The following is a 284,594-nucleotide window of genomic DNA, read 5'->3' as shown; positions in this document are numbered from 1 at the left end:
TTTCTATCCAATCCACAAAATGAACCTTGTCTTCAACCCTACTGTTCTTCCATGAAAAGTGCCTCTAATTTTTTTCTAGGTTTTTCCTTTATTATAATAATTTTCCCTCCTTTTGATAAATAATTCGACTTCCATGACTTCATGAGGACAACTTCCTCTCAAAGAGTCCAATTACAAGGTTCCAAATTACACTACATTTGCACTTAGTAGCAACTTGCAATCCAACATATTTAAACCCCCCAAACTGCCCAACAGGAATTTGGTCATATACCTTCTCACATCAACTTTACATTGTAACCCAGACTGGGTCTGTCTTATGGATTCTTCTTTATTACCATAACTATAATCTCAACTCTGTTCAGGGATATTAAAAGATGAATAAACTGCAAATTCAAGTATGAAAAGTTCCCACTGTGGTTTATTGACTTTTTATTCATTTTTTAGGTTGGTAATAACTACCACATTGTGAATGTGTTAAAATATATGGCCATGTTGATCAACAACATATGAATTGACTGGAGTGGTTTTAACCAATCTCGTTCATGCTTAAGAATACCTTACAAGGAACTCCATTGATAAGCCCTAGTTATTGACAGTCAGAAAAAAAAAAGAAAAGAATAGAGAAAACATTTGCTTTTATCTTACAAGCTCACCTATGCAGTAACTTTTAAGAATCCCACTGATCTATTTTCTGAAAGCATGACAATGTAATGACTAATGAGGTTCATTTTTGTTGCATAGTTGAAGGCTGAATGGAATGATCTGGTGGATATCCATATTTTTATGAAAAGTCCTTATTTATTAATGCCCTTTTACCTCGAAGTCCTGAACAAAATATGTTTGTGGCTTGACTGCAGCAGTCAAATGAAAAGAAATAGACGGACTCCAAATCTGTACGTTGGTCCTACAATCCTGAATGTGCATCCTAATTGTAGCAGTCCCTTTTGGTTTTAGCTTTAAAAGGACAGTCTCTATTGTTCTCCCGACTTCCCAAGGAGAACACCTTCAATAAGTAGGGCTATTACCCAATGATAGTCTTGACCAGCAGTACTAAAGTACAATAATACAATATAAAGAATCATCAATTTGGTCTTACAATTCCTAAAGTTGCAATGCCTTTTCTATCTCACTGTTGTCCTTTCCTTGGGATGCACTTCCCTAGGTGAGTAATTATATAGATTGATAATTACTAAATGATGTTGCTTGTATTCTTTTAAGTTTTCATAATAAATGAGACAATTTATTTGGCGTTCTTCCTTATTTCTGGTCTTCTTATTTTGTTGTCTCTCCTACTTGTTTAATTGTTGAAGGCTTGATGCATGACTCACAGATTTGGAGCAGTTGAACTTAATGTGTCAGAATGTTATGTTCTAAATTCTAATGTTATGTGACCATCTTTCCTTGTGCCTTTCTTCTGTCAAGACATTGATTTTCTCTTTTCTTGCCATGAGTTCTTCATTCGTAGACTCTTTTTGTCTTTTTGTCTTTTTTTTTGATAAGCACCAGCTTCATTGGTTGACTGTTATTCTACAATTTCCATATGGATGTCTACATGATGGCTATATATACCTGGATACCTGCACAAGGGTGTCGTATCATGTATGATGCTTCAATTTTTAGTGTAAATTCCATATCAGACACCATCTCCAATCCATGTTTGCATTTGGGCAACATAGCATGACAAAATCAAGCAAAATAGATAATGAGGTTGTCATTAGACTGAAAATGCAATAGACTAGACTTAAAAATAAAATAATGGAACAAGAAAAGCAGACTTAAAGTTGTTGTGTGTAAATAAATAAATAAATAAAATTAACAGCATGCACCTTAGGGACCTATGATATTTCAAGTTAATGTCTGATTCTTTTTTTTAGTTACTAAACCCTTGATGACAGAACAACTTATATGGCATCAAATTTTTGACTACTTTTTTTTGTCAGAAAGGTAAATTTTATTGAAAATCCAGAAGATGGTGCTTATGTACAAGGTATACATAGTTCTGTATAGGAATAAAATAATAATGAAAAAAACATCCTTTTCCATCCCTTTGTTTCACTGATAGCATCATTGTATTACAATATTAACCCAATGGATATTCTCCCCAAGACAGCTGTTGTCTACACACCTCTTCACAAGCTAGGGAATTAGAACCCGAAGTATTTATGCTTGTGTTCTTTGACATAGTTGTCTTGCTACCCTAAACCCTAATCATGTTCCTTAGGGCCCAAGGACCTTCTGCCTCTCATCTTTGCCAGCTTATGATTGATCTTGAAAAATCTGAAAAGCCTAAATGCACTGTTGTTCGGCCAAAAAATTGGCTTTCCAGTGAAGCTTCTTTTAGTAGCTTCTTCAAATCTATTCAATCAAAGTTTCTGCCTACCCAAACAGGCCCTTAGTCTTAGTTTGTTTGCAGTGCAAAATTCAGTTGCACCAGTGTAGATGCATGTGAGTGCAAATTCTGGTTTAATTTTGTTTTGATTTGACTTTGTCTTATTTTTGAGAAAGTAAAATAGGAAGTAAAATGGAGTGGTGCCCAAGAGAATAGAGATTAGGATGTTATTTGTTTGGGAGTGTATAAGAAGAACCTACATGATGTTATCCCTGGTTTATATGAGAAAACATTCAGGAAGTGCTGGTACAAATTTTGTATCCATTTTTGGGATGCAAAATTTGAACTGTAAATGGGTGCAAATGAGACAAAAAAAGTACAATTCTTGTATCAGATAGGAATGCAGATGGTAGCTACAAATAAACAGATACACAACTGAAATAGATGCAAGATTTACACTGCAAACACACAAGACCTTAGGCTTTGTGCTTTGAGGCTTAACAATGTTTTGCGTCTAGATTATTATTTTTGGAAACCAACTCTTATCAAATGCTCAAAACACATTTTTATTTTTATCTCACAATCCAAAGCTTAAAAAAATAAAAATAAAAACTCATCCAAATAGAGACTAAATAATCAAAGCCATTGGGGTGGAGACAGAACAAGGTGCATGTGAAATTCAATGGCCATATACCAAAGAGAGCATTGTTCAATAGAATCAAGATCAACCCACTCATCCTCTCTATAGAATTGATGACAAGCAATTATCTCATGTACCATGTGTTTGTAGTGTAAATCTAAATTTTTCGTTCAGCACCAGCTTCCCTCTTATGCTGCGTTTGGAAACAATGCAAATAAGTGTGAATGCAAATATGTACAGTATAAAATGGTTCATATAAATTGCAAATTGAGTTTGTTTTACACTGACAAATTTATCTTCTTACCAAACAGATTTTTAACTGTAGTGGATGCAAACATGAATTCCAATAAAACATATGCGTTTTTTTTTTACTTCTTTTTTATAGATGTACTTTTACATCTATAAATGTAATGTTGCCAAACACAGGCAAAAGTGCATATTTACCCTGAAGACTTACACTTTTTTCACTCTTCCTCTTCTTTCCACTTGACTTCCTGTGGAAGAATCTTCATCAATTAGTGTCAAATAAATCTATTAATGGGCTATGTCACGCTGGGTTTGGACTGGACTTTGCCTCTTTATTAATAGAAAATGTCCAAGCCTGGTTCATACATAAAATCTTTTACCTATATTGTAATTTAATAAACTAATGCATGTATATATAATGTTATCAATCCCGACTTATTATTGTAAGCCCAAGCTCAAGCTTATGGGCCTGAAATTCTGTCCAAGCCCAATCAAGAACAGGCTAGGTCGGGCCAACCTGTCGTGCTACCCAATCCATGAAATAGGTCTAGTGTCGAATCAATCAATTGTGGCTTATTTGGCAAGGGTATTCTCTCTTTTCAGTTGCTAAAAACCCTCAAGTCCTCTTTGTCTTTGTCAATGTCACTCACGAACGATAGATTCATTTCTTACTCCTGCTTTTCTTCAATTTCATCATTTTAGGGTTCTGCATTTTTTTTTTCATTTTGTATCTTTATTTATATTTTTGTAATATTTTCTTCTTTCTTATAATTTTTGTTATTTTTTTGTTTGCTATGTTTATTTATAATTGTTGTTATATTTTCTTATAATTTTTGCTTTGTTTGTTTTCTATGTTTTTTGATATATTTTGTTATATTTTTATGTAATTTATGTTATATTCTATTTTTCTAGGATTAATGAGTTGCACGGATTGGATTGGGTTATGGTGGTTTTGGGTTGAAGCCAACCTATTTAAATTTTCCTAAATAGGCTAGTAGATACGTAACAAAAACATAGTGGGTCAAACGGGTTGGGTTGAAGCTCAACCCAAATCCAATCCAACCCAACCATCTAATTGCCTCCCCTAAAGGTGATTAGTAAATATGTAAAAAAGAAAAAAAAAAGATCCAAGTTTAGGCCCGCAGGAGACCCTCTAAGTAAGTAGCGAAAAAAAAGATGTGTCCAAGGCCAAGATCCCCTAACTCTGCCCCTAAGAGAAGGGAGAAGGGAAAGGGGGGTAACATTAAATAGGGTGACACCTGTAAGAGCCTTCTAAAGTGTTTAAAGGATATGTGAGACACTATAGGAAGCATAGTGAATGTGTAGGAGAAATTTCCAAGTTGGGTGGGCTCAATTCTCAAGGCCTAGGGGAGGCACTAAATAGGGTGATTAACGGATATCAAACACACACAAAAAACAATAAAACCAAGTTTAGGCCCCCTAGAGGCTTACCATATTAGTGTAATATTTCTTCCTTTTCTTTTTCTTAGCGGGGTACTCTGCTATGTAACAACTAACACTTCATAGGAACAATGGTGGATGTGCGTGCAGGAGAGAAAATTCCAAGTTCGCTCTCCAGGAGATTTGCATATTTAAGGTCAATAAGTGGGTTGATCACATACTTCACAATTTACCCTACCTACTATTATTTACCTTAGGAGTACCGTTGGAAAATACCGCCACTAAGAGCATCGTAATTACTACCATTCCTAGTACTACTACTCTTCACATCTAATAATTTTTAACTAATTACTCAATAAATCTTTTATTTTTAAAAATAAGACATATTAATCTTTTATTAAAATGAAGGTTTTACAAATTCTTTCACTATTTTTAATAATTATTTATATTATAGATAATTAATACTATTTTGTATTATTCATGATTTATTTTTTAATTATTTATATTGCTTGGAAACATAAAATAGTTTTATTTTTTATCAATTGGACAGATCATCTCACTAGTTGTATGTGAAATGTATGGAATAAAAAACAAAATGTGGATTGAACTATACACCTTGTAAAACACCTATAGGGTGTGGTGTAATTTGGTCCACCCATTTTTGTCCACAGTGCATCGTGTATTGTGGTGTGATACATACATACAGTGTAGATAAAAACACACAATTAAATTTCTTATCCAAACTTTGATAGAATATAAAATTTTCTATCAAAATAAAGACTTAAACATACCTCCTTACTATTTTTTAGAAAAGACTTAAATATACCTTGTGACTTTTTTATACTTCATTTTGTTTCAAAATTTCAAAGCATACCCTAGCCAATGGACTGATCCTTCTACCCTATGAGTTTTTTATTGAATATTCACCTTAATGAATAGAAACACACATTTGTTTATAGAGGAGATAAAGGAATTACAAGACATGTTATTTTTAACTTAGAGATGGGAGTGGTGAAGGTGAAGGTAGAGAACTCCATTACTATCAATCCATCCCAAGGCAGTGATGGTGGGTGGCGAATTCATCATTTCAGTCTAAGTGCAACAACCTGCTTTGTCTAATTATGATACCATATTGTCATCCATCAAAAATTCAAAACCCAATTGCTTACTAAGCACCGCACGCATTTAAAAGAGAAATTATATGCTCTTGGACTCGCTGTAGGGATGTAAACAGATCATATCCAACTAGAAGATCTGATCGGATCTCATAAATATTAATTCAAATTCAAATCCACCAAGATGTCAAATATTGAATCTGATCTGATTTAATTTGTTTTTTAATAATAAATTATTAAAGGGGTTATTGCCGGGCAACTTTTGGCCCCTAATATCAATAAAAATAATTAATTGAATATAATTTTTGAAAAATGTTAACTTTTAAAAAAATATAAAAAAAGGGTAATATACTGTTCACTTTTTTCCTCTTCCGAACGATGAACATCGGGTGGCAAATCTCTCCCACCTCTCTCTCTCTCTCTCTCCCTTCTTCTTCTTCTTCTTCTTCTTCTTCTTTCTTTGTTCTTCCAAACTCAGAGCAGAGCAGAGATCCCTCTCCACTTTGCTTTGTTGTGAATGGTGAGAAATAAAAAGAGAGAGAGAGAGAGAACTCATTAAATAATATTAAATTAATGTTAATATTATTATATAATTGTTAAGTTTTGATTATTACTTTTATTAATATTAATTATTATTTATATTATTACTTATTATCAAATGTTATTAATATTGTTGTTAATATTATAAAATATCATTAATTTTACTATTCATTTATTATTAATATTAATGTTATTATGTGTTATTTAATATTATTAATTATTATTAATATTAATTATTAAAATTCTTAGCAATTTACTATTATTATTATATTATGTATATTACTAAAAAATAAATATCATTTTTTAATGATTAATGACATATGTTATCTTAAATGTTGTAGTTGAGAAACATGGAATCAAACACAAGAAATGCACTACACCTTGATCCACACATTTTTATCCACATTGTAAAACAACTACCCTATTGGGATGTGGTGTGTTTCATATTTACTTACCACCCAATTTCTCATTTATGCTACAAATACCTCCTAAGTCAATTTATGAAAAATAAAAGTTACCCAATAAATAAATTGTACGGTTTCTGATACCCTAATCCCAATCTCAACACTAACCCGGCCCAGTTGCAAGCCAGAAGGTGTTATCACTCGATCCCCATAGCCCGGCCCAAACAGACACAAATAGTAAAATCTCACAAAACCCTCACTCTAAAACCCTAGAAACCCCCCAGTACCCTCACCTTTCATTCTCTCCCTCTCACTCTCTGTCTCGAGCGCGCGCACACACATACAGACGACTCACTCAGGCTGTCAGACATGTCCGAGATTGAGTTCTCGCGCTCAGAAAAGAAGAAGAAGAAGAAAAGCAGCGGCATCAACAAAGAGGGTCAAGAAGAAAATGGAGGAACCAAATCTCTGGTACCCATCGATTCTGCGCCGACCCAGAACGACGATTACCTGATCAAACCTCAGAGCTTCACTCCTTCCTTAGACACCTCCCAGTGGCCAATCCTCCTCAAGAATTACGACCGCCTTAACGTCCGCACCGGTCACTACACTCCTCTTCCCTCCGGTTACTCTCCTCTCAAGCGCCCCCTTGATCAGTACATACAGTACGGTATCATCAATCTCGACAAACCTGCTAACCCATCTTCTCACGAAGTTGTGGCCTGGATTAAACGTATTCTCCGAGTTGATAAGACCGGCCATAGCGGAACCCTTGATCCGAAAGTCACTGGCAACCTCATCGTTTGCATCAACAGGGCGACCCGACTCGTAAAATCTCAACAGGGTGCCGGAAAAGAGTACGTCTGCGTTGCCCGGCTTCATTCTGCGGTGCCCGATGTCGGCAAGGTGGCTCGAGCACTTGAGACGCTTACTGGAGCTCTGTTTCAGCGGCCGCCGCTGATTTCTGCTGTCAAGCGCCAGCTTCGGATTCGAACGATCTACGAAAGTAAGCTTCTCGAGTATGACCCAGATAAACATTTGGTTGTTTTTTGGATTTCTTGCGAGGCAGGTACCTATGTAAGGACGCTTTGTGTTCATTTGGGTCTGATTTTGGGCGTCGGAGGGCATATGCAGGAGCTCCGGCGTGTTCGGTCCGGTATTTCGGGTGAGAAGGATAACATGGTTACCATGCACGATGTGATGGATGCTCAGTGGCTTTATGATAATTACAGAGATGAGAGTTATCTGAGGCGGGTTATCATGCCCCTTGAAGTACTGTTGACGAGTTACAAGAGGTTAGTTGTGAAGGATTCGGCGGTTAATGCTATCTGTTACGGTGCCAAGCTGATGATACCAGGGTTACTGAGGTTTGAAAATGATATTGAAGTTGGTGAGGAGGTTGTGCTGATGACCACCAAGGGGGAGGCAATTGCATTGGGTATTGCGGAGATGACAACAGCAGTAATGGCGACTTGTGATCACGGTGTGGTGGCAAGGATTAAGAGGGTAGTGATGGATCGAGATACTTATCCAAGAAAATGGGGATTGGGGCCGAGGGCTTCAATGAAGAAGAAGCTGATTGCAGATGGTAAGTTGGATAAACATGGAAAGCCAAATGAGAAGACACCAGCAGAGTGGCTAAGAAATGTGGTGCTTCCTACAGGAGGTGATTCTATGGTTGCAGGTCTTGCCGCTGCACCAGTTCCTGAGAAGGGTGAAACAGGTATAGTTGAGGAAGAAAAGAAAAAGAAGAAGAAACATAAGGAGGGGGAAGATGGGGAAGGCCGTAAACGTAAGTTAGATGAAGACAAGAATAGCCCTGTTCCTGTTCCTGCCAAAAAGGTAAAAGTTGAAGAAGGTGTTGAGAAGGTGAAGGAGGAGATAGAGGAAGTAGTTGAAACTGAGAAGGACAAGAAGAAAAAGAAGAAGAAAAACAAAGAAAATGGTGAAATTGGAGGATCCTCTGATACAGAGAAGGCAGAGAAAAAGAAAAAGAAGGATAAGGTAAAGGACGAATCCGAATCCTCTGAAGTTGAAAAGTCTGAGAAGAAGAAAAAGAAGAAGAAAAGCAAAAAGGCTGAGGATGGTGATGCCTCTGGATTGCTTACAAGCACTGGTGGCAGCGATGAGGATGCAGATAGAAGTGAGAAGAAAAAGAAGAAGGAGAAGAAGAAGAAGAATAAAGATGCAGATGAACAAAATAGTTGAATTGTATCAGGATGCTTTTGCTCAAGAAACACATAGCTGTATGTTTATTTAGATTTAACTTATTTTCAATTGGTTTTGGCAGCTTTTGTAATCCTTCGTAAGTTCTGTGCAGGACTATTTTTCGCATTTTAGTTCTGCACAATAGACAGGTTCTGAGCTGAATTGATATTTGAATTGAAATTATGAAATCATATCTTGTCTGTAGAATATTTTGAAGTGAATTTTCATATTCTTGTAGGAAAGGAAAAATGGCTAGATTGGTTTATATTATGATTTATGAGTATGCTAGTTTTTACAGAATTTGGGTTTAATTTTTATTTATCAAAAAAAATGTATGCTGTAAACACAGATTTTTTGTGTGGACAGATCAACCATGTACAGCCAGGAACTATACATCAGAATTCACAAAAAGATCCCCAAGAAATCATTTTAACAAAGTATACCGAAAGCAAGATTAAAAAAAAACTGATCAGCTTATCTGATTAGCCAAAAAGGATGCTGTTTTCAAAATAAAGATTTGTTTGTAACAAAACCGGCTTTTACCAATGTATTAATTGGTCCCAGGTCATGATATCTCACTCCACCTCTATAGATACTGGTCCATAATACCTGCCTTTGAGTGCAAACATCTGCATTTCAAATAAAGTCTTAACAACTTCTGGAATTTCCCAATCAAACAGGTTTCTGTGGAACTTTGGAGTCCAAAAGCTTTTGCCCCCTTCCATTTGTAGTTCTGCTACTCCCCTTCCGCAATTGCATAGATGGTTGGGAAATTGTCCATGAGGGGCCTGTTGGCCTACCAAGCATCCAGGATCAACCTCCCATCTCAGTGGTCACATCAATTATAATAGAATCATAGGCTTTCTCTATTTCTTCCGTACTGAGCATCCAAATGATCTAATCCTTTGTACTGGGTCCTATCCACCATTTATAATCCCAAATTTGGCTCCAATAGGCTGCCTCTTGCTACTCCTTTGTTTTTCTGTTTTATTGCCAATGTCATTTACGAAGGAGAACCACATTCATCTTCTTCAACTTGCAAAATCCCAAACCACTGCCTGATTTTGTGAATTGTATTCTATCCAATCCATCGAATGAAACTTGTCTTTAACCCTGCAATCCTTCCATAAAAAGCGTCTCTGGTTTGTAGCTATCTTTGAAGGAATTGGGAATGGTGGAAGGTAGTAAGAGGGAAGATTTGACAATATGTTCTTTAATCATAGTCACTTTCCGACCTTTTGATAAATAATTCAACTTTCATGTAGTAGTAAGAGGGAGAATTACACTAATTAAGGCCACGCTTGCTAACTTACCCATTTTTTTCCTGTCAGTGTTTAAAATCCCAATGAAGGTTGCTAACAGATTGGGGAATCTAATGAGAGATTTCCTGTGGGAGCCGGGAGAGGAGAAGAAAGAACTTCCTCTCTCTTGGTGGGAGAATTACACTAATTAAGGCCACGCTTGCTAATTTACCCATCTTTTTTTTTGTCGGTGTTTAAAATCCCAGTGAAGGTTGCTAACTGATTGGAGAAGCTAATGAGAGATTTCCTGTGGGAGTTGGGGGAGGAGAAGAGGGATCATAGAGTTAGCTGGGAGATAGTGTGTAGGTGTAAGACTTGTGGTGGTTTGGGGCTTGGGAGTATTAGGAGAAGGAATATGACTTTGTTGGGAAAGTGGTTGTGGAGGTTCCCTATGGAGACGGAGAAGCTACGGGCTAGAATAGTGGCAAGTATACATGGGTTGGAGCACAATGGATGGGACACTTGAATCAGAGCTAGGACCACAAGCAATTATCCTTGGAAAGCCATTCATGACCTGCTACCAGTTTTCTCCCCTAATATCTCAAGTATGATTTGAATTCCGATAACTTCATAAAACTTTGGGAATAAACCTGGGTGGGGAGTGCCCCTCTAAAGGATCAATTTCCTTCTTTGTATGCTCTTTCTGATTTGAAAATGAGCCAATCTCGTCTTTCACCACCCCGTTCTCTTCCACTTCTGGGATTGGGTGGAACTTGGGTCTAAGAAGGGATTTGAGGGACTTAGACTTCGATAATATTTCGAGCCTTATTGCATTTCTTGATAACGTTGTCTTAGACCCCACTAGGGCGGATTCTAGAATTTGGACACCTACCCCCAATGGCATCTTTCTTGTGCTTCTTTCTTCAAAGTCTTAAGTTAGTCCACCAGTCCTACTTTCCCCCCTTTCCTTGTTGATGAGGTTTGGTGTAGAGCAATACCTCCTAGGATTGGCAGTTTTTGTTGGGAAGTCTATCTGGTAAGAATCAACACTGGTGATCTACTCCAAAATAAGAGACCCAATACTTGCTTGTCACCTCAGTGGTGTGTTCTTTGTAAAGCGGATGGGGGGACTAGTTTTCACCTACTGGTGTCTTGCCATTTTGCGAGGTCAATTTGGGATTGGGCTTTCTCTCTATTTGGATGTAGCTGGAATCCTCCATTAGACTTGCAGGGCCTTTTTTCCCCTTCTTTTTTCAGGTGGCGGATAAAAAGGGAAAGGACTATGTGGAGAGGACTAAGGGCTGTAGTATGTTGGACACTTTGGGAAGAAAGAAACTCCAGGATATTCTCAGAAGCTGAGAGAGGAGCAGCCTGAGGGCTATCATACATATTAGGGCGGTACAGTGGCTGAAATCTTTGAAGATATTCACAGATTATACTGTGGATGGCATGTTGAGGAAGTGGAGTGAAATTGCAAATTGCACACAGACCAAGTCAGTAATGAGTGTGGCTTGGACCCCTCCACCTGGTGGATTCTTGAAATTAAACTTTGATGGGTGTAGTAGGGGAAATCTGGGACAATCGGGGATTGGGGGTGTTTTTAGGGATGAAAATGGGGTAATTTTTGCTATTTTCTCAGGCCCAATTGGAGTGGGTGACTCCCTTAGAGCTGAGATCTTTCTAGTTATGGAAGGAGTCCGGAAAGCTAAGGAGTTGAACATCAGGAAACTCATAATTGAAGGGGATTCAGAGGTGGTGATAGGGTGGCTGATTAAAGATCACAATGGCTTATGGAAGTACAACAATGAGAGGAGGAAATTCAAGTGGCTGGTGCGGGAGATGGAAGTTAAGACATGTTGGGTTAAAAGATTGGCTAATTCCCTAGCTGACGGTTTAGCTAAACAAGGGGCAAAAAGGGATTCACTATTTTGGGCTAAGCTGTAACTTTAGTGTTTTTTTTTCTTTTTTTTTTTTTCCTTTTCTTGAGGTTCTTTGTTGCTCTTGGAAGATAAGTGTGTTTGTTTTCCTCTTGTAAATCTTCTATTGATGATTTAATGAAAGTGTTATTGATAAAAAAAAATGTGGTAGTAAGAGGGAAGATTTGACAATATGTTCTTTTATCATAGTCACTTTCCGTCCTTTTGATAAATAATTCGACTTTCATGTGGATAACTTCTCTCTAAGTGTTAAAACTTATTCCAAGAAGAAAGGAGAAAAGGAGACTCAAAGGATGAAAAATGTTGACTGAGGTAGAAAGATTGAAATCTGATGTAGCAGAGGTTCTAGAATTCAGTGCAAGGGGGGGAAGGGGGAAAGGTCAAAAGTAGAGGGAACGAGGATCAAGGATGGCTTGATACAGGTTGAGATGAAGATAATCAGCTAGAATGTTAGGGGGTTGGGCAGTGTTAGGATTGTTGGGAGATAATTAAAGCGGACCTTTTGACCGTCTTTGAGGAGTTGGCTAGGGAGCACTTTATTATTCCGAGAATAAATTTAACTTTCCTAGCCTTGATTCCTAAGAAGGGAGGATCCAATTAGCCGAGAGATTTCAGACCAATCATCCTAGTAACAAGCATCTATAAAATCTTGGCCAAAGTGTTGTTTTTAAGATTAAAGCAAGTCCTTGGTTTGATAAGCCACTCTCAAGGCGCATTCATTCAAGGTAGACAAATCATAGATTAAGTTTTGATAGCTAATGAATGTGTAGAGGATTTTAAAGAAAAGGGAAAAGAAAGGTTTTGTGTGTAAATTGAATTTGGAGAAAACTTATGATATGGTTGACTGGTCTTTCCTCTTGGACACTTGAAAAATTTTGGGTTTGGGGAGAGATGGTGTGGATGGATTGAAGGATGTTTGAAGACATGTCATTATTTCAGTCCTTGTTAATGGAGTGGTCAGAGACTTTTTCCCAGAAACCAGAGGTTTGAGGCAAGGGGTTCCCCTTTCTCCTTTCCTATTTACCTTGGTAGCTGAGGTGTTCAGTATTATTGTAAGAGTCGATTGCTTGGGACTGTTTAAAGGTTGGAGGGTTGGGAGAGAGTGCACAGTTGTTACACACTTGCAGTTTGCTAATGATGCAGTTATATTTTGTGAAAGTGTTGATCCTCAAAAGGCAAGTAATTTGAAGCAGGTGATCAAACTTTTTGAATTTGTCTCTAAGTTGAAGATCAACTTTGAAAAGAGTTGCATAGTGGGACTGAACTTGGTAAAGGAGGAGATGACTGGGTAGCAGAAGCTTTAGGTTGTCCTACCGCTAGGTGGCCTTTGAAATATCTAGGTATGCCCTTAGGAGCCAACCCACGGGAAGGAAGCTTTTGGAGTCCAATTCTTGAAAGATACTCCAAGAAATTGTTAGCTTGGAAGAGGAATTATGTGTCTCTAGGGGGTTGTATAACTCTGATTAAATCTACTTTAGCTAGCCCTCCAATGCTCTTCCTCTCAATATTCAAAATGCCACAAAGGGAGGTACTGAAAGTAGAGAAGATCATGAGGGACTCTTGTGGGAGACTGATGAAGGAGGGAAATATCACTTGGTGAGATGGGATCTAGTTTTTAGAAGTAAGGAGCAAGGGGGTTTAGAGTTAGGCAATATAGGGAAGAAGAATGAAGCTTTATTGGGCAAATGGTTTTGGAGATGGCCATTAGAGAGAGGCTTTGGCATAAGGTGGTGGCAAGTATTCATGGTTATGCAGAAAATGGTTGGGATGCTAGAGTGTCTCGGCAAGCTACACTAAACTCTCTATGGAAGGCTGTTCATAGTATTCTTCCCCAATTGCCCAGCCTTACCAGGTATGATGTGTGTATTGGTGGTAGGATTCTCTTTTGGGAAGACACCTGCTTGGTAATTCCACCCTTAAGGATCTCTATCCATCTTTGTTTTCCCTCTCCTTTTTTAAAAGTGAACCCATTCATAGATTTGTTTTTTTCTCCCAATCCTCTGGATTCAGTTTGAATTTGGGTTTCATAAGAGATCTAAGAGATTCTGAAATTGATCAAGCTGCTTTGTTGATCAAAACCGTAGACAATGTTTGCTTGGACCCTTCTAAACTTGCTGCTAGAATATGGATTCCCAACCCTTTGGGTCTTTTTTCTTGTGCCTCTTTTTTCTCTCAATTGTGCTCAGTCCCTAACCCTCAGCCTTTCTTTTGGAAAGAAGTTTGGTCTAAGCCCACTCCCCCTAAAGTCGGAGCCCTCTGTTGGGAAGTCTGTCTTGGGAAATTAAACACACTGGATTCCTTGCAAAAGAAAATACCTAGCCTCTGCATCTCCCCAAGCTGGTGTTTCCTTAGAAAAGAAAATTGAGAGAGCTGTCACCATCTTTTAATTTCTTGCCCATTTGTTGTGAATCTTTGGGAAAAAATTTTTGATCTTTTTGGGAGTAGGTGGGTGATGCCTCTACAAACTGGGGGGCTTTTTGGCCCTACAACTTTTAGGTGGCCTAAGAGAAGAGGTAGAATTTTATGGAGATGTGCTGGGGGTGCTTTAGTATGGACAGTTTGGGAGGAAAGATTGAAAGAAATAACAAAACTTTTAATGATAAAGAAAGGGATGTAGATACTCTTTAGATTTATTATCAGTTTACTCCTTTAATGACATATGGAGAAACTGCATATCTGTGGCAAATTCTTCTTCGGTTAAGGACAAAACTGTTGTAGATTGGAAGCCACCAGAAGAAGGCTTAATAAAGTTCAACTTTGATGGCAGCAGCATTGGCAACCCTGGACCTTCTGGCATTGGGGTGTTTTTAGGAATGAAGTGGGACAAATTGTGGCCTTATTCTGGGCCCCAATTGGTGTGGGGGATGCAGTTAGTGCAGAGGTGCAAGCTGCTCTACAGGGAGTAGATTGCTAAAGAACTGAACTTTAGGAAGTTGATCATTGAAGGTGACTCTAGAGTGGTAACTTGGTAGCTGAAAGAACCAGAGACAGTAGCATGGTCTTTTAGGGGAGAAATGAAAAGATTCAAATGGCTTACCTCTAATCTCACAGTTAGAGTTCAGTGGGAGAGGAGGTCGGCAAACAGGCTGGCTGACCTACTAGCTTAGCTAAGCAAGAGGTGAACAGGGATCAATTATTCTGGGCTCAATTGTAATTTTACTTTGTTTTTGAGGCAGCAACTTGCACCTCCTGGGATATCTCACCTTTGTATGAACTTGTCAGCTCACTTTTATTATTATTAATAAAATACTTAATTATCCATAAAAATAACTTCCTCTCAAAGTGTTCAGTTACAAGGTCCCAAATTACACTACATTTGCACTTGGCACCAACTTGTGATCCAAGATGTTTAAATTGTAGCTTGGTAAACTTAAACCCCCCAAACTACCCAATTGGAATTTGATCAAAGACCTTCTCCACATCAACTTTACATATTTCACCCAGACCTGGTTTGTCTTATGGATTCTTTTGCATTACCATAACTATAATCTCATCTCTGTTCAGGGATATTGTAAGATGAAAAAACTGTAAATTCAAGTATGAAAAGTTCCCACTTTGGTATATCCACTTTTGGTTCATTTGTTAGGTTGGTAATAACTACCACATATTGTGATGTGTTAAAATATTTGGCCATGTTGATCAACATATGAATTTGAATGACTTAAGTGGTTTTAACTTTTAACCAAATCTCATAGTTCATGCTCAAGAATACCCTACAAGGTAAGATCTCCTGTTTAGTATTTGGTTTGTGGGTACGGGCCATGGCTTGAACACAAACCCTAGGCCCAAGCCTGGAATTTCTAGCTGGACTGAGAATGATAACCCCTAGTTAACGGTGAGGAAAAAAAAATGAAAACATTTCTGCTGCTATCTTACAAGCTCACCTATGCTGTAGCTTTTAAGAATCCCATTGAGCTATTTTCTGAAAGCATGAGAAATTAATGAGGTCCATTTCTGTTGCATAGTTGAAGATTGAATGATCTAGTGGATATCCATATTTTTATGAAAAGTCCTTATTTATTAATGCCCTTTTGCTTATCTAATACCCTTTTCTCAAAAAAAAACGCCCCTTTACCTCAAGGTCTTCAACAAAATATGTTTGAGGCTTGACTGCAGCAGTCATAACCTCTATGAAAAGAATAAAGATTCCAAATCTGTATGCTGCTGCAAAGCAAGTACAATTTTACAATATAAAGAATCACCAATTTGGTCTTACAATTTCTAAAGTTGTAATGCTTTTTCTATCTCACAATTGTCTTTACCTTGGGATCATAGTTTTCAAGGCGTTTAGGCAATTCTGGGTGACACTGGGGTGCCTAGTTGCCTAGGCGATAAAAATTTTATAATATAAAAGCTGACTTTTGGCTAGTTTCCTAATTTTATATATCATTCAGCATGTATGTTAATTGAAAAAATAGCAATTGTCTTTATTAAGAATATTAAATTTCCTCAAAATATGTGGCAAATTATCAACATCTAAAAGATAAAAATCTTTTACATATATTAATTTCATTATTTTCGAAAATAATACTACTATAATAAGTATTTAATAGGGCAAATTTATATTAATTAGTAGCTAAAGAAGGTTATTAACTTTATATGATAAATATTCAAGATAGAAAGTAAAATAGAAAAAAAAAACAAGGATGAAGTTTTTGTTTTATTTAATTAGAGAGAGAGAATAGAAAAAAAAGAACTTTATTATTCTTTTCTTTCTTTTCTTTTTTTCTTTTTCTCTCCTCAAAATCTTTTGATCTTTTAAATTTCAACAATATACATTAAAACAAAGTATAATTTATATATATATATATAATAAAATGTATTAACACATACATTAATAAGATACAACATATAAATGATATTATAAAAGACGGCTGCCTTGTAGGTGCTTACGCCTTGACAACCATGGTTGACATTATAAAGAATCATAGGGAGTGGGGATCCCTGTGGAGACGAGGATGGGGATAACTTTGTCCCCTTTAGCAGGGATGGGGATGGGGACGTAGATGGGAATTTTCGTGGGGACAGGGATGGGGAGAGGCTCCTCATCCCCACTTATCCCGTTGAATCAAACTAATGAAACTGACCAACCCGATTTCTAGTATTTCCAAGTCGGTTTTGGTTCAACAATTTCCCAACCCGTCTGGGTTGGATCAATTTCACTTTGACCATTTGCAAATTGACTAAAATCGAATGACCCGAGCATAGATATATATTAATATTTTATATTTTAAATATAATTTTAATATGGGAAAGTGGGAAAATTCCAATATCTCTTAGGCTAAAATAGTTTATATCATAAATTTAATTTTTAAATAATGCCATTGTATTTTTTTTTAAATTTAAACTTAATTTTCAAATTTAATTTTTTGGAGTTTAAATTTTTTTAACCGACTAACCAAACCGAAAATTGACCCAAACCAAAATAACCTAAGTGACCAACCCCCCAACCTGACCAAGTTAATTTGATTGGCCAAACAATCTACAACTGAGCTGAACCAACCCATAAACAGTAATTTAATCTCCAATAATTATTAAAAAATTCTAGTGAAAACACAATAAATTAAATTTAAAAATCTAAATAACAGTAGTTTAAAATCTAATAATTATTGAAAATTTTCTATTAAATAACAAAAAAAAGATTTATACATGATTATTGAAAATATATTTATAACAAAAAATAATAAATAATTACTGAAATACAATAAGTATTAATTTTAGTATAGATAAATATATAATAAATACAGATTAAGTTTTTAAAATTATTATTAATAAAAATAAGTTTTTGAAAGTTATTTTCTAGAATTATTAATTGTTATAAATGAAATTAGTTATTTACAATATTATTTATTTATTGAAATAATATCATTATTTAAATTTTAAAATATTAATTACTTATTGAATTTAATAATCCATAAAATTTTAGTACTATTAATACATAATTATGTTATTTTAACTATTTAAAATCTAGCTATGTCAAATATTTCATTTGCTAAAATATTTAGTTATTTAACTAAATATTTAAAATCTCAACCTATTTATTATAATTGAAAGTTATTCAATAACTATTTAAAATATATTATCAATTGTTTTAAAATATTAAATTTAATATTTTGTTACTTAAGATATTTAGTTATTGAAATATTTAAATAGTATTTCATTTTTTTATGTTAGATCTTTATTATTTGAATAACATTTAGATTGAATAATCCAGAAAATCATAATTTATATTTTTTATACATAATTTCGTGGTGAATTTTGTAAAAATATATAATTTTCTAATAATATGAATATTATTAAATCGATTATATTTATTTTTTATCTTTTTAATAAATATTTTAAAGTTATTATATAATTTTGTTAGAATATTTAAATAATTCTTAAATTTTTTAATTCAAACTTTCTTTAGATAGATATAGATAAAAAGTGGGGGAGAAGATAAATAAAAATTAGAGATAATTTAGAAGAGAAACTCTCTACTAAATTAGAAATAACTTAGGAGAAAGTTGGGGATAGTGGAGGAGATTGTTTAAGAGAAACTTTAGGATATTAGATTATTTAGGTTATTGGAACGTGTGGGGGGAGAGAGAGAGAGAGAGAGATTTTAGAAAGATTTTTTGGAGAAATTAGAGTTTGTAATTGGTAGTTTAAAAAATGATATGGGTTAAAAAAGTTAAAAAATTCAAAAAGAAGGAAAAAATTTCTAGACTTCCTTGTTTTAATATATGCTAGTGGGGACCTGTGTGATGCACGAGATTTGTTAAGTAAAAGCTAAACAATAGAAAGGGAAAATTTCACTTTAGTACCCTAAACTTTGGGGGGTAGTGTCAAGTTAGTACCCAAGCTTTCAAATGTATCATTGCAGTACATAAATTTTCAAAAAGTGTCAAGTTGGTCCTTGCCGTTAACTGATTGTCAATTATTTGTTGAAAATGTCAAGATTACCCTTCAAAAGAAGACACTATTCATTGTCTTCTACCTTGCTTACCAATACCTGCTACCATGCATGGTCAATTAACTCATTGATCAATTGAGGATGATTGGGATCTAGTATAGGACTCATAATTTCAATGGCCCACATGGCCCTCTAGAAGGGAGATCTCTAAGAAAATTCATGTTTTTAATATACCTTTGATAACCCTAATCCACAGGCCATCTTCATTAGTGGTCAGCCTCGAAGCAAGTTTGGCCAACAAAGTAAGATTAAAACAATGTAGGTCCCTCAATAGTGAATACCAATGACCCCATCTAAATTGGACTCGGATCTGCTATCTATAAATTGTTCCCACATTCCTATCTGGAGAATATTATAGTTGTAGTAATATCTTCCTTGTCATTAATAGCATGGGGAGATGTTCTCAATACACACAGATTTGATAAGGAATTCTCTACCAGCTTGGGAAATATACTTCTTGTACCACAAGTTGGTTTTATTAAGAACATGAGGATGTTTTAGTCCACCTTTTTAAAAAAAAAATGTTAATTGGAGCAGCCTGTAGTACTGTTTTGGTGATTTATGTGCATGACACATTACCATGGGTTTAGAGTGGAAGAGCTTTGACCAATCTTTTACCTCTTTTGATTGATGTTGAGTTCACACTTCACAGTAGCTAATGTCATAGATGATTCAATTGATTAGCCACAGATGAGACACCGTTACACAACTCATTGTCCTTTAGCCGTCCTCAAGAACATTTGAGATTTGACCCCACATTGGCTGGGCTTTGCAGCTAATTCAATTGTTGGAGTTCAAATTCATCTAACTAAGGATGATATCCAATCCATTTACAACTGGATCCAAAATATAGATCTACTTTGATCCAATCCATTATGGTTCAATTTGATTCGATCCAATTCTATATACATATATTTTATATTGTATCTATTAGAAAAGTCGATTTGAATGATGTGTTTTTGTTAAGGTTGTGTTCGATATTATTGTCACTTCTACTTATAACATTTTGTATTAATCAATAAGCAGCCAATGTTGTATTGATAACTCTCAAAACATTTGTGATGAATATATATATATATATATATATATATATTCTCATAAAATTTGTATTGGTCAACATAAAACCTTACCCATAAAAATGGCGATGATACCAAAAACAACCTACATTTCTTAGGTTCAGATTTCATACAAAGTGATTTTCAGTTAATTTTGTTAATAAAATATAATATTAAAGTCATTTTTGGTTCATTGTATTAATACTATATATATATATATATATATATAATATTTTGATTATTTTTAGTTTGGTTTATTTATACTATTCAATATAGAATATCAATTCAAATTTGATTCAAATTCAACATAAATCCAATGCATAAGATCCAACTCCAATTCGAATTTGATACAAATAAATCAAATCTGATCCTTATTTTTTGGCATTTAAACTGTATGCCAAGTAAATGTATCAAAAAAACTGAAAAATAGTTATAGGAAAATGGCATTCCTTCAAATTTTTTTCTCTTGATCCTAATCTTGTTGGAAATCATTTACTTTTCTTTTTTTCAAATAACACATGTAGTGCTTCCTATTGGAATTTCAGTCTAAATAGTATTTTATGCATAACTTGCATAATCAATATATATTATAAATTAAATACATATATTATTAAACATATGTTATAGAATATTACTATTATATTCCAAGGAGGTTATGGGAGAGTTTTATACTTGATAACAAAATTGTTGAAAGACAATATTGCCTAAATAAACTCTTAATTTGATACAAAATTAAGAGGAATTTAAACAAGTTTCTCATTAAATTTGGATTTGTTGCACACAACTTCTTGTCCGGTTGTCTGGTTCTGATTGAATATACAGCACTCTCTACACAAAATCAGTGTGCAGCAGATACGGACGGCTCGGCATTGGGTAAGCCGGTGGGCGTTGGGCGAGTTGCTAGCCCAGAAAACGAGTGGCGCACGTGTCCTTAATAATCTTCTTGGTTGGTTTCCCTCTTAATTTCAGGCCCGGAGAGCCGGAGAGCGAAGGAGTCACAGAGAAACGAGACAGAGTGGGTAGTTGTGGTTGAAGTCGCCATGAATCTTCAAGCGTCTCTTTACAGCCCTGGCACGCCGAGCTTCACAAAACCAAGAAATCGTTTCCGCCATGTAATCCTAGCGAAAGGTAAAGAACCGATCGAGGATTTCTCTGCTTTACATATCTTTTTCATCTTACTCTGATTTTTTTTTTCTTTTATTGGTTCAAACCACTCATTGCTTCACCTGCGTCAATTTCTCTCAACCAAATCGAGCAGGAAAACGTGTTGTTAGAGGAAAATGCAATAGTTCACCTGTTTTTCTCTAGAACACATTAATTGGCGCTGGTTTGGAAGAAAATGCAATAGTTCCTTGTTTTGAACGCTGTGTAGTATTATTAAGGTGGAAGATATAGGATTTACAATGAGTGTTTTGGAAGAAACACTAAGGCTCTTTTTAACTAAAGGTTATGGCCTTGTTGGGTTATCTAAACAAACAAGGAGAAGAAATTGATATCTTTCCCAAAGATTAATCGCAAGGGACCTTCAATGAAGAAAACTTTGGAAACTTGTATATATGATGGTCCTTGAAACTGGAAAAGGAAACATCGCTTATTTCCGAGGCTTGCTCTACACCTTAAGCTCAGGGGGAAGAATAGGTCATGTCAAAGTTGCCTAGTGGGTAAAATTTCTGTAAATCAAACAATATGTTATGATCTTATATAGTTTTGACACATGGAAGACTGTCTAAGCTTTTTTGTCACATTGCAACTTTTTCCTTTTTTAATCTGAAATCAAATTTTAGTTATTGCGTAAATATGTATGTTGCAACGTGATGTTTTGTTTATTTTTGCAGTGGAGCCCTCTGAGAAATCTGTAGAAATAACGAGGAAATTAAATCAGGAACATATTTCTGTGTTGATAAAGGAGTCACTTCTGTTGTTATCAAAGTTTGTGTAAGTGCTTACCAGTGGTACATTTCAGAGTGATGAGATCAAATTCTTTTAATATGTCAGCAATGCCTCAAATGAATTTAAAGGTCTTTGCAATGACGTACCTTTCCTATTAGCTACATTTTTATACTCTGATTGCTTTTGATCTGTCTATTCCAGTTATCACTAGAAACTAAGGGGTGCTTGATAACATGATTGGTTTTGTTTTTGAAAACAAAAACAACTGCAATATCAGTAAAACCAATACAATTTTGTTGATGTGACAGTTGTTTTTGTTTTCCAAAACAAAACCAACCATGTTGTCAAACACTCAATGCTCATTCCACACAAAAACCCTCCAAATGGGCCCTTGGAGTGGTGGTATAGCAACATAACCTTCTTATTTGGCTTTCAAAATCTTAAGGAGTTATGGTCTGTTTGGATCACAGCCAGAATTGGTATCTGGGTAGCTTAGAAGATTGCCTCTATATATCTGAGGTAGCTGGAATTTTATATTTATATAAATAAATAACATATATATTGGATCGAATAGGGGTGATCCAAATTTGGTTCAATTTTTTATCAGATACCGATTCAAATATCCAAAATGGGACTATCCGAATCCAAGAATATAGGATCGGATCATGATCTGATGCATTTGCACCCCTACGGGGGATTTGGGCAAATCACCAAATACCAAAAATACATTGAATGAGCCCAGCCGGAAGGCCCTGGCCCCAAGCAGTGTAAAATGGTAAGTTAGGCCAGCTCAAGTTGCCTCCCTAGTTTCAGTTTTCAACCTTTGAACCATGCAATCACAAATGGGTCATGAAAACTGATGCATATCATATGATAATACGGTGTGATATCTATCGATACTTTGAACCTTGCTTACAATTACAAATTTTTCTACCAAAGTCGCTGAAAACCAAAATAAGAGGAATCAAAATTCAACAGTAGTCGTTTATTAAGAAACAGAGTTTCATGTCAAGTTCATAATGTTTAAGGTCACACATTTTTTCTACAAAAAGAGAAGGATTTGCAACAAAATCTTTAAGCTTGACTACTCACATAACATTATGACTGCCAACCCCCACTCCAGAGGTGATTCTCCAATATGCTTGGGGTGAATCGGTTTCGTTTTTCATTTCAATAAATACATTTGTGCTTGTAGCTCAAACACCAGTTAAGAAGGTATAATCCTTTTCAGAACAGGAACAAAGATAGGTACCTCCCGATCAGTTTGACACTTTTCTAACCAATTTGCATGTCTTCTAGTGGAGATTCATTTGGCTTCAGTCTCCAGCTTAGAGCATGATGCAATGGATGTCTGGTTATAGGACGTCTCCCAGTTTACCCCATCAAATTGCCTTATCTCAACATGAGACAGTGTCCCAGGGTCTACACATTTGACTGTCACCGCAATGCCATCTGGATTTGACCGTGGTACATAGAATGATGTTATGCCACAGACGTTGCAGAAAATGTGCTTCGCCGTGTGTGTGCCAAAGGTATATGTGATGAGGAATTTTTCGGACTCTCCCAACAACTCAAACCTTGATGCAGGAACTACAAAGTGAACATTGCCTCTCATGGCACAATCGGAGCAGTTGCACTTCCAAGCAACCACACTACTTGGAGCTTGGACTCTCCATCTGACTTGTTTGCAATGGCATCCCCCATTATGCACTACTGTCTCCAAATTCATTCTAGAAAAATTAACAAGTTCTCCCAAGATGCTTGCACAAAGATGGGCAGTTTCACTTGCAGCGAGCTGTCAACATATATGAGCTGTTGTCAATTGAATTCGTAATCACAGAGAAGATGGTGGTTCAATTTGTATTAGGGAATGACTGATGCAGAACCACCAGCAAAGAGGCTGAAAACGTCATTAGAATCCAAAGATAAGGTTTCTATGAATATCTACGGGAAAGCAAGTGCTGTTGGTTAGGTTAAGATAGGGTTATAAGGCTGAAAATGCTAGAATAGTTGCCTGTAATCAAATCAGTCTAAGGACCAAAAGTGATGTTGAAATAAAGGAAGATAAGTTGGATTGGGAAGGACCAACATCAAGCTGGAAGGAGTTAAGAGATCACAAGGTCCTCAGCTTGCTGGTTAAAAATGAAGAACAAGTTTACTGAACAAATGTAGTTGGAAAGAAAGTATATCAAAAATCAAGAAAAGCAAGTGCAAATACATTTAGTCAGGTCTGGTCCTGGTCAGGGTAGACTTGGTCTCGACCCAATAAGTAAATGTGCAGAACCAATTCTGCACCAGATCCTTTGTTAAATTGACCCATTTTGACAGCTATGCTTTTAACCTGTAATTTGACAATAAACCTACATATTTGCTAAATTGACCCATTTTGACATCATTATATGATAATATAACAAGAATTCAGTTCAGTTACTTCAGTCATTTTCAAACGGCCAATAAGTCACTTTTCGGCAGATACATGTAAAATTTTCTGTTAAGTTTCTATTGATTGTTTCAATGTAATATGAGATGGAAAATTTTCATTCTGAAATTGGTTGAAACCTGGAATTCATTCTGATTTTTTTTTGAGAGACGATAAGAAAAAATTTTAACAAGAAGCATGGTACAACCGATTACAAATACCAAACTTTTTGAGCTAAGCAATAGAGAGACATTCTGCTGCTTAAAGCTTTAAACTATTTAGCAACAGAGACCCAAGCCACCACCAAAGTAGCTCTTTTACTGAACTTTCCTGTTTCTCTCAGCCCATACAGTCCCTAACACAGCAGCAGGGATGGATGGGTACACACTTCCCCTTCTTGTTCAGGACCAGCAAGCTCCAACACTGAAGTAGCTATACTGAACGTGGCATGACCCAATAGATCCCTATGGTTTCGATCAAGTGCCCCCAGATTTGAGAAGAGGCCATACAGTGAATACTCAGGTGGTCAACAGTCTCCAATTCCTGCCCACATAAGCCACAGTTCGTATCCTGGATCTGCATACCCCTCCTAGACACATTCTCCTTCGCCAGACATTTGTCCAACACCATAGCCCAGACTAAGAAGATGATCTTGGACAGACTGACTGGGTTTCAGATCTGCTCAAGGGGAAGACAAACACCATTGCTGTCATTCAGTCTGGATGACATGGATTTTACAGAAAAGAGACCATCCCCATTGCACTTCCACCTTCATTCATCCTCCTGGCTGGTATCTACAGCCTATTCCTTGAGCAGCTGAAGCATTCCCAACACCCCATCCATTTCCCAATCTTGAAAACTCCTGAAATGTGGATCCCAGATGGCATTACTGCCCAGGAGCTTAAGACAGTGAGCAACTAAGGCATCTTGGTTCTCTGAGCACTGAAAAGGTTGAGGGAACAACTCAGTTAGGGGGAGCTCAGCACACCAAGAGTCTTCCCAGAAACTCAATCTGTCCCCTCTACCCACCTTAAAGGCCAATACCCCTGGAAAAGCAAGGAAAAACTTTCACTCTGAAATATTTTAATTATCTATTTTACATGGGAACACAGCCTCACTAGTACAAACAGATCAATTTTTTGTTCTTTCTTTCCCATTCAGGTCACCCAGTCATATGATGTATGATGCTCTGAAAATTTTGCAGATTACAAGTAGCCAGAGATGTGTTGAAAGTTAGGGGAATATAGCAAGTCTAAAATGTTCTTTTGTGTCCCAATTATAATTGGGTGGAGACCAGTTCTTGCTGTTTCCAAACCAATTAAAACCTGAACCAATTATATAGTTAATAGTATATAATAGCTCCTGGTTTTCTTGTGAGTTTTAGTATATTGTATGTCTGAAAGGTAAATTTCGTATACATTATATAAGATAATTTTGATTAAAAAACACAAGCTTTATCAACATATACAGTTTCTATTTACTTTCATTATCATTAAGGTTAAATTATCAAAAATGAAGTTCTAAATTGTTACTATCATATGTAATTATAGATGTCAATTGTCAAGCAAACCCAATTATGCTAATTAATAATTGGTTTGGCTCTGGAACTACTTTATAGAACCAATTAATAATCAGCTCGGAACTGGTCCACCTTGTCCCTAACCAGACCCGATCCACTGGCATTGGCATTCCTAAATGTTCTCTAATTCTTGTTAGTACAATGTATAAGACTTACGCACTTGTCTGTTGCCATTCAAGGGGAGGTAATCAGAGTGCTTCCTTGTAACTACAACATATAAGACTTGTACAGTAAGAAAAATGCTTCCTTATAACTAAGCTTTTCTTCCAAAGTTGCTGGAAAACCAAAACAAAAGGAACCAAACTTCAATAATAGTCATTTATTAATAAGAAACAAATTTTCAAGTTAAGTTCATAATGATTAAGATTACACATTTTTCTACAAAAAGAAAAGGATTTGCCAACAAAACTTTTAAGCTTGACTACTCATATCACACTATCACTACTACTAATTCACACTTCATAGATGATTTTCCAACCACACTTGGGAGTGAGTTACTTTGTTTTTCATTTCAACAATTACGTTTGTGATTGTAGCTCAAACACCAGTTAAGATACAAAAATCTATCATCCTTTTTGTTGTGTTGAGTGATTAACTGTTAGTGGGCCTATTTGACATTTTATGTTTTAGTCTCTTCTCTTCTCTTCTCTTCTCATCTCTTCTTGCTCTTCTACTTCACCATTTCAGCGAACACTTTTCAGTACAGGAACAAACATACGCACCTCCCAATCAGTTTAGCACTTCTATCTAACTAATTTGCATGCCTTTTAGTGGGGATTCATTTGGCATTTCATCTCCAGTATAGAAAATGATGCAATGGATGTCTGGTTATAGGACCTCTCCCAGTTTACCCCATCAAATTGCCTTATCTCAACATGGAACAGTATCTCAGGATCTACACATTTGACTGTCACTGCAATGCCATCTGGATTTGTCCATGGTACATAGAATGATGTTATGCCAGACCTTGCAGAAAATGTGCTTCACCGTGTGTGCGCCAAAGGTATATGTGGTGAGGAATTTTTTGGACTCTCCTAACAACTCAAACCTTAATGCAGGAACGATAAAGTGAACATTGCCTCTCATGGCACAATCAGAGCAGTTGCACTTCCAAGCAACCACGCTATTTGGAGTTTGGACTCTCCATCTGACATGTTTGCAAATAGCATCCCCATTATGCATTACTGTCTCCAAATTCATTCTAGAAAAACCAAGTTCTCCAAAAATGCTTGCACAAAGACGTGCAGTTTCAATGGAAGCAAGCTATCAACAATATAAGCTGTTGTCAACTGAATTTACAATTGCAGAGACAATGGTGATTAATTTGTCTTAGGGAATGACTGGTGCAGAACCAATAGATACGTAGCCGAAAACTTCAATAGAAACACAAAATAAGGTTTCACCAAATATCTAAGCGAAAACAAGTACTGTTGGTTAGGTTTACAATGGGGTTACAAGGCTGAAAGTGCTACAATAGCTGGCTATAATCAAATCAGTCTAAAAGACCAAAAGTGATGTTGAAATAAAGGAAGATATATTGGATTGGGAAGACCAGGTCAAGTCTGCTCCTGGTCAGGGTAGACCCAGTCCTGACCAGTGCTTAGGAAACCAGACCAGACCAGCCAGTTGGACTGGTTTGGTCACACTCCAAGAACCGTAATTGCTAAAACCTGGTGAAAACCGGATGACCAGACAGTTTAACCAGAAAACGATGAATCAGTCCCAATTTCATGAAACTGCCCAGGTCATTAAATAATTGAAATTTTAAAACATGTGTGACGAGATTTGGATGACCTCTTATTCTCATGTATTGCTTAATTACCACTAGTCCACCTCTTTATTTGTGTTAATTAATGACTCTATTGTATATTACTTTATTACACACATTTTAAAGAAAATGTAAATTAAGAGACTTGAACCCTGATCATTTGCTTTAAAAATTAAGAAATTTGCCATCCATCCACCATATTTAAGTATGATAAAAGTTGTAAAGTATATTATATACAGTATTTATATAACCCATAGCATATATATGTATATGCCACGTCATAACGGTTCAACCTCTGGTTTGACCAGGTTGAACCTTTAACCCATGAACTTCTCTCTTTTCCGGTTCTATGCCTAGTCCAGTTATCTAAACATTGGTGCCGACCCAATAAATAAATGTGCAGAACGTGAACCAGTTCCAAACTAGCTCCTCTGTAATCAGGACTACTGGACCTAACCTGGTAAGACCCAATTATGATTGAAAGCTACACTTCTAATGTGTAATTTAACAAGAAACCTACTTATTTGCTAAATTGACCCATTTAGTTTAGACATCATAATATGATAATATTACAGGTATATCATGAGAAAAATAGGTATGTTTATGCCAATCAATGTTTTAAAACACGGAGGCATGACGTGAGGCGTTTCACTACCTAGAGGCGTGAGGCGTAATTTAGAACGTAAGAGGCGTAAGCTTCCCGAGCACAAGGAGGCGTAAGCTTCCCGAGCACAAGGAGACGTAAGCCTCCTTAAAAGGAGGGGGGTCAGGAGGAAGAAGGGGGAGGAAGGGGAGGGGGAAGAAGAGGATGGGAGGGGTCTCATTTTTTCTTTATTTTTAATAAAAATCTTTTATATTAAGAAGAATAAAGATGCATAACACTAGTTGAAAGGGGGCTAACCACTTTTCTTTCCTTCTCTTTTTTTTCTTCTCTTTCTTTCTTTTTTTCCCTTCCCTTTCTTTTCTTTTCTTTTCCTTTCCTTTCCTTTTTTCCTTTTTTCTTTTTTTTTCTGTCTTTTTATATGAGGTGTGCATAAGGCGCATGAGGCGTACGCCTCTAGCACACCTCATGAAAAAAGTGTACGAGGCGTACGCCTCAGGGCGTTTTGGGAACACCCTGCCTGGAGGAGGCGTACGCCTCCCATGCCTTTTAAAACACTGATGCAAATTACATAATTACACATACAATTATGTATATAGTTGGTTCAGGTTTTAATCAATTTGGAACAACCAAAACCAATCCCGACCAATGCAAATCCAGACCCTAATAATTGGGTTGGTTTGGTTTGGGTCTGTCAGGTCTGCCCAACCCATTGATAGCTGTAGAAACATTTTCCAAGGATTATGGAAACCAAATTAACAAAAACAATTGAGTAAACAAGGGACAAAAAGTGAGAATAAGAGAGGTAATAATAGCTAGGTTAGTTATTTAAAAACGCAGAGAAACATCAATAAGAATAGCAGAGATTAGAATAGTGACGGAAATGTCAATAGATTAGTATTCAATAACAGCATGATATACTACTAACTATAAACAAAACATAAAAGACTAATGGAGTGGGCACCAAACTAAAAATTGTAAGAACAGTTCAACTTTCTAAATTCACAAAAAAAGAGTGTGCACAATGTTATTTATATGTGAACTGTAAGGTTTTCTTAATCTTTATTGAAACTATGGTTGATTTTATATCAAATCAAGTCTTTGATTAAGGAATCTCCCATATGATCCACTTGAGCTGGCCAAGTCTGCTAGAATGGGCTCAAGTTCATGAGCTGTCATGGGTATCTTGAGTGTGGGCCTGCAAGTTTGGGCTATGAGACCTATGGGATTGAGTCAAGTTCACGTGGATATGCAAGAATCTAATTATTAGCTTACCTTGAGAACCATTGGAAGGCTCATACAGATCTAAGGGAATGCATTTGACTTCTCTTTCCTAAACCTTTGTCTCTTCATTGATGACATAATGATTTTAATTCAAATTGTCTCTTGTGAGAGAAACTTCACAAAAAAAAAATGGCAGATTTAGTGGGAAATTTTCTGATTCAAACCGAACTCAATAAATGACAGTTTCAAGCATTAGTTTTATGGGTTCAACCATGATACCGAAAAGACATGACACTGGAAAAGCTTACAGTCAATCAACTGGTATCATAAAAGAGGTGACCAATCAGGTGGTATTAATGAAAATTCATGGGGGTGCTTTGATTGGTCAGAAAACTCTTCTGAACCATGTCTTTCCAGTATCATAGATTTTCCCTAGTTTTATTAACAATGGAGAAAGATATTAATGAAACAGAGTAAAAAGAGTATGGAAGAGGAATACAAAAGGAAAGGGAGAATATGGAAGCAGCTGTATGAAAAATCCAGATAAACCTCTCCATCCAGCCTATACAAAAGAAGCTGGCATGATAAAAATTGAAAAAAAAAAAACAGAACCGGTACTCCAGCCACAAAGGCCCCTAACTTTTGGCCTAGAGAACAGACACCAACAAAACAACTTAACACCCAATCCTAAATCCAACAACAAATGGAAGTGGCTGAAATGAAACAGGCTCAAATCAACAGACACTAAGCTTCATAATGATATGCACCACGTGGTCCATGTCCATTTGGTTCCACCTTTGGATGATCAATTCCTGACTCTCCAGTAACCCAAAGAAAGCCCTTTTGTGGTTATGTTGGGATTAAACCAATAAACCAACAACCTCAACGTTGTTGTGCAGATTCCAACCAATTACATAATGAAATTTAACCACTTCTAAGATTATTCTAAATAGTAATTCACATTCATCCAAAGTTGCCTACAACATCAAGCAAAGACAAAATGAGATATTACTAGATGATCAATGCTCCTAAAAAGATGGTACATCTAGCATTGATAGATCTTGCCAAGGATGCCTTATTGAAATAGATTGATAAAAAAAAAGCCTTCTTGAAATAGTTTAGAAAGTAGTTTGGGCCAGTGGTACAATAAAAAATTCTTTGGGGGACTAGGTGACGTTGGTGAGGCTCCTATTGAACATTTATAGGGTTACTAGATGTGTGCCTCCAAAAAAATGAGTCACCAACTATCATTCAACGAAAGGAGATGATGGGTTTCCCTACATATCTTGAAAACAACTTTACTTTGTTTCAGTGATTCCAAAATCCAAAAGCAACCCAAACCAAACCTAGGTAAACATATGAATTGAGAAAGAGGAAGAAATCAATGTTTTAAAAACCAACCCGGAGGCCAAACCGTTTTTGCCTTCGGGTCATGGGTCAGACCGTCCAACATGTATTTTAGGTGTATATACATATATATGTATATATATATATATATGTGTGTGTGTGTGTATAAATATATATTTTATCAATAAATAATGTATAATTATATTTTAGATATGTTATATGTATTTTAATATTTAATTTATGCTTTTTAATTCAATTTTTATTTTTTATTTATAAAAGTATTAAAAATTGAAATTTGATGCCAAAAAAGGCTTTTTTTCACAAAAATAGCGGGGTATAGCGCCTATGGCCCCTTGGGACACATAGGTCTCGAAAAGTTACCCAAAGTAATGAAAAAAAAGTCACCCCAATCGGACATCGGAGTGCAAAGTTATGGCCTTCAAAAGTTTGCATGCATTGAGTGTGCAACCCGCAGCCCGGTGATCAGGTCGAACGGGTCAACGGTTGAACAAGCCAGGTTGGATGATTCTTGACCAAGCAACATTTTTTGACTACCTGATGGGTTTTGATTGAACCGGACCTAAAATCCTGGTCGGTGACGGTTTAAATGGTTCAACAGTCGGTCAACGACAAGTTGAAAACATTGGAAGAAATTGAGCTACCTCTATGGCCAAAAAATATCTCAGCTCACCAAGATCCTTGATCTCAAATTCTATCCCCAAAAACTTCTTCAGACTACTAATCTCTTGTGCATCATTACAATGAAAACAATACCATCTACATAGACTATAGGAATGATAATCAACTCTCCCTTCTGCTTAACAAACAATGTCTTATCAGATTGGGGCTAAGTAAAACCGACCTTTAGCAATGCACTTCTAAAATGATCAAACCATCCAAATGGAAATTGTTTCGGCCCATATAAAGATTTCTTGAGCTTACACACTCTTAACCTCCCCATATAACTAATTTACAATAAAGCCCAGAATAACTGCTGCCTCACTACCCCTTGCTTAGCTAAAGTGTCAGTCATCCCATTGTCCGTCCTGCATATCCAAGTAAAAGAAGCATTCAGATCCCCTTTCAGACTGTCTATCTCCCTTCAGGCATGTCTGTAAGCCCAAGGTATGTTGTAACTAGAAGTGATCCATAAAATAACCACTTTTGAGTCTCCTTCAACTTCCAAGTTTCTAAAATTGGATTGCTTAAGCAAGTTTTAAGCCTTGTATCAGCACCACCATTCATCTTTTTATGAGCCCCCTTCTCCTATGGGTCCTGAGTACATAGCCAACACTTACTTGAGGAGTCTCTAAACACACCACCAATACCTGCCATCCCTGGGTTTCCCATTGAACTCCCATCAAAATTGAACTTTATCATATCCCTTGCTGGTGGCTTCAATTCCATAATCTCTCTTTCCTTTTGTTGTAAAGAGTGTGCCACCTCATTCCAAGCCCTTCTTATATCAGTCGCAGTAAAACATTGGAAGATGTCTCAAGGGTTTTTATCTAATGAGCCACTTTAATTTTTATTAATTCCACCAACTCCTCCTTTGACATAAGCTTCTCATTAAAGTGTCAACAACATTCTAACTGAACTCATCGTTTCCACAGGGGAAAAAGTTTCCTCATGGTCTGCTATAAGTCCAAGTATGATCCTTCGTGACAATCCTTGTCCTGTATCTCTATTCACCCATATTGTAGGTACTAAAAGTCTTCCCTTCAGGAAACTCTACAATGTCCCATATATCATTCTTCAATTCCATCTCAACTTGTATAACTTCCCTCAACTTAGCTTGTGCTATAGCTTCAATCACATTCCTTGGAACAAACAAGTGAAATAGAGGCAAGTAAATACCCAAGAGATAAATGGCCATAAGAAATATAGTGAGAAATACTGTGGGTTATAGAGTAGTGGCGGTTATCTTTTCTGAATTCAATGGCAAGATCAAGATAAGACATAGGTAAAGGGGGTGAATGGCCACGACTAGTACCTATGGAGGATATGCAGAGTGGCCAAGGTGTAGAGATAGCCTTATTCTTCCTTTACTAAACCTGTAACTCCTTACATGGGCTATCACTGATGTGGTCAGAAGCAGATGGAACTATCTTAAGAAGGGAAATTGACTTTGGAGCTAGAACTGGAAGATGAAGAAGTATATATTCACCCTCAATTCTACCTCTCTCCCTTTGTGATGAAATCCTAGAGAAAAATGGAGTAAACACAAAGAAAATGACATCCATAGACACAAACCATCTCCAAATGACAAGTTCATACAAATAATATCCCTTCTAATTAGATGCATAACCCCCCAAAAAAATAAATAAATAAAATGAAACTTGATTGGCTTATGACCAAACTTAGACACATGCAGACCCAACATGAACAAAACATGTACAGTGAAAAACACACCAAAGGATAGTAAACAATATCACCTTTGGAGATTGACATACTAAATGGAGCCTTAACCCAAAAACCCAAGATGGAATCCTGTTACAGAACAGATAACATCACACCAAAAGCAAATAGGAACAAGTTTCATGAGTATGTTTAGGCTTCTTATAGTAATCACGCATTGCCTTCTCTTTACCCTCCACACTGCTACCCTTACTCTAGGTCTGTGAACCCTTGGGCCTGGATACAACATAAACAATAGAATAGGCCTAAGATTACACGGTAAGAATTCTCTGCGTAATTTTGTACTTAGGATTCAGCCCTAAGTACGGCATTACACGGTAAGAATGTTCTAGGTTTATTGATTTGGTAAACCTATAAAGATCTTCTTGAACACCAATCAACTTACAATTGGTTCTCCAAAAGTCTTTGAAAACGAGGTCCAAGGCAAGAAATAGATCAACCCCATTAATCACCCATGTAGATTACTGATCCTACACCTGCATGAGGTTCCTTGAAGAAAGTCAAAGAAGAGAAACCTGCCTTGATACCAACTTGTTTTTGTTCTAGATTATATTTAGCATTTAGTGATCAAATAGGAGAAAAAAAAAAGTAAAAAAGAAGAAAGAGAATAGAAGATAAAAGTTTGAGAAAGCAAAAGAGTGTGAGGTGTCAACCACCATCCCATGTATATATCAACCATGAGAAAATGACAAGAATACCAATGATCATACAGTACAGTGCCAGCAGCCATATCAATAAAATAAGTGATAATTACTAAAAAAATATAAGACATGAATTTTCCAAAACCATTACTCTTCAAGAGGGAATCAGTCTAGAGCCACTCATTGCCAATGGAATAACTGCAACTTGTAAATCTGTCCGGAATAGCAGCATTAAATGAGAATTCAATGAGTTAATTTTTGCTTTTCTCTACAATTGTTATTTTCTCCTCCTAAAAACAGTGTTGGAGAAATAAGTGGTTTATTCTTTTCTCTTTGCTATTTTCTAGTAGTTCTCTGCTACTAGAAGAAAAGCATGTTAAAATTTGTAGGCAGCATATTTTAACAAATCTCACTATAATAGGCATTTTCAATATAAAAAGCTTCATGAATCTGACATGATATATGTATTATATATATAACTTAAAAGTAACAAGTGAAAAATAGAAGCATGGGATTAGCCATCAACATACTGAATGGGATACTCAAAGCCACATTTTTTTGGATTTTAAGAAATGAATAATTTTACCCATGTTTCTCATACCATTGAATTTATACACACCTCCTGGAATCTTAGCTTCAGAGCAAGATTAAAGGGCCTGAGCTTGCCAAAAACTTGAAAGGCTAAGCTGTTCGGCATCAAAGAGTCCTCACTATGCCAATCTGATATTGAAGTTGTTTCACATTTATTCCTTGAATGCCCCCTGCCTATAGAAATATGTCAGGACCCCTTGTGCTCATCTTGAGGCTATCTCTGAGCCCTTAAACATGGCTTCACATGACCCTCGATGACTGAGCTTTAACAAACAAAATCCCCATATAGGCACTCTTACTTCATTTCTTTTCTATGGGATGTTCAATTTGCATTCTTACCTGTTGTGGTTTATGGTTAAATGCCTCCTAAGAAAATTTGAGTCTGACACATGCTACAACAACAGATTTTCTTCAATTCAATCCATCATCTACTTTTGGAGCCTCCTCGCATCTCTTCCATATGAGGGTTTCCTCAATGTACTTGCTAATCGGGTTAAGATTAATACTGATGGTGCTGCAAGGTAATCAGTATGGCAAAGGTTAATCTGGGCAATTGATGGAGTAGTTGATGATACCTGCAATCATGTCCTTTCGTATTTACTAAGGTGCCACCATCACCACAAGTTTTGGAAACTAACCTTGGCCTTGTTCATACTCTTTCTAGTGTTATTGTTACATCTGAGTTTTACCAGTGCTCCATGCACAACTTGAACCTTTGGCAATGATAGGAAAAATCTCCTACGTTTACCTCCAGAAGAATTTCCACTAAGCCTATTAATTTCTAGGATCGGAAGCTGTCTTCTTGGATATATTCTTTCTTCTGGGCAAAAAATATTATAACATTTTAAGATTATATTTCATGAAATTACAATCTAAAACTATTAGAAATCAATACCACCAGTTTTTTAGCATCTCTAACCTCATTTTCTGTGCTTCATTAGTTAGAATCTTACAACCAAGACGCAGCCTAATATTATGCACGTCTGAATACATATTCTACAGGGCGAAGGGGGAAAAGTAGGAGATTAGGAACACCCAAAGATCAGGTTATGGTTGCAAAGGAGTGACATGTAACAAATGGATATTCCTATAACGAGGGATATATTGGTTAAAGGGATCTAGCATGCAGACTAAGGCCATGCTTGCAAATTTTTTTCTGGGTTCAATCATAAACAGATGGAAAAGTGAGTTTAAAGAACTGCACCAAAGTTTTCCAGTAAACCCAGCCAATGAAACCAATTACAGGAATAAACATTTCAGAGCAGAGAATCCATAGGAGATCATGAAAGATAGATCCAAATTAAATCAAAGCATGTTGAGATAGTGAGGGGAGACCTTGTGTCCAAGCAGCTCAGCTCCCGCAGTCTTCCAGTAGCCTTGCAATAGACTAATTCCTGGTACTTGGTAAGGGTAGTGGACCCAATGTTAATTCAGTAATCTGTCTAAAATCGAAGGGCACGATCCTTCATTAGAACTTAGAAGATTAGGCTGTAAAATTTGCAACAAATGCTGGTGCACCAACCACAACGAGACACATGTCCAGAACATGTGTGATCCGGAGACTCGTGCGAGGTAAGATATGTGTAAAGTCAGATGTACTCCCTCGGTCCCTCACCTGTCTCTGAAGTCTGAATCTTTTTCCAGTCGAGTGTATTAAGTATTAACTCCTTTCTTTCATGCAACCGAACCCCCATCAATGGCAGAGAGAAGCAGACATCAGCATCAGCAGTCGCTCTTTGCATATGACTCCACCGCCTCAAAGAAGAGATCACGACCACCCAAACAACACGAGAATGAAGAGAAGGTCTCCCTCTCTGTCGGCCTCTCTGTTTTCTGTGCCTGTATTCTTCCACTTATATTGAAGAATTACCTTTTCTTTCTACAGGTCGTTTCGTCCCGTATAAGAAAAAGGAGATCGAAGATGAGGCGGAAGGCCGGAAATACAACTCCTTCTCAGCCATAATTGAAGAACGAAATGTGGCTTTGTACAACGCCAGAGAAATATTAATGCCTTATATAGCTTCACAGAAGTTCTAAGCCAATACGGTGGATTCTAGCGACATTGTGCTGCGGTTTGTTGCAGGACACTACGGGCCTTCGGCAAATATTACGATAGATACGAGGAGGGGTGAGAACAAAACTGAAGGTAGGACCGCACGGGATTTATCAAGTAAATATAATTATATTAATAATTTTAATATTCTTTATTTTAGTAATTTGTTATAAAAAATAATTTAGTAATTTAGATTAATTATATTAATAATTTTTAATAAAAATAATAAATTACAGCTAATTATTTAATAAATAATTGTTTTTTCATATTATCCATTAGTATTCTATTTTATTTATTTTACTTCATTAATAATTAAATATTATAATTAAATTAATCCATAGATTAATTCGTTGCTCATAATTAAATTAATTTTAAGTCCAAGCCCAAGCCCAAGGTTTAAGACTTTAGGTTAGGCTTTGGTTGACTCTCAACTTGACAACCCCTTAAGTTCCACCCCTAAGAGCAATGTAAAAATTTGTAATTACTTTTCAAAAAAAAAATGTTTGAATTAAATCTAAGCATAAGCCATACATGCATTATTTTTGGCTTTTTAACTATTTTTAAATAAAAATTATTAATATTGAACCTGAATGAGCTATGGGGGTTGGGCTCCCCCCCTCCCCATTGTGTAGCATAATGAACCAAAAACATAAAAGATCTCAAGCTAGATTTTAATAGTGTATTAACAATTTTATAGATAGGAACATGGTTGCCCATAATTATAAAACTATGGCAATGGGGTGGGGACTGTACTCCCCGTCCTCAATCCCAACTTTAAAACAAATCACCGTCCTTGACCCCAATCCCTGCCAATGATAAATATGACCCTCCATCCCCGATTGCTAACGGAGATAGATTCTTTGCTGGGAACCTAAATCTTCAAAATTTTTAAATTAAAATTATCTTCATAAAATATATTTACTTAAAATAATGGAAATTTTTTAAAATATAAAAATATTTTAAATATATTATGATATAAAAAATATCATAAATAAAATTATATATATATATATATATATAATTAGGGTTAGGACAAGGTGAGGAATTCACTCCCCCATCTTCATCCCTATCCTTGGTTGGGTATCACTATCAATTGTTGTCCCTAATAAGGCAATATCCATCCCGATCCAATGTTGAGTACCCAATAGGACGGGGGACATTGCCATCCCTATTCATATTCAAATTTTATTAATTGGTTAATTGTCAGAAAACTATAATTTGAAACCTAATAACTAAAATTAATAAAGCCCAGAGCTCGAGCTTAGATTAATTTAATTATAACTAAAAAAGATAATCTATATATTAATTTAATTATGGATATAACTTAACTTTATATATTGGTTTATTAAAAATATTGTTAATAAAAGAATACATTATTTTTAATAAATAATATAAATTAATTAAAATATTGTAATTATTAATAGCACTATATTAATATTGTAATCATTACCTATTTTGACTAGATTAATAAAATTGCACACTATTAGAGAGAGAGAGAGAAAGAGAGAGACATTTGGGTTTTCCAAGACCTCTTATTTTAATGCATGTTATTATTACATTTAAGAGAGAGAGAGAGAGCGAGAGAGAGAGAGAGAGAGAGAGAGAGGGAGTTGTAATAATAATTACAACATTTTAAAAAATTAACAGTATTTTTATTAATTAACAATATTAACCATATTTATGAAAAATAATGTATTTATTAATTAATAGTATTTTTAATAATCATAGCATTTTTAAATAATTAACAGTATTTATTCAAAAACCATATTAAATAATGTATTTATTATAATGTAAGTTATAATTTATTAAAAAATAGTATTAACAATTATAGTATTTATTAATTAACAGTATTAGTTGTAGTATTTTTAAATAATTATCAGTATTTATTCAAAAACAATATTAAAAATATATTTATTAATTAATATGATGTATGTTATAATTTATTAAAACTAGTATTAACAATTACAATATTTATTATATAAAAGTAATTAAATAATTACAGTATTTTATTAATTAACAGTATTAACTGTACTTTTAAATAATACAATATTCTTAATAATTATAGTATTACTAATTAATTAAAAGTATCTATTAAAATACTGAGTTTATTAATTAACAATATTTTTAAGAATTCAGGTTGGGCTTTTATTAATTTCAGTTATCAGGTTTCAAATTATAGTTTTTTTTGACAATTAACCAATTAATAAGATTTGAATATGAATAGGGGTGGAAATGTTCCCCATCCTATTGGGTACTCAGCATTAGATCGGAGATGGAGATTGCTTTGGTAGGGATAGCAATTGATAGTGATACGTACTACGTAACTAACCAAGGATAGGGATGAAGATGGGGGAGTGAATTCCTTGCCCTGTCCTAACCCCAATTATATATATATATATATATATATATATATATATATATATATATATATATATATATATATATATATATTTCAAAATTTTAATTTAAATATATTTATGAAAATAATTTTAATTTATAAATTCTAAGGTTTTAGGTTCCCAACAAAGAACCTGTCTCCGTTAGGAATCAAAGATGGGGGGTCATATTTATCCCTAGCTAGGATCGGGGTCAAAGATGGGGATTTGTTTCAAAGTCAGAACCGAGGACAGGGAGTATGATCCCTATCCCGTTGCCATGGGTTTATAAACAACATGGGCGAGCATGTTCCTATCCCAAGTCCAAACAAATATTATTATGCTTAGGGTGTAGGTAGGGTTGGGCTACGCAACCTATAAAATTGTTATTACACTATAAAACCTGGCTTGAGATCTTTTATGTTTTTGGTTCATTATGCTACACAATGGGGGTAGCTTAACCCCCATAGCTCATTCGGGTTTAATATTAATAGTTTTTATTTAAAAATAATTAAAAACCCAAAAATAATATATGCATGGGTTGTTCTTAAATTTGATCCAGTTTAATTACAAATTTCACATTGCTCTTAGGGGTGCAACATAAGGGGTTGGGTTAGGTTGAGGATCAACAAAAGTGAATTATTAATCAACTTATGACATATAATACATATAATATTAAATAAATAAATATATCATAATAAACATAATATTTTATAATATAATTATATTTTTTTTGGTAAAACTCATGACATATAATTAGATTTTATAACATAATTAATTATATTATGCTTATATCATAGACACACACATATATTATTACATATATAATATTATAATATTATCATGGGTTTCATCGGGCCAAGCTTTAAGTGTTGGGCCAGGCTTGGCCCCAAAATTTAGCTAACCCGGGCCTAAAACACAAAAACCTTGGCCCAAGCTTGAAAATTTCTAGGCTAGGTTGGACCGACAATGACCACCCCCTAGCTGCCCTTCCTTTCTTAGTCTAAATCTTCCTGTAGCTATGAGTTCGGATCTGCTCCCAACAAGGCAACAAGTGATTATAGTTACACATCAGGAACGGGAAGATCTCCCTTGTCATTCGTGGGAAGATGTTCCCTGTGTGCAGACTGCAAATGCAGGGCCTTGTTGGGACACTTATTCATGTTGAGAGCAGATCCAGTTTCAGTAATTGTCTATATCAATTTCTGGATCCCCGGTAAAACCGCTATTGTCTATAAACATTTTTTTCATGAAAAAATAATATAATTTTTTTTTTTTTTTATAAAAAAATCTATGATACTGGAAAAAGATAATACCGAAAAGGTCAATCACCCCATCATAAATTTTGATGAAAACCCACCTGATTGACTACTATTGTTATTATTATAAACTTATGATACAAATTGGCTGGTTATAAGTATTTACAGTATAATGTCTTCCCAGTATATAGTCAACCCTTTTTCTCTATCCAATTTTCTTCCTTCTCCCTCCCTTTCATGCTCTCTTAGCAACATTATTATTCCAAAACTGTTGCAACATAATGTTTCGTGTTTTTTCCTTTTTTCCTACACTTCTCCCACTATGCAACACTACTCTTGATTTATCACACTACCACTCAACAAGATAGAAGATGATCATAGTTGACAACCACTCAAGTGACTATTGAACACTTGGAAGTCATACAAAAGAACTACTAAGAGGTGATATAATGAAAAAAAAAAAGCAGATTGAGATGATTTGGTCACGGACATAGAAGACAATCTACAACACCTGTCATACCTAAAAAGAATTTGGATGAAAGTAATAAGAAATAATTTAAGCACCCATAATTTAATGATGAATGTGGCATTGATGATAATGGAATGGCAAAACATGATTTTAGATGATGATGACTACTTACCCAAACTTCCCTACATGACTATTAAGATCATTCACTCCCAATTTCACGTACACCTTTAATATTACTGATTTACACTTGACTTAATTCAAATATACCCATCTCTTCTTCTATCCAGTTTCCTATTTGGACCTCCAAAAAATTGAACTTATTGAAGTGTCTTCTTTACATGATTGCTTAGATATTTCATTGCAGCTACCACATGTTCCTAGCATACCCCGACTCCAGAGTTAATGGTTAACAATTTAAGGCCCCGTTCGTTTTTCGATAAATTACTTACCTGGGTAAATGCATTTCAATATGGGTAAGTGCATTTACTCATATTCTTTTATTTCCCCAGGTAGGAAAGTTATTTATCCATCTAGGAGATGGATATCACTTACAATCAGAAAAATAAAATTTTCCTAATCCCCCACATAAATCTGAAAATAGAACATGAATTTTTTGGTCAATGGAAACCAAAATCCCATTGATCAAGTTTCCCCCTCTCAAAATCCAAAAAACAAACACACCCTAAAAGAAAGGATTAATATACAATTCACAACACTTAAAAAAATGAACACCACCTTTTCATGTAAGAAACTATGGAATTTGATTCATTGAAGTATTAACTGTCAGTCAGAAAGGTGCCATGTGGCACAAATAATGGGCAACGTAGGAAATTTGAGATCACATCTGTGTCCAACAAACGCCCCACATGCACATCTCAGCATACATTAGGAACATCTCCCAAAGTTATCAATAGGAGATGTTCTCAATACACAGTTGGGATATGCTGTGGGGCACAGATGTGAATTCAAGAAACTTATTAACATAACTAATAAGGTAAAAGAATTGGGATCTGCTCCTCATACGGATCTCATATCCATATTCCATTTTGTATTGGAAACATCTTCTATAATTAAAACTATGGAAGATGTTTCTAATGTATATCAGGTACGTGCTGTGAGGTCGGTGTGAGGAGCATTTTTTGGGAAGAAGATCCAAACTCAAGGCAAAGCCAAAGACGTGCACGCATTTAAAACTGAAAGGGCCATTTTGGATAAGGATACCTAAATTGACAAATGAGACCGTTACTCCTTTGCTAAATCTCCTCCTTATATAAGAGCCCCTGACCCAAGGTACGACACATGAGGCCACCTCAATTCATTCGTACTCTACTACTCTATTAACTTGGCTGCCCAATCTTTTTTGTCCATCTCATCTGACTTGAGTGTTAAATACTCCACCCTAAATATAGAACTCTAGGGTTTTTAACAATTTTTCTATAATCACTAGAGCCCTAGGTCTTCTTAACTCTCTTCCTTGTTGTAAATTTGAGTAGCAAGAGAGCTTATTAGGGCTGTAAAGGGATTGTATTAAAATGGAAATATCTAGATCCCAAATTCATTTGTTAATACCCGTGATTTCAATCCAGTCTCAATTGGATTGAGATATTGAATCCCATTAATTAATTAAACTAAAATCGATCAAAATATTATGTGTCATTAACTAAATGAAGTGAATTTGATATTCATTTCATTAATAAAATGATTTTTCTTGTGAGTATTTGAATAAAATTAATTGAAATAACTTTTACAAGACTTGAACCTATAACTCTTAGGCCCCATTTAGTTCACGGGAATAAGAGTCTGGAATTGGAATTGGAATGGGCTAAATTCCCATTCCAATTATTTGGTTGGGCAGAATTGGAATCTCATTTCCATTTCCGGTAGAATGATATTTTCACATTTGAGGGAATGACCATTTCCTCTCCCTCCGTTGGGAATGAAATCTCATTCCTATTGATTTTAATTCTCATTCCCTTTACTGTTTGAACCAAATAGATTAAGGGAATAGATCATTCCAATTCTTAATCGAATCTAAATGTGGGTCTCTCAAATGTAGGGACCCTTAGACTTTTAGGGTCCATTTAGTTTACAGAATCAGAATTAGAATCTAAATGGTCTATTTTTATAGTCCGTTTGATTCATACAAGAACCAGAATGGGAACTGGAATCAGATGGAATGGGATTTCATTCCCAAGAGGAGGGAATGACCATTCCCTCAAATGTAGGAATGCCATTCCATTAGGAATGAGAATGAGATTCTGATTCTTGCCGATCAAACAGTTGGAATCCGAATGGCCCATTCCAATTCCAATTCCAGACCTCCATTCCTGCAAATCAAATGGGCCCTTAGTAAATAGACAACACTCAGACTTCCCTAATGGAAATAATATAAGGTTTATGTAGATACAAGCATTTAAAGCATGTATATTTAAATATTATTAGATCCAAAATTGATGTCAATCCAATTACAAATGGATCTCATTCGTGTCATTCTTGTCTAGATCAAGTTTAAATTTTGCACTTGTATGAACCAATACCATTTGCAGCCCTAGAACTGACTTTCTAGCGGCAATAAGATATTAAGGTGTAGTTTGTTTGCAATGCATATTTCCTTCACATGCATCGGTGTAAATGCATAGGAGTGCAAATAAGTTGACTATAAATTTTGGTTTACTTTTGCTTTAGATTCAACTTTATCTTGTTTGTTTGTGAAAAGTAAAATGAAGTAATCCCCACTTTACATCAAAGAAAAGGGAGGTATGAGAGGATTATTTGTTTGAGAGTGGTGTAGGAAGTAAGATGATCTGGTCTTCACTTTATATGAGAGAGAATTAAGTTTGGGGGGAAGATGGTGTAAATTTTGTATCAGTTTTTGAAATATAATATTTGCATTGCTAATGAGTGCAAATGAGACAAATTATAGATTGTATAAAACAGAAGTACAAATAATAGTTACAAACAAATGGATGCAAAACTAGACCGGATGCAAAGTTTGTATTCCATTCAATTTTTTTATAGAGTCGAAAGCAAAATATACCAATTGATTTTAATTTCCTTCGTAATAGAACCAACAGAACCCAAGCTAATTTTTCATCTTAGGGCCCCGTTCGTTTTTCAAATCTTGGGAGGAGGGAAAATTGGTCAATGGGATTTTGGTTCCCATTGACCAGATACCCATATTATTTTTTCAGATTTATGTAGGATTTATGAAACATTCATTTTCCGATATCACCTAGCTGTGCAAGTAAAACCCATCTCCTATATGAATAGTAACTTTTTCACCTAGGGAAATTGCCAACACTTTGATAAGACAAAATTACTCCTTTTAATAGCTTTTTTTTATGACTAAAACAATATCTTATTTGCTTGGAAAATAAAGAAACATGAATAAATAAATTCCTGAAAAACAAACAGGTGATCGATAATGAAATGAGTGAAGCTTCCACAACAAGTAGAACCTTTAATATTTTATGGGTATGGCTCTACCACAGGTGTTTCCACCGGAGCAGTAGCAACAGACGAAATCCCATTAGCAAGTAATGAAGTAGATCCTATTGTGCTTCCCCATTTTGTCATAATTTCAAAACCGTAAGAGTGCCCAGCTGATATAGCCTCTTAATATTATCGAATTAATGCTATCTTCTTTGAAGTTTCCCGTGCAAAAGGTGGAGAGGTTCATTGGACAATTAAGAGCCTGTCTCGGAAGGCTTTTGCTTTGATTGAGCTGTGTTAATTGAGTCATTTTAAAAAAGCTATTAAAATTAATTTCACGGAAAAATTGATTCATTAGAAAAACATAGCTTCTAAGTTTTCTATGTGAGGCCCACCCTGTAATGCAAAAAACAGGTACATATAATAAAAACCCTCCCAAATGGAAGCTAAATCAAATGCAACAGCTTTGGGCTTCTCCCGCTAAATCCCCTGGAATCTGATTTTTATTTTCGTTTTTCAATTTTTGCCATTGAAAACCTGAATTGAATGGATGAAAATATAAAAAACACAACCATACAAAACAAATGAAGGGGTGTTTGGCCAGTATTCATGATTTTATTTCTTTTAACCAAAAATAATTTCCTTCCTTTGCACCAATGGAAAAGCCAGTTGTCCCCCAGCCCCAACAAGCCACAAATTCAGTCAGGGTCGCTTGAGAAACACCCATAATAATCATACCAGCCCAATCTATTTTCTTTTTCTCAACTTGAACTGTGCAAAGAAATGGTTAGTGAACAGTCAAGGATATTCCCACAAATAAAAAGCTCTTTCTTCGTAACTTAGATGGTGTTTGGAAGCGTGGGCGTTTTTTGGATCGATTTTCAAAAAGAAAAAAAACGTCCATGTTTGTTAGACCTGTTTTTTACAAAAAAAAAAACACCTTTTATATATTTTGATAGTATTTCTTGATGTTTGGTAAGGTGATTTTCATCACCATTTTTTTATGTATGTGCACATACATGTAAGCACCACATCATTCAACTGATGGGGGAAACGATTCACTGATGCATGAAACGTCAAATTTGATGTTTCATGCAACGGTTGGGATGTGATTTACGATGCATGCCCGTTTTTCAGCATTTAAAAAAAAATGCTTGAACCAAACAGTCATGTAGGCGGTTGTTTGTGGAATCGCCTACATGGATCCAACGTGGCACCATTGTTCAGAAAAATGCCCACGCTTCCAAACATCCCCTTAGTATGTATTTGGTTCTGTGGGCATTTATGGATAGAGCGTTTATTTGCACATTTTCACTTTAAACGTTTATTTATACTTTTTCATTTTAAATGTTTTTTTACTTTAAACATTTCCTGTTTTTTTGTTTGGTTGAATTCTACTTTAAATGTTTTTTATTCTCCCATTAATACCTATTAAAGTGTGTCACATCAGCATTTGGTTTCCAAAGTGTTGGGGCATTTGAGGAAACATCAAATTCTTGTTTCCCCCAATGCCCCATGCACAAAAATCAAAGTGTTTTAATTTTCTATCATTTTATTTAATAAACCGTAAAACCAAATAATTATTTCATGTAACAACATTTTTTCAATAAACACCGGCAGAATCAAACATCCCCTTAAACTAATATCAACCGCTCCATCTAGGGCTGCAAAAGTGCAAATAGCATCCCTTTATAATTACAATTCAATCATGTTAAGGGTGATTTGAATTCCATTTGTCTATAATTAGAAGTACGTGGATAGACCTCATTCTGAATATTTAAAATCTCATCCGATTTGATTCAAATGTTTATGAATTATGCTTATATGTACTTAAAGTTTATATTCTATCATTAGTAAGTTGGTCTTATATCTTATTTTTTTATCAAAAAAAAAAAAAAACTAGCTCTCTTTGTTTGCAAGTAATTTATTTTGCACTAAAACAAATGCAAGGAAGCATACTTTTACTTCGGATTTTATGTTATTCCACCTTAAGTTTTATTTTCTTCATTTACACTGAAAAAAAAACAAAAATAAATAAATCACACCTTGCATTCAACTCATTCGCACTCCATACAAAAGAAATTGCATAGCAAACAAAGCACAAATCCTCACGTAACAAAATTAAAGTAATTAACGCTTAATTCAAAAACGCGTTTATCTTTTTTGGCGTTTTTTGTTCTCTCTCTGTTTATGCCCATGGAAACGCTGTATAAATTGAAGCCCACGAATCAATCTCTCTCCTCACTTTTCTCTCTCTCTCTGGCTCTGGCTCTAATGGCTGTCTCCAACTCTCTCCTGATTCTCTTTCTCACCATCTCTTCTCTCTCCCTCTCAATCGAAGGAATCCAGAACTCCAACAACTTTAAACCCTCAAAGTATTCTTTCTCGTTCCCTCTTACATCTCGCCGCATTTCTCGCCCTGCCTCTGCTGCAACTCTCCTTCCCTCACTCGTTTCATCAACCAGCCGGAACCCCAACTCAAGCACTGGTTCGAAGAACAACCAATCAGCTTACAAATCTTCATTCAAGTATTCAGTCGCTCTGATCGTTTCTCTCCCAATCGGGACTCCACCACAGAGCCAACCAATGGTGTTGGATACCGGAAGCCAGTTATCATGGATCCAATGCCACAACAAAACCCTTGCAAAACCTCCTCCGTTTAATCCTTCCATGTCTTCATCATTCTCTGTTCTTCCCTGCAACCACCCTCTCTGCAAGCCCAGGATTCCCGATTTTACTCTCCCAACGGATTGCGATCAGAACCGCCTGTGCCACTATTCTTACTTCTACGCCGACGGCACCTTGGCCGAGGGCAATCTCGTCCGAGAAAAAATCACATTTGCCAGATCGCAGAGCACCCCTCCTTTGATCCTCGGCTGTGGTCAGGACGCCGGCGCCGCGGAGGGTATTCTGGGGATGAATCTCGGCCGGCTGTCATTTGCTTCACAGGCCAGGATTTCGAAGTTCTCGTATTGCGTTCCGGTTCGCCGGAACCAGATGAAGGTTCCGCCGGTAGGAGCATTTTATCTTGGTGAGAACCCATATTCCGGCGGATTCCGGTACGTTGACCTTTTGACCTTCAACCAAAGTCAAAGTCAGCAGATGCCAAATCTTGATGGGGCGGCGTATACGGTTGTGATGGAGGGGATACGAATTGGCGGGAAAAGACTGAACATTTCGCGATCGGTTTTCCGGCCGAATCCCAGCGGAGCCGGTCAGACGATAATCGATTCCGGCACGGAGTACACGTTTTTGGTTGAGGACGCTTATGCTAAGGTGAGGGAGGAGGTTGTGAGATTGGTGGGACCGTCCAAGGTGAAGAAAGGATACGTGTACGGTGGAGCGTTGGATTTATGTTTTAACGGCGATCCGGTACTGATCAGACAGTCGATAGGAGGGATAGTGTTGGAAATGGGAAAAGGGGTCGAGATTCTTGTGGAGAAGGAGAGAGTTTTGGCTGGTGTTGGCCGTGGGGTCCATTGCTTGAGCATCGGACGGTCAGAATTGCTGGGCGTGGAGAGCAGTATAATTGGGAACGTTCATCAGCAAAATCTATGGGTAGAATTCGATCTTGCTAACCGTAAAGTTGGATTCGGGAGGGCGGAGTGTAGCAATTCAGCGTAAACGAGCACGAGCAGCACCATCAGAATGCCGTATTGCCGTTCAACATTTCAAATTTACCCCCTGTGAATATCTATGATACCGTAGTCTCGCATTGGCTTCACGTCCAGGCTATAAAAATTACATCAAGATATTTTTGTTTTTTCATTTTTATTTATTCGCGTGAAAGTGTATACTCGTTCACCGTCCGATTTTAAGTGAATGGTGGGATCCACATCCACCTCGTTGGTTTTGCACACGCTGCATTTCAGCATCTCATATATTGTTTCATTGGTTAATAAAAGTGATGATTCCTAACACTAATCGTCTACACTCTACAGTTCAACTCATACTGGGCCATATGGAAGAACAGAAGTGAAAAATGCTTTGGTGGTAAGTCCAGTAATTCCGAAATAATCATTAATACTGAAACGAAATTAAAGAAATCATTTTGAGATTTGAACCAGTATTGGTTAAGTCGTGGAAGCAAGTTGAGTGGCTTAAACCTAAATTCTACTGCATCAAAATAAACTTTGATGCTACATGTTCTAATCACTGTTTTTTAAAATTTGACCGGACCGAACAGTTGGATCAGAAAAACTGGGATCTGACTGGTTCCACTTTCCTCTAAAACTATTTTTTTCCTCAAAATCGTTAATTTTGATCAGTAAACTGCTGAACCAGCCAGTTAATCGGACCTCTAACTAGTTCAATCATCAGTTCGTTTTTAAAATCTATGGTTCTAATACTGAAAGTTGTGCCATTGGATGCATTGCTAGGAATCATCAGGGCAAAGTTCTTGAAACTAAGGCCCTTAGGATTGGATCAATGACGATTAACCTTACTGAAGCATGGACGGCTTAGGAAGCTATAAACGTAGCGATCAACTACAAGAACCAACGGATCACCATCGAAGGAGATTATAAGATTGTCATTAACTGTCTCAATGGTAGATTGATTCTTCCCTGGAGATTGAAATGCATTATCAAAGAGTATCTCAAACTTATTGATTTCTTCAACTTAAACATCAGTTTCAAACATACATACCAGGAAGCAAATCAAGCAACTGATTGGCTTGCCCAAAAAGCGGTGTCAAGTTAATAATAGAGATTTTGTTTTATAATTTTAGTTTCATTTGTGATGCTGGGTCAAAAAAAAAAAAAAAACTCTTCATACTAGGTCAATATTTATTCATATCACCATTGGTCCGTTATCTTCTGATAACCGTAGAGGATTTGGGAAGTTGCCTCGTGCATGTATACAAAAGTCCTGTGGCTACAGCCTATACATCTACATGTAATGAGTCGGATACTTGGAAACATGGGATCTGACTGTGGGTGTGGGACCTCACATGGTTTGGATGGGCTAGAATTCCTTGTAGGTATGATACATCTTAACAATCCCCTACTTTCTTTTTTTTTTTTTTAAATCAATCCCCTACTTAAATAGAATCTTTGATATGGCGGGTATTGATATGGGCTAGACAGCTTAGTCAGTTATGGTTTAATTCAATTAAAAAATATCCCGCTTAAAAAATGGTGGGCCATAGTTCCATGCAGATTTTTCATGTCACGCTCCTTTTCTTTTGGAATATCCGAAACTTCATTTCATTCTAGGCCTAAGTTAATTTTTCGATAGTTCATTTAGTTGGGTAAATAAATATTTTATTAAAAATAATTATTCTGATAAGTGCATTTATTAATGTTTTTTCATTTTTTGGTCAAATTATATAATAACCATTATATTTATAAAATAATCATTATTAAAAGGACATTGTTGTATCATCAATTGTCACCAATTGTTTGTGTGGACATGAAAGTTATTTACCTATCTTAGGAGGGTATTATATATCTAAGTAAATTAGTCACTCGGGAATTGTTTATAGCAGTTGAGAGCAACTTTTGCTTCTTAATATTAATAAAAGTAATATATTTAAAAAATTTTCAGAAATGGGTTAACTTTTTAAAAATAATATCAGTTAAGGGAAAAAACATTGTTCATCTTCTTTCCCGGCGCCATCGTTCGCCGCCGCCCGCCACCACCTCCGACAATGCCTCTGCCACCTCCACCTCCGCTTCCGTCTTCGACAACACTGCCAGAGGTGGGTGGAGACAGAGGCGATGGCGGTGTTGGTGGGCGGAGGTGGTGGCATAGGGTAGAGAATGACCACCAATATTGTCGTTGCTGCCTCTATCTCCGCCCACCTCTGGCAACATTGCCAGAGACAAAGGCAGAGGTGGTGGCATTGAGTAGAGAAATGACCACCAACATTGCTGCCACCGCCTTTGCCTCTACCCACCTCTGGTAATGTTGCCGGAGGCAGAGGTAGAGGTGGCAGAGATAGGCGGAGGCGTTGCCGGAGGTGGTGGCGGACGGCGGCACTGATAAATAGATTGCAAGAGGAAAAAGATGAACAGTGTTTTTGTCCTTAACTACTATTATTTTTAAAAAGTTAACCTATTTTTAAAATTTTTAAATATATTATTTTTATTAAAATTAAAGACCAAAAGTTGCCCTTAACTGCTATAATCCCTTCTTTCTTTTTTGTGGAACCCACCAACTAATTTGCCCCTATTTACCAAAAAACAAGCGACCACATAAATTCATTGTATTGGTCCATACTCATCAGTCAATGGTCATTATTGACTTTACAGCCCAATGTGACCTAATATGGCCTGATCTCAAAGCTTTTATTGTATAAAATTGTCATCATCACCATCCAAATCTTATCCAAACTATTGGTTGGTTACATGAATCCTATTATGCCATTTCTTTCTATTTAATGCCATATCCATTCTTAAATTATGAGCTGTTAAATCATTTGTACTACTTTAGCCAATGTCTTGTTGGTTTACCCCTAGTCTTTGTTGCTCCTTCAAATTGCAATAGATCATTTCTTTTTACAGTACTGTCAATGTTCTCTTATGTAAGTTCAAAGATAATAAGTCCACTGCACCATACTTCATTTACTTGTCATATTTTATGGGCTTAAAATTTAACCCTTGTACATCCCCCTCCACCCAAAAAAAAGAAAATTAAAAAATTAATTCATTATTAAAATTTATATATTTATTCATATTAACAAGAATTATATTTGTTTACTAATAATTAAGATATGCATTGATACTTTTTGTTTTTTTACCATTTTCCAGTAATTCTTAAATGTGTTATAGTAGTTCACATTTATGTTTCTCATGTATGTATACTTCATATAATTGTTTAAAACTCAAGACTCAATATTATTGATGTATTTTTTTTGGAATTTATTTTAATATCCATAACATGTGCATGGATATATTAGTTATTCCACCATAAGTGTATTCAAAATTTTTCCCTATTAGATCTCTTGCGATTGACATTGCTTGCACTATCATAGATAATTTGATTCTCAAACTTCTAGACCTTTAGTTTGGCAATTTGCACATTGAGTGTGAGTACTAAAAGTTGATCTTGTTGTCTTTGTGGTTTAAGTGGGGTTGTAATTGAATCGGATTTAGATTGGATACAACTACATCATCATTATCATCTATACCTTATCCCAACCATATAGGGTCGGCTATATGAGTCATGTTTCACCAATCCATTATATTTAAATTCATATCCACTATTAAATTATTAGTGCTTAAATCATTTTGCACAACTTCTATCCATGTCCGTTTTGGTCTACCCTTTATTCTACTTGTAACAAATCAGTTATGCTAACCAGAGCTATTGGTGAATCATCTTAATCTATTCTCTCATTTTATCACGTATTAGAGTTATTCTTGGGTTTCTATAGATGACTTCATTTTTTATCCTATCCTTTCTAGTTTTTCCACTCATCCATCTTAGCATTTGCATTTCTATCGCTCTCATTTTTTTGAACATATTTGATGTAGCATGATCCGGTCACTCCTATCTGGCACTCGCGTAGCTCCTGAGAGGTACCTGAGACGAGAGGAAAGAATAAGAACTCCCGGGGGTTTGCCTGGCGGGAACACTCTGATGATTAAGTCAGTATTCTGTGCAAGAAGCAAAGGGAAAACAAAGGCTAAGAGTGTAGATTGCGCAGGTGATTCGAAGATACCTTGTTCCTTGAGAATAAACCCCTTATAACAGAATTTCATTGCTTCAGGCCCTCTCGCTTCTGACAGGACAGGTATAACCGCCACTGTCAGTCTGCCACAGCCATTACAGGCAAGGTTGAGGTGGCACGCGCGGGGCCGTTGTTGTAGGGTACGTGCTTGTCAGGTGCGAGACACCTTTCTAAAGGTGACAGGCGTGGCGCTAGCTGACGAGGGACATGTCTGCTATCCACAGATTTGTCGGGTACGGTGATCGAGCAGGAAGCCTTCTTGTGGTATACCGAACTACCCTTCTGCGAATTACCCTGAGCTGGGCTATCTCTTTAGTGACGAGCTGCCTGTAGCAAGTTATGCCGAGCTAGCTGACTTGAGGTGTCTATGCCGCAGGGTGTCCAGAGATGGATCGGTGCGTTCCTGTCTGGGAGTGGCCCGAGGTCCATTGGGAGGAGCTCGGGCCTTAAGAGAGGTCAGGGTGCCCCGAACTTGGGACGCCCCGAAGTGCCTTAACCCCAGGGAGGAGGTGCGGGTAAGGCGGCTTCCAGCGAATAGTTTACCCGCCCAGTTGCCGAGCTGAACTCGGTGGGACTTTCCCTCCGAGTTGTGGTCACGTCCGTTGCATTGTTATGCTGAGTCACTATTTAATCAAGGTCACGCCCACGTATACCCGTGCTACGAGGTCGGACCAAATCACCCCCATCAATATTGTTTCTTAATTGTCCAACACTTTGCTCCATACAATATACATGACGTTACAACTGATTTGTAGAATTTTTATTTTAATTTAAATGGTATTCTCTTATCACACAAAAGTCCAAATGTAGCCATCCATTTTTCCCAACTTATGGGTGACATCCTCCCCAATCCCTACCTTGTTATGAATCCAATCTCATATGGTGAATTTATACATACATAAAAAAATATATACCAATATAAAATATTATATATGGTAAAAATTTGAATCCTACCTTGGATTTAAATTTTTTATCCGATATGGGGTCAAATCCACATCCAATAATAGGATGGGATGTTGGATCAAGCTTCAAGCAATAGATTTTTCAAAGTACATTAGATAGGAGGGGCAAAGAGAAAGAGAGGGGAGAGGACCCGAGGGAACCCATGCCTCAAAGTTCTCCACTTACCAATACTATATATTGTAAAATGTAGTTGCCCATGTCAGTCTCCTTATTAGGGGTGTTCATTACATGGTGTAGACCACTAAACCTCATTGAACGAAATTGAAATTGGCAGTTTGGTGTGGTCTAACTCACTGTTTTCAAAATCGGACTGGACCGGATGGTCGGACCAAAAAAACCGGAAACTGGTTACCTGATCGATTTTGTTTTTCTCCAAAACCGCTTTTTCCTCTGAAATCGTTGATTTTGGTAAGCAAACCGTTGAACCGGCCGATTAACTGTTCAAACAGTTTTTACTGTTTTCCAATTTTTAAAATTTTTAATTTTTTTTGTTAAAACGAACCAACTGTTTGGGTCAAATGGTCAGACTGTTTAAACCTATAACCGGACCCCTGACCAATTCATTCACCGGCTCATTTTTAAAAACCATGGTCTAACATTAAAAATAGTTTGGTTTGGTCTAAGAAATTCTCATACTATAATATTTTGGTTTGATATGATTTTCTAAATTTTAAAAACCATACCAAACCGTAAAACTGAATTATTAATGATATATATAATACATATGTTTAAACATATATGTATATATATTAAAATGCTTTGGTTTGATTTGAGAAATTTTCAAATCGTCATTTAGTAGTTTGGTCTAAGATCATCTCCAAACCAAACCGTAAACACTAAACACCCCTATTCATCATATTGCTCAACCGTTTTAGAAATTGTGTTTTTTTTCTTAATTTTAAAAAATAAATATTGAATTATTTATATTCACCCATAATCAATTCAATTAAAAAAATGAATATAAGATGAACATCTTTTTTTACACCAACTTGGGCATTGCACGCGTCTCCCTCTAATATCATCAATATAATAATATATTAATAATCTACCCCCAATTCTTTTTCAATAATCAAACAAAAATGGCCCCACCCCAAAAAAATCCTAGCTCTGCTCTTGGTTGACAGCCCTAATTTAAAGAGTGTAGTTGTTGACTCTTGTTGGTAGCCACTAGCGAGCGAGGCGGTGCAGGGCGGAAGTAAATGTGGACGTGTGAAGTGATAATACAAGCAAAGAAAAGCGAAGACAAAAGCAATTAAAGAGAAAAAAGGAGAGCACTTGTCAACGAAGAAAGAACAGCTAGCGAAAAAACGAAAGCACAGATGAAAAGAAGTCAAGAAAGGAATCGCTTTCAGTCGTCGGGCATCCATCCAATCCACAGTGCATGGGCCTCGCCTTCGCATTTCATCGAACAGCTGTGTGAAGTATGGACTGGTTAGAGTTTGGCGCATCTCTCGATGTTTTAGTAGACAGCTGTGCAGAAAAAGGCAATACAGCATTTTTGTCACAATAGATATGGACTGAATTCATCCCGATAATGATGGATTAATTAAAAGAGATCCTTAAATGTTCGAAGCTGGATCACTGCAATTCGAAAACGACACACACGTTGCAATCAGCCAATCCTTCCTCTCTCTCTCTCCCAAGTAGTCATTGCCCCATGCATTTTATTTATGGTAAATTACAGACAGTCACCCTTTCCTTTGAAAATACTTATACTTAGACCCCTAGTTCTTTACCCTGCCTCATTAATGCGCTTGGATAAAGATAAAATTATAAAAATACCCATATATAAAGTTATTCATTTTTGTCTATTTTCTGTATTTTCCTCTTCTTTGTTATATTTTCTATAATTTTCTGTTTTCTTTTATTTTCTTCATTTGTTGTTGTATTTCTCGTGTTTTTGCAATTTCCTTTTTTGTTTTATTTTATTAATTTTTTTACAAAATTGTTTCATAAAATAATTTAAGGATAATTTGGGGTTGTAAAAATGTTTAAACATGTACATAACAGTTATATAGAAATCTTTTATAAAGTTAATTAACGGAATACCAACGTGGGGACAAAGTGAAAGAAATAAAAAATCAGTGGGTATTTATTATAAATGAGAATTCAGGGATTAAGTGTCAACAATCTCTCTCTCAGTCCAAAATTTAAATGTAACAGGAATCAAATTCCTACTAATAAGGGAAACATGCCTGGGGTGTTGGGTTTCTTGTTAACATCACCAAACAAATTTTGGGTATATTGGGTTTAGAATTATCCCACGCTCAATTGCCTGGGCTATAGGGGTAATGGGCAGTGGTGGACAGTCTTATTGATAATGAACTTCATTTGTCTTTGTCTTCCATCGGCCGAAGAGCAAGTTTGCCTACTTGAGGTGGCCAACCCTTCACCATCCGACCCATAAGTGGACACGGTTGTCGTGGTAATGTAGACATCCATTGTAATTTGTGATGGGGGAATTGGATGGGCTACAAAAAAAGTGGGCTAAGCAAGTGTTCATGTGGGTTCCACATGGGTCATGTGTAAGAAACATTAGCGTGTTCACGGGCTCTATATGGCAAGGCCGACAATGCACACTACCACCATTCCATTTAAGGATAGGGGTGTCAACAGTATTCGAAAATTCAATTTTGAATTTGAGATTCGATATAATTGAATTAAATTTGAATAATTCAAATATCTAATCAATTGAATTCAGATATCTTATTCATATCGAATGGGTAGTCGGATCCAAATTCGGATATAACTTATTCGATTCGATAAATATCTGAATTTGATCAATTATTTAATTCTTATATATAATATATCAAATATTTAATTGTTTTATATAATTTATATATAATAATTAAATTATATAAATAATTTATATAAAAATATTTATTAATTACCTAAAATAACTAATTGATCGAATTCGAATCAAACTGAATTGAATCGAATATTTGAATATTTAATCAAATTCGAATATTAATTTTTAATATCCATTGAATATCAAATTGAATTCGGATACAATCAAAGTAAACTTTGATCAAGTGGCACCTACTGAGCCCAGAAGTGATCAAAGTAAACTTTTCTTTTGGTAATACAATCAAAGTAAACTTTGATGCATTTAGAAGATAGGATGAAAATTGTACTTATGGATGCATTGCCAAAAACTATAAGGGGAGCAGGTCCTAGCAATCCGAATGGGTACAAGTGGAAAAACTTATAATGTCTGCCGAAATGAGGTCTGGGCTTGAAGCCCATAAGCTTTCCAAAGTGCTTGGTTTTAGCAGGTATATTATTGAAGGTGACTCGAAATCTATCATTGATGTTCTCGAAGCATCAGCAATAATGTCTACGTGGAGGTGCGGCGTAATGAAAGAATAGTGCTTGAAGATTGTTCGAGAAAACACCATCAACAACACTTATAATCACACTCAAGGTTTTTAAAACTGACCCGGAGAATGAACCGGTCAGGGTCCGGTTCTCAAGTTGAATGGTCCGATTTTAAACCGAACAGTCGGCCCGTTCTGACAAAAAATAAAAAACAGTCAAAATCGTTCGAACAGTTCAAATAATTAACTGTACGGGTTCAACAGTTTGCTGATTAAAATCAATGGTTTTTGAGAAAATTCCAGTTTTGAGGAAAAATAGAACCAATCACCTGATCGGTTCCCAAATTTTCCGGTCCGACCGTCCAATCCAGTCTGGTTTTGAAAACCATGACACCATGATCACACTGATGGAGAAAGAAATCGAGTAGCTGACTAATGAAGCGTTCTCTGCAGCTGAAGTCAAGAGCTCTTCTTTGGGCATCCTAGAGGCTAGGTGTTTTGCAATGTAGACCTAGTTAACTAGTGGGTTAGAGACAAGATAAACATAAGGCTTACTGACACATAACATGGAGAGCTTCCCTTTCCATAGTTTAAACTTGTGCCTTCCTCAATATTGGGATGCCTTACGAGTTAATACTAATTTGACATGAGTGAATTGATGATATCAGTAACAAAAGCTAGAGAAGTCTTCCCCAAGAGTCAGTGAATAATATTAATCTATTTGACACCAAACCAGAGCAAATTGAAGACCAGTCCGTGATTTTGAATGTATGACATTCTTCAACCAAGATGGGTTTGCTTAAACGTGTAGGAGAGATAGATCATCTGCATTTCTTTCACTTAAACCAAGATGGGTTTGCTATTTTGAATCTATGACATTCTTCAACCTTTTCCAAAGGTTTCAATATCAAGTAATGGTTGTCAATGTCATAAACATATATAATATATGCATTTTCTTAAATGTTCTACTTTTATCCAATTCTCTAAATTAACCTTGGTCAGTTAAAATTTAACATTCAATTGAAAATCTTTTAGGGCGAATTCATTCACATCCAGCAAAAGCCAAAATTTCCCAAGAATTTGTGAAATTTTAGCAAATTTTAAAACTATGGTCTAGGTCTAGATGAAATCTCCTTCTTCTTCTCACCCTTCAACCATGAAAAAGACCAAGAAGCCTTGCCACGTGCTTAAAATAATTGTTGGTTTCTAGGCAAAAAAAAAAAAAGAAAAGAAAAAGGAAATTTGGAAGGTTATTGTTATTGAGCTAAAGCTCAGTGGGTACTAGGTAGGGATGATAATGGACCAGGTTGGGCTTTGGGCTTATGACATTTATCCTCCCCAGATATTTGATAAGATGAACTGGGCTGGGTTTGAGGCCAGGTACAACAACGATGGAGAGTATATGATTCCACTGAGTAATCAGCAGAGTGCCAGAGTCCCAATATATAGGTAGAAACACTCAGACACGTCAGAATTCCTCAAGGAAGTCTTGTTTGGCCAATAGGTTGATAATTGAGAGAGCAACACCTTCCAAGATGAATAAATGAATTTAATGAGATCCAAATCCTTAGCTAACTGATGGAGAACAAGTTTGAAACGGTTTATGAATTATATTGACACTTAGACTCGGTTTGGAAGGAGTATAAACACAAATTTGTACATAGTTTTGCACTCTATAAATATACTCTTTCCAAACTAAGCCTTAGCATTTCTAATAACTATCCCCACGGTATCACTGTGTCTCTTGGATGCATCATCAACATTGGTTTTAATCCAATCAGCTGGCAGAGCAACCCTACTCAACACTATACTTCTGTTACCTGTACTATACTTTCGGGAAGGTCACTACTACAATCTAGGATGTTTGCAAACTCTTTTCTGTCAAATATCAGCCTATTTCGGCTCTTCCAGACGAACCAGAATATTGTTTAAGGCCATTAGAGAATCAAAGGGGAGAGAGGAGGAATTTGTTTCTATAAGTCTATATCAATCTTGTGGAAGTAAGCACATCATTCTTGAAGTACGGTCTGGGTAAACCTCACTACACAAAGCATGCATGCTAGAACCGAACCAAACCGTCTGTGAAACCTTGCACTTGAAGAACAAGTTTCACTAAGTTCTCTTCCTCACATTTGCATGATGGCCATGGATTCGGTGGCTGGGATTCTGGTTTTCATAAGTCATAAACTTCAGATTCCAGAAAGTTTTCCACGTTATTCCATTGCAAGATGGTGAAGGTTGTGCTTCATTTAAGCATCAGTAACCTCATTTGGATGGAAACTTGCCATAAAGGGTGAGCATCCAAATAATTTTGATGGTGTCTGGTACTAGAGTCGTTTCTCCAAAGCATCCAAATAATTTTGCTCCGTCTCTCACTTTTTTTTTGTTTTGACCGAGTATTTTTAAACCATTTCAAGTAAAACTGGATGCTTCAGTTCTATAAAAGCCATTTTTGGAGTTGATATTTTTTGCAATGGAATCAATGCTTTTCTCCTTTTTGCCTACTAGTTTAAAGGTGGGTGCCATGCATGATGTACAAGCAAAAGATAAAGATATAATTTAACACCATATGATCAAATTTAACTTTTATGACCTGCATCAAAACCAAGGCGTATCTTCTTTATAATAGCAATTATATGACGCCTAATGCCACCAAATGACAATTTAAAATATGCATAGAATCTAGAGTGACTTTATTGAATTCCAAGGCGCGACCATAAACTACAACAATGATACCCAACACCACCTTTATCAACTGAGTGTAGAGGGAAGCTTTATGTTCAATATAAGGTTAGCTCTCAACCAACCTAGTGTCAAATGAATTAGGAACCTCCTCCTCCTCCAATCTCATTGTGTTAGTATCCATATTATAGGTCATGTGATTGGATCAGGCTCAGTCTGGGGATGGGGTATCAGTGATCTAAACCCAACCCCAACTAGAGTTTCAGGTCCTATGTCCAGCCAAGGGCCCAATCCCTGTAAACCAAGGCTGGCCTGACCAAGTTCATCTACCAGTGGATTGTAAACCCAAATTTGAACCAATTGAACTTGCCAATAGAGGCAACCTGGGTTTGACCAGTAATGAATTACTTTGAAAATATGGACGATGGCTAGGACTTCACTAACTCGAAATAATTTCACAAGTTGAACAAATAATTGAGGGTTTAATGGAAGCTTGGTCTAAAATAAGACAGGGCAATTTTTCCAATTTGTTAGCAACTGATCAATTGCTCCACCAGATTCACAAGTTGATTAGTACTTGCCAACATGACAACATGAAACATCTTTTAGTTCTTCAATGACCAGTACCTGAAGCCTAATTTTTCTCAAGGCTCGGTTTGGAAGGAGTACAAATACAAATATGTAGAGTGCAAAACCTCGTATTTTGTATGTATTTGTACAGTACATATTTGTTAATTTGCTTCTCATGTATGGTGGCAAAAATTAATTGGGCACAACATGAAAATGGAAAGCCAATAGCAAGAGATTGAATTCTTCAGGTTACGGCAATGGCATTGGAGATCAAATACGTTTTAACAGCTCAATCTTTTTCCCTTTTACCCAATTTCTGCAGAAACATGAAGAGAAGGGGAGAGGGGTTAGAGGATCAAGCAATATCAGAATTCCTCACTTTTTTCTGCTTTTATTATTTAGGACTTACAAGGGTCTCAGGAAGCCTCCTCCCTTTTATAATCTGCCACAATTAGGATGGAAATCACAACCTCATACACAGAAAACAAGACCTTTGCAATGTGATCACAAAGTACATCAAAGTTCCCTATTGAAGACTCATCAAAGTTCAACTTGGTATTACCATTGTGATACAAATTATGAAATGCATTGATATCAATAGGTTAGGTCCATAGCAGCAACAATACATCTCTCAATAACATAGCAATTCATGTGATGGATACCCCTGAAAGCTTTAAGCTACACATAAATATGCAACTGATGAAGCAACAATGAACCACGGCTTCAAGTAAGGATTTCCGTCAAGTACCAAAAGAATGCATGCAATGAACTATTGCATAGTGTCTCACTCCCTCTTCTCCTCATAATGAAGTTGACTATGTGCCAGGGTCTAGTTAAACCAGAGCTACCACATTGAAGAAATAACAACTGCTTTCATTTCCCTCAATAATTTCATATAGAACAGAGTCTTAAATGGTTTTCATGTATTCTATACAAAGATACAGCTTGAAACAATCCTCTTTATTCATCATATGATGCACCTCCTGTACAACTTACCTCTTGGTTTAAATGGTTCCTCTTGCAGGGACCAAGTTTTCCAAATTGTGAAACTAATGAACAGGAACCAACATTATATATTTTTATACAAAGGCTTGATGGAGAAATAGTCAACAATTATTGATATTTAAGATATTTAAGTTGACACAAAATTACAACATGAAAGAATTACATGTACTCTTCACATGCTTTCTCTCACTATCAACTCAGTCATCCAGGATTTAATACAAGTCATAAATTAAAAACAGAAGTAGTCAAAGGGCTCCAAATTTTCAGTTAATCTTCATCATTGGTGTCAAGAATTAATGAATATTCACACTAAACATTGGCTAAACCTGTTAAATCACAAGGTTATTGCATCCTGAAAAATTGATTGTGTTCCCTCTCTTATAAATGAGATCTTGCCTTCAACCAATAAATAGGGTAGCAATCTTGCATTGGATAAAAATTGACCACAGGGTACCATAGTTTTCATCTGATAAATAGATTAGGGAAATCAAGGTGTGTCCCTTCAATTCATTTCACAGAGTCATACATATCCCTAGCTATGTCACTCAAATGTAGAATTTAACCATACAAGCATCTCTTTTGGCGACTTTTTGAATTTTTACTTAATTCACTAATCAGTGAACTGTAAGTTGCAAAATTAGACACCAAACCTTTCTCACTACGTAGCTTATCAGAACCCATTGGGTCTCCATGTTTGCTATGCCCTTCCAAGAGAACGTTGTAGGTAACATCATCTGGAACAACCCCCAAATTAAGCATTGCATCATGGAGAATATTTGCAATTTTCATCTGCCCCTGTTTGCAGAGCCCATTCATAAGAACATTATAGGTCACAACACTTGGTACACGACCATTGCACTGCATCTCCTTAAGCAACTTAAAACCCATTTTAATGTCCCCCTTCTTACAAAATCCGTCAGTCATCATTGTATAAGTAGCATCATCTGGCATCATTCCTGCTTTTAACATTTCTCTCAATGTCCTTTCTGCATTAATCATTCGTCCTTCTTTACTCAATCCTTAAACAAGTGTTGTATATGTCACGTTATCAAGCTCAATCCCTCGGTTAATCATTCCCTTCCTTACCTCAATGGCAGATTCTAGATCTCCCTCCTTGCAACACCCATCAATAATGGTTGTATATGTGATCTTATCCGGTTTCAAACCCCTTTTCATCATCTCATCAACAAGCCTTCTCGCTTCCCTCAGATCACCAACCTTGCAAAGTCCATTAATGAGGGTATTGTAAGTAATTAAATCAGGCTTCACACTTTGCCCCAACATTTGCTGTTAAATTTCCATGGCCTCACTAATTCTCCCTTTCTTGCATTGCACATCTATCAAAGTTGTGAATGTAACATCATTTGGAACCAAACCTCTTTTGCACATTTTGCCAAATAAGTCGTTTGTTTCGTCCAATCTACTCTCTTTGCATAAACCATTAATCAAAACACTATAGGCTGTGTTTGGTATGAAGGAAAAGGCAGGGAAAGGAAGGGAAACATAGGGAAACCTTTACAAACCTTGTATAAGTTTCCCTGTCTTTCCCTTCCTTTCCCTACCTTTTCCTTCAAACCAAACATAGCCCATAAGTTACAACATCAGGAAAGATTCTTGTTTCTGACACTACCCTCTTAAGCCTAAATCCCTCCTCCAGATTCTCCATTTTGCAGTTTCCATTGATCAAAGTGTTAAAACTAACAACAGTCGGCTCAATCCTTCTTACTAATTTCATAAAAAATCAACCCAGCTTCCTTAATTTTACCCTCCCTACACAATGTATGCATCAAAATATTAAAAGTGTAAATGTTGGGCGGAAATCCACATTCAAAAATTTCCGAATAAAACGCCCAAGCTGCTGCAGGTGAATTGGACTTCATCAAGCGATCAAGAAGGTACCCGCAGGAATGAAATAGAATCCGAAATCCATGCTTCCTAACCAACCTAAAACACTGAATTGCGTTTGATATAAATCCAGAATCTGTATACGCATTCATCAGAGCATTAAATACCAAATTAGGTTCATGGGTACCTCTGGTTTCAAGAACTGATGCGAAAATGGATGATGTCGAGTCCTTCCCCTTACAAGAAACAACAAATTGAAGCAGTGATTGGCTGAGAGCATTCGGTGGCCGCATAAGTGATGGGCCATGGACAATAGGATTGAATGGTATGGTGAAAACCCTGTTTGAGGAGACATTCATCTGAAGAAGGAGAGAAGAGAAGATGGGCCGAGGGAGAAAGGGTTTTGGGTAGTCAGATCAACAACGTGGCGAGATGTGAGAGAAGGGACAAACCTCTTGAGAGAGGAATCGAGGGGCTTTGTTGGGGTATTCTTAATGACCTGAGAAATGGTTGTGAGAATTGGGTCTTGCTATTCTTGGTGGAAAGGTGGTGGTGATCCAGGTGGAGAAGAACACCAATTGAGGAGGAGAGAGAAGTGGGTGGCTTTTCGGGATTTTCAGAGTAGCCATCTGTTTCTTGCTTTAGACTGGTTCCTGAGTAATTTAAACTTCAAAGGTTAGTAGTGAAGATTTCGACAACCGTTTGCGCAGTACTCTATGCTGCCCAGGCCCTTGACAGAGGCTGGAGGGGAATCATCAAGTGGGAAACTGGGAAGTCGAACTTGGGTTTTGGCAAAATCTACGAGGGTCCGCTTGTTCGCAGTGGGAATCGGAATCGGAATCGGAATGTTCTATTCTCATTTCCCGGTCTGTTTGGTTCAGACAGAAAAAATTGAAATTAGAAAAAATGTGATTTCATTCTTAAGAGAAGGGGAAGGAATGGTCATTCCTTAAAATGGGGAATGCCATTCCACTCGGAATTGGAGATTCCGATTCTGTCCAACGAAACAGTTGGAATCAAATAACTCATTCCGGTTCTGATTGTAGATCCCTTCCGGTGAACCAAATGTGGCTTGAATGTTTTGGTTTTCATTTGTTTTTAAATTTGTCACATCAGCAGAAAATCACAAGCATGTTAATTTGACTGTGTTTTTGTTTTGAAGAGAAAAAATTATTTTAAAAATAATACATGTTTTATGAAATCATCAACATGATGGTTTAAAAAAAACAAATTTTGTAGTATATTTGTAAGTCTTTAAATGATATTTGAAAAAGACATAAATATCCTTCAAGTGTTATCTAATTTTTTTTATTAACCATTCAAATATTGACAAATAATTAACAGTCATAAACCCTTACCTCTTTTATTCAAGAAAGTTGAGGTCCAAAATGCTTAATGACCTCAACTTTCTTGAATAGAAGAACCTGGGAGATGATACCTAGAATTCCCATAAATCGGAAGAAAGAATGAATTTCTTGGCTTCCCCCTCTCAAAATTCAAAAATAGAATGCCCCTGAAGTGTCACCAAACTGGATATTGATTTTGCAGCAACTCTCATGCGTTAACATTATTTATCTTTAGTATTGAGCCACTTCACAACCTGAGGAATAAATCCAGCTTCACCCACTAATCACTTGGCGGCTGGTAACAGTGTTCGATTGCAGATTACAGCGGTGGGTTGAAGAAGAATGGACAATGAGGGAGAGAGAGAAAGAAGAAGAAGAAGATATGACTAGTTCTTTGAGTAGGGAGGATCATAGCATCCCACATCGGCTAGGAGTGAAATGTTGAGAAGATGTGACTAGTTATAAAATGGATTTGAGTCACACGGGTGAGATCATCTTTGCGCTTGGGGCAATGACGCAGCTAGTGAGGTTATAACCGAGGCGCGTCAATTGCTGGTTGAAAACTATTTCCAAACCCCCTCTTTGGCCTGGGTTTGGCCTTGGCCATTGAGAATTTCTGGAAGGGTTTCCTCCGGGGTAAAGCCCTACAATTTCATTTTCTCAAAAATTTAATTCTTACATTTAATCCTTTTTTTATCCTGTTAGGGTTGTCTTCGGCTTTGAAATTTACATTGTGTAAATGGGTATTTTGAAAATGCTCAAATTAGCCCTTCCAAACGATCTACTTCGATCTTGTACAAATGGCTGTTAGTAATTGTATTGTCTTTGATCTTTAATGAATTGTCTGATTTACTACGGAAAAAAACCAATAGAAAAGTCTGTTCGTTGGGTCGGTTTTAAAAATATTCAAATAGCCAAATTTACCCTGTTGCAATAAATTCTTCAAAGCAGCTAAACGCAAACAACCAATAATTTCATTTTAACTGGGTACAATGATCAAAATATAGATAAGCCCAATAATAAACTTTGGCATTGATATCATCGATGCTCAGTTTCTCTCTTTTTTTTTTTCTTTCTTTTTTACCTTTTTTATTTTATAAGCAATAAAGAGATGTCAATCATCACTCCAGAATTTTAAAACTTTTTTGTATGGGTATATCGATGCATATCTGGATACATTGTTATGGATAAGATTCATGATATATCATATCAATATTTTGATTCTTGAGTATTATTCGGTTTCGATTGAATAGGATTCAAGAGGTAAAAGATGGATTTGAATTTTACTCATTTACATTTTTGGATATTAGAATTGATAAAGTATCATTAAACCTATATAAAATTGCCATAAATATATAAAGTTAATTATAAAGCAAAAACTTAGGCTGTGTTTGGTTTGAAGGAAAAAGTAGGAAAAGGAAGGAAAGTGTAAATTATCTTGTATAAATTTTCCTACGTTTTCCTTTCTTTCCCTACTTTTTCTTTCAAACCAAACACAGTGTTAGGGTATAATAGCCTTTAAGAATCATAGGCTATAGAAAAGCCTCACCTCTCATTTCATCGGAGTTGAGGTCATAAATTAGGACATGGGGTCATAAAGTGGCATGCATGCTAAGCCAAGAGGGGTTGGGTGGTTCACAATTCATTTCATAGCATCTGCAAAAATATTACTATAAATGGGAAAACATTTATCTGAATTCCAAATTCAATTTAAATACTAAAACTTAATATCTATCTATATATATATATATTATATTTGATTCATAGCATCTGCAAAAATATCTATCTATCTATCTGGTTATGATCATCATATTTTAGATTTGATTCAAACTAAACAGATATTAAATCTGACTTAAACCAATAAAATTCAAATTCAAATATGATTAAATTCAATCCATTTAGAGTGCTAGCTAAGTATGAAGCTAAGCCTTCCAAATGGATCCTTATGCCTTAATTTCAAAAGTTGTTTGAGAAGTAGGGGTGCAACTTGGGCAGGTTGGGTTGGGTTTGTTTGAGGTCAGCTCAAGCCTAACACTTGGATGCAAACCTTTAGCTTGGGCCTAGTCCAACCCAAGGTCAAGCATGAGTTTACCAACCTAAGATTAACCTAGTACAACTCAAGCTAGGCTCAGGCTCAATTTGGGTTTTTTTGCAATTATTTTTTATTGGGCTTTATCGCTCAAACACACAGATATAATTTGACTATCATACCCAAAAGGCATGATACTAGAATAACTTATAACTAGGGGCGGAGACAAGTATATTGATGGGGGGTCCTTCCCCCCACCCCACCCAAAAAAAAAAAAACTTTTTGTTAAAACCATTATTTATATGGTTAATTAGTGAAGGTAAAAAACATAATAAAGTGGGTCCTTGCCCCCCCCCCCCCAAACTTGAACTAAAATTTATAGTCAGAACTGATTGTACATGTAGGTTGGTCCAGAAACCAATAAAACTCTGACAATCGGCTTTACATTTTAAATTATAAAAACCCCCACTATGTCATCGAAGGCTTATGTGGTTATTGCCAACATGGGGCTCTTAATCCATGTTGGACACAACAAAAAGTTTATACCGAAATTGTCCTTTAATGCTAGGTGATTTGAAAATAAAAAAGGTTTTTAGTTCTCTCCCTCCCTCTTCTCTCTACCTATCGTTCTCCCTCAATCTCTTTCATTCTCTTTCTCGATTGGTCTCTCCTTCTCCATCAATTGTACAATATTAATCAAACCGTATAAAAGAGCATGGGATCAACTTAGTATGGTTCTAAAAGCATTACACCAATTTGATAAAAATTCATAAGAAACTCTTGGCTATGAAATTTACACCAACTTAATAAAAATTATAACTTGATTGTAGAAGTGCTTGGTCCCTTTAGTTATTTTATATAGTTTGATTAATACTATATAAGTTTGTATAAAAAAAATAAAAAAGAACAAGAGAGGAAATTGGAGAAAGACCGAGGGAGAATGATAGAGAATGAGGGAGGAGATATCGACCGAGAAAGAGAATGAGAGAGATTAAGGGAGAATGATAGATTCACACACACAAACACACACACACACACACACACACAGAACATGAGAGAAATATAGGTTTTGATTTGGCTATAGACCGAAGTTGAGAGAGTGGGAGAGATAGAGGGAGTAGGAGTCTAGGAGATCGAGAGATGACTGTGAAAGTGAGAGAGAAGGGATGGAGATTGAGAGATAGAATGAGCGGGAGAGGAACTGAAAAAATATTTTTAGTATAGGCTTTTTGCTGTGTCCAATATGGATTAAGAGTCTCATGTTGTCAACAACCACATAAGCCTTTGATGACATGGTAGGGGTTTTTATAATTTGAAATGTAGAGGCGTTAGAGTTTTTTGGCTTTTGGACCAACCTACAACCTAATTTTAAATGTACAACCAGCTCTAACTATAATTTTCCCTTAAAAAATCTATAATGGACCTAAACCTTCTTAGGCCATTTTCCCATTTTCCCCAAACCCTACTCTTCTACTCTTCATCTCATTTCTTGTTTAAAGGTGGTAACCTTTAAAAAATCATAAAGGTGGTAACCTTTCAAGGTGGATTGTGGTCAAAATTCATGGGGATTTAATTGGTTAAAACCTTTCTAGTATCATGTCTTTCCGGCTTCATAGATTTTTCTTATTTTTATATAAAATAAAATGCTGTATCACCTTCTTCGGATGGGCGGGCCCAAACTACCCAAGCCCAATATGAGTTCAAGTCAAGTTTGAGTTTTCTGGCCTAGGTCCAGCTTGAAGCCCCAAAACTTAGGTTCAACTCTGCCCTATTGAATACCAGTTGATTTCAAGATTTCAAAAATGATTCCAAAATGACAAAAAAAAAAAAAACAAAAAGAACTATCTAACCATACTACTACGGGTATAAGTTGGGTTGAAGTCAACTCTAACCCAATCATAGTTTTGAACCCCTAACCCTAAACTTAACCCAATCCAACCTAGTAAACCCTAACCCTAATCCAACCTAAATTCCTCAACTGTAATCCAACTCAACCCAACCTGAAGTTGACTTCAAGCTGACTTGGCTGGACACTTTCTCTCATATTCTTTTAAAATGTTGTAAAATCTCTCACATTCTCTTTCTCATAAACTAAAACATCTAACCAGAACTTTGATGACTATATGATGACCATATTTTTTTATTAGTACAAAGTACCTACTCAGATTTCATGACCATATTTTCCATTTTATACGAATCATGCATCCACAGGTTTAAATTTCATACACCAATAATTCAAAATTCTGTTAATGAAAGACGAAGGTGCAAACCAACACACTAAGGTACAATACACCACGGATGATGGGTCAATTCCACCAACAAACAAACAAGGTTTTACAGCCCCATCCGAAGCTTCATCGCTGATCACCAACCAGCTAGAACATACTACTGCATGGCTCCCATACAAATACAACAATTTTGATGGCTTGCTCCCAACCGCCCGATCGATCGAACACATCATGGTAGGCCCATTTGGAAAGTAAACATCTTGTTTGTGTAGATCCATGCACCCCAATCGTACAGCTTAATTAGGATTAAAATTACAAAAAGGTACACAAAAAAGTTTGTTTATTGCACTTTACTACATTCTGTGCATACACTTTCACTTGGCATGGTTGGCTCTTGGGCGGCAACCAGAGAGGCCGACGACGGAGACATGCTTCGGCAACTGCAAGCGCCGCCCGCACAAGACTCCTGCTTCGACCACCTCTCCGCCTGAGCCTCTTAGCGAAAGGGCGCCACCGCCGTTCAGTTTCTTGTTCATCTTCTTCCCACTTCTGTAACATTCGAGCAACAGTACTGCCTTCTTCTGGTGATGATCTTGATCCTTGACGGGAGAGTCCCCACAGAATTTAGCATTACTAGACTCGATGAGATGGTCTAGCTGCTGGGTGATTCTCTGGATTTCGTATGGATCAAGTAGAGAGTTATCTGCTAGCAGCTGGGATGGACTTGGAGTTGGACTAGGCAATGCCGATCCCTCCATGGTTCTCCGGCCGGCCAGCCTTATCGCCTCTAGCTTGTATCGAGATGGTCTGGCGGGGCGCGGATGAGTCCTTGTGAAGTCGTATTCACGCACTGATTTCCGTTCGGAGCCTGCTCCATGCTGGTACCATGCCCACGCTGCGGCCTTAACTATGGCTGATTCACCTGTGCTTCCTCTCGGTTTTCTTTTCTCCATTGATGGCTCTACAGAGGTTGAGGTATTAGAAGTTTCAAAATTCAAGCCTTGGACTCTTGGAGATGCGAAGCTCAGTCTTGAATTTATTACTACTCGATGAATAAGAGTTGTTCAATTACCTCTGTTCATATTCAAAAGTAAATTTGCCAATTTTGTTTGGCTTGAGTTCGAGGCCTAGTTGTATTGTCAGAAATTGAACGGAAAAGGATTTATTGGGCAGGCCCACTAAGCCCAGTAAATATAATAATTCAAGTTAGGTGGGTCTGGGAAGATTAGTAGGTCATACATAGTTGATAAGCTCTGATCCAGAAATCATGTCTCTTCAGATGGAATATATTGATTGTCACTGTTCTTTCCACGTGGAAGAGTCCCGAACTAAAGCTGAGAAGGCCATCACTCTTTGATTCCTATATTCTACTTAGGCTGCATTTGGCATTCCCTAATTTAAGGACTTTCATCTTTTTTTTACAGTTAAAATGTCCCTATAAACACTAAGTTTTTAACTGTAAATTAAAATAAGGAATGCAGAGCTGTTAATGGGTCTGGTTTGAGACAAGGTAAATCAGCCTAGAATCGATTATTAAATAGACCCAGAACTGAATCAATAAGATAATTGGATCTGAATCTATAATTCTTCTTCTTTTTTTTTTTCCATTATTTGACATCTACAATTAATTATGATAATAACAACTTCATTTTTGACAATATAAGCTTATATTACATGATAGCAAACAGTAAAATGTTTATATATTAATAAAACAAGTGTTTTTAACCAAAATCATCAAACTCGATCTCTATGTTGAAGCCTAACCTTCGGCATTTCTTGCACAGATTGGCTTTAATTGCTATTGCTTTAATGAAGGAGACAACAGCAGAAGCTTCCACCCAGATAGATGTATAAATCAAAGCACATTACTCTTCTCTAAATGCAAGTATTGTCCCGTTCTAATGAATCTACTCTGATTGGTCCATGACCCATTTGACCGTTAAGTGAACTGAAGTATATATATATATATATATATGCATGCTGCCTAATCAAGTCATGTTTGGTTTTAGGACTATAAATTGGATTGTTCAATTTAAAGAATTTTAACTACATTGGGTTTGGGTTGACTGAAAATTTAACAAATTCCAGACCGTGCACCCCTAACATTAATAAATAGCATGGTTCAGCCGGGTTTGTTTTTGCTGCGTATGCCTGCATGAGTATGTTCTCATACCAACCAATCAACGAGATGATCCCACATCAAAAGAGTAGCCTATATCTGATTTTATGGCTGGTATGACTGTAGAAAATTTAACAAATTCCAAACCCAGCTTTCTGCTCACCGTTGTTAAGTTTTAGTCTTAATAATTAATCTGATGGGACAAGAGGAGTCTGGACCACCTGCCAACAAAAAAAATATTCCAACAACTTTACCAATAAGATCTCACACCACACATTTCATACATGGAAGGTTCTACTTTTATGGTGGGTCCCAGGGTCCCAGTCTCATGGTGAGGAATGAGGTGTTAAATCATGTTGGTAGAGGGATAGAATGTATTTTATTGGCAGAAGATCCCAACTCCCCAACAATTGTAAACCCAACTCAGCAAGGGGCAAGCTGGCTAAGTATTAAATTTACATCAATGAAACAAGGTGAAATGTTTGTCTACATGGAATAAAGAATTCAAGTTGCACATGTATGGTCTGGGAAAGAAAACGGAAGGAGTGAGAAATGGAAAGCCAACCCAGGAAGTTAAAAGAGGGAAAAACTTCATCCATGAGAGGCATTCCATATGAGGATTCTTAAGGGGTGTTTGTCAGTGAAAACGGATTAGCCAAATTTGTTAGCTAATTTATGGGCTGTGGATCAATCATTTTGTTCCATACCAGCTATATGTATAAAATGTATATAGCCCACAACCACTCAACCCCTCACTTGCATCTATAGCTGTTGTGGAGCAAAACGATTGGTCTCACAGCCCGTAAAACTAAGGGTACATTTGGTTTGCAGTTGGAATCAGAGTCGAAATCCTCTGGAATCAGAATTGGAATGATCCATTCCGATAGCCCGTTTGGTTCAGACAGGAATGAGAATAGGATTTTATTCCCAAGGGAGGGGCCATTTTCTCAAATGGGAGAATGTCATTCCAGCAGGAGGGAACCGGATTCTGATTCCATCCAACCAAACAGTTGGAATCAGAATAGCCTATTCCGATTCTGATTCCAGTCCCCTATTCCCACGAACCAAACAGGGCCTAATCTGATGGCATCTGCCAGCATGTTTGATTTGAAAAAAAAGGCTGTCTAAATTCTAACAGTCAACAGGGCTCTTCTTATATGACACCTTAGTTCATTTTTCAGACAGACTCCTTAGTTGCTAATTATAAACAGTTTTGGTGTTGGATGCATTAGTAGGTGAATTAATGTGTCACATAGGGAGAGCCCTGTTGACAGCCCAAGCTGTATAGCATGGGCAGTCAAAGTTTTTCTCATGTGATTATATATTTTTTGAAATAAAAAAAAACTAACACATTAGCAAAATCCTATATTGTTTTTGTTGATATGGAGTTGGTTTTTGTAATTATAAAAAATAAACTCATATATATTAGAGAACACCTACCTACTTGATAGAAGTAAGACCATGGTTGTATTTGGTACTATTTTCGTTTCCACTTAGAAATATTTGAGCTCAGTTTGGAAGGAGTACAAATACAAATATGTAGAGTATAAATACATACAAAATACAAGGTTTTGCACTCTACATATTTGTATTTGTACTCCTTCCTAACTGAGCCTTGGGGTTTATCAATACAAATTGCCATACATCTGTTATATGAGGCTATTGATAGTTGAAACTTGTAATAGACATCTTAAAGATGCATGTGTGGAAAGTTGTTTGTAGCAATTCGGATCTCCTACCCACACCTCACCACAGATGTACATTGAGAATATTAATATCCCGTATTTGCATGTTACCATTTATGGAGAGATGTTCCCTGTACAACTGTAGTGTCATGTGGGTAGGTGTGAATAGGATATCTGAATTGTGTTTGTAGAAATGTAAATTTGGCATTTCTTGCTCCAAGGGGTAAGTCTATCCACATGTATCCACAAGACACTACAGCCATGCATTGGGAACATCTCCCCCATGAATGACAACTGAGATATTTGCCTTGTAAGTATGTGATGTGGCAACACATGTCTCTCACCGATCTGTATTATTCAATCCAAAACTATATGGATCATGTTGTTATCATTATCAAATTCCTTGTAAAAAAAAGGAAGATAAGATACAAAATAGGCTCTTCCAAAGGATTTTAAAAATTTGGATAATTGAAAATTTAATTTACACCAGTTGGGAGGACCAACTTTGAGAATAAGAGATGATTAGGTTTATTAACATGATATGATATTCTGCGTCAACTCGATAATATAATTAATATTTTTATACTTGTATCAAATAGAGAGTTGAGGAAATGTTCTTAACAAAACTAATAAAATCCCTCAACTCTTTCTTACTCTCTTATTTTATATCAAACCAAAGACAGCCTTAGGCAAATTTGTCAACCTTGGATAGGACTAGATAGTTGGACCATTAGAACTATAAATTGGCAGCCAAAATGATTTATTGGCTGCTCGATTCTAAAAAAAAATGTTCATTTGGTCAAATTAATTAATTTTCCTTACATTCATGTAGTAGTTGAACAGAACAAATGAATCATTCAACCCAATGACTCAATCACCATAAAAATCCAATCGAATATAGTCATTTTTGGCTCCCCATATTTGCATTAGGCTGATTTTGGTTCAACTTATGACTAGAGAGCTATTGTCTTTGATTATCAATAATCCCACTTCTCATTAATTATGCTTTCATTAAATTTGTGTGCTGATGTCACTTTTCCCATTAAAAAAAGAAAAAAAAATCAAAATCAATAAGTAAATAAATCTTAAACTTTAAAGCTATAGAGTTAAAAGTCAAAAAGTTACAAGAATACATTGTATATATGCAGGGTATCATGACCTGGTGGGCAGGTCAGCCAAAACCCGAACCCAATTTGAATTGAATAATCAAAATCCTAAAACCAAATATATTAACCCGAACTCTATCCTATAGGGTCAGGTCAAACAGGATTTACCATTTAACCCGACTCACTGATATCCTTACTTGGGACATATACATCTCAAAAAGTTATCCAAAATAATAAAAAAAAAAGAATATTACTTCAATCAAATATTGGAGTACAAAGTTATGACCTTCCAAATTTTGTATACACATTTAATATGCAACACACGATCCAGTCAATAAGTCAAATGGATCAACAGTCCAATCATCCGAATCGAATGATTGTTAACGAATTCAACAATTTTTAACCTCCCTCCAGATTTTACTCAAACTGTATCCAAAATTTTGACCGAATTACGATTTGAGCAGTCAATCAGCTGAATCAGTTGAAAACACTACATAAAATTCCTACCTTAAATTTACTCGACAAACACGAGTATATAAATATGTAAAGAAAAATAAAAAATTGAGTTTAATCTCTCATATGGACTCAGTAACCCAAAACCTTGGATATATCCTACCAAATTCTATCCTATCCTTTTGCAGCCATGTAAAATCTTCGATCCAGACCCAGTGCGTCCGTTGCCTGAGCGCAGAACCTAGGCCCAAGCCCGAAAAATTGATACCGGACCTGGGCTTCTGTGTTGGGCTATGTCGGTCTATGATTGTATCGTTTCTGCCTTGTCACATTACACGTGTGCTACCGTTTCAGACACAACCCACACTTCCACAAACGTCATTTAAAGCAGAAGAAGAGGATAGAGACTAAAGCCTACCGCTCTACTCTGGATTTACTGGGTCCTACAAAATCATCACCGTTCAAATACACGATGTTCATCAAATCACGTCATAGTCTATATTCGCATCCAACAGTTAATACCGGTCATATCTATCAATTCTTGAAACAGCTTAATCTTCCCCGCTGAAGTAGGCAAAGCACAACCGACGAGTCAAACAAACTGAAGGCAAAAGCAAAGCTCGAAAACAAATTCAGGTAAAAGAATTTCGAGAAAGCGTTAAAAAAATGGAAAATCGAAGCACGTCGACAGTACACATACAAAACTAATTCTCCTCCATCTCATCTACCCTTCAACGCAGCAAAACAGAGAGAGAGAGAGAGAGAGAGAGAGAGAGAGTTGGAGTCTTGGAGAGAGAGTGAGAGACACAGAGAGGATTATATAGAGAGGGAGAGAGAAATATAAGCCCAAACAGTTCCTGAACCCTAATAATGATATTGGTTTCATCTTCGTCTTCGGATTCTATTCAATTTCTTCTCTGCAACTGTCCGTACTAGTAATGGCGGAGGCATCAACCACCACCACCGACTCCTCTGCGCCTTTGCTACGGCCGAGGCAGGGGACACCGGAGTTGAACGCCGCTCGGCCCGCTACGCTTGCTTTGCTGCTGGGGCGAGCGGCTGGCCGGCGGGGGCCGTCGATGCTGGTACGGGAGACAGCGGCGCTTCAGCTCGAGGAGCGACGGGCGGATTGGGGGTATTCGAAGCCTGTGGTGGCTCTTGATATTGCTTGGAATCTGGCGTTCACTATTGTGGCAATTGTGATGCTTATTTGCACTGCAAGAGAGCGACCGAATACGCCGATTAGGATTTGGGTGTGTGGATATGTGCTACAGTGTTTGGTTCATGTGGTGTTAGTGTGGATGGAATATAGGAGGAGGAATATACAGAGGAATCGGAATCCTGAGGATGGAATGAGGGATTCTGATTCAGATGTGAATGACAGTGACGATGAAGATGGAGTTGGTGGGAGTCGATCAAGGTCAGTTGAAGTGCATTGGATTTCAAAATTGCAAATTTAGTCTGGCTCTAGTCGTCTATCTCTTATTTGTTATCTGGATTGAATCTTTTTTTTTCTTGTTTAAGATATTTAAGTTGGAATTTTGTAGTGGGGAATGGTTCTTCATTACCCTTTCAATTTAAATTGTTTGATTTTGTGGATCAGAGCAGCTTGGCGTGTTCGTTTCTTTTATCACTTTTGCAGAATTTGTATGGCGGGAAAGTGTAGTACAAATCCATGATAACCTGACTAATTATACCATCTACATTTTTTTTATGGTTTCAACCTGTTGAAAATTTTAGCTTGGAAACATGTATTCTCTGGATTAGTTTCTTTTGTAACTCTTTGGATGAATGCCATCGTTAAGTTTCTTATTGACAGTTAAAAAAACGTTCTTAATCTAAGCAAGAAAAAATTGAGGAATGAATGAATGGAATCCATTCATGAAAGGGTGATTAATCAGTTGCCTGACCAAAGAAATCTTTGCAGTACTAGTGTTCTATGGATGCAATTTAATAATATTCAAACCACAGTTCATTTGGCATGCTTTATAATGTTAGCCTACCTTGGTGCTCCTCACTAGTCAGGAACATAAATATTGCTTTGGGGGAAAACGTTGTAATTGGGCCCAGGAATTTCTGACCATCAAGAATGGTGGGAGGACTGTCCTAAGTGAATGATGTCACTTGAATAAAACAAATAGAATACTGTTGTGGACTGATGTAATTTAAGAAAAGAAACACAAGTTCGAAGAGAAGAAGAGAGAGAGAGAAAATAAAAGAGAGAAAGAAAGAAGGGGTTCGGTTGTGTATATCTACCGCCCCATTTAATTGTTATTTATAAACATTAATTTCCTTACAATAGTAGGAGTTACTCTAATACCCCTACTTAAACTCCAAGTTTCCAATACAAAATAAAAAAGATAAACAGAAACAAGGCCCAGCCGACCCGACTAAAACTATCTCTTCAGTAGTGTGGGGTTGGAACCACACACACTAGTAACTATCTCTACACTCCCCCTCAAGTTGGGAGTAGATGTTTGTCATTCCCAACTTGCGTGAATCTGTCTCTAGCTAGCTCTTTGTGACTGCTTTAGTAAGGAGATCGGCTAATTGCATGTCTGAGGCAATGTAAGGAAGACATACTTCTTGAGATGCAACTCGCTCTCGGATAAAATGTTTGTCCACCTCGATATGCTTTGTCTTGTCATGCTATATTGAGTTGTGGGCAATCTTAATTGCAGCTTGATTATTGCAGTACAACATTAGAGGCTTCTCATAATCAATTTCCAGCTCATTAAGCAAGGATCTCAGCCACAATACTTCTGCAACACCATTGGCCATGGATCTGTATTCAGCTTCTGCACTAGAGCGAGCAACGACATTCTGTTTCTTACTTCTCTAGGAAACAAGATTTCCCCCCACAAATGCACAATATCCAGAGGTAGACCTCCTGTCATCAACACATCTTGCCCAATCCGCATCTGTATACACTTCTATCTTCATGTGATCATTATTCTTGAAGAGTATGCCTCTCCTTGGGCATCTCTTCAAGTAGGCAAGAATCCTTTCCACTACAAGGAGGTGAGTGGTCCTAGGAGAATGCATGTATTGGCTAACAACACTAACAACATATGAAATATCTGGCCAAGTTAGGCAGAGATAAAGAAGTTTCCCAACAAGCCTTTGGTACATAGCCTTGTCCTCAAGAGGTTCTCCACTTTCTGCACTTATTTTATGGTTAAGCTCAATAGGTGTGTCAGCTGGTTTCACTCCTAACTTTCCAGTTTCCTCCAATAAGTTAGGAACATACTTCCTCTGAGAGATAAAAATTCCATGCTTAGATCGAGCTACCTCAATTCCCAGATAATAGTGCAAATCCCCTAAGTCCACTTCAAATTCCTTGTGAAGGTGTTGTTTAAGAGATTCAATCTCACTAATATCACTTCCTGTTATCACAATGTCATCTACATAGACTGCAAGTAGGGTCAGGGAAAGACCTGTCTTCTTAAAGAAGAGAGTGTGATTCAACTGAGCCTGTATATAGCCGAATTTGTCCAAAGCCAGTCTAAACCTATCAAACCAAGCTCTCGGCGATTGTTTCAACCCATAGAAAGCCTTCTTTAGTAAGCAAACTTTCTTTCCTTCTTCTATACTATAAAAGCCAGGGGGTAACTCCATGTATACCTCTTCTTGCAAGTCTCCGTTGAGGAAAGCATTCTTAACATCTAGCTGAATTAGTGGCCATGAAAAGTTTGCAGAAATGGACAGTAGGACTCTGATAGTGTCATTTCAGGCTAGTTAACTAGTTCCCATGTGTTGTTCTTAACAAGAGCATCTATCTCTGCTTTCCATTGCCACTCAGGTATCAAAAGAGCTTCTTGCACTTTTCTAGGTATAGGAATAGTAGTAATAGATGCCATGTAAGATCTATAGGATTTTGAGAGACAATCATAGGAAAGGAACTTGGAGATACAATGGGTAGTGGATGAGGTGCAATGACACTTCCCTTTACGAATTGCAATTGGAAGATCAAGGTCATCTGACGGTGGAGGAGCATCAGTAATAGTGGGCTCAACAGTAGGAGCAGTGGTAGTGTTTGGATCTGGGGTCGTAGAAGATGTTGGGATTGACCCGGATTGTTGTTGAGGACGGGAATCAACTTGCCTCCACTTTCTGTGATATACCCTCAACTCCCTGAACTTTTGACAACCCTCTTCACGACACTCCCCTTAGTAACTGGGACAGGTAAAGGCCCTTTTAGGGTGAAACTGGGGCTAAAACTTAAATCCCTTCCTCACCATTCTCCCCTTGAGGAGAAGCCCTATAATAGTAGGGCATATCCTCAAAAAAGGTGGCATCCATGGACACAAAACGTTTCCCTGAAACAGGCTCATAACAGCAATATCCTTTTCGATTTTGTGCATATCCAAGGAAAATACACTTAGTAGCTTTGGGGTCAAACTTGGAGCGATGAGGTCCAAGGATTTGAACAAAACAAATACACCCAAAAGTTTTGAGGGGAATAGTGAACAGGTCCTTATCTAGATACAAAAAGCTGAATGGTGTTTGCATGTTTAGAACCCGTGAAGGAACCCTGTTAATAAGGTAAACGGCTGTACGGATTGCATCCCCCCAGAAAAGTATGGGAACATTAGAGTTGAGCATGATGCTTCTGGCTACCTCTAAGATATGTCTATTCTTTCTCTCAGCAACCCCATTTTGCTGAGGTGTACAAGGACAGGTGCTTTGATGAATGACCCCATGATCAAAGAGATAGGATGCCAAGGGTTTTGCAAAATATTCCTTGGCATTATCGGATCTAAGAATTTTGATCTTGATTTCAAATTGAGTTAGAACCATCTGATGGAAAGCTTGGGTCAGAGAATGGACATCATCTCGAAAGTGCACAAGGTAAACCCATGAGAAGCGGGTATAATCATCAACAAATAACAAGAAATATCTGTACCCCCCCCCCCCCATAGTGGGAGTATGATATAGCCCCCAAACATCGGTATGCACAATTTCAAAAGGAATGTTGTTTTTTTTTATTACTCAAAGGATAAGATGATCTACTGTGTTTTGCAAGTTCACAACTTTCACACTTTGGCTGACTCAAATAAATTTGGAAAAAGACTTTAAAGACCCAAAAGACAAATGACCTAATTGGTTATGCCAAAGCATAATCTTACTCCAAGACTGAGAGACAAACAATTTTCCCACTTCACTCTGCTTCCCCTATGGATGTTCAAGCAGGTAAACTCCATTCATCTCACGGCCAATCCCAATCACCTTCTTCGTTTTCAGATCCTAAAAAACACACCAATCAGAAAAAAAGGTTACTGAGCAATATGTCCCGGAAATCTCACACACAATTCACAGGCACTCAGCGAAAATACACAGCTCAAATGAAAAGAAACTTGTATTCATTCAATGGAGAGTAATAACAGTGGTCGGTTCTTCGAGAGACTGTCGGCTCTCCCAAACACTCAAAATGCTTCTCATCACCTGCCTCCCCCCTATCCAGAAACTCCCATATATATTATTCCCTCCTGACATCATAACTAACTCCCTCTAGAATATTCCCTCCTGACATCATAACCAACTCCCTCTAGAATACTCCCTCCTAACATCCTAACTAACTCCCTTTAGAAATATTCTCTCCTGATATCATAACTAACTCCCTCTAGCAATGCCCAGCTGGCATAGCTACGATAAGCACACCAATATCTAAACATTTCCCTCAACCGACTACTGACCTGGCTTACGCTGCCCTTTCCCTCTCCTAGCATATGTGAGGATAATTGGGGGCCTATCAGATTTTTAGTAATACTACTAACTGAAAGTAAGTTAGCACTAAGCTTAGGAACATGCAAAACTGAGGATAGGAGATGGCATCAGACAATCTGATGTCTCCCTTACCAGAAATTGGCACAAGGGAGCCATCAACAATAGAAACTGTCTCTCCCTGAGGATAAACAATAGGTGGTAAACAAAGTAGATAGGCTGCTCCTATGGTTTGAAGCACCTGAATCTATTACCCATAAAGGCCTAGTGTTACCTGGGACAGAAGCATGACATGCGGTAGCTCTTGTACTTGTATGAGCAAGGGCTGAAGTAGGATGAGCAAGAGTGGTGGCTGAAGACTGAGATGTAGATCTAGAAATACCAACTTCATTCTCTAGCTGTGTCAGTGCAGCCCGGACAACTGCTAAAGCATCCAAGAATGTGGTCCTTGTGCTGGAAGAAGATGTACTGTCAGTAGTAGTTGCTATATTGGCACTCCCTTTCTTGTTTCTAAGTCTAGCTGGCATTAGGTGAGTGTTGGATTGAAGTCTTTGTATGTATGAGTATTCGGCTGATAAGAGTTCTTATTAGCCTATACTTAAGTTTAAGTTGTCCTGTACTGGGCCTAATCCTGTTTAATGTTTTAAGTTGTCTGGGTGTCCCATCACTAATCAGGGGCATTCTAGTAACTTCCTGTATCATTGTACTACACCATAATATAAATAATAGTACTGTCGACTGAGCATGTGAGTTCGACATTCCTGCATCTCTTCTTCTTCTTCTCTTTTCTGTTACTTCGGCTACAGTAATTTAGCTTTCATGGTACAGAGCATTAGCTTCTTCCTGGTTTCAGCCGGCACACACTCTCTTCTCTTGCTGTCTTTTCATCTTCTCTCTTCCTTTTCTGGGTTGCTGTAGTGAAGACCTAGGGGTGTAAGAGAGTAAAGCAAGTTCGAACCTAGGGTTTCTCTTGGTTGTAGGACTCAAGGGAAGTAAGACCCAGAAGTAGATGTCCTACTAGGTTATTTCCAACAAATAGTAGCTATTTGGCTACTAAGAGAGGTCTGTGTAGGACAGACCTAGTTGAGGACTGATTTCAGCAGTCCTAGCACTAGCCGAAAGGGGCTTAGCTACTTCTACAGTTACAGCTTCGGTGCTCCAGCAAGACTCGCACAGACTTAGCTTCTTCTACAGAGCCCACTGTTCACTTGCTACTGTTGCAGCCTCGAACTGTTCACTCACTACTGTACCCGAACTGTTGCAGTTTTTTGGTTCAGCCCAAGTGAAGTCTATCTAGTGTTCTACCAGCACTGTGAACACTTCTACCATCATAGCAATGTGGCAAACAGCTCCAAGTTCAGGGTGGTTATCAGTCCGAAACCCCTCACCACTACTGTGATACCTAGGGAGCTGCCAGCTCCAGATTGTTCAGCATTGTGAACCCTTGTTGAGGATTGATGTCAGCAGTCCTAGTATTGGCCGCAAGGAAGGGCACTCTCTTTACAGTTGCAGTACTCTAAAGTTCAAGTGGAGTCTGCATAGCACAATATCTCGGCAAGTCTGAAACTGTGTCGAGTGCTGTCAGAACCTACTGTGATCATTTCAGCTAATCAGATCTGCTTCAGAACTGGTTCAGAACCTTCAGAACTGCTTCGGCTAGTCTTAATCAGTGTCACCTACACAGTGGCTGCAGTCAAGATGTCTTCAATACCCAGAGATGTTTCTTCTAGAGATAACAGGCCTGCGGCAAGTGGGAATTTTGTCGCCAGCAACAATGATGACAACTCACAAAATACACCAACAGTGTCTTCTTCTCCTATGGGACAGGTTGTTGATTCCTCTGGAACTGGTACATTGGGCTTCACTGCTAGTGAGGTTGAGATCCTTAGTAGGGCATTAGCCCGTCTAAGAAATAATTCTTTTGCTTCTACATCTCTTGCTAGATCAGGTACAGCCTCTGCCTTCAGTGCCACTGGCTCTATTGACTCTACTTCTTGGGTTATTGATTCCGGTGCTACTGACCATATGACACATGTCTTCCCTATTCTCTTCATATCATTTGTTGTCTGGTCAGGATAAGATGAGAGTTGCTGACGGGTCTTTCTCCACTATCTCTGGAAAGGGAATTGTTGACCTAAGCAAGGACCTCTCTCTTAAATCAGTTTTACATGTTCCCAGTCTTACCTCAAATCTCTTGTCTGTTTCAAAACTTACCAAAAATTTGAACTGTAGTATAACCTTTTTTCCTACTCATTGTGTCTTCCAGGACAGATTGACAAGGAGAATGATTGGGTGCGGTCATGAGTGTGGAGGCCTCTACTACCTTGATGCAGACATCGGCTCAGCCTTACAAGCATCTGCTGCTAGTAATCCGGAAAGTGTGGAGTCAATAGCTAAGCTGCATCTTTGGCATGCTAGGCTAGGTCATGTGTCTTTCTCCTCATTAGAAATGTTGTTTCCCGAATTGTTTAAGGGCATTCCAAGTCAGAGTCTAACCTGTGAAGTATGTCAAATGTCAAAACAATATAGAGCTGTGTATCCAATTTCCAGCAATGAAATTTGTGCTCCTTTTGATTTGGTTCATTCTGATGTCTGGGGCCCTTCACCCATTGTTTCTTTTGATGGCTTCCGGTACTTTATCAATTTTATTGACCACTACTCTCGTTGTACATGGATCTACCTATTAAAAGGACGGGATGAAGTACCACGGATAACCATGGCATTTTGCAAGATGATTGAAACACAGTTTAATAAGAAGATTAAGCAATTCAGGTCAGACAATGCTGCTGAATACTTTGAAAAATCCTTGAACTTATTCCTGGAAGATGCTGGCATACTACATCAGTCATCCTGTGCTTATACTCCTCAGCAGAATGGAGTTGCTGAGCGCAAGAATAGACATCTATTGGAGACAGCTCGAGCCTTACTATTCCAACACAAGTCCCCAAGCAATACTGGTCTCAAGCTGTACTTTCTACATCATATCTGATAAACCGGATGCCATCTAAGGTGTTGGGTATGAAAACCCCTTTCTCTGTTTTGTGCCCCACTCTTCCAGACTTTCCCCTTCCTCCTCGGGTCTTTGGCTGTATATGTTTCATACATGTGAAGGATCCAAAGAAGACTAAGCTAGATCCTAAGGCTACAAAGGGAATATTCTTGGGGTACTCTCCTACACAAAAGGGTTACAAGTGTTATGACCCTGTCTCCAAGAGAAAGTATGTCACCAGAGATGTGGCGTTCTTTGAGTCTCAACCCTATTTTCAGTCTTCTCAGAATCCTCTTCAGGGGGAGACTAGTGGGATGGAAGAGGATTCTCATTCTCCCTCCTTTTTTGTTCCCCTATCTGCCTCGGGTCTTCCATCCTCTCCTGCTACTCCTTGTTGTGACATTCTGGGTCAACCCAGTGAGGCTCCCACTGTGCCGGTTACCTCTCCTGATGCTGCAGATGTTCTTGAAGGCTCCAGTAGGCAACAAAAAGAGATACTTACATACAACAGAAGAAAAAGGGGTCATCAACCTCATGACAGCAACCAGTTGGACTCGGATCAATCTGTCTCTACAATCCAAGGTAATTTCAACTCTCATACTTCTGATTTGGATCTTCCTATTGCTCTCCGTAAGCCTATCCGCTCTTGCACCACCCGGCACCCCATTGCTGATTTTGTTTCGTACTCACATTTATCTCCTGCCTATCACTCCTTTGTGTCTGCTCTTTCCTCTGTGCGTGTTCCTTCTAGGTACTCAGAGGCTGTGTCTGATCTAAGGTGGAAAGAAGCTATGGATGAAGAGATGAAAGCCCTAATGAAAGCAAGAACTTGGGAATTAGTGGATCTGCCAGAGGGGAAGACCACTGTTGGGTGCAAGTGGGTGTTTACTGTAAAGCACAGGGAGGACGGGTCTATTGAAAGGTACAAGGCCAGACTTGTGGCAAAGGGGTTTACTCAGAAAGAAGGGATTGACTACAAAGAAACCTTTGCCCCAGTAGCAAAGCTCAACACAATTCGGGTTCTATTGTCACTAGCAACAAATTTTTCATGGGAACTTCATCAGCTGGATGTGAAGAATGCCTTCTTAAATGGTGACCTTCATGAAGAGGTATTTATGGAACCTCCACCAGGCTATGACTTTAGTAGAAAGGTGTGCAAACTGAGGAAAGCATTATATGGGTTGAAGCAATCTCCCCGTGCATGGTTTGAGAGGCTCTGTGGGGCCATGAAGAAAGTGGGGTACACTCAGAATGGTGCAGACCATACCTTGTTCATAAGGAGACAGGATAGCAAACTTACTGCACTCATTGTTTATGTGGATGATATGGTAATTACCGGGAATGACTTGGAAGAGATAAAAAGACTGAAGGAGTTTCTAGCTTCTGAATTTGAGATCAAAGACTTGGGTCATTTGAGATATTTTCTTGGGATTGAAGTTGCCAGGTCAAGAGAGGGAATCTACATATGTCAGTGGAAGTATGTTCTTGACCTCCTAGAGGAAACAGGCATGATGGGGTGCAGGCCAGCAGATACTCCAATGGAACAGAACCATGGCCTGCAGGAATCAGTAGGGGAGGACTACTATGATAAAGAGAGATACCAAAAATTGGTAGGGAAGCTGATATACTTATCCCTCACTCGGCCAGATATTGCTTATGCTGTGCATGTTGTCAGTCAATTTATGCACTCTCCAAAGATTCCTCATATGAAAGCAGTTGAAAGGATTCTCAGGTACTTGAAGACTTGCCCAGGGAAGGGAATTCTCTTCAGGAAAAACAATAGAATTGAAATTGAAGCCTACACTGATGCAGATTGGACTGGGTCTGTTGGAGACAGGAAGTCAACCTCGGGTTACTGTACATTTGTGGGAGGAACCTGGTCACATGGCGCAGTAAGAAGCAGAATGTAGTGGCTAGATCAAGTGCAGAAGCAGAGTATCGAGCTATGGCCCATGGGGTTGCTGAACTCTTATGGCTCAGAACTCTTCGTAATGAACTTGGCATTAAGGCTGAAGGTCCTCTCAGGCTGTATTGTGACAATAAAGCTGCCATCAACATTGCCAACAATCCCGTGCAGCATGACAGGACAAAACATATTGAGATTGATCGGCACTTTGTTAGAGAAAGAATTGTCTTGGGTGAACTCTGTGTGCCTTATACTTCATCTGAGATGCAAATTGCGGATGTACTGACTAAAGGGCTGGCAGCAGCAAAGTTTAGGGACATGCTTGGCAAGCTAAACATGATTGATATCCATGGTTAGCTTGAGGGGGAGTGTTAGATTGAAGTCTTTGTATGTATGAGTATTCGGCTGATAAGAGTTCTTATTAGCCTATACTTAAGTTTAAGTTGTCCTGTACTGGGCCTTTGTTAATGGGCCTAATCCTGTTTAATGTTTTAAGTTGTCTGGGTGTCCCATCACTAATCAGGGGCATTCTAGTAACTTCCTGTATCATTGTACTACACCATAATATAAATAATAGTATTGTCGACTGAGCAGGTGAGTTCGACATTCCTGCATCTCTTCTTCTTCTTGTTCTCTTTTCTGTTACTTCGGCTACAATAATTTAGCTTTCAGTGAGGATGCAATTTCCAACAGGTATCACTAGTGTGTTTGGGCTTCTTGCAATGATCACAAAAAATATCTCTTTTGTCTTCCTTCTTAATTTCCCTTTCCTTTTCCCCTCCAACCTTAGATTTTGTTGCTGCCAAGGCTGCTTCTGTGGGCTGAAAAGATAGCATAACCTTCCTCCTACTCTCTTCACTATGGACTAATGAGTAGGCCTGAGATAAAGTCACACTCTCCCTAGTGAGAAGTTGCTGTCTTATAATGTCAAACTCTGAGTTTAGACCGGCTAAGAACTCAAAATCTCTATTTGTTTCAATCAGTTTTCTGTATGTTACTACATCCCTCTGGCTTTCCCATTCAATAGTTTCTAAGTGATCAATTTCATGCCAAAGAGATTTCAGAGTAGCAAAATATACTGAGACTGGTTTCTCCCCTTGCTTGAGGTTATTCACTTCACACTTCAGCTCATAAGCCCTACTAACATTGAGTGGTTGGGAATAAGTTTCCTTTATGCTGTCCCAAATTTCCTTGGCTGTTTTTGCCCAAAGATAGTTTCGGCTGATGTGGGGCTGCAGGGAATTACATAGCCAAGTCATTACTAAGTAATTCTCTTGAACCCATTTTGGGTGTAAAGTATCTTCCTTTGCTGGCTTCTATGTATCCCCAGTCACATAGCCTAATTTACCTTTACCTCCAATAGCCATCATTGCTGATTGGGCCCACTGCAAGTAATTGATTCCATCAAATCTAACAGTGGTAATTTGAAAAAAAATCTTAGTCATATTACCAGTCCCAAAAAATCCTTCCCCTTGTGTTTTTAACTCACTTCCAAACTTCTCCATTCTTAGGAGAGCACTAATAAGCTAAAAGCTTCCAAGAAGAATACCTAAAAGGATAATTCTTTTTCTGCAACACTAAAAAATAGAGAAGACAACCCAGAATGTAATCTCAGCCAATAGATCCTTTCCAAGAGTGCAAACACAGTCAGAAAAAGGTCAACTTCCTAGTAGACAGATCTGGACTGTAATCAGCCGATAGATCCTTTCCAATAATGCAAACACAGTCAAGGATTAACTCTCTGGTAGACAAACCCGGACTGTAATTGGTCTAATATTCACAGTCAAAAGTTCAAGATCAGATCTTTTCCAGCCGATCCCTCCAAGGAAGCTCACAGTCAAAAAACAGTTCATAGGGTTAAGAACAAACCCTAGAAAACTCAGATTTTCTCAGCCGTACCTTCTAAATAAGTCTAACTTATTTCTTACTACTGCTGGCTCAAGAAGAGATGAAAACTTACCCCGAAAACTCTGATCGCCACCTTCAATCTTGATTCCTTTAACCTTCTCTGATTCTTCCTGATTACCTAAAAACACTCTCCAATCTTCGGACAGCTTCTAAAGATCTCTGGTAACCTCCAAGAATCAGGCAAAGATAGCTCCTTTCTAATCTTCCAGCCCTAGATAACTCTCATGTGGTTGGCTGGGTTAGACTCACATGAGAAGCCCTAGATCGAGCTCTCATACCAACTTGAATAAAACAAATAGAATACTTCTGTGGAATGATGTAATTTAAGAAAAGAAACACAGGTTTGAAGAGAAGAAGAGAGAGAGAAAAGAAAAGAGAGAAAGGAAGGAGAAGAGAGAAAGAAAGAAGGGGTTCGGTTTGTGTATATCTGCCGCCCCATTTAATTGTTATTTATAAACATTAATCTCCTTACAATAGTAGGAGTTACTCTAATACCCCTATTTAAATTCCAACACAAAATAAAAAAAGATAAACATAAACAAGGCCCAGCCGGCCCAACTATAAAAGGAAATAATAAATAAAAACATAATAAATAAGTGTGGGGTTGGAACCACACACACTACTAAAACTATCTCTTCAACAGTGTGGGGTTGGAGCCACACACACTACTAACTATCTCTACAATGTCCCTATAGGATGTGTATTAAATTCCTGAGAGACACTTCTCATAATATTTTCCTTTAACCTCTTGCCTATGACAGAATTCATCATGAATGCCATCTTTTCCTATAGACTGTTCCTAAGCAACAAATCATTTCTCAGTACTAAATCATGTTCCACCATTCAATGCTGTTCAGTACCACACTCATTGTTCAATTATGAACCGTCAAATCATTTGTCACTGATACAACCCATATCCTTTTTTGGCCTGCCCTCATCTCTTTTTGACCCTTCAACTAACAGATCATTTCTTTTCACTGATGCTGTAGATGGTTCTAGTCTCCTAAACATCAAATATAAACTTTTAAATTTACTTAGGCAGTTAGGCTTATAGGCAGCTATCTAGATTATGTTAGGTGACACTGTGACACAATGTGGACTTTCTTTTATAGTAAATTGTTTTTTTATCAGTAAAAAAGGATTTATTAATAAAAGCAGGAAATATGCAAAGCTTGGTTTCTCAACTTGCTCATTCTCTCTCCTGGATGCTCATTGGATTCTGATTCCAGTTTGTGCCCATGCAGCATTAAATCTAGGAGGGATAATGATAAGCATTAGAGGGGACTCTTTCCTTTGTCAAATTTGTAAGGCGTGACTAAAAAACCTCAAACTCTCAAGCTAAAACTTGGGCATGTGCTGTGAATTTGTAGTACTTAAAGTTTAATATGATTTAAAATTATTTTGTTCGTTTTCTTTACCAACAAATATTTCATAATTTATAAAAATAAGAAATAGTATGCAAGGTGCCAACCAGTGGGTTGGTAAGGTCTCCAGCTGGTCGTAGCAGAGACTTGGGGTCGTATCCCACCTGCACCTGAGTTGGGGGGGGGGGTGTTATGGGTTGGGGATGAACTACCCCCTGTTGTGTAGCCCTTCAAAAGCAATAGTATTAAGAATAAAAAAGGCCATTTGCCAATGTTGGTCCAGCTATCCTGGAGTCTTGAGAGGGGTAGATAAAACTTTAAAATGTTAACCCACCAAGCCATGGATCCTATTTTTCATCTATGATACCTGGAATCCTGGATACCTGTACAAGGGCTGTATCGTGTTGGATACTTCATACTTCATGATCACTAAACCTAACACATAGTACCCATTTCAGATTCTGACATTCATGCTGTTATCCATGTAGTATAGACTCTACCCAACCAAATTATTAGGGTCTGCATAAAGGTAATCGAATTAATCTCCCATGTCAGTTAGTTGTCTTTTCCCTTTAGTTGGCATGGGAGTTCCTTAAGGTAAGCAACCATCATATGAAAGAAGGATTAACATAACTCATCACCCTCAGCTGTACCTTCTCCTTCTATTAATAAATTTTTATTTTTTATTTATTACCAAAAAAACGCTTCTGTTAAGCTTCTGTTACTAGTTAACCTCAGAAACTAAGCATTGGAGCGTCCATGATAGCATGAAACTTTAGTTTGCATGAGAGTTCCTTGTAACTTATCCAGCAAGACTTCCTGTTAAGCTTCTGTTACTAGTTAACCTCAGAAACTAAGCATTGGAGTTTCCTTGGTAGCATGAAACTTTAGTTTGCATGAAAGTCCCTTAGGGTAATCAACCATCATGTGGGAGAAGGTGTAAGGTCTGAACGAGTATTAAGACTGAAGAGCAAGAGGGGCAAGGTCTGCATTAGTGTTGAAAATGGAGGTACAATATGCCAAGTGCTAATCTTTCCTTCTTAGCAGTCTAAACATGAATCAAAAACAATGTGCATGCTTTGCATATGATGGGCAACCTTTGCATTGCCATCCTGCATAATAATCCAATACATGTTCTTATAAGGAGAACATAATACCTAGCACCCTAGAACACAGATCAACTACTTAGGTTTTTGTAAAGGGCAGTCCAGTGCACAGGGCTCCCTCCAATGCGGGGTCTGGGGAGGGACAGATGTATGCAGCCTTACCCTGCACATACATAGAGGCTGTTTCCAAGATTTGAACCCTGGTCACCCAGGTTGCAATGGAGCAACCAACAATTGCGCCATAGCCCACCCTCAACTACTTAGGTTCTTGATATTAATAGAAATTCAATTTTTGAAGTGAAAGGGCAAAGCTATTCTCTCATTGTGTTGTAGTTGCAGAACCATGATACTTAATTTTCATGGTACTTCTTTGTGATAGCAGGAATTACTTGCATGGGGATGTCTAAGACTTTTGGATTGTTTTGTTAGATCCTAAGTGGGCCCATTTGGTAGCAAAAGTTATATTTTCCATTAAGGTCTCCTGCTGGTCGTAGCGGAGACTTGGGGATCGAATCCCGCCTGCACCTGGGTTGGGGGATGGGCTACCCCCCATTGTGTAGCCCTTCAAAAGAAATCGAGAAAAAAAACCATGGTGGGGGCCATTGCTTGGTGCAATGGTAAAACTTGTGCTGGCGAGCATGAGGACAGCCACTTTGTGCAAACAATTCTAGAAGTTGTGACTATGTGCAGTCCATCTGATGCAGATGGAGAAACAGGGAAAGGATCCATGGAGAGAGCAATTTTCCCTTAATTCATTAATGAATGTTTGGTAATTCAAAACTTAGTATTTTTGTTTATTTTAAATTTATTTCATAGTTGTTTGGTGTCTTAAGAACATGGTTACTTGTCTTAAAGGGTCATAGTAGTTTAAAGAGTCATATTAAAGAGGTCTTAAAATTTTGAAAACTTGAAGATACAATCTTGTCATTTTTCATTCAACCCATTTTCAGATGCAAACTTTCTTTTTCTTTGCATGGTTTTGGTATTATTACATAGGTTATTATCTATCCAATGACACAAGATGTTGTAAATTCAATGTGTTTCGAGCAAGTTATAACCATTTTAGTGATAAGGTATCAGTCTATGATGAGATTTTGGTCACTCTATTTCTGTAAGTCAATTTAGGAACTATTTTTGGTTTGTTTGGCGGTTGGATCAGTGTGTTATTAGAGTTATTATGTGAATCTAAGTCTTCATTCGAGTTGTTATCTATGTGTATACCTTGGAATTAAAGCATTTAGGAGTTCTATCTAGTCAATTTTTTAGTCTAAATTGGAGTGTCCGACTATGTAAATGGAGATCTGATTCATATTCAGTTTGTAAATAGAGTCAATGTTGAATTAATGGAATAAAAGTTTGTGTGTCTAAAGTTACTTGCTGGTAAGAGTGATATTCTTTCTCTCTCTTTTTATCTCTAAGAATGTAATAGTTCCTCCTTTAGCCTTTATTATTCAGTTTTGGATCTCTCTCTCATCATTCAGATCCTTAATATCTGTATTCTTCCCACCATGTGAAGATTGTAGGACTTTTCTCCTTCCCATCCTGCATCACCACCCTACCAAAACCCTTGGTTGTCAGTTTGATACTCTGTAACTTTCTTTGTTGTTATGGTCACAGAGGAGCCCGTTGAATGTGGCTAATAATCCTGAATCACTTGGAAGTGTTAGAGAGTGATCTGAGTATTGGATACAATCATCCCATATATCTTATTAAGTGGAAAGGATTTGGGTGACTCAAGTTGTTTTTCCTCTTCATTGTGCACAGAGGATTCCAACATTATCTATCATTCTTTGTGCTTTTGTCTCTGTAGGTTCCCTCCCCTGAAATTTTATGCTTTTGTCTATGTTACATGGATGTTGATATAGACTTATAGAGTGTCCAAATCCAACAGGTTAAGAACAGAAGAATCTGACACAGTAGTAGGTATCAGATTTGGCATTCCCAAAAAAGGACTAGACATATAGACTTGTAATTTTCAATTATTATTTTTATATTTAATAATATGATAGTTAATGAAAAGATGCAAACTAAATGGTCTTTCTGAAGAATTAGTGGAAGTTGAATGTAAAAATATAAACTGATATCCAAATACAAACAAAAAATTGTAATTGAGATGGTAACTAATGAAAAGAAGCAAAATATATGACCTTTCCAACGAAAGAGTACAGGAATGCAAATAATAGTAGAAATTGAAATTAGAGGTTGAGGGAAAGGGTGTGACAATATCACAATGTTTTGAGGTGAGGTAGGGGGAGGTGGTGTGGTGTCCCATTTTTAGAAGACCTTTTGCTCAATTGGGAGGTGGAAGAATGTGTGTGGCTGCTGTCGAGACTTCAAGAGGTGGATATTGATCTAGGGCGTGCAGGCACGAAGTGGTGGAAGGAATGCAAGAATAGCAGGTTCTCAGTTAAATCTTTTTATAAAGCCTCAATTTGAAATCAAGTGGAAAGATCTTCAGTTGTAGGTGTTTGGGATAACCCAGTTCCTCCAAGGGTTGAAGTTTTTGCATGGTTGGTGGCAATGGACATCATTCTTACTCAAGATTACTTGAAGAAAAGAAGGTACTAAATGGAAAACAGGCATGTTCTATGTCAATCAGAAGCAGAAAACATTTTGCATCTTCTGGTGGACTGTGGCTTTTCAAGTTGTATTTGGGATTTCTACTTCCAACTCTTCAAGATGGAGGTGTGGTCACCTTAGATGCCTAAAGAAAATTTTGAGCTTTGGCTGGTGCTTAATAGATGCAGAAAAGTAAAGATTATGTCAAGCTGCATCCCCTTTGCAATGCGTTGGGAGCTTTTGAAAGAAAGAAACAGAAGAATCTTTGAAGGAAAAGAAAGAAGCATGGAGAAAGTTTTGTGCAGTCATTGGGGCAAAGTTGCTGGACTGGATTTTGATTATGCCAGAATTCGAAGTCTCTAAAAGAGGAGTTCGGATCTGATTTTCAGAGAACTTTGAACATACAATAAATGTATCTTGGATAAAATGGATTGTAGTGGTTTCTGCTTGTACTTTCTGGTTGTACTTTTTGTTTGTGTGTGATGCCTCATCATTTTGTATTATGCTTTTTATTTTAATGAATTTTCTTTTTTTTTTTATTTATCTTAAGGAAACAGTAGAAATTGAAATTAGTGATAGTGTTAAAGTAAGGTAAACACTTGTAAAAACTGAAATAATTTTTTAGATTATATTAAATTTAATTAAACATTATAAGTCCACAATTCATTACCAAGTGTCCCTTAATTGTTATGTCAGGTTGGTGTTAAACCAAGGTAAACACTGGGCCAGGTTTTGGGCTTGCCTTTACACTGTTTCAGACTCAGGCTTTGGGCCGGGTCCATTAGAATTTTAGAAAAAGCTAAGCCCGAGTCCAGCCCATGAACGGGTCTACCCACAGTCGGCATGTCTTGAGTGAATTTGAAACGAAAATGTGATGATCAAACTCTAGTCTTGAAGTAAGGTGCAACTTTGAATGGCAGGCACTCATTTTTTTTCCTGATAGGTAACTGTGAAATTTATTAATATTAAGAAAAAAAATAATGAATATGTGCAGGGGTGGGGTGGGGTGCTCAGGTCATTTGTTAAAATTTGAATGGGCCCAAGGCAGCATAAATTCTTCAAATTGCGAACCCAACTTGTCCCCTATATTGGAGTTGGAAGCAAAGAGTGAAGTGTGTTTAATAACTTGGTGAGATTCTGCAAAAAATAGAAAAAAAAATGTAATGGTGAGGAATTATGCATTTATGCTCCCATCCTGCACTAACGGCCTACGGGCTGTTTAACTGCAACCTTGGTTGAGCTGCTTTCACTGAGCTGCTATAGAGGAGCCAGTAAAAGAAGCTTCAGTGGAGAGCCATGTTTTTGGCTTTAAGACAGTTTTGGGGTTTTCACCAAACATAGCTATTAGGCTGACTGGGTGGGGCCTGCCTCTCAATGCTAGAAGCTGCTGCATGAAAACCCTCCAGAACAGGCACTTAGTTTCTTGAAGGAGTCAGTTAGATATATAGGAATAATGAAATCTGGTTATCTTTCTTTCAAAAAAAATGTGGCTATTTTAGTTATTTGCAACACCTATTGCATTTATTTTGGACTTTTTTCCCTTTTCTCTTGAACTGTTGCATGTGTATTAGGCCTCAATGTTTCTCTTTCTTCTACCATATTTTTATGGATAAATTTGAATTTTATTGATTATAATAAAGAATAAAGAATGACCAATTTACAAATGCCAACCATCCCTCAACTTAAGTTGTCTCTAGCAGTCTAGCCACCTAATCCCATTTTTCTTCTTTGTTTTACACTTCAAAGTTCCTTAACTGTCTCCAAAATAAGTAAGTTCTATCTCTTTGTTTATCCAATGTATAAGCCATACAATTTGGCTGATCTATGTGTCCAACAGAAGCTACAAATCATCTGCCTTTCCAATCCTCTTATCTCTCTCATTATGCTTTGGTATTGTAAAGAGACTACACTAATGTTCTTTAGCCAGCCCACAACTACATCCAAATTTAGGGGGTGCAGCTTGTATAAATTCTTCAAATCAGGTATCCAACTTTGCAACCCTAGGTCCCCTACTTCTAATTCTGCCCTTTGGAGTGTCCTTGTCCCTATGGATCCATAAAGTTAATTTTGTCCTATTGCAATATCTACTGACCCTTCCTATACCAGAGGGATCTGGATTACCCATGCTACAGCCATTGAAGTTTAACATATTTTGATTTGTACATAGTGGCCTCTATTGCCCTGAAACTAAGGGCCAATATTTAGAGGACACTATCCATTGCCAGCTTCTAAGAAAGTCCTCCATAAAGTTGTTAAGGATATTCTATGTTTTAACCCAATTTATTACTTTCATGATAATATTTTCAATGATTGCACTTCTAGATCTCATCTTCTTATTCTTCCTTTTCCTTTCTTCCCAATCTGTCCAAAGTACTGCTGCCCTTGTATATCTCCACATAATCTCCATCTTTTCCTTTTCCTTTCTTTTGCTTTTTTTTATCAGAAAAAAAAATTGAAGGTTACATTGCTGTGGGTATATTACCCACTCCCAAGAGATCATCAAAGCATAGATAGTACTCAATCCCAAAATACAAACATTACATTTTAGCCCAAAACATTTGCTGCTTGTTTGCCCCTTGTTTGGCTAAAGCATCTGCCATTCCATTTGCTGTTCTTCTCACCCACTTAAAGGTAATACTTAACTCACTAGTTAAGCATTCAATTTAAACCCAAAGACTTTGGCTACAGAATTTTGTCCAAGAAATAATCACCTGGGAGTCCTCTTCCACTTCTAGTAGCTGGAACACGAATTGCTTTGCAAATTTCAGTCCTTGAAGCAATGCCAACAGTTCTACTGTCAATGAGTCTCCTTGCTCTAATGGGCCTGAATATAGTGCTAGCACCTTACCTTTTGAATCTTGCTGAATCTTGAAAGACCCCCAAAACCAGCCCGCCCTTCATTTCCCAAAAAATTTCCATCTAAGTTAAGGTTCAAAGTATTGGTTGCTGGTGGTCTCCACTCCATTATCAATCTATCATTTTATTGACCCAAGTGTACTACTTAATCTCAAAATATCATTAAATGAGAAATCATGGAAGGTTTCCAAGGTCTTCTTCAAATGTGCAACTTCTATTTTTATGATATCCATGGTCTCCAACTCAGACCTATTCTTTTCGTTGAAAATCCTCTATTCCTTTCTTTCCATATAGTCCAAACTAGTGCTACTCTCACTGCTTTCCACATTATTCTTCATCTCTCTTCTTTGGTTGTGTCTGAAAATTTGGATCAAAGAGACCCACTACATCTTGGGGAGGAGTTCATTTGCAGCCAAAAAAAGAACAAAAATGCTTCCAAACACACCACACAAGAGGATAGTGAATAAACAAATGGGAAGTGTTTTCACCACTAGCTTTTCAAAGGCAACACATGAGGGGAAAGGCATTTGTTTGGCATTCTTTTTTGCAGCAAGTCACAGGTGTTTATCTTTCCAAGAAAGGCCTCCCAACCAAAGGCCTGAATTTTAGGTGGAATTAGCTTGCTTCAAATTTATTTCACCAGTAGGTTCAACCCCTAAGTGGTAAGGCTGTACTAAGTTATTGAAGAATGGTACACAGGTAAAGATACCATCAGAGGATATCTCCCAAACCCTTCTGTCCTCTGTACTTTGGTCCAAGAAGACTGAATCTAATTTGACCAATAGAAATATGAGAGCTTCACATTCCATCTCCCTTAGATCCCTCCTAAAACCAAAGTCCTAGTTCAATCCCCAATTGTTGAAGGTCACAAACTTGGAAATGGGTTCAGACTTATAGTTTGTCAAAGCATAGAGTAAGGGGAATTGGACCTTTAGAGGTTGTTTGCCTATCCAGAGGTGTTCCCAAAACAGTACCTTATTCCCACATCCCACATCAAATCGAATATGGTTGAGAAAGAAAGGATATACCTCATGAATTTCTTTCCAAACTGAAGGTAAACTAGGGGAAGAGTTATGTGGTAGGAAGGCTTGCCAACATTTTGGGTTGTCCAATGAATGATTGGCCTATGAGTTATTTGGGTTTACACTAAGGGAAATCAAAACTTTGAAGCTTTCCGGTACCCAATCCTAGAGAGGTTCACAGATATCTCACTCGGGGGGAAAATTACTCTAATCAAGTCCACTTTGGCAAACCTGCATGTTTATTTCCTCTCTACCTTTTACATTCCTGCGAAAATTGCCAGCAAATTAGAAAAAATTATGTGGTAATTTATATTTCTTACTAACTAATCCATATGGTGCCCGCCGGATAGGGGATTCATGAAACTCAACTTTGATGGAAGCTGTATGGGTAATCCTGGACCTTCAGGAATATGAGGTGTATTCAGAGATGAGAGAGGTATTGTTATAGCACTTTATTCAGGACCAGTTGGGGAAGGAGATCCCCTCATAGCGAAGGTGCTGGCTGCGATGGAAGGGAATGCAAAGAGCAAGTCTGTTAAACATCAGAAAATTAGTAGTTGAAGGAGATGCCAAACTGGTGGTGAGCTGGTTGTGGTGCAATGATCAGAGGATGTGGATTTTTAACTCTGAAAAAGAAATTCAAATGGTTAACAAAAGATATGGAAGTAAAGGTCCAGTGGGTTAAGCAGTCTGCTAACTCTATGGCAGATAGTTTAGCCAAGCAAGGGGTGGAGAGGAAGAATCTGTTCTGGGCACTGTTGCAAAACTTATAGGTTGTAGGGGAGAGACAAGTCTGTTTGTCTCTCAACGTCTGTGTGTATATTGTACCTCTTGTATCTATATTTTAAATCTTCAATATAAATCTTGTTATTGATAAAAAAATTGGAAAAAATTATGAGAGACTTTTTGTGGGAACCTAATGAGACAAAAAATGATCATTTGGTGAAATAGGAGGTGGTTTTGGGGAGTAAGGAGCAAGGAGCAAGGAGGGTTAGGTACTGGAAATATTTGAAAAAGAAACCTAGCACTTTTAGGGAAGTGGATTGGGGATTGCCCTTGGAGCAGGATAGGTTGTGGCATAGGGTGATTGTTAGCATTCATGGTATGGCACCCAATGGCTGGGACACCAGACTTGATCCTAGGGATACACACTCTTTTGTGGAAAGCTATTTATGGAATTCTTCTTTCCTTCCTTTCATAAGGTATGATGCTTGTTCTGGAAATAAAGTGCTTTTCTGGCAAGATACCTATCTTGGAGAGGCTCCTCTTAAAGTTAAATTCCCTTACCTTTACTCCCCACTCTCTGCATAAATCCAAGTTGTAAGAGGATGGAGTTATATACCACTATTGTGATAACATAGGCCAGTTGCGAACATAATAACTACTGTGGCAGTATGATTACAAGGCAACCGTGATAATCTCCCTTATACAGAGAGAACTGTGGATGCCCTATTTAAGCATTATAGGTTGCGGTTCCTAGATGCTAGGCGAAGACAAACACCAAGCCACAAAACAAAAGTAAACTACTTGGACACAACACAAAAGTAAGGCTCACGAGCGACAAAAAATGTTGTATACGCATCAGTGATTTAAAAGTCGCACTTGAGGTGTGGGCGCATAGGCAAGGTGCATTTTAGGGTATGCACCTCGCCTAAGTCCTAGGTGCAACATTTTCAATAGGCATGTGCCTGGTGTGCCTTGCACTTTAGCCCAGGGGCTTGGTACAAAGGCAGCTTCTTTAAGACCCTAATATGGGCTTGTTTGGGCTTGGTACAAAGGCGGTTTGTAGAACCAGGAATGCATAATGTTTAACATCACATTAGCTATTTCAAGTAATGCAATTAGGAAAAAAATAAAGAAAATAAGAGTTTACATGTTTGAATATGTTTTATATGTTATGCTTGATTTTATTTTTAAATGTGTTTTACATGTTCTGTTTATGTATTTGAATTGGAGATAATAAGTTTTTTAAAACATTTATTTTAAAATTTAAGTTTATATTTTTAATTAATATTGCATTTATATATATATTTAAATTTTTTGGCATTTTTTTGCCTTGCTTCAAAAAGGTGCGTGCCTCGCCTTGCGCCTCACACTTCGGGCACAAAATGGCCCTTATGCTTTTTTGCACCTTGCACTTTTAAAACACTGACAGGCATGTGAGACATACAAAGGCGCTCTCCATGCGACACATGGTAGGATAACAGAGGTGAAAGCCGTTATAGTCTACCTAGGTTGATAATTAGTCACCACACCTTGGGGTTTGACATGTGTCCCCATCGAATCAATCTAGATGTGCGAGTTAACCACCTTGAGAATATTCCAGAATTTCTCATTTCTTACATGAATGAGCCCTTCTCCACTTCTATAAATAGCCATCCTTCTGATGGAGAAGGGACTCGTTCATCTATCCTTCATCAGCTTTATTCGTCTTATTCTGTCATCATCTTTGTCTCCTTGTCCCTGATTGAACCCTAACTCCCCATTTTTGTCTCCTTGTCAATTTCAGAGCCAAGACCCCATCACATCCTTACACAAGTCATTTCTTTAGTTCAGGGCAATGGGGACTCTTGGGATTTGGGGCTAAGTAGAGGGCTTAGGGACACTGACATGGGAGCGGTTGTTGAGATTCTTTCTCTTTTGAGTAATGTGTTCTTGGACCATTCTTATTTGGAAGCATGGTTTGGATGACCTCTCCTTCAGGTTCTTTCTCGTGTCCTTTCTTCTCTGCCCTCTTCCAGTCTAACAATCAGGATTTGTCTTTTCTAGCCAAAGAAGTGTGGAGTATTCCTATGCGCCCCCCCCCCCCCCCCACCAACACTTGTGATATGCATCAAAAAAGATGGCCAAATTGGTGCCTATCTTCTCATGTTTGTATCCTTTGCTTTACTTGTGGTGAGACAGCTTCACACCTGTTAATATCTTGCTCTTTTGTTGCTTTTATTTGGGATTGGTTTACTTCTCTTTGGGTGCAGGTGGGTGCTTCCTCTTTCTTTGGCAGCTTTGTTTGAGGCAAGCTTTCTCAGACAACTAAGGAAGAGGGTAAGGGTTCTGTGGAGGCTACCAGAGCAGCAATATTATGGACAGTTTGGGAAGAGAGGAACAACTGTATCTTTCGAGATACGGCTAAATTGGAGGAGGAATTAATAGAAAACATTACCTTCAAAGTAGCAAATTGGGTTAAAAAAAGTGAATTGCCTAAGGAATTTTCAGTGCTGGACATAATCAGGGGATGGAATGCAGTAGCAAATACATCAACTATCAAAGATGTAACTCAAGAGGTTTGGGTCCCTTCAGCATCTCAAAGAATAAAAATTAACTTTGATGGAAGTTCGATGAGCAACATGGGGCCTTCTGATATTGGAGGAGTTTTTAGAGATGAGAATGGAAATGTAGTGGCTCTGGCTCTCTTTTCTGCTCCAATAGGAGTGGGAGACTCGCTTAGAGCAGAAGTTTTGGCCCTCCTTCAAGGCTTAAGATTGGCTAAACAGTTGGGTGTCCGGTATCTAGAAGTGGAAGGTGACTCCAAGTTAGTGATAAGGTGGATGCAGGCAAGGAATCTGAGGGTATGGACCCACAGGCAGTTTGTGAGGGAGATATTATGTCTTTCAAGAGAGATTAGCATCAGCTTCAAATGGATTAGAAGATCAGCCAATGGGATGGCAGACAGCTTAGCTAAACAAGGGACAAGTAGGGAGAAGCTCTTTTGGGATGCTTCGTAATCTGTTTTTCAGAAATCGTAACATTTTAATTTCAATTGAAAGTTACCATTTTCAATAAAAAATGATATACTTGACATTTTGTATGGGTCTTCTGGTGATGCTAATTATCTTATTGTGTTGTAGGTCCTGATGTTATATGCATGTTTTAGCCCATCTTCGTTTTGGATGCTTTCCTCCATTTTCATCTTCATTGAATTTCTTTAGTTGGAAAGTACTTAAAAAATGAACTTATTCATCCTATTCCTGATATGTTATGATGGTTTATTCAGGATTGCCAAGCAATGTGAAAATATTAATACATTGGCTTCCTTTCTCTGGTGGATAGTTGGCTTCTATTGGGTGGTTTCTGGCGGTGAAACACTTTTGCAGAATGCTCCACATCTATACTGGTAATTTTTTTGCAAGAAATAGCAATTTATTTGTATGCATTCTTTGAGCTTGTTGAACTTTTAAGAATGACAGGAGCTTTGGCTGTAGCTAATTTTATTATCTCCCTTTAACTGCTTGAATACCTCAGTGTATGTGTTAAAAACAAAGCCCCATCATCATGTTCACACTTATAAAAAAAAAAAAAAGAAAGAAAGAAAGAAAGAAAGAAAGCCCCATCATTTTATATCAAGGCACAATTGACTGGAATATCAATATGTTCATTCTGGACTGGACCCTAGTTCATGAGGAATTCAAGGATATGTGTAGTTGACTTCAACTTGTTTCTTGTTATATTTGTATTTGCATAGGGTGAGTTACATGAGAAATGGAAACCTTCTTTTTTTTGTGAATCTCCCAAATTTTAATTAATGAAAATTCTGTTTCAATTAAAAGAAAAGGGAAGCCCCAATTTTTTTTTCATGGAGAAATAATTTTAAACTAAGTTATGATTTCGTTTATTTATTACCATCATATTATATCAGTTACACAAAAATTTTAAACTAAGTTATAATTTTAAACTAAGCCCCAATTTTTTTGTTCAATATGTTATCCCCTTCTTGATTATTCGAGATGTAAACCACATTCAGAATGTGTGTGATGGAGCATTCTCCTCAATGATTATTATGTTCCTGATCATCCAAAGGTGATCAAGAGTATGTAAGATTTGCAAGAAGCAAAATCAGAAATTATGGGCATTAAAAATCTAGTGACCAGGGTTCAAGTCTTGCTATTTATCAAAAAAAGAAAAAAGCAAAATCAGTTACTTCTTGCTTCTCTCTGCAGTAATAATGGTTGATCCTCAATCTTTTGAGTGTATGAGAAATGATAAAATTATGTCTATCAATTGGTCAGCGGCTGGGATGCTGGAACTTCGGCTAGGGAAAATTGAGCTTCTCCTTGGAAATCCATCAATGCAGTACTACCACTCCTTACTCCTTTTATTAGATACAATCTTTGTAGTGGTAACAAGATCAAATTTTGGGAACATGTTTGGCTAGGGTTCTCATTGAAGGAACATTTTCCATCACTATTTGCACTTTCTTGTTCTAAAAATGAGAACATTTCTAAATTCATGGTTCCTTTAAACTCAAGAAATTGCTTCACTTGGGATTTGGGTTTTCAGAGGGGTATAAGATACTCCAAACTCTAGAATGTACTTACTTTACTCCAATGGTTGGAAGAAGTATTTCTTGATCCTTCTAAACTAGATAACTGAATTTGGACTTGTACCCCTTCAGGCTCTTGTTTTTCCTTTTTCAAAGCCTTGTTTCAATCTTCCTCTAGCTCTCTGCTTCTCTTTCAAGTTAAGGAGGTATGGTGTTAAGCCTATCCCTCCTAGAATTGGTGTTTTTTTGTTGGCAGTTGTTTATGAAAAGATTAATACTGGCATACTGCTGACTTACTCCAAAGAAAACAACCCAAGTGGTGTTTATCCCCTCATTGCTATACCTTGTGCAAGGCAAATGGTGAGAGCTTCTATCACTAATCTACTGTTCGTTTGGCTCAGTTTGGAAAGAGTACAAATACAAATTTGTAGAGCCAAAACCTTGTATTTTGTATGCATTTGCACTATACATATTTGTATTTGTACTCCTTCCAAACTGAGCCTTTATTACTTTTGTTTGGGAATGGTCTTTCTCCTTTTTTGGGTGTAGGTGGATCCCTCCGGTGGATGTTCAAAGCTTACTTGCTCCATCTTTCTTCGTATGGCCAAAAAGGGGAAGAATTATGTGGAGATGTTTAAGAGCGGCAGTATTATAGACAATTTGGGAAGAAAGTAACTCTAGAATTTTTTTAGAGAATGAGAGAAGCAATGAAGATTTAGTGGAAATAATAACAATCAGAGTGGTACATTGGTTGAAGTCCTCGAATACATTTTCAAATGTGTCAATGGATGACTTCTTTAGAAGGTGGAAGGAAGTGGCTGAATCCAACTCAACTAAGCCCGTCTCCAATTACCATTGGTCTCCTCCAGACAGAGGGTCCATTAAACTTAATTTTGATGGCAGCAGTATGGGAAACCCTGGTTTATCAGGTATTGGTGGGGTTTTAAGAGATGAGGAGGGCAAGATTCTAACTCTTTACTCAGAACCAGTTGGGGACGGAGACTCTCTTGGAGCAGAAGTGTTGACTCTGATGGAAGGTGTTCAAAGGGTGAAAGATCTGAACATTAGGAAGTTGGTTGTTGTGGGAGATTCAAAACTGGTAGTAAACTGGTTACAAGGAGAGGAATCAAAGCTTTGGATATACATTAATGAAAATCTCCTTCAATTGGATTAAACGTAGTGATAACTTGTTAGCTGATGCTTTAGCCAAACAAGGGGTGGGCAGAGAATCTCTATTCTGGGCACTTCTGTAAATGAGGGGAACAGTTGGTTGAGAGAGAGCAGATTTTATCTCTCATTGACTGGCATTTACTTTTGTAATTCTTCGCTGTACACTTCTTTCTATTTCCCTAATGAAATGAAATTATGCAGTTATTGATAAAAAATTATGTCTATCAATTGTTCAACATAATGCATGCAACAATTCATCATAAAGAATGTCTGAATATTTCTCATAATGAATTCATGCAGGTTGGCTGTCGTATTTCTTGCGTTCGATGTGTTCTTTGCCATCTTTTGTGTTGCTTTGGCATGTTTGATTGGGATTGCTCTCTGCTGCTGCTTGCCTTGTATTATTGCAATTCTTTATGCTGTGGCAGGCCAAGTAAGCATATAATGATAACGCATAATATAATAAGATTCTTCCAACTGATTGGATGCCTTCAAATAGCTAACTTTTTCTATCATTCTGAGCATGAATATGCAGGAAGGTGCATCAGAGGCAGATCTTAGCATCCTTCCAAAATATAGATACCAAACCGGTAGCAATGATGAAAAGCCTAGTATAGGGACAGGATTAATGGTCCCTATGGTAACAAGCAGTGGATACTTGACAGAGGAACGTGTCCTTTTACCTGAAGATGCGGTATTTATTTTATTTTATTTATTTATTTATTTTGATAGATAATGAAAATTTGTTTGAGGAGAAAAAAGAAATAACAAGATGAGTGAGCATCCCTAGTGAGGCACCATACAAGTAGGGGAAAAAACAAAGCGTTTGGTATACACGGAGTGCCCTTGAGCCCTTGAGGAAGAAATATAATATGAAAAAAAATCTTACAAGGCCATCCAATCACCTTTTCATGTGGGGCCTCGAACAATGTTATGAGGCTGAAGTTATTCATTGACTTGTAAAAGGGACTAGACTTCAAAGTAAATTGATTAGAGAACACTAATCAAACTAGTAATTTGGTTACAGGACCTGTATAAGATACATGAGATATTGAGATTATTTAGACTTCAAAGTAAATTGATATCTTTATAATGTTTTAGTCTATGGCACCCAGACAATAATACCTACTTGGAGTCTTGGACATGATACAAAAAATGGAGACACTATTTTTTTTTATCGGAAACGATAACTTCATTAATACAATTTAAGAATAACTTTCCAGAGTTAAGTACAGCTGTCAACCCCTAAACAGGTGTTGAGCCTCAGTAATCTTTCTTACAAAACTGTCCAGAACATTCTCTCCCTCACAGTTCCTTGTTTAGCCAATGTGTCAGCTAAACCATTAGCCGATCTCCTTGTCCATTTGAAGCATGCACCGGTCTCCCTTGTTGTGTTGAGGATTTCCCTTATGGGCTGTCTTTAAATCCAGGCTCCCAACTTTCCAGATTGCAGCCACTCAATCAACAATTTAGAGTCTCCCTCTATCTCAATTTGGTGTAACCCCAATTGTTTGGCATATCTTACACCTTGAAGGAAGGCCATCACCTTCGCTCTCAATGAGTCCCCCACTCCTATTGGTCTTGAAAACAGCCACAATTCTTCCATTTTCATCTCTGTATACTCCTATACCTGAAGGGCCCGGGTTACCTCTAGAACTCCTGTCAAAGTTCAATTTAACTCTTTGTTGTGTTGGTGGGGACCACAATTCCTGTACAATAGGTTTTATGGAAGTTGTAGATGCTACCACTTCCCAATTCCTGTAAATGTCTTCAGCTGATAAGTCTTTAAACAAATCCAAAGTTTTCAACCATTGAATAGTCATAATGATTATCCTTTCTACAACTGCCTCCTTGAATTTCTCCACTCCTTCAAAGATTCTATTGTTCCTTTCTTCCCAAACTGACTGACCATAAGATAGATGTTCTTGTAGCTCTCTACATTAATCTTCCATGTCTCTTCGGTTGCCTGAAAAAGCTTGGGTCAAAAAGGCTTGCCACATCTGGTGGAGGTGTCCACCTGCAACCAAAGATAGAAGAGAACCAGGCCCAAATAAAGCACACAAATGGACAAGAAATTAATAGGTGTGTGATCGTCTCACCAGAGCCCAAACAGAGGCTACAAACATGGGGTGATAGGCATACATTCGGCCTTTCTCTTTGCAACATATCTAGAGTATTGATTTTTTGGAGAACCACTTCCTAACAAAAAGCCCGAATTTTTGGGGGTACAGGCTGACACCAAATCTCCTTTGAAGGAAAGCTCCTTGTAAGGTTTGATGATTGAATGAGGACATCAAAGGAGGAACAAGTGACACGCCAAATGGGGAAGGTTTCCAAATTCTACTGTCCAAACAAGATTGATCCAGGTAGGTTGACCCCAGAAGGTTAATTAATTCATCCACCATTGTCATTTCCGACTCCCTTAGACCTCTCCTCAAACCCAAGTCCCAAGAGTTATTAGTAAAAACTGAAGAGACTCTATTTCAATATGTACATCTTACCAAATTTGATTTAACTTGTGACATATAAAGATTCTTTTTTATAAATGAACTTGTTAAACGTAGCATTTTATATATTCTAAAACTGTTAATACCATATACTCTAGAAGTGTCTCCAGTATTGGAGATATAGATGTGTCATGAGGGAGATGTAGATATGCAGTGTTTAAAAAACCAGACCGGACCGGCTGGTCAAATTGGTTGAACCGTGACCTGGGGTCTTGACCGGTTCGGTCACACCCCAATAACCAGATTTGCTCAAAACCCACTGAAAACTGGCTGACCGGCCGGTTTAACCGGAAAACCGGTGAACCAGTCCCAGTTTCATGAAACCGCCCGGGTCCATACACAAGTGAAATTTTAAAATGTTGTTAACAAGATTTGAACCCAAGACCTCTTATTTTCATTAGATTACTTAATTACCACTAATCCACCTCTTTACTTATACTAATTAATGACTATTTTTTGTATATATTACATTACTATGCACGTATTTTAAAGAAAATGTAAGTTAAAAGGCTTAAACCCTAGTCATTTTGTTTTAAAAATTAAGTGGCTTACCATCCATCCATCATATTTAAGCACATTAAAATTGTAAAATATATTATATAGTATTTATATGACCCATAGTATATATGTATATGCCACGCCATCACGGTTCGACCCCGATTGAACCTCTGAACCTGTGCACATCTCCCATCTCCAGTTCTATGCCCGGTCTAGTTCTCTGAACATTGTAGATATGTATGCTGTCTTGAACCCTCAAAGAGTTAAAACCTGAATTGATGCAAGGAAGAACTCAAAATTTTGTTTAATAAACACATATTGATTGGATCCGCTGACCACAACACATTGCTGGCCACGTTCACCCAGCTGTACATCAGGAACATCAGTTGTACTTTACATCACCAATATTCCTGATGTGTGGCTGGGTGAACATGGCCAGCAATGAGTTGTGGTCAGCAGATCCAGACTCAACAAAAATAGGGTTCAGCCCCTTTATTTTCTCAAATTTATTCTTTCTTCAATTATTTTCATATGTAATTTTCTATTAAAAAAACTCCATTGCCTAGGAGTATGTTTTGCACAAAAGGACAAAGATTCTTGGTTGGGAGAAGATTCGAAAAGTATGGAGTCTAGGGTATTAGATGGAACTTTGAAATGAAATTTGGTTAAATTAAATGTTAAGAAGATCTATGGGATCATCCAAATATGGCAGTAAGGCATCAACTGAATATGTTTTGGCACAAATTTTAGGTTTCGTCATAAATTGATGAACTTAAGGAAAGCATACCTGTATCAATTCTAGTCCTTGTAGAAATGTTGAATGAACTTCTGAGCTTTTGATAGCTGTAAACACTACTTATAGGATTGCAAAAGAAGAGAGAAAGAGAGAGAGAGAGAGCCTGGAATCATTCAATGAGCATAATATGAATAAAAATCATTGAAATACCATTCCATTAACAATTACCACATTTTGACTCTATATAGGCTAGTCTTAGAACTAGAAAAACAAAATTTACAACATAGCTTCCATCACAAGACTCCTAAACTACTTAACTAATGACTCTGAAACTTTAAACAAGAACAGAAGAACTAAATCTTAAATGCAATCTTAAACCACTAAGCCATCCCACTTTTATTAACTTTATATGTATCTTAAAATTTTTATATGTATCTTAAACATGAACAAAAGAACTAAATCTTAAATGATTTAGTGGATTTGATAGATGTATCTTAAAATTTTGTGCACATTATTTTTGTTTTTGTAAATAAAAATAATAAGATTATAGAAATAAAACATTAATAATAATTTGCATTAACTTATAATTTTTATAAGGCATCCCACTAATTTGCATTAACTTATAAAAATGCATTATTTTTGTGCACATTATTTTTATTTTTGTAATTTGCATTAATATTTTTGTAAATATTAATAATAATTTTTATCTTAAACCACTAAGGCACCCCACTAATTTGCATTAACTTTATTATTTTAATTTGAATCTATCAAATCCACTAATCTACATCTATATCAAAAATTGATTTTTTATTTCAAAAAATTATTTTCTTTTTTTGATCAATAACAACTTCAGCATTTTTATTAAAATATCACAAGAATAGTTACAGCAAGGAAGACAAACACTCTTATCTTCCAAAAACAACTTAAGTCCTCAAAGAAGGAAAAGGAAAAAAAGAAGCAATTTAGTTACAACTTAGCCCAGAACATTACATCCCTTTCTATCCCCTGTTTAGCTAGCCCATCAGCTATAGAGTTAGCTGTTCTTTTAACCCAACTCATCCTGATTTCCATTTCCCACACCAGCCACTTGAACTTTCTTCTCTTATTGCTGTACTTCCATAATTCACAGTTGTCTTTCATCAGCCACCCTATTACTACCTCCGAGTCTCCTTTAATTATGAGTTTTCTGATGTCCATCTCCTTAGCTTTCTGAACTCCTTCCACAACTGCCAAGATCTCAGCTCTAAGAGAATCTCCCACTAAAATTGGACCTGAGAACATGGATGAAATGACCCCGTTCTCATCCCTAGAAACACCCCCAATCCCTGATTGTCCAGGATTCCCCCTACAACTCCCATCAAAGTTAAATTTTAGGAATCCAACAGGTGGGGGTGTCCAAGACACCTTCAGAACTTATTTGGACTTCATACAGCTTGCAATCTCACCCCACTTCCTCAACATGTCATCCACTGTGTAGTCTGTGAATAGCTCTAGAGATTTTCAGCCACTGTACAGCCCTGATATGGATCATAGCCCTCAATTCTTCAGCCCCTCTCTCTTCATCCGAGAAGATTCTAAGATTTCTTTCTTCCCATAAAGACCAGCATACTGCAGCCCTCAGTCCTCTCCACACAGTCCTTTCCCTTTTCATGCGCCACCTGAACAAAGAAGGAGAAAATAGGCTCTGCAAATCTGATGGAGGGTTCCACCTATGCTCAAAGAGAGAAAAAGTCCATTCCCAAATTGACTTTGCAAATTGGCACGACACCAGTAAGTGAAAACCAGTCTCCCCATCTGCTTTGCATACACCAATGAGGTGATAAGCATGTATTGGGTCTCTTCTTTTAAATCAAATCACCAGTATTGAATCTTTCCAGATAGGCTTCCCAACAAAAACTACCAACCCTAGGAGGAATTGGTCTGCACTAAACATCATTAACCGGGAAAGGGGAGGTTGCAGGACTGGTGGACTGACATAAGACTTTGAAAAAGGAAGCACAGGAAAAAGAGCCTGTGGGGGTCAAGGTCCAAGTTCTAGAGTCCACCTTAGAGGGGTCAATGAAGACATTATCAAGAAGGTCAAGGAGGCTCAAGACACTGTGGAAGTCAGAGTCCCTCACAGCCCTCCTCAATCCCAGGTTCCACCCAAACCCAGAACTGGAGGAGGAAGGGGTGATGAAAAAAGAAATTGGCTTATTTTTAAACTCAGAGAGGGCATACAAGGAAGGAAACTAGTCCTTAAGTGGAACATTCCCCACCCAAGTTTGTTCCCAGAATTTTATGCAAGTGCCAGAATTCAAATCATACCTGACAAGTGGGGAGAAGACTGGAAGCAAATCATGAATAGCTTTCCAAGGTGAATTGCTTGTGGACCTTGCTCTGATTCCAGCACCCCATCCATTCTGCTCCATCTCATGTATGTTTGTCACTATTCTAGCCCATAGCTCTCCTACTCCAAAGGAAACCTCCACAACCACTTTCCCAAGAGGGTCGAGTTTATTTTCCCGATATTCCCGAGCCCCAAACCTCCATAAGCTTTACTCCTGGTCACCATTTTCCAGCTAACTCTATGGTCCCTCTTCTCCTCTCCCGGCTCCCAAAGAAAATCTCTCATTAATCTCTCCAACCTACTGGAAACCTTCACTGGAATTTTGAACAATGAAAGGAAAATTATGAACTTGTACATGATATGCATTTTAGAAAATTTAACAAATATGATATATTTCAAGTTAATATTATCTGTTTTTATAAATTATTAATTTGTATTTTAATTTACATTTGAAATTTTAATATTTAGTTGACTTTTTTTTGTTAATGTTAAAAAATAAAATTGTAAATAAAAAGTAATTGATATAATAATTAAAATACAATAGGTGCATAAACATTTGTGTCTTGGACTCTTCATTGATGTATTGTCAATAAAGTTGTATGATATCTATGCATCCAGATAGATAAATTGTAATATATTTTTTCATACATACTATTAAAATATACATTTCCTATGTATTTATACATTATTTGTAACTATTTGACCTTAAATTTAGTGCTATTAATGTATTTATGAAATTTATGTGTTTCCTTAGCGTATTCAAACATTTCCATATTTCTCATTCGTACCAATGCATTTTCAAAACATATATGTACTTGTATCCGTATCCGAGTTGTCCAACACAATACCCAATATTGACACTTTGATCCTTGGCCCATACATCATTTCCTTATCTAATTAACTTCAAATAGTCAAATGAACTTCTATACGTAGTCTTTGGCACACTATTACTCGTATTGAGAATTTAATAAAACTCACGGGTCGTTTTGACCTAACCAAGCCTTCATGAACCATGTTCTACCATTCAAGGTTCTAAATATCGATATCTTTGGCTGTCTTTATTTTTATTTTATTTTTTCAAACTGGTTTAGGGGGGTCGGTTTAAGGCCCATCTACCCCCCTGAAACTGGTTGGACCTGAAACATCCATTGTAGGGACATATTAGAGGGTCACCGATACGATATGTATTGGCCAATACGCTCCAATGAGTTATGAAATTTAAATCCTTGCTACCATTCTCAATAAGTTGTTGTTCATCATATGAAGCTCTACCTTATTGAGGCTTGTGAATGGCAGTGGAATGCATGAGTTCAACATTGATTTAGGTTGGTAAAAGTTGTCAAAGTAATACAATTTTATAACTTTTCAATCCATCATATCTGTTACACAGTAAATCTCTCTCCCTCTCTCTCTCTCTCTCTCTCTCTCTAACTTCCGATCTGCTATTGTAGGAATGCTGTATTTGCCTTAGCTCATATGAAGATGGGGTAGAACTCCATACTCTTCCCTGTAACCATCATTTCCATGCCACATGCATTGTGAAGTGGCTTAAAATTAATGCAACATGTCCTCTTTGCAAGTACAATATTCTCAAGGGAAACAACGAGCAGGTGTAAAGAAGGCAAAAAAGAGAATTACAAGCAGCCAGTCACTATGCTCAGCCAGTGTGTGTGTGTGTACATACAGTCATCAAAAAAAGAAATGCAACTACTCCAGTGTGATCATCAGATCTGACACAGGAGTTAGACAATTGAGCGTCCGTTGGAAATTAATCCTTCATTCTCTTTTAGAGTTGCTTCTTTTATCAAATGTTTGTCCTTTCATTGCACAAGTTGTACTTGATTTATCTGATACAGGAAAGAACAAATTTGCAGTCTTTTTCCCCATTTCCAAGTTTATCTGTAGAGTGGAAAATGTCTTCAGTTTTTTTATGTATTAGCATTTTCTCATTTGAGATCTAGACCAAAGAATAAAACAGATCGTATTGGTCTTACTTCACAGCAAATGTGAGTAAACTAAAGTTGCTGCACTGCAATTGATGCTTCTGCTGTTGAACTTTCCTGGTCAACAACTAACAAAAAAAAAGGTTATCTTTGAGAGAAACAAGAGCAAATGGCATCAAAACTCTCTTATCATGCCTACAATAGGCAAAGGCTGGCTGTTTGTGGACAAGGCAAATGGTCAAGATGGCATTTACAGATGGAAAGATGCGATCACTCAAGATCGAATGTCTACTTATTGGAGCTCGAAAAGAGCCATTCAGCACATAGGCACAAAGCAAGATCAATATCTAGAGTGACCTATCATTTTGCCAACTACTGTATGCTGTTTTGCATGGACCTCCAGTGCTAAATACTTACGGGACTGTAGGGAATTTGATCATTCTTCAGTCAAGCAAATAACCAAAAGTCTGAAAATATAAGAGATTATTGGGTCGCATTTGAGTATGAAGCAAATGTCTTCCGATAATGAATTCCTTGTATCAAGAGGCTTTGAGAAGTTAAAAGAACACGCTATGAATTTGAGAGAATGAGAAGTAGAATGGGCCAATGAAGGCGCCCAGACATCAGACGGATCAACAGGATTAAGTAGCATGTATACTGCTAAAACTAGTCCACTGATAATGCCTGCATCAGTAACCACCTTTGCAAGTTTGCTCTGATACAGAGATCAAATGGACAAGAATTCAGAGTATAAGTTTGCATATGGAGTTGTGGATTCCAGCTCTTCTCATGGATGATATCTTGGAATTCCCATGTGAAGCTTCAAAAATATTTGGCTTCAAAAGAGGTTAAAAACTATTTGGCAAGAAATATTCCCTATCAAAAAAAGAAAGAAATATGAAGTCTTACGCTGTTCCTGCAATGCTCTATTTAACCACATTTTCCCATCGACACTAGGGACGCAAATTGGGTCACTGATCCACGGACCCAGCAAAATTAGGGTTTGGTTGGAGTCGTTGGACTGAATTGAGTAGAACATTGGGTTCGCGTAAGGGATGGGAAAAGCCAAATCCCATTGAATGAACCAACCTGGAAAATTAAGGATTGGGATTAACATTTCTCCCTGCCATGAATGATGGATCCCATCCATTTAACCGTTCTCCTACTCTCACCCTCAAATGAATACCACTTGGAAGGAACTGACCATATCCACCTATCTGAATGCAATCCCAAACATCAAGAAATTCTAACCTACCTCTAGCACAAGTAAATACATGCTGAATAAACTGTTTGGTTCCTATTTTATTCATCACTCATTGGATAAAAGGTTAAATTAATATTTATAACAGTTTTGAGCTGCATTTTGTCAACAACCCCAAACATCAAGCAGAAGTGTTAAAAAAACAATTGATAACAAGGCAATATTTTAATGATATAGTTTCACTCAAGAACAAAGTTTTAGGTTCTCTATGTTCTTGGTTAAGTGTACAAAGAGCTTTTATTGGTATTCAGCTTTTGCCCTTATTGCAAGCTGGACCTTTTTTTAACTGATCTCTCAGATCTTTTTGTAAATTCCCAATGTACAGGTTCTCATTGTACATGGGCTGATGTATTTGGCTTTCTTTTGCAATACAATACTTTACCTTCTTCAAAAAAAAGAAAAAAAAAGAATGAAATAGCAAGCCAGAGGGAGGGATCAAATAGAATTCAGCCCACTCCGACCATATGGAAAATACCCCACCAAAACATCGAGTCCCTCAGTATCACCTACGAAGAACCTACATAGAACGTCCCAGCACTCTACAATTCTACATACAAATTGAAACACCTAATTTTACTCCCAAACCCACCTACATGCAGAACATCAGAAACAGGGCAGACCAATCCCAAGTCCCCAAGAATCAGACACCCTCATCATCACAACATACAAAGACAAGGAAATAAATGGATACCTAAACCCCTTAAAACATTGCAAAGTCATGTAATAACTCTGACACCCCCTTGGATATTCCCTGTTGTCAACCTTATCCCCTGCTTCAAGTACCACCAAGAAACAAACAAGAGGTCCAACCAAAATATTGAAGCCCTTCATGCCACAGTAATAATGCCACACAACACACACACACACCATTCCTTACCTTCCATCCCATCAAACCTCATCCTATGTTTCAAGTATCCCTACTGCTAAAAATGCACTAGTATCTTTTCCCTTGGTCCAGAATCTGGGCCATAGGATGTTTCAGCAGAAGACAAGAGGGAATGGAGTTGGGAGAAATCAAGACAGCTTTCTGTTCAATCTTTCTATAGTTGTCGATCTCAGCAACAGGACACTCATTTCCCTTGGTCCAGAACCTGGTGTCAATACATCCCTTCCAAGGTAGATTTCTTAGTTTGGACTGCTACCCTTGGAAAGTGTTTAACTTCTGACAAGTTAATCAAAAGAGGAATGGACAGGATCAATGAGAGTTGCAGTCTATTTGGGGTCTGCACTGAGTCTTTAGATCACTTTTCATTCACTGTAGCTTCACTCATCAATTGTGGGTTATGCCTTTGTCTTGATTTGGTTTATAAGTATGCCAACTTAGTTCTCTACTTTCAGCTATTCTAAGGAAGGAGGTTATAAATATCAAGCAGAAGAGGAGGTACTTATCCAAAAAATGGTAGAAGAGGGAGAACCCTGTGGAGCATATTCCCTGCTGCAATCATCTGGGTAGTGTGGAAGGAAAGGAATCAAAGAATTTTTAAAAATAAGCAGAATGAAATGGCTCTAGTAAATAGGGGTGCTCACGGTTCAGTTACTGAACCGTGTGGTTTTTTTTCAACCGAACCGACTTGGTCGGTTTCTTAATAATTCAAACCAAAACCGAACCAATGGAACCAGTTAACCGCGGTTCATTTTTTTGGGTTTTTTTGTTCAGTAACCTTCCACTCAAAATTAAAAGAAAAAAAAAAGAAAAAGGAAAAAAACCTTCCCTCCATCAATCAATTTACGTATTAAAATAAATTGATTTAAATTTATATTTTTTTTCACTTTTAATCAACATTCATTTAGTAAAACAAACTAAACTATTAATCTACATTCATTCACTCATTCAGTAACAATCCAAAAAAATGAAAAAATACACTATAAATGAACAAGTTGAAATGAAAATACAAGCTGAAGCCTGAAGGCCATGCAAAAAAATTAAAAAAATACACTACAAATAATATTTATGCAAAAATAAATAAAATAAATACTTTAAACAAGCTGAAGGCCTGAAGTCAAACTTGGACAATGAACACCATAAGTGGTGGCCGATTTGCCAGTGTCAGACTGGTTGCTGTCACCTGAACCTTAAGTGAGAGGTGGCGGAGATGATAGGTGTCGCCGGAGAGGGAGTAGCTGGCGCCTGGCTTTGGTGGCTTGGTGCTTGTCGGCGACCAGTGTTGCTGCGAAGCGGCGGAGGAGATGACAGGCGAGAGAGAGAGTGAAAGAAAGAGATCTCAATTCTGGGCCTTCTGGCGTGGCCATAACAGAGAAGGGATGGGGAGAGACCGTTGGAGGACGACTGTCGACCGATGCAGATGTCAAATGACGGAAGATGACGACCGGTGCCAGAGGAAAGCAAGGGTTTTCAGTTTTGGTATTAGCCTTTAGGTATCAAAGAAGGGGAAAGGGGGAAAACTCAAAAAGTCAAATGGTGATGGGTTTATTTTGATTTAAAAAAATAAATATATAATATATAATACATAATATATATTACTGTATATATATATACCGGTCAGTTCGGTTAACCGCCGGTTTTTTAAAAAGGTTAACCAAAACTGAACCGAAACTTGCAATTCTTTAAGAATAACAAACGGAAACCAAACCGACCAGTTCGGTTAACCGGATTTTTGGTTCGGTTTTGGTTGGTTTTTTAGTCCAGTTTGGTTTTTCGGGCTTTCTTTCTCACCCCTAGTAGTAAAGAAGAATCACAAAGGAACCTTTTGTTCATGGCTAACAATTTGAAAGCATTTTCAATGAGTCCAACCAGTATTTTTTTATGTTGGGACTCTGTTTCCTTAATTTTTTGCAATGACCTTTTTTGTATATCCCTATTTACAGCTTTTCAATGTACTCGTGTAGGTGCATATCTTTCAAAGTTTACTTCAATACAATAAAATACTTTGCTTTCTTTCGATTGGTATCTCTAGGTTCTTATATTTGTTTCCTCAATTACCAAGTCTGCAATCAATGGGATTCAATTATTTCTCAAATCCTTAACTAAAGAATCTAATATAAAATTTATTTCAAAACTCATGACCACCTAGTAATTTGTTAGACTATAAGAACTATATACAGATTGGAAAGGAAAAGGACTATATTTCTTACACCAAATGAGTTGATAACAATAACCACCATAATCACATGTGTCTTTTGGATGGAAAAAACAATAAAAAAGGAAATCTATAGAATAGATAGTTTTGACAGACTAAAAAAATAAAAATTGAAAGTCTCGGCCATGTTTCTGCCTATGCACCAGTGTGCAATTTGTAGAGATTCCTTACAATACCTTGCATTCCAGTTCAAGTAAATTACAGAAAAGCAAAAAATATGAAATATCAACCCAAATGAACACCATTTTTTTCATTAGTAAGAGAATCAATGAGATCAAGGACTGAAGTGGTAAGAAATGATCCAAGGACTTGCAGTTTAACAGAACATAGTTCTCAATAGAAGAAGACAGCAGGTCAGGATTCTTATAGTGCACCCCAAATAGTTAGAATTAAGGCTGAGATGAGTTCAGTTGAGTAACAAGATCAACAAGAAGAAGCCCTATGCTAAATCATGTATGTCTTCCCATATAGCCCAAGTATACAAGGGTTACCCTAGGCACCTAGGCAACAAGGTGCCCATGGAGGGTCACTTCGTACAAGTGTCTAGCTATTTTGTACATGATGCTAAAAGTATCTTTGTATTCTTTATATTTTGAGAAATTGAGATTATAATAATAAAGTAGAAATTGTTACACTAAAATATTTGTTTTGTAGGTTTATATACTAGTTTATTTTTATTATTTTTTTATTTGTTAGGGTTCAATCAACACACATGTTGGCATATGCTGTCTTGAACCCATGAAGATATCAAAGCTTGAACTGATAAAAAAGGAAGAACTTAAAATTTTGTCTAATTCTTCTTTTCCTGAGACAAGAACAGGGTCTCAGCCCCTATATTTCTGAATCTTCTTTTCTTCTTTTCTTCTTTTCTTCTTTTCTTCTTTTTCTTCTCATAAATATGTTGATTTTCTATGTTTTAATATCTTGTTTATACTTTTTATAAGATTTTTGATAACTACTAGTGAAAGATGATTGCTGGTTGCTATGGAGCCTAGGGACTTACCCTAGGATTCAAAGGTTAAAAAAAACACCTCGTCACCTAGACAATAAGGTGCCCGCCTGTCAATTAGACTCGCTTTGGTGCTTTGAAAACTATGGACATCCCAATTATAGATGTTCCTTAAATGCCTTTGCTACAAAACAATTGGTAAATACCACCCTAGACCCTGGGCTCCAGGTTTTTTAAGGCCTTCTGAGAAACTTTTTGTATTTTTGCTGGCGTCAATGTAATAGATTAAGGGGAATGGAGTGAATCTCATACTGTTTCTGGCCCTTAAGGCATACCTTCTCTGGCAGTAAAGCCTGCAGCAGAAAAAATGGAAACCTAGAATGTTCTTACTCTAGGTATGCCGGCAGTTTACAAAGACACAATCTTTGTACTAGTTCGAGATCTTCACCTCCTTTATTTGTGGGTAATGTTAATAAATCTCAGAAGGGAAGTGTGGCTGAGCATGTTGGTGCTCTTTACAGTCTATCAACAAAACTGAAAACCTAGTTATAAAATTGGTTTTCTCTTTAATGAGGGGACAATCAAGGTAGAGTTTTTTAATGGGGTGGGAAGAGAGCAAAAAGCAGGGTTTAGAACTCTGGTAAGGATCTAAAAAGATATGGACCTGGTATAAATCTAAAAGAAGATGAAACCCTGTAGAAACAGTGTTGCATGAACACTCCTAAACAGACGTGTTTGTGTTGCACACATGTTGGGATTCTAAAACTAAACAGATTTCTTGAGGACACTTCTACATTTCCTTTTTTTACATTCTATCTCATTTGACATAATAACATTTCTACTGGACACTTCTCTGTGTGTCGAACACAAACATGTCAATTTTTCATATAAAATGTTACTTAGAAAATAGAACAATGGCAACATTTTAGACCCCTTCTTGCAGGTAATATAAAGTTATAAATCAAACAATAATGAAGTATTTTAATAGTATATACTTTTTACTAGACATCTCCACATTCCCAGAACGTATAGCACCCAAGACCTCCTCAATTCCATATGATGCTCAAAATTGTTTCCACTTCAGCAATTAGCATCATAAGCCTTTTTCCTACAAACTTAGGGAGCTTTGAGTTGCTCAACATTAATAATCAGATCTTCAGACAGGCAAGCCACCTCCCACTTCTACTCCACTAACCAACCATGGCTTAAGTTTCTGCAGTAATAGAACTAGTGTAAAAGGTGAGGTTCACTACAACTACAATTGAAAAATCCTAATGTATTTTTTTGGTAAGAGAAAATTCCTGATGTATATACCTGCCTTATCTCATTTAATTTATGACTTATGAGTAAATGGTCCATACCTCCCTATATGCAAATGATCTTCGTGCCTCTCATTCATAGTCATATGGAATCCCCCTGATCCAACCCAGTATAGCAATAAATGGATTTCCTTCCACAAATGGGAAATTAAATTCATGTAACTTCACACAGAATTAGTGAAAAGAAGCTTTTCTGGCAGGTTTTATGCAGTTTTCAGAAGTATAAAATGGTTATGTGGATGGCGAACCACATAAAGGGCCTCAAGAACCACTAACCAATTTTACAATACGCAGCCCATGAGTTAACTCATTTTCTGCTAGTTTGGTGAGCCAAACCATCTAAGGCCTGTTTGGGACTGCCTAGCTGAAGATTCAGCTAAGCTGGTTCAGCTGCTTTGAAGCATTCTGGATGAATTATTCATCAAATGACTATCTAACAGCTGATTTGGGTTCTCTGAATTTTTTACTAAACATAGCTTATAGGCTTTTCATGTCAAGCCCACCTCAGCAAGCCAGAAGCCACTGCGCTTCAGCTCTGCTAAACAGGCATTAATTGTCTGAGCTGAAAGCTAAAAAAGTTAACGAAAGTAGGGGTCTATTTGATAATACGCTTGACAGCTGAATTTGCTGAACTGAATGACTTATTGCTTTATCATTTAGTGGATAAAATAATTAAATAATACAACATTCCAGAGTATAATAATCAATCCAGCTTCAGCTTCAGCTTCAGCCATTTAAAAAATTATTCATTGAAAGATAAAGGAAATAAGCTTTTCAGCTCAGCCAGTTCAATTGTTATCAAACAGTTCCTAAGAAATAAAACATATAGCATGTTAAAACAAGACTAGAACTATAGTTTATAAGCACATAAAACGAAACCTTATACTGTATGTTAATGTGTATTTTTTAAGTCAGGAACAAAAAAGGGAAACTTTTATTAGAAAGAATAACCTTAGATTGCATAGAGAGGTAATACCAGGAATTCAAAAGAAAAAATGCCCCTGCTAATCCAAACAACAGAATACCTAAGAAACGTTTGGGTGTTCATACATTTTTAAGAATATCAGAACCTTATTCCAAAATTACCAAACCCAGCCTCTTCTAGGACAGTTTGGATGCCAGGTGGTGGATTAAGGAGTCCCCCCCCCCCATTGTCATCTACAGAAATATTTCAAATTTGCATTTGCATATTTTGTCTAGGTTAGTTAACCCTTAAAGTTAATCGAACAAAATTAACACAAAATAAGTTCGGAGTAAGGTTGAAAGTATCAATACACCCCAATACACAGTTACACACAAACATGCATATTGGGTGTTTCAATCACTCGCTCGTTGAGGAGATGGTGAGGTTCTATTTGATGGTGGTCCTGGTGGACAGTGCATGTGCATACCTCGGAAATTTTCTAATAAAATCAGTGCATCTTCTTTTCAAAGACTCTTCCTACCCATTTTTGGTACACATTTGACCCTTCAGAAATCACAAGAAAAGTGAATTGGTAGTTGCAATTGTCTTTATTGGGTTGATCTTTACCAAGAGATCATACTATGGCTAACCCATTGTATGGAATATTCAGATTTCAGCATGTGCAAGTTTTCACTTATGTCATTGATAGCCTGGAGCTATGGTCTACAAAATTCCATAGCCCTAAAGTCTGCATTCTGTTTCCAGATTCAAAATTGGTTCAAGCAAAATTCCCAAAGTTAATAAGATGAAACTACCCACGTTGAACATGCAATAAAAGAATGTTGGCTTCATTCCTGACGTATACGGATCATGGCCAATGTCATCCAACAACAGATGATTTTACACCATAAAAGGTTAAAGAGATGCACAATTTTAATATGGCGAATATAAAAAGAGAGAGCTATAATAACTAGGGCATAAAAAGACCAAATAAATCCATTGAAGGGAAAAAAAAAGGTTCATCTGCTTCTAACAAAAGGAATTATTCCCTGATATACAAAAGCTAAGAAGTGCATCTACCAATTTCATCTGAAACCCCAAAATAAACAAGAAAAGGCAAGATAATATCTAGTACTATTACTGCTGCTCCAGATGCTGCTGGCATAGCTACCACATGGTACACAAGACAAAATTTCTATCATCCTTCACCTTAACTTTGCCCGCTTAGGAGGACCACCTCTAGGGTCTCTTTTGTCAGGGACCCGACCTTTCCCAAAGGCCTTCATCTTCCTTCTCTTCCTCTCCTCCTCACTATCTGACTCATCACCTTTCTCCCTGTCAGCATTGCTAGCTTCCCTTTCCAATTCTTCCCATGTTTTTCCCTCCTCTTCCTCTGAATCATCCTCAGAATCATCCTCCTCATCCTCTGATTCAACAAGTGACTCACTGTCATCTTTAGATGATGACTCAGAATCAGACTGCACATCTGATGGCTCATATCCCTGATCTGACTCCTCTGAGTTCTCTGAGTCTGAGTCACTTACCTCCATGTTCAGGAATTCCCATCCCCCATCCTCTATGAACTTCTCTGGATCATCTGTAATTGTCTTTAATATTTGCCGCCAGTTAAGATTCAGCCTGCTCTCATAGTACTTAAGGTCAGTTGTATCAAGCCATTCCTTGATGCCATCAAGAGCTGTGGATGGGATGGAATCAATCCGAAGGACATCTCGCTTGAAGTCCTTGAACACAATTGTCATGTCAAAGCTCTTCTGCCCAAGCCCAACCCTCTCCAGGTTCACAATTTCAATCTCACTAAGGGTTACCACCAAGAAGGGTGTCTCTATCAACTCAACCAGACAGCTAGAAGTGGGGACAATGAAAGCAGAGGCCTTGTGGGGAACACCATGGAAGCCTAGCTCCCTCAATGGCTGATCAAACTCAAGGTCAAGATCACGGAACTGGGGCTGTCCCCAGAGGTCATTCACCTTGTTAACAAAGTTTTGGAAGTCCATATTTATTTTATTTTTGCGCTCCCTTTCCCTCTGCTCCTCCTCAATCTCATCTGGGTCATAGGCAGATCGCTTTCCACCGCCTAGGGTCTGGACCACATCCATGACCTCAACATAGAATTGGACATCTTTAGTTTTCTTGTTTCCTACCATGATGTGATTGTGAAGGTGGAAGTGCAGGAGGGTAATCATCTCCTTCTCTGCAGGCTGAAAAAATGCATGCTTGATATTACCAAACATGACATCTACACGCTCATCTGGCCTTGAAGTAGAAAACCGGAACCCATTTACGTGGGCTTCCAGAGTACCAGGGATCTTCCTTCCCCTACCACCAAAGACAGGACGGATCCACAGGTCAGACAACCTTATTGGCTTGAATTTGTTACCTGCAAGCTGCAACTTCTCCTGAGTAACCAATGTAGCCCTTTCAGCTCGCTCCGACTCCCTTGATGCAACCTGTCGCCTGAGGGTCTTGATCTGTTGTACCACTTCACTTATGTGCCTTGGGTCCTTGGAGCGGAATGAGACCTCCTTCAGATATATAGACCCTTGAAACTTCAGGGAGTTTGAATCGTGAGGATTGAAGGGGGTCCCTGGTACATTGAAGATTATTCGGATATAGCCAGTCCGATTATTATCCTGTTGACTAACAACAGTCTTCACGTTGCCTACATGGAAAGGGACCATACTTCCATAGATTGGCAAGATGATGGCCTCATTCTTCTGGTCAATCTGAATAACCAATTCTCTTGTTTGGGGAATATCATTCACGTTCTTATAAGCAATCAACTCACCCGATGCCCTCACAGTCCGACGACCATCCCCTGTACCAGACCCACCCCCAGCCAGCCTCCTGGCAGTTTCTTCATTCTTTTGGCGGGCAAGTTCTGCCTGGTGCTGCCTCCGTAGTTCTTCCTTTGTCATCTCATGGTTGTCTGACCGAAGTGTCGCTTTTGACAAGAATGCCTCTGTGCCATTAGACTCAGCCTTCACATTTGGCTGTTCTTCCTCCTCCTCATCCTCATTGAAAGAGTAGGCCACATCCTTGACTGCTTTAGAGCTGATTGAAGTCACAACTTCTGGGAGCTTTTCACCAACAATAACTGTATCTGCAAGCAACAGAGAGAACTTCTCGGTCTTTGACTTGTTGGTCTGAGCTTGCAAGTTCTGAAACCCAAGTGACACATTAAAAACCATCCCAGACTTTAACACACGATCATTTTTAGCATTCAGGCTCAACCCTGATTCACGAAACTCAAGGCCAATCCCAGTTCCAGCAGACTTGGTCAGGTTTGCAGCCAATTCAGGAGCATCCTTCTCAACTATAGACAAGGCAGCTTGGTAAGCAGCACTGACTTTATTCCCGAGCTTCAATGCATTGATGGCTGACTCATGGGCCTTGAGGAGAACTTCATAAGCTTTACTCTGAATAGCATTGGCATCAATCAAAAATGTCCTTGCAACATTAGAGCAGTAACTATTATAGCGGGACCCAATTGCACATATGATCACACTTGTGGAGTCATAATACAGATTCTCATCATTGCTTGAAGCACTCGGCCTGAGATCAAAGTCTCCCCCACTCTGAAATATGGGAGGGTAGCAGATATCAACATTCTCTGCCTTGAGCTTTACTTTAACCTTTGCAGGCTCAAGTATGGCTTTCTCTGTGTCATCCATCAATGAAGAATGAGAGACCTTCTTCTCCTCATCAATTATCTTCTCAAGTTTTGGTACAACGAAATGTTTCATCACAGATGAAGTCAAGAATGCTGCCTTTTTGACATTCATAAGCTCAGTACTGTCTTTAACAGCAAACAGGTCAGAGAACCCATTTGTTACATCGCCAAGTTGGAACCCAGAATTTCTTAGCTTTTCAGCCCAGATCTCCAAAAGATTCCCTTCAGGAGCTTCTTTCACTATGTACCCAATAACAGGAGATTCATGACCATCAGATTTTGAGTGAACATGTACAGCCCGCAATATCCCATCCATCAATGCAGATCCATCATCACCCCTTGCCTTTACATGAATCACAACCTCAGCACCAACCGACTCTTTGGCTGATTTTTTCAGGGTTTCCAGCAGAGAGGCCTTCTTCTGACTACACAAGAAATGGATCTGCTTGTTCGTGAAAACCATGATTGTTTCTGGAAATTCATAACCAAGCAACCAAATATTCAGAGCCGAGGATTTCAGGTACCGAAGGTCCTCAGAAGCCGGAGGAGTGGCTATTGCAATAGCATCAGAAGAACCCCATAGATCATTCTTGTGTTGATCCCAGTGTGAGTAAAAACTTTTCAACCGCTTGTTAAAGTTCTCTAGATTAATGGTATACGTATTGGATTGTCCAGAAGTTTTACCATCTGGAGCCTTGACATTTCCATTCCTATTATCCGCCATTAAGGGTTATTGAATCTAGAAAAGTTCAAAACTACAATAATTCCTCCAAAGAAACTGATGAATAAATTAGATGACGAACAGCTTGTAATTCTCAGCTTTCCCCTTGTGCCAAATAACACCTCACAAATAACAAAAGCAATCAGAATCCCAAACACACTGCAACAGGAACTCACGATTTTTCTTGTACTAAGTAGCGCCAGCCCGTTTCCTGTAAAAGAAGGTATAAGAGGCGCAACTAGGGTTACTTCAAATCCCTATGAATCTCCATGAAAACATAAACCACGACTCAGAAAAAAAAAAAGAACTGAATAAAGACTCACCTTTCTTGTACTCAGAGGGAATCCTCTCTACTACCAGTCATAAGAAACCCTCTGATGTTAGGGCTCAACTACGTCTTATTTCTGCAATCCCCAAAACCAGTAATACGAGACCGCCAACAAAACTGAACCTCTTCTCCTGTTTCACAGTGGCTGAAGGTTCCCGTCCTCTGTTGCACAAAATTTCAAATCCAAAACTACGATTAGGGTTTTCGGTACCTGCAAACTGAAAACAACGACGGAATAAGCAGAAAACAAGATGAGAAACTTTACTAGTTATGCTTCCCCCGAAGACTCGTTCCACGATCCTCGGATTAGAAGGGCGAGGTTTCGAAATCTATTAGGGTTAGGGCTCGAGTTTGGGTCTCTGAAACTGTTTGAGAGGGGGGGACTAGGGATTAGGGTTCCTGAACCCGATGGGAATGGCGAAACTCGAATATAGAATTCACGAACAGAGATGAAAAGTGAAGAAAAACAAGAAAGAAAAGATTAGAGGAAAGGATGAAGAGAAATCTGAATAGCTTAAGATTGGAAAACAAATCGCAGAGAAGAGAAAACGAATCGAAGTGAATAGAGAGGGAAATGGAGATCAAGTCTTGAATTAATCAGTCCTGCTGTGTTATATATCGCGCTATCGCGCTCCCTAAGCGCTCTCCCAAAATCGGCTCTTTTGTTCCCTCGACGACGGGTATTTACCCTTGTGATACATGAATTTTACTGAAATGCCACCAGTTTTAGTTCCAATGGAAAGCAATCATTTAAAGTTCCAATGAAATGGCGAAAATACCCTTGTCACGGATTTCCTAATTGCCCTGTCAACCGGACACAATTCGTCTCCTGATCAGTTTCTAAGGGGCTTTTTTGGAGATGCAGAAAAATGCTATTGTCTCTGTATGGAGCCGACGTGTCCCTGGCCGTTCATCTCCACAAGATGAATATTTTAATATGAGTATCTGAAATCTCGTTTCTACCCCTGTGGCCGCGGCAAATGGCGGGTGGCGGGAAAAATAGAACTCTTAATCTATTCTGGGTTCAAAATGGCGGGAATTCATCGAAAATATCAAAATAGTACCGTTGGAAAGCATTTAGGTTAAAATGTTGAGTATCTAGGATTTCCTGTGTACCTTTAAACATAAATCTTTACCTTTGCCTTATATTTTGAATAAGTTGTAGTGCAATTTTATTTACACTCTACATTACAAATGTATGAAAGTGCAAATGAAAAACAATGCAAATTTTGGTTTAATTTTATTTTAGGCTTTGTTTTTATTCTTCTTCAAGCCTTATTTTACTTCATGTGTATTATAATCAAACAAAATACAGCAAAAAATTGAAACAAAATCAAAATTTGCACTTAAATCATTTGCACTATCATAAATTTGCATTGCAACTAAATACAATCTTAGGCTCAGTTTAGAAGGAGTACAAATGTAAATACGTACAATGCAAATATATACAAAATAATACAAAATTCAAGGTTTTGCATTGTACAGATTTCCATTTGCACTCCTTCCTAACTAAACCTAGGCCCAGTTTGGAAGGAGTACAAATACAAATATGTACAATACAAATACATACAAAATAATACAAAATACAAGGTTTTGCACTCTACACATTTGTATTTGTACTCCTTCCAAATGGAGCCTTAGGTTTAGTTTGGAATGAGTATAAATACAAATATGTATAATGCAAATATATATGAAAGATAAGGTTTTGCACTCTACATATTTACATTTGTGCTCCTTACAATTTGAGTAAATGGAAATAACATTATGTCTCAAAGCTAGAAAGCAATTTCTTATTAAATCTATTTTGTTATATGGGCCACTCCTATTCCTTATATTAATGTTTATTTTAAGTCAATGTTTGGAACTAATGGTGTTTCTTGAGAGGCATTTTCTCAAAAAGTGGTCTTCCATATGCATTACATTTTCTCATAAAACTTTTTTTTTTTTGGTTTTCTATTTGGTGCCATTGTTCTTGCCAAGGATCAAAATTTCGTTACGTATCGGCCCGTATTGGAGCCTTCCCGACACGCCCCTACAAGGGGTGTTTCAGGCCAGCAAGTGGTTCAGATGGTATACCGACCTTAAACCAGCCCCTCTGAACCAATTTTGAAAAAAAAAATACTGATACAATCCAATATGCCCTACTGACGTCACCTTGTATCGATATTTTGAACCTTGATTATTGCTTCTGAAAAAAAAATAAAGATTTTAATCATGGCATTGATGTGGTGCCATTTTACGAAGAAATGGCATTGATGCCAAAGACTTACTAAGATGACTATATTGTCAAGTGGCGTTGATAAGATTCACCTACTAAGCTGAAGTGGTACTTTTGGGATAGGTTATTTCATGTAAATAATAATGGTGGGTTAGGCCGTTAGGGTTTCCGAAAACCAAGGATTCTAAATATTCTCTTCAAAAAAAACAATGGTGTTTTGGTGTTTTGTTATAAGGAAAGACACACGGATAATAGCAACATTTCAGCTTGAGTGTCTAATAGAGCCTAAATATTTAAAAACGCACACGTGCAAGTTTCCCTCTCTAATATAGCCTAAAGTGTCTTGAGGAGAGCTTGTTTATTTGGTTAAACAAAGAGATGTAGGATTGGTTTGCAAAGTTCCTCGGATTCAATAGGATAATTCTTCGGCTATTCCTTGGGGTCCTATTCATTCTTCCCATTTGAATGTTCAATTCAAAGATTTTATAGACTCAAATCTTCATTGCTTGTGGGATGAAAAATATGTTAGGACAATTTACTATTAAACAAGCTCATCATGGGACGCCACTCATTTAGATGGAACATAATACTTTATTTGGGAGATACTTTATCTCCTTGGATTCAAAAAGATCAAATGTTATACGAACATACTTTCATTATTTGAAATGCTCAGAAGAGAAAGATTTTTTTATCACTAGGCTTAGGGGTGGCAATTTAGTATCTAATCCATCCAATTCGTCTATTTATTTGATGGGTTGCATAATCAACTGATCACCTAACCCGTCCATTTAAATGGGTTGGGTTGGGTTGTGGATAACCATTGGGTTAATCATTACAGACATAAGTATTAATTCTTTATCCTTTTTTTTTAATTTTCTTCATTTGAATTAAATAATTTATAATTAATGCATTAATTTTCTATTAATTATTGACTAAATTTAGTTTTGTCTTGAATCAATACACTTCACCCAACATAAATCCAAATCAATTTGACCAGAGTTTGGACCAGTTCAATGCGGCTTGACCCGATCCAACATATACCAATCCGAAATAGGACCGGGTGGGATGGTTCGGTACCACTTGCTCTGCCTGGTTTAGGTCGGCAACTCCAACCAGTATTCACAAAGCCTGGCCCAACTCAGTACAAGCCGATCTAGGTCGACCTGAACCTGAAACGCCTTCGGGCGAAATGGTTCAGTGTCTGCGCACTTTGCCTGGTCTGGACCGTCTGGCCAACCAATATCCACGCAACCCGACCCAATTTACTTATGTTGACCCACATCGGGTCACTCAGTTCGGTCACAAACCTGTGCACAAACCTGATATAGTCGGTCTAAGTTAATCCATCATTGACTGAACCAGTCTGATCTGGTCCGACCGAACTAATCTAGATCTAAACAGTTCAACCACCCTTATGTGATTAGCTCGAAGATAATCCAATTAGATAGTTCAAATTGGTCTAACCGGTTTGAACTTAAGTGGTTCAGTCAAACCCGAAATCCGAACATAGTCAAATGGCTTTGCCACTTATGTAAAAATAACATGCATGTAATGTAATTTGAACTTTCATCACTTGTGTAAATAATAACTACAATTATCACCAAGCTATGACCAACTTATTTGTTAAGAGATCGTTAGTTTGTTTTTTAAGTTGATAAATATAAGATTAATGGGTTTGGGCGGGTTGGATTGGGTTAAAACGGGTTTGGGTTGAACCCAACCCATTTAATTTTATACAACTGGGTCATTAATGGGTTGGTGGGTTAAATGGATTGGATTGAAGCTCAACCTAAACCAAACCCAACCCAACCCACCCAATTGCCACCGCTAACTAGGATACATCTATTTTTTAGGTAATCCAACAAATTTGTTGGACAATTCAATAATGGAATACAAACAAGAAGACGATATGAAATGCTCAAAATTTGGATTTTGAAGATGCAAACAAGGAGAGAGCAAGATGGTCTCTTAAAAACTTAAAACTTACGAAATGCTAATAAGAAAATAATGTTTGGAATCTGAAAGTATAGTACCTCACTCTTAAATAAAAATTCAGAGACCTAAGATCAGATATCAGATTGGATCAGATCATTTGCACCCCTAGACGTAGCCTTAGAATCTACCAAAAAAAAAACCTAACATTAGCTCGGATAAAAAAGAACCAATGGTAATATAGCATCGCTACCCAAAAAAAAAATTCTGCCAGAAAGAATCATCATCGGTTCATCATCACTCAAAAAAATAGAATAAGGTAATAGATAGATGGGTTGAATGGGTGAAATGTGTTGGGTGAAAAACTGTTGTTGGGGTGAGAGAGGCTCGAACTCTCGACCTCAGGATCACTCTTTAGCTATGAGACCTACGCGCTAGCCAACTGCGCCACCACCCCATGGTTACAACATGTACAATACCTTTTATATATTAATGATATAGCTAAACTTGCCTGATAGTCTCCGAGGAACAAACTTCCTAAAAGTCTGATCGAATCCGGATCTCCATACAATTAAAGATGTCAACAGTATTCGAAAATTCGATTTCAAATTTGATATTTGACAATCAAATCGAATTCGAATAATTCAAATATGTAGTCGATTGAATTCAGATATCCTATTCGTTAATCAGATCTGAATTCGGATATGACCTGATTCAATTCGACAAATATTCGAATTCAACCGATTATTTAATTCTTATATAAAATACTTTATATAATTAAGTTATATTTATTTACTTTATATCAATAAAATATTTGTTTTATATATTTATTAATTATCTAAAATAATTGATTAATCGAATTCAAATTCGGATATTAATTTTCAATATCTGTCGGATATCAAATCGAATTCAGATATCAGATTTTCTAATCGAATTCAAATTTGAATATTGCCTGATCCGATTTGAATTCGATCTATTTACACCCCTCACAACTCTGCCCATGTCTACCCACATAACATTGCAACCACATATGGAGAACATCTCATTCTTTTCTATTGTATAATGTAGGGGAGATGTTCTCAATTCACGGGAGATAGTGTGTTGTGGGTAGACGTGGGCAGTTTTCGTGGGCAGGAGATCCGGAGTCAGTCTGATCATCATCAAAGACGTCAGTGAACAAACGTTATTCAGTGCCTCAGTGAGTCAGTGGACGTTTACTCTCCTGTTGGAAGGGACGAAGAGTGATTTAATCTCATTTCTCCAAGCGGTGGAAACAAGGGTTTTCTTAAGTTCATTCTACCTTCTTCCTCCCCACAAAACTCTGCACGAGCTTATTTTTTGTTTATTGTTCTTCCATTCGCAAGGAAAATTTGAAGAGGCAACTCACGCCAGTAGCTTAGTCATTTATTTTTCTCGTCATTTTTAATAAAAACCTGATTCTATGTTCTCTCAGAAGGTTTCGCTGATAGAAGAACAAGAACGAAAGGGTAATCCATTCACTTACCCTTTTCCTTGTTGGCACGAAAAACAGATTATCTGTTCTTTCCTTTTTTTTTTCTCTCTTTTTAGAAAGTGTTTCTTCAGCAGTAGAGCAAAGGGTGATTTTCACTGGAGGGAGAACAAAGATGGGTAAGTCTATTTTAGCTTTACTTCTTCTTCTTATTTTTTTACATTCAAAATTACAGTTTCTTCATCTGTTGAATGATGGGATCTTTTGACTGACTATTTTTTTTTTTTTAACCGCTTTGTTCCATGTGGTTATTATGTTCATTGTCTTGTTGTTTGAGCTTCAAATGCCATCGGAATCATTTATGAAAATCATTGGCATGCCAACAATGTACAAGAAAAATATGGGTTGGGGGATTTCGCAATGCAGATCGAAGAACCCAGCAATGAGAGAAATGATGATACCCAGCATATTTACCAAGTAAACCCTCTGAAAAAAGAATAAGATATCAGGAGAAAGGGGATGTGAATGTGGCTGGGGAGGTGTAACTGGAGGATTTGATTGGTCCATCCAATGCAATCGAAGGCTATGTTCGGAAGAACTGGAGGTAAACATTAAAAAATATTATAAATTTCTTAAATATGCTTAGACCTGAGGGGATTCCTTTCAAGTGGCCAACAAGGTGTGTTGATTTAGGGGGCGTTCTACAACATGGATTGTTTTGTTGTTGCTGGTTCTAAGTTCCAACAACAAGTCAAAACCATTTGTTTGAAAACAGATTGGTTTTGAAAACAAAAACATAAGAAACATGTTATTGGTTGTGTATGTGTTTTTTGTTTTCAAAACTAAAACCAAATACATGTTCTTGAATTTGTTTTAAAAACATATTTTAATTTGATTATTCAACATTATGTTCCATAAATCATATAATTTCTATACTAGGAAAGTTTGTTTTTGTTTTTAAAACCAATATTTTGTTGGTTTCAAAACAAGTATTGTTTTTCAAAACAAAACCAACATGTTTTTTCCTTTGAGAACAAAAACAGAGTTCAAGAACATGTATTTGTTTCTTTTGCTAATGTGGTGATTTCAAAAACAAATGAAAACAAAAAATTCATGTTGTATAATGCCACCTTGGACTCTCAGTTTTTTGGTTTTGAGGATATGGAGTTGCATTGTTCCTCCAATCTCTATAGTTGGCTCAAGAATTTACAAAAATCTCATGTTTTATAGTTATCATCATTTGGAACAATATGGATGTCATCTACCTTGGCTTATATATGGAAGGGATGCAAATTCCCATATAGAGATTCAGCTGGTTGTCTTGCCTGGGCTTGTTGTAGATGTCAGTTCATCAATCAGTATCTATTTTGGAGCAAGGAATGGTATGTTTTTGAGCACTTGACCCTAGGCTCATTTTCTTTGATATGCAACTTGCTAGTAGTGACATTTAATTTCTTTGATTTTGTTTTCTGGATACTTTTCCACAGCGTGTGGATTTAATCCATCACTGACTAACAATAAATGATACATATGTTTTGAAGCTTCATCTTACAGAAGAGGAGGGTTTAATACTTTATATAGAACAAATAATTATCAAAGTGTAAGTCAAATGTAAAATTTAATAAACAACTTTTACATCTATCCGTGTACTCCAAATTTTAACACAAAAGAAAGCTTGACTGTATGTTTTTTCCTCATGTGGATGTTTTGAATATGTTTGTCATCAATGTAAAGTTTCCTATTTAAACATACAATGGGGACATTCCTTGTGCATAAGCGATACCTAAGAGGGGCAGCTATGTGGATGTATTCCCCATTATCTTAAATTATTTGGGGAATAGACTCTATTTTTCATTTATAAAGTGATAGAAAACTGAGAATATAAATTACAATCAATTAGTCTGTGTGCGTCATTCTGTTGTTTCTATTCCTAAGCTGTCCCAATATTTTAGTGTTCTAACCATAATTATTATTCCCATAACATATGTGAGTGGATGATATAATACTTGAACTTAACTGTATCTGGTAGGAGGGCCTTATGCTTGATCATTTTATCATTTATCAGCATTCAGATAACTAGATGATGGTCATGGATTTGATTGATAATCATTCACTGATGTATATTTTTTTTTTGGGTGCAGAGGTGCGTACTTGATACAAATGTCATTTGTGGATGCATTACCACTGTTAACAAGTAAACAATGAAATGTGTTTATATTTTTATTTGTTGATGCTCTATCAGTCTGTAGAATGCCTGTACTTCACTGGTGACAAGTAGGAGAATACTATTACACAAGGTGAGATGCACAGGGTTGGGATCACAGTCCCATTGGACAGACATCTGCCTTTTCTCTATGATTTTGAAATCCTTGAAATGGTTCAACTTTATTTACTTGAAAGTGAATCTATCATCTGTATTAATGTAAACCAAGGCTTGCACATGTAGATAACTTCGCTGAAATGATTTACTCCACTTTGGTGGATATTGAATTTTATTGGGGTTGCTGGAAATCAAACATCTCTGGTCGGTTGTATTTCTCTTGTTTGTATTGACCAACAATTTTGATTCCCCCTCTATACAAGTCATGGTTCCAATGTTTTGTATCTTGATCTGGATCTAACAATAAATTTGAACAATATTTTAATATTTTGGTTGGATAAAATGTCCAAGTACAAAATTCATATACTTCTCTTTTCATATCTTCCTTTGCCATGCCATCATCGCCATTTTTTCTCTCCCTCTTCCTTTCATATATATATAAAAAAAAAACATTTTTCTTCTTGACCTCTCCACCTACTCCATTTAAAATTAAAGCATTCATAGAAAATAAACATTTATATGCATTTAATTCTTTTAAATCTTGTCCATCTGAGCATGGAAACTAGAAAGAAATGCCAATTATTTTTTCTTTTTTGAATCAAGGATCAAATTTTGTATTGGCGGATAAGTATTGTATCAATGGGTCACCGATGCATGAAATCCTTGCTGTTTAGGGGTTTATATTCGATATGCCCCATCTGGTGTATCAGACTGTATCGATTCTTTGTACATTGTTTGGGATTATAGAAGGAATGTTCAATGTGTTCATGCATGACCCTCAATTGATAAATGGCAAAGAGCTTTAAAGTAATTTGGAAGAAACTTAAAAAACAGGGAAAGTTGCATGTTAGTACCATGTACTTTGGGTTTATTCCCACTTTGGTCCTTGAACTTCAAAACGTGTCAATCCAGTACTAAATTTCCAAAATGTGTCAGTTATTCCCTATCATTAGCAGTCCATTAGTTATCTCTATCACGTGATGACATGCACAACTTAAAGCTTGTAAAAATGTCAAAACTACCCTTCAAAACTGTTCATCATATTCTTCCTCAAGAATCAAGATTGAACCAAAGCAACAGATTGGTTTTTGACAAATTGCTTTTCTCTATCAGCTTCTAAAAGATTTGGGCATTAGAATGGTTGATAAAAAAAAATTATGACACCCTAAGCGCATTTACACCCTTTCACTTTCCACTAAACGGTTTTGTATTAAATTGACACATTTTAGAAGTTTACTTTCCACTAAACGGTTTTGTATTAAATTGACACATTTTAAAAGTTTGGGGATCAAAATAAGATTGTTGGTAAACAATGAACAGAGGTTTACAATGCTATTATAAGAGCATGTTACTTGCAGCTAAGCTTCATACAACAATAGGGATCCTACTCCACTGCATTAGGCAGAAAGACAAACAATAAGAAAACCCGAAAATTTCACCTAGTAATCCCAAATAACCATTTTATAAAGCTATAGAGGATTTTGCAAACCTTTTTGACACATACTTACCTGTTAAGGTGGCCCGTTCACAGACCGTTAAAGATATTTCCATTTGTTTTTTTCTTTTCTTTTTTTTAATGAAACCAAATTTTCAGGGGAAAAACAGAAAGCCCTCGTGGCTTTGTGGATTGAATAATAATGCAACATTAGTTTACCTAAAAAAATATAATTATTTGCACTGGATGTGACTGATAATACTGTTTTATTAGTTTATTACAGACAAGCTTTAAAAGTATCGGAATATAAAGATTAACAAGTTTAAACAAGGTTTTCACTCCACCTAAACGCATAAATATATGCCTAATGCAAGATTTATAAAATTTCAAGTTTTTAAAACTCAAATATGTGATGTTAAGGGTCGCATAAAACTCTGATATGAAAAGGCCTGATATAAATTAATATAAATTATATCGAGTGTATTGATACTTTGAACCATGGTTATACATAAATTGAGGGGAAACTCAGTTGGTACATTAGTTGGTTTGTTCTAATATAAACGTGAATTTGATTCCTGCAACCACTGATTTAGAGAGGGGTTATTAGTGTGGTGCATATAGTTAAATACCAAGAACAAAATAAAAACCATACAATAAAATCAAATGAGGATTAATCTCCCAAAAAAAAAAACAATGAAACCATATCATACAACAACTACACCAACAGGCCAGCGAGACACACCTTTCCAATTAAGTGCTGCCATAAGCATGAATCCATTTATCAAGCTTAAGAGGGCCTTACCTGTATGGCTATTAAGGGTCTAACTTGGATTGGCTTGAATTAATATTTTAATATTTTACATTGCTTTGGGTTCGGGTTTTGGGCTGGGTTAGGACCATTCAAATTTTGACAAAACCCAACCAAGCCCATCCAGTTGCACCCCTAATATTGCTATATGCTCTTCCCTACTAATCCAAATCCCTGGAGTGCCCTAATAAAAAAAATGGTTGTTGATTTCATTGGATCCCTTTTTTTTTCATTTTTTCTGATATCGTACAATATGAAAACCGTTTTATTTCATCCGCAATATCACCCGTCGCATAGGTGAATTAGACCAATCCAGGCTTAAGTATTTTATTGTATCGGATTGGACATGATCCACCGTGATGTATTTATATTGGATTAGGTCGATTGAATTATCCAGTCCAATGACAGATTATAAGAGTGGGTGTCAATTGACCATAAAACCAATTTGAACAGATTTAGACCAATCCACGGTGATTCAAAGTATTCATCTTATTGGATTGGACCAGGTCCATCTAAAATGGACTCATATTGGACAGGGTCAGGGTGGACCAATATCCGGTCCATTGATACTTTATTAAGGGGTGTAAGCAAGCTCCTATTAATAATATTCAAGAGAGGACTGTAATTTTTCAACACATGGGACGTAGAGTTTCAAGAGAAAAAAAAATTGGTGGAAAAACCAAAAGTTTTAGAAAATCAATTTGATAAAACCAAAGATATAAAAACTAAGCTCTATAATCAATCAATATAATTCATAAAATTTAGGGCCCGTTTGATCCATAGTTAGAATTGGAATCAAAATGATCTATTCCTATAGTCTGTTTGGTTCAAACAGGAATAAAAATGGAAATTAAGATGCATTCTCAAAAAAAAAGAAAATCCAATTTTAGACCCTATTCCCGCGAACCAAACTGGGCCTTAATCTCTTGATCAAATTAAATCTCAACAAATACTAACTAGGATCAGATGAACGTGGTGATGGCTTTGTTAGGTGCTGTGAAAGTGTGTAACGGTTTAGATTTAGAGAGAGAGAGAGTAATGGAAATAACGGTTGTTTATCTCTGTAACCGCACTTTGTTCAATGGGATTCGTGCAAGCGAAAGAGAGAGAGATTAAGAAACGAAAAGTAACAGATGAGAATCTCTGGCTCTCTTTCTTTATATAGAAGAAGACAAGATACATTATATATACATATAGTTAGTTTCTTGGAGTCAGTGGAGTCAGGCTAGTGCACAAACGTTGCATGAATTAGGGTTCTTTGCAGGGATCAAATCAATTTTTCCTTCTCCTTCTACGATGGCAGATTTCATGGCGAGGATACTTCATCTTGACTTCACAATCGTACGGGACGAAAGATCAAGTCTCGTCTCCAGATCGTGGGCTACAAGGATAACATGGTCATGGTTTTTCATGCAGTGTGGAAGAAGAACCCCAACTCTACTCGTGGAGAGCCGAACAAGGCTGTCTTGGTGGCTCTCTGCGTAGGGTTTCGGTGCATCATAGTGGAGCTCAAATGTTTCAACTCTGTGCCGCAATATCTCAAGCAACTCCTCAACAACCCTAGAATCTCTTTCGTGGGTTCGAATGCCGAGATGGGGTCGAACTTGGTCCACTGGCTGCTAGGGTTCTTGAGAAGCCTGAACTTAATTCTCTGGGGTTGGCTGAATTGGCTATGGAGGTTGCAGGTATCGAGTCGTCGGGCCCAGTTGGTGATGCAATTGGTTCCAGCGGAAATCTGGCTTCCACAAGCCTTATCAGGGAGGAGATCCAAGAGGGTAACTGGCATGCGTCTGTTTCTTCACAAGTTGGAAACAAGTTGCTTGAAGGTTTCTGGTCGCCTTTCTGATCAGTTGTGATTTCTAACGGGTTCTATCTGCTGCAATGGATTGATCTTCTGTATTGATCATTGCTTATTGTGGTTGGTTTTAATGAATTTTCTTTTGGGATTTGTGGTGGAGCACAGGGACAGGGTGATCTTTAGGTGCTAGGATTTAATTAATTCATGCATGCATATAATGTAATGAGTCTATTGTGTTTTAATTTCTCATGGTGGCAGTTCTAATGGAACTTCTGATTTGGGGGGTATGTCATCTTTGATTGTGGTTGCAGGATTCATGCATTACTGTAATGAATCTTCTATTTTCGTTTCTCGTGGTTAGTTATTATTACTTGTTTTGTCCTTGGTTTGGATCTTGTCAGTTCTCGTGGGGTACTTTGGAACTTGGTGTTGATTAATGTTAGATTGCCTCATTACCTGTGCTTATTGTCTTAGTCGAATCACCTGATTTTTTTTTTTACCAAATTTATGTACGTCAAGTACACTTTGAATTAGCGTCTGTTTGGCATCGATGCCGTTGCTCCAGAAAACGATGATACATTTGTGTATCAGAAAAAATTGTGCTCTAGGAAATATCAATTTGGTTGGAACTGTTTTTTCACAAAAAAATGGTGTTTTAAGCTATGCCTTGAAAATCGGAAAGACATGATTTGGAGCGATGTCAAATTTGATATTTTCTCAGATTGGAGCTCATTGCTGAGTGACATTGACTTCCTATGATGGGTATAGTGCTAAAAACAAATATAGAGCATTAGTACCAAACAAAAAGTATTGTTTTTCTTCCAAGAAATGTCGTACTTGATAGTAACGTTTCCCAAAAAAAAAATGCTGTTTTCTCATAAAATGGTACTTCCAGCCCACACATGTAAAAAATGGTGCTGTATTTGTAACATCGATACCAACCATATACTTAATAGTTGACAATCAAACGATCTGAGTCTTACTTACAATGAGACAAGTGCCCAAAAAGATACATACACAAACTCTTTTTGTAAATTTAATTTCAAATAGTGGTTCAATTTTTGCATTCCTACTATTTATGCACTGCAGGAGAATTCATCAAAAGACAAGCAATGGCTATCAAGGTTCAAAATATGTGATACGTCGGTAGGGTGTATCATCCTGTATCGATATTGTTTTTTTTTTTTAAAATCTGATTCAGAGGAGCCGGTCTACTCCTTGAACCACTTACTGACCCGAAATACTCCTTGTAGAGACATATCGTAAAGGCCCCGATATGATACGTAATGGAATTTTGAACCTTAATGGCTATACCTGTTTTTATCATATTTGCTTGATTTGGGGTTGGTTTGTGCTCATGTTTTGGATTTTCACATGTGTATTTGCTTAACAAACTGTTGTTTGGCTTGCCATGCAAATTCGACTCGAACTAGAATACATAGGCTCTGGTCCAACATATGTGGCGATTCAAAAATGGCTCTAGAGTGAGATCTGTGTATAACAGATCGAGCACCACAGACCTTTCACATCCATTGGTTTTGCCCTATTGTTGCATTTGGGAAAACTTGTGCAGCCGCCATGCATTGATGCGGAGATCAAGAATGTGATTCAGATTTCAGGTTATGCCATGGTCAATCTTGATGGGAGTCGATAGGGTTATTGTGTGTTGGATATGTTGAAGATGCTATACGAAAGATAAATGGAGGAATCATGCATGGAACAATCTTGGCATGAATAAGTTTTATTTGAACATATATTGTATCCAAACCAATACTTGATCTTTTGTATATTCACGTATGTAGTTTGTGTAAGATAGCTAAGCTTGTGCTTAGAAGAGAAGAGATGTCTTATGGGTAAAACCTCTCCCATGGTTTTTTTTTGGTATTTTCTTCTTTGCTCTTTCATTATAAAAAAAATATGAATGTGATGGTTCACCCCCCCCCCCCCCCCCTTTTCTAAGGAAATTCTATTATTGAATGCTTTTAGTTTGTTTCATATGAATTAATTATTAAATTTTGATATGTCCTCTTTGTCCAATCATTGATACTTGGTTTAAATTTTGATATACTCTCTGTATAATAGACAAGGTTTTTAAAATTGAACTGGATAATGAACCGTTCGGAGGTCCGGTTCTCAGGTCAAATGGTCCGATCATTCGAATTGAATGGATGACCCGTTCTAACAAAAAAATAAAAAAATGAAAAATGGCAAAAAATCGTTGGATGGTTCGAACAGTTTGAACAGTTCAACTGCCTGGATCAATAATTTGCTGACCAAATCAACAGTTTTTTGCCAAAAAGACTATTCTAATATAAAACAGAACCAACCGATTTTCAGTTTTTCTGATCCGGTTTTGAAAACCATGATAATAGGTTATATGTTTTAAACTGCAAAGCACTAATTAAACAATTTCCTTACCTACATTATAGATTCTTAAATTTTCATGCTTTCAAGCTTTTAGTTGCTTTTTCCTATATTGGCCTGGAGGGAGTGGTTGCTTAAATGGTGCATGTTTATGGCATTAGGTATCTAAGAGTATTTGTACTTTTAAGCCCTGTCATCTAACAGAAGTTTGTTTTCTTTTCCCACAAGTTTTTATCTTATTAATGTACATGACGATTTCTTCTGCCTCATTCCTATACCCAATGTTTTGTTTTTTATTCTTAGGTCAATACTTATTTTATGTGATCTTTCCTCTAGCTTTTACTTTCTACTTTATTATTTTATTGTTTTTTCCAGATTGTTTATATTTCAGTTGATGGATGCATATTAATAATCTAATAATTTTGGATAGCTTCAAAGGTAACTAGCCAAACCACCTATGAATAACTTGTATGATTTCATTTGGCTCTTGATTTTAGAAGGTACAAATAAATGGTAACTAGCTAAATACTTAGGTGATGTTTGGCATCGATATCATTTTCTGAGAGAACAACGCCACATAGGTGCTACATCAGAGAAAGTGGTGCTTCAAACAACGCCCTCTTGTTTGATACCGTTTTTCCAAAAAAAAAACGATACTCCAAACCACGCTTTGGAAAGTGAGAAATTATGGTCTGGAATAATGCCAAATTCAATGTTTTTTTTTAGAAAATGACGCATTACTGCCAACAGTGCAATGATGTATCATCATCTTGGACATTGAATAATATAGATCAATGTTGAAAATGTTGTTGCCAGAACTAGTACCAAACAAAACTAGTATTGTTTTCCCAGAAAATGCCTATGTAGCAGCACTATTTTCAAAAAAAAAAATGGTGCTTACAACTCCACATACCCAACACTGTTTTTTATGAGAAAACGGTGTAACGTTCCCAACACCAATGCCAAACACCTACTTGGTTTGGTGCTCTACCAACTTTTCAACTATAAAAGCAACATGTGCATAAAAATGAGAGAATAACAACTTAGAGAAGATACCGATTAACAAGTCATTTTATAAACAAAAATCAGTAATAATAAGACATGCAAAATTATAGGCATGAGAAAACAAACCCACCTTTTTTTAGAAAGACATGTGAAGATGAAGAGTAGAAACACGTAATAATAATAATAATATGATTACATTTTTATTAAATAAAATAATAAATTAATTAGTTTTATTTATTTATTTATTTATATTATTTTAATTTTTTTAGTCCATGCATTTGCACCTAAAGGGTTATAAGCTGTCTATAAACATATAAGAGTATATTGTCGTTGTAGTATAGTGGTGAGTATTCCCGCCTGTCACGCGGGCGACCCGGGTTCGATCCCCGGCAACGGCGTTTTTACTTTTTGGTGGTATTAAAAGATGTGAAAATGATAGAAAAGGTCACCAAGAACTCTTTTTTGGGGTGAGTAGATCACCAAGGTTTAGTCCTTGTAATAAAAGAACGCAAACATTTACTTTATCGTTGTAGTATAGTGGTGCTATCATTTTAAAATGTTACTACTTGCTGGCCCTTTTTTTGATATATCAGAAAAGAAAATGGAGACCTGCGGATAGGCCAAATGTAGATTTCTGATTTTCACTACAGAGTTATAAATATTTAAAATCTCAAAAATTTTCGTTTTATACATCAATGCCTACCCGTGAATTAGCATCAATACTGAGCTAGCACCCACCCAACTTTATTATGGGCCTAAAAATTCTGATCTTGGGCTAAACCTCATTCTCCAAAAAATAGTGGTGACTATACCTGCCAGTGCTTGTCACGTGGACGACCTTGCTGACCTGGGTTCGATCCCTGACAATGGCGTTTTTTTCATAATAAAAAAATACTCTGAAAATCATACAATAGATTGCCAAGAATTCGCCAAATCGGATCTCTTGACCACTACTCTCTACCTAACCTCTGCCTGCCTTGAATTATAGTCATACATCGCCATCTTGTATTGTAAAATGTACAGCCAATAGTGTACCGTGGGTACTGGGTAGGGTGCAAGTAGAGAAAGCAACGTTTTAAAAAATAACCCGAAAACGGAATCATTTTAGCCACCAGTTTTTGGGTCAATGGTCCAACCGCCCGGTTTGAACGGACGACCCATTCTAACAGCAAAATTAAAAATAATTAAAAAAATAAAAAGTTCAAAAACCATTGAGCGAATCGATAGATCGATGGTTCAACCACCCGAGTCAACAGTTTATTAACTTTTTCAACAGTTTTTATCAGATTCTAAATTTTGAGTAAAACAGAACCGATTACCTAAACAATTCCCGGGCCAAACAGTCCGACCATTTAGATGAACGGCGGATCGAAAACGTTGAGAGAAAGTGAATAGGAACTCTGGATGCAGAATTCACTCCTTGCATATACATTTTGAACACTCTAACAATGGATACGTAATTAGTGTTTATAAAAACAGAACCCAACTATGATACACGATACATGATTTTGAGAAAAAAAATAAATTGATCAAAACTATGGTTTATAACATGACAATTATTTATATAGTATGAAAATTATATGTTTTATGAAATATGAAATCATGCTCTTTAACCAGAAAATATTCAAGAACATGTTTATACATAACGTTCAACGGTTCATGCATGTACAGGATTATTAACAGGTCGGGCTTGGAATGGGCTTGACTCAACTCAAATCTGATTTAGCCTGACCCGCCACAGCTGAATGGAGAGAGGTATTGAACCCGAATCCATATCTATTCCTCATCACTGAGCGTTTTTCACACTAACATCATAACGCATCTCAACTGTACATTTGGAATATCTCCTGTATTTATGTGTTATTATTCATCTGATGTATTCTGAATATATAATAAGATGTGCCTGTGAGGTTGGTGTGAAGTAGCGGTGAACAAGAAAAATCGAGAAACTGAAAAACCGAACCAAATAAAAAATTCTGATTAATTGAACCAACCAATATACATATATTTATATATATTATATATATTTTTATATATATTTTATATTATCTATATATTATAAATGAATATATATATATATATGTATTATATATTATAAATATATTTATAATGTATAATATATGATTTATTATTTATAATATAATATTTTGTATGTATTTTTAGTCTTTTTAAAATATAATATAATATTTTATATTTATTATATATAATAATTTGAAAATAAAAAAACTAATGAATCAAACCGGCGGTTAATTAAACTGATCAATCGATTAATTGATCGGTTTCATTTACTAGTTTTTCAAAAATTGGTACCACAGGTTTGATACACCTATATAGTACACCTATTCTTCTATAGGTGAGGTAACAGAGCAAATCCCAATTCATCAAACCCACCACTCCACCCCGCCTCATATATAGCACACCTATATAGCAACGATGTCAAAGAGTATAACATCCCTGAGTGTGATTGAGAATATTAGTTTGTAGGATTTGTAGGGACATACCGCCCTTGTATTTTTTGTAGGCCCCGTTCGCTTTTTGGTAAGTAATTTACCCAGGTAAATGTAATTACCTGGGTAAATTTTTCTTGAGAAACACTTAATCAGGTAAGCGCATTTACCCATATTATTTTATTTCTCATGTAAATAAGGCAATGACCATTTTATCCATAAAAATTCATTATTAAAAGGGGCATTTTTGTCCCATTCAAGTGTTGGCAACTTTCCCCCTAGGTGGGAAAGTTATTTACCTGCCTAGGAGATGGGGGTAAGTGATACCCAAGAAAATAAAATTCCCCTAGTCCCCACATAAATCTGAAAGAAGAACATGTGATTCTTGGTCAATGGGAACTAAAATTCCATTAACCAACTTCCCCCCTCTCAAAATCTGAAAAAAGAACACCCCCTTAATGTATATCTACCAAAAATGCATATATAATAAAAATATGCTTTTTTATTTTTGTTTAGGATTCTTTTTTTTCTCAAACCAGCTAATATATATCTAAGAAAAATTCAGTATGATGCATGGATGAGAATGATGAAAGTTACTGATTGAATGAAGGTCGGGTACTTGGAAAAAAAGGGTGTGTTGTCACTATACCAAAAAGTTAGGAGACAAAATCTAATATATATATATATATATTCTCTCCACTTTCCCATCAAAATAAGGCCATAATTTATTAAGAATTGGTTTTCCAAATCAAACGATATTTATATATATAGACATGATTTCAAGCAAAGAGGGGGGAATAAGGGGAATTCGATGTTTCCTATATATTCATGGCATCTTCCATTATTGTTAAATAATCTATTCCTAAATAATAATCTACTATTAAATAATCCATTAGTTATGAAAATTATTAAAAACTTTTGGAAAATATTCTACTAAAAATTATGAAATAATTATTTCAGAAATAATCCATTATTTAACAAATATTAAATTATTTAATAAACTATCAAAAATTAATTAACAATCCATTATTTAATAATTTTTGGTTATTAATAAATGTTCAAAATTTTAACATTTAGTGTAATTTACATTAATCATTGTAATTTAATAAATTTTTACAATAATAATTTATTGATAAAATGTATTACTAATTAATGTAATTTACTAATTTCTATAAAATCAATAATTATAGTTAACAATTATCAAATAATTTAGGAAAACTCTTTAACTAATAATTCATAATTATTTTTTAAATAAGTAATTAATAAATTAATATATGAAAAAATATTCTCCAAAACTATTTAAATAATAATCCGTTATTTTTATTCAGATAAATAATTATTAAAAAATTTTGGAAAGTTAAATTAGGAAATTAATCTATTAGAAATTGTTTCATAATTATTTAAATAACAATTCATTATTACTATTTCAATAAATAATTATTAAATAATTTACTAGACCACTTGGTTGACTTCGATCAGACCTAGTTTCACATTAATTAGCAACAAATAGTTTACTTTTAATTAAAAATAATGTAATTTACCATAATTACATTAATTTACTATAATTACGTTTACTTTGATTAATAGTAAATGATTTACATTAATTTATTGTTATTGTAAATAATTAATTCAATATACATTACTACTAATCCTAGGATCCCATAATTTCATTTATAAAACATCCCCAATTATCATAACCCAATTCCTAAAATACCACCAAATTCCCATAATCCTATTTGTAAAATATCTATAAATTAATTTTTTTGAGGTGGTTGCCTCAGGGTGGGGAAAATTTGGGGATTCCCCATCCCCAACAAGAAATGGGTGCCTTTGCCCTGAACCTGCCCCGCCACTGGGGTCAAGGCGGGGATGGATTAGAGTGTCTTAACTTACAAGGGTAAGGGTCAAGGAGGGGTGCCCCATCCCGTGCATCACATGGGCTCCCGCTAGTAATAAAACAAAGGCTCAGTTTGAAAGAATATAAATCCAAACATGTACAAATACAAATACATACGAAATAATACAAAACATACGGCTTTGTCTTCTACATATTTGTATTTGGTACTCCTTCCAAAGGGAGCCAAAAGTTCAACTATATTGGGTGCATGTTAAACCAGATGTAAATCAATTACTTTAAAATTTTAGTACTTCGGTTCACATATGATAGAGAGTGTACTTTTTATATTTAACAAGATGCACTTACACGGTTACATCAAGTGAACCAAACGTCTTTTGCTGCCTGGTGCATTGGATGCACCATAGGGGTGTCCAATTCGATCTCGATCCTAAGAATTGTGTTTAAGGCCCAATCTTGGACCAAAGCCTGGGTCTATTCAATCTTGATTGTTGCAATCGAAACAACTTTTTTGGAAAAATGATGATTCAGCTTAGGATCAGAATTCTTAGGCCCAAAGTACAATTCACTGGTGGACATTGATGTATAAAGTGGAATTTAGAAATCTGCAATGAACCTATCCATACTTTTCCGATTTTTTTACTGTAATCTATACTTTTAGATGGCATATTAAAACAATGGCGTGTTTACATTTTATTGGGGATCGTATACTCGTACTGTCAGAGGAAATCTCTTTTCATTTTATGTGCAACAGATCCATGGTCTTAAAAGGAAGTCTCTTTTTATGCAGTACAGTTTGATCCAAGGTTTTAAAAACCAGACGGGATACAGAACCGTTTTTGCCATCACTTCCTGGGTCAAATGGTCTGACTGTCCAAGTCGAGCGGACAGTTCGTTCTGATTTAAAAAATAAAATTAAAATAAAACAGTCAAAACTATTGTCCAGATCAACAGGTCATTGACCAAGTCAACGGTTTGTGGCCCAAAAACAGTTTTAGGGTGAAATAGAATCGGTTGCCTGACCAGTTGAATTAATGTATTATGGGCAGGCTTAGAGTTTGGTTTGGTTTTATGGCAGCAACATGCACCTTAAAGCACATCTCAGCATGCACTCCGAATGTCTTCTATACTTGTCATGGAGAGATGTTTCCAATGCACAGTTGGATATGCTGTGGGGTGCACTCTGTGGGAAGTGCTACCTACAAAGTATATAAGGTGCTACTAATGCGTATCCATAAGACAACGTTACAGCCGAAATTGGATCTGCTCCTCACAGAAGGTGCCTCACAAGCACATCCTACCATGCATTGGGAACATCTCCCATACTTTTAAGTTATTATTCACGGGAGATGTTCCCAATGCACAGTGAATGTGCATGTGAGGCGCCCGAGTGTGAGGAGCAGACCCCGTCACGTTACAACCATGCATTAGGAAGGAACAATAATTAATGTCTTGTGAGTAGGCTTGGAGTTTGGATCAGCTCTCCATAGAGCGCACCCCACACTACATCTTTGGTGCATTGTAAACATCTTCTGTACTAGTCAAGAGAAGAGGTTCCCAATGCAAATTTGTAGACTTTTGGTTGTAGCTAGATATGGAGTGTGATGGCAGTAAATAGTTTTAAGAGGCTGCAACTTGGGCCAACTTTGCATATAGAAGGTTAAGAAAGCCAACTTGAATTGGCAAGGTTACTTTAACGGTTTAGCACTATATATACATACACACACATATAATAATGGGAAAATTACCATCCCTATAATTGCAATTAATTTTGTTTTTGAAAACAAAACCAATACCCTTAAGTCAGCTTCATATTTTTTTAATCTAACTTAACACTTCAAGTTGGATTTGAACTAACCCAGCCAAGGTTGCAAACGAAGTATTTAAATTCCCTTATTTTAAATAGCATCTTAGCGGGTGAAGTGGTTGAAATGTTGAAGTATGAATGGCTTATAGCTTTGACTCGTATTGACTGAAGTTGAGGTGGAATTTCGGATTTGCTCCTCACAGAGAGCTCCAAACAATAACCTCACAGCACTTGGAGCCATATATTTAAAACATATCCATTGTTATAAATTATCATTCATGGGGAGATGCTTTCAGCAACACGCTTTGAGGTTGGTATAAGGTGCATTCAGTGAGGAGTAAATCCAATTTCTTAAGGTGGGGTTTATTATTCTATAAATTTTTATGTTTTATTTATTCGCTCAGGAGAGAGAGACTCTGGATCCCCTGCCCCCAAAAACTCTACCCACATCTAGGTTGAAATATTCGCATATATGACTGTGATATTATGTGGGTAGACGTGAACAGAATTCTTGTGGGTAAGAGATTTCCACGAAACAGTAAACTGGTTCGCTATATTCATCACATTATTTGAAAGATATTATAGCCATACATCAACAACATCACATTTGCAAGAAATGGTCATATAATTACCTTTGGACTGTCTCGATGAATAACAATTCAGTTCAAACTCGTGTTCAAGAATTCAAATACGTCACTGTTTTTCTTTTTATAAGATGCTTTCAGGTACTGATTTGGGCACACCCCGTTTAACAAATTAAACCACAAGACGTCGTAGAACACGAGTATCTTTATCAATCTAAAAAAATAAATAAATAAATAAGAGAGAAAGAGAGAGAAATCAAGTACTTTTCGACCAAATCAACGGTTTTCGTAAAACGGAATTGGTTACCCGATCGATTCCCGCGTCAACCGATCCGGTCCGATTTTCAAAACCACGCATTGAACCGACACAATGATTTATGCATTGACGATTGACCCTGTCTATTTTTGTCAAGTTGCAATTTTATATTCTTCAGCAACTAAATAAAATCGTGAATGGGGAGTTTGATAAACTTACTGGTCACTGTAGCATCTGTGAGTAGACTCATTTTAGAGTGTCCAAGTGACAATTTTAATGCAAGTGTCCCTGTCCCAAAAGTATAGGTACATTCACGTAATTTTTTGTTTTTAATTTCTCAGGCCTTGTTTGGATACAATTTTATAAAATACTTTCGTACTTTCATACTTTTGAAACCACCATTCAATAAAACTCTTGACTCTATGCTCGTCGTTGTTAGAGTCAGACCACCATCATTGGTTTCAGACTGTGAAACCACCGGAGACCGTCATTAGGGGTGAGCATTATTTGGTTAAAACCGAAATATCGAACTGAAAATTTCGGTTTTGTTTTTTGTTTTTGGATAATTCAGTTCAGTTAATTCGGTTTTTATATAAAATTTATTATATAATCTGTAATATATAATATACAATATATAATATGCTATATATTTAATGTATTATAATGAAATTCAATTTCATAATATATATTATAGGCTATAATATATAATATTTTATATATTAATTAAATTTGGTTTTTAACCGAATTCGGTTATTTCAGTTTTCTTGTAATTTGGTTTTGGTTCAGTTATCATTTTTTTATTTCAGTTTTTAAAATTTCAGTTTATTCGGTTTGGTTTTTAACCGGATAAACTGAATGCTCACCCCTAACCGTCATTGAAAGTACAGACACACGTGCTTTTGCCAAACAAAAAATGGTACTTCTGTTTTGGAAAACACACTTTTCAAAATATTTTACCCAAATGGTTTTTAAAGTAAAAATACCAAAGTAAAGGTATTTTATGTATTTACTTTGATATCTTTAAAAGTACAAAAGTATATTCAAACAACGCCTTAGTAGGTGTTTGGCATCGGTACTGGGAACATTGCACTATTTTCTCATAAAAACGGTGTTGGGCATGTGGAGTTGTAAGCACCTTTGTTTGGAACTAGTGCTGCCACATAGGCTGTTTTCTAAGAAAACAACATTGGTTTTGTTTGGTACCAGTGCTAGTAACAATGTTTTCAACATGGTCTATATTATCCTATGTCCAAGATGACGCCACATCATTGCACTACTGGTAGCAATGCACCATTTTCTCAGAAAACATTGAATTTGGCATTGCTTTAGACCATACTTTCCCAATTTCCAAGGCATGGTCTCAAACAACGTTTTTTTTTCTAGAAAACAATACCAAACAAGAGGGTGTTGTTTGATACTTGGGATTTCCTACTCACTCTCTACCTGACTTGAATTGGAGCCATACATCTCTATTATGAATTGAGAGATGTATGGCTACAATTCACGACAAATAGAAAGTGGGAAGGAAAAGTGAGTAGGAAATCTGGGAAGCACCGCTTTCTATGATGTGGCACCTATGTGGCTCTGTTTTCTCATAAAATGGCATTGGTGCCAAACATTGCCTTTGGCATCGATGTCGTTGCTCCAGAAAACGATGACACATTAGTGCCATGTCGGAAAAAATGGTGCTCCAAGAAACACCTATTTGTTTGGAACCATTTTTCCATAAAAAACGGTGCTCCAAGCCATGCCTTGGAAATTGAGAAGTCGTGGTTTGGAGCAATGCCGAATTTAGTGTTTTCTCAGATTACAGCTCGTTGATGCCAACAAGGACATGATGTGGCAATGATGCGAACTTCATATAATGGGTACTAGTGTTGAAAACAGACATGGAGCACTAGTACCAAATAGAAAGTATTGTTGTTGCTCCAAAAATCATTCTACATGACAACAATGTTTCCAAACAAAAAAAAAAAAAACACCTTTTTCTCATAAAACGGTGATGTATATGCAGCATCGGTGCCAAACATATACTAAATGCAAATTACTTTTGGGCGTTTAATTACTTGTGTGCCCCCACTCATTAAAGATAGAAAATTGGTGTGTGCAAAGACTACTTTTTCTTTTTTATTGCTCATTTTCTTACATGGCGGACTATTTGGCCAAAGTCAATAATTCAGTAAGTCCCACATCTCTGAAAGCAAAGGTTGGTTTTGAATTGAATCCGTCTTCCAAAAGGTTGTTTTTGAGGATGACGCAGTCATCTTTGTCATGAAATTTTAATAAAAAGTATTGATGGAAAGGACCGAGTCTCCCTTCCTGAGGGATGCAAGGGTTTTATAAGAAGCCTCCTCCAGCTATATCACCACCACCCAGAATTAGAACAACCATTCCTCCTCTCACTCTCCTCTCTTCTTCCCCAGAAATAAAGCAAGAATTCTTCTTTCTCCCATGGCACCCTCTAGCACCAACAGTTCAAATTATCATACGATCTACCATCTTCACAAGTTGACAGTATGGGATATATTTAACGTCTTAGTGTCGTGGAGAAGCTTAGAGAATTATAATTTTATACAGTACTGTCATCAACCTGCTGAGGATACTGAGAATTTGAAAGCTGGCTTGTTTATTGTTTTAGTCTGGATGCTTCAGAAGATGCTGATATGGTTTAATCGACCATTAAAAAGACTGGGTCATCTGGTGGAAGTTACCTTGAATTTGGTTTCTAGCAATGGAGGCATTGTCGAACTGTTTCTAAATACAATGTCAGGTATTCACTCTGCCACGGCTTTCACTTATATACATGGCCCCATTTCGTCACTTGGCAATAATAATCTGCATGATGGCAGCAAAAGTTGCGTACGAGAACAAAGCATATGCGAGGGACGTGGTCAATGTACACTGGAAGGTAATTCCTGTTGCTCTCTCAGTCTCTTGTAGTAGAATTTCTCTCTCCATCTCTCTCATGAATGTTCGCACAGAGCAATCTCAGTCTCACCATTGATGAAGGATAGGGGAGAAAAACTACAAAATAAGTGTATATTTTGTGACTGGTCTAATAATTGTGGTTTTACTTTATGCAGATGCATCTTCTGGGATTCTTTCAGTTCTATAATGGTAAGCCCGTTCAGCTTATCGCTGTGCTTTAATTAAGATTCGAGTTGGGTTGACATGGCCGAGTTTTTCCCCTCTTCGCATTGCACTAATTAAACTGTTATTCTTTCTCTTTTCAACTTGTGTTGTGCAGACAATTCAAAAAAGAATGACACCCAAGCTTTCATATGCTGCGACAGGCCAAAGGACGTTCGGTTGATCATTGTCTCATTCCGTGGCACAGAAATGTTTAATGCTGCTGATTGGTTGACAGACCTGGACCTTTCTTGGATCTCCTTTGGTGAAATTGGAAGAGTTCATTTGGGATTCATGAAAGGTCTTGGCCTTCACCAAGAAGAAACGAATGGAGTTCGACCAAAGGATTATTCTGCTGGGAATAAGAACAATCTGGCATACTACACCATAAGAGAAAGGCTGAAAATGCTGCTGGAAGAAAACCCAGATGCCAAGATATTAGTAACAGGTCATAGCTTAGGAGGGGCGCTTGCAATCCTGTTTGTTGCTGGACTTGTGTATCACCAAGAAGCTGCCTTGCTGAACCACTTGTTGGGTGTGTACACATTTGGGCAGCCCAGAGTTGGAGATGAGAATTTTGGGAGATTCATGGATGCAAAGTTGAAAGAGAAGTACTTCAGAGTGGTTTATAGGTATGACATTGTTCCCAGGTTGCCTTTCGGAGATCCCATTACACAGTTTGCCCACTTTGGAAATTGCATCTATTACAGTAGCTGGTACAAGGCACAGGTAAAGCTTGAGTTTTAAGAAAAACAAAATTTAGAACTTGTAACAGTTGGTGATCAGTTCAAATGTGTGATCTTATTGATTTTGCATTTTGTGGAATAACAGGTGCTGAGAGAAGAACCAAATGAGAACTACATTAATCCCTCGTTCTTCATTCCCATGCATTTCGATGCTTGCCTGGATTTGCTTAGAGCAATCTTTCTGGGTAGGAAAGAGAAAAGTTTTGAGGAGAATTCCCTCTCTTTATTTGTTAGGCTTATCTGATTCCTGGTGTGAGTAGCCACTGTCCGAGAGACTATGTCAATAGCGCAAGGCTGGGCAGAAGAACTGACCAAGCAGAAGATGAGGGAAAATCAAAAGACGATTGATTAAATTGTAAAGGGATTTAAGTATCAAAAAGAGCCTTTTAACATTGAATTGAATTTATCGCTCCCTTTTCCTGTTCATTATACTGCAAAATATATTATAATAGCTTATTGTATTTAATATCGGATTGGAATTTGGAATGGCTATTGTTAAGGACTTGGACTCTTGGCAAACCAGCAGGGATTAACAGAAACTCTGCGAAGTTTAATTTAGGCCATGTTTGGGGAGTGTTTAAAAATAAGTGCTTATTAGGGCAAGGATTACACCATTAAGCACTTATTGGTGTTTGGGAAATAAGCCCGAAATAAGTGTTTATTTTAAAAATAAGGGCTTATGTTTTAAGCCCAAATTTCCGGTTTTTTTAAGTGCTCATATAATAAGTACTTACTCAAAATTTTTTTCCCAGAATTGTCCTCAGTAAATTTTTAGAATACCCTTTTACAAAGGCACTATTGTGCAAGTAATTTTATCAAAAGCACTTTTATGAAATTAAAGTATTTTTACGAAACCACTTTTGTGAAAAGTACTTTTACAAAATCACTTTTATGAAAGCACATTTATATAAGTATTTTTACGAAAGCACCTTTAGGAAAGTACTTATACGAAAGCACTTCTATAAAAGTACTTTCATAAAAGTACTTTTATAAGAGAACTTTTACGAAAGTACTTTTATAAAAGCATTTTTGTGAAAGCACTTTATAAAAACACTTATATGAGTATTTTTATGAAAGTACTTCTATGAAAGAACTTTTATAAAAGTACTTTTAAATATTCACTTTGGATTAGATATTTTGAAAATTTGAAAGAAAATGAAGGAAAAAAGAGTCACAATTGCTTATTTAAGTGCTTATTGGAGAAAAAGACCACCAAATGCCTAAGCACTTGAAAAAGCTGTGTGCCAAATGCATATAAGTGTTTATTTGAATAAGCACATGTTTTTAAGCATTTATTTTTAGCATAAGCACTCCCAAACATGGAGCTACTCTGACATCTTATCAGCAACCAAACAAAGAATAATAATAATCAGGGATTTAGGAAAGGGATGTTGCATAAAAGAACCAACTAGTTGATTGCCTATTAGAGCTCGTAGTAAACCATGTTCAAGTCTGAACCAAGGAAGGCAAATGATCTGAATCATGTTATTAAGGTGTTCTTATATTTTCTTATATTTATGATTAGTGGATTAAGGTTTACTTATTTCAGCATTATAAAAATAAATTTGAAAAAAAATAAAACAATAAAAATATATTTACTTATAATATTTTCTGAAATCAAGAAATTTTGATTATTTATGTGGTTAAATTCAAAAATCTTTCACAATAACTCTCAACCCAAAAAAAAAATATTTTCTTTCTTTACTTATATAATATAACTAGGCATGACCCCGTACTAAGTACAGGTCCATGATCTGAATTATTTCAATCTTTTAAATATTCTATATTAGAAATTTAGGTTAGTTTTTTTTTATTTCATTTTTATTTGATTTAAGAGATTTATCATATTTTATCTAGAAGAATGGCCCACATCATTTATTACTTCATCCGAGACCATAACTTGTACTTGTATGGTAAGTGTGATTTGAATATTTTTGGAAGGTGGAGATATTTTAAGAAGCATTAGATAATTGAGTATTTTGTGAGAGTATAGACTTATAGATAAAGTTAAAAATTATATATATATATATATATATATATATATATATATATATATATATATATATAAGTTTAGACAAATAGTGTAGAAAGATGGAGAGATGATTCTAACATAGACAATTACATTTTATACATGTAATACATATCCAATTAATTTTTATTTAAATAGTTGGTTTTATTTTTTTTATCACATTTTAATTAACTTAAATTAAGTTATTAGCTTCATTAGGTTATTTAAACATTTTACTAATTATTCTATCATTTTATTTTTTTGGAATAATCATTTTTAATAATTATTGGATCATTTTGTATTTCTTTTTATAAACTTAATAATGTATATTTATATATTAATTGCATACATGAATTAATGAATTGAATAATTAATTTATGGACTAAGTTATTAATTTAGCTTAATTAGATAAGTTATTAATTGAATCAAATTATTTAAGTTAAAGTAATTAACTTTAATTGAATTAAGGGGCCAATTTAAATTCGACGACCTATATGGTGTACAGATTAAACATAAACGAATCAACTTATGTGGACCTATAAATGGAACACCACGTGTCTGAATGAGGGAGCCTTCAGGCTGATGGCCTTCCTTATAGGAAATAAGAGGAGAGGTATAAGTGCTAATAAACCTCCCCTGGTATTTATGTTATATACTAAGACCACCCCTTTATTTTATAAAATGGACTAAGACCTCTTTGTTGGGTAATGTCATTACAATAGAGGAACCCTGACATCCCATACTACTGAATAGAAAGTAACCTCAATGCACCAGCCAATACCCCTCCATCGTTCCCTAAAACGTCATGCCAGAAGTGATTGGAAGTTAACGATGAAGATGGGCGGTGTTCTGCAACAACTAATGCCAAATTGTTCCATGATTTCCACCCTTTTCAATTCCAAGGTCCTTATTTGAGTAATCAATTTCTCAATTAACAAAACTATTATGTTATTCAAACTTTTACTAACAAAAAGAAGATCAAACCATTATTGAAGCCTTCCGGTTCTGGTTTAGAGTGGGGAAATTAAAAATAAAAAAGTACCATTTGCAAAAAAAAAAAAAGAAGATGATGAGACGAACGGACTGAAGCCTTCCATTCTAGTCTCTCAGAACTTGTGATTTGTGCATCTCCAGGTAACGATGGCAACAAAGCGGGGGAGCTCAAAATAGAAAACGAAGGATCCGATTGTTGTTGATGTTGCGAGGTTAGGATATTTTTAATTTATCACTTTATTTGCAGTTATAATTTCTTCATTTATCGGTAGGGCATCCCGTCCCGGCACTTCCATTGGATTGCCGTTTCAGTGGTTTGGTTTAAAAATTTAAAGAATAATGAAGGACAGGAAAGTCTTTTTATTGATTCTGTTAGATTTAACAGTATCTTATTATGACATGGCATGGGAGGTTTAAGTCCTAGGGGAGGTATAAGTATTCATCTTAAACTTCGGGGGAGGTTTAAGTCATTTACCCAAAAACTAATACAACAAAAATAAAAATTATTAATACAACATACGAGTGAAATTACCAAATTGCACTTGTATGAATTTGTTCGCTTACGGAGAAACCACCCCAACACCTGCCCTCTTGGACCCCAAAATACTAATCATAGCACACAGCATATACATAAAATTCGGCCACAATCCAGGCTAAGCGTGGAGGCAAGGGTGGTTGAAGAGGTGAGATGTAAAGTATATGTAACAAATACTTTTTAATATGAATCTTATGTTTTTTTTTTTTAAATATTTATCACTAAAACCTAATTTATAAATGATTTTTTTTTTTTTTGAAAGCCCTAGGGCTAATTCAATTCAACCAATCCAAATAACAATAATTCCCCTCCAATAACATAACACAGGAGAGAGAAAGGGATGCAAGCCAGGCTGGGTTAGTTAGGTCCAGTTGATGTTAACCCAACCCAACCCGAGCCATAGAACCTCCAACCCAAAGACTTCAGGTTGGGGACAAGTTTTTATATACATATAAATATAAATCAATTTACACTTTCCAAAAGTAAATAAAAAACACCATCTTTATGCATATTAACAATAGAATGCCCCCTAGGCCCTACTCATAAAAAATAAAATAAAATAAAAAATAGAGTGCCAAAAATATAGGCCTCGATAAACAATAATTGCATTGGAGCCACTTTGTCTTCACAGTATCCGAGTTTTTTATGGAAACAGGAATATGGCAAAATACAAATATTTACACTCTCAGTCTCTCATTCTCTGGCATCTTTCATGCGTGCAATCTATAGCTAATATACAATAGCCATAATATCACAAGCCTTTATTAGGTAGAGCTGCAAAGATATCTGATTTGAATCAGATATACTTAGATCCAAATTTGATCTATTAATATTCAGATTCAAGTATGTGGTTCAGATATTGTATAGCATAAATAAATAAAAATAAAAAATCGGAATATTATATATTATTAATAAAATGAACTGAAAACAACTTTTATATTGTATACCATTAATAAAATAACTTGAAATAACTTCTAGTTGACCTAAAACTCTGAATCATTAGTAAGCATATAAAAATGAAGCCAACTTTGCTATAGGTATATATTAATTTTATGGGTGTAAGCATATATATTATTAATTATCAGAATAGATTTTTCTTTTTTTATAATTGCTATCAAAATGGATTTGGATGGAAACATATTCAATCCAATTATAAACAGATCAGATTTGAATTCTAATTCAGACCAAATGGATACCATTTGCAGCTCTACCTTTAGATAGTGTTGTCAAGAACATCAAACCCGGTTTGCTACACTCTCATAGCTCCATGCTCTTTTCACACAAACCTAACAAGCATCGTACAAATGCAGTGTGTAGTGAATGGCCACCCTGCATCATATAGTTTAATTACTAAAATGATTGAATTTCTTTCCTCAGCTTGTGTTTGATACCACAGAAAGCTTGTCAAATAAAACCAATAAAGTGGTCATTTCATATAGATTTGAAGTAGATTTACATCTAGAAACCGGAGGAATCACAACAATTGCAAGACTTAGCCACAACAACAGTAAAAAAAAATTGCCAAGCTGGGAAACCTCTAGCAGAAGCACTGTTGGTTGAAATGACATTTATTAAGGCAGTATTATGTACTCAATTATTTATACAGATTCAGTTAATGTGGGTCATCTTTTTTTTTTTTGATAAATAACAAATACTTTTATTAAGAGATATTAATATAGAAAAATACAAAGGGAAGGGTAAAAACTCTTGACCCTCCCAAGAGAATATTTCAGATTACAATGTTGCCCAGAACAAATTATCTCTTCCCACCCCCTGTTTAGCCAATGAATCTGCCAAAGAATTGGCACACCTCTTAGTCCACTGAAATTTGACTTCCATATTTTGTATGAGATATCTAATTTTCTTCTTTTCATTCAGAAACTTCCACAAACTAGAATCATCTTTCATTAACCAGTTGATAGTCAAATTAGAATCACCTTCCACTATCAGGTTTCTGATATTTAATTCTTGAGCTCTTTTTAACCCTTCCATAACAACCAATATTTCAGCTCTAAGAGAGTCCCCCCAGACAATAAGACCCAAATACAATGCGATAATTCGACCTTCATCATCCCTGAAAGCTCCCCCTATACCCGACAGACCTGGATTTCCTTCACTGCTTCCATCAAAGTTTGATTTAGTGAACCCTGAAGCTGGTGGGGACCAAACTGGGTGAATTACATTCTTCCTTGGAACTGACCAAGCCACTTATTTCCACTTCCTGATGATATCTCCTTCTGAATAGTTTTCAAAAATGTGCAAAGTCTTAGCCCACTGAATCACCCTTATGGAAATTAATTCAGTAATTACACCTTTATTTCTTTCTTTCCCATGAAAGGTCCGTTGGTTCCTTTCCTCCCAAACTGTCCAACATACAGCTGCTCTTACACATCTCCATAGAATTTTCCCTCTCTTCTTCAGCCCCCTAACAGTAGTAAAATGGAATAGGCTTTGTACATTTGAGGGAGGGGTCCACCTGCATCCAAAAAGGTAGAAAAACCAACACCAGATTTCTAAAACAAATGGACAAGAAACCAGTAAGTGATAACAATTCTCACCATTCTTCTTACAAAGAATGCACCAGTGTGGGAATAAACACCAATTAGGCCTTTTCTTTGAAGTAAGTCGCAAGTGTTACATTTTTCAAGGAGGACTTCCCAACAAAATGCACGAACTCTGGGAGGAATTGGTCTTCCCTAGACTTCCAGAACTGGAAAAGGGATTCCAAAGCCAGGTGGGGAATGAACCAATACTTTGAAGAATGATGAACATGAGAAGACACCCGAAGGAGGAGTCCAAATCCTACTATCCCTCCTGAGTGGATCAATAGTCACCCCCTCAAGGATTTTTAGCAGGTCAGCAATGAGGTTCAATTCCAGGTCTCCAAGGGCCCTTCTAAAACTCAAATTCCAATCAATGGATGAACTAGAAGAGGTCAAGAAAGTGGAGACTGGCTCATTTTTAAAACGTGATAGAGAAAACAAAGACGGGAAGAGCTCCTTTAGCGGAATGTCTCTCACCCAAACATGATCCCAAAATTTCACAAGATTACCAGAGCTGCAAATGGCTTCTTGAATGACAAAAAAAAAAATCAAAACCAGTACTAGAAATTATGAAGTACAGGCAGTGTCTAGCAGATCTCTCAGCATTCAGAAAGAAAATCAAAAGGAGCATCCATGATACTTTACAAGAAACTAAGATTCAGTGAAAGGGAAGTGGTGACAGCTCCAAGAAAACCAGGGAAGGAAATAAGTAACATTGGGAGGCAGAGAGGGGAAAAAAACATTTCCAGGCATTTAATCTGCTTGAAGCCATATCAGATTTGATAACCATCCGAATAGGAGCATTGTTAAAAAAAATACAAATAAGGGATGCAGAGACTTAATAATATTACAAGGCATTAATTGCTGTTTAACATGATTTTTTTTTTACTTTTTCTCTTTGTTCTGACATCAAGAAGATTAAATTTCAGGGCCAACCGCAACCAGATAACCATCTTTTCTTTGAATGACTATTTCAGGGAGAAATTTTTTATGAAACCTCTGCCTCAATACCAAATCATCTAGGACAACCTGCTCTAATATCAAACCTGATGCAGGATCAGTATGAACCAAGGATGAGTTTACAAGAGTTAATAGGGGGTTTAGGGGTCATTTTAGGAATAAAGATAGGGATTGGCTAGGTTAGGGTCTCACATTTTAACTACAACAATTGTGTATTTGCACCAAGAATGTAAAAAGAATCAGAAATTAAGTTTGGAATTGGGATTTCTTAATGAAAATTTGTAAATAGATGTATTGATAAGCCAAGTTTGGTACAGCTTGGATTACATCTTTCAGAAATGACAAAAATTCTGGGGTTAGCAGAAATAAAATCATGAAATCCAGGGTTCTAGGTAGAACTTTGGGATGAGTTTTGGAGGCATGAAAGGATCCATAATGGGCATGGCACGTCCAACTATGCGAGTAATTGGAGATGGTTTTGGCATGAAAGGACAAAAATTGCTGACATAGGAAATTCTGGGTTTTAATGAACTCATTCAACAGGGTGCCTAGCTATAGAATTAAAGAGAAATTTGAAGGGGTTGTGAGAGATGGAGAGCACTACCACAAAAATCTTCCAGTTATATATATCGTATATTCATATGGATTCAGAAAATTTCATACTTAGCTCTTTGTCTCTTGCATCATTCTCCCCTGGTTTAGAAAAACTCATTCTCCTGCATCATTCTCATTTGCAAAAAGGTTTTGGCGGTTTGGGAAGGAAGTTAATTGTTTGTGGTGGAAGGTGGTTGCAGCGATGTATGGTCTGTCCAACAATGAGTGGGAAATCTGTGATAATCTTGCATCTTATGGGTGCAGTATCTGGAAAGGGATCCTGAAACACAAGCATGGATTTTTGGGCAGTGTGAAATTGAAACCTGGAAGGGGTGATAGAACTTTCTTTTGGAATGACATTTGGTGCACAGATGATTGTGTGACAGAAAAGGCACAGCCGCTAGGACAGTGGACAATGTCATCCCTACTGAATGGCTGAGAATGACATAGCATACTTTGGGTGGGGCTTGATCCTTCCAAAATTGGAGGCTTTTCATCCTTTGGATTATGTTAGTATATAATGAAGAACATGAAATAGCATTTTCTTATAAAAAGCACAAGAGGCGTATGCCTCTTGTATAAAGCATTATAGAGGCGTACACCTCATACGCCTCAAGGCTTGTACGCTTCTAGACTGTGCCTCCAAGTGTTTTCTTAGTGCCTCGCCTATGCCTACCCAGTGCTGTTTAAAACATTGTCTTAGTGTTCTTCCAGCCTTCCCACATGTAAGAAGTAGGAAAACATGAAAGAATGTGATGCAGGATCTTTGTGATTCAGCACTATTCTTGCCAACTTAGGTCTAAGTGTGTAGAATAAACAAAGAACTAATAGAGAACAAAGAGAAGAGAAGAGATGGAAATAAGATGAAAACCCTAAGCAATCACACCCTCCAACTTAGCAATCACACCAAATTCTGTAGAGATTTTCTTCTTCATTAGCAAAAAAACGTTCTCCAAATGAGCCATACAAACTTGATAAGAAGAAGCTTCCAAAGGAAAAAACTTGCCCCCCAAGTTAGCTTGCCCAACAAGCCACTTACAAAAAGAAGCTAGATTAGACTAAACCTAACCCAAACAATTACAAAAATAAAGCCAAACATAAGTCCTGTCCAGAAGCAAGCTTAACCACACAAAGAGTATCTTAAGGTGGATTGAAGACTCTAGGGTCTTCCCAAGTTGATCCACTCCTAACCTAGCTCTCATGCAGTGTTTTAAAAGCACAAGGGCCAATTTGCGCCTGAGGCGCAAGGCGAGGCGCGCGCCTTTTTAAGAAAGGCGCAAAATTACAAAAAAAAGCTAAAAAATAAAAAAAATTGTCAGAAAATTCCAAAAAAATGCAAAAAATATTAAACATAATGTTAATAAAAATATAAACTTAAATTTTAAAATAAATGATTTAAAAAACCTATTATCTAAAATTAAAATACATAAACATAAAATGTAAAGTGTATAAATGAAAATTTAAAAATAAAAGCAAACATATAAAGCATTTTCAAGCATGTAAAACCCACAATATCTTTTTTTCCTTAATTGCATTGCTTCAAGTGGTTAATGTGATGTAAAACATATTGGATTCTTGATTCTATGAGTCACTTTTGTAGCACACCCCTCGAGGGGCGTGGTCGGGGGTCCGGGGGCAGAGCCTCCAGCCCAGCCGTTAAACTCAAAAAAAAAGCAAAAAGCGCAAAATATTAAAAAGGTACACGCCTGGGTTGAGGCGCAAGGCGCATCGGGTGCACGCCTAGGCGCACCAGGCACGTGCCTAGGACCTGGGCGAGGCGCATACCCCAAAATGCGCCTCACCTGTGCGCCTGGGCACGCCTTTTAAATCACTGCTCTCATGTGGGCCCCACGTCCTCATAATGATGCCAAATGAGCATAGGAGCAGCTTTAGTTCTCTTTTGATATGCCTTAAGTTGGTCCCCATCAGAATGCTTTCTATTAAAGTTATGTTGCCCCCATCAGAATGCTTTCCACCATAAGGTCCCAAACTGCTTTAGAGGTACACCTTACTCCAAGAGGCAAGCACGAGTATTTAGAAGGGAAAGACCCAACTTTACAACCAAGTTCATCTGCAAGGGCCGGTAAATTGTTTACCTTTCCATTTGGAATCATCTCTCTTAAAGAGATTGACTTTTACTCCAAAGACCACCTCAAACCAAAAAAAGAAGTTTTAAATTCTTGTCTTGAGTATCAAACACATCACAAAAGAAAAGGGCATCATTAATGAACTGTAAAAGAAGGAATCTTCAGCCCTGAATTGCCAGCTTCAAGGAATCTTCTGCATCATCAATGAACTGTAAAAGAAGGAATCTTCAACCTTGAACTGCCAGCTTCAAACCCTATGATCAAGTCTCCTTGCACAGCCTTAGTAGCCATTCTGCTTTACCCTTCCATCACTAAGAGGAAAAGGAGAGGCAACAAGGGGTCCCCTTGCCTTTGACCTCGAGAACAAGGATAGTTACCACACACTAGACCATTAATAAGGATGGAGAATGAAGGAGTGGAAATACACACCTTGATCCAATTTCTCCATTCCTGGCCAAAATTCATTCTGCTTAGCAGATGATCCAAAAATTCCCAATTAACATGATCATAAGCCTTCTCAAGGTCAATCTTACAGAAAGATGCCAGGAGGGCCACACCTTAATCTAGAATCAATCAACTCATTAGCCACCAGAACCCTGTCTTGAATATGCCTATCCATCACAAATGCTCCTTGTCGCTCAGAAACTATACTTCAACTACCTTTCTCAACCTTGTAGCTAATAGTTTAGCAATGATTTTATAAACACTCCCAATTAGACTAGAGGGCCTGAAGTCCTTTAATTTTAGCTCCTTCTTAGGGATCGGAGAAATGAAAGTAGCATGGAGGCTTCTTTCAAGGGTGGCCGATCTGTGAAACTCCCCAATTACCTTCAGCAGATCCAGTTTTAAGACATCCCAGAACTTCTTGTAAAACAAGATGGTAAAACCATTAGGGCCCGGTACCTTATCACCTTCAAGATCATAGATAACTTGCTTGACTTCATCCTCTGAGAATGGCACCTCTAAATCTAGAGCTTGAGACTAAGGGGCAAATCAAAACATAACCCATCTAATTTGGGCCTTGATTTATAAGTTTCATAGAAAAGATTTTCATAAAACTTCACATGACTTTCTCCACCTCCTCCAGCTTAGTGTTTTAAAAGTTCAAGGTGCAAAAAAAGCAAAAGGGGCAATTTGCGCCCGAGGAGCAAAGTGAGGCACAAATTAAAAAAAAAATCAAAAAAATGCAAGAAAAATGCAAAAAAAATATTGAACATAATATTAATAAAAATATAAACTTAAATTTTAAAATAAATGTTTTAAAAAACCTATTATTTAAAATTAAAACACATAAACATAACATGCAAAGTATATTCAATGAAAATTTAAAAATAAAATAAAACATGTGCATTTTCAAGCATGTAAAACCCACAATCTCTTTTTTCCTCAATTATATTACTTCAAGTAGCTAATGTGATATAAAACATATTGCATTTCTGATTCTACAAGCCGCCTTTGTACTCTAAAAAGTCCATATTAGGGTCTTAAATTCTTAATTATCACATAAAAAATAATTATTTTATAACTTGAATTGCCTTAAAAATATTGCATTCCTAATTCTACGTGCGCCTTTTGAAAGGGCTGCGCCTAGGACCTAGGCGAGGCGCATACCCTAAAATGTACCTCGCCTGTACGCACGTCTTTTAAATCACTGCTCCAGGTGGTCCACAGTTTGTTCATCCACCTTTAACTTCCAAATAAAATTGAACCTACAATACTTATTAGCCACCTTGTAGAAACAAAGAGGTGTTATTATCCCCTCTTTTAACCACCTGATTATTGACTTCTGCCTCTACCTGACTTCCCATAAGCTAAGCTCTCATATTCTTTTTTGCTTGGGCCCTTTTCTATTTTAAATACACAGAGACAAACCCCCTTTCCTCCTCTTTGTCTACAATAGCTATAGTGCCAAGACATTCTACTTTCCATTTTCTCTCAAGGTTCACCTGGTACACCCCACACTCCCTTATCTTATTTTTTACATCTTGTTGTTTCTTGCTCATCACGAAACTAGCAGACCCCTTTCCAGTTCAAACCACATGTGGTCCAATCTGAATGGGGCTCCTTTCCTCTGGACACTACTGCAATCCAATGTTTAAAATGTCAATGTTAGTGGAAATGTCAGTTGTCCAAAATCCAAATATAGGAAGCATGTCGGAAATGTCAGAAATATCATATGGATATATTGTGAAAATTAGAGTGGTGAAGACATTGTAAAATATGCAAAAATATAGAATGATATTCTATGAAATGACAAAAGAAGCATAGGCCCACCTTTTTAAATTATCATTTTGTTCCAAATCATTAAACAAAGCTAAGAAACTAAGGTTATAGACAAAATAATACCACTCTGAAATTGTCCTGTAAATCTTAAGATTCAAAACTATATGATAGAACGAGTTCAAGCAAAATTTAAACTCAAAGAAAATGCAAATGGCTCTATTAGGCCAACCAACTAATCTACTACACAAACAAAAACTGATATTTAACTTTATGTTTGAAATGAATATCGAGATAGCTCAAAGTGGTAATCATGTAATTTAGCTAGGTAAATATTGCAACTCCACATATCTACAATATTGTCACCAAATTATGTTATAATGCCATCTCTTGTACTGTTGTACCCCACATAGTGCTGATAGTGTTTATTGGGGAATATGTTGATTCCATTAAAATTCATGTTGCTACCCATGGAAATGGGTAGAAATATTAGGAAATTTATGGACATTTTAATCCATGCTTCAGTCCAAACACAGAGCAGAGTGCTTCAAAAGTGAACGAGGAAGTGCAAGCTACATTGAACCAGGAAAGAGTTAATCCCATTCAACTAAGATCAGATTGCTTCAAAAGTGGACGAGGAAGTGCAAGCTACATTGAACCAGGAAAGAGTTAATCCCATTCAACTAAGATCAGATAGTGATCAAGCCTTAACAAAGGCGGAAACTCTTGATAGAACAGAATGGTTGGACAGGGTTCATGCATCCAGCCCCAAATAGTTGGGAACTTGGGATTAAGTTGAGTTGAATTGTGCTGATATTTGGTACGGGCTAGTCATTTGCTTTATTTTGATGAATGCTAATTCTGTTCGTGAGTGAACAGAAAAGGAGTAATAGAAAAATATTTTTATGAACACAATTAAAGAGGAAAGATAGATACCTTGTAAGCAACTATATGTGCAACGGGAACCCCTTGACTACCAGCCTGTGCAAAAAGAGAAAGGTCCCCAACAAGATCTAAAACCTTGTGGCGACAAGGTTCATCATCAAAACGCAATGGTGGATTTAACCAGCCTTTACTGGCACTGCATGATAAAAGATAAATGGATGAAGATAAAATAACCAACAAGAAGGAGCTAATTGGTCAAAGATCAATCCTTCAACTCCCAACTAAAAATATAACTGGTCAACAACCAATTCCAAAATCTCTAAACAATATTTTATATCAAATAATGAAATAATATAAGCAAAATACCACATTCCATATAGTTATACCTCTGGACTAGGCAAATGGTAGATATTGGAAACCTTAACCATGTAGGGAACACAACATTGACCACCAGATTAAATGAAAAACAGGAGAAAACAAAACAAAAAACCATGAACTGGATGGTGGTAGAGTGATGGAATGATATAACGAGGTTGAGCTACGTAATCCTTCCATATTTGTCTTTTATTTGGAGACCATGGCTTCCTATCATGAAGCCCATATACTCAATGCTCAAATATCATATTAGGGGCTTCCTGATACGCCCCTACAGTGGGTGTTTCGGGTCAGACCATGGTTCAGGGGATAGACGGGCCTTAAACCAACCCTCTGTACAATACGCCCCTACTGGCATATCGGCTGTATCGATATTTTGAACCTTGCATATACTACAGCTAATCATGAAACATAACAGCACAACAAGTAAATAAGAGTTTATCAAAAGCTGTTCAGTTTATAATTCCAGTGATCCAATAAGGTTATTTAATATTATTTATCAAAAAAAGGTTATTTAATATTAACCAATTTCGTGCATTTGTTGATCTATAGTAAAACAAATTGAGTGCCCCAATTACAATGAATTTGTCACAAAAGCACTAAAAGAGTCTCTCTCTCTCTCTAGAGGGTAAGGCTATCTTCTGGTTTCGCAGGAGCCGACCTTAGGTCTCATGGGGTGATTTTATAGAGGCCCTCTACGTGTGGTTTGGGCCTACTAGGTTTGATGATTATGATGAATCTTTGTCTAAATTAAAACAAGACTTGGCTTGTTAGAGACTATCAAATAGAATTTGAGAAGTTAGCCACTAGAGTCCAAGACTAGCTAGGAAAAAAAGGAAAAAAAAAAAAGCCCTTCTAGGATGTTTAAAAGGGGGTTCAAGGAAGAAATACAGGTAGAGGTCAAGCCCTTCAACCACCAATGGGACAATGGCTTGGGTTGTTGTAGGAGGCTTAACCTGTAGGGGTTCCACCCTGTAGGGGGTTTATAAAAGTGGGCCAAGTGGTGGGTCTAATTGTTTGCCTAAGCACTAGGGTAATGGTTTGGGTTGTTGTAGGAGGATTAACCTACACAGATTCCACTCTTTGGGAGGTTTTCAAAAGTGGGCCGAGTGGTGAACCTAATTGTCTACCCAGGGCCCTAGGTGCATAAGCCAATTCAACTTTTTTTCTTGAAGTTTGGCCAAACCAACTGCAACTAAACACTGTTGGTGGTTTATGAGCCTTGACCTCCACCCGTATTTCTTCCTTGAGACCCCCTATGAATCATCCAAGAAGGGCTTTTTCTGACCAATCTTGGACTTGGGTGGCTAACCTCTCAAATTCTATTAGTAGACCCAGTTTGTTTTAATTTGGACAAAGATTGATCATAGTCATCAAACCCAATAGGCCAAAACTGCACACAAAGGGCCTCTATAAAATCAATCCATGAGACCTAAGGTCTGCTCCTGTAGAACCACTAAAACCATAGAATAGCCTTACCCTCCAAATGGAAAGAGGTTATGGGTACACTTTGTTAGCTAGATGATTCATGGAAGTCGAAATACCTTTCGCCTTTAAAGATCAAGGAAATCATATCGTCTTTGGAGTAGGTGGGAAAATCTAACTCGGCTAAGCACCTAATCATGCCACAACCCCTCCAATTGTCGCCCTGACTTCCCCCTTCCCAGTTTCTGCCACAATTGCTACTGAATGCCCCCTTCTCCAATTGCACCACCACCGCCACCAAGGCCACTTTAATCTATTACAGGTCACTGGCAACCTTGTATAACTAGATCTCCATCTCCATACAATTGACTTGATCATCTACCGACTCTGATCGAGTGCTCAGCATGGTGGCTTTACTTCAAGTGGCTCTGATACCAAGTTGTTGGGACCTGCCCAACAGTCACCAGCTTCGAGGGTGGTAAACCTCCTAAGAACAAAGAGAGAGAGAGAACAGGAATTCATTTTATTCTTCTCTTCCCGTTGCTTCTTATATCATTCACAATTGGTAACAGATTACATGTTACAGGAACATATTACAAAAGATTACAACTAGGAAGCATGTCAACTTGCACCAATTGGTTAAGCTTCCTGCTGGCGTGGCAGCCTTCTAGAATAATACCTTCGTATGGGAGGCTTCTTTAGTTGATCAATTGAATCCTTGCTTGATGTCCTAATAGATTTCATCAAATCACTCTTCATCTTTTCTTCCTGCAACATTCATTGTCGAGCCACTCTTTTGCTATTTATGACATGCAGCGGTGCACCACTCAATACATTTTATCAAGTTGAGGTTGGTATGAACATGGGCGATTTAGTAATTTTACCTTGCCATCATTTCTACTAACAAAGAGAGGGGGGAGAGGAAGGTGGGAGTGGTTGTTACTCTCTAGTACAGGGTTTGAAAGGTTGAAGATGAATGGTGATTGCTAGAAGTGGGAAATGGAAAGAGGGAAAAGAAGGGAAGAGAGAAGAGAGAATAGAGAACCTCCCTCCTCCAGCTGCAGCTGCCTTTATTCCGGGTTTACAGTGTTCCAAGTGTAAAAGAAGATGAACAACAAATTTATGTCCTCCGTCAATCCCATTAACAGAGCAAGGAAAAGGTGTTGGAATTTGAAAGTTCAGGGGGTGTTTGTCGCGAATGAAAGTTTGGGGGGCAAGTTTCACTACGCCCAAAGTACAGAGTGGTAATTTTGTAATTTATCCTTAAAAGAAACATAACTGAAAATTGCTGCAAGAAAGTTCATAATGCCTTTCTATACACAAACCCCATAAGATGTTTTCACCTCCCTTGTATCCCACCCAAAATCCACCACACCATACATGCTATCACTTTCCTCGAGAGAGACTCTCTCTTAGACCCAAATCTCCACCACCATTTTCCCAACAACGCCTTATTGAAGATCTTCACCCTTCTAATTCCCAAACCACCAACTTTTTTATCTCTGATACATACTCCCATTTCAGCAAATGTTGTTTTTTCCTTCCCTTTAACACTCCATAAAAAATCTCTTTGCAACTTCTCAAAAGATTTTTTTTTTATCAATAACACCAGCTTCATTAAATTAAAAGAAAAGAGGGAATATGGATACAAGAGGGAAGATAAAATATCTTAGCTCCCCAAAAACAGAAAACAAAGGGAGTGCAAAGATAAAAGCTTAAAAACTAGCCCAAAAAACAGACTCCCTATTCACTCCTTACTTGGCCAACCCATCCGCAAATGAGTTGGCACTCCTCTTCACCAAGCTGTACTGAATCTCAATGTCCCTACCCAGCCATAAGAACTGTTTTTTTTTTATTGTTAAAGTTCCACAAACCACTGTCCTCTGTCTTCAACCAACTAACCACCACCTTCGAATCACCTTCCAGGATCAAACGGCTGATATTTAATTCCTTTGCTCTTTGAATTCCTTCAAGCGTTGCAAGGATCTCAGCCCTAAGAGAGTCACCTTCTCCAATAGGGCCAGAGAATAAAGCAATAACAATCCCTTCCTCATTCCTGAAGACTCCTCCAATCCCAGAGGGCCCTGGATTCCTTACGCTGGTGCTATCAAAATTCAGCTTTATAAAGACCGAGGGGGGAGGAGACCAAAACGGACAAAGAGTCCTCTTGTATCTAGCATTGGAAGCAATCTCTTTCCAGTTTCTTAGCAAGTCATCCATAGGAAAATTTGAAAACAACTCCAAAGATTTTAGCCAGTGGACAGCCCTTAAAAGGATTCGATCTAACAATTCTTTCAATATTCTTTCCATGTCGAAAAAAATGCATGAGTTTCTTTCTTCCCACAAAGCCCAGCGTACCACTGCCCTAATACACCTCCACATAGTCTTCCCTTGCTTCCTAGGCCAACTGATAAAAGAAGGAGAAAACAAACCTTGGACAGTCTCTGAAAGATACCAAAAACACCCAAAACGGGAAAAAACCCACTCCCAAAAAGTTTTAGCAGCCTTAAAAGAGACCATGAGGTGGTAGTCAGATTCCCCATCAGCTTTACAAAGAGCACATCTATTAGGAAATAGACAATAATTGGGTCTCTTTCTCTGAAGTAAGTCTAAAGTGTTGATTCTTTCCAAGAAAATTTCCCAACAAAAAAAAAACCAACCCAAGGAGGAATAGGCCTGCTCCAAATTTCCTTAACCGGAAAGGACAACCCAAAGGGGATAGGAGGCTGAGTTAAGGTTTCAAAGAATGAAGCACAAGAAAAGGTACCAGAGCTAGAAGGGATCCAAAATCGGGTGTCTTCCTTAGCAGGGTTTAGGAAGACAATCTCAAGGGAGGCTAGCAAAATCGGGTGTCTTCCTTAGCAGGGTTTAGGAAGACAATCTCAAGGGAGGCTAGCAAAATCGGGTGTCTTCCTTTGCAAGATTCCAGGATCCCAACCATTGTCTTCCAGCCCATGAATGCTAGCCACAATCTTAGTCCACAATTTATCCCTTTCCAATGAAAACCTCCACAACCATTTCCCCAGTAGAGCCATATTCCTTTTCTTGAAATTACCAATCCCAAGACCTAGTTTTTTACACCCATTGTCTTCCAGCCCATGAATGCTAGCCACAATCTTAGTCCACAATTTATCCCTTTCCAATGAAAACCTCCACAACCATTTCCCCAGTAGAGCCATATTCCTTTTCTTGAAATTACCAATCCCAAGACCTCCTAGTTTTTTACACCTAGTGACCACCTCCCAACTCACCCTATGATCTCTCTTCTCCTCTCCAAGCTCCCACAGAAAGTTCCTTATTAATTTTTCCAAAAGATTGGAAACCTTTGAGGGGATCTTAAACACTGACAAATAGTAGACAGGTAGGTTAGCTAGGGTAGACCTAATGAGAGTGACTCTCCCACCTAAAGAAAGATAATTTCTCTTCCAGGCCACCAGCCTCTTCTCAAACCTCTCCACTACCGGAGCCCAAAAGCTAACACTTATAGGATTATCTCCTAAAGGGAGGCCCAAGTATGTCAGGGGCCAGTCCGAAATTGCACAACCCACCTGCAAATTCCCTTAGGTCCCTTTCATTCACATTCACTCCCGCTACACAACTCTTATCAAAGTTCACCTTGAGGTTTGATATCTGCTCAAAGATTTGTATTATCAACTTTAGATTCCATATCCAATTGAAGTTCCCTCCTTCACAGAATATGATAGTATCATCTGCAAACTGTAGAAGTGTTAAGGGAACCTCCTCCCTTCCTACTCTCCACTAGACCTGTTCATGGGCCGGGTGGCCCGACGGGCCCGGCCCGGCCCCCGGACGGGCTTGAACAGGCTTTTTGGCCCGCGGGCTTAACCTCGGGCCAAAAAGCCCGGCCCGCATAAAATTCAAACCAGGCTCGGGCTTTACCAAAATAGCCCGGCCCGACCTATAGTTAAACCTAAGTAAAAACCCTATGTGATGTCCATTTGAATAATTTTTTTTATTTAAGAAGGTTGTTGATTCACTTGTAGGCCCATTGTTCATTTAAATAGGGGAAAAAACATCTGAATTAAAATAGATAATGTTCATTTGAATAGGGAAAAATTCAAATTTCTTTTATTAGGTCGGGCTTCAGGCTCGGGCTCGGGCTTCGGGCTTTTTATCAGAGCCGGGCTCAGGCCCAAGTTGTAGGCCCGTTGGTCGGGCCGGGCTCGGGTTCGGGCCTAACATTTTTCTGTTAATAAAGAGTAAAAGCCCGGCCCGAGCCCGGCCCATGAGCAGATCTACTCTCCACCCTCTTATCAAATTCCTCGAGTTTGCTCTATGGACCAATCTCCCAAGCACATCAACAATCAGGGTGAAAAGAAAAGGGGAAAGAGGATCTCCTTGTCTTAGACCTCTCAACGCAGGAAAGAAGTCAACCATAGTCCCGTTCACCAGGATAGAATAATGACAAGTCCGAACATAGCCCCAAATACACTTACACCACCTATCTCCAAAACCAAAACTCCTCAACACCTCCATCAAGACAAGGAGAATCTGATCGGTGATCTGTCTTCCCTCCACAAAAGCACCTTGGTTGGGTGCAATAATAGAGGGAAGCACCTTCTTTATCCTAAGAGACAGCACCTTCTTTATCCTAAGAGACAGCACCTTTGCAATGATTTTGTACAAGCTAGTCACCAGACTGATAGGTCTAAAATCCTTTGGTTGTGATGCATCTTTCTTCTTTGGGACCAAAGCAATGAAAGTTGAGTTCAAGCCCCGATTTATTACACCCCTCCTGTGGAACTCCTCAAAAACTGATCTAAGATCATTCTCCAAAATATCCCAACAGTCCTGATAAAAGGCCATTTTGAACCCATCTGGACCCGGAGCTTTTGTCCTATCCATTGAGAATACTACTTCCTTTACCTCCTCCATATCAAAACTTTTTTCTAACCACTCTCTCTTCTCTGCACTTAGAGTCGGCCAATCCAATCCCTCCAACCACACTCTCCCATTCATAGGCCTTCTAAAAATATATTTGAAGTGGTTTACTAGAGCCTCTGCAATTTCTGTCGGGTGGGACAACACTGCTCCATCAACTTCCAAATTAGAGATGAAATTCTTCTTTCTCCTCCCATTTGCCACTGAATGGAAAAACCTTGTGTTTCTGTCTCCCTCCTTTAGCCACTTACACCTGAATTTTTGCCTCCAACTGATTTCCTCCTTAACCAAGATGTCCTCCATCTGCCTCCTCAAAACCCATCTCAACTTCCTTTCTTCCTCTCCAAAGGAACCTCTCTCTTCCTTCAGGTCCAAATCCTCGATTTGCTCCACCAGAACTTGTTTTCTCTCTTCTAATCTTCCAAACTCCAGCCTATTCCACTCCTTTAATTGTGATTTTAAGTATTGGAGTTTCTTGTGGAACCTCATTCCCTCCCAATCAACTACTGGATTAGCTTGCTCCCACCACTCTCTAATCTTCTCAATGAAACCCGAATGAGTCAACCACATGTTTTCAAACCTGAAAGGAGTAGGCCCAACTCCTCTTATTTCCTCCTTGACACCAACACTATACGCCAGTGGTCTGAAGTAAGTCTTGGGAGAGCCCTAGAAGTAATATTGCTCCAATGTTCCTCCCAATCTGTTGAGAACAAAAATCTGTCCAACTTAGAGCAAATTGGCCTTGATTGAAGGTTGGACCAAATGAAGTTATTATTTAGGAAAGAAAGTTCTTTAAGTTCAAAAGAGTCCACAACTTGGTTGAACTTCCTCATACTTGTTGTCACTCCCTGTCTGGGGTTGTTGGTTTCCTCTGTAAATCTGACTACATTAAAATCCCCTCCCACACACCAAGGTCCATCCCAGATGGCCTCTAATGTCATTCAATTCTTCCCATAATTTCTCCCTCTGCCTATAGTCATTGGGGCCATACACATTTGTTAGTACCCATTGTCCACCTGTCTGAACTTTAGGGAGACAGAATGATCTCCAATTAGCTCCTCCACACCTATGAGTAAATCTTTCCACAGGGTCACAATCCCTCCTGAGGAACCCCACGAGGGAGCAGCCACCCACTTTATACCCCTAGAACTCCACACACTCCTTGCCCATCTACAATCAAAATCCATTCTTTTGGACTCCTGAAGCATTACCACATCCGGATTAAACTTCTTAATTACCTCTTTAATTGTCGCTCTCTTCCTAATGCTGCCCAACCCCCTCGCATTCCAACTTAGAATTCTCATTGAAAACTCTTGGCCTTAACCCTAACTCCTCCAAGATTTATTTAGACCCTTTTCTTCTATCCCCTTTCACTTCAAACTTCTTGTCCCCCTCAATATCTCTTTTTAATCTCTCCACTTCACTCAACTTTCTATTCTTCATCTCGCTGTCCTCTTTTTTTTTGCATGTAGGCTTTTAGATCATTCGGGTTCTTCAGCTTGCACCTTTTTCACAAACTCTGCAACTGACTCTTCCCCACTAGTTTCCCCTTTTTCTAAATTTGCACTCTCCTCACTCCTAGGCAATTTCTCGTTCCTTCTCATATTACCTCCAACAACAGCCCTTTCTGTCCCCTCCATGCTCCCTCTCTGCATTTCCTCCCTCTCCACTTCACCCAAAAGGCTCTCTATGATTTCCCATATTTTTGTCTCTCTGCAAGTTTTCTCACCCACTTCCCCCCTTGTAGACGCATTGTGGCTTTCAGACCAAGGGCTTCCAACTCTTGGTTGGGAAGAGAATCTGGAACAAGGGACACAGAGCGCTCATTAGTAGCCAAAACTGAATTGACAGAGTTGAGGGATTTACCTGGGGCAGAGATGTGAGGAGAGAGCATAGGCGAAGGAGTGGCAGTCACTTCCTTTTTTGAGAAATTAGAGCACTCTGTCTCCCCGAGTTGGGGGAAGAAAATCCTTGTCGTTGTATCAACACAAAGACCCCTTTCTGTACCCAAGTATGTACCTCTCTATGAGGTACCCTTGTTCAGCTCTGAGAAGACCCGAGCTACCTCCTTTTCGGCCTCTTGCAAAGTGCTAGAACTAAGGAAGGGCTCAGCCAAATTTGGGTTAAGATCATTCACCCGCTTCTCCCCCTCCTCCTTTCCCTCCCCCACCGAATCCCCTATGAACAAACAATCCAGGCTGAAAGAATCCCTCGTCTGCCGCACTGCCTAAACTCCCACAGGCTTTTGATCTTTCATCATAGTCAGAATCTGAGCCGTAGCTTATCCAACCTTGGTCAGCCTCTTCCTTCTCTTTTGTTCTAACTGTCAAATAGCGCGGGTTCGGGCAATCAGGAACGTTGTGTTTTTGCGCGTCGCCGGCCGGCCATCGGACCCAGCACAGAGGACGGCATCCTTCTGCCTTGCTCGGCATCTGAGCCCCTCCACAGTCGAGAGGGCAAGACCTAGACGATGATAGATGAATGTTGCCATCTATCATCGCCCCATGCCTGCCCCGCCCCACGTGATGACTTAAGGTGTGACGTGGGCTTTTAAAAAAACCACCCGATGCCTGCCCCACCCCACATGAAGGCTCACCCACTGACCCATCCGGCCCAGCCTTCCTTAAAGTCGGTTCAGACAATGACTTTGAGCACACCCGAACCTTACCCCTTTTAGCCACGTTAGCGTAGGACGGGCTACCCTCTTTAAACAATCCAACTTCAAAAAAAATTGAATTAGAAGCCTTAATAGGACAGCTTCGAGACTTGGGGCACCCCTGCAACTGTTCCCCTTCCTCTGTAGTTCGCCCACACGCACCAGGCTTTCCCGCCAGCCCCTGAAGGCCACGTGTACACCAACCTGCAGACTCGTCAGCTCCTTCAACCTATGTTCGTCTTCCCCACAGCGAGGCTTCATCTTCTGAAGCTAACCAGACCTTGTACCAGGCATCTTCTGAGAGAACTTTGAAGGCGCGCGGCAAGTACTCCGGCTTGATCCCAACAACCTTAAGTTCCACAGCTCTCAAGTTTCTTAAGTTAACCTCCAACAGAACTCCACCCAACACTCTTAACAATTTTACTTAGTATTTGATCATTCCAAAGGTTGAAAGGAAGACCGAGAAGTTTGATCAAGAAGCTGCCGACTCTAGATTCAACTTCGTTGCAAGCTAGAGCCCAGTTCTGGACCTGAATCAAACTTCCCTCTACAAGGAATGTACTGAAATTCAGTTTCTTATCGCCAGTATCTAATAAAGCTTTCTTTTCAGCAAAAGGCAACAACACTACATCTTCATCTAAGCCCAACCTCTCTACAACTACTTCTAAAACCTTTGCCCAATCTTCTATCACCCTATCTGCCACTAGGACCATCCTCTTCTCCCAGCTCCCACTCCCTTCTTCCAAAGCCATTCATCAGAGGACAGTCGAGCTAGACACCAAAACTTCAGGGTAATGCTTAAAGTAGGGCACCTAATTACAAAGGACAAAAGGATTACAACCCTTCAAGCCAGGGACTTCTTCCACTCTCCCTTCGACCTCCAGAAGAAAAGCCTGAAGATTAAAAGCGAAGGAAGCCCACCCTCTCCGCTTCTGGCCTTCCAGAATACACAACACTTGCCTTTTGTTATTACAAAACAGTTCGATAACCATTATAAACCACCCGTTTCCATACCTCTTTAGCACAGTTTTGAACCTCTTACTCTCACATGCCTCCTCTGGTAGAAGAATCATCGCCCTGCTCCCTTCTCTGATTTTCAAGTGAACCTTCCCCTTTGTCCTTCCCTGCTCGAACAGGAAAGATTTGGCTTCAATGATCAACTCCAGTCTCCATTTCCCCACCAGCTTGAACTTCCTCTCCTCTCCCATGGTTTCCCAAGCAAGGAAAAAAAAATCTCAAGATTTTTCTACTGAATTTAGAACTTTGACCAAAGATAGTAATACACCAGAAGATTTGATAAAACACTCAAGATCAAAGTTATCCCCCCCCCAACGATAAATATTTCCCTTTCCACCCAGCCAATCTCTGATCAATTCTATTTAAATTTGGCTACCAAGTAGAATGCACAAATGCTTTTACCCCAATTGGTAGCCCCAAATAAGTAAATGGAAATTCTCCTACAAGACAACCCATTGCTAGAACAATTTTCTTATTATGATAATATGATTGAGAGATATCTCCAACCTTGACCATAACAGATAACACTCTTATTCAGATTAATTTTCTGCCCTGTCAACGCCTCAAAGCATTTGAGAATTGCCTCAATTTCAAAATATTTAATAGTATTTGTATGAGACATGTTTGCAAATCCTTTTTTTCTTTTGGGGCTTACCAAGTTTGACTCTTAGACATGCATTAGATCTGGATTCCCATGTCCAAGTCCATGCAACACTGATTAGACAAATTCACATGCAACGGATCATGTAGCTCTGTGTGTAAGTACATGTAGATTAGCATTGCAAAGATTGTGATCAAGATCATGAATCATGAATACACGGAGAGTTAGTCTTGCAATGAGAGCTGCAATGACACAAAAAGAACCACCAAAACATCTATGATGAGCATTGTACTAGTTGATGAACTCGGCAATTAAACACGACCGCAGACCTTTGGGATGACTGAGAATTACTCAAATATGACAAACCCGATCCCACAAACCTGCAATGCCCTATGTGCATCATTAACAACCATTTGAAGCCTCGACAAATGGATAGGCGGCAACGACTTGCCTCATCATAGCCAACCATGTCACCCAAACACATCACTATCCTAAGAACCCTATTCCTAACACGTGACCGCGGGCAAGCTTGAAAAGGGCCATAGGCAAGATGTACCACATGAGAATCTTAAGGGAAAAGGGAATCCTTATCCTAGAAAATCCTCATTGAACACGTAGCGAAACCCCAGTAAAGCTTACCCGTTAAATACCAAAGAATCGTGATCCACCTTCCTAACGAGAAAAGTCCTTATTTGTACGCTTCTCGTTATAGCTTTAGTAGCCTCTCTATAAAAGGGGGAGAATCATGATCCACCTTCCCCCGGTCATCCTCTGCCTTTTCAAGGAGACCATCCCCTGTTGCCTTACCACCCTGCCTACATAGTGTTTTAAACACAAGGCACAAAGAAAAAAACGCATGGAATGTGAGGTGCATGCCTTCTAGAAGCAATGTGCAAAACTGCAAAAAAATGGTAAAAATTTAAAAAAAAAAAGAAAAATATTAAAAACAATATTAATTAAAATATAAACTTAAGTTTTAAAATAAATGTTTTAAAAAACCTATTATCTCAAATTAAACATAACATGTAAAACATTTAAAATGAAAAGTTAAAAATAAAGATCAAGCATAACATATTAAACATATTCAAGCATGTAAACTCATAATCTCTTTATTTTTTTCCTAATTTCATTACTCCAAGTAGCTAATGTCATGTTAACCAGTGTTTTAAAAGCGCAAGGTGAGGCGTGCGCCTTTTTAAGAAAGGTGCAAAAGTACCAAAAAAAGCTAAAAAAGATCAGAAAATTCAAAAAAAAAGCCAAAAAAAATTTAAAAATGCAAAAAATATTAAACATAATGTTGATAAAAAATATAAACTTAAATTTTAAAATAAATGTTTTAAAAAATCTATTATCTAAAATTAAAATACATAAACGTAACATGTAAAACGTATTCAAATGAAAATTTAAAAATAAAAGCAAACATATAAAGCATTTTGAAGCATGTAAAACCCACAATCTCTTTTTTTTCCTTAATTTGCTTCAAGTAGCTAATGTGATGTAAAACATATTGCATTCTTGATTCTATGAGTCGCCTTTGTACCACGCCCCTCGAGGTAAGCCCCAACAAGTCTATGTTAGGGTCTGAAATTCTTATTTCTTGCATAAAAAAATAATGATTGTATAACTTTTATTACCTTTTAAGAAGGTATTTTATTGCAATGAATGAATGAACAACATTAGCAAATAGGGGGTTCTCGGAGCTTCGGTGCCTGGGGGCGGAGCCCCTGGCCCAGTCGTTAGACTCCAAAAAAAAAAAGCAAAAAGCACAAAATTTTAAAAAGGCACATGCCTGGGCTGAGGCGCAAGGTGCATCAGGCGCACGCCTAGGCACACCAAGTGTGCGCCTAGGACCTGGGCGAGGCGCATACCCCAAAATGTGCCTCGCCTATGCACCTAGGCGTGCCTTTTAAATCACTAACGTTAACTACGAGCCATCTTTGTACCAAGCCCCTCGAGGCAAGCCCAAACAAGTGCATATTAGGGTCTAAAATTCTTAATCCCTATAAAAAAAATTTTATAAGTGTCTGTTAAAAAACTCTTTTATTAGGATGAACGAATGAACAACATTAGCAAATATGGGGTTTTTAGAGCTTTGGTAACCTCGAGGGACTTGGTCAAGGGTCCAAGGATAGAGCCCCCAACCTAGCTGCTAAGCATAAAAAAAAACAAAAAAAACACATATTTTCAAAAGGTGCATGCCTGGACTGAAGAGCAAGGTTCTTTTGATCAGCATGGATCATGTAGCATTTCAATACTTTCAAGTTTCAATTAAGACATCCATGGAAAAAAATAAAATAAAAGTGCCCCTTACCTACAAACAATGGCATTTTCTGCTGATCCACCTTGTATTAGTCCAGCCACTAATAATCTCTCCACCTGTGAGCAATTTATCTTAATACCTCAGGTTTAACCAAAACGTATGCTTAAAAGGACAGATACAAAACACAAATACGGGAAATTACTTTAGATGTTTGAGTTGGACCTAGATTTAGTGTAAGTTAATAAAACGAATGAAACTAAAACCAGAATTATATGGTGTATTTTTTGTTTCTTATTTATTTGCATGCAACTTCAATTCAGTTTAATTTTATTTTGCTTGTGATAGTGCGTGTTTTGTATAAATTAAGGAGCTGTTTGAAAGAGAAGATTTCATGAAACTAACAAGAATCATAGATTTCAGTTCAATTTATGTACCTTCCTTTTAAGTTACATTTTTGAGTTTTGTCCCCAAACTTATTAGGGGCAGAACAGCCATTAACTTGACCATTAGAAGCATATAAATATCAGTACACTGGTGAGAGTTCGATTAATCTATCACCACTTATTCCTATCATATTTTCTCTACTCTCCATTCTTTCTACATTTTGCACACAGCAACCAACTATCATTATAATTATTATTATTATCTGTGATACGTGTGATGCTCCTGAAAATAGATTTATTAGTATACTTGAAAGAAATGAAGTAAAAGAAAAAAATATAGCATAGAAAAGAAAAATATTGTAGCCTACTCTCCTTAACATTTATACTTGAGAAAAAAAATGCCAATTGCAATTATACCTCCCAATAACATAATAAGCGAATTATTAAAATACCTTTTCTAACTAAGATTCTACCTTACCATATAAGTTGGACACTTGTTGGCAACTTGGCATGACACCCATGTCAAGGCATGTCAGAGACATGATTGAACACGTTGAGTTATCTACCTTTATTCACAATTTAATTACAATCATCCACATTTGTTATATTCTTAAATTTGGTAAAATCACAGAGTGCATAAGCACATGTTTATGCACACTTGCATACATGATACATGTAAGCATATGCATAGAATAGTTCTTTCCATGTTTCTTGAGTTCAAGGCTTGTTATGTCTGATATTCCATGTTTACGTGGCATGACCTTGTGGGTGTTGCCACAACACAAACCACAGGTTTTTTTTTTGAGAAATGTAAAGCATATTTTCATTCAAACCACAGATTATTATCATTTTCTACCATTATCTAAGTATTAGAACAAGATCAAAAATGTGTGTGAGAATAAATAAAAAGCTCTAAGTTCATAAGTTGTGATATTCTACATAAAAAGCATAAAAGTTAGCAGAGAAGCATCACTCTGCCATAAGTTTTGGCATAAACCGTGATGAATCAAAAATATTGGGATGTCTTACAGTTAGAGTATTAAATATAATCTAACAATAACATCAGACTGATTGTAAAGTTAGAAATCAACCTCTTCATAAATGCAAAAGGTTCTTGAAGAAGCTATTTGCTCTGCATAGAAAGATTTGTCCATGGAAGCCAAAGACAACCACTGAGAACTGATAACAGGTACCTGCAAAAAACGAAACTACCAGGTATTATTTTCTGTGGCAAATAGTAGTTGGTCAAAAACAAAATGTTAACCCACATGCACAACTCAATTAGCATAATAGCTGTAGAAACAATTACCTAATATATGTACACAATTCATGGCAAAAATCTGATTTTATTTATTTATTTTTGGGAATAAAGAATTACATTACCAGCTGGATACCTTCACAACAAGATTACTGCAATAAAAATATGTTTCTTTAGCCTTTCAATGCAAATGGATGGAAAATTTTCAGGATGAAATATTTAGCTATGTTTTTGCCCCTTCTACAATGAAGGCTATGCTTTTCTTGCCATTTATATACAAACAAATTAGAAGAGGTGGAATACAACCATTGCAGTTACTGACAATAGCAGGAATATTTTCAGTGTTACTTTAGCTTTATACTTTATAGTATGAGAAATCTTATTGAGAACATCTGCATTAAACTTGCAAAAGAGAGCTAAAGATAAGTAGTGCACAAAGTACGTCAGCAAAGAGAGTGAGCGAGATAACCTTAATTGTTATGAAATAAATACAACCACTGCAATTACCGACACAGCACCAGAGAGATACAAAAACAAACCTAATCCATGAGATGACTCCAATTTCCCTGAAACCATCAGAATAAATTCTTTGGAAGGAGAGGTAAGATACAATCTTCTCTAGCAAAGAGTAAACCTATGAAGCATTAATAAAGCTTATCTTGGTTAAGGTGGAGTATAGGATTTTGGAAAGAGAGTTCAAAGTCTTCACCAATCACTACAGATGACATCATGAGAGGTACGCATTATGCGAATAGCGAATCTTCTTTGTTGACAGGACTGAAGAAATATTTCTTGATGTTTTGGTATATTGATTTATGGTGTAGTTAGGGTTTAAGAGAGAAGGTGAAGGAAAAAGAGAAGATGGAATCATGGGTTTTGGTTTATCTCTTTCTGACCACCCACTCACTTATTTTATTAGATCAAGTATGGAGTAAAAGACACTTCTACCCCTGAAATATAGGCAAATGACAGAATTTATTGAGATGTACATGTAATACCCATTCTGCCCTTACAAATATCTCAACACTCTCAACACCAACCCTCATGTTGGGGCAAAGATATATATCATGCACAACTTGTTAATAATCTCACATAGGCAAACCATAACAACTCCTTTAGTAAGAACATATGCAATCTTTAATTGAGTAATGATGTAGGGAGTACAGATCTGTCCAGTAAGAAGCTTCTCTTGAATAAAATGTCAATCGACTCCAATGTGCTTGGTACATTCATGCCGTATTAGGTCATGAGCTATATTAATGGTTGCCCTATTATAACAGTGCAAGCTCACAGGATAATCAGTAGGAAAGCCCATCTCTACAAGAAGTGTCTTAAGCCATAAGCTTTAACAGACCCCATGTGCTATAGATTTAAATTCAACCTCTGCACTAGATCTTTTTTCTTTTTTGGTAAATGATTGATAATTTATTCATGATAACCAGAATGAAATTACAATACAGCCTGCCCAAAGGAGAGGCACCTCTGCACTAGATCTTGCCACCGCAGAATGCTTCTTATTACACCATGTGACCAAATTACCACTTGCAAATGAACAACAGATTGAAGTAGACCTTCTATCTAATAATTATTGATCCAACCCAATCAGCATTAGGTGTGCAGTTCAATACAAAGATGCTCATGGTTAACAAACAAAATACCTCTCTCAGGTGAAGATTTTAGGTACATCAAAATCTTGTGAAAAGCTTCTAGATGAGTGGTCCTAGGGTTATGCATATACCGGCTAACCATATCGCATGGGCAATATCAAATCTAACAAGATATAAAAAAACCAGCTTCCCTACTAATCTTTAATAGAAGAAAATTTCATGGATATCCCTCGCATCAGACTCAGCTTCCTGATAAATTAGGTAGCATTGGCAAGTCCTTTTAGGAAGACCTTCCAACAGTTAAGATGGCCTAAAGACATACTGAGCTTTTTGGGTCTTGTCTTTAAAGATCAAGACCGTTTGGCAAGTATCCCAGTCTATCATGGTCTATCGGGTAGTTAAACAAAAGATTTTAGGCATGGAAAGACGGGAAGCTTCATTTGAAGCTTTCTGATTTTTGGCTGTTTCAGGTTTCCACGAACTTTATGGGACACTGGTCTTTTCGGCTTCCTGTCTTTCATTACTAAACGGAAAAAGACCATTTTTGGGTCTAACGGTCTTTGAAAAGCCCAAAAGATCTTCCAAAATGACTTTCCAAACAGGCCCTTAATCTATGGACCTAAACTGCCCCCTCAAGTTTGATCAAGAGTGTTAAATAAATAATGGGTACATATATGGTTAAAAAGTTCCATTCCTCTCATTCCATAACATAACATAAGACAGCAGATGCCTATTCCAAAGAGATGACCACAAAACAGAACTTGTGCTAAATGAATATTATCAAACAACAGATATAATATTCATTAGGTAAGTTTTCCATCTACGCATTATTCTGCTATCTATTTTTACATGTAATCATCTGCTCAGAGCAACCAAACAAGTTCCCCAAAGCTTAAAAGGCACCCATTGAAACTTGGTAGATAATGATTCTTAATTGTTTTATCATATTTTTCTTTTGTTTTTTTTTTCTCTTCAGAATTGATTCATTCAATATCATATAGCTGAAAGATTACAAAAATAAGCACAAATTTTCGTTTTCACCAAAAAAGGATAAAGGAAAATGGACAAGAAGATGGATGAAAAAGTAAGAATGATATTCCTTGTAACTAAAAACTTGATATAGAATAATGCCATAAAATAATACAGATACAAAAAGAATCAATTCCAAATTTAAATATTATAGATGTTGTCTAACTAGTTCATTCTGCTCATGTGGCAAAGCACTGTACCTGTGGGAAATTTATTCCATAAGTGATATAAACCTTGGGAGAAGGGAAAGCAACTAGAAATGAATCGCTTTTCGTCACATGAATTGGTTCAAGAAGATAAGGTGCCATTTTATACGTGCTGTTACCATCATGATCTTTCGCCACAGACAAACCAACTTGTTCTATTGCCTCAACCCATTTTCTTGATGATCCATCTAGTATAGGAACCTGTACATCAGTTAACCATCTTATTCTTCATATGCAAGGTTGAACCATAATTCAATTTCCTTAGTTTATGCAGTAAAGTTCCTACTGTCAGAATGAAATTTATGTTTACTTCTGTTCCCTGATTTCATTGGTATGACATAAATTAGCTAACTTCTTTTTTCCTAAGGGACTCTAGACTTTGAACAGCAACTGTTTCCCCCTATGATACCCAGATACTTGTACATGCCTAGTGTACCAATGTAGATCATCATCATCATCTAAACCTTACCCCAACTATATGGGGTCAGCTACATGAATCTTGTTTCACCATTACATTCTGTTTAGAGCCATATTATCATTAAATTATGAGCACTAGTGTACCAGTGTCAGATATGATACTTAATTGGATACAATAACAGAGATATTGCAAGGGTACTTCTAAACGTACTCTGTTGCATTGACAACTTTTTTTGCTGCAATGTTGCATTAACACATAAATATATAAAATGGTATGTTTTAATAAACTATGCTAAAAATATGAATATGTTAGAAATTTATCAAATTTGACAAGACATAAGTCTTCAGAAATGACATTTAGCTTTAAAAAGCTATAATATAAATACATGATTTAAGCATATTAAACAGGATACTCATTCCTGTATCTGTTTCCAGAATTTTAGTAAATGGAGAGTTGTATCCCTGTCCATCTTCATATCTGGGAGTGTTAGTTTTCCTTGTTTAGAATTTTCACCTCTTAAAGAAGAAGATAGAGAAGGCAAACTTATGATGTGTATGTTTGTGTGCGCGTGTGTGTGTGTGTGAGAGAGAGAGAGAGGAGAAGGCAAAAATAAATAAATAAAAGAGCAGAAGACGATAAGAATATATCAACATTCAACATATAGGATTAGTCCCATGGTTCCATCCTGCCACTAAGAAGAATGACGGAGAAAAAATGCCTTTCTCTGAGGCAGACCTTCTAGCTAAGCAAGAGGCACATAGGGATCAATTATTTTGGGCTCAATTGTAATTATGCTTTTTTTTTTTGAGGCAGCATCTCTCGCCTCTTTGTGGGAAACTTTATGCTGTACTCTTTGATAGTTCATCTTGATTAATCTTAATAAAATGCTTATTATTACTGATCAAAATAAAAGCCTTTCTAAGCAATGTGTTCTCCAATCATGCTTTTACAAAACCCTAAGGCCCTAACTGTCACAATTTTCTTTTATTTTTCTTTTGGGTGTATATATGCATGTTTTCTACTGCCACCAAACTTTAAACGATAAGTGGTGATCATATTTAATTTCAAATGCCTTTTTCACTGGCTAAAATATTGACTTGTTTGGAAAGGCCATACTTCTCAATTGGACAAGGGCATCTGTAATGAAACTTCAGATGTAGAGAGTCTTTTATCATGTGAAAGAAAATGGTGCTAGAAAATATTATTCTTTTTTTAATTTTTCAATTCCCCTTGACCAAAACCACCTATTTTTTGTTACTATAAGAAGTCAAAAAAACACTGTTCCTGTCTCCCTCTATTCTGAAAAAGTATCATATATATAAACAGATAGTACAGACATGAATATCTCACAAAGAAACTACATAAAAATTCAGACCACAGTTTAACAATGGAATACCTGTTACAGTCCACACATATAGACCTATAAACATTAGACATGGGAGTCAGTCAAGCATCATATAATTAAATCAGGTCATGTGAAATGATTGAACCAATCAAAAGCTTAAAACAAAGAAACAACTACAGAAACTGTAGAATTCCAACTTCCAAGTGAAAAAGCACAGCAGTTTTATGGGTTTGGAGAAGGTTGGTTCCAGTATATGCACTATAGTACATGGTTTAGAATTAGAGGAGAGAAAGTACTGATATGTAGACCTAATTAAGTTTATGTATGAGGGTCTTGGAAAACAAAGGGGTTCCAAATAGGTATATAGACCTAATTAAGGATATGTACAAGGGTACAACAACCAATGTTAGAACACCTTTGAAAGAGACGTTAGATTTTACAGTTACAATGGGTCTTCACCAAGGTTCAGTATTTAGCCCTTTATTTGCATTGATAATAGATGAATTGACTAGCCATATTCAAGAGGAGGTCCCATGGTGCATGTTGTTTACTGATGATATTGTTTTAATTGAAGAAACTAGTAAAGTATTAAGTGCAAAATTAAGCTTACGGACAAATGCCTTAGAAACAAGAGGTTTAAAAATAAGTAGGACTAAACTATAATATATGACATGCAAATTTAATAATAATTATAATAATAATAACAATAATAATAATAACAGGGGTAAAAATTGGGGTACACTTAGGATGGGAGACAAGAGATAACTCATAGTGACCTATGACCCTCCCCGGTATCTTGGTTCAATAATTCATAACTAGGGAAAGATTGAGGAGGATGTCATCCATAGAACAAGAGCAAGATGAGCAAAATGAAGGGGTGAATCCAAAGTTTTATGTGATAGGTGAATTATCACTTAAGTTAAACGAAAATTTCTATGAAACGGTTATAAATGTTATATGAAGCAGAGTGTTGGGCAGTCAAGAAAAAAATCCAAAAAATGAGTGTGGCAGAGATGTGCATGTTGAGATAGATAAATGGAAGAACTAGAAAGGATATGATAAAAAATTAGATCATTTGTAGGAACTTTAGAGTAGCTCTAAGAAGTGATAAAATGAGAGAAAGATCATCAACAGAACCCGTAAGAAGAAGTGATTTGTTGCAAGTTGAAGGGGCTAGAAGGGATAGAAGTAGACCAAAATGCACATGGGTAAAAGAATAAGAAATGATTTTAAGTCCCAATAGAACAGAATGGTGAAACAGGATTTATGTAGCCAACCCCATATAGTTGGGATAAGGCTTGGAAGATGAAAGTACTGATATAGCTAATCACACTTAATTGCTTCACATCTAAACTGTGGAAAAAGCAATTAAACGGCATCAATTTGGAGGGAGAGTCACAGACAATTATTGGTTGGAAGAAGGCAGGTGCATATAGCCCATTGTCCTTTCAGTATTGCATCATAGAGGTTATAGTTCCGGAATGCAGGATGGATATCTAGTTTAGATGGATCACATAACCATCCAGCCCCCAACGGATGTTCTTGCTAAAGAAGGGTTTTGTAGAGTTTTTTTGCATTAAGGGCAGTCACTCCTCCGGTAGAAGAATCCTAGGTTCTCTAAAGGTTCTTGGCCCTTTCCCGAAACTGGGGCTTAGACGATTGTATAATTTCTTCATTTGCTCGCATTAAAAAATTATATTGCCATTTGCAAAAAAGATTAAAAAAACACTAACCCGGCATAAATTATTGCGTTTGTAAAACATAATTATTTTTTTACAAGCGACCTCCCAGTTAAAGATTGTTTTGGTAATGAAACGATTCAGAAACTCCACCTCATCAGCCCCGACTATCTCAATCCGGCAGTTATCAACTCCGACGGCCTCCAGAGCCGAAAGTAAATGCTCGACAGTTCGAACCCTAGTTCCTTCTCTGCACAGCGTCGTACAGAGTGTCGTTTCTGTCACAAAATCTATGGACGCCGGAATTCTCGTCCGCTCACGAACAAAGAATCTTCCTTCCCCTGCCTTAGCCGGAAACAACTTCACCGTCGACAATGCCCCCGAATGGAGTGCCGTCCCCGAGATTTCGAACGTAGATGCAAGGGTTTTCTGAAGACTACCTGTCTGTAATCGAAGTCATTCAAATTCTAGAAATGACAGAAACGGAGGGGGAGAGAGAGAGAGAGATTACTTGTTTCCATGAAATTGATTTAGAAGCTCGGAGTCCGGTAAAAAGGCGCCTGCAAGTCATCTCGTATTGGAAGACGAGTGAACTGTTAACAGAACCCGACCATCGCCGAAGGAGCGCTCTGCCGCTCTGTACTCAGTGCTCTGTATGATGAAGTAATGAACAGTAGATGATGTATGTATGTACATTCTCGCATAGTCGCATGGTAAAGGCTGCAAACGAATCCGGCTTTAGTCCGATCCATTTAGGTCGGATTTGTACATCCGTTTGTCATAACCCGAATCCAGATCTTCCTTGATCCAATCCGATATGATTATTTAATAATTAATATTTATATGCTTATATAATATGATATTTACTTTTGGGTAAAATACAAAAACCTCTCGTGGAGTTTCTGACAATCATAAAAACCTTCCATGTAGTTTAATTATAATAAATACCACCCTGAACTTTTGAAAAAATCAATAGAAACCTCCCTTCTGTCACTAATCCAACGAAAAACGTTAGACCAATACATCAGTTTTTTTTAAATACCCATTCTACCCTCTTGTCGATCTATTTTTCTTATATTCTTGAACTCCATCGACCCAAGAATAGAGGAACCTTGAAGAATATTTATCATTTTCTCCTCTTTCAATCTCTCGTTCTTAAAACTCCATCAACTCAACAAAAGGTAGCAATCACCGTTGACTCTTTCAGCCCTGAAACTTACTCCAATCAAGGGAAACAACATTTTACCACCGAAGATTGTCTGGTGAAGAAGTGAGACAATGTCTATGGTTTATGCACAGGAAAACACAGATAAAATTTGAACTTTAGCTATAGACTAGAAAGTGAACTGTTGCAAGTGATTGTTCTTCACCGAAAGGTTGGTAGAGAAGTGTGTTAATCAACTTAAAGGCCGCCTAATCTTTTAATCACATCTTGGATTTACGATACTAGTTTTATAGCAGAAATGCCAAATGATGAATTCTTGGGTTTGATTGCATATCAAAAATAAAAATAATTGTTACACTGTTCAACTTTTCCCCTTGTTTTTCTTTTGGGTTTTATGTATTTATGGACACTTCTGAATGCATCTTTTTTTCTCATTTCAGTTCATACGAAATGTCATTTAATCTCTGATTTGGTTTTTGTGGGCTTCAATGAATTTGTGCTTTATTATTTCTGATTTTTTGGATTTGATGAAGCATAACTTTGTTTGGTCCCCAATTTCTTATCGATTGGCTACTGATTACTCAACTTACAAGCCAACAATGGTGTTAGTAATACCTTCAAAAGAAAACGTTAACAAATTACAACACATAAGAGGAATTGATTTCTTGTCCTTGAGAGCCTTGGTTATTTTTCCATGCAGTATTGGTGAAAAGCCAGAGACTCTGCTTTCCAAAAATGCCGAAGACTCTGGGTAACAGGGTCTCCGTTTTCTATTAGTGAAATGCAATCCTCATAGCAAGAGAAACGAGAAAAAAAAAAGCTCTAGTGAGAAATTGCTTGAGGGGGGAACTAGATATTGCAGACAAGGAAGAATAGTTGCCGGTAAAGAACAGTGGCCGGTGAAAAGCGGTTTCCAGAAAATGGGAAATACTCTTAGGTGAATGGAATATTTTGAATGATGATGCCATGCAAGTGTTTAGTGTTGCTAGGGTTTAAACTCTATTGTTTTGCTCTGAGAAAAGGCTAATAAAATCGCAAGAGTGATGTTAATTGACTGAGAGCAGTTTTAGAATTTTAATATATTTTCAATGATGTCCCAACAATTAACCAGGGGTAATTTTGTAACTTTATATGTTTTTTGTCTGGACTAGTGACGAAATGGAGGTTTTCTGATGATTTTTTCAAAAGTTCAGGGGAAGTATTTGTTAAAGTTAAACTATAAGGGAGGTTTTTATGATTGTCAAAAACTTCAGGGGAGGTTTTTGTATTTTACCCATTACTTTTTAGTATTAAAATTTTGGATTTATTATTAAACAATTTCTTAAAATATCCTTAAAAGTTCAAACCCTACTAAAAGTACCCTTGAAGAAGTTTTAAGAATGCATTTTTTTCGATTAGACAAAAAGACTCTTTTACCCTTAATTGTTTCAATTAAGGGTAAAAGAAACCAACTTGACCAGATTAAAAATGTCATTAAAAGTATTGTTATTGATTATTTAATAAAATATTATAATTATTGGTATTATTGATAAATATTGTTAATTTAATTTAATTTTGGTAATTATTAATTTAATAAATATTGTTAATAAATCATATTCATAAATTTAATAATTGTTGTTATATTAAAAATAACTAAATAATATTATTAAAACTATCATTAATGATTATTTAATAAAGGATTATAATTATTTATTATTATTAATAAATGTTGTTAATAACAATCTGACAACCAACGGTTTGACCATTCGGTTCGAACGAATGGCCCGTTATGACAACAAAAATTACAAGCAAAAAAAATTATGGAACCGTTCTGGCCATCGGTTTTTGAGTCGACGGTTCGATCATCCGATTCGAACGGACAGTCCATTCTGACAACAAAAATTATAGGCAAAAAATTGAGTGTGTGAGATCCATTAAGTAGTATCATACGTGTTATTGCATTAGAGCGTATGACTCATACGACCAAAAAAACAGAACCATTATGGCCACCGGTTTTTGGGTCAACGGTTTGATCGTTCGGTTCAAACGGGATGGCCTATTCTGATAACAAAAAATTATGGAACCGTTATAGCAACCGGTTTTTGAGTCGACGGTTCGACTGAGTGTGTGAGGTCCATTAAGCAGTATCATACGTGTTATGTCATTCGAGCTAGACCTGTTCATGGGCTGGTCTCGGGCTTGGCTTTTGTCAAAATTCTAATGGTTTCAGCCCGAAGCCTGAATCCGAGATAGTGTAAAGTTAGGCTCGAAGCCCGGGCCGTGAACAGGTCTAATTCGAGCGTGTGACATATAACCCAAAAATGGAATTGTTCTGGCCATTGGTTTTTAGGTCCGATTCGAACAGATGGCCCGTTTTGACAACAAAAATTATAAAAAAATGGCCAAAAAACATTGAATGGGTCAACGAGTTGACGGTTCGACCACTCAGGTCAATGGGTCGTTGACCGATTCAACGGTTTTTGGCCAGGGACCAGGATTGGGGTAAAACGGAACCGGTTTCTTGGACAGTACTCGGGTCGAAATGTCTATCCGTCTAAGTCAACAACGGTTTGAAAACCATAGTTTTTATGCTTTTGGATTTTCACTATTCAAAGGTTTCTTCTACTGTAGGATTTATTTGAGCGTGTGTGGTATATTCTTTTTTTTTTCATTTTCTGTTTTTGTTTTTGTTTTTTTGTTTGTATTTGGTCTTCTTCTTTAAGATCCTCCAAAACGGCCTAGGGTTTACCACCATTTTATTTCTTCGCTTTTGTTTTTTCTTTGGGTTTTCTTATGCAATTTTTTTTTTTATTTCTTACAAGACGATCTGCTTTGTCTCTTTCTTTAATTGCATGTATGTTTCGCTCCACCTCAAAGTGGAACTTTGGGCTCGATTTTCTGGTTTTTTTCCTTGGTTTTTCCAATTTGGTGGATTTACCGCCAATTTTTTATGTCTTTAAGGTCACTTTGGATTTATTTTTCAAGGTTTTGGAATCCCTTGTGATGTCCACCCTTCCCATGACTACAACTACAAATTTATTTCATCTAATTATTAACACCTAGGAAAAATGACTCGAAAATAGAACCGTTATGGCCACTGGTTTCCAGTTTGATGGTTTGACCGTCCAATTCGAACTGATGGCCCGTTCTGACAACAAAAAATAAAAAATGGCCAAAAGTCGTTGAATGGGTCGACGGTTAAACTGCCCGGATCAGTGGGCCGTTGATTGATTCAACGTTTTTTGGCCAGGGACCAGGTTTGGGGTAAAACGGAATTGGTTGCCTGGACGGTTCCCAAGCTGAACGGTCCTACTATCCGAGTCAAGTAGGAGTTCTTGGTGTGAAACAAAGGACAACTATGAAGTAGAACTCAAAACTATCACTGTATGATTGTATTCATTTATATGAGATGCTTTGCTGAAGCAATATTTAAAAAACAAACACATGATGATCTCTTTTTAGTCTTTATATGAGTTTCAAGATTTGAGTACTTATAATTGCAAAATTCTTATTGAGAAGCAATTGTCTTTTTTAATGCAGCAAATAGCAATGTTAAAATTCCATTCCAGTCCCTACGAAACAGGGCCCCTCCGCTAGTATATATCTATTAAAGGGATAGGGGTGGTCTCCCCTTTTGCCAAATGTCAACCCTTTAATATATATATATATATATATATTCTTCATTGAAAATTCTTAATGAACAATTTAATATATATGCAATCGGTTTTGGGTTGACGACTCAATCATCCAATTTGAATGAATGGCCCATTTTGACAACAAAAATTATGGAATCATTTTGACCATCGGTTTTAGGTCAACGGTTCGACCATCCAGTTCGAAAGGATGACCCATTAAGCAATATCATACGTGTGTGAGGTCCATTAAATAGTATCATATGTGTTATGTCATTTGAGTGTGTGACTCATACGACCCGAGAACGGAATTGTTCTGACCACCGATTTTTGGGTTGATGGTTTGACCGTTTGGTTTGAAAAGACAGCCCATGCAATGTCCACCAAATTTTTTTATGTGTTTAAGGTCACTTTGGATTTATCTTTCAAGGTTTTGGAATCTCATGCAATGTCGTCCACCCTTCCCATAACTATGACTATAAAGTTATTTTGTCTAATTATTGACATCTAGAAAAAACGTCCCGAAAACGGAACCATTCTGGCCACTGGTTTCCAAGTTGATGGTTCGACCATCTGCTTTGAACGGATGGCCCGTTCTAACAACAAAAATTAAAAATGGCCAAAAACCATTGAACGGGTTGACCACCCGAGTCAACGGGTCGTTGACTGATTCAACGATTTTGACCAGGGACCGGTTTTGGGGTAAAACGGAACTGATTGCCTATACGGTTCTCGGGCCAAACGGTCCTACTGTCCGGGTCAACTAAGAGTTCTCAATGTAAAACAAATGACAGCTATGAACTAGAACTTAGAACCATCACTATATGATTATATTCTTTTATATGAGATGCTTTGCTAAAGCAATATTTAAAAAACGAGCAGATGATGATTTCTTTTTAAGTCTTTATATGAGTTTCAAGACTTGGGTACTTATAATTACAAATCTTATTAAAAAACCATTGTCTTTTTTAATGTAGCAAATAGCAATGTTGCAATTCCAGTCCAGCCCCTGCAAAAGTAGGGACCCTCCGCTAGTATCATGTATTTTAAAAAATTAAAGCGAATATGGATTAAATCTAAATCCAATCATAGTCTATAAGGATTTGAATTCAAGGTCTACAATCGGATCGGATTCGAATGGAAATTTTCAATAATTGGATTGCATTCAGATTTTGCTAAATCCAATTCAGACATGATCGTCCATTTACAACCCTGGAAATATCCCTACTACTATATATTCATCATGCTAAAAAATATATGTGATAAAAAAAAAAATATTTTTACTATTGATGGAAATGGAACACAGATATTAAGAAAAAAATATAATTAGCATTAATGGTTCAATTTGGTAGGTCACCGTGTTGTTGATGAAGTTAATGGACCCAAAGTCTGGTGATAGGCCAACCGATATGACCAATTGATTTGATTATGGGGCAAAAACAATGTTGTAAAAGTTTATTGGAATTAGATTTCCTTCTCAATCAGATAATTCAACTTGTGTTGTCATAAATTAAATAATAAAATAGAAATATAGAAAATGTTATAAATTTTTAGTATATTATATATTTGTCATATTAGACAATAACATATAAAAATGAAAATTATTATTATTAATGATGGAAATAGCTAAAATGCAAAAAAAGAAAAGAAAACTAATGTCTTATCCAGTTGTTTGTTCAACCAATAAGGTCATTTGGTTTTATTATTTGCAACAATGATTTTATTTGAAATATTAAAATAAAGTAGAAGTAAAAAGTTTTCAATTACTTTACTTTGTTATATGAAGTTTGATAGACCATTAAAATTTTTATCATAACCATTTGAAATTGCCACATGCAATGCTTGTTTACCTTTTTTCTAAAAGACCAGGTGGACTATGTTTAGATTCTGAAAAACATACTGTCAATGATGATATATTACAATCGTTCTTTCTGAATGTCTTATTTTCCCCCAAGTAGATCTCTTTGAAGAAGGCATGAGCCCGCAACTACTGTTGTATTTGAACAGCAGCAACCCTGTTCAAATGTTACTCTGTGTTTGAACAATGACAACCTTATTTAATGTAACAAAGTGGTGAAAATATACTGATTCAGTGGGTACAAAGTTTGTATTGGCACCACTGGTTCTCTTTTTTTTTTTATTTTTTCTTCTAATTTCAGGATTTAAGATAATTCGGAAGAGTTGCATATTGAAATGGTTGAATTATATGTAACAGAAGTCAAACAAGGACTCTGCCCCTATGCTTTCTCAACGTTTTTTATAATATATAATGGCATTCGTAGTTCTGTTTTCTCATTTTAAAAGAGTATTAAGAACTAAATCTATATAAAACGATTGTTTAAACACCTAATGCACCTGCTGTGTTCAGCTACGACACTATAGATCGAAACGGGTCAAAGAGACGTGTTAAGTGGGTCGGATTATCCACCACACGATCCGTTTAACTAAAGCGACATGTTTGATGGATCGGGTATTGGTTTACCATTAACAGTTCCGACCCATTTTGTAATTTTTAAGTAGTTTTGGATAATTTATTATTTTTTGATAATTGTAAGGCAATTTAATGTTTTTTGGTAATTTTCAAGTGATTTCTGGTCATTTGGCGTTTCATGCATCGGTGGGGTCCCGATTTCTGAGGCATGCCCGATTTTTTAATAATCGGCTGAACCAAACAATGAGATACAAGGGCATATGTTGAAACGCCTATGTGGATCCGACGTGGCACCATTTTTTATGAAAAACGACCACGGTTCCAAACATCCCCTTATTTTTTTATTTTTTGGGTAATTTTTTGTATTTTTAACTAAAAAATTAATTAAAATGATAAATATTTTTTTTGTAATTTACTATTTTGGGTAATACCAATAACTATTTTTATACAAATTAAATAATATTTTAATTTTTACTAAAAATAATTTTTAGGTAAAACTAAGAAACAATTTTCTGTAATTTTTGGAATATACTGTTTTTAGGTAATTTTTAGTTATTTTACTGTTTTTTCTAATTTTTTAGTTATAAATATTACCAATATAATTTTCATGAATAGCTAAAAATACCAACAATATTATTATTTTTTAATAATTAATAATTATCATTTTATTAATAAATAAATCATACCAAAATTAATTAATTAATTTCGAAATTAGTTAAAAAAATCCCAAAATTCGATTAGAAATCTATTATTTATATTCATGATTAACTAAAAGTTACCAAATATTACTATTAAAATAACAAAATTAGTGTTATTAATATATAACCGTTAAAATTAGTGTTATTAATTATGTACAAAAAATAATTAATTACTTTCATGATTAATTAGAAAATGCCAAAAATTATTAATGTTTTTAATAATTAATAATATTATTTTTACTAATCATTTCTATTATTAATATTACCAGAAATATTTATGTTATTGATAGTAATATTAATAATGGTAATAAGTTTTATAAATTAACAATTATCAAATTTAAAAATTAATAATTGTTTTCATGATTATTACTGCTAATAAATTAATATACCAGAGAAATTATAAGAAGTATATTAAAATTAGTAATAGTTGTAATAAATTAATAACTATAAATTAAAATTATTGGTGTTAATTATGTTAGTTGATGAATTCGTCTTTTAGTGTTTGACTTTTGCTTCACTTAAATTTATGTTTTGAAAACTGTTGTATATTTATTTTAAATTATTGTTATTTAAAAAAATTTGTTGTTAGTTAAATTTATCTATTAGTGACATAAATAGATAAATTATTACAAATTAGAAAATAATTTACAACAATTTTAGATAAATAAATAAACAAAATTACCTTAAATGTGTATAATTTAGCAACAAAATACTAGTAATCTTCAAAAAATGCGTTAGATTTCCAAAAATCTTCATAAATTACCATAAATGATGATAAATTACTGGCAATTAGCAAAAGTTATCATGAGTAATAGAAATATCCAAAAAATTGTAAAAAATATAGCACAAAATTATATTATCAGTAAATTCCACAAAATATCAAAATTACCGTGTCCTTGAAATAGTAGAAATCAACACAAAATTATTAGTAAACTAGCAGGGACTTGTCATTTGCATGGGCTTTGTCAAAAGAATTTGAGGCAAAGGGAGGTAACGGTGTATCTTGGGTGGGCCCGACTTAAGTCTAACCTAGATTAACCAAAGCTTTTGCACAAGTTGGACTTAAGTTTTCAAACTTGGAGATGGACTACGCCAGAAAATTCATATCTAATTTAAACTCATGTTGGGCATGGGTAGCCTAAGCTTGACCTGACCCAATTTGAGCTTGCCTAACATTTTATGATATACATATCTACATATTATCAACATATTTTGCTTGGAAATTAGGCTACACAACTCAACATGCCTAATCCCAAGCCCAACCCAAGATGTTGGGTTAAGCTCGAGTTGGGCCTAAGTTGGAAAATTCAAATTTAAGCTTGGTTTGGTAAATTTGGGCCTTGGTTAGTAAATTATCCATAATTATTGTTATTCCATTTTTGTTATTTATTAGTAAGTTACCAGTAATTATTGAAAAGTACCGGTAATTTTTCTCTTACCAACCTAGGTCCAACATGAGATTAACCCAACATCTTGAGTTGGGCTTGGGAATGGGTGTGTTTAGCTTTGTAGCCCAATTTTTAGGTGGAATATATTGATAATATGTATATCATAAAATGTTGGGTAGGCTCAAATCGAGATTGGTTGGGTTGGGCTACTTGATACCTCAATCCAGATCCAAACTAGGTTTAGGTTAGGCTTGAGATTTTTGGCCAAAACCCTATTTAAATTTCAAAAAACCCAAACCCAACCTATGAAAAAACTTTTATTGAGCCAAATCGGGCTCAAGTTGGGCCCACCCAAGTTGCACCCCTAGCTCCTTTTGGCTCAAGTTCCTTAACAAGGGGAAACTGTCCTTCGAAAGGCTCTGCTCAGGTCAGTGAAGTCTATGCAGATCATCCACTTTTCATTGGCCTTTTTGACCATCACCACATTCGCCAACCAATCCAAGTATGTCACTTCTCGGATGAATCCAACATTGAGCAGTTTTTGCACTTCTTCGCTGACCACTTGCCACTATTCTGAGGCAAAGCTCCTCTTCTTCTACCTCACGAGTCAATAGTGCGGGTCGGTATTCAAGTGGGTGATGACCTTGGGGTCAATCCCCAGCATGTCTACTACTGATTAGGCAAACACATCGACGTTGTCTCTAAGGAGTTGCACAATGTCATCTCAGAGGCAACCTTCTAGGAGATATCCTACTTGGACCATCTTCTCGGGGTTATTGCTGGACAGGTGCACCTAGACAAGGTCCATGCTTTTTGTGGTGAGCGTTTCAATGGCGTATGGTCTCACTTTGCAAGTTGTCAAGTAATATTGCGTCGCAGTTCTCTGGTTTCCATGGGTTACACCCACTTTGTATGGGGTTGGGAACTTCACGATCAGATGGTACGTGGAGATTGAGGCTCGTAGAACGTTCAACGTAGGTTGGCTGAGGATGGCATTGTAGGGGAACAAGACGCGAACGACGATGAAGTCTACCATCACTATGGTGGTGATGAGGTCGTTGCCTATTAGCAGTGGTAAAGTGATTTTCCCCTGGGGTATCAGTGAGTCTCCGGAGAATCCCACCAGGGGGTGTTAACTGGCGTCAGACGGTCCTTCCCAATGTCGAGCAATTCAAAGGCTTCTTCAAAGAGGATGCCAGTTGAGCTTCCTGTGTCCATCAATATGCGTCAGATCTCAAAGTTAGTGATCTTGGCAGTTATCACAAGGGCATCGTCATGCGGTGTCTAAACCCCCCTGAGATCGTCGTCAGTGAATGTGATGGGAGCATCTTGCCTTTGTCTCGTTGGTTCCTTATCTTCGACCTGATGTAGTCTGGCATAGACCTTGTAGGCCGAGTTGCTCTCTCCTCTAGAGGCCATTCTGCCTGAGATGGCAGCAATGACTCTGACTGGGGGAGCTCGGGTTTGTGGTGCATTAGTGCGGCGCTCTTCTCCCCTTGGCTTGTGCTCCTTGATGTCCATCAACCTGCCAAGGTACCCACACCAGACGAGGTCCTTCAAGTGGTGGTGTAGGTCATGACAGCTCTCAGTTTCGTGGTTGTGGTCTTGATGGACATCACAGTACTTGTCTCGATTCCTTTTGTTGTTCTGGGACTTCATTTTTTCGGGCCACCTGACGAAGCTGCGGTCATGGATTTGCATCAACATTTTGGCCAGTGGCACGTTCAAAGGAGTAAAGTTTGAATACATTGATGGCGGGATCCTTGGTTTGCGGTTAAGTCGGTGGTCTTGTCTCTTGCTGTCTCTATCCAATATGCGCTCATCATGGTCCTTCTACTTCCGATCATGTTGGTTCTCTTCACTCCTTTGTAGTGCTTAGGCTTCCTCAGCGTTCATGTACTTCTACACATGCTTCATGAGCGCAGTCAGGTTGGGTAGAGGGTTCTTTTGTAGCAAGAAGTTTAACAGTGAGGAGCAGCCCACTCATGATGACTGTCACAACTACCAACTAGTCTAGAGTTCAGACCTGAAGGGCCTCGTACTTGCATGAGGTTGGCCGACATCTTCCAATGCCTTTGCCTGGTGGTGAGCTGTTGTATGAACTGTGTCTCCAACTGCTCCTAGGAGGATATGAATCACGACAGAAGGGAGGCGTACTAGGTTCTGGCAACTTTGTGGAGGGTGGCGATGAAGGCTTTGTACATGAGACCCTCGAAGGAGTCATGCAACATCATTTTCGCCTTGAACCCCTCAATGTGATTGATGGGGTCCAAGGCTCCATCGTACTTCTTGAACTGCAGTTGTTCGTGGTTAGATTGGGCCCTATGTCTGTTTGTGTGGCGCCTTTAGGGGTCCTCGGTGTGAGGATTGACTATAGTAAGCACCTGCATGGCAGGGCGAGTAGCTTAAGGGGCATGTTCCAGTTTCCCCAACGTCTCCATCATGGCTAGGATATGGTCAACCTTCTACTGCATGGCTTGGAACTGTGCGAGGTCGACCGTTGCCTGATGTTGGGTCTCTCGAGGTGGGAAGTTGCGGAGTGAGCGGGATCCTCGAGATGGGGAACATGTTCTAGAGCGGTTGAATGTGTTCTTAGGCATGGTTGTTTTTAGTGCACGATGAAGGGTTTGGGAAATGACATTTCCCACAGACAATGCCAATCTGATGTTGTCCGATCTGAGATATTCTGAACCAAGGACACGATCAGGTAGTCATTCCAACTGGATGAGGCTGAGGTGAAAGGATGAAGCCGCACACCGGGATCTGCAACTAGGAGAAAGGGCAGGGGCCTGAGGAGTTGTTCCTTGGGTAGGTATTCCGATGCTCAAGTCGGTAGGGTAGAGAAGGATGTGGTCGGGATGAGCAAGTTGAGATAATTGGGCGTCCGTGTCCTATTTATAGTTGGGCGTTCCCAAAAGTGCAATTCCCAAACAATGCAGTTCCCAAAAGTCCCTTACCTCAAGCAGTGAGTACCTATTTATAGTTGGGCATCTGTGTCCTAAATGGATAGGGCCTCCAGGGTTGTCGAGATGAGAGTGTCCGCTGAGGTCTTCGAGAGGTTTTCTCTTCCCCAACAAAGTTCACTTCCTTATTTGTATGAGGCACTCCTTTTTAGTTGTACTCTTCCGTAACACATGGCATCGACGTGGCCTAAGAGAGAGGCGGCCGCAAAGATAGCCATATGACATCCTTGACGATTTCAACCATCATCAGAACACTAGCCTAGATAAAACCCGGCTCTTGGCCTTACCCAAGAATTGAAGATCGAGTAGAAGCCCGAAATTTGTCTTGTTCATGATGATGGTGCATGTGAGGGTTATAATCATATCAATGCCATTGATATGGAGTTTAACCTGCTGTTCAAACAAAATTTGACAGGATAGTAATTGAAATTTTAGTCCAATAATTGAAGTCAAAGTTGAGTTGGATTGAGATCAACTTCGCCATACAATTTTATGTGGTATTGATAAGACGTTGTAGAGAAAAGTGGAAACAATTGATGGTGTGTTTATAGAACAAATGCACTTCAGCTTCATTTGCCCAAACAAAATTCTTTACCGTTTAGCTTAACATGAGCAATTAGCTGGGTTATTAAGAATTACATAGGATAATTGATTTAATAATTAACATATAATAATTTTACATGATTGTCTTGGATATTCGATTTAAGGATCTTCTACATTTTCATGTATCTACTATTTTTTAGATTAATTGTATATTTATATGATTATTAATTATTATTTAATTAAAAAAAAAATAACAGCATATGTAATAATTTGTAAATTGATATACAGCGTACATATTGGACCTTTGGTTTCTATATTATGAGTGGCCAGGGAACGGGATATGCACATGTGCAAATAAAGGGTAAAGATAAACTTAACATTTTGTAATAAAATTTAACATTTATGCCTTCACCATAACAGAGGTAAGTATCCACTGAGGTTATTGTATTATATCCCATGTCTTGGTATGTTGATGCCATACAAACTATTAAAGTACATTTTTCTTGTAATCATAGTTTTCAACTTCAAATTTAGTGTTATTAATGCATCTATGAGATTTATGGGTGTTTTATTAATATTTTAATGTGTACCTAGATATCTTCCCACTATATCCATGCATATCCAAAGCATATCTCAATACACATCTATTTCCAAGTCCCAACATTGTCATTTGTCAACACACTTTGCCATACCAAAATACCAAACCTTGGCTACAATGCATTAGGACTGTTTGGAAAGAATGCAAATACAAATATATACAGTACGAATACAAGGTTTAGAGTCTTTAGGCGCTTCTTTAATGAAAAGTTTAGAAAGTGATATAGTTGTTTGGGACAGCCCTCCTGCTTGTATAGACCCTCTGTATCTTTGTTAATATAGTTTTTACTTTTCCCAAACTGAGTCCAGACGAATTTAGGTTACACTCCATTCCCTTTTATTATACTTCACCAAATCAAGTATAAATAAGGCTATGTAATTCAAATAAATAGAATAAGGTTCAAGTTCCTCAACCCGAGTAGAGAATCTATAGTTGATGAAAAATTTTCATTCCGCTAGAGGGTTGAAAATATAGAAAAGAAAAATCTCAAGTAACCATTTTCCCTCTCACAATCTGACTGGGAATGGCCTTTGATGGCAGAAAGACATCGGCAAATTGCACGGTTAGCCTCAATTAGGCTTCTGTGTTCTTCTTGTATTACTTGACAAGTATTAACTCATCCAACCTATATGAATAAAACAAATTACATTTTAGTAAGACAATCAAGGTGGGGAGAAAAAATGATGGCGAAAAATAGGTATCTCGAAGTCACAATGACCTTAGGCTGTGTTTGGTTTGAAACAAAAGGAAAGGAAAGGAGAAGGGAAAGTAGGAAAACCTGTAGGTTCTTGCAATTCTTGCTTAGAGATTTCTAAAAGCCCAAGAGCACCAAATGATTGCAACTGCATGGAACCATAATCCATAAAATACATACAATAAAAAAAGTGATATCACAAAGCAAATTAATAGCATAAACTAGAAATTAGATATAACCAAGCATACATCATTACATGTTTGGCTCTGCACCATATCAGTTGGAGACAATGAGATAAAACAGAATAGAGGTGCACCATTTTCTGAAATCAAGATCGTTCCATTGTCTTGCAGGAGTATCTAGTACCTACTGGGTTTTTATGCAAAATCACTTAAATAAAAGAGCCTGCAAAAAAAGGGCCAGGGAAAATTAAAAACTTACAAATTGAGTCAATTGACAATAATAGAACCTGAAGCATCACTTCTCTGCACATGTGAAAGTACATGATCAAACTTCTTGTTTCTTGCATGCCATCATATGGACTCTCATCAGAACCTGAATTTTAGGTAATGTCCACACTGGATTTGGGTCAGTAATAACTCGTGTTCCTAATCAGAAAGATTTATACAAAGAAAATCAATAGAATAGAGGTAAATTGCTCATTTGAAATCAAGATCCTTTCATTGGTCTAGACAAGTGGTAACCAGAAAGATTTATACAAAGAAAATCAATAGAATAGAGGTAGATTGCTCATTTGAAATCAAGATCCTTTCATAGGTCTAGACAAGTGGTAACCAATGAGCACAGACCATACATGTTTATATCTCACTAGACAAAAGATAGGAAAAAATTGGTCAATGCATTCAGAAAATGAGTTTTTTTATAACAAAAAATAATGCAAATTGCTAACCCTAATCAAACAAGAATTGACAAGAAATAATCATAATATAAGTTGTAATTAGACACCAAAGTTCTGTCAGCGTTTCTGTTCCCACAATGTTTTTTTATATAAACCTCAAAAGTCAGCACAGTGGAAGCAAAATGTTGAAAAAATGGAGTGCGGATCTGCTTCTCACAGAGCACGCCTCACACTGACCTCATAACCTGTCCTGGCCACATATTGGGAGCATCTCCCGTACTTGTATTTATTATTCATGGGGAGATGTTCCCAATACAGGGTGGGATGTCACTGTGAGGTGCGTTCTGTGAGGAGCAGATCCCAATTCAAAAAATGAGTGTGGCCATGATGTGAATGTTGAGATGGATGAATAGGAAAAGTAGAGAGGATAGGACCTGGTGAAGGGACTACAAGAGCTAGGGGAAGACCGGAAAGGACATGGGCTGAAGCAGTGATAATGATTTAAAGGCTCTTTTAAGAATGGATATGGCACTGAACAAAACAGGATGTCAGAATAGGATCCATGTAGCTAACCCATATCACTGGGACAAGGCTTGGGGGGTGTTCAACAACATGGTTGGCTTTGTTTTTGAAAACAAAAACAACTGCCTCAATCAGCAAACTTATAATGCAGCAGTTTTTTTTATTTGTTTTCAAAAACAAAACCATGTTGTCAAACACCCCATTACATGATGACAGTGAAAAGTTGGTACAATTTCTATACCACTGTTTCTAATCTCTCTTGATCTCCCTCTCTGAAAATATTTAATGCTTTTATAGTATTCGCCTTTGGATTCTTTTGGATTGTTAGTTCTAATTAATTCCATGGACCATTTAATGATAAATAAAACCAAAATTTATCTATAAATCTTTAAATTTCTTAACAATACCATGGAGAACATATACTAGTCCATTGGATCCACAAATTGCATTCACAAAAGATGCAAATGCTGACTACACATTCTTGGATAAGACCAACATGAAGAACTCAAGAACAAAAGCAACATATCAAGTAGAAACATCATGCCTGAATGTGATCCTCAGGAAGTATGGTTTTTCTGACATCAAGAAACCTGTGATGGTAAACGTTTAAGCACAAGTGTCAGTTTGTAATCATGAACCACCACAAGGTAGTGGTACTTTCTGATTCACCATTCTATAAGCTCCAGTGCTTCCTTTGGCTTCCAACAAATTGTAGGGTCAAGGCCAGGCCTTCCACTGTAATAATGGAGTCCAAATTCCATTCCTAAAACAATAATAAAGTGATCAATGAGCAGAAAGGTTAATATGATGAAGTTGGTATATTGAACTCAATTTGCATTTTATCACTAGATATCCATTTTGGCAGGATTTAAGAATGTGAGATTTCATGATTTGCAATGAGGCTGAGATAAATCAATCTACAACTCAGCATTTTGTGAAAAATACATAAGATATACATGTAAAGATCACCAGTGTGGGGGTTTCCCTCTCATATATTCACACAATCCTTTTATACTTTATTCAATAAAATAACCAAGTTTCTGTCTTTGATTGAAAGAGAGAACCTTTTCATTTGTTCCACAACCAGATCAAAATATCTTTCTTAATATCAAAACTGACAAGTACAAACATCTAGTTTCCAAAAGATGGGAACTACACTTTGAATTCAAGGTTCAAAATATTGATACATGAAATATACAAAGATTGTGTATTGGGAAATTCAAAGGGGTGATACATTTGGTTTAAAAAAATATTTAAGTTTCAAGGTTTGGGCCAGGACACCTCTAGGAAGGGTATTATTCTTCAAAAGTGGCCAGATGTCCTAACCCATAGTATTTAGCGTATTGTTGGGTTCAAAAACCAATACTGTACAATATGCATTGATACATATCGATACTTTGAATCTTGCTTGAACTTTACAAGAAAGTAAGAAGAATGCATAAATTACATAGCAAAAACATGAAGTGCTGCGACATTTGCACTATTTTGGCATAGCTGCACCAGGTACAAAGTTTCTCTCTCCACCTCTCTGGATAGTAGGGGAGTTCACATCTGTGCCCCACAAGGGGGCGCCCCAAAACGTCCCACAGCACATCCCCGCCATGTATTGGGAACATCTCCCAATGATGACATCATCATTTCTGGTACTATCATCGGGAGATGTTCCCAATACACGGCGGGGATGTGCTATGGGACGTTGTGGGGCACAGATGTGAACTCCTAGTAGGGGTGATGATCATGGGCCAGGATGGGCTAGGCTTAGCACCTATAATAGGGGTTATAGTCTGGACTTGAAAATCCGACACCCGACCCAGCATCCAATCTGATTATTCGGATTTGGATGTTAAAACCTGCATCCATTTAAGCTCGGTTTGGAAGGAGTAAACATACAAGTATGTAGAGTGCAGAACCTTGTATTTTGTATTATTTTTATGTATTTGTACTGTACATATTTGTATTTGTACTCTTCCCAAACCGAGCCTTAGTAATTGAATTGAATGCAGATTTGACCCCATCAATTAAACCCCTTGACTGGAACAGAAAAACTTGCATAAATGCATTACAGACGCACAGTCTCTGTAGAGATAAGGTGTTAAAGAGGTGATTTTTCCAAGTTTAACAACAGAACTTTAGGTTCTTCAGACTGGTTTTCCTTGCCAGCACAGAGGGTGTGCTGGCAGTTCTTATGTTCTGCTTTACTAGATACCAATAAATAAAAAAGGATATAAGTTCAAAACTGGCTAGGCATAAATCCTAGGATCTTATGATTATCACAAGGATTTAAAAAAAAGGTGGTTGAATTACAGAGGATGTCAGAATTGTACCAGTCACTTGCACTCACAGCATCCTTGTTTGGCTCTTGATCATGGTGCCAATTTAGAACTACAACTACCCATAGAATGATACATTCTGGATATGTGCTATTTTTGGCCAGTCTTCTCCTTCCCTGTTCAAACGGCTTTTAAGTTTTTCAGGACACCTCCAGATGGTTAAAGAGCAAAGACTGCTAGGTAGCCCCTCATCCAGCAAGGATGTAATACTGTTACAATCGCTGATTTGTAGTTCTTGGAGAGAGTTTAGGTTATGTAAACCCCTAGGTAGGGTCTTCAATTGATCAAATCCCCCAAGAGAAAGACGTTTAAGCATCGGGGGAAGGCTCCCCTCTTGATCCAGAAACAACATTATTCTATCACATCTATCAATAGTTAATTCCATCAAAGAGGTCAAGTTGTGAAGTCCTCTGGGCAAGTACTTGAGATTGTTACAGCTATATATCTGCAAACGTTTAAGCATGGGGGGATAGGTCATCCCTCCTCCTCTTCCATCATCATTTTCTTCTTCTGAAAATGATGTAAATTGATCACAATCACCAATGGTCAAGTATTCAAGAGAGCTTAGTTTGTGAAAACCTTTGGGCAAGGACATAAGATTATCGCATCCACTGATTTCTAAATACTGGAGAGAAGCAAGGTCTTGTAATCCTACATCCTCTGTCAGCAACCTAAGCCTTGGAAAATCATTGATCTGCAAATTTTGAAGTGATGCTGCCAAGGGTCGTAGCATTGCTGGGGGCAGGGATGTTGGATTTCGAAAATTAGAAATATCCAAGGAGGATAAGGATGTGCAGTGATGCATCCAACTTAATATCGTCTCATCACAATTTCCTAATCTTAGCTTGAAAACTGATTGAAGTCTTGGAAGAGAGGTCAAAGCATCACATGAGTATATCTCTAATTCTTTCACAGTGGGCAAGAGTGGGGGCAGTTTACTCAGTTTGCGGCAACATTTAATTACAAGCTCTTTGAGGCAAGGGAATTCACCTTCCTCAGATCCATACCATTCCTCCAATCCATCCATCTCCTTGAATGTTAAGAACTTCAACTTTTGAAACCCCTTTTTACTACCATCCATGTTTTTATCCCCATAAAACTCATGACTGACACATTTAACTTCCACCAGTCCATCAATCTCCAGAGACTCTAGTGCTGGTAGTTGCCCAAGAGGTGGGAGAAACTTGCATTTTTTACAATTGGAGAGTGTCAATGAGACCAATTTATTATAAACTGATAATTCCATCATCATCCAGTTTGGAAATACCAAACTTTTGTAGCCGATGATCTTGAGACTCTTAATAGTTGTGTGTGGTTGTAGGCCTTCAAGGACAGCTCTAATGTCATCCTCATCTCGAAGATTTTGAGTTCTGTCACTCCATTTTAATAATAAGTGATCAATGTTTTGTTTGTGCTTCAAATCAGCTTCCATGGCCTCCATACCACTAGCTACATTCTCTAGGTTGTAAATATGAAGTTCACCCTTGAGGTACTGAAACTCTTTCAAGTCTCTTATCCTAAAACCATCATCTTGACTCAAAAAAATAGGAGGAAATGTTTGGAGAAAACGTAATCTCCCAATTCCCACTGGTGTGGAGCGAATAGCAGTACCTTCCATCATTATGTGCCGGAGGTGGATTAGGCTTTCAATATTTGTAGGCAACCTAGAAAAGAAGAGACAATTCTTCAATACCAATGTCTGCAAATTGAAAAGGTTACATGTGGATTCAGGTAACTCTCTAATACCAGAATAACTAAGGTTAAGGTATCGTAAATGCTTCAGATTTCCAATGGAATCTGGCAGCCGCATGGGTTCGTATCCTTTTAGATCCAACACACGCAAGCATCTGAACCCTTCAAAGAACTCATGAGTGACCTCTCCAAAGAAAAAGATGTTAAAATCATAGTCTGGTAATAGAAATGTGGATGTCCCCTTACAATCATACAATTCTTTATTAACTGAATCAAGATCATCATTAATCAATGACATGTGACGTGCATTCTCAGAGTTCAATTTATCACATGGTTTGACAAAAGCAGGACTAAAACAAATCTCCCTAGAAACTGACTGTGATACATCATGCATGAGTTCATGCATCACGAATCTTTCCTCAGATGTTTGATCAATCAATGTATATATTTTCTGAAAGAAAGACCTGTGCAACAAATCATCAAAGTACTGGATACCAATATCTTCCATTTTCTCAATTTCATTAGATGGAAGAAAACCTTCTGCCATCCAAAGTAAGACTAGGATTTCTTTTTCAAATTCATAATCCTTGGGAAACAAAGAGCAATATTGGAAACAGATCTTCAAATGTGCTGGCAGATGATGGTAACTCGAACTTAAAGTCGAAAAAATTTTGTTTTCCTCTAGATCTAGCACCTGGCCTTTGAGGATGTATTCCCACTTTTTCTCATCTAGTTCCCCATATAAAAGCTCTCCAAGTGTACTTATTAGCAAAGGCACACCATTGCACTTATGTACAATTTTCTTACCAATTGCTTCCAAGAATGGATGTGCATCAGAATTCTCATCAATAAATGCCTTGTTTTTAAACAATGTCCAGCAATCTTCATTTGATAAACCTCCCAAAGAAAGAGTTTTCACGGAACCCATGATGGATGAAACTCTTTGACTCCGACTAGTTACTATAATTCTACTTCCTTTATCTGCAGCACAAAAAGGAAGCCGTAGGGCATCCCAGATGTCACGGTTTTCACTCCAGACATCATCTAGCACAAGTAGAAACCTCTGTTCCCTCACCCTATCCTGAAGTTCAAGTTGTAACGACTCTAGTTCCTTGAGATCACCAGTTTTCCTTGTTTCCAACTCTAATATTGCTCTAGTTAACCTGTCAACAGTAAAATCCACAGACACACAGATCCACCATCTCATATTGAAATGTTCTTTAATTTCTGGGTCATTGTATATAAGCTGGGCAAGTTTTGTCTTGCCCAAACCCCCCATTCCAACAATTGAAACCACAGGAACCTCCCTTCCATCATATTGATTAGACAACAATACGTTCTTCACATAATAAGCCTCTTCTTTCCTACCAAAAATGTACGACTCACCAACTAATGAGCTACTCATCTGCCTGATGTCTCTAAAGTGAATAGCTCCTTGTCTATTTTGACTATTTAGCATTCCAGAGTGCTTCACTGTAGAAGATCCTCCCAAGTAATGGGGTTGGAGCTTCTTTTCAATATCAGCTAATTTCTCATCAATTTTAGTTATGAAACTTGCAACATCAGGTGAACATGCGTTATGGGTATTTAGAAAAGATAAGAAAAGCGAGCGCACCGGCTTCTTTTTCCTTCCCTGACTCCTCTCATCCCTCTCTTTGAGAACTTCATAGATGAACTCGTCCAGGGCGTCATCAACATAGTAGGCCACACCCCTAAGATCTCTCAACAAAACCTTCACTAGCTCATCTCTTACTTGTAGCTCCTCCATGAAACCCAGCATTGCTTGGATCGTTTGAAGTGTTTTGCGGAGCTCTGCCAGCTCAAATCCGACTTCCCATGACGATCCGAAATCCCGGAGCTCAGGGGAGCTCAACTTGTCAAGCATTGACTGCACAATTGGGGATACCACCACGTCCGTTCTTGTCGTTCGGATCATAATTTTTCTCTTGTAAAAAGGAAAAGCCGAAAAGCAACCAGAATAATAAATCTGTTCGACTTCAATGGTAGCAATGAAATATAAAGGAAGCATAGATGAAAGGTCGCCCGCCGCCGGGTAACTGATTAACTGTTCACTTTATATGCAGCATCTTATCTTTTTCCCTGAAGTATCATTGACACTGAACTTGTTTTTTCGTTGTTGTTGTTTTGCTCGGGCATTGACTGAACCACGTCCGTTCTTATGCAACAACCAAACCGCCCATCCATTCCAGCCGTGCATTGGGAGCATCTCTCAATGACAACGTACGGAAAATGTTCCCATTGCACGCTCTGATCTCGCTACAACTACTCAAGCGTCAACCACAATATGATAACCGGCTAAATATAAAATTATATAAAGTAGGAATGCCAATTAAATATTTAAATGGGTAAAATATAAAAATTTCTGACAATCATAAAACCTTCCCTTATAGTTTAATTTTAGCATAAACCTTCTTTCTATTTTCAAAAAAATTGACAAAAACCTTCCTTCCGTCAACGACCAAGACGAAAAATATTAAACCGATGATAATTTTTTTCAAAATACCTATTTTACTCCTCCAGCTGCAATGCATGGCACCACCATGAGTTCTCTCAATGCGGCGGCGATCTCTTCGTTTCTAGTTCTAGTCGGCTCAACCATTTTTCCGGTGAGATCCCGGCATCACTTGGGAGATTGCTAGTGACGGGTGAGCTTCGATTTGAGGCATAACAACCTCACTGGAGAAATCCCTCTGATTGGAAGGTAGACAGCTAGGACGAGCCTCTCCCCAGCATCACTTTCTTCATGCAGTTTTCAGTTTTGAAAGAGGAAACCTCGTGCCTTTCTCCAATTTAAAAACTACTCTCGTATCTTCCTATTTGTCCAAACTCCTCCTCGCCCCTGGAGTTCCGTCGGCAGATTGATGAAATTTCACCGGGAATCCAGTAAATATGATGGAGAATTTCACAATTGCTTCTTTCCCGGTGATCTTCTTTGATGGGAAGCATGAAATCGACCTCGACAACGTCAACGTGCATTTGTCTCTGGGGTTCAAGAATTTCCGATCCTTTCTAAGTCAAAAAATCGGAATCCCTCCTCAACAGATCGCCATTTCTCTCATCCGTCGGAAACCATCAAGATGATCACCGAGAAATTGCCACAGAATTCCGATTACCGACAAGGTAGATATTTCTACAAATCTTGAAGACAAAGATTGCTTCTTCTTCATCACAATGATGAAGCGGTCAAGGAGGGAGAGGGGATAATTACATACAGGCTCGACCAAACGATTTCTGCATGAGCAAATACTTCCACTAGATTCGACGGGATTCTAGCATGTTATTGCCATTCTATAGTCAAACTGCAATGTCGGAGTGTTTATCCACAGGACAAGGGATGTTGGGGTTAGGGCGCATGGATTATGAGAACCAGATATGGAAGCTACATGAACCCACGTTCGTATACAGAACACGAAAGCGTTATAGAGCATATCCCGATGAATAGTTCAGTATCGGTCATCTGTGAGGTGTGTGCGGATGCAAAAGGCAGAGGTACCATTTTTCCAATGCGTATACGATGCCGTGACGGTGGGGTTTCGCTCTTCGGACAGTCCAATTGCTAGGCCGCCCAAATCTAGTTAGCTTGATTCTTACGTTTTTAGTTTCTAGGTCCATTGTTTCTTTGATCGATTTGTTTATTTAGGAGGCTCATCCCAGCTGCCTGCGTTCCAATTTGAGGGATTTTTTCGCTGAGGTTATTATGCCTCAGACCGAAGCTCACCGTCACCGGCAATCTCCCAAGTGATGCCGGGATCTCATTGGAGAAATGATTGAGCCAACTGGAATTAGAAACGAAGGGATTGCCGCCGTAGAGAGAAAACTCATGGTTGTGCCATGCGTCGTAGCCAGAGGGGTATAGGTATTTTGAAAAAAATATCATCAGTTTAACATTTTTCGTCTTGCTCGTTGATGGAATGAAGGTTTTTGAAAATAGAAAGGAAGTTTTTGCTAAAGTTAAACTATAAGGAAAGTTTTTATGATTGTCATAAACTTAGGGAAGGTTTCTGTATTTTACCCCACTTAAATATAATACTCTCCGGTCCCCGCCCCGTCCCCATTTCTGAGTTCTGACCAATTCCCCCACCCTGTCATCGATCATGTCACGTCAGCGAAAGAGTTATGGCAGGGATGTTAATGGGTTAAATGGAAATCCAGATTGAGGATCGGGTTAAGGTTTTGATTTTTTTTACCGGATTCAGGTTTGAGTTTTAACTAGCCTATCCGTCAGGTCATGATAATCTACATTCTTATAATTTTTTGACTAAAAGTTTATGATTTATTTATATATTGGTTTTGATTTTCTTTTTTTTTAAATGAAAAAAAAAGGAATGCCTTAGAATTTATAAAACATTCTCTTAAATTAACGTATTTTAGATCTTAAAAAAAAACATTTGAGACGCTACAGGTTGAGTATGGTCAGAATTGGATTAAACCTTATAAGGTTGGGTCGGGTTAAAAAATAATGTATTTTTCAGCGGGAATAGATCGGGTTTGGGTTGGGGTGTTGGAGGGTCGGTTAGGGTTGGGGCAAACCCATGCCGAACCTGACCCATTGGCATTTCCTAGGCCTTTTACCATCCACTCCACCTCAGAACGCGTTCTAGTCAGATTTGCTCTTCACTGAGCGCTTCTCACCATGCATTCCAACCACACATCAGAAACATATTCTGTGCCTTGTATTGTTATTCATGGTAGATGTTCCCAACACACGGTGGTATGATACTGTGAGATTGATACGAGGTGCGTTATGTGAGGAGCAAGTCACAATTCAATTTAGCTTCCATTCAAATTACCTATGTGAGGTCCATTCAAATTACCTATACTTGAAGGGTATAGGTACAGAATACAAAACTAACTTCTTTTTTATCCTCCATTCTTAACACGCCACACAATCTAAGGGCCTGTTTATTGGAATGACATTTCTCCATTTGAGGGATAATCATTTCCCCCTCCTTTAGGAATGAAATCTCATTCCAACTTATTCCAATGCTGATTCTGACCTGAACCAAATAGACCATGGGAATAGACCATTCCTATTCCATGGGATTTTGATTTCATTTCTAATTCCGACTTCAAACCAAACAGACCCTAAATGCTTACTATGACCAAGGGATGAAACTCATTTATTGGATGTCCACCTTGCTCTATTTATTTTCCCTTTTCATCTAATTTATAAAAAAATTAAATAAGCAGAGTTGTATCATCTTCTTTTGTCTACCTCTGATTCTCTCTCTTTCTCCGCTGAAATCCTCACTAGTATGTTTTTAAAACCGGATTGAACTGAATGGTTGAACTGGAAAAATTTGGGAATCAATTAGGTGATCGGTTTCGATTTTTTCCAAAACTGGAATTTCTTCAAAAACCGTTGATTTTGATCAGCAAACCGCTGACCCGAGCAGTTTTTTATTTTTTTGTCAGAACAGGCCAACCGTTTAGTTGAATAATTGGACTGTTTGACTTGGTAACTGGACCCCGGACCGGTTCGGTTTTAAAAACCATACTCACTATAGAGTTTGGATCTGATCCTCATAGAGTGCGTCTCATACCAACCTTAATACAATACGTTTCAGCCATGTATCTGGAACATCTCAATAATTATAAATTTTTATTCATGGAGAGACGTTCTCAATGCACGGCTGGAACGTGCTGTGAGGTCGATTTGAGGCACGTCCTGTGAATAGCAGATCCGAACTCCTCACTATATCCTTAATAGAAATAAACATCTCTCTAGCCATCAATGCCAAACAATGGGCCATGACAATAAACTATCTATTACAGAATTCAAACCTAAAACCTTGAATGTGCACCATCAGTGAGAACTCGATACCTCCATATTGCCAACCATCCTAAATCTTCCTGTCCTAGAATCTGTCAACACAATACACAGCAAACTTCACTCCAACAACTTCAGACGAACAAGATGTGTTGGATTAGATCAATTTGGTCCAAAATTTTTATTAGATTGGATTGGACTGGACGGGTCCAATCCAAAATCGGTCCACTGACACCCTTAGATGTATGACCTGCTGATCAAAATGACCCATCAAAATATATGGAAACATCAGCTTCAGCATCCTTGTTCCATAGTTTGCCGTTACCATTCACTTCCATCGTCAGCCGTGACTGTGACAGAGTATCCATAAAACGGAGGGGATTATCCATCCAACTGCTAGTTATAGAAAAGAATCTAGTATGATGAAAATATTCCTGAAATTGTGGCTATCTTAGAAAAAGGAAAAAAAAAAAAAACTTTCAGCTCAGCCTGAATTGCACATTCCCTAACACCCATTATTACTATAACATACAAGTCCATTTTTTCTAATAATTATATGAACTCCCTTTCACTTTCTAACATTTTCTCAAGGGTCATTACATCCCTCTCTTTTCTCCAATTCTCTTGAACATACCCTAACTTTTGATGTCTCCCCACATATCCCCTCCGTTAGAGACTTTTTATTGTTAGATACTGGCCTTCCGTCAGGGGTTGTTCACTTTGACCACTAATATTTTTAAGGACCAAACTAATTTTAGCAACCAGTTAACCCTAATAAATTTTTCTCTTTGCTAAGACGAAAGTGTAAGTAGGATGGGAAGGCAACGAAGAGTGGTTTCCTTGAAGGATAGAGGATGACTAGGAGTCTGGGTGGGTAGAGATAAAAGGGTAGTTGTAAGAGGCATGGGAACTTAGGGAATCAGGAAGCAGGAAGGATTCTTGGGGTTGATCTCTGGTGTCTGGGCTCTTGACTCTCTCCTTTTTTATAGAAGAGATCCCAAAACCATAAAGAGAAACGCCAAAATAAGGGCTTTTCTCATTAGGAAAGGAGATCATGATTCTTTGATCTTTATTGAATAAATTCCACCAGGGTCTTGCCATGTATCCAATGAGATCCTCTGCTATTCCTTTAGGATTCTTATTTGGTACATCCTGGATACGACCCTTAACAGACTTTCTCGTGGTCACATGTTGGGGATTGGGTTTTCTTTAAGCCATTAACGTGTCTAGGTGGCTTAATTGGAATGCAACAACGCGAGTAGTTGTGGTTCATCGCAGTAGGTAGAAGGATGTTCTTCATTGATCGAAATTGTGGCTGATTGTGGGCAATGAATTTAGCTCATCGCAGGTGTAAATGATTCATTTTTTCCATCCTAAAGTGTTCTTCACTCATCAGGAGATTCCACAATAGTTTCACAATTGTAGTAGTGTTTACTATAAAATGTTTTAATGGTTTAATTCCACACCCTCACAATACTCATCACAAGGTGTAATCTTCATGTATTTACGATTTGAGGCTCTCATCGTAATATCTGCGCTGTTAAACTGCTGGTACTTTGAAAGACATAAAAGAATTATACAATCCTAACTACTCCATATCTCCTCCTTGACCTTGCTTTGTTAACCAATCTACTGTCTTGCATCCCTCCCTATGCGTATGTAATTGCTGAGTCTGGCTTCCTATTAGCAATTTTTCATCAGCACCCTAATTCTCCACATAAGTTCTATCTCTCCTTTCATGCAGAATCAATCAATTAGCCGATCTTGAGAACTATTTTAAGGGCTGCAGGATCAATCGTTTTGTTCCACGTACATATAACCCACAACCACTCAATCTCTCTTAAGTGAGTTTAAATCAGCCCCCCACAACATCTCTTGATGATGGCATCATCATTTCTGAGATTATCATCGGGAGATGTTTCTAATACACAGCGGGAATGTACTGTGGGACGTTGTGGGGGGCTGATTTGGTCTCCTCTTAAATCTTTAAATCTCTTTAGGGGCCTCCAATTTTGTTGCTCAATTGTTATCTCTATTAGATCTTGTCTATTCCTCTGCCTTATGTATAGTATCTCATTTGTTCATTAGATGGCTCCACCTGATTTGTTTGCTTCAAACACGCTAGAGTTATTTACATTCTTTCTCAAAGAACAAAAAAAAAAAAAACATCCTTTGTAATTGGAGTGTTTTGTTTTACACCCTATCACCCCTGTAACAGGATTCACTTGGCTAATTTTTATATCTAAACCTTAAACCCTAAATCCTAAAACCTATACACTAAAGACTAAACCCTTATAATTTGGCTTGAAAGAAAGGAAGAATTCCTTTTCTACCTTTTCTTTCAAACCAAACACAGCCTATGTAAGAATTGTTGCTCGCCATGCTACGTGTAATGGGTTATGTAACCAACCATGCAATGACTTAATGTACCATATACATGAGATCCACATCCATGGCGTGTTCACTTATAATTTGTTGACACAACAGGTTATACACAGCATGGGAGCAACAGATCTGGACTCAAAATTAAGGGGTAAAATGTATTTGATTGGATGCATGCCCTCCAATTAAATAGGAGCAAAAATATTTCCACCTGTAAAATGGTTGTAGCCTCCACTCAATTTTCTTGGTGGTTGTGGGGTAGGAAGGATCGTGACTTCATGAGTCATGGGATTTAGGTTTAGGCACATGTACGAAGCTCCCCTCTGTTTATGGCAGGAAGATGCCAATGCCATACACATGGGGGATGACTAAACGGATACCCTTGATTTCCTGTGTGACGATGAAACTTAGTGCAGCTTTCTTGTCCTTGTTCCATGTTCTGGATGTTATCGTAGTAAGAGAATGAATTTTGGTCGAAACACCCTTAAGAGAATCATCGTTATATGGTTCCAGATTTCTGTTGCATGGAGACATTTTATGTAAAAATGACTGAATTCAAAGAAATTATTCAAACCCTTCACAAAGCCAAGTTCTCTAAGAAAGAAAACTAGAAGATAGAGATATTTTCAAATTTTAAGGCTTAGTTTGGAAGGAGTACAAATACAAATATAATTATGTAGAGTGCAAAAGCTTACATTATTTTGTATGTATTTGCATTTGTACTCTTTCTAAACTGAGCCTAAAATTCCATTTGGAAGGAGTATAAATACAAATTTGTAAAGTAGGCTCAGTTTGGTAGGAATACAAATACAAATATGTACTGTGCAAATATATACAAAATACAAGATTTTGTCGTATTCTACAAATTTGTATTTATACTCCTTCCAAATTGAGCATAAAGAGTATAAATACAAATATGTAGACTACAAAAGCTTATATTTTTTATATATTTGCACGGTACATATTTGTATCCGTACTCCTTCCAAACTGAGCCTAAGGTGCAACGGAAGCATCAGGGCATCAGTTCGGATTTAGTGCATTTGGCTCTTCGAGCCACTAAAATTTTGACACATCATTTCATGCTTAACTGGCCATTACTTACAACCGGTTGGAGCTTAAATAAAAATTGATAAAAGATATAAAAAAAAAGTATACATTTTGCAACTTGCGAAAAAGACTTACAGAACAGTCTCTGCAAAGCCCTGTAACTCAAACCTTCTCCCCCCAACCAGTAATAACAACAAGCCTTATCACTGATGTTTCAAACTGCAACAAAACGACAACTGTAGATTTTAGTGACGACAGCAATGGTATTAACGGAAAGTTTCAAACATCAAAGTGTTCAAAGGTGAATGAAACCCCAAAATACAAAAGGTAGAAACTAAGAACAAGAAGGCTAATGATCCCGCTGATTTGTGTCCAAGAATCCTTTGTAAGACTGAAGATCCTAACTCTAACTCATTTGGCAAGTTCTCAACACCGACCAAGTTAATGAACTCACTGATTTCTGTCCGAAAATCCCTAATACCACTTTTTCGTATTAAAATCCGAAACCCAAGAATCCTTTGAAAATAGAAATTTTCGAGAGTGTATCATGAAAGAAAATCCTGTGCGTAACAACGTGACTGATTGAATATATTTTTCTTGAAAAGATATTTAGGAACTATTGATTTTTACTTTCAAAAGCTTAGTATGGAGGAAAAAGAAGATGTCTCATGTTTTGCAAATCTAAAGTCAAAACCAGATTTGTTTTCCAATTAATGGCTGGAGAAGGCTTGAATTGCGTTTGGATTGAGAATGTAAGGATTTGTCTTGCAAATCCAAAGCCACAACCGTGAGGAAAGTTTTGTCTTCCCGTTAATGGTTGGAGGAGAAAGGGTTCGAGTATGAGAGCATGAGGGTTTTAAACTTTCTGTCAATATTTAGTTAGATTTCTTTACAAAAATTTTATATTAATCAATTCTTTTTTAAAAATAATTTTATCAATCATAACCGTATAAAAACTTCAGCCGGTCGCCAGTGATGAGCACCGAAAGACGCGTCAAAATTTTAGTGGACTCAAAGAAACGCACTGAATCCAAAGTGCTCTATTCAGAGCAAAATCTGTCGTTGTCGGGGCTCGGATCTGCTACCTATGCGCTGTTCTGTGGGAACAACCTGTGTGTAGTGGATCCCGAATGGTAGTCGTCGTGGGTAAAATTAGAATTTTAAAAGTTATAGTATTATGTTATATTTTCTGTTGGGAGATTAACGGAAGCGGTTTTGTCAATATAGGGGAGGTTTAAGTAATTGTCAAATAACCGATAGATCCTATTAGGCAATTGCTTATTTCTGTTTTTTGCCTCATTTTAATTTATTGGTTTGTGTTGCAGATGAAGTAAAACAAAGTGTCAAACACCTTCTTGGCTTCTGTATTGTATTTGCATTGTCCTCTTGCCAAACTGAGCTAAAGTAGAAGAAAACCCAAAACAAAAGTGAATCAAAATTTGCATAATTTCATTTGCACTCTTATAAAATGAAATTACATTACAAGCAACCAGAGCCGCACCAAACAACAACAACAATAAAAAATAATTGAAGCAAGTAAAAGCTACATTTCTATAGCTTCTGCTCCAAACCAATTTTGATTAGTTTTTTGGGTGATGATAGCCAACAACAGTATAGATGGTCTGCACCAATGTGAGAAGCAGAGTGATGACAATGAGATTCACAATCTTGTCCCACTTGCTGGGCTTCACATAACCACGAATCTCATCCCTTACGACACAGAGATTCTGGTTGTTTACTACCTCCGGCAGGTGTAAACTCGCCAAGGTATGGTGCATTTTTTCCTCGCTTTCAGTATCGGCATCAATGATCCCATGTACTGCAAGGACCTTGGCATCTTCATGACTACGAACCAGCTCACTCATGAACTTCAGATATGCACAAACCTCACCACCGCTTCCGTCCTGATACAGCTCCCCTTCAAAATCAATCAAGCTCTTAAGCAGCGTCTCTGTATTGGGTCCAATGGAGATGAACGGGAGGCAGAGATAAGCGTCAAATTTCAACCATTTTGTTTTGAATTTTATCCCTCTAATCCCCATCTCCTTGTTGTTTCTGAAGCCAATTCCAGCTTCCCGCAGCTCCGTCGCGCTACGGACGGTGGACCATACGTTGTCGCCTTCTTTGACGACACCACCACTTAAGTCAGGCCCAGTCAGAGTAAGCCAAAGAGCATGGAGAAGGGTTGGCTGTTCTTTTGCCAAACCGCTCTTCTTGCAGTGGATTAAGCCAAGAAATGATGTAGCTGCTCTTCTTCCATGTGAATCAAGCGTGGGCTTCACCAGACTGTCATACAGCACCATCCTCGCCAAGTCATGGGGTCCCTTCCATTTTCCCCTACTCAGCACAGTTTGGAAGAAGCTTTGCTCCATCAGTTTCTGGAGGATGAAGAGGGGAAATTGCTTACTGATGGAAAACATGGACGAAACCCAGTTATCGATCATTTCCTTGTCCCAATCTTTGCCCAGATTTCCGTCCTCTGGGTAACCCAGCGGTGCTAAACCACCCAAGGAGCACAAGGCCACTTGCAGTATGAAGCAGCCTTGCTTCACCATTATATCCACGAACTGGTCTCCCGTAGGGACTACATTGAAATTGTCGTCAGTATGATATATTTTTCTGGCTTGGCCCTCCAGAGCTGCAACTTCTTCTCTGTATTTTTTCTCTGTGTTTTCATTTAGATCGGAGTTTCGTACAACATGTTGCCAGTACAGATCTAAATCCGGAGATAGTAACAATGTGGTAAATCTTCTACAGAAGTTAACACGCACCTGTTGTATTCTTCCGGACGGGTTGGAGCCGTTGCCCCAATAATAGATCCAATTCCCAGCCATGAATCGTGGTGATTGAAAGAGAGAGATGCGTTGAAGTCTTGGCGTAATTACAGAAAGTTGCAACAAAGATGTTGATGTCTGGAGTATTTATATTAATCGTTATCACTTACAAAGTTAATATTCTCGGAAGGATTTAAAACATTTCTTTCCATTTTCCGCTTTGGTGGCTGGTGAGAAACGCGTCTTCTGCTTTGATTAATGCGTTCACTTACGAATCCAAGTCTTTCTTTTTAGTCGAAAAAAATAAACATTTCGCCAAGTGCTCGGAAGGAGACAACCATCCTCCTTGATCCTTCTTGGAACGAGCCACCTACATTAATCACAGCAATGTTCAAACTTCAAAGTATATATACCCTTAAAACAATTGAAATCACCTAACTCATTATTAAGATTTGTATAGTATCAGTAACCCTGAAAACCAATACCCATCGTAACAGTCCTATTAGTTAATAGAGGCCAGACCTGCATGCACAAGTGGCACATAACTGGAATCCGGAAACGATCTGAACTTGATGGTTGTGTTTAACCAATAACACCCCACATCAGTCATCAGCTATGCACGGGAATTGAGAGATTGGAGCGTGCTAATGGATTAGCCACATCTAGTCATCGACCCTTTCAGTTTAAACCAACTTGAAATATTAGGTTTGGAGCCTGAAGCTTAGTTCAAATCATTAGGCTGGTGTCTTGGTTCAAGTCATTTTACAGTAGTCCCGTGCCTGTTGGTTTAGGCGGGCTCGTATAGTTGACAACAGGATTCCACTTGCATAGGCCAAGCTTAGGCAGCAACTAATATCATTTTTGCTGGGAATTTGAAATCAAAAATCAGAAACATGATATCCAAGCAAAAGGCAAGCAAAATTTAAGAAACTAGACAATGAACACTAAGGCCAATATGGAATGTCTGATCTGACGCTCTGTTTTCCCTCTAAGAAGTGACGTGGACCAAAATTAGTTCTTAGTTTCATCTCAATCAAAGACATGACCTGAGCATTGCTCAATAGAGATCACTTTCCTTATGTGTGTGAATCACACAGTCTGATGTTGGATATGAGATGCATGTCAGCAAGTACCCCTTCTCCATCTGGTTCCCGTCAAGGAAGGATCCATCCGACTGGTCAACTGAACCTGACACCATCTGCCCAGCACAGGTTGAGCATGCGCCTGCCCTGCATGAGTAGGGCAGCTCCACTCCTGCACTCTCAGCTGAATCTAGGATATAAGCATCGTCAGGAGCATCTATCTCCTGCTCTTCCCCATTTGGTCCAATCAGCTTCACCGTGTACACTGCCATGGCAGATACTCTGAAGCAAGAGGAAGCCTTCAAGCCAAATAGCTTAGAAACGCTCTTCACAGAAGCCGAAGAAGTTGGACTCTTGATTAAGGCACCACCATATCTTCTCTGCGCTACACTTTTGAACATACAAGTTGAGGGTAGGCTCACAGTTGACATGTTTAAACCTATGGCCAAAGATCCCAAACGGAATGATTAGATTTATAAATGAAAAATTATTTAATAGCCATGTATAAATGAAAATTTATTTAATAGCCATGTCTGGGATAGTAACAATAAGTCAATAACACAACCATGGAACTATGCTCTATCCTCTGAAAACAGTTGAAGGAAATACATTCTTTGTTCCTTTTCCTGGATGCTTTCTAATTGACAAGAATATGAAGAACTACTGGCACATGTATGGCTTGAACCCACACTTCTTTTGTCCCAATTATCAACCAAATATGATAAAACTAACCAGTAAGGCTTAGTTTGGAAGGAGTACGAAAAAAAATATGTAGAGTGCAAAACCTTGCTTCTAGTATTATTATGTATGTATTTGCACTGTACATATTTGTATTTGTACTCCTTCCAAACTAAGTCTAACTGGGATTATCTTCAGTGCAATAAATCTTCTAGGCAAGTAAGACTATCCATTCCATGATCCTTCTGGATGTGCATTAAGTGCAGTCCTACAAGGTCTACAACAGGTTTATTGGTAATACCTAGGTAATTTATGCCAAGCCATGGTTGAAGAGGGTATGGAACCAAAGCATCCATCTCTCTCCAAAAAATTGGCAAATTCTAATGTTCGGAGCTCAATGAGAAGAACAAGCAAGAGCCTCTCTGTTCTTCACTCGAAGCTCTGTCTTTCAACCTGGAAATGGTCTATCCAGGTCAAAACTACTCATACACCAAGGCCCTGATTAAATACTTTGGAATATGAATTCCACTTACATCGGCCAAACAGATGTACCATCAAACAGTTAACTCCATGCTGGAAGGTAAGCTAAAACCATCCATCCATGATAAGCATGCCAATGTTCACCTTATGAGGCATTCAGAAATCAAGGCAGTATGGTCTCAACGATTCTGATTACTTGATCTAACATAGTGCTTATTTGGGAGGGCTTTAAATGTGGAAAGCAAATCAATAGGCTTTAAAAAAAACTAGTGCCCATTTGGGAGGGCTTTCACACAGTGGCTTCTGGTGTTGCATGAGCCAAGAAACCCAGAAAGTTGTCACGCTGTGTTTGGTAAAAATCCAGAAAGTTGAAAAAAGGCTTACATGAGCCAAAACATCGACGTTCCAGTGAAGCTATCATAGGCAGCTCAGTCAACTCAGCTCAATCACTGCAGAAGCCCTCCCAAATGGGGCTCAAGGTATGGAACCTGGAAAAGCCAGAGAAAACATAATGTGTTGCCGGCTATCTGTGGTTTTGGGGGAGAGGCAAACTGGATATGGACCTAATACTTGGCAATGTTTTGCACAAAGTGGCCAGACTCAAAATCAAGCTTACATCTCAGACTTATCAGCCCAGTATTTTACCCTTACACCAAGCAATGGCTTCTCTCAAAAAAGGGATACAACATGAATAGTGAAGACTTCCGAAGAGGTTACCCATCACAGTACCAAGCATGCTTCATAGTTCTGAGTCTGGTATGGTTGTACCCAAGTTTCAATAGATGCTAGGAGCTAACTCCTGCCATTGCTAGAGACTACACACACTGGACTATTCACCAAAAGAATTAAAAAATAAATAAAATAAATAAACATGAAATTTGTGGAAGATGTCCGGAAGTCCAAGGGAAAGAGGGAGGGATGCAAAACCTGGATAGGTGATAGGTCATCCGCAACCCCCAGATCACAAGTTTCGCATCCCAGATAGGTTGCTTAATGCAGGTCCCATGCAAGGACAATCATATTAATAGCAGTCAGGCTACCTAAGCCAACTCAGACCAACTTGTGAAAAAACTCAGAGTGGGACCTATGTACCTACACAAATTACACAAAAGAAAACAAAATAAAACCATGAAAACATAGATTAAAACAGAAAGAAAAAGAAAAGAGAAGAGAATGAAAACCAATAAAACCCTTCTATGACAAGGATGAGGTTGCTTATTTAAAATACTTTTAGTGATTGTAGTTGTTCAAGACTGCTATCAGTCTTGAACACTAAGAAATTTCAGGTTCAAAAAGAAGAGAAAGTGAAGAGGAAAGAGGAGAAAGAGTAGAGAGAGAGCAGTAGAACACAAACTTTGAAAGGAATGACAGAATCTGAATAATTCTGCCACCGCCACTTCTATTAATATTTATAGGTTATGCTAGTTACATGAAAGGACACATCTGCCCTTGGTATTTACATAACACACAATAATATAAAATTGAAAAATAAATAACAACTAGAATAACAGTAGCTAACCCTAGGATGACTAGGAACATTCTGCCCTACGGACAGAGTGAGACCACAGCTGTGGGGCTCACGGACAGAGTGGGACCACAGCTGTGGGGCCCACGGACAGAGTGGGACCAAAGCTGTGGGGCCCACATCAGTGTTCTCTACACTCCCCCTCAAGTTGGGAGTAAATGTTTATCATTCCCAACTTGGATAGATCCGCCTCTAGCTTCTTTCTTGACACAGCTTTAGTGAGGATATTTGCTAGTTGCATACTGGATGTGATGTAAGGGAGGCATACTTCTTGAGATGAGACCCTCTCTCGTACAAAATGTCGGTCAACTTCAATGTGTTTGGTTCTGTCATGCTGCACTGGATTATGTGCTATGTTAATAGTTGCTTGATTATCACAATACAGCATCAGGGGCTTCTCATACTCAATACCCAACTCCTCAAGTAGAGATCTTAGCCATAGGATTTCAGCCACTCCGTTAGCCATGGACCTGTATTCTGTTTCAGCACTAGACCGGGAGACAACACTTTGTTTCTTACTTCTCCAGGAGACAAGGTTACCTCCTACAAGGGCACAATATCCTGAGGTAGACCTTCTGTCATCAACACTCCCAGCCCAATCGGCATCCGTATAGACCTCCACCTTCATGTGGTTATTGTTCTTGAATAGTATACCCCTACCCGGGCATCTCTTCAAATAGGCTAAAATTCTTTCTGCCGCAAGAAGATGTGTGGTTCTAGGAGAATGCATGTATTGGCTGACAACACTAACAGCATAAGTAATATCTGGCCGAGTGAAGCAGAGATAATAGGAGATTTCCTACCAATCGCTGGAACATAACCTTGTCTTCAAGAAGCTTCCCACTCTCTGCACTAATCCTGTGGTTCTGTTCAATGGATGTATCTGCAGGCTTGACACCTAACTTTCTAGTTTCTGCCAACAGGTCTAGGACATATTTCCTCTAAGAAATAAAGATCCCCTGTTTGGATCTAGCAACCTCAATACCCAAAAAATACCGGAGTACACCAAGGTCTTTCACCTCAAATTCTTGATGAATGAGCTGTTTAAGGGACTCAATCTCATGGCTATCATTCCCTATCACCACAATATCATCAACATATACTGTCAATAGTGTCAAGGAGGACTCTACCCTCTTGATGAATAGAGTATGATCTGACTAAGCCTGTACAAAACCAAACTTCACAAGGGCTAGTCTGAATCTATCGAACCAAGCCCTAGGTAACTGCTTCAAACCATACAAAGCCTTGTTGAGCCGGCCGACCTTCTTACCTGTTTCTGCATCATAGAATCCAGGAGGCAAATGCATGTAAACCTCTTCCTGCAGGTCTCCATTCAGAAAAGCATTTTTCACGTCCATTTGGTATAAAGGCCAAGTGTGACTCACTGTAAGGGATAATAGGACCCGAATGGTAGTCATCTTGGCTACCGGGGCAAAGGTCTCCAAGTAATCTATGCCATAAGTCTGTGTGAACCCTTTTGCAACTAACCAAGCCTTATACCTCTCAATGGAGCCATCTGCATTATGCTTCACCGTAAATACCCATCTGCATCCAACTAACTGGTTTCTTTCCTTTGGGCAGATCAACTACCTCCCAGGTGTTATTTTTCAACAGGGCATTCATCTCAACCTGCATTGCATCTTTCCATTCTGGGACGGATAGAGCTTCTTGCACTGTTCTTGGAGTAAGGTAGGACCTGTAGGTAGGAGATAGGCGATCATAGGATAAGAACTGGGAAATACAGTGGGCTGTAGATGTGGTACAATGTCGTTTCCCATTATGAATGGCAATCGGAAGGTCAAGGTCATCTGTAGGAGGTGAAATGGTAACAATAGAGGAAGTCTCTGTGGGCCCCGGGACTGTAATACCTGGACTTGGAGATGCATATGAGATTGGAGCTGGCCTGGACTACTGATGATTAGGATCAACCTGCCTGCACCGCCTGTGATAGACCCTCAACTCCTGATCCCTCTGACCACCCTCACCATTGCAGCTCTCCCTCAACTCCTGATCCCTCTGACCGCCCTCACCATTGCAGCTCTCATCACCCAATGGAATAGGTAAAGGAACTGCCCCCACTCTCACTGCTCTCCCCCTGAAGACAAGGACTCAAATCCCCATTCTCACTACTCTCCCCCCGAGGAGAAACCCGAGGATAATAGGGTGTCCCCTCAAAGAAAGTGACATCCATGGAGACAAACTTCCTCCCTAAGACAGGATCATAGCAGCAATAACCCTTTTGAGTTTGTGCATAACCAAGGAAAATGCATTTTGAGGCCTTGGGTTCGAACTTGGAGTGATGGGGTCCGAGAAGCTGAACAAAGCAGGTACAACCGAATGTTTTAAGGGGAATAGAAAACAACTCCTCACTTGGGTATAGAAGGGCAAAAGGAGATCTCATATCAAGGACCCAGGAAGGGACCCGATTAATAAGATATACCGCCGTGAGGATAGCATCACCCCAGAAGCGAATAGGAATAGTGGAAGTAAACATGAGACTTCTAGCCACTTCCAAGATGTGCCTATTCTTCCTTTCTACAACTCCATTCTGCTGTGTATGAGGGCAAGAGCTCTGGTGGATAACCCCATGATTGAGAAGGTAAGATGTCAATGGTTTAGTAAAGTATTCCTTTGCGTTATCAGATCTGAGAACTTTAATCTTGGCATCAAATTGGGTTAGGATCATTTGGTGAAAGTTTTGGGTCAGGGCAGGTACCTCATCTCGTGAACGCATGAGATAAACCCAAGAAAAACGGGTATGGTCATCAACAAATAACAAGAAATATCTATACCCACCCATGGAAGGGATGTGATAAGGCCCCCAAACATCAGTATGCACAATATCAAAAAAATTATTACTCCTTTTATTGCTCAATAAATAAGGCTTTCTACAATGCTTAGCAAACTCACGACTTTCACACTGCAACTGAGACAACTCAACAGACTCAAATAAAGCTGGAAACAGACTCTTTAGAGATCGAAAGGACAAATGACCTAATCGGTTATGCTTTGGCATAACCGGACTCACACTCTGAGAAACAAAAGATACCTTCTCTACCGACTCTTCCTGACGGAACCTCTCCCCGAGCAGATAGACCCCATTCGTCTCACGGCCAGTCCCAATCACCTTCTTCGTCTCCAAGTCCTGAAAAACACATCGGTCAGGGAAGAAGGTTACTAAGCAGTTCATATGCTTGATAATACTACTGACTGAAAAAAGGTTAGTGATGATGCACAATCCGGCCGATCTTAGCTGTCAACGATCTTGCCTCTGAACTGAGTGGCAGGGGACCTGAAACGAAGGGAGTGAAGAAGCTCCGGGGAGAACCCGGCGTAAGGGCTCCGAAGCTCAAGTTAGAGTCTTTCAAAGGCAAGATAAGCCAAATAGCGCAAAAGTTAGCATACCTTGTTCTTGGGGGGTAGGAGCCTTTTATAACCACCTCGCGCACTCACTTCCAGGCTTCTGTCAGATCGGGCATGATTATTTCTGAGCTCCTGCCAGTTCGGATGTTATTTCCTCTGGCCAGACAGAACCGCCACTGCTCCTTTTGTTGGAGCCGTCTCTGCGGCTGGTAACGACGGTGGCAGGTGGCGGTAGCAGGAGGCCGTTTGAAGTGCGGCTGTCAGGCGTCAGATCCCAAATTAGTCAGGTGCGCCGCCCTTGGATACGGACGTCCTTGGTGTCAGGTACATTTGGTCAGCCTGGTGTCTCGGAAGCGAAGTGCTGGAGTGGCGAGCGAGATGTCTCGAGTTCGGTTTGGGGAGTGTTCCGAGCTGCCATGGGCCAGCTCGGGTCACAGCTTTGTGAGGCTTGGGACCCGAGACAGTTCGTGCTCCTTGCAGGGAGCTCGAGTTCTTAATAGGGAGCTCGGACTCCCAGTAGGGAGCTTGGACTCTTGGTAGGGAGCTCGGGCTCCTAGTAGAGAGCGGTATGGTGGAGTTCGGGCTCAGTAGTGAGCTTGGACTTCGTTACTTTCGGTGCTCGTTTTGGGCGCTCTGCTGTCCCGAGTTGCTTGCTTTTGCCACGTGTCGGGTGATTGCGAGGTCAGGCCAAATTTCCCTTCATCAGTTAGTGTCAAGCTTAGGAACATGCAAAACAGATGACAGGGAGATAGTATCTGATAACTTGATGTCACCCTTCCCAGAAATAGGAACCAAGGAGCCATCGGCAATAGACACTTTATCCCTACCAGAAGACAAATGGTAAGTGGTGAACAGTGAAGGCAAGCTAGTCATGTGGTCGGATGCACCTGAATCTATTACCCAACAAGGTTCAGTAGTACCTGGAGCTGAGGCATGGTAGGCTGAAGCTCGAGTACCTGAATGTGCGAAGGCAGATGTGGCAGGAGTTGATGGTGACTGCGGTGGCTGAGCTGAATTTCCAACTTCTTTTTCTAACTGTATTAGGGCAGCCCGAACTGCAGCTAAGGTCTCTAAAGGTGTTCCTCTGTGCCAGAGGAGGATGCTGAATCTGTTCACGGCCACATGAGCAGTGCCCTTCTTGCTTCTCAACTTCGCAGGAACCAAGTGAGGATGCAGTTTCCAACATGTTTCTTTTGTATGTTTGGGTTTCTTACAATATTCACATACCACATCCTTCTTGTCTTCCTTCCTCCTGTCCTTCTCTGAATCACCTCCTGATTTGGGTGTGACCGCTACAAAGGCTGGTGTGAGGGGCTGAGGCTGCATCATAACTTTCCTTCTGGTCTCTTCACTGTGTACGAATGAGTATGCCTGAGAGAGAGTCACACTGTCTCTAGTCAAAATCTGTTGCCGCACAATATCATACTCTGAATTTAGGCCCGCCAGAAACTCAAACACCCGGTTTGTCTCAACCTGCTTTCTACATATCTGTGCATCTTTGGGACTCTCCCACTCAAGAGTCTCTAAATGATCAATTTCACGCCACAGGGACTGCAAGGTAGAGAAATATACTGAAACCGGTTTCTCTCCTTGTTTAAGATTTTTCACTTCACATTTCAATTCATATGCTCTGGCAACATTAAGGGGTTGGGAATAAGTTTCTTTCATCACCTCCCATATCTCCTTAGCTATCTTTGCCCATAAGTAATTGCGGCTAATATGAGGCTGCATAAAATTACACAGCCATGTCATAACCAAGTAGTTTTCTTGGATCCACTTGGTATACGTAGGGACTCCCTTGGGGGGTTCTTTCACATCTCCCAAGAGGTACCCTAATTTACCTCTTCCCCCAATAGCCATCATGGTTGATTGGGCCCATTCCAAATAGTTTGATCCATCAAACTTTATGGTAGTAATCTGATCACCCGTCTCAGAAACACCACCATAACTAATGTTCCCAAAGCTGCCTTCTGTCTGATTTTTAAACTCCATCTCGGTCAAGTCTCAAAAACAGCACTTGGACTACCAATCACAATCAACAACAGTGTAGAACTGATCTGTATTCACAGTGTATGTGCACAAAACTAAGATAACTCTGGTCTGAAACCAACTAGCAAACACAACAGCAGCTGTCCGTAGGGTTCTCACCCCTTAAGAGAGTTCGAAAACCCCAAAAGACTCTGAAAATAGCTTAGAAGTAAGTCTGATATGCTTGGCAGAATTAGGGTTTTAAACAATCCTTAGAGTGAACAAATCCGTTGCACAATCCAATCAGTACCGTATAGATAGACTTGTAGTAGGGTTAATATGAAACCCTAGAATCTGATCAATGCTAACAATAAACTTGAGGACAGCTCTAGGTAGATCGTAAGGTTCAGTCTAACACTAGGGCTTGCCACAAGATCACTTTTAGACCCTAGAGTAGAGAGAAACAAGGCTGAGACAGCTCGGCCCAACAGTAGGGTTTGCTGTAAAACCCTAGAGAATCGAAGGGAGAAAACACTAGAATAGTTCGGCCTCCCTCTCCAGATAGGTCCAACCTATCTTCTCTGATAGAACTTCTCTTAGAAAATAAATAACTTACAAGGAAAAATTGTTCACTGCCTTCTAAGGTTACCCGAACCCTAGTCTTCCCTGATCCTTCCTGACCACCAACACTCTGCAACCATAATAAGCTTCTAACAGCTGCTAGCACTTCTGGCGATCTCCAAGAATCAGTCTGCGAACTCCACCTTTTCAGCTTCCAATCCTAGGAGATTCTCATGTGGTCGGCTAATATTAGACTCACATGAGAAACCCTAACTTGGCTCTGATACCATGTAGTTGTTCAAGACTGCTATCAGTCTTGAACACTAAGAAATTTCAGGTTCGAAAAGAAGAGAAAGTGAAGAGGAAAGAGGAGAAAGAGTAGAGAGAGAGCAGTAGAACACAAACTTTGAAAGGAATGACAGAATCTGAATAATTCTGCCGCCGCCACTTCTATTAATATTTATAGGTTATGCTAGTTACATGAAATGACACATCTGCCCTTGGTATTTACATAACACACAATAATATAAAACTGAAAAATAAATAACAACTAGAATAACAGTAGCTAACCCTATGATGACTAGGAACATTCTGCCCTACGGACAGAGTGGGACCACAGCTGTGGGGCCCACATCAGTGTTCTCTACAGTGATCATCACTGAAGCTGGTCTGGAGCTTCCATAAGGGGGAAAAGAAGATGAAAAAGAAACTAGGTAGGTTCTTTCAATTATTTGACTAAAAAGAGATGGCTTAATAGGAGCTTGATATGCTCCTGATTTTCTGATTAACCTAAGGAATATAAACATAAAAGCATTCAAATGAAACCCCACAAAGAAACATTACCATTTGTGAAAACTCTAATACTTTCAATTATGAACTGTAGCTACCCAAGAACAAAGCCATACTAGGGATTAACGCAGATCTTTACAGCAGAAATGGCAACTGCATTATTCTAATTTCTATTTTAACTGTATGGTTCTGGTTCAGTCCAGGTTTATTCAAAATTCATCAAACTTGCTTGATTTAGAATATATATCACAATCAAATAAATGCGAGGAGTAATAAGGATAACAATTCACAATAAAACAAAATAGGATAATAGCACAATTGTGTTATGTGGAATTCATAGAACACAAAAGGCAATCAAATAAAACCAAAATAGATACAGAATAAAGAGTATGCACCAAGATAATCATCCAAAAGACCTGGACACGTTCTTAATAGAGATAGTTTTGCTCATAGGTGCTACAGAAAACCTAATGCTTTGGTGTTCAAGGTCTCCAACAGAAAACTTAACAGAGATAATTTTGCTCAAACATCGAGCTTGGCCATAAATATATTGGACTAAGGATGTTGGAGTATGTATGTACTGTTAGAGGTGAAATGATGTTTGGGGGAAGAGAGGTATTGGAAGGGAAGTAGGTGATCCAGAGAATCTCCAAGTGACAAATTCCACTTTGGATAACAAATAAAGTATGAAAATAATGCAAGATTTTCTAGCAGCTGTCCAACGCATAATTACGTTAAAAACCAGATGTAAAGGAGAATGAATTTTCAACAACCATGTAGTCACCTCATACCCCAAAGGCAAAATAAATTCGTAGAAAGAAAACCCTAATTTCTAAATGTTGAATTATCATATCAAGTGAAATCCAGGACAATGATAAACAAAAATTATGCAGCCACCACTAACTTGTCAAGTAACAAAAAAATTAAGAAAACAAAGAAAAAAGAGTAGATCCAACTTCCAAGACCAACTTCCACTTGCATTTAACCACTTCATAGAATGAACATACTCTCTCACTTGCTAAGAAAATCTACATCTTCTTGCTTCAATTACGATTTTATAGTCTAATTGTCTAAATACCAAGGTCTATGATAAGCATAAATCTTCCAGCCTTACAAAGCATGGGCTAATAAAACGTACAGGGATTAAACAAAACAAACCAACTGATACAAATGAGCTAACAGAAACCCCTCATTTACAATGCGAAGGATGTAGAGCTCTAAAACCTAAAGGACTTCAATGATATTCAAGAGAGAGAAATAAACCAATACAAAACGACGAACAAAAAACAGAAATGTAGCATGGAACAAGGATAGAAAAAGCTTGCACAGATAGATCCCGATTGAAAGGAGTAAAAAATAACAAAAATAGATATCTAACCGAGCTGAAACAATCGAAGCAGAAATGATTCTAGAACAGTTATTCCTTTATTTGTTCGCGTTTTCTTTTCTTTTTCGCTCTATTCGAGAGCGGTTTAGCCACGACTCACGAGAGTGCCTGAAAGGCTGAAACACACAGTATTCAAATGAAACGGGAGGATTCGATTGCGATGCGTTTCGCAAGCCATTTTATATCTGACGTCTGACGAGGCAGGCGAATGGGACACGTGACACTTATGAGCACGCTACTGCCTGACAGAGCCAGACCATTGGTCATGGACTGAAGATCAGACCCAGAAGGCCAAAATTTACTCGGAATCTGCTATCGACAAATTGTTCTCACATACCTACCCACACAGCACCACCACCACACCGTGTAATGGGATCATCTCCCCCTAAATGACAAGAAAGATATTCCGAATGCGCAGTAGAGATGTGGGAACAGCTTGTGTGGGTAGTAGTTCCGAGCACATTTCCAATTTCAATCGGAATGTATCAATTATTAGCCACGTGTCTTATAACCAACATTGATTGATGTGGCAATCTCCAACTAGGCCAAAATTTTAAGATAGCTTATTTAGATAACGAGATTAGATTTGAGCAGTATTGATTTGCCACTCACCGATGTTCTGCACATCGTTTTGAAAAAGCCCGCATCTCGTGTAGAAACGAACCTGAGGGCTGAGGGCTGAGGCCAACTGTAAAGGTGTTGTTCGTACAGATAAATCACAAGGTTTCTACTACGCTGGGCTGGGCTTGCCTGGCCCAGTCATCACTCCTGTGTTACAAAGCCCAATGGTTTTGCCAAACTGTGGGTGCTACAAGAGTTGAATGGTGGCCCAAATCAGTGGACTTCGATCCTATGCGGTTCGAGTCGTCCGAAATTTTTGGCGAGTTCTCTTAGAGCGCCACATCAAAGGATTTTGTCCGGGTATTATTTAATTCATTAGCGGGGACCGTGTAATGTACGGAAAAATCTGAAAATTTTAATAATTTTATTTACTATTAATTAATATTAAATTAATAATCAAAATTTGTTGTTAATTAATTAAAATTATTCAAAGTTATTGTTAATATCTAAAATTTTAAAATTTATATTTTTCATTTAATGTTGATTTATAAAAAATAATTTTGTTAATTTAATGTGAATAAATATTTTTAGTGTATTTAGTTTTATTAATAATTTGTAGTAGTTTTAATAATTTTTATTATTTTTATTACTTTTAAATGAAATTTTGATTAACTTTAAATAAATAAAAACAATTACAAAATTTTACATTTTATTAATTTTACTAATAATTAACAATTATATAGGAATGACAACGGGGTGAGTTCAGGGCGGGGCACCCCATCCCTATCCCTGCCCCATAGTCAAAACACTTTACTCCATCCCTGCCCCATAGTCAAAACACTTTACCCCATCCCTGCCCCATCCCCTGTGTTAGGCGGGTTTAGGGCAAGGCAACACTCCTCATCAATGATGGGGAATCCTCGAATTTTCCCACCCCGTCCCCAGTATTGGGCGGGTTCAAATAGAGGTGTAAATCGAATCGTGCTGGGCCGATACGAGACGATTTACATGCGGCCCGCATAGTGTGGGTCATTTCGTGGTGGCCCACGCGGCATCCCGGGTCGTGCCTCCCTCCCCTAGGATCATTTGGGGGATTGGTTTAGCATAGCCCATGGCTCGAGCCTGCACGGGCCTGTGCCATGCCGTGGGTCGAGCCTAGGGCCAAGCCAGACCACAGACCAGGCCAAGCTATGAGAGGTTCATTTAAAAACAAAATGAAGATGTTTAAATTTTTAATTTATACGATTTTTTATGTATACAATTATACCTATTCATGGACCAAGTAGCCCGACGACCCAACCCGGCCTAACTTGTATTTTTCATGCTTTGACAAAATTTAAGGCCCATGGGCTCGAGCTTGGGCTTTCTCAAATAAGCCTGACCCGATACTATTACATATATAAAAAAAGTACTTATGTTATATAATATATATATATATATATGCTTTTAAAATTATTAATAAATATCAATTTACTATTAGGAAATATAAATTAGTTTATTAAATTATTACTAAATTAATATAATATTAGTTTATAAAAGTATACTGAAAATATGACATTTTGCATACAAATCGAGCTTCGGGCTCGAGCTCGGGGTCGATCTTTAGGCTTTATATAAAGGTTGGGCTCGGGCTTGGACTTGCACATTTTCTATTGATAAAGAGGCTTGTGTTAATTATAAAACTATAATTTTTTACAAATTAAAAATTTATTTAATTATAGTATAGTATAAAAATATAAAATGTGTTATTTAAATATTATATAAAAATATTTATCATATATGCATATAACTTCCAAGTTGAGATTATTAGGGATTGTTTAGCTTGGGACCTATCTGCTAAAACCATCATTTGACTCCAAAAGTTTGATACCCAATTAGACTTCAAATCTGATTATCCCTGATAATGTGTGGGCATGTTGCATATCTCACCTAGACCTAACTCAAAAGAAAATAGTTGCTTAAGTCTCGGCTAAAACTAATTAAATACAATTTTTTTGGTAATTAAATGTAATTTTCTACTATTTATAGCTTAAATTATAATTTAAAAATAATTATTGTTAATACGATTAACTAGGGTTGGGGGTAAAGATTAAATAATCGATATCGGGTATCGTATTAGATCATTTGAATATGGATATGCTTTTGAAACTTACGGATAGAGATGAAAATTATGAAACCATTGGGATACATTTGTACAAATTCCATAAATGTATTAATAGAATTAAGTTTAATGTCCAAATAGCTACAAATAATGTATAAATACATAAGATTTGTATATTTTAATGATATATATCAAGAAATATATTACAATTAATATAGTAAGATGCATAGAATTTATACAAATTTATTGATAATGTATCAATCAATAATCCAAGACACATACTATATAGATTTTGACAAAATAATACATTCACAAAGTCATTATTATTTTATTTTCTAATAAAGTCCAGGGCATAAAAACATATGCAACTATTATATTTGAATTATTATATCAATTATTATATATAATTTTTTATATTGACAAAAAATCAACTAAAAAAACTAATTATCAAATGTTTGGCAAACAATATTCTCATTTTTGTAAGCAATAAATATGTTATTATAAAATGTAAATTAAGATATGAATTAATAATTTATAAAAACATATAATCTGAACTTAAAATGTATCAAAACTATTAAATTTTGAAGATACATATCATATGAAAATTCATAAATTTTAATTACTAAAATAAGTATTTCATTATTAATATTTTATTTTTATATATTTTCTAAAATAAAAATATTATTTTTTTATATAAATGTAGATTAGTGGATTTGATAAAATTAATTTGTGTTATTTTGAAGTATTTTTTAAATAATATTTTTATTTTTATAAATAATAAATACATTGTTATTTAATGCAAATTAAAGTATTATATGATAATTTCTAAAAATTTCAAGATTCATATTATATTACCATGTGCAAATTTATAAATTTTAAGTATTGAGATAATTGTTCTATTGTTAATATTTTTATTTATATAAATTTTTTGAAATAAAATAATATTTTTTGATATAAATGTAGATTTAATAGATTATTTATTCCATTGGTTTATAAAATACTAATTTTGAATATTATTCTTTTTCAATTTGTAGTTAGAGTTGTTGAACATAAGTGTATGTTGTTTGTTTGGAACTTTTGATTGCAGGCATACATTAACATTAATAAAATTTAATTTATTGTGTTCATTGTCATGAAATAAAAGTTTGACTTTGTGGTTAAGGATGTGTGTATTAATAGGTACTAGACAATTTGGGTTTTTGTGGTCAAATCATGAATCTATGCTTTTTGTGATCATATTATACCAATACTATATGATATGCACTAACACAGTGGTGTAACAGACCAATATGCACTACTGGTGGATATACATCCACATCGCATCTCATGGCTGATATGATATTCGTAAAAGGAAAAACTAAAATAAGTAAATGAAAATGAATACCTGTAAATTGTATTAAAACAAGGATTATCCACAGTTTCCCCACAAATGATTACAATGAATGTGGTATATATTTCACGAAACCACAAAATGAACAATTTTATTTATTTTTTATTTGCCACATTGGACTATACAACTAATGTAGGAATTCAAATTAACTTCATACAAAGCATGCCACACATGCATATCTTAGCACACATTGGGAACGTTTCTTAATTTCGGGTGTTATGTGACTTGATCCAAATTCTCCACTACAACTAGTATGAGACCTCAACTAGCATGTCAACAGGTAAAGTTGCTTGGATTATGACAATTTTGTGGTTTGATCTTCTATTTGAGTGATTGATTATGTATATGTTTATGAATGTGTGCAGGCATGCATGCATTTATGTATTACATTTAGGTATTTGGTTACATAGATCATTGGTTTATTGCTTATGTTGGTAATGTTTTTTCTTTGAATATTTAATTATTTTAATGTAAATAGTAATCATGTAACTCACTAATTAGGGCATTTAATGACCAATTATTTTGGTTTGGATAGTATATTAATTTATAATCCATATTTAATGATAACAGACAAGTCATGTCAAGAGTAACAATCAACCTAAACAAGTTTTATCTTATTCAATCATATATTTCATCACGAAACTTATGAAGATTACAGTCAATTCTTTTAAGATTAAAATTGTGGTTATTTTAAAAAACATTTTTTTATCTTATTAATATTATCCTATAAAAACTTTTTACTAGAATTGTAAGATTATGCGAATGCAATAAATGTCACTCATATCTCAATAAAGGTGTCTATTAAGAAGACAAATTTCATTGAAGAAAAAAAAAAGGTAATGCAAAATGCGATGGAAACAGTTACATTTAATTTAAAATTTACTTATGTATTGATCGGGTGGAAGGGCTTAGTTATAAATGCTATAATTATTCGTAAAGTAATTATAAATTTAATATGCCTATAAGTAACTGTATAATTATTTGATCATCTATTAAATACCACAAATTATTGCATAAATATTATGTTATTTTCTCTTGATTATGTTTGATGTAAATATAGGAAAAGTAATAACTCGTATATATTGGATACATAAACATATTACAATTTTTATTTTTTTATTAAAATAAATATACCACATTAATAAGTTAGGGGTTAATTGTCAAAATCTTTAAGAGAAATTCAATCATTGACATTCCTCATTAAGAAATGCAATGGAACGTGTGTGAAACCATTATTAATGTCACACAATACTTTGACTTTCCTATAAAAGTAAAATTGTTGTGGCATTTAGTGTTCTAGAATCGCATAAGGAAATCGATCAATTTGACCAAATTACTTGATAAATGAACTAAAAAATAATAAACATCTTATAATAGATTAAGTAAAAAATGTAAATAATGATCCCCATCAATAATCCTTAACACAAATATTTCAAATGAATGAATTACCAAGATGATCGTCATTTAAGAATCAAATAAGATCATGCATGTTTGGTGACTGGAGGAAAATGAATATGTCTTCATTAATAAAACATTATCAATGCTGAACCATTGTTTTTTATTATTGTATGTGTATTCTTTAGCTAACATTTTTTGAACATGTTAATTGTATTATTCATGGTTTTAAAACCGACATAAAGATCGAACTGGTAAGGTGTCCGGTTAGGTCCAGTTACCAGGTTGAATGGTCCGACCAAATGGTCGACCCATTTTGACAAAAGAAACTAATAATAATAAATGATCAAAACCGTTCGAACAATTAATCACCTGGTTCAGCGGTTTGCTGACCAAAATCAACATCTTTTTTGTTTGAAAAAATCCAATTTTAAGGGGGGGGAACGGAACCAGTCACCTGACCAGTTCCCGATTTTTTGGTCTAGTTCGGTTTTGAAAATAATGGTATTATTAACATCTTTAATTTTCTTTATTAACATGTTCATTGGATTTGTGCTCGTTTGTCATATTTCTTATTGTGTTTGATAATCACAGATCTATTATTTGTTTATGAGATATAATACTTGCTATGATGATTTTAGAAAAATGATATTTAAATTTTATTTTCCGGAATCCATAAGGGCAAGGACATCCTATCTATCCCCATTCCATTTTCATTAAGTATTGAAATAACCTAACAACTTTGGTTGAATGATGCAAGGGATAAAACACTAATTTAGTTATTTGCCAATTAAATTGCTTATACACATATGTATGCAAGGAAATGACTAACCAAATTGAAAATAAAGTAAAAACACTACATATTAAAAGTCATATGAGAACTTGAAGCCCATTTACATCAAGGCTAATAAATTGTTAGATACAATTGAATTCAATTAGTATGTAAAAAAAAAATCTAACAGATCTTAAAGTTCAAAAGGAATATCTATTTGTAAATATATAACAAAATTGACTAGAAAATAAAGTAATAATCATGAATTGTACATTGGTATTGGAAATTGACCAAACCACAGATGATGATATTAGAGTTGGTACTGAGCTTGCAAATGAAACAGGTATTAAAGAAATTAATTATGATGAAAATGATATTGATATTGATGATAATGCATCAACACTAATGTTTATCAATGAATGGACCCATTAGAGCCTAATACACAATATAATGAACTATTTTCAACAAGTATGAAGAATATTATCCATGGTAATAAAATACTTTTTACTAATCTATGGAGGTTTAAACCATTATTACCTCTCATCTTGTCGCTCTCATGATTTGATTTAATTTATTTTTATTATGATTTTTGATTGATTGTTTAAATGCTTGATTATAACTTATATATATAATATATCTCGTTTAATTTGTTTTTATTATGATTTAATTTATCTCTTTTGATTTTTTAATACATATATAACTTCCATAATAAGTGTATTAAATTGATTGAATGCATAATTATACCTTGATTATGTCTAATAAATTTATTGTATCCGATTTTGTTAAAGACTTAAATTTATTAAGATATTTATTTTGATTATCAGATTAATATTAACATTTACAATAAGAAATGTTTTTTTTTTGTTAACATGGTAACCTTCATGATTGGATAGTTTGTTTATGATATAAAATAATTAATGTGGTTGTTAATTTAGTTTTATCGATAACTTATGTTAGACATGATAATTTAGGCGGATTGCTAATAAGTTGTTAATCTATATAGGTTAAAGCAGCATTTTCAAATTTATTTCAAGCATAATTATTAAAATAAAACTATATACTTGTATAAAAAACACCATTTAATGATTTTAGTGAGAAATTATGATAGTAATAATAAAGTTCGAAAGATGTTAACATTTTATTTAGACTTTGTAGATGGTCATCTTGACCCTAACAAGGATTTATATAACATTGTTAGTAATGATAAATCTAGTTTTTTATTCATCATATATTTTTGCAGTTAAATTGAAGATGATGGTGGTGTAGATTGATAACTGGCTTGTTGGTTAATGTTGTCAATTAAAACATGTATAGATTTATACAATAGAATAAGAGATCTAATTGGTAATGTATACTTATATAAATATGATTGGTTTAACAATAATACCTAAAAATTTATATCACATTATAACTGAAAAGATACTTGTACTTAGTTTTTTTTTATTTGGTTTAAATCATTATTAGTTGCATTAAAAACAACTTTCATATATGAATTATGAATATATTTTTAGTTTATTTTCATAACAAACTATAATAAATCAATGGTTTAAGATTTTATCATAGATTTCATATTTTATAAGGAATGTAAGAGTTCTCTCTATTATTAAATAAGTTTAAAATTTGTTTATATTATGATTAAAATATTTTCAGTATGTCTATTGTCTTATACAATGTATTTATTTTGTTTGTGATTGTTTCAAATGAGTAATAGGTACTCGAACTCATTATGAAGTTTTTAATTAAATCGCCAATTAAAACCACGTATCAACATTTTAATGTAGATAATTAGCATATTCCAAACGCAATTATTTGTAGCACAACATTCTTCAATAATCTTTATTATATTATAAATTATATTGTAAAAATAAATTGAGAACAATAAACATATTAATATATATAGTTTAATTTTTTGTTTATTTTTTATGTTTTTGTGTTATTCTTTTTGTAGTTTTATAAGTGTAAGATGTATTATAGAAAATTGTCTTTTAAAACCACCTAACTAACAATCTTGGTATATTGAAGCCTCGTTACAATAATATTAAATCTCTAATTATGTGTATTATCTTGAGATGTATAGGATTATAGGATTCTATGTATCTTGTTGACGTATGCAAGTCATTTATTGGCATTTGAATTCATTTCAATTAGTTATTCATCCATAAAAAATTTGTGTCAAACATTTTAGATTTGGAGGAAGTAATTATACCAATTATATTAAAACAATTTTAATAGCAACCAAATACAATAGTAGTAAAAATAATGTAAAAATGTATAGATAATGCAATTAATTAAAACTTAGTGAATGAGATTCCATAATCAAATGTGCCGCAAATGGTGACAAATTTGTATGTTAGTTTTGCATTTTAACTACCAACCACCATTTAGACATTCACAAATACAAGTCAGTCCACGTTTTGTATTATTGTAAATGTACAATTTTGCATTTACACTCCCACCAAATAGAGCCTTATGATTCATTGCCTTATGTCAATTGGGTGTGCTGTTTATTATCAATGAGAGAGAAAACGATGTATTTTTTTAAAAAATGCATATTGAAATAAATGGATAAAAGTAGTGCTTAATTTAATTTTTCGCATAATTTAGGAGGAGAGAGAAAAGTAGAGATGGTAACAATGTGATAAATATTGAATTTAGATGATAGATAGTCGATAGTTATCGCTAGTGAAAATAACAGATTTATAATAGAAAATTGTTGTTCTCCGTCATTTTAATCTTCTGTCTTATTTGAAATTGTAAATGACAAAGATGAGAATGGAAATAATTTTGATGATATTGTTTTTTTTTCAAACCTTAATAAACACTTTTTATGTAGCCTAAATGGTTATTTGACCCATATTTGACCCGATTGTAGAGAACAAGAAAGGCAACAAGAGGAAACTTTCTTATTACAAAAAAAGTGGTTATAATATGGTAGCTGCATAACAAGTAAGCAACTCAAAGTTTTACTATGTATTTGTAAAAATATCGTTAAGGTTATAACTTAATGTTTTCAAAGTTCTCACATGATAGCGTTTATAGTTATAATCTTTTTTGAGAGATTAGCATGTGATTAAACCTGTTTATGGGTTGGACTCGATCCTAATTTTTGTTAAAATCTGAATGTCTTGGCCCGAAACTCGAGCCCTACATAGTAAAATCAGTCCCAAAGCCTGACCCGTAAACAAGTATACATGTAATATCACAAATAGATTGTCATCATTACTGATTTAATGGCATCATGCGATATCAGGTTAAGTTGAGGGATTTAAATAAAACAGTAGTCATTTGTCATGCTTTAATGTTTGTCATTGTCTTCATAGTGTGCCTCTTTGTAGTTATTTCTTTTGAATGACATTTCTAGTAACAAGGGTCGACAGACTCATCAAAAGCATCATTGCATGTCTTATATGGTTTGGAGAATAATGTGGTCATCTGATTTTAATTGTTAACAGTGTGATTTATATTACCTTAGCGATGGATATAGATTTTATTCTAGGTTCCGCAGTGGTTACATTTCATCATTATATTGTTATCACATCGTAGGTTCTACAATGGTTATTTACACATACTTACACCACCAGTTAAAAATGATTGAATTTGGATGGGCTATGAGTCGTAAATGCTAGTATTTTATAAAGTATAAAGGCATAAGACAAAAAAATTGGAACCAATGACAAGTGCATTTTTAACGTGATTAGAATATGTTATTTATATTGTTAAAGTTTCTAGTTGGTTTAATGAAAACCTAGTATAAAATCCCACCACATTCGGCTTTGGGTTTAGAGGTTTGGGGGAGCCTATCCCTTTTTCTGTAGCCTATTATTTTAAGGAAAAAACTTGATTGTTGAATAAATTATGTGATGTGAACCAATGAAAAGTTAGATTGCATCTAATTTAATGTGTAAAAAATATTCATTTTGAACCTGGATCTCAATAAACAAAAAAAAACATGTACACACCTTTTTGCGTGGCATCCAAGTATAATATTTTTCGTACTTTTTTAGTGTAGCATCACAAGTAAATTGCTAAAAATTCACCAATCATTACTTGCATCGATCACTTGACTTTTATAATAGTACTTGTAGAGTATATATTGTACTTATATATTAAATTGATGCATAAATATTCTCTATGTACGGCTAGTTGTCATACTTCTATGATGTGTATATGATTTCTGCTTTTTGTAGATTGCATATAATTCATTTTGCACGATTCACAAACTTTATATAAGTAGTTGTCATACTTCTATGATGTGTATATGATTTATGCTTTTTGTAGATTGCATCTAATTCATTTTGCACAATTGACAAACTTTATATAACTAGGTGTATTGGGTGGGGTCAAAATTTGCCACCCTAGATGCTACTATGGATTGGTGGTATGAATGACGATATGATGGGTTTTCTAAATTCTATACTTTCTCTACCTCCCAACCTATACACTATCCAAACCTGCATATTTCCTCATCGAACACAAAAAATGCAAAACCCTCCCTAACCCTATTCTATTTGCATTTTAGGGTGGGGTGGGTTGGCGCAAAACCCACATATTGCATCTATTTTGTTCTTATATATAAGTATTGAATAAGCAAAATAAATGAATAAGCATCAAAATTTCCAACAAGAAAACACAAATTATCAATTATTTTTCACATAAAATTTTAAAATATTATTAAATTCAATACATGATATATAAATTCATATACATTACAACAACAAACTAAAATCCCTTTGTATATTAGTAATTTAATTATAAGTACTAGGAATATTTTAGTAAACACAATACACTAGTCAAGGAGTGTTGGGTTTAGCCTAATACCATACACTACCTTTATTTGTATAAGTTGTAAAATCTCAAAACGTTCTCACTTCTCACCCCAAACCACACTTTGATTTAGCTCTCACAAGATTGTGCTCACTCTACCCTTGTACCCACTTGTAGTTGTGCATTGGAAATATCTCTCCATGAATAAAAACATACAAGGAGGCATTCCCAATAAATAGTCTTTGCGATGATTGAATCTGATCTCCCTAAAATTTAACTTCCAAACAAAATAAAAAAAATTGTTCGAAAAATCGAATTGCACCAGTCAATCATATTGGTTAAACTATGACCCGGGTCCTTGACTGGTTCGGACATACCAAAAAAATCACATTTGCTAAAAACCTAGTGAAAACAATCAGCTAATTGGAAAACTAGCAAACTTGCCTTAGTTTTCATGAAACCGCCTAGGTTATTAGATCATTGAAAATTTAAAATATATTTGATAAGGCTTGAACCTATAACCTCTTATTTTCAAATATTACTTAATTACCACTAGTCCACCTCTTCATTTGTATTAATTAATGACTATTTATTATATATTTCTTAATTACACACCCACTTTAAAGAAAATGTAAATTAAGACACTTGAACCCTAGTCATTTGCTTTAAAAATTAAAGAACTTGCCATCCATCCACCATATTTAAGTAAATTAAAATTGTAAAACATATTATATATAGTATTTATATGTAGGGTGTCTACGATTTGGTAAACCGAACCATGGGCAATATTTGCAAACCAAACAGGTACTACCAGCTTTTCCATTTATCTAAACTGAAACTAAACCAGTACCACCAGTTAACTGGTCTGCCGGTTTTGGGTTTTAACCGGTTAGGTTCTTTGGTTTTTAGGTTTTTTATATTTATAATATATATTATATAAATATATGTATAATATTATATTATAAATAATAAATGATATATAATATATTATAAATATTATGAAAATATAATATACATATATAATATTTATAAAAAGATGATTATAAATATAATATATGTATATATAATAAATATATTATATATAATATATAGAAAATATGTGACATATATTAAAAATCTGGGAAAATTTCTTAAACTACCCCTACTGTTTAGATAATTGGCAAGCTGTACCCTTACAGTTTAACTATTGTTTTAAACCACCCCTACTATTTGTGACAATTATCATCATCGTTAAATCGTAACAAAAATGATGAAATGTCCCTTTTGCCCTTAGTATTTTCTTCGTTTAACCTAATTATTCGCTACTATTCATTCTCCCTTCCTCTCGACCACCACTTGTACCCAAAATCCCCTGTTTGCTTATTTCCCTCATCGGTCATACACTATTTCTTTCGGGTCATACACTCTTTGCATCCATTGTCCGGAGAGAAATGGATTACACTCGGCTATGTACTCAAATCATGGGACCGGTCTTTAGTGGCATCCAACAATTGACCTCGGGATTGGCATGGGATAGCTTGCGATGAGCTAGGCTCTATGGCTGGTATTGTTCTTGAATTAGCGATTAAGGAGTAAGGGAAGTCACAAGTGGTGAGAGATGGGGATATTAACGATGTGTGCAAAATAGAAGTGATATTAACAATGCGTGCAAAGTATAAATGGTGCTTGACTGGATACCATGTGATGAGGTATTAATTGCATAGAGATGCAGAAGGGGATGAAGATTGAAGAGTTGACCTTCTTTTACTTTCATGCTTTGAATTTAAGAACCTCATTGCCTTTTTTTTTCCGGTTGTGCTTTTGTATTTTTTCGGTGGACTTCCTTCGGATCGTCTTTATGCTCCAGTTATACTTCCTAATACAACTGGAAGGGAACTTGCATGTGGCACATGTGCTATTTTGAAGATGAAAGTTGCGGCGCCCACACCTCACATGAAAGCTTCTTGTACCTTTTCCCATTGGCGTGGTTACTCATAAACCCTAGCTTCACAAGAGCTTGGAAAAATTGGCTTCGTTGCACCCATATTTGAGATCTAAGAGATACTCAAATAGTCAAATCTAAACTCAAATAATCCCCTATTTGGCATAACCAAAGTGGCACATCTGAGAGATACCTGATGATTTCTGGCAAGGTTGGTGAATGGCTTATTTGAGCAAAATGCGAAAAAAAAGCAAGAGTTTACCTATGTCAATGTCAAACCGTCTAACAATGAAGTTGATATTTATAGCGGACGAACTAGAGCAGACGGTTGAAAATGATGGAGAAACACTGTCTGGTGGAGAGGTGCAGCGAAGGGCTGAGTTCAAATAGGGAAGTTATAACAAGGGTAAGTTGGATATTTTTGGAAGTTATAAGAGTCACGAGATGCACATTTGGATGGTTTATGACGGAACGTTAATGGTAAGGGAAGTATTAGTCAATTGTTAGAAACAACAAGGGTAGTGTTAGTCAATTTTAAAACAGTAAGGGTACACGGTTTGATAAACTATCGATTTTTTTTGTAGGTTAATCGAAAATCGAATCAATTCTTTAGTTTTTCAAAACCGATCTATTTGGTTAATTGCTTTCTTCTTATTTGGTTTTCTTAGTTCGATTTTTCATGGACACCCCTACGTGTATATATATATATATATACACCACATTGTCACTCAACCCTAGTTGAATCTCTCTACCTTTTTGTGGTTCTATGATCATTCGGTAGGGTGGAAATCATCATCCGTATTTGGCGGGCAACCAATTCCATTCATGTTAATACCAAAAAAAGAATACCATTCATATTATGATTCCCAAAGATCCAAGCAGAGCATAGAGAAGTTCTGGTGTAATTTTATGCATACTTAAAAGGGGTATTCTGGTAATTATGTATAAAGGACAAGCATTTCTTCCAAAAATTTAAAAGTTGGATGAAGGTGACGACAATTCTCTTGCCCCGGGTCAAAACCCATCCGACCAAACAGCCGGTTCATGCGAATTCGTCGTTTAGTAGACAACGTTAGTGGCACATTCCGTAAATACAGATCAATCCAGCTCTACCGAGATTAAACGCGGTGGCCGAGACGACCAACGGTAAACGCAGAGATTGTGAGAAACGGAAAGAGAAAGAGATTCAGAAACCGGAAGAAACATAAAATTAAAGGAAAAAAAGGAATCTCCCGAGAGTCTCGTATAGAGGGACGGACAAAGATAGGGGTTTTGTCTCAATATCGTTCGATCCGTCAGTCTGTTTTTACGATCTTTCGTTGGAAACTCACATTAGGGCACGTTTGGTTGAGGTTTTTTTTTTTTTTTTTTTTTGTGCGATGCTTGATCTGCTATGAAAAACCTTGCAATGTTCCGATTCGAGGAGGAGAAGATTCGAAAGCGGCTTTGAGTGTCTGAAGAAATTTTGGGCGCCATGGCGGACGCTCTATCGATAATTCCAGCGGCTGTGCTTCGAAACTTATCCGACAAGCTTTACGAGAAGCGCAAGAATGCCGCGCTTGAGGTTTGTGTATTTTCATGCAATTTTGGTTATTTTCCTGTTTATTCTAATTGTCTAGGGTTTTTACTGGTTTAGGATACTTAGTTGCTTTTGGTAAATGTGAAATGAATGTTTCAGATTGAAGGAATTGTGAAGCAACTTGCCGCTGCTGGAGATCATGAGCGAATTACGGCCGTGATCAATCTTTTGACCACCGAATTTACATATTCGCCACAGGCGAACCACCGGAAGGTTTGTAAATGAGGGGCACTATATGCTTAGCATCTCTGTTGTAATTCTTCGTGTTTGTGCTGACTTAGATGTTAGATGTTTTTGATCATGTAATTGTCTTGTGCTTCGTTTTTGTTCCAACGTTTTTATATTTGTATTGCTTCAGGGTGGATTAATTGGCCTTGCTGCTGCGACGGTTGGCTTGACAACAGAAGCCGCTCAGCATCTTGAGGTAAGCAATTCAAGAACTGATGATGGTTTCTTAGGGCCCATTTATGGAGTTGGTTTACAGATCATTGTGTAATTTCTTGGCTGAAATAACTAAAACATTTTAAATTGGCTATGATTTGATAACTTTGCACTTGTGCATTTTGTGATGACTAGCTTGGATGGTAAAGTTGAAATGTCATGCATGACTGACAGAGACAATCCACCTTAACGTTGGTACGAGAATTAGTGTATATGGTATGTTAGACACACAATTGTGGAAACCATTTAAAGAAAACAAGAACACATAACTTTCAAAAACCAATGAGCTGACAGATCATATAACTACCTTGTGTTAATATTTAATATTAATTCTTGCAACTAAAACATCAGAGCAATACTGTTAAATGGAAATGCATTAAGTTATTTTAATTGATATATTAAAAAATGGACAAGGGGTCTGTAGTCACTGAAAACCTAAACAAGTGTCGTGGACAAGGGACAGCTTGTATTGGGGTCAAGTGATGTAATTGTACTGGTATGTTGCTTTTTCTATTACATATATTACAAGCTGTCCCTTGTAGCCCCCTGTTCTGCCAATCCACCAGTCAACCTGTTTGCAGATCTTGGAACCCATGATATGGTTGCTCTCAAAACACCCATATGTTTCCTATCTCCAGCACAACATATCTATACTTCCATGGAACCTCGTGGCTTCCCCTTACCCAGCCCACTACTACTTTGGGGTCCCCTTCTATAATTAGATTTGTGATATTCATGACTTTGGCTTTTCTTACTCCATGTAAAATTGCCCATGTTTCTGCCTTAAGAGAGTTTTCAATCCCTATGGCACCTGAGAAAATAATCACAATGTATCATGGGCAATATATTGAATTTATTATATGCTCAAATATGTAGCAACAGTTACAATATAATTGAGAAATTCTTTTGTAAAAGTCACAAATGGGTTGGGTCTGGGCTATGTCAGGGGAACTGCACCAAACTGATAAAGTAATGTGCCGATCCAATCCTGACACAACTTACCCAGTTATTAATTGAGCCTATTGTGTCTGACCCTATAAGACCAATTATAATTGACAGCTCTAATTCAACCTATAATTTGATAATATATCTTCTTATGTGATAATAAACTTAGTATTCTTTTAAACAAAGATAATAAATTCCTATTTATTAGACATTGCAAACATTGTTATCTTTTTTTTTGATAATATAATCAATTAAACTAGAAACTAACATCATAATATCCCACATATAACAGACCAAACATAGAACTGAAACATGTAAGACCTAAATAAATACCAAACCAAACTATGGAGGTTAACTTGATTTCAAGCTTATCCTATGAAGCTAAGCCTCAATATATCCCTTAAATCAATTTCAGAACATTTTTAAGGGAAAAAAAAAGAAAAAAAGGAAAAAAGGAAAGAAATCACTTGAAAACTTGTACCATGGAATAAACCTGTCAGGCTGTCATAACTCTTTTAACTCTGGACTCATGAAAATATTGTGTTTTCTTGCCTTGTGAAACATTGGATTTCCTTCAAAGATCTGATGATACTGTCAATTCCCTTGCCCTTGTTTTTTAGCCAACCCACCACCACCCCTGAGTTGCCTTCCACCTCCAAAAGTGTTGTAATTTAAAGATCTTGCCAATCTTAGTCCTCAAAATGCAATTGAAAATCGGTTTATTATGATGTCCTTTTACACCTTTTGCCCTTATCCATACAATAAGATATTGTTTAGCTGCACTACACCTGAAATTTATACACCCCAATCATAGTTTTCATGGTGTCTAGGCGATTCTAGGCGAAGTGGAGCACCTAGTTGCCTAGGAATTGCCTATGTAGGCAATAAAATTTCACAAAGAAAATACTAAATCCTATGTTAAATTGTTAATTCCATAATTTTGTATATTTCAATTAACATGCATATATTGAAAATGTAACTATGCTCTTTACTAATAACATTAATTTTCCAATTGATAGAAAACAGTAAGTTTTCTCTCAAAAAATAGAAAAAAAATCATTATATGTAAAAGGCAGGGATATTTTCAATTGGGCTTCCTAAAACTGAATTTTAATGGCAGCAGCCTTGGGAAACCTAGGTTTGTCAGGTATTGGGGGAGTATTCAGGAATGAGGAGGGGATTGTTTCAGCTATCAACTCTGGCCCTATTGGAGAGGGTGACTCTCTATGGGCTGAGGTCTTGGTGGCATTGGAGGGAGTTCAAAGAGCAAGGGAATTGAACATTAGGAGACTGATAATTGAAGGGGACTCGGAGGTGGTAATAAGATGGCTAAAGGAAGACAATGCTGCTATGTGGAATTACAGCAATGAAAGGAAACATTTAAATGGCTGGCAGAAGATACTGAGATAAAATTCAGTTGGGTGTTGAGATCTGCTAACTCATTTGTGGATGGGTTAGCAAAGCAAGGGGTGATTAGGGATTCTTTGTTTTGGTCTCATTTCTAATCCTGTAATTTTGTTTTGTTGGTTGCAATTTGCAAGGGAGTTAAGATAGCTTACCTCCCTCTGCTTGTATGTATACTTCTTATTTAATCTTAATGAAATTCTTGGTTATTGATAAAAAAATCAATCAATTGCTTTTAATATTTCAAACACAATGCTGTAACATAATATATATTTAGTAGAGCGATTGCATATCAGAAAATTATTAAAACTAAATAAAGATATAATCTTTACTAACCAAAACCTTTTGAGAGGGAGAGTAAAGAAAAGGGAGAATAACATGGGGAGATACTTTTTCTATTTAATGTAAGAGAGGGAGAAACTGCAGAAAAAAGGAGAAAACCTCTTACTTTTCTCTACCTTCTTTATGTTTCTCTTGTGAAAACCCTTGTATTTGTTATCCTTATATATAGGCAACAGATAAATTTGATTAGTGAGGAGACCGCTGCTTAAAAAGCAGCAGGCTTAAGCAAAGTACAGCAGGTTTCCAAAAACATCCAAAAACAAAACCAGCTCCAGAAGACATGGAGCTCTAACAACAGAAATACAAACAGAAACCAGAAGTGATCAATAAATATTACAAGTCCCTCTAAGGCTGTCACGAGGCTATCTTGGTCTACTTCTTTCAGTGGATTTATTAAGCTGAACTTTGATGGTAGTAGTGAAGGAAATCCTGGTCCCTCAGGCATAGGAGAAATTTTCATAAATGATGAAGGCCGAATTGTTGCTCTCTTTTCAGGTCCTATAGGTGTGGGAGACTCCTTGAGGGCTGAAATTCTAGCTGTTATGGAAGGAGTTCAAAAAGTGAAGGAATTGAATATTTCTAAACTGGTAATTGAAGGGTATTCAAAGTTGGTTATAAGTTGAATTCAAATGGAGGTGGAGATAGGTTGGTGGGAAGGAATCAGATCCTGCTTCTTCAACCAGAAGATTAAAGGTTGACAATCACCTTCCACCTCCACATTTTTTAAGTCCTTTAGCCTCAATTCCAACCCCTGAATTAAAGCTTTATTTTCAGCCCTTGGGGAGTTGCCTAACCCAATAGGCTCAGAGTAGCTTAGTAGGATGATATATGATAGGATCTATTTTCAAAACCAGAATAAAAAATAGGTTGTATAGGTATTAACAAGCATAATAATAAGTAGCCCTAGTAATGATATTACAATAAAGCACCAGTCTTGAAATTTTTGTTGCCTAAGTTGGCGCTTAGTTGCTTAGACAACCACCTTTTGTATATAAGCCATGGCATTTTGGTGAGGCACCAAACCAAGTGCACCTTGTTGCCTAGGTGATGCCTTGACAATCATGCTCCCAATACAAAAGCACCAAGGTGAGGCATAAGGCAACTCCCAAAGAACGCCTTATCACCTAGGCATTGCCTATGATGAAAGTTTACTTGCCCTTTAATGTTATATTTCATACAAGAAAACTGAAGTTTTAATACTTGTCAATAAATAGAATGAACTGAGCCATTCTTGCTGTTGTCACATGAAAGTTTTAAGTCTTGTCAATATTAGTGGCCAAGTTGGCTGAAGTCTTAGATGTAATAGTGTTATTTAGTGTGACATACAGGAAGCAAGTTTGATTAGTTAGATGTAGTGAGATTCACATTCATAATAGGAAATTGTAATTGTCTTCTGGAAATAAAATAATTTACCCATATCTCAATTGTTTTCACTTGGGATAGTTGGGTTGCTCCGTTGTGACTTGGGCGACCGGGGTCAATTCTTGAAAACAGCCTCTGTATGTGCAGGGGTAAGGGCATAAGGCTGCATACATTTGTCCCTCCCTGGACCCCGCATTGGTGGGAGCCTCATGCACTGGGCTGCCCTTTACTGTCAAAGCAAAACATGAAGCTTGTGAGATATGGGGCTAGGTTCATTGTACTTCCCTGTATCTGATTCATATCCTCACACTTTTGGGATACTATGTACATGCTATCTTTCTGCAAACTTTTATATTTATCATTTATTCTATATACTAATGAAATCACTAGTTACCTACTCAAAAATGGTTTGCATGTTTGATGTTCTTTCCTCATTATATCGTCATCGTCTAAGTGTTATCCCAGCTATATGGAGTTTGCTGCACGAATCCTGTTTCTCCTTTCCTTTCTGTTTAATGCCATATCCATTGTTAAGCCATGTGTGCGTAAATCATATCTTACTACTTCGATCCATGTCCTTTTTGTTTGCCTGCCCCTAGCCCTTTTAGGCCCTTCAACTTGTAACTGTTTGCTATTCCTTATGGGTGCTTTAGGTGGTCTTCTATGCACGTGACTGAACCATCTAAGTCTACTTTATCTCATTTTATCACCTATGGGAGTTACTCCTAGGTTCCTCCAAATAACTTCATGTCTGACCCTATCCTTTCTGATTTTTACACTCATCCATTTCAGCATATGTATTTCTGCCACACTCACTTTTTGGACGGTTGCTTCTTGACTGCCCAATGCTATGCTCCAAACAGCATTGTTGGTTTTACACTGTTTTATAGAATTTTCCTTTTGATCTAAGTGGTATTTGCTTATCACATAAGACTCCAGATGCACACCTCCATTTTGCCCACCCTGCTCTAATTTTATGGGCAACATCTTCCTCAATCTCTTCTTTCCCTTGTTATGAATTACCAAGGTACCGGAAAAGGTCACATTGAAGTATCTCTTGGTCTCCAATCCTAAGTGTACCTTGATTTACACCCCTGTTATTATTAAATTTACATTACATATATTCTGTTTTACTCCTTATTTTAAAACCTCTAGTTTCTAAGGTATCCTATTTATATTTCATTTCTTTTGGTATCAGCAAATTGTACCACCTGTTCTTAATTCCTTCTCTGATCAAGATAGCAGAGTTCGATATTATGCTTGTGAAGCCTTATATAACATTGCAAAGGTGAGAGTGGATCAGTTGGCTTTTACTCCATTGTATTATTATCCAATTATTTTCTTTGTGATGTTTTTAATATGTTGCTGTTGCAGTAACCATCGTCTCTAGCTGGTGTGCAGGTTGTAAGAGGAGATTTTATTGTATTTTTCAATCAGATCTTTGATGCACTCTGTAAGCTTTCAGCAGACTCTGATGCTAATGTGCAAAGTGCTGCTCATCTTTTGGATCGACTTGTAAAGGTAATCGATTACTTTTATTCCATCTTATTTTGGCTTGTTTTGCTCATATTTTATAAATGCATATGCAATATTTTTCTTGATCAGTTATGCATATGCACATATTGATCTTATGCCTTTGGATAAACAGGATATTGTAACCGAAAGTGATCAATTCAGGTGAACTGTCTTCACTTCTAATTTTATATGTTCCAATTTTGATTTAAAGGCCAAAATTTGAAAATTTGAATACGAGCTTTGAAATTTGGTTAACTGACCAATTTATTGTTTTTGTGATCTGCATCAGTATTGAAGAATTTATACCATTGCTAAGGGAGCGCATGAATGTCTTAAATCCCTATGTCCGCCAGTTTTTGGTAGGATGGATTACTGTATTGGATAGTGTTCCGGATATTGACATGCTTGGTTTTCTGCCAGATTTTCTTGATGGTAAATATTTTTTTTTTCCATATCAAGGTCTGAAAGTTTCCTTTAAAGTGATTGGTAACTGTAATTACTCGTAGATCTTCTCCAAATTTCAGGTTTGTTCAACATGTTAAGTGATTCTAGTCATGAAATACGCCAACAAGCTGATTCAGCACTTTCTGAATTTCTCCAAGAGATCAAGAATTCTCCAGTAAGATTTCTGTTAATGTGGTAGGGGGAGGGGAGTTCTTTATTGATCATTTTTATTTTATTTTTTCTTTTGAAAATGTAAGCATTGATCAGTGTAAATGGGCAAACTACATCAACACCCATTTACACCAAGGAACTATGGGAACGTACAGGGCTATCCTTTATTGTTCATTTTTATGTATTTATGTAGACACATAACCTTATCCTTGAGAGACTGGTAGAAGATAGTGAAAGTTTTAAAGCTTTTGGTTTAAATTAATATGCAGGATGTGTCATAATTTGTAGAAGTGAAAAAAACATTTAATGGTTCTCTCTCTCTCTCTCTCTGTTTTTAAATTTTCTGACTTAAGCAGTGCTGCTTTGAAGTCTGTAGATTACGGTCGCATGGCTGAAATTTTGGTGCAGAGGGCAGGTTCTCCAGATGAATTTACTCGGCTCACAGCTGTGACATGGGTAAGGTGTTTGACATGTTATTGGATCACAGTAAACAGTCAGGCTGTCGGTTTCATATATTGGATTTATCTTCATGCTTAGTAGTGTAGTTTTTCCTATATTTCTTATCTCTGTAAAGGAGAATTTACTGTGCTATTATGAATTTAAACAAATGAATAGTTATTGATGTTTAATATCAGTGAGTAATGATACTAAGTACATCTGCTCGAGCATGCAGATAAACGAATTTGTAAAACTTGGTGGAGATCAGCTCATTCCTTACTATGCTGATATTTTGGGAGCCATTTTGCCCTGCATATCCGATAAAGAGGAGAGAATAAGAGTGGTATGGCATTCTTCTCTTGCACTGAAGTCAATATAATTGCATGTAGCAACCAACCTTTTTTATCATGCATCTCATATTGGTGCGCCTTGCATTTATTTTTGTTAGGCTGCTCGTGAAACCAATGATGAACTCCGTGCAATCAGGGCTGATCCAGCTGAGGGATTTGATATTGGTGCTATCCTTTCCATTGCAAGGAGGTGCAGTTTTTGTCACCTGGGAAAACAGCTAGGTTTTAAAGGTTACTAATGCTTCTGTAATCTGTGGGTTAATGTAGCTCCTGTGCTTCCAAGAGAGCAACAGGAGAAAGCTGTGAAGAAGGGCTAATTGTTTCATATTATATGATTGTTCGTTAACAATATTCATACTGAATGGCTTTGCCACAAGGTAAAATGACCTAGATTGTGATTACCAAGTTCTGTTTTCCATCAGGCAATTATCTAGTGAATGGGAGGCTACTAGAATTGAGGCATTGCATTGGATTTCAACTCTTTTAGCTAGACATCGTGTTGAGGTAATCACAAAAGCTTTCCTAAAATATGATGGCATGCATGTATACTTCAAATCTGTTGTATGATTTTTTTTTTCAATTTTTTTCTGCTTTAGAATGTTGACCTAAAGATTTGTCTTCAAAATTCCACAAAAATATGGATATGATTGAAGAGAATGCTAGGATTTTGCAAGGGCAGAATGAACTATTGGATCATTAGAATCTGATCCATCTTTTTTTTTTCTTTTTTTTTTTTCACTTGCTAAAATCAAGCAAGAATTGATTCTTGGAAGATTTGAGATTTCAGTGGTGAAATCTCTTCCTTTTGTGCCTCCTTGTTTAGATAAGTTAGAGAGCCTGTTGTTTGAGACATTAAGGGCTGTGTGCGAGGTGTTTAATGTTTGTTCACCAGTATTACATGGACTCTCCTGAAAGGATGATATATCCATGTCAAACACAAATCATTCTGATACTCCATGATGCCTTGAGGGACAACTATGTGTAACATTCTCTCATCTCTTAGATTATTTGAAATGAGCGAACAGTTAATGTAGAAGATGAATTCCTAATAGCTAATGAATGTGCGGAGGACTTCAAGGAAGGGGAAAGAAAGGCTTTGTTTGTAAATTGGATCTAGAGAAAGCGTATGATTTAGTAGATTGGTCATTCTTGATAGAAACCTTGAGGAATTTTGGTTTTGGAGATAGGTGGTGTGGTTGGATTGAAGGCTGTGTGGCAACCGCTCATTATTTTGTGTAGGTTAACAGAGTGGTTAGAGATTTCTTTCTAGCTATTAGAGGACTGAGACAAGGGGATCCCCTCTCTCCCTTCCTCTTTACCTTGATACAGGTGTTTTCAGTAGACATATCTCTAGAGCGGACAGGCTGAATTTGATTAGAGGATGGAGGGTTGGAAGAGGGGGTGTTATTGTTACACCCCTACAGTTTGCATATGACACTATCCTCTTTTGTGAGACCGGGGACCCTCAGATAGCAAGGAATTTGAAAGGGGTGATAAAGTTGTTTGAGGTTGTGTCAAAGTTAAAAATTAACTTTCAAAAGAGTTGTGTAGTGGGGCTGAATTTGGAGGAGGAATTGGATGAAGTAGCCAAGGTGTTAGGTTGTCTAACATCTAATTGGCCATTGAGATACTTGGGTTTACCATTAGGAGCCAACCCTAGGGAGGGAAGTTTTTGGAATCTTGTGGTGGAAAGTTGTGCTAGGAAATTGGCGACCCGGAAGAGAAATTATGTGTCACTTGGGGGTTGAATCACTCTAATTTAATCCACCCTAGCGAATCTCCCAATTTACTTCCTTTTTATATTTAGGATGCTGCAAAGGGAGGTGGTGAAAGTAGAGAAGGTGATGAGGCACTTTTTCTAGGAGCTTGGAGAAGGAAAGAAGGATCATTTGGTTAGATGGGAGTTAGTATGCAAGAGAAAGGAGTAGGGGGTTTGGGATTGGGTAACCTAGAGAAGAAAACTCAGCTCTATTGGGCAAATGGCTTTGGAGAGGGAAAGACTTTGGCACAAAGTTGTAGGGAGTATACATGGAGCAGAAGGCAATGGTTGGGATGCTGGCATTTCTCGAAGGGCCACGTTGAACTAGGGGTGATCATGGGCCAGGCCGGGCTTTGCACTTACGATAAGGGCTATAGCTTAGGCTCGGGCCCGGCCTGGCCTGGGGTTCTGGGCTTGAAACATAAGCCCTAGCCCGGGTCTATACGGGCCTAGGCCAGGCCGGGCCTGATTCTGGGCTAATGTCTTTCATATATATATATATAACATTACATATCTATAATATTTTATATTAAATGACATAACATGCATATAAACTTATTTTATACATTATATAATATAAAATATTACATATAATATAAATTATACATGTTATGTTATAATATTCATATATAAAATATATATTATAATGTAAAATTTGTATGCATATGTATACATTATACACAAAATGTGTAAGTTTAAATTAAATATATGTGGGCCGGGCCGGGCTTGAAGTATTAAGCCCAAGCCCGGCCCTAAAATTTGCGGGCCTGATGTGGGCCCGGGCCTGGGCCGGGTCTGAACACAAAACCTAGGCCCAAGCCTGGAATTTCCGGGCCAGGCTGGGCTGAAATGATCACCCCTACGTTGAACTCTCCTTGGAAGGCAATCTATGGCATTCTTCCCCAATTCTTAAACTTGATCGGCTATTCGGGTATGATGTATGTTCTAGGGGTTTTTGTTGGCTTTTTGGTTTAATGAAATACTTTACGTTACAGTTCTCAAAAAACAAAATGATGTACTGGGGATAGGGTTCTTTTTCGGGAGGATTTATGGATTGGTAATTCGACCCTCAAGGACCTTTTTCCGTCCTTGTATTTCCTCTCTTGCTTTAAAAATGAACCAGTTCAAAGGTTTGTCTCGTTCTCCTTGTCTTCAGGCTTCAGTTGGGATTTGGGTTTCAGGAGAGATTTGAGAGATTCTGAGCTTGACCAGACTGAACAGTTACTTTGTTTGCTTGATTCTATCTGTTTGGATCCTTCTAAACCGCATGCTCGTATTTGGTCCCCTAATTCTTCGGGTACCTTCTCTTGCGCCTCCTCCTTTTCTTCCTTATGCTCTGCCCCTAGCTCTCAGCCTTTTCCTTGTAAAGAGGTTTGGTCTAAACCCCTTTCTCCTAAAGTGGGAGCTCTTTGTTGGGAGGCCTCTCTTGAGAAACTAAACACCTTGAACAACTTGCAAAGAAGAAGACCTTATCTCAGTATCTTCCCCAATTGGTGTGCCTTTGCAAAGCAAATGGAGAAAGTTGTTACCATTTACTAATATCCTGTCCTTTTGTTGTAGGTCTGTAGGAAAAGCTTTTTATTCTTTTTGGATGTAGGTGGACAATGTCGATGCAGATTAGAAATCTATTTGGACCTACAACTTTCAGGTGGCCTAAGAAAAGAGGTAAAGTCTTGTGGAGGTGTGCTAGGGCTGCATTGGTTTGGACTGTCTGGGGGGAAAGAAATTCCGAAATTTTTGATGAGAAAGAAAGGAATGAGTTCATTGTTTGGGAATGTTTAATTAATAGATCCATCAATTGGGTGAAGATTTTGGGACTATGTTCTCCCTTCTCTTTTGATGATTTATGGAGAAATTGGGAAGTGGTTGCCAAAAGTTCTAGTATGAGAACTAAAGTGACGGCAGAATGGAAACCTCAGAAGGCTGATGTTGATCAATGTTTTAAAACACGGAGGCGTGAGGTGTTCCACTACCTAGAGGCGTGAGGCGTAGTTTAGAATGTAAGAGGCGTAAGCCTCTTTAAGAGGAGGGGGGTCAGGAGGAAGGAGGAGGAACAAGAGGAAGGGGGGATCTCATTTTTTCTTTATTTTTAATAAAAATCTTTTATATTAAGAAGAATAAAGGTGCATAGCACTAGTTAAAGGGGGGGGGTCTTGTTGAAGTGGAAGCAAAGCTTGCTCGTTGGAGCGGAGCAAGACCCCCCCTAACACAGAAAAAATGGCTGCATTGAAAAGGGGGAGGGGTTTGGGGGGCTTTTCCCCCCAGCCGAAGGGGCCGGGGGTAGACCACTTTCTTTGCCCTTATCTTTTCTTCCCTTCCCTTTTCTTTTCTTTCCTTTTCTTTTCTTTTCTTTCCTTTCCTTTTTTTTTCTTTTCTTTCTTTCTTTTTCTTTTTCTTTCCCTTCCCTTTATTTTCTTTTCCTTTCCTTTCCTTTTTCTTTTTTCTTTTTTTTTTTCCTGTGTTTTTGTATGAGGTGTGCATGAGGCGCATGAGGCATACACCTCTAGCATGCCTCATGAAAAAAGCGTATGAGGCGTATGCCTCAGAGGTGTCAGCGCCTCTTGCATATGCCTTGGGGCGTTTTGGGGGCGCCTCGCCTGGAGGCGCACCTCTAGGTGTACGCCTCCCACGCCTTTTAAAACAATGATGTTGATCACCTTTGGCCTGTACTAAGGTTTAGATTTCTGCAAGAAAACATAAAGAGAAAGAGAAAAACAGAAGAGAGAAGAGAGGAAGAGAAGAGAAGAGAAGAGGAGAGAAGAAGAATGAGAAGAAGGGAGCAGTTTTTTTCTATTCTGCCACCCAGATTTTGTATTTATAGGTTTCTATCATAAAGTAACTTACAAAGACCACTATACCCCTACTGACTAAGACTACTTAACAGAATATAACAATAACTAATGTAGACCCAAACTGATAAAATAAAGAAATAACTTAAAGAAATAACTACTACACTGTTTCTTTACAACCTCCTCAAGAGGGTCTCATTAAGCTCAACTTTGATGGTAGCAGTTTAGGCAATCTGGGACCTTTCGGTGTTTGGGGAGTGTTTAGAAATACGGGGGGGTTAATTGTCACCTTATATTCTTGCCCTATAGGAGTAGGGGATTTAGTTAATGCAGAAATTCAAGCAGTGTTACAAGGAGCTGAATTTGCCAAGGAACTGAATTGTGAACAGCTTTTAATCGAAGGTGATTCCAAGCTAGTGATCCAGTGGTTAAAAGAACCAGAAACAAAAGCGTGGTCCTATAAGGGGGCTTTACAAAGATTCAAATGGCTAACTACAAACATGTCAGTCCAGTTCCAACGGGAAAGAAGATCAGCAAATGGGTTAGCAGACTCACTAGCTAAACAGGGGGTGCATAGGAGTCATACGTTTTGTGCTAAACTGTAATTCTTTGTTTTAATCTGAGGCTGCATCTTGTGCCTCATTTTGGGAACTCTCTGTGTATCTTTTTGCTCCTAATCTTTTAATAAATCATTCATTACTCATAAAAAATGTAGAAGATGAATGCCTATCAAATGTTACTTAGCAACAAAGGCAACATTTTAGACCCCTTTTGCGTAAAATTCAAAATAAAGCTGAACTGTGTTAATAATATATGCTTCAACATAAATGTGTTTGCCAGAGCACATTTTTTTGTTTTATGGAGTTAGACTCTTGGATACATATTAGATCCTGACTCTTCTGTCAGTGTCTATGCAACATTTTTGTTGACTAGTTGCAGTTATGAAGAAATCAAGAGATAAAATTACCATCTAATATTTAGTCTGCTAATTTCAGTTTGAGCATGGTGGAATTTGGGCTTGGATATAGTGATGCTGTAAGCATCCCTATTACAACAATCAAACTCAATGGGGCAAATTACCTCAAATGGAACATCTGACTAGATGTCTATTGGTGGAAGCCCAGAAGGAGTAAATTGGGATACTTGACAAGCAAGGTGGCTAAGCCTGTTATAGATGATTGCAAGTATGCATGTGTGTTTGATAGATTAGCCTCAAAGTATTTAAATTATAATATATATTAATATGTATTATTTATACTATAATTCTTTATTCATTTGATGATACAGTTTATTTTTCATATGGAATTTGTATATTTATTTCTTTATTACATATATTTATTTTAATATGAACCATATGCTTTTAAAATTTTATTTGGTATTGTATTTTATTGCTAATAACCTTCTTTTCCTAAATAAAATAACCCATTTACTTAATTTGTATATTTACTTTATTTACATATATTCTAGTGTATTTTCAATATAAACTAATTTATATATTTTTAAAATTCATATTTTTTATCATATACTACCTTGTTGGAACTAAATGGCTTGTAAGTGAGAGTGGATATAACGAGTTTGACAATTTAGATTGTATTAATAGATTTTATTTCATTTATTTTTAATTAATATAAAAATCATAAATATCATTTATAGTTCTTAGATGGGTGGGTCTCATTATCATGTGTTATAAGTAATGAATGGAGATGCTATTCTCACATTTGGTACATTGAGACATAGAATAGCATGTTATGATTATCACATTTAGTAAGAGAAAAACAGTGAGATTTTGGGTTGGGATATATTATGAGAGATTTTTGAGTGTAACCAACTAACTTATAAAGCTTTATTATATTTTGGAGGGTATTGTGTATTAATAAAGTTTTATTATATATATATTATTTTTTTCTCAATTTTAATGATACTTAGATGAGGCCTACACCTCACCTACCTCTTCTCACAGAAAAGGCAGGTAAGGAAAGGCGGTTTGGCTCTGCCTCACCTCAAGGTCTATGCCTCACTTCCCTTTAAAGCAGTGCTCTAAATTGGAAAAAGAAAATTTTAATGGTAATGTTGTGACTTGTTAATTTTATATAAGTATAACCACTTATTAGTAGGAATATCTTTTCCTGACTTGTAAAAGAAATCTAGGATAAGGTCAAGGGTAATTATTAATAGGCACTAAATCTTGCTCAAGTGTATAAAGGTCAACACTATTCATTAGGGAGAGAAGGTCCTAATGATGTACTACTCATCCCTTCAGGCCTTGTGGGAAGTGGTTGATTATTATGGGAGTATTGGGTGGGACACTGATTCTGATATGGAAATATTCATCAAATTGATAAAAAGGAATAAGGTGTTTGAGTTTCTTCTTTCTTGTAGGGCTAAACCCAGAATATGATATGACTGAACAACAATTGTCAGTTGTGACATTGTTTGTCTTTGTCAGGTCTATACTTTAGTTCACGGGGAGGAGAACCATTGGTTTTCTATGAGATACTTCATTGTGTAGTATTCTGCTTTGTCTCCTTCAAGCTGAAACTTGAAAGGTACTTCTGAAAAGGTGGTTTAGGGAAATTTTAAGGAGGAAATGAAGTATGACTACTGTGGGAAACTGTTACGGTCCCGCGCGTAGGATCCTGTCACGAGTCGGTCCATGGTGCGAAAGCCCTGCTTCCCCTGGCGTGTAGACCCTATTGCGGAAACTGAATGGGTGATTTGTCCAAGAGACCACCCGAACTCTCCTCACTCTTTTCTTGGCTGGAAAACTGAATGCTTTATTTCAATTCGTGGCTCCTTAAATAGGAGCTTACAGAAGGAAATTCCTAATTAAACTCAAACTCCAATTTGAACTCAAACTCCTAATTACCTATTCCTAATGGTAACTCACTCTTACTTAAGATAAGGATAAAGATAAGATTAGATAAAGATAAGGGATAAGATAAGGATAAGGTAAGCTGGCGGCGAGTTGGCTTGATGTGTCCAGTTAAGGGTGGGCCCACCCCCATGAGCTGTCGTGTGGGCCCCGCTCTACTGCTGCTGCCGGGTGCGTGCGCGCGGCTCATGGTGCCACTGCCGCGCGGTGCGTGCGCGCCATGCTGCTGCCGCGCAGTGCGTGCGCACGCCTCAGGGTGCCGCTGCCGTGCACACGCCTCATGGTGCTGCTACCGTGCTGCTGCCTGGCGGTGCGTGCTGCGCCATGGTGCCGCTGCCGTGCGGTGCCGTGTGTGTGCGCGATGCGTGCTGGCGTGCAGTGCGTGCGGTGCGCGCTGCTGCCTGGCGGTGCGTGCTGCGCGCCATGGTGCTGCTGCCGTGCGGTGCCGGGCGTGTGCATGGTGCGTGCTGCCGTGCGGTGCGTGCGGTGTGCGCTGCTGCCTGGCGATGCGTGCTGCGCGCTATCGGCGGTGCATGCTGCAGTGCTGCCAGGCGGTGCCCACTGTTGTGCGGCCTGTTGTGTGGGCTGCTGCCTATGACTGCGCCGCGGTACCTTGCCGGATGGTGTGACCATAACAGAAACCAAGGTGCACTAAATATTTTTATTGGAAGCTGAATTCAATCCATAATCGAGACTGGCCAGATTCATGAAAGAAGATGGGAATAGAGAATATATGTAGAGCACAATGTAAAAAAGAAGAGAACTGCTATGTGGACAACATCTATGATACCTGGATATCTGTACATGCTTAGCATGCCAGTATTGGATATGGTACTGAATACTGCATGGATACTTCTAGATGTGCTTTTATTTATTTTTGATAAATGATGGTAATTTTATTATATCATAAATAGGTTCAAGATTGAAAGCTCATACATCACTTGGAGAGGCGCAAGTTGCAGCCTCCAACAAGATACAAGGAAAATAAAAAGCAACACAGATCACAATTGAGCCCAGAAAAGGTCTTCCTTGTTTGCCCCTTGCTTGGCTAACACATCCGCCAAAGCATTTGCTGATCTGCCCATAGAAGTAGACATATTCCTTATCAGCCATTTGAACTTCTTGATTTCATTTTTGTAACATCAAGCAGCATTCTGGGGGTTATTCAGCCAGCTCACCACTACCTTTGAGTCCCCTTCAATAATCAATTGCTCTACCTCTATCTGGTTTGCAAAAAGAACCCCTTGTACAGCAGCTAGTAATTCTGTCCTAACAGAATCTCCATGTCCCAGAGGACCACTTCTAAAACAGAGAAGGTTCAGATCAATAGAGAAGAGAGGGAAATAGGATTTTCAGAGAAAGGAATTGTGGTTGTCTCCCAGCCCCTAAGATACTTTTATTTGATCTAAACATAATTAGAAGTATAGTACCATAGTTACAAGAATGCCCTAAATAGGGTGGCTGCTAGAATAAACAGATAATTGGACCTTAGACCTATTACAACTAAAAAAAGAAAGTGAACAGCATCGGCTTGGGCCATCAGTTCAACAATTAGAAAGGGAAAGAAAGATGCACGAGCTTTAAAACTGCTGCCAAACCTGCTCTGGTACCATATAGTTAATTGAGAAGAGAAGAAAAGAGAAAATAGAGAAAAGACAGGTTTGAAAAATGTTCTAAGTGGTTTGGTGGCACCCACTTAGTTATAATATATTAGGATGTTACAAAGATGGATAAAAAGACAAGTATGCCCTCGGGTACACCGTACACCTAAGTTACATAATATATCATTAGATGCAGCATTACAACACAATTCATTATTGGAGGAGTGCGAATTTATAATCCAGTTATTTATTTCTTTTAGTTGTGTTTGTGAAGTTTCTTTGGTAATTACCATTGGATCATTCTTGAAGATAAACCATCAATTATTGTTGATCTTAATTTAGTAATTTCACAACGTACCAAATTCATGTGTTTGAATCATTTTCTTCAAGGGTCTTTTCTTTCAGACCCCTTACCAAACTAAATATTTGTTTGGGTTATATAATGGGCCTTTTGAGTTTGTTTTCCATCCATACATATATTAGTTGGCATTGAAGTTGAAATTGATTATATCACCAATAAAAATTATCAATTCACATCCGTCGTTTTGTTAATTATAAGTATTTTTTGATTATATCATCTACTGGTTAGTGCAAAAGTGGTAATCTTGGTGATAAGAATTATTCATATGGTTGATGTATATTGTAAATGGGGAAGAATAGTATTCCATCTGTTTGTCATTTTGTCGTGTCTGTGTATATGCATTTTAGTATTTGAGAATTTCTAAAAAGCAGAAATAGTCTTATTATGTAAAATACAATTCCTTTATCCTTTTTCCTGAACAGGTCTTATCTTCCTTGAATGACATATTTGATACTCTTCTTGGAGCATTATCGGATACTTCTGATGAGGTGATTGCTTTTTCCTGGTTTTCTCCTTTATGCATGATCTTGTTTTTGGTTCATCTTTTTTTTTGATAAGTCTTGTTTTCAGTTCATCTTAATGTTGGATTAGTTTTTTAAGTTGGTATTTTGCTCTTAGAAGTTTTTTTTTTTTTTTTTGTCTCTCTGATGTCTGATATTGAGAGAACATTTTCTTTATTGATTGTTAAAATATGTATACTCACTATGTATTAAAAAAAATAGAGAAAGATTTATAAGTGCATTGATTTCCTAGAATATGATTTTGTTCATTGATTTTCTCCAGTATCACATACTGAATTAGTTCTAGTCAAATCTTAGCAAAGTATATGGTTTAAAGCTTACTGTTCTCTGGAGTTATTTAAGTTACTTCGTTAATCAAACTCCCTTTTTCTCATGTGTTGTTTGAGTTATGTAAGTTACTCCCCAAGAACAATAGAAAATAGAAGAACAAACACCAAAAGAACCTAATAGTTCATATCTGATGATAATCAACTCCAGATTTGATTGTTATCAATATGCATCATCAGTCTTCTTATTTCTTATGCCATCTTGTTTTTCTAGTTTAAGAACAATATGATATCTCCAAAAATAAATAAATAAAAGTTGGGTGGCAAGGGAATCAGTTATGACCTTTCAATGGGTGCAAAGATCAGCAAATGCCATGGCTGATGCTTTTTCTAAACAATGGGCAATAGGGAACAAATGTTTTGGGCTCAGACATAAATTGGCATAAATATGGGGTGCGTGGTTAGTCCAGCCTCAAGCTATGCAAACATTTTATTCTAAGAAATAGTAATAAAAATTTGTTACCTATGAAAAAAACAACAAAAGTAAAAATAATAGGAGTTTTTACAAAATAAATGACAAAATCAGTTATGCTTTTAAAATAATGACAAAAATGGTGAGCGAGAAAGATTTTTAATTTTTTAGGACAACATTGCCCTCAACTAAGAGAATTTGTCTGAACACTATTCAACTTCTTCTACCTTTCGACACCGATGAAATCGACTATCCGTCTCTCGATAGAGGCGGTGGAACAGTGGGACACCCCTCTCCTCTCCAATCTCTCTCACTCTCTCCTCACCGATTCTCTCTCCCTCCCTCTCTCTCTCTCTCTCTCTTCTAATCATTCTATCTCTCCACCCAATCGCCGAAGACACGGTTCATCTTCTCCATTTGACACAACAGCGGCAGAGGACAAATTTCCTCCTAATCATTCTCTCTCTCCACCAATAAGAAGTGATTTGTTTCAAGTTGAAGGGGCTAAAAGGGCTAGGGATAGACCAAAAAGGACTTGGGTAGATGTAGTAAAAAATGATTTAAGCGCCAATAGTTTAACAATGGATATGGCTTTGGAAGAATGAAATGGAAAAATTGGATTTAGGCAGATAATCCCATATAATTGGTTTTACACTTTGATGATGATGATGAAGCTGTAAACATTGCTCAATTATTCTCTCCCAAAGTTTCATAGGCACTATAATTAACCCCATGGTAATTATTAAAACTTTGTATTTCACCTTTGTTTTTAAATATAGGCACTATAGTGTTCTTTCTCTTTCTCCATTCATCAGGCATCTTTTTTTTACTTTTATTAAGTAGTTTAGTTAGCCATAACAAGCCTAACTTTCCTAGACCTTTCAACACTTTTATTGGAATCACAGCAGGTCCTAATGCCATTCCCTTAAGCATCTTATTTAAAACCTCCTTTACTTCATTAATTCTAATTTTATAAAGATACATGTTATTATTGGCACTATTAAGTTACTCCCCCCCGATAGCACCCTTTACATGTTGTTCATTTAATAAAATTTCAAAATATTTCCATTTTTCATTCCTTTCTCTCATCTTTGCTGGTTTATATATTCCATTTTCTTCCTTTTTAGAGTCTAAATGATGATAGGGCTCATCATATGCTTTAAATTTAACTTAACATACTTTCTTTTTAACTTAATTTTTATTGTTTTATATTTTTATAAGTTTTCCCCATTTTTAGTCTTTTGTCAATCTTTATATATGTTCGTTATTATAAAAAATAAAGAACTCAGCTTGGTATGACATCATCATCATCATCAAAGCCTTGTCCCTGACTGTATGAGGTTGCTACTTGAGTCCTGTTGCCATTCCATTCTGTTTAGTGGCATAAGGTGTCATGATGCTTTTGAGAAACTGAAAATGACAGAAATACCTCTGCAACCACAACCTATTAATAAACCAGAAAATAATAATAGAACTAAAATAATAAATAACTGCCAAACAGAAACATATTCAGGAGGAGGTTCAGAGGTGCATGTTGTTTTTACATTACTGCTCCATTTGTTCTTGTTATAAATCTAGAGAACTGCAGATTGGATCAGGAATGTTGCTTAAGTTTGTGGTTCTGGTTAATAGGAGTTATATGCAAATTAAATATATGTTCTGGTTAAGTTTGTGGTTCTGGTTCAGAGGTGCATGTTGGCTTTCTGTATTTGCATGTTCTCAATTCTCGTTATTCTTGGTTCTGTAATGGCATGGTTAACTACAACATTTAAGTGGCATTAAGGATCCATTTTCCAAGGTTTTCCATTTACTGCTTTATCTGCCCATGGCATTTTTCTTATTAAGACAAGTATGGATGCATTCTGTATATTTGTCTCTAACCTTTATTTTGCGCTCAATATATTTCTGTGCTGGCAGTATGAGAAATCTTTGTATAAAATCAAGTTCATATTCTCTTGTTTTATGAGTTTAGTTGTGGTTCTCATAACATGTTTTTCTGCAGCTGTTCCTTAACTAAGGTGTTGTCATTGCGTAGGTAGTACTCCTTGTGCTTGATGTGCATGCATGCATAGCAAGAGATGCACCTCATTTCCGCCAGCTTGTTGTTTTTCTAATGCACAACTTTCGGGTCAATCACTCGCTTCTTGAAAAGTGAGTTTCTTCCTTTATATTGACAATTCAATTTAATGAGTTCATTCTTGTTTAAAATTGGAAGTGTGTATCTTACCAATGTTGATGAAAATATCATGTTTGTGTTTTCCCAGGCGCGGTGCTTTGATAATCCGTAGGCTTTGTGTACTTTTGGATGCTGAACGGGTCTACAGGGAACTCTCTACAATCCTTGAGGGAGAAGATGACTTGGATTTTGCCTCCATTATGGTTCAGGTTTTATGATTTGTAATTATGCTCATATGTCCCTATTGAAAAAAAGAAGAGAAACAAGAGTCCTTGTTGAAGCCAAAATCATGGTTCCTAATGATTGTATAATACATTTCCTTTTCATTTTCAGGCTCTGAATTTGATTTTACTTACTTCATCTGAGTTGTCTGATTTGCGGGATCTTCTAAAGCAATCACTGGTGAATGCTGCTGGAAAAGATTTATTTCTTTCTTTGTATTCCTCTTGGTGTCATTCTCCAATGGCAACAATAAGTCTTTGCTTATTAGCTCAGGTGTGTATGATGCCATGGCTATCCAACCCCATCTTTGATTGACTTGTTGAATTTCTGTAATTGCTTGCAATCTTTTTTGTCAGGCTTACCAGCATGCCAGTTGTGTGATTCAGTCATTGGTGGAGGAAGATATAAATGTGAAATTCCTGGTTCAGCTGGACAAATTGATCCGGTTGCTGGAGACTCCAATCTTTGCTTATCTAAGACTGCAGGTTAGTTGCTTTGTTGCCAGCTAGGCAGCTGCTAGGTTTTTTCTATAATTGTAGAACTTCAAAAGTTTTTCTCAGTCAATGCTTCAGTATCATTACCATGGTACATAACCAATGTTCTTAGAAGGCAGAGGAATGAGGTGTGGGATTAGGCCTCCTCCTCCTCCTCCTCATTGTCATTGTCATCATCATCATCATCATCATCATCATTTCTCTCTCTCTCAAGAGTTTTAGGTGCTTTAAAACTAAAACATTCTTGAAAATAATTCGGGACATATGTAGATAGATTCTACTGTGAAATAAAACTAATTACAATTCTATTAAATGCTCGCGAAATGTTGCAAGCTCAGCTTGTGAGTTCAGGTGGCACTTGCCTGAGACTAGATTTATTAAGTTGAACTTTGATGGATGCAGTTTAGGCAGTTCTGGTGGTTTAGGACTTGGAGAAGTGTTCAGGGATGGCCATGCCATTATGGCATCATCCTCTCTATGTACTCTGAGGCCATAGGACATGGTGAATCTACAAGGCAAATCTGTTAGCAGTTTTACAAGGGTTGGGATTAGCTAATACCCTGAACTATAGGGGTATTAGTGGAGGGAGATTTAAAGGTGGATGTGAGGCATTCCACTACCTGGAGATGTGAGGCATAGTTCAGAACGTAAGAGGCGTAAGCCTCCCGAACACAAGGAGGTGTCTTAAGAGGAGGGGTATGAGGAGGAAGAAGGAAGGGGAGGAGGAGGAAGAAGAGGAAGGAGGATGTCATTTTTTTTTTCTGTCTTTTTGTATGAGGCGTACACCTCTAGCACGCCTCATGAACCTGAGGCATATGCCTCTATCAACGCCTCTGGCATATGCCTAAGCGTTTTGGGGGCACCTTGCCAGGAGGCATGCCTCCAGGCACATGCTTCCCATGTCTTTTAAAACACTGGTATGGATCACGGGAGTAGTGCATAACTTGGATAGGGAGATAAAGACAATTTTCAATTGGGTTCAGAGATAAGCCAACTGTTTAGCTGATGTTTTGGTTAAACAAGGGGTTACAGTCTACAGAAGTCAGTTGTATTGGTAATTTATCTCCCAAGTAGACTGCTTGTAAATTGGAATATAAAGGTCAGTTTTTGATATTATAATTCATTTTCATCATAAATCAATAAAAATTTCAGTTCGTTACTGATCAAAAGTCAAAAAATAAAACCTGAAAAGTGTCCAGAAAATGTAAAATGTTAAGAACAACAAATATAGATCATCAGTTTGTTATTAACCCCTTGTTTGGCTAGATCAATAAATTTCAGTTCGTTATTTCCATATTTTCCATGTTGTTTTTCAACCATCCCACTACTGTCCTTGAATTCCTTTGGCAAATAACTTCTACTGGTTAAGTGCCGTGGCCATTTTCAGCCTTTGCAATATCACTTCCATTTCAGCTTTCAATTAGGGGTGCAACTTGGGTGAGTTGGGTTGGGTTAAAGGTCAACCCAAGCCCAATCCTAATGGTGCAAACTTCAGGATCGGGCCTCACCCAACCCGAGGTTAAGCCCAAGTTTATCAACGCAGGCTCAACCTGAGCTTAACCCAACACAACTTGGGTTGGGTTAGTCGGGCTTGAGCAGGTTGGTCAGGTTTGAAAGAATTTATGTATATATTTTTACATAGTCATCTTTTATTAGGCTTTATGGCCCAGTTTAAGAGTAGAATTTTTTTTTGAAGGTATAAGGTAAAGTATTTCTTTAAGATCAAAAAGCCAAAAATTTAAGAGTATAATTGATTGAAAATATGTTCAAATTTCATTTACAAATGAACATATGCATACTCATATATACATAATTAGAAAATAAGGTAATTTTTATCAATAAAAGGAGATTATATTAAAATCAAGTTGAAGTATTACAACAATGGAGGAGTTTTCCCCATCTCACAGACTTATATATAATTTATAATGTTGCCCAAAACATTTGGTGCCTAGCTGTCCTTTGTTTAGCCAGATCATCTGCAATCCCATTTGTTGTTCTTTTTAATCATTTAAAGACAACATTCATCTCCCTTGCTATGCTTTCTATTTCCCAAGAAGTATGTCTATAGATCCATGGGATTTGAGAGTTGCATTTTGTCCAAGAAATGACCACCTGAGACCCCTTCTACCTCCAAGTTGTGGAAACCAAATTTCTTAGCAAAATTTAAACCATGGAGTAGTCCATGCAGTTCAGCTGTCAATGCAATTACCATCTGCCAGGGGTCCTGAAAACAAAGCTAACACCTTTCCTTCTGTATCTCGGAAGACTCCACCCAATCCAGCTGCAACTTGATTGCCAATATAACTTCCCTCAAAGTTGAGTTTAACAAAGTTGGTTGCTGAGGGTGTCCAGTCCATATTATACATATTGTGTATTTTTATATAAATATAATGTACATATTATATCTTTTTTGGGTGGGCCTGGGTTGGATTGGGCCGGGATCGGGCTACCCAGGGCCTCAACCCAAGTTTATGTCAGGCCTGAGTTTTCTGGTCCAGTCCCAGTCCGTAGTTCGTAGCCTTAAAACTTAGGACCAACCCGTGCAAAAAAACTTGAGTTGGACTCGCACAAGTTGCACCCCTTCTTTCAGTGAATCACCTTGGACTGCTGAGTGGCTAAGCCTGAAAACTACTCTAATGCCTGAAGGGCCTAGGTTCCCTGTGGAGCAGCCATCAAAGTGTAATTTAATTATAGTAAATTCTGCTTCCAATGAATGGCAGGGTTATTCTGAACTCTATCTTTCCATGATGTGAACATTGTAGGTTCTCCTATCTCTTTGCTTTTTTTTAATGGTGCGAAGGGACTGCCTTTTGTTAGGCCAGTATTCACAACCCAACCTTTTCTGAATACACTAATTTTCACATACAATTAATAATTCCATTTTGGTTACTCCCCTAAACATTTCTTTCCTATTAATTCCTTGCCTTGCACATGAATTGTCTAGATTGTGTTCTGATCTTGGCACCCATTTAACTGTTGCTTCCAATTCCTTTACTAGGCTGCTTATCTCTCTTAAAGTGTGCCTGTAATGCCTTGTGCCTTGATAGTTATTTCTTAACCATCCTTCCACAACTAGAGAATCTCCTTCCACTGCTTTGTTACTCAAATTTGATCATCCTTCCACAATGCCTTGTGCCTTGTATCTTGATAGTTATTTCTTAAGCCTTGTGGGTAGCCATCAACTCAGCTCTTGTAGAGTCCCCATAGCCTGTGGGACCTGAAAAAAAAGAGCTATTTCTTTCTTTCTTTTTTTTTTTTTTTTGAAGCCTAAAGAGCTACCTCTTTGTTTTTTGATAAATAAAAGTTCATTAAGAATTCATTATCAACAAAAAGATAAAGACTGTTACAAGCATCCCAAGTGGAGGCGCAACGTGCAGCCTCACTTTTTAAAAGAAAAAAATAGCACAAAGGTTACAATTGGGCCCAATACAACTGATCCCTAGTTACTCTTTGCTTGGATAGAAAGTTAGCAAATGCATTAGCCTCTCTTCCCATCTGTAGAGAAGATGGGCTGAAAGGCCCATAGCCCACAGTTATGCTTTATATTTTTTATGTTCTGTTCTGTTAATGGGCCTATTAGCATTAGTTTTCTCTTGTTTTAACTAGCTAGCCACCCCACCATGGGCTTACTTGCAATTTTCTGATAATTAGTGATTAACCATTTTAATTAAAAGGATTAGGGAAGGGAGAGAGTGTACGATCAACTCATCTCTTTCATCCCTTTCTCTTCCGTCGTTCTTTCTCTTCTTCTCCTCTTTTTTGTCTTTTTGCCTCTTCCTCCCTTTTTAATCAGATATTATTTTCTTTATTTGAGATTTCTTTTCTTCTTGGTATCAGAGCAGGCCCCTTTTCCTTTTTTTTTCTCTTTTTCTTAATCCCATAAACAATGTGTATGAAGAACTGAATCAATGATTGATTGAAGAAGATACTCAACCTAGTTGGTAGTGGTTTCAAGGAGAAAGGAAGATTGCTCACTTTTCAAAACATGTTTTGGAATTTTGCCCGAAACCCTAGACAATTGGAGATTTCTGATTGCGGGTCCCATAGGAGGTTTCACCTTGGTGCTCAGTGGTTGAAGGGGTTCTCCTTTATTTTGTTGAAGATCGATCCAAGCGGAGTTTGGTTCTGGGAAGCCTACAAGGAGCGGCTGCTATTTCTCTGCTTCTCTCGGGTGCTGGGTAAGGCGCAATTCTATTGTTGGGGATCTGTGAAGGTTGGTATTTGCTGTTTTTCTTTTTTGTCTTCCTTATTTGTCATCTGAAGATTGTTTTGGGATTTTTTGAGGAGGGTGGATGTGTTTGGAGTTGAGAATAAGCTTGGCTTAGAGTCCGGACAGGTTTTAGGAGCACCCGTAGACTCTTTATTTTCTGTAACCATAGGGAAGCTTGATGGGACTAACTATCTAGCATGATCACAATCAGTAAAGATACATGTTTGTAGTAGAGGCAAGTGGGGATATATTTCCGGTAGCAAGAAAGCACCAAAGGAAGATGACCCATCTCATGAAAAATGGTTGCAAGAGAATTACACTGTTATTGGGTGGTTAGTGAATTTGATGCAACCCCAAATTAGTCAGCACTATCTATTGGATCAATTCTGCTAAGGAGATATGGGATAGTGTTGCTGAAACCTATTCACAAAAATTGAATGTGGCCAAAGCATACAAGTTAAGAAGTGATGTGAACAATCTGAGGCAAGAGGAGAGACCTTTGGCAGTCTATTTCTCAATGCTGAAGTCCTTGTGGCAAGAGATAGATCTCATGGAAACTATTGTCTGGGAAAGTACAAAGGAAGCAGAAACATATAGTAGATTGGTTGAAAGGAATAGAGTCTTTGAATTCTTGACAGGGTTGAATCCAGAATTTGACATTACCAGGCAGAATATCCTAGCTAAAGACAATGTATCTTTGTCTTAGGCTTATGCCATGGTGAGCAGTGAGGAGATTAGGAGGCTGGTTCAGGTTCAAGGGGCAATTTCAGTTGACCATTGTGCTAATATGAGACTGAAACCCAAGGCAACTGAAGGGAAGAAGGAGGTTATATGTGAGCATTGCAAGAAGCTGAAACATTCCAATGATACATGTTGGAAGCTGCATCCACACCTTCCACCTCGCTTTAGAAAGAAGGCCAAAAATGGGAAGATTGGGAGTGCCAATGCAGCCATAGTTCTAGATAATGACAGGAGTGCAATTGATGAGAATGCCGCTAGTGAGCAATTAGATGTAATGAAGGTTGAGTATGAGAAATATGGGAGGATGATTAGCTATCTTGAGAGTGCAACCACTTCCTCCAATCCTTCAGGCAATCCAACTACTTTTGCATTTGCTCATTCAGGTATACGAGCTATTGCCAACCATGCAACCATCTTAGGTAATCGTAGAATCCCTTGGATTATAGATTCTGGAGCTTCTGATCATATGACCAACATTTCTACCCTATTTAGTTCTTATGACCTACTTTCTAGCTATGATAAGATTACCTTGGCCGATGGCTCTCTTGCTCCTATCTCTGGCAAGGGAGTCATCAAGGCCACTGACTCCCTTTCACTTACTTTTGTCCTTCATGTCTCTAAGCTGCACACTAATTTGATGTTAGTGAGCAACATAACAAAATCCTTAAACTGTAGTATAACATTTTTTTCCCTCTTATTGTGTTTTCCAGGACCTGAAGTCTTAGAAAGTGATTGGGAATGGCCATGAGGCGAATGAAATGTATCTGTTGGATACTCTTGGACAAAGCCAAGACAGCCTGAGAGAGTTGCTTTTGGGTCTACTTCTTCAGAGTCTTTTAGTCGTGTCATGTTATGTCATTTACGTTTGGGCCATTTATCCTTTCTTGCTTTGAGTCATTTATTTCCAAAATTGTTTAAAGGAATTAACATGTTTAGTCTTCATTAGGAGTCGTGTGAGTTTTCAAAACATTGTAGAGACACTTATTCCTTGAGTAATAAGAGATCCACTTTTCCTTTTCATATTGTGCACTCTGATGTGTGGGGGCCGTACCACTTGTCTTATATGGGTGGCTATTAATATTTTATCTTGTTCATTAATGATTTTTCTCGGTATACTTGGTTATTTTTTATGAGATCTTGTGATGAGGTTCCCAAACTTGTGAAACAATTCCATGAATTTGTTCTTACCTAGTTTGATACAAGAATCATGATATTTTGGTTTGATAATGCAAAAGAATATTTTGAGAAAAACCTCACTTCATATCTCATTGACTTTGGGGTTATTCACCAGAGTTCTTGTGTTCGTACTCTGGAACAAAATGGAGTAGCTGAGAGGAAGAATTGTCATGTAGTTGAAGTTGCAAGGAGCATTTTGTTTGCTTCACATGTTCCTACAAAGTTTTGGGGGGACGTTGTTCTCACAACAACATACCTAATCAATTGTATGCCATCTAGAGTCTTGGGCTTTAAGTCTCCTTTTAATCTTCTTTATCCAAATAAGGAGCTTTTTTCTCTTCCCCTTCGAGTCTTTGGCTGTACCTATTATGTGCACATTTCTAGTACCTAGAGACATAAGTTTGAATCAAAGGCCCATAAGTGCATTTTCCTTGGTTATGCCTCCACACAGAAGGGTTATTGTTTATTTGATCCTAGTAGTAGCACTCATTTTGTCTCAATGGATGTCACTTTTGCCGAATCTACTCCCTTCTATGGTTCATCTTAGGGGGAGTATTCTTCACAGTTGTTTGCACTCCCCCTTCCGATTCCTATTGAGTCTTCTTCTGTTGAGTCCAGAGGGGAACACTCATCCTCTAGTCCCTCCACTATTCTTGTTTCTTCACCATTGCCTCCTCATCCTCCTACTATTCACAGGTGGTAGTAGTGGCAAAGGACCAGGAGTGAGCAAATTGTTTCTCCTACATCACATGAGCCTCCTACACTTCCAGTTGTTGGAGGAATCCTTATCTCTTATGGTCTCTCCAATTCCAGATAGGCTTGGGTTACCCTGACTGTTCTCATCAAAGTTTAGTTTCATAAAGCCTTTCATGGGTGGTGTCCAAATCAGCTGTGTTTTAGTCTTCTGCACTGAACTAGAACCCACTGAAAACCAATTCCTTCAAATTTCATCAAAGGAGAAATATCTAAACAGTTCCAAAGTTTGTAGCTAATGTATAGTTCTAGTCATTATACAATCCATAATTTGTTGTGTAATATCTAAAGAGCTACCTCTTTGCCAGCTGTGTTAAGAGATTCATTGGTGGCTTATTTTTTTAAAAGATCCCAAGCAGAACAACTGATATCCATCTTTATTAGAATTCTGGTACTTCCAAGTTCCAACAAAATTTAACCTAACAGTGATGGTTTCAGTAAATTTTTTGGGTAAGCTCTAAGTGCTTTCCAACCAAACTTAAAACAAATCCAACTGAAGATTTCAGTAAAGGGAAAATTACTTAAACCTCTCCCATGTTTTCTGACAAATCTCTTAGGTTAGCTTTACCCCAAAGAGTCAGCTGAAGCAAGCAAATGGCCCAGGTTCCTAATGCTCGATGGTGCCACTGCTTCTTGTTCAAACTCTAAATGACCTGCTTTGGTTCTTCTTCTAGAATGATTTTCTTCATGTCATATGTTCTGGCTATTTCTGAGCTGTCCAGTTTTCTGCCACATTAACTGATGAAACTCCAAGAATATCTGCCTTGATGAAGGTTACTCTCCCTTTGCAATCGCTTCCTACACAATCACAAGCAATCTGACCATCTTATCTTTTATAAGCATCAAAATTAATTTTATATTCCTGATCCTTTTGTCAGAACTATTTGATAATTACACTAGCCTTCTTATTATAAGATTCCGAGGCATTTAACTCCCACATATAATTTGGACATGATCCACACTTTTCTATTATAATAGGTGGGTATTCCTTTGTATTTTTTGAAAACAATTTCTTTCCTAACAAAAATTACACATTGCCTATAGAAAGAAAGCGATTTTTTTCCCAGTAGTGCTTAGAACTATCATTTTTATTAATTACTTTTACCACCATAATTAGATGTGTCTATCATCCAGTTTTGTACCTGGGCATGCCTCCTCTATTGTTATCCAGATCTGCTGTGCCAAAGGGCATTGCATGAAGATGTGATTCTCGTCATCCATGGGATCATCACAACTTGAACATTCTGGATTAATATTCAGACCCAATTGAATAAATGCATTTTAGTTGGTATTTTACCATTAATTAAGAACCACAAAAAATTATTTTTGGGTAACACTTGATTCTCCAGATCTTTTTCAAAGCAGATTTAGTTGTTAAAATTCCTTTTGGGTTCCCTGTCCAGATCATTTGATCTTCCTTGTTATTGAATGGAAATGGGATTGCAAAGATCTCTCCTTGTTGTTGAGTAACCAGTCTATGGAGCTCTTCTTTTTTCCAACTTTTGTTCTCCCAATTAACTAATTCTGAATTTTTTTTCTTTCAATTGTTGAGAGGATACTTATTTGGATGTACAACCCTGTATCTTGATCTCCTTAAAAATTTCGTTTCATGTTTCAAATAAATATGCAAACACACCCCTTCCGTTAATTGTCTTGATAAAGCCTAAAGTTTATATAAGTAGGTTTAAAGTTTTTAAAATCTTGTTTTTGCTCATGAAAAGTTTATTGGGATGAAGATTTATCAAATTACCACCCCCCCGAATAAAAAAGGTGATTCACTTTATGTAAGTAGGTTTCATTGTTTCATTTCATTGAGTGCATAAAGGCCAAATTGGGATTGAACTTGAGCATCCCCTATTAGCAAAATGCCATACTCAAGCATTTGAAGAGAGAATAACAGTGTTCGCTATGTACATTCATGACAAGGACTCCATTGACAGCCCTGGATGTGGTACCTCCAATTGAATATGGATTCTAAGTACTCAACTGAATGGATGATCTTCAAGTGTTTGAACAATCTGTGTAAATGGTGAAATGAAGTACTTCATTAAATTTTATAGCTGTTGGCATTCTTCATTCTTATAAGATGGTCAATACTTTTCCAAATTGTTGAAAAATTCATACTTTAGTGCTCTACCAACTTTTGGGAATATTCATTGGTAGTTATTTTATTGGTTAGCAATGCCTTGGTAATTTGTTTGAGAAATACCTGTGAAAGCTAGGATCTTATAATGTCTAGCTTATCCAACTTTATGTGTCGCAGCTTCTTGAACCTGGAAGATACATATGGTTGTTGAAGGCCCTGTACGGTCTTCTTATGTTGCTACCGCAGGTATGCCTGAACAGCTAATTACTTATTCTCACCCATTTCTTTTTCTTTGTAATCCATGATTGTGTCATTGTGCAAGTCAAAGTGGGGGAAAAAACTTGGGCTGGAAAAGTTTTCTCCACACATTAAGAATTTTAATAGGGTTGGAAAGGTTAGTTTCTGCCCATAAAGAATCTAGATGTTGGCCATTGAACCTAAGTTATCTTGTAATCTTTTGAATACTGAAACAACTTGAAAGGTGATGTAAACTGATTGAAATATCAAAAAAGAAGCTCATTCAATGCCAGCAAAATTCAGCCTTCAAAACACATTGCCAAGTGGATCACATATCATGATCTGCTTCAAAATTCAGCCTTCGAAAAACATTGAAATATCAAAAAACAATGCCGATTTACCAAATCCAGCATTTTTAATGCACCAACTATTGGGTGTACTTCTTGACATTTCTTCTTTAATATTGGTTTGTGCAATTTATCCCTTCATTGGTAGTTCATTCAATGCAGCAAAGTACAGCTTTCAAGATACTGCGAACTCGACTGAGAACTGTACCTTCATACTCCTTCAATGGTGAGCAATTGAAGCGAACATCTTCGGGGAACCCATACTCTCAGATTTTACATCACATGCCAAGCGGATCACATATCATGGAGGATGGTGACAAGAATCAGGATCCGGGGAATGCACATAATGGAATCAACTTTGCTTCACGGTTGCAGCAGTTTGAGAACATGCAGCACCAACATCGTACATGTGCAAAATCACAGTTGCAGTCTCGAAATTCCATTTCATCCAACTTATCCCAGGTTTGCTGAACTACCAGGCTACATTGTACACCTACAAGTGCCTTGTAATTCTTGTTTGGGGAATAAGAGAATTTGATAATTTAATGTGCAGGAGGTTCAAAGACCTTTGGAAGAGTCCCGCCGACCTTCACCCATGCCGGATATGACGCGACCTCCTTCAAGGTCATCATGGAAAGGGCCAGGGCAATAACAACAATGATTATGTTTATTTTTCTTTTTTGTTTTTGCTATTGTTCACCTTTGCTATTCCACCAAGCCTTTGACAAATATGCGGATCCATTTTATATTCGCAAGTCAGAACATCATCTGGTAGTGTAATTGTAAAATTGTATATCTTGGAGGTTTGTTGTGTTGAATTTCTGGAGGTTGTGGTGGTAGGAATTGTGCTTAATTGGCATAAGCCTGGGCATTTCCTGGGCTATTCTTTTGTGTTTATGGACAGGACTCGTGCTCATGTGGTTCTGTTATTTTTTTATTGAAGGCCACATGAGCAATAGAGAGAATTCGAATTTAGGGTATGCAGTTGGTTGTATTGTCCATTTGTTACTACAATTTCAAAGAAGTAAAGCATTCAGGGAATTATGTAAATTGATCTTTTGTAATTGTGTTTGTTGTTCCTTACCCATAACCCGTTTTCATTTTCATTCGATAGCCTTCTGTTAGTCTTGCTTTTTCTTTGACAGCCTTCAACAGTAGGCCGAGCATTATGAAGAACAAAGAAAATCATGACACCCTAAAATGTGTGTTAAGTGGTATCTACTGCGCTGAGACTCCTGGTGTTAATATACATATAAAATAATTTTCGGATTTTCCTAATTTTTGGGGGAAATCCAATAAATCTACTAATAAAAGTCTAAAACAGTAAAACATCATAGATCTAAATGAAACTTCAATATGAATTGTTGCTTGCTTATTTAAATATTTTTATATAAATAATACTTTTTATTTCTTCAAATAATCAATATGTTTTGTTTACTTATTTTTTTGGTAGATTAATTTATAAGATAAATAATTTTAGTTTAAAAATATATAGGGTTCATTAGAATTTCTAAGATACAGATAACGTGTGATTCAAAATTCAGTTAGTAGTCATAAATACTAATATAAATATTTTATTTATTATTATATAAAGAAAAGTATCATTTTTACATAAATTGCTTTTGGATCGATGGTTTTGATAAATCATTGGTAGAGATCATTTAAAACATATAAAATAAGTTATTTTGTAATTTTTTATTTTTTAGGAAAATTCGTAGACTATTAATCACAAATATAACAACAAATTACCATATTTTTACAATTGAAACACCAAAACACAGATCCATTGAACACGAGTGTTTAAAATTTAAATGAAAATAGTGCGAATACATATGCTGTCATTTTTCATGAATCGTGTTATATTTATATTTACACTGAACACATTTATATTTACACTCCTTCCAAATGGAGCCTTATGCAATTTTGAATTATTTTTGGTTTTTTGCAGGTTGGGGTCTCTCCAATGAGCTTACGTAATGAATACATGAGATAGTAAAATGACAAGAGGCTATTGTAGAGGATAAACTATGTTGTGAAAAAGTTAGCAGAGAGGTTCCAGGTCCAACTTATACGTGGTATTTGTATCGATTGATACGTATCCGAGACAATACTAATACGGTTGATACCTTAAGAGCATAAGTGGAATGTTTGGTAGCAGGTCCATTCCACCTGTGGTCACATGTCGGTGGTGTTGGATACTGACAACATGTCTCCATTGTATCATGTCGATATTTTCATATTTTGAACCTCGGCTTGGCAGAGACGTTACCCACTGAGACTGAGCTAATTGAATAAACCATTGTTCTACCGTAAGTTTCCAAGGGTTGCTCCAGATTTCTGAAGAAGCAGCATCAAATTTATCCAGGGCAAGTGGCATCCATGAGATTACTTGGTAACCTACCCAGTTTGAGATTGAGTCATTATTTTTTTTAAGTCTCAGTTTGGGGTTGAGTTATTCCGCCCCTCCACTAACATAAAATTTAAAACTTTTAAAAGTCCATTTTATCCGTTTTCTTACTTCTTTACGAGTTATGACATATAAATTAAGCTATTTTAGCCAACCCCATCTCAATATATCCTTACATTCTAAATCACTGAGATATGTATATCTTCCAATATTGAAGGACTAAATGAAAAGAAAAAGATGCATTCTTCCTTTTTCTTCTTGATTCCAATAAGTTCTCTTGCATTGGTAAGATTTCAAGTGTTTTTTTTTTTAAATGCAAAATCATCCCATAGCCATAGGTAACTAAGATAAAATGAAAACCAGCAAAACATAAATCATTCGACCAGTATGTGGTCTGTATCAGTCCTTGTCAACCTATGTCAATTCATATTGACATATACAATGCAGTATGGACCATATATGGTACCGAATCTATCGGCATATAGAACGAGTTGGCACCAAACCCATTTCCATGTTTGGCCTTTATGGAAACCAATACGGTATGCCTTTAGGAAATTTCTGTCATTGCCTTGCCATGGTCTAGAGCATGACATTCCGTTTCTCAGCGTTGTGGTTCAAAGAGTGCTTATTATATCCATCCTAGAGTCAACAACTAATACAACAATTTGATCTCTGGGTTCTTTAAGAGTCGCTTCAAGATAAATTTTAAATACACCAAGAGAGTAACTTTGTGTTGGATTAGAGATCATATGGAATTGAATTCTCAGCATTTCATATGAGCCTGAGAACTACATGAATCCTGTTTCGCCAGTCCGTTCTGTTTAATGATACATTCATTGTTAAATTATTGATGCTCAAATCATTTTTTTACTACTTCTACCTACCTATGTCCTTTTTGTTTATCCCCAACCCTTTAGTTCTAGCCCATTCAATTATTGAACCATGAGCCCTTGCCCTCAAGAGCAACTGATAATTGAGAAGGACTAGCGGGGATTCTAAGCACCAGGGTTCGAATTACCTGGAGCCTGGAGGGATCACAAAACTAGAGGTCTAACTTAAGGAATGTACAAGCAGGGTAGGGAACCTCTGGACAGATAAAGAAGACTCAATTCTAACACTTGATTAGAATTCAAATATGACAAGTTAATAATGTTGGGTGGGTTCTCTTAAAATGATTGTTGTTGTTGCTGGCTCAGTTTGTTATTGTGAGTTTTGTTTGCATTGGTGTAAATGCATAGGAGTGCAAATGGGCTGAGTGTAATTCTAGTTTACTTTTGCTTTAGATTTGACTGTCTTATTTGTTTGTGAAAAGTAAAATGGAATGTAAAATGAAGTGACCTCCACATTAAATGGAAGAGAATGGAGGTAGGAGGAGGATTATCTGTCTAGGAATGAGGTAGGATGTGAGACAATGTGGCTCCCACTTTATTATGAGAAAAAAATGAGGTTGGAGGAAGGTGGTGCAAGTTTAGCATCAGTTTTTTGGGATGCAAAATTTGCACGGTCATTGAGCACAAAAGAGACAAAAAGTACAAATTTTGTATCAGGTAAAAATGTAAACCATAATAACAAACAAAGTAAAACTAATTCACATCCGGTCAAGATTTGCACTGCACCCAAACACAACTTGCTAGAAAAATTTACAGGGAAGTAACGTGGATCATTAAAAATCAATCTGCTACCAGCAATATCTGACTTTTGACATCCTTCTATACCATCTTCCCTTAAGATACCCAAGAGATAAAGCAACCATTCAAGTCTGTAAGGGTGGTTGACTCACTGATTTATTGCAGGAAGCAATCCATTCGTGAAATCAAATATAAAATTGCAGGGTAAAATGCATAGGAGACCAGAACAACATTTATTTCTGAATCACTTGCATATACATAATCTACATAACGTTCCCGTTTATCTCCACTACAAAACAGAAGATTGCATCCAATCAATTTCCCCTTACAGAACTTGGAACCCAAAATTGGGTCTATGATTAAGGTCAAAAACAAACTTGACCAGCGGATGCCACTGCTGCTGACCAACATCAGAGACTAATATATTTACAACACCTGAAATCAGCCTTTCACATGCTTAACACAGTTGACACAGTTATAAAGCATAGATCTTTTCATGGTCAGAATTATAAGCATCAGGATCTGAATAAGCAGAGTACAGAGACCACGAGAAAGACTTACTGCCACTAGCCCTCCTAATCCGTCTCTGGGAGTCATCACTAAATATTCTGAAATGTTGTCGGAAAACAAAGTAGCACATGCTAACAAGAGTGCCCACAAGAATTGGTATACCCAATAATGTTATGGTAATAGCCATCCATGAGCTTTTATTCCCCACAACTATAAATGCCAATGACAAAAATGATCCGCAAGTGCTAAGACAGGCCGCCCACATTAGCTTGTTCACTACTGAAACAACCTGCTTTTGAGCTCTGGTATCCCAGGCAACCAGAGTGATCTGAACCACAACAACTGCTAGAGATATGAATAAAGATGTGGCATTCAAGAGGCAAAATACACGAAATCCAACATGATCAGCTATATGGGCTTTCCCAGCATCTTCTCCATCTTGAAAATATTGACCGGGCAAATTGAATATACCCATGAAAGCAATAGATGCAAAAAGAACTGCAACAACAGTCACAGAATTGGTGGTATTTTGAACTGCTTCTCTGTGCAGTTTCTGCAACTCTTTGGCAATTCCAGACACTCTTTTGTTGGTCTTTGCAGTCTGTATAAATTGTGACTGCACCTCGTGCTTTATATCACTAACAGTTCTTTTCAGCTCCATGGTTTCATCCACTTGGCCTACATTCCTAGCATATTTTGCACCAGCATCTACCAAGGCTTCCTTAATTTCCAATGAAGGTTCTCCATACTGGAGTTTTTCTGCCAAATCCATTGCAGTTTCTTTCTGATTATTTATAGCATTGACCTCTATGGAGGTATAGCTTAATAGAAGGATTACTATCTGAAAAGAACAGCGAGCATATATGAGAAAGACATTAAAATGAGTCGTACAAAGTATTCAAATTCTACTTTATTATGTCAACTGCTTCCATTATCATTTACAAGAAATAACATTTTCAACTGCTGAAAATATTTAACAGGGAAATATCAAACACCAAAGTAATGCATTCCTTTCAATCAATTGAGAAAGAAAGTAGAGACCAAGGGAAGAGCCTAAACAGAACCACTGCTGGACCAATGGCCCACAAAAACTCGTTAATATGAACCATAAATTAAAAATTCTTGGATCTTGTAACCATGATATTGGACACCTGAAGGTGCCAACACAACATTGGCAACAGAAGTATATCATGAATTACTAAGAGTATTTTTACATCATGAACACTTATAAATATATAGATAGTTTATTTTAATAAAGCATATTATAAGAAACTTTGTAAATATTGAAAATTCTATTGATACAAGCAGAGGAAATTTCACTTGGCCATAGAAAAAAATAAGTAGAGCTAAAAGCAAGATATCAGCATGTTGAATATGATACTTTTGTCCAATATTAAAATCTTGGATGATGAGACATTGAGATTACTTTTTGGTATTACATATTACACATTACTGGGGGTTAAGGGGTGGGGACAGAGCAGGATGCACATGAGATCCACTGACCTTACAACGGAGGGCCTGCAGTTATGTGGTTTGGTCCCATACCTCCATACTTGGAAGGACAACTATTGACAATCTCAGCTACTGGGCCATTGTCAATCATGACCATTGAGATTTAAGATTACCTATATCTATATCTATATCCATACCCATGTATGGCAATCTGGGGCTTGTGAAAACAAAAATTCCAAAATCCCAAGTGTGTAGTCTGAATTTACAGAAAACATAAGAGGGATACCTGGGGACGACATTTCCTTGTAGCTATATGCACAGCTGTGTTTCCCTTCTTGTCACGTGCATTTAGTATTGAAGGATCAGTAAGCAATATCTCCTCCACTACAGAAGGATCCTGACCTTTTACAGCCATATGAAGTGCAGTCTGGCCCTTCTTATCTTTGATAGAAACAATTCCTGGGTCTTTATCTATAAGTGCTCTTACTATTTGCAAATAACCATATCGTGCAGCAGTGTGAAGTGCAGTTTTCCCATTTTTTCTCACAATCCTTATTGAGCTCACATCTGCATCTAATATAGCATTCACTACATCCAAATGTTGCTGAACAGCAGCTGAATAAAGAGGACTAGTGTTTGAGGGATCACATGATTTTGTACAAAGCTCAGGCCACATGCTCAAAAGCTCTTTGACAATCCCTGTGATAAAAAAATAGTAAACAAATATTTCATAAAATAATAATTAAAATTAATAGAATGTTTGAAATTTGGTAAAATGCCAAAGTTATAGGAAACTGGTCCGAGCTTATAAATGTTGGAAATTAAAAACTTCCTAGATTTTAAACAAAATCATAAGATTCCCAAATCCCCTTCAAACTCTAAGACCATACTTGCAAGAATTACCATGACTTCACAGTGCCAACCAATGATTTGAATTCCAAAAATGATAGAACAAACTGTTTTTGGTGAACCGTTATATATATTTTAAATTAATAATGTGGATGTGATTGTGTGATATCTTTGAATTTAATTGTAGAAATTGAAGGTTTAAAGATGAAAGTTTAATCAATAAGTAATGGACCTGTTTAATGTCAACCAAAACACCAACTTAATTCTATATGGCAGTGAAGACATTAAGACATGCCCAAGGGTTCAAATTTGAAGGAAGGTGAAGATAGATGGGATGATAGAGGAGAGAATGAGATAGGTATAAATGGTAACAAACATCAACTTGTCAAGAGCCTAGATCTTGGTTTTGGTCATGGAATCACATGTGAGCTGGCTTCTTCCAACATGATGAATGGAACTAATTGATGTTTCTATGTGCCTAGATCCTTTAGGCTTTTCTCTTTTATCTTTTACTTGTTTATTTTATTGCGTTAGAGTTCATACCATAATGGAATGCACTATTAAGATTGTGGATTCAACATGCCACATTTGATGCGTAAGTTGTTTCATACGATGAAGGGATGTTGCTACAGAAGTATCCAGGAAAACATTGAACAATGTTTACAGGAAAGCTTCTATAGGAGCAACTAGGGCAATGTTTAGCAATCAGTATAATTGTTAGAGGTTCCTGACACTGCATCACAAGTGAAGCAGTTAACTACTGAAATCCCAGCTTAAGTATTTGCACTTGGTATTGTTCACTCTCCTATGAGGCTATGACTATTGCAACATTATCAAATCTTTAAATCCCTGATTTGATCAAATAGATCCTATTATTTATCCTAATTTATCAGGAATGCACATTTTCATGAAACATGGCAGGACCACTGAAATGTATTTTAAAGTTCCTGTTCAATTTTATTTTCATAAGTTAAAAGAATAGTAATGGAAGAAGGATCTATTAAAAAAAAACTAAATTAATTTCATGCTTTTGGGGACTCACATTATAAATGTAGTCTTCCTATTTCCAGAATTCTCCTTGAATTTATAGCAGTGGACATAAGGTCCATGTGATTTACAACTTGGTCCTAGGAATTTCTATCCATTCTCATTGTAGGGTGAAAGGAACAATCAAAGTGAAAATCATGAGATTGAAGCCTGCCCGAACTATTAACATGCTCATATAATAGCAGTGAATATCAGATCACTCTTATCTATATAAAAAAAGCAGATCACGCTTACTGCACAGCATATATGGCTCCTACATCATAACAATTGAAATTTTATACTGGACACATCACTGAGATTATTAATGATTTATGTACAAAATCTCAGAAAACGAAATGAAAAAAAAGAGAGAATGAATATTATGTTATTTGATGGTAGAAGAGTATTTATAATTACACCACCGACTCCAGGCAACTTGTGCCAGGATACTTAACAAACTACATAACCGCCTAACAGATCAAAGAACACGTGGGCAAATCCTTCTCTAAGATTATGAACTTCAACCTCATTTTTTGTAGGAGATACATCCAAGTTATGGTGTAGAATCATTCATATTTATCCAGAGTAGAATTGCATCAGCTCTACTTCTTATTTGACAGTAGAAGCACTTAGTTTGCAAAGCTGAAACAATCGCATAGAAAAAGTATGATCAACATATATGTTAGGAGACCTGCACCTACAATTGTGACAAATTCTGAAAAGCTGAAGCCCGGCTCTACCATTTACCTACAATGGTGCAGAAAGGAAACCTGCATCATAAGATGGATTTTGCACGTTTACCACTCCCCCCACCCCCAAAGGAAAAAAAAAAAAGAAAAAACTATAAAAAATGAAAGATCAGTGGCAAAAACTCAAGTTTTCCTTGCATTTAGAAAAAAAAAAGAAGTATTCCACTGTAATTAATATTTATCTAAAATCACAACGTCGTAATTCAGAAAAAAATATCAATAGCAAGATATGCACAAATCTAATCTCACAGCGAAAAATCAGATAATAGTTTCTCCATCATTCAACTTAAAATCTCACATCAAAGACTTATAGTTCTATTAACAATCTTTTCCACATCAAAAGAATTCCACAAACAGTTCAAAGAAATCACACATCATCAATCATAACAAATTAACAATGAACCAAATTTTCAGGAAAATAAGGTACCCAAGTGTCCGCGCTTAGCAGCAACATGAAAAGCATCTATATTCATCTTGGACCTTATCATCACTGTCTGGAGATTACAGAACCTGATCAAGTAATTAAAAATCTCCTCAAAATTATTGTCAGCAGCGATATACAGAGCTGTTTCTCCAGCGTCGTTCTGCAGCGCCATTAAAAAAGAAACAGAAGCTTGATCCTCTCCTTCATCTCCGCTCGACTCTTTGACAACCAGCTTCAACGACTCGAGATCGCCGGACCGGGCGGCAGAGAAGAAGGACTGATGAGAGATGAGCCGAAGCGATGTCGTGTCCATTAGAGGAAAATTTTGTGATTAATTTTAGGGTTAGGGTTCTACTTTGTCCTTCTTCAATCTTCTTCTTCTTCTTCTTCTACTCTGTGGAAGAGAAGTTGTCAGGAGATATAGCTCATTAGCTCTATTCATTAAAACTTTTCCTCTCGGGAACACTTGACAGTAACTCGTCCGTTTACAGTTTACTGACCTTAACTCGAAACAGTTAAGCACCGCCGTGAGCAGAGATCACTTTTTATTTTATCAAAATAATGAAATTGAAAAAAGGAAATAACGGCAGTTATGACAGGTATTTCCGTTTTTTAACTGCTCTAACGTCAACCCCGTTAGTCAACAAACATCGCTCAACAGGATAAGGCCGATTTGGACCGTCCATTTAAAAGGACCCCACCTTTGAGATGAGATGGCCATAGATCAGTAGGTCCAACTCAATTAGGTACGCGTAGATACCAACTAACCGCTGATGTATGATTATGCCATGTGAATGGTAAGATGTGAGTTACTGTAAACGCCGCCCTATGAAAATCAGGTGGATAAGGGATTTCTGTTAGAAATTAATCAATTAAAAATTTATATTTAATTTAAGAGAAAGTCTAACGTGAGCCACACCGACTTGGCTTATAAATGCACAATAATGGCAACAACGTCATGATCTAAGGGAGAGTCCACGTGCGCATGTTAGCAGATTCCATTTATGATTTATCTATCTAACTATCTTTTGGTCATACTTGTACCAGATCCTTAGTCGTGAAGTTATCGAAGGAGAGGGAAGGAGGAAATCCAATCAAGCCTAAGAACCGTGGATCAGAATCAAAGCCACTCGTTGACTCAACTCAACATAGTTAACTCTTTAGTCTTTACCCCCTTTCAAGTCACTTACTATATTGACTGGATCTGCTACTCACAAATGTGCGCCTCACAAGTATATCCGCTGTGCATTGAGAACATTTCCCGTAAATAATAATAAATAAGTACGGAAGATGTTCTCAATGCATGATAGGATGTGAAACATATGTGAGGCACTGTGTGTGAGGAGTAGATTTGGTCTCCTTAGTACAGTAGTATACGCCCCACAACGTCTTACAATACATCTCCACCGTGTATTAGAAGCATCTCTCGATGATATAGCAAAAATGATGATGTCATCATCGGAAGATGTTCCTAATACATGACGGGGATGTGTTGTGGGACATTGTGGGATGCAGATCTGAACTCCCAAATTGTTTCTTTTAATTTTTTTTTTATTTAAATTTTGTAATAATGATATCAACTTGGACCGGGTTATTTCGAACCCAACTCGAAAGGTCGGTTTGGATCGGGTTGAAACTCAGGGTTTGGATTGAAAATGAAAATTACAAATCCGATTTAACTTTGGGGTTGAGTTAAGGTTGAGGCCTTGATCAACCTAATCCAACCCAAAACAAATTTAATTTTATATTTTGTGTGTAACTGTGTACTTACATGGTGTAAGGCACGTTTTATGCATTTGTCTAAATAAAGTTGCGTTTGGAAAGAGTACAAATACAAAAATAATGAGTACAAATTCAAATGTCTGGTTTAGAAAAATTCAAAGTTGGTTTAATTTTGTATTGATTGATAATTTGGTATTCTTGTCAAATGATTTTTAATTGTAATAAGTATAAACTAGCGAAGGGGGCCCTGTATTGTAGGGGCTCGCTCATAAACCATCAGGCTTGAGTTCGATTCAAATTAGAGATTTGAGCTCGAGCTCGAGCTCGGCTCGAGTTAAAAGCTCGGAAGTTCGAGCTCGACTACCTTTGATTGCAGGTCTCTCAAGCAGTCGAGGTGCCGAGTTGAGGTCTCCCTCAATTGCCGAGGTGCCAAATCGAGGTTTTCCTTAGCTACTGAAGTGTTGACCTGAGGTTTCCCTAACAGGCGAGGTATCGAGCTAAGGTCTCCCTTAATTGACAAGGTGCCGAGCTAAGGTTTCCCTTAGTTGTTGAGGTGCTGAGCCGAGATCTCCCTTAGTGACCGAGGTGCCGAGCCGAGGTCTCCCTCAGTGGTCGAGGTGTTGTCTAGCTTGAACTCGATTCGAATTAGAGATTTGAGCTTGAGTTCAGAAGTTCGAGATCGGCTCGGCTTGAACTTGACTAACTTTGATTGCAGGTCCCCTAGCAACCGAAATGCCAAGTTGAGGTCTCCCTCAGTTGGAGAAAGAGTGACATTTTTGTAATTTGAAAGAAAGAAAAAACAAAAGAGAGAGTGGCATTCTTATAATTTTTATGAAAAAATGCAAAATATAATGTTAGATTCCATTTCCCTCATCCTCAAGCCTTCTTACATACACATTACGGCTTAATATATTTATATAGATATGAATGTGGAGACCGAAGTCCACCATTTTTATATTTAACAACTTGAGTGCAAAGTTTTGTTCTCATTTAGATGCAAATATGTTTTAGAATTTGTTTTTCTTGTCATTATCAATACGCAAATACACTCTTTACCCAACAATGCAAAACTGTACTAGCATGTGCATATATGTTGAATCAGAACCTGCACTTTTCCCAAATGCAGCCTTAGGGTAAAGATTAATTTGATGTTAATTATCAAATTTTACTTTTATGACATGCATTGAAACCAAGGCAAGTATTTATAATATTATGTAAGCAAGTAGGTATGTACATAACTACTTACCAAAAAAACTATGTATCCATAAATTCATATATATATATATATATTTATGATCTTTTGGCTGCAAGTATTTTTATATATATATATATATCTTATTTATGCATGTATATTGTATGCCAATTTTTTTCTAAAACAAGATAAGATAACTTTACTCTTTTACACATAATAATGCTGAAATTAAATTAACTTCAATCCTTGAGTGTAGCAAACAAGAACATTTTACAAAAAGTAGAGAAGTTGGACCAACCCAAATCCAACTCAACATAAAATTCTCCAGTTGTACTTTCAATAGCTTAGGTTGGGCTAGTGTTGATCTCAACCAAGGTTTTAAAATGCTAAAGGCATAGTTCAGGGGTAATGGCCCAAAAAGGTGAGGCTTAAGCCTAAAAAATTAAAGTTCATAAATGATAGGATAAAAAATATGGTATATCAAGTTAGAATGATAGAGGATACAAATATTCATTAAATAAAAGTTCATGAGTAGTAAGTTCAAGTCTTTAAGCATTAAGTTAAATAGGAATGGCAACAGGACAAGTTTGGGGTGGGAATCATGGACCTCAAGTTTAAAATAAATCCCTGTCCCAACCCAAATCTCATCAGAGATGAAATTTATCCTCCATCCCCAATCCCCGACAAAAATGGGTTCTTGTGGCAACCCAAATCCCCCAAAAACTTTTAATTAATGGTATCTTTTGAAAATAATTAATAGTATATATAATTGGGGTTAGGGTGGGGTGGGAACTTTACTCCTCATCCCCGACCCTATCCCTGGTCAGGGATCCCTTTAATCCCTGTCCCCATCTCCACCCCACCAAGGCAATCTCCATCTCTGACTCCATTTGGGTCAAGGAGGTCGGGTATTTAGTGGGGAGGGGGAAAATTATCATCCCTAATGTTAAATAAAATAATGACTAATCAATTAACAATTATGAACCTTTTACATCTAAAATTTCAAAATCCAAGTTCCCGAATTATTCAAAAGACCAATCATAATGTTTTAGATTATAAAAAATTCTGCATCAAAATTGTTTACATCACAAATGGATTATATGATCAATCATCCATGCAATTGATATTAGATTTGTGATCAACCAACAATTTAGAAGAAATGAAACAACTTAGTTAATTTGATCTATGCAAAAAAAAAAAATCAATAAAAAAAAAATCTATCAAGAAGATAAATGAAAAAAAAATGACAAATTCGGGATGCTAAATCTAAAACAACAAGAAAAAAGTCCCACTTGATTTAACCAAGAGAAACTAAGAACTTGAATGCTTGATTGGCCCTTTTTTGTGTTGAATTATCCTAAAACCCTAAGAGAACTCGATATGCCTCGTTGGTTTTTCATTTTTACTCTTTTATTTGACCCATAATTATGAAAGTGCCCCTCCTATATATTTTGAGCTATAAAAATACATAAAATATATTTTTGTACTAAATCACTAAATAATCATTGATTGTTGACTTACCGTCTCAAACTATATGCTTACACCTCTTTCTAACAAGGCCTAAGTCTCACATAAAAGTTGTAAGACTTGAGCCTCGAGACAAATTCTATGCACCACATGATTGCACCTCAAGAACCAAAACTAAACAAAAAATTCTGTATCAACTTAGTTTTGATTCAGTTATGGTTCATGATTTTCCAAAAACTGGTAATAACAATTCAATTTTATTAATCGAACGGTGAGTACCCCTCTAACTTAGACCTTTTAAAACTTCGAGCCAGTTTAATTTGGCCCGACTTACACCCACTAGGTTATTTATCAACCTAGAGGGAAAGCAGTTCAACCTGCAGCCAAGTTTTAATAGTTGAAACAATAAGAAGATTCGAGGGGACAAGTATGGCAGAGTTGTAATGCAACTCAGGCAAGTCATATAACATTGACTAATGAAACCCTTTGGATGCGTTTGGAATTAGTGTAAAACATTGTCGATGTAAAAATATATCAATGATGTTTTACACTGAATTGTGAAAGTGATCGTTGTTTTTTGAAAAATGTGATGGGTGAAGAGTGTAAAGTTTTACATCAATAATCCATGTAAAACTTTACATTTGATAGGTTTTATATCGATTGTCGATATAAAACTCCACTCCATCTAAACGTACGCAAAATTGAACCAGAGTGGTGTTTTACGTCAATCATGATTACATTCTCATTCCAAATGCGTATAAAATTGAACCAATATAAACTTTTACATCATTTTTTATTTACACTGATTCCAAACGCAGCCTTAAAAGCTAACCCTAAACCAAGCCAATCTTCTACTCAATGTGCTCAACAGTCAACCTTTGATTTGTTTGAACCGTGATAATCAATTTATTGCACAGTCCAGTGGTCTTGGGGCCCATGAGTCGCTATCTGCCCATCATCATGTTTCTAGACCGGAAGCCCACCATTGGATGGGTCCAAACAAAAAACATTGGGTGTGAAAAAAAGAAAAAAGAAAAAGAAATGTAGGCCACATTTGAGAGTTTTTTTTTCTCCATTTTTTGCCCACTGTTTTAGTATTTGACTGGTTTGTTTCTTGAAAATGCAAATTTTTCTCTTTTTCAAACGGTTTTTTTAATTGCAAAAAAAGACACTTTTTAAAAAGCACTTTTGGCCTCTCAAATGTAAAATGCACCAAAAAAAACAAAAACTGTTGGAAAAGAACTCCTAAACGTAGCCTCAATATAATTAGATGATTTTTAACCATCTGATCTGATTGTATCATGGTTTTAAAAACCAGACCGGATCGGACGATCGGACCGAAAAAAATTGGGAACCGTAACTTGACTGATTCCGTTTTTTCCTAAAACTGTTTTTTTCCTCAAAACCGTTGATTTTGGTCAGTA

The 284,594-nt window shown here is 37.0% G+C and overlaps 11 protein-coding genes, 2 long non-coding RNA genes, 3 other non-coding genes and 2 pseudogenes across 35 annotated transcripts; 9 read left to right on the top strand and 9 right to left on the bottom strand.

The window, feature by feature from the left end:
* Positions 1–6,934: 6,934 nt before the first annotated feature.
* Positions 6,935–9,104, top strand: LOC148801079 (H/ACA ribonucleoprotein complex subunit 4-like). Its single transcript, XM_088901282.1, has one exon. The coding sequence runs from the start codon at positions 7,045–7,047 to the stop codon at positions 8,881–8,883; it is 1,839 nt and encodes a 612-aa protein (XP_088757408.1). The 5' UTR covers positions 6,935–7,044; the 3' UTR covers positions 8,884–9,104.
* Positions 9,105–20,756: 11,652 nt separating this feature from the next.
* Positions 20,757–22,131, top strand: LOC148801078 (uncharacterized). Its single transcript, XR_016084312.1, has 2 exons — positions 20,757–21,199; positions 21,907–22,131. It is a non-coding gene; the product is annotated as an uncharacterized LOC148801078 (long non-coding RNA).
* A 785-nt stretch (positions 22,132–22,916) lies between these two features.
* On the bottom strand, positions 22,917–36,545 carry LOC104608796 (carbon-sulfur lyase). Of its 7 annotated transcripts, XM_088901734.1 has the most exons (4): positions 36,165–36,545; positions 35,885–35,991; positions 26,120–26,234; positions 22,917–23,756 (listed from the first exon to the last, which is right to left on the bottom strand). In XM_088901734.1, the coding sequence occupies exon 4, from the start codon at positions 23,688–23,690 to the stop codon at positions 23,268–23,270; it is 423 nt and encodes a 140-aa protein (XP_088757860.1). In that variant the 5' UTR covers positions 23,691–23,756; positions 26,120–26,234; positions 35,885–35,991; positions 36,165–36,545; the 3' UTR covers positions 22,917–23,267. The 7 variants fall into 7 exon arrangements, with proteins under 7 accessions (XP_088757860.1, XP_010273417.1, XP_088757857.1 ...); XM_010275115.3 differs by having other exon boundaries at positions 35,885–36,545; XM_088901731.1 differs by having other exon boundaries at positions 22,917–23,861; positions 35,885–36,544.
* A 9,823-nt stretch (positions 36,546–46,368) lies between these two features.
* LOC104608715 (aspartic proteinase PCS1-like) lies at positions 46,369–48,057 on the top strand. Its single transcript, XM_010274814.3, has one exon. The coding sequence runs from the start codon at positions 46,412–46,414 to the stop codon at positions 47,759–47,761; it is 1,350 nt and encodes a 449-aa protein (XP_010273116.1). The 5' UTR covers positions 46,369–46,411; the 3' UTR covers positions 47,762–48,057.
* An 11,650-nt stretch (positions 48,058–59,707) lies between these two features.
* On the bottom strand, positions 59,708–61,864 carry LOC148801077 (uncharacterized; annotated as a pseudogene).
* LOC104608648 (putative pentatricopeptide repeat-containing protein At1g09680) lies at positions 59,708–63,255 on the bottom strand. Its single transcript, XM_088901649.1, is given in 2 exon segments — positions 59,708–62,067; positions 62,069–63,255. Coding segments are annotated over 2 exon segments (633 nt in total). The 5' UTR covers positions 62,554–63,255; the 3' UTR covers positions 59,708–61,919.
* Positions 63,256–64,033: 778 nt separating this feature from the next.
* Positions 64,034–64,184, top strand: LOC148801076 (U4 spliceosomal RNA). Its single transcript, XR_016084843.1, has one exon. It is a non-coding gene; the product is annotated as a U4 spliceosomal RNA (small nuclear RNA).
* A 9,755-nt stretch (positions 64,185–73,939) lies between these two features.
* LOC104608563 (E3 ubiquitin protein ligase RIE1-like) lies at positions 73,940–109,096 on the top strand. The gene is made up of 5 exons (XM_010274622.3): positions 73,940–74,580; positions 98,586–98,705; positions 101,322–101,454; positions 101,557–101,715; positions 108,543–109,096. Exons 1-5 carry the CDS (start codon positions 74,099–74,101, stop codon positions 108,705–108,707), a joined length of 1,059 nt encoding a protein of 352 aa, XP_010272924.1. The 5' UTR covers positions 73,940–74,098; the 3' UTR covers positions 108,708–109,096.
* An 8,440-nt stretch (positions 109,097–117,536) lies between these two features.
* On the bottom strand, positions 117,537–121,997 carry LOC104608426 (FACT complex subunit SPT16-like). Of its 2 annotated transcripts, none has more exons than XM_010274453.3 (3): positions 121,571–121,997; positions 121,301–121,467; positions 117,537–121,188 (listed from the first exon to the last, which is right to left on the bottom strand). In XM_010274453.3, the coding sequence occupies exon 3, from the start codon at positions 120,978–120,980 to the stop codon at positions 117,771–117,773; it is 3,210 nt and encodes a 1,069-aa protein (XP_010272755.1). In that variant the 5' UTR covers positions 120,981–121,188; positions 121,301–121,467; positions 121,571–121,997; the 3' UTR covers positions 117,537–117,770. The 2 variants fall into 2 exon arrangements, with proteins under 2 accessions (XP_010272755.1, XP_010272829.1); XM_010274527.3 differs by having other exon boundaries at positions 121,301–121,494; positions 121,571–121,707.
* Positions 121,998–125,827: 3,830 nt separating this feature from the next.
* TRNAM-CAU (transfer RNA methionine (anticodon CAU)) lies at positions 125,828–125,912 on the bottom strand. The gene is given in 2 exon segments: positions 125,828–125,863; positions 125,875–125,912. It is a non-coding gene; the product is annotated as a tRNA-Met (tRNA).
* Positions 125,913–126,537: 625 nt separating this feature from the next.
* Positions 126,538–129,509, top strand: LOC104608380 (uncharacterized). The gene is made up of 3 exons (XR_737091.3): positions 126,538–127,509; positions 128,136–128,287; positions 129,047–129,509. It is a non-coding gene; the product is annotated as an uncharacterized LOC104608380 (long non-coding RNA).
* A 7,452-nt stretch (positions 129,510–136,961) lies between these two features.
* Positions 136,962–137,033, top strand: TRNAD-GUC (transfer RNA aspartic acid (anticodon GUC)). Its single transcript has one exon. It is a non-coding gene; the product is annotated as a tRNA-Asp (tRNA).
* A 9,002-nt stretch (positions 137,034–146,035) lies between these two features.
* On the top strand, positions 146,036–147,807 carry LOC104594689 (triacylglycerol lipase OBL1-like; annotated as a pseudogene).
* Positions 147,808–151,578: 3,771 nt separating this feature from the next.
* LPXC1 (UDP-3-O-acyl N-acetylglycosamine deacetylase family protein) lies at positions 151,579–182,119 on the bottom strand. Of its 6 annotated transcripts, none has more exons than XM_010274013.3 (7): positions 181,957–182,118; positions 181,599–181,889; positions 177,998–178,204; positions 174,995–175,096; positions 173,572–173,636; positions 160,336–160,480; positions 151,579–152,324 (listed from the first exon to the last, which is right to left on the bottom strand). In XM_010274013.3, the coding sequence occupies exons 1-7, from the start codon at positions 182,014–182,016 to the stop codon at positions 152,253–152,255; spliced, it is 942 nt and encodes a 313-aa protein (XP_010272315.1). In that variant the 5' UTR covers positions 182,017–182,118; the 3' UTR covers positions 151,579–152,252. The 6 variants fall into 6 exon arrangements, with proteins under 6 accessions (XP_010272315.1, XP_010272572.1, XP_010272373.1 ...); XM_010274270.3 differs by having other exon boundaries at positions 181,599–181,885; positions 181,957–182,112; XM_010274071.3 differs by lacking the exon at positions 151,579–152,324 and adding an exon at positions 152,623–153,471 and having other exon boundaries at positions 181,957–182,119.
* A 12,826-nt stretch (positions 182,120–194,945) lies between these two features.
* LOC104607843 (putative disease resistance protein RGA3) lies at positions 194,946–204,151 on the bottom strand. 6 transcript variants are annotated; one of them, XM_088899926.1, is made up of 6 exons: positions 199,242–204,151; positions 197,462–197,680; positions 196,040–196,091; positions 195,785–195,941; positions 195,621–195,684; positions 194,947–195,467 (listed from the first exon to the last, which is right to left on the bottom strand). In XM_088899926.1, the coding sequence occupies exon 1, from the start codon at positions 202,966–202,968 to the stop codon at positions 199,306–199,308; it is 3,663 nt and encodes a 1,220-aa protein (XP_088756052.1). In that variant the 5' UTR covers positions 202,969–204,151; the 3' UTR covers positions 194,947–195,467; positions 195,621–195,684; positions 195,785–195,941; positions 196,040–196,091; positions 197,462–197,680; positions 199,242–199,305. The 6 variants fall into 6 exon arrangements, with proteins under 6 accessions (XP_019052219.1, XP_088756052.1, XP_088756053.1 ...); XM_019196674.2 differs by having other exon boundaries at positions 194,946–195,467; positions 196,040–197,680; XM_088899927.1 differs by lacking the exon at positions 196,040–196,091.
* A 7,351-nt stretch (positions 204,152–211,502) lies between these two features.
* Positions 211,503–215,695, bottom strand: LOC104607667 (UPF0481 protein At3g47200-like). 2 transcript variants are annotated; one of them, XR_002022342.2, is made up of 3 exons: positions 215,558–215,695; positions 213,456–214,454; positions 211,588–213,303 (listed from the first exon to the last, which is right to left on the bottom strand). XR_002022342.2 is itself a non-coding variant. In XM_019196668.2 (2 exons), exon 2 carries the CDS (start codon positions 212,991–212,993, stop codon positions 211,740–211,742), a length of 1,254 nt encoding a protein of 417 aa, XP_019052213.1. In that variant the 5' UTR covers positions 212,994–213,303; positions 213,456–213,993; the 3' UTR covers positions 211,503–211,739. The 2 variants fall into 2 exon arrangements, 1 of the variants encoding a protein (XP_019052213.1); XM_019196668.2 differs by lacking the exon at positions 215,558–215,695 and having other exon boundaries at positions 211,503–213,303; positions 213,456–213,993.
* A 23,019-nt stretch (positions 215,696–238,714) lies between these two features.
* LOC104607578 (protein VAC14 homolog) lies at positions 238,715–270,794 on the top strand. Of its 2 annotated transcripts, XM_010273277.3 has the most exons (20): positions 238,715–239,234; positions 239,349–239,462; positions 239,608–239,673; positions 244,942–245,031; positions 245,145–245,264; positions 245,392–245,420; positions 245,548–245,690; positions 245,783–245,877; positions 246,243–246,329; positions 246,547–246,654; positions 246,760–246,851; positions 247,084–247,165; positions 256,466–256,531; positions 259,338–259,453; positions 259,567–259,687; positions 259,812–259,973; positions 260,057–260,185; positions 269,338–269,406; positions 269,907–270,206; positions 270,298–270,794. In XM_010273277.3, exons 1-20 carry the CDS (start codon positions 239,145–239,147, stop codon positions 270,394–270,396), a joined length of 2,178 nt encoding a protein of 725 aa, XP_010271579.1. In that variant the 5' UTR covers positions 238,715–239,144; the 3' UTR covers positions 270,397–270,794. The 2 variants fall into 2 exon arrangements, with proteins under 2 accessions (XP_010271579.1, XP_088756582.1); XM_088900456.1 differs by lacking the exon at positions 270,298–270,794 and having other exon boundaries at positions 269,893–270,077.
* Positions 270,795–273,989: 3,195 nt separating this feature from the next.
* On the bottom strand, positions 273,990–279,258 carry LOC104607491 (ankyrin repeat-containing protein At2g01680-like). Its single transcript, XM_010273178.3, has 3 exons — positions 278,793–279,258; positions 276,028–276,440; positions 273,990–275,130 (listed from the first exon to the last, which is right to left on the bottom strand). The coding sequence occupies exons 1-3, from the start codon at positions 279,100–279,102 to the stop codon at positions 274,255–274,257; spliced, it is 1,599 nt and encodes a 532-aa protein (XP_010271480.1). The 5' UTR covers positions 279,103–279,258; the 3' UTR covers positions 273,990–274,254.
* Positions 279,259–284,594: the final 5,336 nt, after the last annotated feature.

The sequence above is a fragment of the Nelumbo nucifera genome, chromosome 3 (genome assembly GCF_055504915.1).
Source record: "Nelumbo nucifera cultivar China Antique chromosome 3, China Antique-T2T, whole genome shotgun sequence".
Lineage (NCBI taxonomy): Eukaryota > Viridiplantae > Streptophyta > Magnoliopsida > Proteales > Nelumbonaceae > Nelumbo > Nelumbo nucifera.
The sequence above is the reverse complement of the archived record's forward strand: the minus strand, read 5'-3'. Positions and strand labels throughout refer to the sequence as shown.

Excerpts from the sequence above, each read along its gene's own strand:
- LOC148801079 (XM_088901282.1), top strand. The coding sequence starts at position 7,045 with ATGTCCGAGATTGAGTTCTCGCGCTCAGAAAAGAAGAAGAAGAAGAAA.
- LOC104608796 (XM_010275115.3), bottom strand. The coding sequence starts at position 23,690 with ATGAATTTGGAGACAGTAGTGCATAATGGGGGATGCCATTGCAAACAA.
- LOC104608715 (XM_010274814.3), top strand. The coding sequence starts at position 46,412 with ATGGCTGTCTCCAACTCTCTCCTGATTCTCTTTCTCACCATCTCTTCT.
- LOC104608563 (XM_010274622.3), top strand. The coding sequence starts at position 74,099 with ATGGCGGAGGCATCAACCACCACCACCGACTCCTCTGCGCCTTTGCTA. Across the intron at positions 101,455-101,556 it reads TTTATGCTGTGGCAGGCCAA|GAAGGTGCATCAGAGGCAGA; the intron begins GTAAGCATATAA and ends ATGAATATGCAG. Across the intron at positions 101,716-108,542 it reads TCCTTTTACCTGAAGATGCG|GAATGCTGTATTTGCCTTAG; the intron begins GTATTTATTTTA and ends CTGCTATTGTAG.
- LOC104608426 (XM_010274453.3), bottom strand. The coding sequence starts at position 120,980 with ATGGCGGATAATAGGAATGGAAATGTCAAGGCTCCAGATGGTAAAACT.
- LPXC1 (XM_010274013.3), bottom strand. The coding sequence starts at position 182,016 with ATGACTTGCAGGCGCCTTTTTACCGGACTCCGAGCTTCTAAATCAATT. Across the intron at positions 160,481-173,571 it reads GAAAATGCCATTGTTTGTAG|TGCCAGTAAAGGCTGGTTAA; the intron begins GTAAGGGGCACT and ends TTTATCATGCAG. Across the intron at positions 152,325-160,335 it reads CACATATAGTTGCTTACAAG|GGTGGCCATTCACTACACAC; the intron begins GTATCTATCTTT and ends TATATGATGCAG.
- LOC104607843 (XM_019196674.2), bottom strand. The coding sequence starts at position 202,968 with ATGCTTCCTTTATATTTCATTGCTACCATTGAAGTCGAACAGATTTAT.
- LOC104607667 (XM_019196668.2), bottom strand. The coding sequence starts at position 212,993 with ATGGCTGGGAATTGGATCTATTATTGGGGCAACGGCTCCAACCCGTCC.
- LOC104607578 (XM_010273277.3), top strand. The coding sequence starts at position 239,145 with ATGGCGGACGCTCTATCGATAATTCCAGCGGCTGTGCTTCGAAACTTA. Across the intron at positions 239,674-244,941 it reads AAGCCGCTCAGCATCTTGAG|CAAATTGTACCACCTGTTCT; the intron begins GTAAGCAATTCA and ends TTTTGGTATCAG. Across the intron at positions 270,207-270,297 it reads TTTCATCCAACTTATCCCAG|GAGGTTCAAAGACCTTTGGA; the intron begins GTTTGCTGAACT and ends TTTAATGTGCAG.
- LOC104607491 (XM_010273178.3), bottom strand. The coding sequence starts at position 279,102 with ATGGACACGACATCGCTTCGGCTCATCTCTCATCAGTCCTTCTTCTCT. Across the intron at positions 276,441-278,792 it reads TGCTAAGCGCGGACACTTGG|GGATTGTCAAAGAGCTTTTG; the intron begins GTACCTTATTTT and ends TTTTTATCACAG. Across the intron at positions 275,131-276,027 it reads CAAGGAAATGTCGTCCCCAG|ATAGTAATCCTTCTATTAAG; the intron begins GTATCCCTCTTA and ends TGTTCTTTTCAG.